General features: G+C 41.6%; 34 protein-coding genes, 19 long non-coding RNA genes and 2 other non-coding genes across 131 annotated transcripts in view; 32 read left to right on the top strand and 23 right to left on the bottom strand.

Moving 5' to 3' along the window:
* LOC124194478 (protein capicua homolog) overlaps positions 1–4,075 on the bottom strand; it is a 10,775-nt gene extending 6,700 nt beyond the window's left edge. For 4 of the 6 annotated variants that reach the window (XM_046588692.1, XM_046588694.1, XM_046588696.1 and 1 more), the window contains exons 1-2: positions 2,805–3,157; positions 1–1,232 (exon numbers count right to left, since the gene is read on the bottom strand). The exon at positions 1–1,232 is cut by the window's left edge and continues 2,160 nt beyond it. In XM_046588692.1, coding sequence (XP_046444648.1) covers positions 1–1,195 — 1,195 coding nt within the window. In that variant the 5' untranslated portion in view covers positions 1,196–1,232; positions 2,805–3,157. Of the gene's footprint in view, positions 1,233–2,804; positions 3,158–3,690; positions 3,756–3,842 lie in introns of those variants that run through there. The other 2 variants (XM_046588693.1, XM_046588695.1) reach the window with 1 other exon arrangement.
* A 102-nt stretch (positions 4,076–4,177) lies between these two features.
* LOC124194486 (negative elongation factor E-like) lies at positions 4,178–5,822 on the top strand. Its single transcript, XM_046588712.1, has 7 exons — positions 4,178–4,349; positions 4,413–4,721; positions 4,781–4,930; positions 4,999–5,090; positions 5,149–5,203; positions 5,515–5,626; positions 5,696–5,822. Exons 1-7 carry the CDS (start codon positions 4,269–4,271, stop codon positions 5,767–5,769), a joined length of 873 nt encoding a protein of 290 aa, XP_046444668.1. The 5' UTR covers positions 4,178–4,268; the 3' UTR covers positions 5,770–5,822.
* LOC124194480 (serine/threonine-protein kinase SIK3-like) lies at positions 5,791–12,055 on the bottom strand. Of its 4 annotated transcripts, none has more exons than XM_046588698.1 (13): positions 11,837–12,055; positions 11,514–11,694; positions 11,288–11,449; positions 11,102–11,226; positions 10,810–11,025; positions 10,599–10,739; positions 10,346–10,513; positions 9,867–10,281; positions 9,393–9,801; positions 9,217–9,329; positions 8,673–8,879; positions 8,239–8,441; positions 5,791–8,172 (listed from the first exon to the last, which is right to left on the bottom strand). In XM_046588698.1, the coding sequence occupies exons 1-13, from the start codon at positions 11,981–11,983 to the stop codon at positions 6,874–6,876; spliced, it is 3,786 nt and encodes a 1,261-aa protein (XP_046444654.1). In that variant the 5' UTR covers positions 11,984–12,055; the 3' UTR covers positions 5,791–6,873. The 4 variants fall into 4 exon arrangements, with proteins under 4 accessions (XP_046444654.1, XP_046444655.1, XP_046444656.1 ...); XM_046588699.1 differs by having other exon boundaries at positions 9,879–10,281; positions 11,837–12,054; XM_046588700.1 differs by lacking the exon at positions 8,673–8,879.
* Positions 12,056–15,151: 3,096 nt separating this feature from the next.
* Positions 15,152–16,407, top strand: LOC124194476 (transcription factor ETV6-like). The gene is made up of 4 exons (XM_046588688.1): positions 15,152–15,409; positions 15,485–15,607; positions 15,686–15,725; positions 15,795–16,407. The coding sequence occupies exons 2-4, from the start codon at positions 15,496–15,498 to the stop codon at positions 15,997–15,999; spliced, it is 357 nt and encodes a 118-aa protein (XP_046444644.1). The 5' UTR covers positions 15,152–15,409; positions 15,485–15,495; the 3' UTR covers positions 16,000–16,407.
* LOC124194474 (HAUS augmin-like complex subunit 5) lies at positions 16,374–18,946 on the bottom strand. The gene is made up of 6 exons (XM_046588684.1): positions 18,661–18,946; positions 18,454–18,571; positions 17,226–18,379; positions 16,880–17,148; positions 16,668–16,800; positions 16,374–16,542 (listed from the first exon to the last, which is right to left on the bottom strand). The coding sequence occupies exons 1-6, from the start codon at positions 18,780–18,782 to the stop codon at positions 16,428–16,430; spliced, it is 1,911 nt and encodes a 636-aa protein (XP_046444640.1). The 5' UTR covers positions 18,783–18,946; the 3' UTR covers positions 16,374–16,427.
* Positions 18,947–19,382: 436 nt separating this feature from the next.
* Positions 19,383–22,327, top strand: LOC124194475 (leukocyte elastase inhibitor-like). Of its 5 annotated transcripts, none has more exons than XR_006874821.1 (8): positions 19,383–19,684; positions 19,893–20,044; positions 20,119–20,316; positions 20,396–20,603; positions 20,687–20,904; positions 20,973–21,300; positions 21,572–21,835; positions 21,931–22,137. XR_006874821.1 is itself a non-coding variant. In XM_046588686.1 (8 exons), exons 2-8 carry the CDS (start codon positions 19,612–19,614, stop codon positions 22,080–22,082), a joined length of 1,329 nt encoding a protein of 442 aa, XP_046444642.1. In that variant the 5' UTR covers positions 19,430–19,491; positions 19,583–19,611; the 3' UTR covers positions 22,083–22,327. The 5 variants fall into 5 exon arrangements, 3 of the variants coding, with proteins under 3 accessions (XP_046444641.1, XP_046444642.1, XP_046444643.1); XM_046588686.1 differs by lacking the exon at positions 21,572–21,835 and having other exon boundaries at positions 19,430–19,491; positions 19,583–19,684; positions 21,931–22,327; XR_006874823.1 differs by lacking the exon at positions 19,383–19,684 and adding an exon at positions 19,685–19,817.
* A 163-nt stretch (positions 22,328–22,490) lies between these two features.
* Positions 22,491–28,798, top strand: LOC124194473 (tuberin-like). The gene is made up of 13 exons (XM_046588683.1): positions 22,491–24,230; positions 24,292–24,806; positions 24,866–25,116; positions 25,175–25,436; positions 25,523–25,767; positions 25,836–26,243; positions 26,313–26,457; positions 26,537–26,758; positions 26,832–27,131; positions 27,222–27,555; positions 27,616–28,132; positions 28,207–28,380; positions 28,455–28,798. The coding sequence occupies exons 1-13, from the start codon at positions 22,864–22,866 to the stop codon at positions 28,650–28,652; spliced, it is 4,938 nt and encodes a 1,645-aa protein (XP_046444639.1). The 5' UTR covers positions 22,491–22,863; the 3' UTR covers positions 28,653–28,798.
* A 1,394-nt stretch (positions 28,799–30,192) lies between these two features.
* On the top strand, positions 30,193–31,142 carry LOC124194472. The gene is made up of 3 exons (XR_006874819.1): positions 30,193–30,307; positions 30,524–30,687; positions 30,759–31,142. It is a non-coding gene; the product is annotated as an uncharacterized LOC124194472 (long non-coding RNA).
* Positions 31,143–31,317: 175 nt separating this feature from the next.
* On the bottom strand, positions 31,318–35,064 carry LOC124194471. Of its 10 annotated transcripts, XR_006874813.1 has the most exons (11): positions 34,950–34,996; positions 34,777–34,886; positions 34,229–34,452; positions 33,543–33,663; positions 33,331–33,480; positions 33,072–33,182; positions 32,725–32,987; positions 32,563–32,618; positions 32,368–32,493; positions 31,892–32,026; positions 31,318–31,707 (listed from the first exon to the last, which is right to left on the bottom strand). It is a non-coding gene; the product is annotated as an uncharacterized LOC124194471 (long non-coding RNA). The 10 variants fall into 10 exon arrangements; XR_006874818.1 differs by lacking the exon at positions 33,072–33,182 and having other exon boundaries at positions 33,331–33,478; positions 34,950–35,064; XR_006874812.1 differs by lacking the exons at positions 34,777–34,886; positions 34,950–34,996 and adding an exon at positions 34,568–34,717.
* Positions 35,065–61,551: 26,487 nt separating this feature from the next.
* On the top strand, positions 61,552–68,573 carry LOC124194469 (neurogenic locus protein delta-like). Its single transcript, XM_046588682.1, has 8 exons — positions 61,552–62,432; positions 62,500–62,551; positions 63,693–63,953; positions 65,078–65,138; positions 65,207–65,507; positions 65,585–65,767; positions 65,876–66,930; positions 67,432–68,573. The coding sequence occupies exons 1-8, from the start codon at positions 62,061–62,063 to the stop codon at positions 67,487–67,489; spliced, it is 2,343 nt and encodes a 780-aa protein (XP_046444638.1). The 5' UTR covers positions 61,552–62,060; the 3' UTR covers positions 67,490–68,573.
* A 6,447-nt stretch (positions 68,574–75,020) lies between these two features.
* Positions 75,021–76,630, top strand: LOC124194467. The gene is made up of 5 exons (XR_006874806.1): positions 75,021–75,265; positions 75,326–75,560; positions 75,636–76,021; positions 76,079–76,316; positions 76,383–76,630. It is a non-coding gene; the product is annotated as an uncharacterized LOC124194467 (long non-coding RNA).
* Positions 76,631–76,706: 76 nt separating this feature from the next.
* LOC124194468 lies at positions 76,707–77,221 on the top strand. The gene is made up of 2 exons (XR_006874807.1): positions 76,707–76,855; positions 76,912–77,221. It is a non-coding gene; the product is annotated as an uncharacterized LOC124194468 (long non-coding RNA).
* Positions 77,222–77,394: 173 nt separating this feature from the next.
* On the top strand, positions 77,395–80,751 carry LOC124194464 (scaffold attachment factor B2-like). Of its 10 annotated transcripts, none has more exons than XM_046588674.1 (10): positions 77,586–77,781; positions 77,865–77,931; positions 78,227–78,382; positions 78,671–78,786; positions 78,861–79,371; positions 79,438–79,521; positions 79,649–79,725; positions 79,837–80,045; positions 80,134–80,323; positions 80,410–80,751. In XM_046588674.1, the coding sequence occupies exons 3-10, from the start codon at positions 78,235–78,237 to the stop codon at positions 80,425–80,427; spliced, it is 1,353 nt and encodes a 450-aa protein (XP_046444630.1). In that variant the 5' UTR covers positions 77,586–77,781; positions 77,865–77,931; positions 78,227–78,234; the 3' UTR covers positions 80,428–80,751. The 10 variants fall into 10 exon arrangements, with proteins under 10 accessions (XP_046444633.1, XP_046444628.1, XP_046444626.1 ...); XM_046588678.1 differs by having other exon boundaries at positions 77,598–77,781; positions 80,149–80,254; XM_046588677.1 differs by lacking the exons at positions 77,586–77,781; positions 77,865–77,931 and adding an exon at positions 77,395–77,510 and having other exon boundaries at positions 80,134–80,254.
* Positions 80,752–81,145: 394 nt separating this feature from the next.
* LOC124194466 (peptidyl-prolyl cis-trans isomerase B-like) lies at positions 81,146–82,462 on the top strand. Its single transcript, XM_046588681.1, has 5 exons — positions 81,146–81,324; positions 81,417–81,621; positions 81,810–81,929; positions 82,033–82,115; positions 82,183–82,462. Exons 1-5 carry the CDS (start codon positions 81,271–81,273, stop codon positions 82,327–82,329), a joined length of 609 nt encoding a protein of 202 aa, XP_046444637.1. The 5' UTR covers positions 81,146–81,270; the 3' UTR covers positions 82,330–82,462.
* A 586-nt stretch (positions 82,463–83,048) lies between these two features.
* On the top strand, positions 83,049–84,718 carry LOC124194463. Its single transcript, XR_006874805.1, has 5 exons — positions 83,049–83,612; positions 83,696–84,022; positions 84,135–84,240; positions 84,314–84,463; positions 84,622–84,718. It is a non-coding gene; the product is annotated as an uncharacterized LOC124194463 (long non-coding RNA).
* Positions 84,719–85,046: 328 nt separating this feature from the next.
* On the top strand, positions 85,047–87,159 carry LOC124194462. The gene is made up of 3 exons (XM_046588669.1): positions 85,047–85,135; positions 85,243–85,694; positions 86,739–87,159. The coding sequence occupies exons 1-3, from the start codon at positions 85,132–85,134 to the stop codon at positions 86,757–86,759; spliced, it is 477 nt and encodes a 158-aa protein (XP_046444625.1). The 5' UTR covers positions 85,047–85,131; the 3' UTR covers positions 86,760–87,159.
* Positions 87,160–88,605: 1,446 nt separating this feature from the next.
* LOC124194461 lies at positions 88,606–89,974 on the top strand. 2 transcript variants are annotated; one of them, XR_006874803.1, is made up of 6 exons: positions 88,613–88,880; positions 88,982–89,038; positions 89,099–89,235; positions 89,298–89,428; positions 89,549–89,863; positions 89,924–89,974. It is a non-coding gene; the product is annotated as an uncharacterized LOC124194461 (long non-coding RNA). The 2 variants fall into 2 exon arrangements; XR_006874804.1 differs by lacking the exons at positions 89,549–89,863; positions 89,924–89,974 and having other exon boundaries at positions 88,606–88,880; positions 88,960–89,038; positions 89,298–89,534.
* Positions 89,975–91,144: 1,170 nt separating this feature from the next.
* Positions 91,145–92,816, bottom strand: LOC124194460. Of its 2 annotated transcripts, XR_006874801.1 has the most exons (3): positions 92,111–92,816; positions 91,670–91,997; positions 91,145–91,608 (listed from the first exon to the last, which is right to left on the bottom strand). It is a non-coding gene; the product is annotated as an uncharacterized LOC124194460 (long non-coding RNA). The 2 variants fall into 2 exon arrangements; XR_006874802.1 differs by having other exon boundaries at positions 91,145–91,997.
* A 975-nt stretch (positions 92,817–93,791) lies between these two features.
* Positions 93,792–102,513, bottom strand: LOC124194459. The gene is made up of 2 exons (XR_006874800.1): positions 102,329–102,513; positions 93,792–93,923 (listed from the first exon to the last, which is right to left on the bottom strand). It is a non-coding gene; the product is annotated as an uncharacterized LOC124194459 (long non-coding RNA).
* Positions 102,514–102,621: 108 nt separating this feature from the next.
* On the bottom strand, positions 102,622–108,601 carry LOC124194447 (homeotic protein spalt-major-like). 4 transcript variants are annotated; one of them, XM_046588656.1, is made up of 6 exons: positions 107,612–108,601; positions 106,542–107,552; positions 106,218–106,424; positions 105,829–106,100; positions 104,424–104,788; positions 102,622–104,354 (listed from the first exon to the last, which is right to left on the bottom strand). In XM_046588656.1, exon 6 carries the CDS (start codon positions 104,351–104,353, stop codon positions 103,100–103,102), a length of 1,254 nt encoding a protein of 417 aa, XP_046444612.1. In that variant the 5' UTR covers position 104,354; positions 104,424–104,788; positions 105,829–106,100; positions 106,218–106,424; positions 106,542–107,552; positions 107,612–108,601; the 3' UTR covers positions 102,622–103,099. The 4 variants fall into 4 exon arrangements, with proteins under 4 accessions (XP_046444612.1, XP_046444613.1, XP_046444614.1 ...); XM_046588657.1 differs by lacking the exons at positions 106,542–107,552; positions 107,612–108,601 and having other exon boundaries at positions 106,218–106,501; XM_046588658.1 differs by lacking the exons at positions 106,218–106,424; positions 106,542–107,552; positions 107,612–108,601 and having other exon boundaries at positions 105,829–105,936; positions 106,022–106,185.
* Positions 108,602–109,438: 837 nt separating this feature from the next.
* Positions 109,439–110,440, top strand: LOC124194456. Of its 2 annotated transcripts, none has more exons than XR_006874796.1 (4): positions 109,439–109,453; positions 109,516–109,797; positions 110,005–110,058; positions 110,118–110,440. It is a non-coding gene; the product is annotated as an uncharacterized LOC124194456 (long non-coding RNA). The 2 variants fall into 2 exon arrangements; XR_006874797.1 differs by lacking the exon at positions 109,439–109,453 and adding an exon at positions 109,501–109,515 and having other exon boundaries at positions 109,587–109,797.
* A 46-nt stretch (positions 110,441–110,486) lies between these two features.
* On the bottom strand, positions 110,487–113,483 carry LOC124194442 (ribosome biogenesis protein BOP1 homolog). The gene is made up of 10 exons (XM_046588640.1): positions 113,327–113,483; positions 112,911–113,243; positions 112,702–112,853; positions 112,418–112,638; positions 111,787–112,350; positions 111,514–111,726; positions 111,174–111,451; positions 111,014–111,113; positions 110,756–110,951; positions 110,487–110,687 (listed from the first exon to the last, which is right to left on the bottom strand). The coding sequence occupies exons 1-10, from the start codon at positions 113,396–113,398 to the stop codon at positions 110,534–110,536; spliced, it is 2,283 nt and encodes a 760-aa protein (XP_046444596.1). The 5' UTR covers positions 113,399–113,483; the 3' UTR covers positions 110,487–110,533.
* Positions 113,484–113,521: 38 nt separating this feature from the next.
* On the bottom strand, positions 113,522–121,596 carry LOC124194441 (protein charlatan-like). 4 transcript variants are annotated; one of them, XM_046588638.1, is made up of 6 exons: positions 120,722–121,596; positions 117,928–118,344; positions 117,499–117,861; positions 117,018–117,325; positions 115,891–116,649; positions 113,522–114,028 (listed from the first exon to the last, which is right to left on the bottom strand). In XM_046588638.1, the coding sequence occupies exons 1-6, from the start codon at positions 120,773–120,775 to the stop codon at positions 113,773–113,775; spliced, it is 2,157 nt and encodes a 718-aa protein (XP_046444594.1). In that variant the 5' UTR covers positions 120,776–121,596; the 3' UTR covers positions 113,522–113,772. The 4 variants fall into 4 exon arrangements, with proteins under 4 accessions (XP_046444594.1, XP_046444590.1, XP_046444593.1 ...); XM_046588634.1 differs by having other exon boundaries at positions 116,859–117,325; positions 120,722–121,419; XM_046588637.1 differs by lacking the exon at positions 120,722–121,596 and adding an exon at positions 119,830–120,112 and having other exon boundaries at positions 116,859–117,325.
* LOC124194457 lies at positions 120,230–120,845 on the top strand. The gene is made up of 2 exons (XR_006874798.1): positions 120,230–120,368; positions 120,431–120,845. It is a non-coding gene; the product is annotated as an uncharacterized LOC124194457 (long non-coding RNA).
* A 1,200-nt stretch (positions 121,597–122,796) lies between the features above and the next one.
* Positions 122,797–126,510, bottom strand: LOC124194446 (heat shock factor protein-like). 8 transcript variants are annotated; one of them, XM_046588651.1, is made up of 9 exons: positions 126,045–126,510; positions 125,612–125,902; positions 125,338–125,549; positions 125,166–125,272; positions 124,809–125,103; positions 124,473–124,739; positions 124,285–124,393; positions 123,893–123,983; positions 122,797–123,830 (listed from the first exon to the last, which is right to left on the bottom strand). In XM_046588651.1, exons 1-9 carry the CDS (start codon positions 126,147–126,149, stop codon positions 123,634–123,636), a joined length of 1,674 nt encoding a protein of 557 aa, XP_046444607.1. In that variant the 5' UTR covers positions 126,150–126,510; the 3' UTR covers positions 122,797–123,633. The 8 variants fall into 8 exon arrangements, with proteins under 8 accessions (XP_046444607.1, XP_046444603.1, XP_046444605.1 ...); XM_046588647.1 differs by having other exon boundaries at positions 124,138–124,390; positions 126,045–126,486; XM_046588649.1 differs by having other exon boundaries at positions 124,138–124,390; positions 125,214–125,272; positions 126,045–126,486.
* A 485-nt stretch (positions 126,511–126,995) lies between these two features.
* On the top strand, positions 126,996–128,736 carry LOC124194448 (WD repeat-containing protein 89-like). The gene is made up of 7 exons (XM_046588659.1): positions 126,996–127,150; positions 127,207–127,578; positions 127,643–127,818; positions 127,883–127,992; positions 128,050–128,221; positions 128,284–128,378; positions 128,438–128,736. Exons 1-7 carry the CDS (start codon positions 127,129–127,131, stop codon positions 128,706–128,708), a joined length of 1,218 nt encoding a protein of 405 aa, XP_046444615.1. The 5' UTR covers positions 126,996–127,128; the 3' UTR covers positions 128,709–128,736.
* A 1,501-nt stretch (positions 128,737–130,237) lies between these two features.
* On the top strand, positions 130,238–131,524 carry LOC124194453 (putative defense protein 3). The gene is made up of 6 exons (XM_046588666.1): positions 130,238–130,391; positions 130,471–130,664; positions 130,728–130,867; positions 130,934–131,025; positions 131,091–131,154; positions 131,224–131,524. Exons 2-6 carry the CDS (start codon positions 130,472–130,474, stop codon positions 131,227–131,229), a joined length of 495 nt encoding a protein of 164 aa, XP_046444622.1. The 5' UTR covers positions 130,238–130,391; position 130,471; the 3' UTR covers positions 131,230–131,524.
* Positions 131,525–133,668: 2,144 nt separating this feature from the next.
* On the bottom strand, positions 133,669–133,791 carry LOC124195142. The gene has a single exon (XR_006875150.1). It is a non-coding gene; the product is annotated as a U5 spliceosomal RNA (small nuclear RNA).
* On the bottom strand, positions 133,671–136,714 carry LOC124194458. The gene is made up of 2 exons (XR_006874799.1): positions 136,597–136,714; positions 133,671–134,676 (listed from the first exon to the last, which is right to left on the bottom strand). It is a non-coding gene; the product is annotated as an uncharacterized LOC124194458 (long non-coding RNA).
* On the top strand, positions 135,849–137,133 carry LOC124194452 (putative defense protein). The gene is made up of 5 exons (XM_046588665.1): positions 135,849–136,345; positions 136,417–136,562; positions 136,630–136,721; positions 136,807–136,870; positions 136,933–137,133. Exons 1-5 carry the CDS (start codon positions 136,120–136,122, stop codon positions 136,948–136,950), a joined length of 546 nt encoding a protein of 181 aa, XP_046444621.1. The 5' UTR covers positions 135,849–136,119; the 3' UTR covers positions 136,951–137,133.
* A 12-nt stretch (positions 137,134–137,145) lies between these two features.
* LOC124194444 (glucose dehydrogenase [FAD, quinone]-like) lies at positions 137,146–142,298 on the bottom strand. Of its 2 annotated transcripts, XM_046588644.1 has the most exons (9): positions 141,853–142,298; positions 141,286–141,779; positions 139,693–139,856; positions 139,366–139,601; positions 138,888–139,168; positions 138,763–138,809; positions 138,186–138,697; positions 137,536–138,115; positions 137,146–137,436 (listed from the first exon to the last, which is right to left on the bottom strand). In XM_046588644.1, exons 3-9 carry the CDS (start codon positions 139,837–139,839, stop codon positions 137,377–137,379), a joined length of 1,863 nt encoding a protein of 620 aa, XP_046444600.1. In that variant the 5' UTR covers positions 139,840–139,856; positions 141,286–141,779; positions 141,853–142,298; the 3' UTR covers positions 137,146–137,376. The 2 variants fall into 2 exon arrangements, with proteins under 2 accessions (XP_046444600.1, XP_046444601.1); XM_046588645.1 differs by lacking the exon at positions 141,853–142,298 and having other exon boundaries at positions 139,693–139,853; positions 141,286–141,669.
* A 995-nt stretch (positions 142,299–143,293) lies between these two features.
* LOC124194443 (glucose dehydrogenase [FAD, quinone]-like) lies at positions 143,294–166,495 on the bottom strand. 3 transcript variants are annotated; one of them, XM_046588643.1, is made up of 12 exons: positions 166,214–166,495; positions 153,217–153,350; positions 148,671–148,801; positions 146,232–146,399; positions 146,088–146,169; positions 145,839–145,992; positions 145,488–145,771; positions 145,153–145,199; positions 144,581–145,086; positions 144,417–144,515; positions 143,867–144,350; positions 143,294–143,796 (listed from the first exon to the last, which is right to left on the bottom strand). In XM_046588643.1, exons 4-12 carry the CDS (start codon positions 146,367–146,369, stop codon positions 143,719–143,721), a joined length of 1,872 nt encoding a protein of 623 aa, XP_046444599.1. In that variant the 5' UTR covers positions 146,370–146,399; positions 148,671–148,801; positions 153,217–153,350; positions 166,214–166,495; the 3' UTR covers positions 143,294–143,718. The 3 variants fall into 3 exon arrangements, with proteins under 3 accessions (XP_046444599.1, XP_046444598.1, XP_046444597.1); XM_046588642.1 differs by lacking the exon at positions 166,214–166,495 and adding an exon at positions 153,511–153,649; XM_046588641.1 differs by lacking the exons at positions 148,671–148,801; positions 153,217–153,350; positions 166,214–166,495 and adding an exon at positions 147,589–148,203.
* LOC124194454 lies at positions 150,252–151,264 on the top strand. Its single transcript, XM_046588667.1, has 4 exons — positions 150,252–150,436; positions 150,515–150,660; positions 150,757–150,890; positions 150,956–151,264. Exons 1-4 carry the CDS (start codon positions 150,365–150,367, stop codon positions 151,057–151,059), a joined length of 456 nt encoding a protein of 151 aa, XP_046444623.1. The 5' UTR covers positions 150,252–150,364; the 3' UTR covers positions 151,060–151,264.
* On the top strand, positions 152,095–153,149 carry LOC124194451. 2 transcript variants are annotated; one of them, XM_046588663.1, is made up of 4 exons: positions 152,095–152,242; positions 152,323–152,474; positions 152,565–152,713; positions 152,807–153,149. In XM_046588663.1, exons 1-4 carry the CDS (start codon positions 152,114–152,116, stop codon positions 152,980–152,982), a joined length of 606 nt encoding a protein of 201 aa, XP_046444619.1. In that variant the 5' UTR covers positions 152,095–152,113; the 3' UTR covers positions 152,983–153,149. The 2 variants fall into 2 exon arrangements, with proteins under 2 accessions (XP_046444619.1, XP_046444618.1); XM_046588662.1 differs by having other exon boundaries at positions 152,323–152,713.
* Positions 153,672–159,480, top strand: LOC124194450. Of its 3 annotated transcripts, none has more exons than XM_046588660.1 (16): positions 153,672–153,829; positions 153,918–154,045; positions 154,114–154,430; positions 154,494–155,678; positions 155,765–155,874; positions 155,949–156,061; positions 156,122–156,166; positions 156,250–156,874; positions 156,972–157,111; positions 157,183–157,274; positions 157,373–157,491; positions 157,559–158,202; positions 158,279–158,400; positions 158,477–158,574; positions 158,653–158,774; positions 158,850–159,480. In XM_046588660.1, the coding sequence occupies exons 12-16, from the start codon at positions 158,059–158,061 to the stop codon at positions 159,360–159,362; spliced, it is 999 nt and encodes a 332-aa protein (XP_046444616.1). In that variant the 5' UTR covers positions 153,672–153,829; positions 153,918–154,045; positions 154,114–154,430; positions 154,494–155,678; positions 155,765–155,874; positions 155,949–156,061; positions 156,122–156,166; positions 156,250–156,874; positions 156,972–157,111; positions 157,183–157,274; positions 157,373–157,491; positions 157,559–158,058; the 3' UTR covers positions 159,363–159,480. The 3 variants fall into 3 exon arrangements, 2 of the variants coding, with proteins under 2 accessions (XP_046444616.1, XP_046444617.1); XM_046588661.1 differs by having other exon boundaries at positions 156,969–157,111; XR_006874794.1 differs by having other exon boundaries at positions 153,674–153,829; positions 157,559–158,405.
* Positions 163,030–164,945, top strand: LOC124194455. The gene is made up of 3 exons (XR_006874795.1): positions 163,030–163,177; positions 163,355–164,319; positions 164,460–164,945. It is a non-coding gene; the product is annotated as an uncharacterized LOC124194455 (long non-coding RNA).
* Positions 166,496–168,322: 1,827 nt separating the features above from the next.
* LOC124194840 (zinc finger protein SNAI2-like) lies at positions 168,323–171,173 on the bottom strand. The gene is made up of 4 exons (XM_046589223.1): positions 171,116–171,173; positions 168,870–169,882; positions 168,653–168,806; positions 168,323–168,567 (listed from the first exon to the last, which is right to left on the bottom strand). Exons 1-4 carry the CDS (start codon positions 171,171–171,173, stop codon positions 168,323–168,325), a joined length of 1,470 nt encoding a protein of 489 aa, XP_046445179.1.
* Positions 171,174–176,284: 5,111 nt separating this feature from the next.
* Positions 176,285–176,357, bottom strand: Trnam-cau. The gene has a single exon. It is a non-coding gene; the product is annotated as a tRNA-Met (tRNA).
* Positions 176,358–176,652: 295 nt separating this feature from the next.
* LOC124194439 (serine/threonine-protein phosphatase 6 regulatory ankyrin repeat subunit A-like) lies at positions 176,653–179,756 on the bottom strand. Its single transcript, XM_046588632.1, has 4 exons — positions 179,443–179,756; positions 178,835–179,328; positions 178,621–178,763; positions 176,653–178,504 (listed from the first exon to the last, which is right to left on the bottom strand). Exons 1-4 carry the CDS (start codon positions 179,649–179,651, stop codon positions 176,741–176,743), a joined length of 2,610 nt encoding a protein of 869 aa, XP_046444588.1. The 5' UTR covers positions 179,652–179,756; the 3' UTR covers positions 176,653–176,740.
* Positions 179,757–179,831: 75 nt separating this feature from the next.
* Positions 179,832–210,343, top strand: LOC124194437 (calcium/calmodulin-dependent 3',5'-cyclic nucleotide phosphodiesterase 1-like). 8 transcript variants are annotated; one of them, XM_046588624.1, is made up of 17 exons: positions 179,963–180,147; positions 180,285–180,445; positions 180,507–180,714; positions 183,098–183,651; positions 200,084–200,161; positions 200,232–200,430; positions 201,206–201,322; positions 203,373–203,717; positions 206,319–206,568; positions 206,809–206,925; positions 207,799–207,939; positions 208,089–208,258; positions 208,365–208,526; positions 208,898–209,100; positions 209,173–209,313; positions 209,377–209,523; positions 209,619–210,343. In XM_046588624.1, exons 2-17 carry the CDS (start codon positions 180,391–180,393, stop codon positions 209,663–209,665), a joined length of 2,934 nt encoding a protein of 977 aa, XP_046444580.1. In that variant the 5' UTR covers positions 179,963–180,147; positions 180,285–180,390; the 3' UTR covers positions 209,666–210,343. The 8 variants fall into 8 exon arrangements, with proteins under 8 accessions (XP_046444581.1, XP_046444580.1, XP_046444587.1 ...); XM_046588625.1 differs by lacking the exon at positions 203,373–203,717 and having other exon boundaries at positions 179,832–180,147; XM_046588628.1 differs by lacking the exons at positions 179,963–180,147; positions 180,285–180,445; positions 180,507–180,714; positions 183,098–183,651 and adding an exon at positions 186,799–186,891.
* A 558-nt stretch (positions 210,344–210,901) lies between these two features.
* LOC124194440 (protein Rae1-like) lies at positions 210,902–212,586 on the top strand. The gene is made up of 5 exons (XM_046588633.1): positions 210,902–211,056; positions 211,220–211,520; positions 211,578–211,655; positions 211,718–212,104; positions 212,165–212,586. Exons 2-5 carry the CDS (start codon positions 211,239–211,241, stop codon positions 212,510–212,512), a joined length of 1,095 nt encoding a protein of 364 aa, XP_046444589.1. The 5' UTR covers positions 210,902–211,056; positions 211,220–211,238; the 3' UTR covers positions 212,513–212,586.
* Positions 212,587–212,862: 276 nt separating this feature from the next.
* LOC124194434 lies at positions 212,863–233,205 on the top strand. Of its 9 annotated transcripts, none has more exons than XM_046588620.1 (28): positions 215,114–215,317; positions 215,782–216,157; positions 218,486–218,524; positions 218,953–219,406; positions 219,467–222,697; positions 222,772–222,847; positions 222,995–223,037; positions 225,311–225,420; positions 226,744–226,802; positions 226,904–226,971; positions 227,282–227,387; positions 227,548–227,754; positions 227,975–228,155; positions 228,223–228,342; positions 228,410–228,486; positions 228,549–228,812; positions 228,875–229,027; positions 229,089–229,285; positions 229,362–230,019; positions 230,347–230,507; positions 230,585–230,767; positions 230,830–230,949; positions 231,015–231,292; positions 231,364–231,403; positions 231,484–231,518; positions 231,602–231,960; positions 232,040–232,213; positions 232,605–233,205. In XM_046588620.1, the coding sequence occupies exons 2-28, from the start codon at positions 216,140–216,142 to the stop codon at positions 232,685–232,687; spliced, it is 7,494 nt and encodes a 2,497-aa protein (XP_046444576.1). In that variant the 5' UTR covers positions 215,114–215,317; positions 215,782–216,139; the 3' UTR covers positions 232,688–233,205. The 9 variants fall into 9 exon arrangements, with proteins under 9 accessions (XP_046444574.1, XP_046444569.1, XP_046444576.1 ...); XM_046588616.1 differs by adding an exon at positions 232,422–232,523 and having other exon boundaries at positions 218,953–222,697; XM_046588619.1 differs by having other exon boundaries at positions 215,119–215,317; positions 218,953–219,409.
* A 1,092-nt stretch (positions 233,206–234,297) lies between these two features.
* On the bottom strand, positions 234,298–235,045 carry LOC124194436. Its single transcript, XM_046588623.1, has 3 exons — positions 234,922–235,045; positions 234,667–234,818; positions 234,298–234,582 (listed from the first exon to the last, which is right to left on the bottom strand). The coding sequence occupies exons 1-3, from the start codon at positions 235,021–235,023 to the stop codon at positions 234,327–234,329; spliced, it is 510 nt and encodes a 169-aa protein (XP_046444579.1). The 5' UTR covers positions 235,024–235,045; the 3' UTR covers positions 234,298–234,326.
* A 651-nt stretch (positions 235,046–235,696) lies between these two features.
* LOC124194839 lies at positions 235,697–236,500 on the bottom strand. The gene is made up of 4 exons (XM_046589222.1): positions 236,327–236,500; positions 236,138–236,244; positions 235,999–236,083; positions 235,697–235,870 (listed from the first exon to the last, which is right to left on the bottom strand). Exons 1-4 carry the CDS (start codon positions 236,498–236,500, stop codon positions 235,697–235,699), a joined length of 540 nt encoding a protein of 179 aa, XP_046445178.1.
* Positions 236,501–238,774: 2,274 nt separating this feature from the next.
* On the top strand, positions 238,775–240,300 carry LOC124194433. The gene is made up of 3 exons (XR_006874793.1): positions 238,775–239,339; positions 239,452–239,777; positions 239,839–240,300. It is a non-coding gene; the product is annotated as an uncharacterized LOC124194433 (long non-coding RNA).
* A 551-nt stretch (positions 240,301–240,851) lies between these two features.
* On the bottom strand, positions 240,852–241,729 carry LOC124194431. The gene is made up of 3 exons (XR_006874790.1): positions 241,595–241,729; positions 241,397–241,534; positions 240,852–241,176 (listed from the first exon to the last, which is right to left on the bottom strand). It is a non-coding gene; the product is annotated as an uncharacterized LOC124194431 (long non-coding RNA).
* An 8-nt stretch (positions 241,730–241,737) lies between these two features.
* Positions 241,738–242,824, top strand: LOC124194432. 2 transcript variants are annotated; one of them, XR_006874792.1, is made up of 6 exons: positions 241,738–241,823; positions 241,920–242,027; positions 242,129–242,185; positions 242,246–242,378; positions 242,445–242,575; positions 242,704–242,824. It is a non-coding gene; the product is annotated as an uncharacterized LOC124194432 (long non-coding RNA). The 2 variants fall into 2 exon arrangements; XR_006874791.1 differs by having other exon boundaries at positions 242,246–242,382.
* Positions 242,825–242,904: 80 nt separating this feature from the next.
* Positions 242,905–243,533, top strand: LOC124194430. Its single transcript, XR_006874789.1, has 3 exons — positions 242,905–243,052; positions 243,113–243,250; positions 243,471–243,533. It is a non-coding gene; the product is annotated as an uncharacterized LOC124194430 (long non-coding RNA).
* Positions 243,534–244,345: 812 nt separating this feature from the next.
* Positions 244,346–245,871, bottom strand: LOC124194429. Its single transcript, XR_006874788.1, has 3 exons — positions 245,307–245,871; positions 244,869–245,194; positions 244,346–244,807 (listed from the first exon to the last, which is right to left on the bottom strand). It is a non-coding gene; the product is annotated as an uncharacterized LOC124194429 (long non-coding RNA).
* A 918-nt stretch (positions 245,872–246,789) lies between these two features.
* Positions 246,790–247,603, top strand: LOC124194428. Its single transcript, XR_006874787.1, has 3 exons — positions 246,790–246,892; positions 247,117–247,432; positions 247,516–247,603. It is a non-coding gene; the product is annotated as an uncharacterized LOC124194428 (long non-coding RNA).
* A 441-nt stretch (positions 247,604–248,044) lies between these two features.
* LOC124194426 lies at positions 248,045–249,190 on the bottom strand. Its single transcript, XM_046588611.1, has 4 exons — positions 249,061–249,190; positions 248,672–248,991; positions 248,402–248,596; positions 248,045–248,324 (listed from the first exon to the last, which is right to left on the bottom strand). Exons 1-4 carry the CDS (start codon positions 249,098–249,100, stop codon positions 248,286–248,288), a joined length of 594 nt encoding a protein of 197 aa, XP_046444567.1. The 5' UTR covers positions 249,101–249,190; the 3' UTR covers positions 248,045–248,285.
* Positions 249,191–249,324: 134 nt separating this feature from the next.
* LOC124194427 lies at positions 249,325–249,738 on the top strand. The gene is made up of 2 exons (XR_006874786.1): positions 249,325–249,467; positions 249,555–249,738. It is a non-coding gene; the product is annotated as an uncharacterized LOC124194427 (long non-coding RNA).
* LOC124194422 (ataxin-2-like protein) lies at positions 249,702–255,668 on the bottom strand. 7 transcript variants are annotated; one of them, XM_046588602.1, is made up of 14 exons: positions 255,460–255,668; positions 254,872–255,144; positions 254,469–254,763; positions 254,126–254,403; positions 253,856–254,063; positions 253,671–253,780; positions 253,481–253,605; positions 253,149–253,417; positions 252,510–253,076; positions 251,959–252,446; positions 251,636–251,891; positions 251,376–251,542; positions 250,975–251,245; positions 249,702–250,877 (listed from the first exon to the last, which is right to left on the bottom strand). In XM_046588602.1, the coding sequence occupies exons 4-14, from the start codon at positions 254,318–254,320 to the stop codon at positions 250,633–250,635; spliced, it is 2,901 nt and encodes a 966-aa protein (XP_046444558.1). In that variant the 5' UTR covers positions 254,321–254,403; positions 254,469–254,763; positions 254,872–255,144; positions 255,460–255,668; the 3' UTR covers positions 249,702–250,632. The 7 variants fall into 7 exon arrangements, with proteins under 7 accessions (XP_046444558.1, XP_046444559.1, XP_046444562.1 ...); XM_046588603.1 differs by having other exon boundaries at positions 254,872–255,124; XM_046588606.1 differs by lacking the exon at positions 255,460–255,668 and adding an exon at positions 254,764–254,813 and having other exon boundaries at positions 254,469–254,634; positions 254,872–255,083.
* Positions 255,669–255,862: 194 nt separating this feature from the next.
* On the top strand, positions 255,863–260,099 carry LOC124194425 (phosphatidylserine decarboxylase proenzyme, mitochondrial-like). Of its 3 annotated transcripts, XM_046588608.1 has the most exons (7): positions 255,863–256,014; positions 256,469–256,643; positions 258,132–258,403; positions 258,507–258,605; positions 258,700–258,886; positions 258,972–259,148; positions 259,243–260,099. In XM_046588608.1, exons 2-7 carry the CDS (start codon positions 256,487–256,489, stop codon positions 259,713–259,715), a joined length of 1,365 nt encoding a protein of 454 aa, XP_046444564.1. In that variant the 5' UTR covers positions 255,863–256,014; positions 256,469–256,486; the 3' UTR covers positions 259,716–260,099. The 3 variants fall into 3 exon arrangements, with proteins under 3 accessions (XP_046444564.1, XP_046444565.1, XP_046444566.1); XM_046588609.1 differs by lacking the exons at positions 255,863–256,014; positions 256,469–256,643 and adding an exon at positions 257,288–257,480; XM_046588610.1 differs by lacking the exons at positions 255,863–256,014; positions 256,469–256,643 and adding an exon at positions 257,301–257,480 and having other exon boundaries at positions 258,157–258,403.
* Positions 260,100–262,151: 2,052 nt separating this feature from the next.
* On the top strand, positions 262,152–266,727 carry LOC124194424 (carboxypeptidase D-like). The gene is made up of 8 exons (XM_046588607.1): positions 262,152–263,027; positions 264,270–264,403; positions 264,493–264,629; positions 264,873–265,060; positions 265,149–265,621; positions 265,717–265,806; positions 265,887–265,997; positions 266,209–266,727. The coding sequence occupies exons 1-8, from the start codon at positions 262,511–262,513 to the stop codon at positions 266,293–266,295; spliced, it is 1,737 nt and encodes a 578-aa protein (XP_046444563.1). The 5' UTR covers positions 262,152–262,510; the 3' UTR covers positions 266,296–266,727.
* Positions 266,728–269,508: the final 2,781 nt, after the last annotated feature.

The following is a 269,508-nucleotide window of genomic DNA, read 5'->3' as shown; positions in this document are numbered from 1 at the left end:
AGTCGTACTCGTGAAAGGCGGGCCGGCCAGCGGCCTGGCTAGGCAGAAGCTCTTCACTGCCGCTGGAATGGGCGCTCTGAGTCGTCGTCACCACCAAGGCATCAGTGTTGGGATGGATAGCCTCCAGATGGACTTCCACCGGCGGACCGGTGGACGGTGGACGAGACGAGTGATAACTGTCGGCGTGCTGCTGTTGCTGGTGGTGGTGATGATAATCGACTCGGTTGACGACAACTGCTGGATCTGGCTGATAAGTTTCTGTTGCTGGCGGCGGTATGGGTACCGGCGTGGATGAAGGTTCAGGTCCGTTTTCCAACTCTTCCCACCATGGGGGTTGTAGGAGACGGAGAGACGGTCGGGTGATCCAACGCTCGACGTCCGGATTTTGTCCGATGGTCCGAACGAGGTACTGTATAGGTTTACTGGATATTTGGCAGATGACGCCTTCGACAAAGACGGACAACTGCGGATGATCGTCGACACGGAGACACACCCTGGCGCCCAGTGTCAACTGGGAAGGTGAAGGACTGGCATCGCTGACGACGTCAAATTTGCCGGCCCGAGTGACATCTGAATAGAGTGTCGGCTGCTCGTGTCCGTCCAGCTGGACGAGAACGTCACTGTGTCCGTGACCACTGCGGATGACTCCCGTCAAGTAGCGACTGCCAGATTTAGCCAGGACACGATGGCAGCGCCATTCGTTGAGATCGACGTGAGCCGCTGGAGGAGTAGCGACTCGAGGAAGAAGAACGGGAGGACTGCTGCTGCTGGCCGTCGTCAAAGCTGCTGGGATGGTGGCTACTACTACAGACGATGAGATCACCGAGCTCGATCCCGCTGCTACTGCTGCTGGCACTTGGGAAGAATGGTTGTAATGGCGAGGCGACGTCCGATCAGCCGATTGTTCGTATTCGGCCGGATCGAATTTTCGCTTTTTGGGCACGCGACGGGCTACGACCGCTGACTCGTGTTGGTTGGACATGGCGACGGCGGTTCTGCACTCGTCGATTATTGCACTGCAAGTCCCAGCCGGGTACACTGTCTGACTGGGGGGTGGTGGTGGTGGCACTAGAAGACGGGCGACAACGTCAGCCGACGAGCCGCCCACTGATTGACCCTTATGGCTAATAAGACCCTTGCCGGCGGCCGAATGCTCCTGCTTCCGTGATCTGGTCTCCACTCTCCTCTGTTGCATAGTTTAGCCATTCACGTAGCCAGCAAGCTCTCACCTCCTAAAAAATAAGAAACAGACAAGTTTTTTTAGAGTGGTTAATATATACATTGACATCACATTTATATTGAGCGTTTTGGGTGGGGAGAGAGAGAGAAATCCAACGCCATGGAAAAACATTTGAGATAAGAGAAAAAAAAAGGGGCGATAAGGGGCTCGGGTGTAACGTGGCCGATCAAAGACCGAGAAATAGAAAAAAAAATGTTGTTGCCATGCGACCACACAATATCCATATCCAAAGCACGCATCATCTGTATTCGTCGGGTTACGCACGTCGTCGTCGTCGACACTGTGTGTCTTGACAAAGGTCGGCCACAAGGCCAAAGCTCAACTTCCCACAGGGCTTTTCGACCCTGCGCCTTTCGGGCTTTGTAGTAAATGAGAAGAGGCTGTTGCACTGTGATGAATGCGCGCACCGTAGTAGTAGTAGTAGGGGAGAAAAGAGGTTAAACACAGCCCCCTCACTAAAAATAGTTAAAAAATGTGTGTTTCAGGAGCGACGTGTGGCATTCCGGAGGAAATGAAAAAAACAAAAAAGACTAACGTTCTCGCGTGTGGATTCTTTATATACATAAAACATCACGACCTAGGAATCCATCAATGGATTTTGTTTTTAGTTCGGCCATCTTGGAGAGTATAAAAAGGGAAAAATTTCTTCCGCGCCCTGGAGGAGGCTTCCACGGGTCCTTGGACTCGCTTCTCTAGCTCTTTCTCTCTACATGGTTCTTCGAGTGTACCGGTTGTCAAGGTCGTTTGCTTACGCTACACGCACACACACAGACTGAGAGAGGAGGGGAAATGGGCATCGTGAGCCAATGGGATAGCTGCCAGATACAAACAATTTATATGAAAAAGAAAAAAAAGGTGACGGGACCGGACAAAGAGAGAAGCTTGGGCTGCTGCGGTTGTGATGAAAGGCCGTGAGTTGGCAATTCATCCCGTTAGCCTTCCAAAAACATATCATAAAGGCGAATGAAAAACCTCAATTTCTATCCGTTCGACCGACTGTGACATTTTCCAACTGAAAGTTAGGGGGGGGGGGATAACAATAGTGGGCGGTCCAGTTATGTATCTCTTTTGATGTGAGAGTACTACAACAGAGTTTAAAGCAAATAATCAAGTTGTGGGCCCCACAACCGGATGCGCCAAAATGTACACCTACACACACACACACACCGATGTAGGCGTCACAACCTGTGTATGTGTTTGCTTAAGCTTTCTCCCGGCTGATAACCCCATTCCTATTGCTCACGACATTTCAAGAAAAACAAATTCAAATCTGATTGGATCGTCATATGTATAAAATATAAGATGGCCACCACGGCGAAATGGTAAAGAGATTGTCGTGTTTGAACACACACACACACACACACACAAACACACCAAGTTTAGACAAGTCGAAGAAAGAGCAGCTCAATCGAGTCAAGGCCGTCCATGGCGCCACCACCGCACACAAAACGCCAACAAAGCACACCCAATTCTCTCTCGGCCAACGAGAAAAAAATGGAGAATTTTCGTTGGGCTTTTTCGTCGTGTTAAACCAAGAAAATGGCAGCAGTTGTGTAAGCCTTACCCTCCATTCCATGGTAGCATGTGGATATTATTATTATGTGGCCAAGTAAAACGGTCGATGGCAAAACTATCGGCGAAAGAGGGAGCCACAAACACTTGCACTGCACGACGACACGGCCAGATGAAGACTGAGTGTATACCGGTTCACCAGGGCCCTATCTCTGCTGCAGGCGGAATGGCGGATGGGGAGGGTCCTAGAAATTCAGAGTCGGCGCGCGCCTACAATTCTACTACACTCGACATCTTCCAAAATAAAAACTTTTTTTTTTTCACAGAATGACCGAACTACACGCCAGTCGACTGATTTTTCAGACGCCAGCAGCAGCCCATTTCTTATTAATATGACAGGGCAGAAATTGTGTTCTTCTGATCAACAACTATGACCTCATCACACACACACACTGGCACTGTGGCACATCATTTTTTGGTCGTCTTTCTCAGTTGAATTGTTTTCCCACCATGACCGAAAATAATAGGGGAAAAAAGAACCTGTACAGGGGTTGGTGGGGAAAAAGCATTTTCCCCTTTTTACTTCTTTTCAAAAGAGGCTGGGGGTCCCCATTGTTGTGTCCAACCCAAACCAGAAGAGGGAGAAAGAACCTTACTATAATACTACTACTACTACACCGCCCACTCGATGGTTCTCCTGGGCAAGTGTCTCTACTATATTTTTACTACTATTTTGCCCTTTTTTGTGTGTCTGTGTCTACTTCCAGGGGGGAAAATGCGAGTCGAAATGGAACAAAAGAATCGTCGTCTCTCCCTAACTCGAAAGGAGAGAACCTTGAAAGTTTCTCGAATAACTCGAGGGTTGAAAAAACTCTCTAGCTAGCCGGCACTTTGGAAAATAAAAGACAGATTGCGCAACTATTGACAGTTTTACTCACCTAGCCTGTAGTGTATCGTGTTGTACTATCATGAGGCCGGCAAACGGACGGGCTCTACTACACACCTGCACAATCCATAAAAAGAATCAAGTAGGAGACAAAGGTGTGAAAAAATGTTTGTAACCTTGACACATCACCACTGTAAATTATACCTAGGCTCGTATCGACGAATGATGAGAACAGCAGCAACTGCAGATGGATCGATTTTTCATTCAAGCTACACACACACACACACACAGTCTCGTTACACCAGTTTCTCGTACTCGAATCTGTCTATTCTCTCCCCCTTGGTATACTCACGTCTGACGGCTACGGCGGCCAAGGATCGTGAATGGCTGGAATTTCCGTTTACGAGGCTCAGACACGTGACCTAAACACTTGTGATTGGATTGGTCCTTTTGAGGGAAAAAAAAATGTTCTGTTACCAGGTCCCTTGCTATTGTTATTTACGTAAGAATTCCACAGGCGACATCTAACGTCGAAATCTACAACTCGTCCTTGGGCGGCGTAAACAACAACGAAATTTAACGTTAAATTTGCAAAACGAACGAACAAAATCAAAGTCAACGCTTAATAAAATGGTTTATCTTCATTTCCCCTCCAATTTGACAGAAGAGGAATTAATGCTGCAAACTAAATATCAAAAACTTAAAAAGAAGGTGGGTTGCATGCAAATAGTATATACCTTTTACTATTTTACTAATGAAGTATACTGGAAATAGAAAAAAGCTTTGCAAGCACTGAAAGCACCCAAACCAGAACCAGAAAAAACACCTGCACTCAAAAGACCTGCAGAAGCAAGAGACGCCAGAGAAGTGGCTAAAAAGCTCTTGAAGTCCGGAGCCATTTCAGCCATTCCAAAACCTAGCGAGAAAACAGAAACTACTGGATTCAAAAGATCAAGAGGCTTAGAAAGAAAACTTTCCTCTTCTGATCGAGCACCAAGTGGATTCCAACCGTTTTCTTCAAGTCAAGGAAGTATGGTTTCTAATGAAGAACATGTCACACATGAAGCTAGAACCAAAAGCAAGGTAACAACAACACTATCCAATCCAAATAACTGTGTTCAAGCATTCTCCTTTCTGCTTAGGTTCCCAATCTCTATGAAAATTTCATTTCTTCAAGAGAATCAGATGCTGAACCAGCTTCAATTAGTCCAACAAACCCCAAAGAAACACCTACCTCTCCTGCCATTTCTCCAGTGAAGCACCAGAAACCTACAGTGGGGCACACAGTTTATGTAATCATTTCTTGGCTGTAGATTTTTGATGAAATGTGTTGATTAATCACATTGTTTGCCATTTTTAGGTGTTTGGCTACAGCATTACAGAAGAAATCCTCAAAAAAGCTTTCCAGTCTTTTGGAAATGTTGTAAACATTTCAATGGAAATTGAGAAAAAGTAATATCTTCTATTAAAGCAAACAGTAGCAAAATATTAAATACCTTTTTGTTCTCAGTTGCGGGTTCGTTACGTTCGACAAAACAACTTCAGCAGACAGAGCCATCAGTGAAGTATGTATAGAGAATTCCCTTAAAAAATCTACTCCTCACTTTTGCCTATTTTACTAAAATAGACAAACAAAATCCTGTGGGTTTTAAATGCTTTAGTAGTTGACCAAATCGTAATGGGAATTTTTATACCAAGTTTCTTGCCCAATATACCTAGTGGGAACTTTTGGCTCGTAGTAAATTTATTTCGAAATTTAAAAAAGGCGTTCCAGGTTGTTAAGCGCACCAGATTCTATCGTCACTAAAATTTCCCCTATGACGAATGTAATAATGATATACACTGCCATTGTTTTTCTTTTGTGACTGAATACTAGATGAATGGTAGCATGGTATCCGGTATTCAACTAAAAGTGTCACTCGCAAGGCGTCAACCTGTCATCGAACCTATAAACGATGCAACATCATCCGCTACGTGGTCCACAATAGGTTAGCCTTATTTTATTGAGCTTTCTAGTTTTGATGAAATGTCATTTATTTTTGTTTTCTCCATTTCAGCGGCTCGCAATTCTCAGAAAGGATCCTATAAAGATAAGCGCGATTTAGTGACATATGAAGAGGAATTGTTTTAAAAAGTAAATCATCACAGTACAGGCGGTTCTATGTAATTGTAATTTTCTCGTGGTGGATGTACAGTGATATTTCATTTTACATAAATTTCCCATCAGAAATACATGGAAAAAAACAAAAACAAGTTTTATTTTTAGACGGGCACCAAACGAGAGAATATTTAGCTTCCCGGATCAAATCTCTTTTTTTTAATTCCCCCCAACATTTATATACGATAAATTGCCTCTTTCCATCCCCTTCGCCCCCATTCCAGAAAAGTAATTTTACCTTGAAACGATCATAACGACGTAATAATAACATTAGACTCTTCGGGGCATTGCAAACGGAATTCTGTTTGTTGTTGAGTAATCACATAGACAGCGGAATGCGGTGTGCGAAGGTGAACGATTTTCCCGACGTTCAAAGTGCATAAAGTATTGATTTTGAAAGAATATTATGGAAAGAGGGGACAAGAATCTAGCTCCATTTGTCAAGCGATACGTATGGAAGGGGAAAAATATATCTCAAAATCGACAGACGCAGACCTATTAGCTTATAACAGATAAATGCTTTGCGTAAATGTCTGCAATCATGTCTCAATATGCGTTCTGATTAGAGACGTTCATGAATATCGTGCAACAGAAAAAAAATCAACGGAAAAAACAAAATAAAGTCGCAAATTGCAGGCCCTGCCTTTCAGCAACTAAAATAGACGATCGTTAAAAACTTAACAGAAAGGTGGGAAATGTAAAGACGGGGAATGTCCTGTCATATCACTGGAAAAAATGTTAAAAAAACAAAAAAACAATGATGATGATAAGAAAACAAAATTAGGTAACACACACGGCTCACTCAAACTGGTTGCTTGCGACTAGCACGGTTTCAGAGACGACATTTGACAACGCAGGCACGCACGCACTCGCATACACACACACAGACACACACACACACATAAACAATTGACCAAAATATACACCGCGTTGAACGCATTCAATTTCGGCTAACGATCGGAATGGATTGCAAGAGCAAGCGCGTCCAGGCTATCGTTCAAATGGATAGGTTTTGTCATTCAATCACACAAATAGAGACCACATACTCACGCGAGAGGAATAGGATGGGATTAGTTTTTACATGCTGATACAGGCAATCAGCTCATTACATATACGATCGTAACGGACATAGTCTCCCGATATACGACGGATTTTCAACCCTTTTAAACCTTCTGGGCCAGCAGGTGGGCTGACTTCGACAGCGATGTAAATGTCTTCACCGGGTCGTTCGAGTAGAAGCGCGGCATCGTTCTCCGTTTGACATTTCACCAATCCTGACGCCTTGGTGTGAATCGAGCGCTCAATCAAGGCAAAGATTTCGGCAACCGTCAACTGCGAGCAGTCGGAGGACAGCTGCACTTCGATCGATCCGCTGGAAGATTTGTGCAATTCCGGATAGGCAGACATTGAACTGATATCACCAGCCAATAATGATGACGAGAGCACGTCGTTCTGAAGATTCTGCAAACCCACCTGACGACAGGTGCCGTTCTTTCCGCTCAGATGAGCATAGACGCTCCATGACATGTCAGTCACTTCGCCCTGCTCATCCGTAATGGAGATCTGAGGGTGAGGCGGACCGGTAAATATCGGCTTTCTTTCCACCTCTTGTTGGCACGTCCATTCGTTATCGGTTCGATTTTTAAAATTTCTAACACTCAAATCCAAAGCCTCTTCCGCTGGACTGATATCGCCTTCGATCGCATCCGATTCCATGTCCTCCACTTCAATCATCCGATTCACCGGTGTTCCTTGAGTTATGGACCCGCCTGCAAACGTTGAAATCGGCATTAACGTTGGGGTTTGATTAGCGAAGACGTCCAGATTATTTGGCACTGTCGGAAGATTAAATGGAGTTCCTTGAATGATGGAACCTCCTTGGACTCGTGGCATCGCAACCGAGTTCTGAGAATTTTCTATGTTGAAGAATCCTAGTGTAGGGGTCGCTGACCCAAGAGATCCTTGAGACACAATTGGCGTTCCTTGAACGATTGAACCCATCGGCCGGCCCGTACCTTGCACTATGGACCCGCCACTGTTGTTTCCACAACAACCAGACAGGACCCCGCCGACGGGCGGAGACTGGCTGTACGACTGTAATAAGGAGGACTGCGGTGGTGGCGGTTGCTGCTGCTGTTGTTGAAGTTGCAACTGCTGGAGATGCTGAGAAAGATTACCACTTTCACAACACATGTGATTCAGGTAGTGCGGTGAACCGATGGCACAGAAATCCGAAGATACTGGTGATGTCGACGTGGGCGGTGGCGTTGGAGTCATTCGCGGAGACATTTGCTGTTGCTGCAACTGTTGCCGTTGTTGTACGTGAATAGCATGTCGCATCTGCATATCGTTAGTATTGCTGCTTACCATCTGACGCTGAAAAATGAAATGAAACTTGTATAGGATACGTGGAACGGACATTTAGGATTTTAATATAAATACTTGTAAAGCTTGGTATTCTTGATGTACAGCTTTAAGCTGAGACGCAGAGGAAACATTGCTGGATGCGGTATTCGGATCTTCACCATCCCTTTCTGACATTCGATACTGGCCAATCGAGGCACATCCGTCACTTGCTCTTCGTGGATGCCGATCCGATGGCAACGTCAACACATTTGTATCCGCTCTGGCCGAACAGTCACGACCTGAGTAAAATGAATGTGGGGATTAAAAACTGGAGACGAACAACAACAATTAGTTTAACGATGAATGTTAGAAAAACATTGAGGCGATTTCTAAGTGAATAACAGACAAGGGTTAAAACAACATAAATACATATGAATCAGGCCAGTGTGTACTGTTTCATTCATGATGCAAAACTGAAAACTAATTTTAGCCTTAGTCTCCAGGATAATACTCGATTTAGAGAACAATACCTAACATGGGACCAGCCCGTTCCACTACAGTTGCCAGTCCTGTACGTCGACTCTTTGGGGGACGAGCTTGAGTATTTGGAGGCACACCTACACAGTTATTCATGCTCATGCTTGTAGAAGGAGTGGGGTTGCCTGGAGTGAGACTAGGCGGCGTGTACGGGAGGTGGTTCATTCGAGCTTCAACTTCATTTATTAGCTCAGGGATCACTAAGAGTATTTTAGAATCGAAATTCAAAGGAAAAGGGGCAAAAACAAAAGTACACGTCCAGCATAGCGAGAAGAAACGAAACGGAAATGAAGAAGGGAAAGGGTAGAGGTAAAAAATGCAAATAAATTAGAATAATGAACAAAATAATAAAATAACAAATTTTAAATAAGAAAAATGCTTCTACAAAATTGTAATTACAGAAATAAATAATAAAAATAAATTTGTAACAGGCAGTTTCAAGACTAAAGCCAGTTAAATGATAATTTAAATAACAAGCAATCTTTAAATAACACAAAAAATAAAATAATCTGCTCGAAATTTGAATGGGCCACCTACCTAATGGTCGATGCATGGGCATCAAACCCTGTTTACGCATTCTGGGTTGGATATTTTGAGTCTGTTCCTGATTAGCCATTGGTAAGGTATGCCTCTTTCCTCTGTGTATATACCTTTAAACGTCAATTTAAAAATTAAGTGTATATGCAAATTAGGAGATGTACAACACCAAATACCTCGACAGTTCCCCCGAATTTGAAGAATCCTCCAGTTGTTCTGTAGCTTGACTTCCTTGTGCAGCATGAGACGAGGTGGAAGGGTTGTTTATGGCCAACGGGTTGGATAGCTGATGCACCGGATTCATTTGCATGGCCTGTTGATGCTGCTGTTTTTGCTGTTGCACAGTACTCCAATCACTGTGCTCTATATTCTTCTGAAAGAAAGTTAGCAGATTAGCACCACCATCCGAGGCTCGACGACCAAAACCGCCCGCTGCTCCCATTGCTGGTGGAGGTTTTAACAAATGTGGATCCTTGACGCTGAAGTTGTGCGGGGGTTCATTTTGTAATAGAGGCAGCATCAGCGGAAGATTAGTGTGCGGCAATAGCACCATAGGATGATGAGAAGGTGAGGCAAATGGAGCTCCTACAAAAATTGAAGAGACGGAATAATGACGGTTAAACATATTACTCAGTAATTGGAGATAGTACCATGATGCATACCAGTTGCGTGCTGTACTCCAGAGACGTTAGGGAACTGAGCATTTAAAGTCGATGGAACAGCAGTTGGTGAACGTACACTCAATTCGAAATTTGGTAGAAATCCTTGGCGGGAATCCATGACAGTATTCAACCCCGTGAACTGATCCATGTGGGATGGTAGATGGAATGGACTATAACCAAGACCAGTGAATCCAGTCACAGGGTAAAACGAAGGAGTTCCTCTTGCACCGAAATGATCGAGTTTTAGATGTTTGACCATCACTTGGTCGTGTGTTGTTTCACTCGGTCCAACAGTGTGCCGTCTAGTAGCCAAATTCCTTTCGCCATTTTGCTTGCTCGGTCCCTCATTTCCGCTCGTGGATGCCCTCGGTTGTTTGGGTTCTTCTAAATCCATATCAACAAACTAAAGAAAAACAAATTCAATCAGCACCAACCTTACCATATTACTGAAAACGGAAACAGCATACTTTCTCTAAATGCTGGCTATCACTGAAGCTTGGCCAGGTTGCAGTAAGAGCTGTATTTTGGGTCAAATCATTGGTAATATTCGAAGAACTGTTCGATTTTGCAACCGACTTATCATCCAATAAATGATACACTGCACTGATTTTATCGAAGCGCTGTTCCTGCACCGACTGTTCACAGAATAATAACAAATAAGTTAGGACCTTAAAATGCAGAAAATAGAAAAGCAGTTTTGACATTAGGAAAAGGCTTTACCTTCAAAATTTTTTCACGATCTAAGCCTGGTATTTTTAGCATGGTGTCAACTATAGATTCATTGACAGATATAGGATCGTCTGAAGGAATTTCTCCGCTCACTTCCGAAGACTTGTCAGGCCCTGCTCGTCCATCATCGTCCTAGTATTTAAGAATTTTGCAAATGTCTCGATATTTACTACTGAATGACGTGAAAACTTAATAATTTTACCATTATAAGCCAGCGATGTTGAAGAATTTGTGGGATACTTAGACGACGCTCTGGATCTACTATGAGCATATGTCGTATTAAATGCTCACAATCTGTTGTCATAAAGTATGGGATACGGAATATCCCAGATAAAACACGGCTGCGAAGAAGCTGAAGGGTAGAACCGTCAAATGGTAAAGCACCGCACACTAGTACGTATAAAACTACGCCCAGACTCTGTAAAGCAAACAATTACAATTGAGGTCCTTTCCTTAAGTAAAAACAACTTGATAATTTCTGCAACAGGACTTACCCACACATCAGCCTTCGGCCCATCATATTCTTTGCCCTCAAAGAGTTCAGGAGCAGCATAGGGAGGGCTGCCACACCATGTTGAAAGTAAATGACCAGGTTCAAAATAGTTGCTGAATCCAAAGTCTGACAAAAATATAGCTGATTGTAAAATGAGTTTGAAATTTCAACAATGCCAAAATCAAACCTGCAAGCTTAATATTCATTTTTGCATCCAATAAGAGATTTTCAGCTTTAAGGTCTCTGTGAACCACTAGGCATTTGTGGCAATATCCGACAGCAGCAAGTATCTGTTTGAAGACTCTTCTTGCTTCTTTTTCTGTCATTCTCCCATTGGCAACCAAATAGTCTGTTTATAAAATGAAACTGTCACATTAAAAACTTACACCACAGAGTAAATGATTGAAGCTTACCAAATATTTCACCCCCTGGAACATATTCAGTAACAAGGAATAGTGTGTCATCTGTATCAATGACCTGGTAGAGTTTGATTATGTTTGGATGCTTCAATTTCTTCATGACTTCTACTTCTCGCTTTGTTTTGTTCAGGTTGTCTTCATCAAGTTTTGTTTTGTCCACAATTTTTATTGCCACCTAACATGTAAATGGAAGAGAAAAAACGGTACTACGGTGGTATTGTCAAAACTATCATTAATAAATGCAAACATAGAGGATTGATTCGTGACCTTGACGTCAACGAACCGACAGTTGAAAAAAGATTATCCTGGAGCTATACCTTGGATTTCGTTATTCTGTGAACTGCCAATTTCACGACGGCGAAATTTCCTTTCCCGATTGTCTTAAGTAGTTCATAGTGACCAATTCGTGATACTTTTTGATCAATGTTATGGCTTTGATCCGCACGCGATATCGCCGCAGCCATTTTTTATTTTTCTTAATTCAGAACAACTTCACTACTTCACCAGTCTTCGGTTGACAATATCACGGTCTACTATATTTCTTGGCCGAGACCCTTGGTAACATTTTCAGTTGTTAGAAAAAATCCATGCTTGTGAGACACGTAGCGGACAGTCCCGAAACGCATATTCGCTTAATTTTTGAAATTGAATTTTGTAGCTAGATCTGGATGCAGATTCTGAAAAAAAAGTTGAAACAATATGTTTTTAAACCGAAACAGTAGCGATTTGTGTTATTTTATTCGTTTTTCAAATACATATCTTTTGATTCATTGGTGAATCAGAAAAAAACGTTTGTAAAATGGTCACTAGGTGTCTCTGATAGCAGTGCAGTTTTTGACGGAGATCGGCCGTGAAGTTACAGTTTGTCAACACAACAATCTTCCCATGCCCTATTGCCAGTTTCTCGTAATTGGGATATGAGCCGAATGAACCGGGCTATGAACTGAAAAACTGATTGGTCAATTATCTGATCGACTGATGAGATAGAGATGTACATAAGTCAATTTACCGGCCTGATGAAGTGAAACCTCTGAACTTTCTACCGTAAAAAAAATTACGACGATGTATTGCACTATTGTTGTGATTCGTGAAGATAAACAAGTCCCATTCCACGCAATTACGCTCATATAGCGGGACTTTAATAGCGTAAAAAAAAACTGTAAGACGCAAATGTTTGTCTGGCGATTTTCCAGCAGCATTGATACGGTAGGTGCTTTCGGGTGCTTTCAGGGTCCAATTTGAACGCTCTCTTTTTATCTAGATAATTTATGAAGAATTTGATAAAACTTCAAAATGTAAACCGTTTCCAAAAGGATACGGTCATACGGATACCATTGCACTAGCTCTTGAAACAAAATAATTCCCCTTTTATGTTGTGTTGTTTCCATTGCGCAACGTGTTTATATAGCAAATAAGATGTTCTCCGGACGTTAAAATTGTGAAGCACCAGGATACATTTTCCATTGTGTTGTTTCACAAATTTTGGAATAATATTAAATGAATAAAAACATGGTTCTCAATCAAGTACTCTTAAACTCTTTAGATAATAATAATTTCCAGGGTTTTAAAAATTTTGTATTATTTATTATATTATATAATACAAATCCTTTAACATGTTAAATGTTACAGCTACACAAAATGGTAAACTGACCGACGAGAGTAAGACATGTATCGAAGATTTTCGAAAGTGTCTGTCAGAGATAATAGGGGGGAGAGAGAGAGGAGGCAGCTGCAGAGCTGCTGCATTTGTGCGCATTTGTTTGTTGGCAGCTTTTACCGAGTTGTATTCAATTATCGCGTGCCGAGGCCCTTCCTATTTTTCTACCCTTCGGCGTTGCAGTCAGTCCAACCATATCGCTCGTGGGTTTGTCCATCCTGTAGTTCGAGTTTGTTGGCTCATGGAAGGGATGGAAGAGCTTGTGCCGCCGATGGATAGGAAAAACTCGAGTTGTGGGTCTCTGCCACACCACAAAAGGGGGCCAAAAAAAAAGGGGAAGGGAGTTTTGAACGTGTACAATGCACATGTGTACATAGTATATCAAGTCTCTTCTCCTTCCACACAGTGAGAACCCCATTATCCCGGAAGTCGGTCCCCTAACGTTTCCTCGGGAAAATGTGACCAATTTCCGGTCGTCAAGGCGTCGGGGAAATTTTACGCAATACAGAACATTATCAAGTACCTATAACTTGTGACAATCAAAATCTTTCTAATGAGTTGTTTGGGAAAAAAGCGATCGGAAACAAACAAAACATAAAATAATGAAATAAGCCGCCACAGCGCTGCCTTCACTTAAATGTTTTCAACAAATTTAAAACATATATTTCTTTAGCTGGATCTTTTCTATATAACGCTATAAAAATAACTTAACTTGGAATTTTCTTCATTTCGGTTTGCTGGACATTTTATTAAGCTTGAAATAAGTTTCTTTCGAATATTAAAAACATTCATTTATTAAGTGCTGTCTACGCAGTGCTAAAAGTTCACGCATCAATCTCCCGCTTTCTACACCAATCTAAACAAACAGGAGATGTAATGGGTGATTCATCTTGTCTCTTTCCTGCTTTTACCAAGAATTTCATCAATGGTTCGTTTCTTGGCACAACAATTTTCAATGAAGTCAAACACCACGAAGCATTTTAAAAAATCAATTGATTGGCGCATGAGCAGCGTGTTTCATTAACCTACCATCGAGTACCTGTAAATCCATCTAATAGCTAGAATGACGTAACGAATTACTAAAATGTCGTTAATTAGATTTTTTTTTTAGTTCTTCATGTCTATTTGGTTTTTCCGATTGCCACGCATATACGAATTTAGTGGAGCTGTTAATCTGCCACTTTGAAATGTAGTAAGTAAAATAATAAAATATTATCCATTTCCATTTAGGCAAATTGTAAACTTGAGCTCTATATTGACAAGTAACTAAAGAAAAGAGAGAAAGAGAAAAAAAAATAGACTATTATAAGGGTAAGAAATCGGACAGGATGTTTGTTGTGCGAAAGGAAGTCGGCGGGTACTTTAGGTTTGGTGGGCCGGCAGGAGTTTTTGTCGCTTGATTTTACAGCTGCCTTCCGCATCCGTTTCCATTCGCGCGCGCGCTTACTGGAGGGGAGAGTGAAACACCTTAACGGCCTTTGTGAAACCTCGCGCTAGACCACCACCACCACCAGGGCTTTAACTGTGTGAGACAGAGCTGTAAAAAGAAAAGTTTCTTTTTCTCGGCAGATGCTTTAGGTAAAGACTTAAATCATGTTTTGTACCTTTTTTTTATCAGCTTGATGCGTTACGCACATTTCATAAAATTACATTCACCCAGCATTGAAACACGAATTCTACATATGTAACTGCGATCATTTTTTAAAATAAGGTTAAGAATACGTGGGTCTAGGAAATTAAACGGGACATACCTAGTTCACGCTTCAAACTAATTTGTATTTGGGCATTTGATGATTGTATAAACTGTTTGTGTTTTATTTCGCCATGTTGATCAGTTTTGGCAGCATTTTAATTTGCCGATTAATTTGGTTGATTTGTTTTTTTCCCTTTGTCCGCAAACAACAGCCAATGAAGGAAGCCCTTGAAACGTGTGCTCAAGTCGTTGTTGAAGCTCTTCCCATAGAACCCTACGGAAGCGGGAGTGACAGATGTGTGGACTTTCCGCTCATTCATAGAAAAAGGAAAGAGAACTACCACAAAAGAGTGAAGGCCAGGTTTGCGGTGGGGGAGGGACGAGCACTAAGGGCGTTACTTCGTACCAAGCAGCATATAATAAGCCTCGAGTCCTTCGTGAATTTCAGTAGACTCTTACCTCCCAACCGAGGATCATCTCGTCCGTGTTCCAGTTTCGGATAATACAACAATTTGTAACGTTGTTCAAATTTAACAAAAAGTAACTACAAAGTTATAGTTGGTCCGGTTTTTGGATCCCCCATTTTATAAGGTTGTTTTTAATTGATTCCTAAAGGTTAACTGGAAATGTACACGCCAATGTTTCAAATTCACACCTCTGTTTGGCCCAGCGAAGTGAAATCAAATCAGGAGTACCTCAGCAAAGATTCTTCTCATCAGTTTTACGCATTACCTGAAGGTGAATATTATAAGAATTGTAATCCTACTTAGACTGAAGTCTTCATCTTCTCTTCTTTCTATCACGTTTCAATTTTAGATCCACGATCGTGGTCACGAGAAGAAGTGTTCGTGTGGCTGTAAGTTGCTGCGTATTTTTCAATTAAAAATATAATGGGATGCTAATTCATTCAATTGTTTTTTTTTAGATTAAGCATGCAAAACCAACATAGTCTTCCCCCCATAAGCAGTGATCGCTTCCACATGAATGGCAAAGCATTATGTTTGATGAACGTCGAAATGTTCGTGCAGCGCGTTCCGCTCGGTGGCAAGCTGTTGTACAAGGATTTTCAAATGCGACTTTCATCCGCTCTATACTCTTCGAAAAATCTACTACCCCACCACACCCAGTAAAAATGTTGTCAATTTGAGAATTCTTGTGTTGTTGGGAAAAAAAAATGTGTCTGGATTCATTCACGCTACATGGCTGCTAACTAGTCGATACCAAAATTGCTCCAATAATTGCGTACATAACTGTATCTAACCAATTTTGTAATTTTCTGCCTCCTCTTTCAATGCTCTTTTTCGGATTTTTCCCAAACATTTTCTTACTTATTTAAAGTGTATCAAATGCGTCAATGTTTCATTTCAGAATAATGGGCTCAGGTATCAATTCAAATGTGCACTGCATTTGCATACGAGTGACTAACTAATATCAGATCGTCAAGTGGGTTGGCTAGTCACCGTACAGTTAAACATTTTACATAACTGCTTATCACACTATTAGGAAAACTGCGAAAATACATGTATTTAACCATCCAATTTTTACATATTTGCCTGTGTTATACTTTGCTGCGGCATAAGGCGATTGATTTTTTCCACTCAGCACTCCATTGCTCCAGCGATTTGCCGCTGACAACTCGTCCTGTGTCAATTAACTTGGCTGGTTCATCGCACCTAATGTACACAGGAAGTATTTGAGATTACATTTAGATAAGCAAGAAGGCAAAAAAGCAAAGTAATAACATTAATTGTCAGTCTCTCTTTAATCTTTAATTTAAAAAAGGATAAACCATGTTTACCATTCCTGCAGTGCGACTTCGACATCTTGGATATACTTCAAAGCTTCGTCCATTCTCTTGCGGCGCAATTCTAACGAGGGAAAAATTGCTACCTCCTGGGCATTCCAATTATCTTCTAATTTCTTTGATAACTCTGATATGCAACACACAATATTTTAAATTACTAATAATCAATTCCTTATTTCTATTACTCCACATCAGTAAATGCAAACCTTTGTAGTGAACTAAACCATTTTCCAGCCAGACCACACCGTGTTTCTCCATGATTTCAGATTTTCGGCTTTTGTGCCACTTCAAGGTTTGCTGCATTTTACGAATTTGTAATTGCTTATTCCCCACGGCTTCCATAACATTTAAGACAGGCATGGATTGGGGAAGGCCTAGACATCTCAAAGTCATTTCAATATGATTTCCCGACACACCAGACTCGGTTGTCAGGAGAAGTCGATTCATTGCCAACCGATGCACAGGTACAAGTTTCCTAAAAATGTAAGAACGAGAGAATAAAAAACAAAAACATTATTATCTATTCAAATACAGATAGGGTACAGGTATTACTTATCCACATTAGAGTTGAACAGTTGACTAGGTTTTAGTTGTTGGTACAATTCAAGTTCCTTTTCAATTAGGTTACCCTTGGAGGCCTTGATAGTTTTATCCAGCGTGTTGTGAATCGCCACCAAATCTTCGTTGACCATTCGAAGCGACTGATTCGCTAATTGCTGAACAAGATTCGGATTATTGGCGCGTTTCCTAGCCAATGTACAGATTATGGCTGTGAGATGATCTGATAATCGGCTGTTCCCTTCAATAGTAACAATCTTCTGCTCAATATCTGCCTGGCGAGCTTCGTAACATGTGCAAAAGTCCTCCAACTCTTCCAAAATCTTACGCAATCCATCAATTGCACCTTTCTGCTTGGCGACTTGAATCTCCGTTTCAATCTGCTTTAGATGTGCTGCGGCAAGTTTAGGATCTTCTGCATCAAAACGCGTGTTCAAGGTTTGCAGTATTTCTGCTTTCACTTCGGCTAACTCTTTTTTCAACGCTTCAGTTTTTTCCTTGGCATTTTTCGCACGCGTCTGTGTATCGGTGTAAGTCCAAGAAAGATCGCACAAAAGTTTCTGCAAAGGCTCGACGTTATCAGGAATAAAATCAAGTGCAGTATCATTTTGCGCAGGTGTCGTGAATTCCTTTTGGTTCCTGGATGAAATTTCTGCTGCTTGTTGTTCTTGAATCAATTTCATAAAAAGGGGATGAGGCAGAGTTTCCAAAAGGGTTGCTAAATGGTTGCCAACAGCCATTTTTGTGCCATTAATCTTCTCAATGTTGGGTTCTTCCTTCAAGAGTTCATTCAATGAATTCTGCATAAGTTTACACATATTTTCGATATCTATCTTATATCTTTCAAGATCTGTTTCATTCCCAATTTCAGGTGCGAGAGACTGTAAGTGTTTCTTGACTTCTCTTGTGGTTTGATTAAATAATTTAACACTGTCTTCTGCATTGTTTTTCACTGAACCTAATAAGACAGATGATCTTTTGAAATCTCTGAATGCAAGTTGCTGCTTTCTCAACTCTTGTTCTTTTTCTTGGGCAGTTGTTTTAGACTCTATTAAACTTTCGTGGAGAACACTCGTAGTTTTCTTCAGTTCAGCTATTTCTTGCCTTAACTTGTCTCTCTGGCTGATAAGTGTTAGTTTTTTGGGATCCTATACAAAAATATTTTTGTCAACAAGAAAATGGCAATTAAACCTAAATAAAAGAAAATTGAGAAATTACATACATCGGTTTGTTCTTTTGAATTTAGTCTCAGATTGCCTTTGATAACTTGAACAGTAGATTCACTTTTTAAGTGTTTCATAACATAGATCCAAATATCTGCCATCGGGCCAAGACAAATCCTAAATGACAAAAGCATATTGACATTTTTCAAAAAATGTTTGAAAAAAAAGTACATAAACTGTTGTCATCAAAAACAAGATTGACTTACCCGCTCAAGTCGAAAGATTTATTGGTATCAGCAGTTCCATCCTTGTTTTGAGTATTTCGAAATCCCATTTCTTTTACTGCCCAATTTTCTAAAGCTCTTGCCACTTGATTACCATCACTCATTTTTATTTTTGTTCTGAGATTTTCCCTTTGGTTTTGTCCACAATGTGTATATTTGTTCCAAATAACATGCAAATAATTTGAAAATTGGGAAAACGAACTTTGAAGTTTAACTTCAAACTCGAGCTGTAGCTAAACAGCATCTGGAATGAACAACATAAACAATCGATTATCGCTTTCGTTGGAAGCATAGATAAAGAAGACTGGTTTCGCATGTCCTATCCTTTTAGCCCTATCCCTACTGACCCCGAGTTTCTGTTTTGCTTGTCCTGCCCCAAGCGGATAAACTGCTGTACTGCACCGTGGCTACCAAGGGTGTTGCAGACGAAAGTTGTTTTCCTTCTGTCTTGGTAAAATTCTTTGCTGGCGTTTAAAAGTTCTAGGTAATTTTTTCATACAAATTTTTACTTAAAAGTCATTTTGTATTAAATTTTGACGTTTGCCAATTGCAAAAGCAGAGAAATCATTTGAATGATTGCAATGGAATAGATGTAAGCAGAGTGTAGAGAACAAAACGTACACTAGAGGGCAGGACAAGCAAAACAGAATCGGGAAAATCGGAGGAAGGGTAGCAAGAATTCTGGCGACAGTTGGCCATGTTAATTTTCTTATGGACAGCATCAACCAGTGGTCTTTGTCTATGTTGGAAGTATTAATTGCAATATTCTGTCATTCCGACGTTTGAATTTGTAGTGAATAGTTATAAAAGCAAGTCTTAATACGATTTACAATATTATTCGTCTTTATTTCTCATTTAAGTTGTGAAATTGGAAACGAACTGTTAAATAAATATTTGTAATCAGTTCCACGGCATCCTTGGGATTGTTTTGACATGAAACAGCCTGCGTATCAGAAACTGCAAGGTAGTTCCGGTCGCGCTGACTCACCTATTCGATCAGTGTTTCGTAAGTTTTCCCTTATTTCCCTAGTCATAGTCGTGTCGGACCTTCAGTCCATCACTTAGTTTTCACGCTTCACACGGACAAGTGCTGAAAGAATTAATATTGAAATTACTGTTGGCTGTTTAAAATTTCTACAGTAATTTTCAAATTACCTATCCTTTTAATCTATTTGACCTGTTTGCATATCTAAAAAAGATAAGTTTGTTTACAGGTTCTCTAGCTTGGGTGACAGCAACTGTTTTTATAGCTTTGGGATTGTATCATATTTCTACAATGGCTTCAATTTCCAAAACTCCAATTACGATAGCTGATCAGGCAAAAGCTGCAGCTGCACTTCAGAACTTTTCTGTTTCTTTGTTCCAGGTGAATTTACATAAAAACTAATGCCTTTTAAAGTAAAGAATCTTGATTTACTAAAATTTTTCCTGTTATATTAGGCAGTTGGAAAGCATCACAGTCCAACAGAAAATGTTTTCATTTCTCCTTTTAGCGTTGCTGCAGTTTTAAGTATGGTAGGTGTTGGTGCCAGAGGCAATACAGCTGTACAACTAAAGAAATCAATGGGCCTTACAAACTACGTAGCTGAAAATGGGAATAGTGATAGTGTGATTGGTAGCCTTATTCAAAGCATCAAGGTAAGAAATCCAAGACATTACCACATAGTGTAACATATTTTTTACACAACTGCTTTAAACATGAATCGTTTGTTTGCAGGGTGATGAAAATTTTACTCTCGAAGCCGCTAATCAGCTTTACGTTGCCGAAAAGTATCAGCTCACTGATGACTTTAAACAAAACTTGAATGACAATTATGGAGCCGCTGGGCAAACCGTTGATTTTGCCGTAGATGCTTCACGCACAAAAATCAATGAGTGGGTGGAAGAATTTACCCAGCACAAAATCAAAGATCTTCTCCCTGAAGGTTGTTTTCTTCATTGAGAAAATAAGTCAGACATACTCATCATTCTACAGATTTTAACTAAAATCATTATCTATTTATATTAGGATCGGTGAATTCTTTAACCAAATTGGTGTTGGTCAATGCCGTATATTTTAAGGGAAATTGGATGCGAAAATTCGACTCGTCGCTTACCGCAGTAGAACCTTTCTATTTAGGATCCAAAGACAAACAAAAGAATGTTAATATGATGCATATTGATGCGGAATTTCGCACTGGATACATCGAGAGCCTGGACGCTCGACTTTTGGAGCTGCCCTATGTGGTTGTTTCAAGCTTTAAGGAATACCTCGTACAGAGATGATTTTTACCAAAATTCTCGTCATATTTCAGGGTCGGAAGTTGAGCATGTTCATCGTACTTCCGAACAAAATTGATGGGTTGCCTGAATTGGAATTGAAAATGCACGAGGCTTCTCTGGACGACTCCAATGTAGAAATGCGTAGTGCTAAACTGCATGTGGCTATCCCAAAATTCAAGCTGGATGCTGATATTAAACTGAAAGATATTTTAATCGAAATGGGAATAGCTGATTTGTTTGACGCAAACGCTGCTGACTTTTCTGGAATATCGGGAGAGAAAGACCTTTTTGTGTCTGATATATTTCACAAATCATTTATCGACGTAAACGAAGAAGGAAGTGAGGCTGCTGCTGCAACAGGTTAGTTTCTTAACTTTAAATAACGGACGAGTAAAATCATTATAATTGTAGTTTTTACACTGCCGAAAAAATGGGTTGGTGTTTGATTTGTTTTGTTTTGATAATTTCTTTTTATCATTATTATTTCGATAAGTTGCAGTGATTGCTTTGCACTACAATTTTGAACGCTATCCCTGTAGTGTGCGCTATGTGGTTATTACCGTGTTTGTTGTGTATGGTTGGTTGTCTCATGTTCACTTTGCTTTCTATGTTGGTTTGGGTTCGCAAATAGGTAGTACCAGTAGAAAGAAGAGATCATTGAATTTCGAGGAAGATCAGATAGTGGATCCTTTTATCGCTGATCACCCTTTCATGTGGCTATTACGAGACAATGATTCTGGCATGTGGATCTTCCTCGGACGATATGTTGACCCAATTTTAATTCGTGCCATTCCCGAAATAACATCAACCCACCATAATGATGAGCTTTAAGCATAACGGTTTCGTTTAAGCCAGCTTCTGGGATCCGTGTGTTCCTTTTAAGTTTTGAGATTTGGTACGGTAGATATTAGTTAGTGAAACTTGCACATTTAATTGTAGTATACATACATCTAGTTATTAACCAATGAGAGTTTGTTTCCATTCTTGTAGGCGCAGTGATGATGACTCGAATGATGATATTCCCTCCGGAGCCGCCTGCACCATTTGTTGCTGATCATCCTTTTTACTATTTCATTCGGGACAATGTAACAAAGTTGATCCTCTTTTCCGGGCGTTTGGCTCAACCCCCCGCATCTAGCTAAATTGTTCGAGTGTTCAGTCATATGGCAGTTAGCGCCACGTCCTACATGCTTTTATGCATGAATATATTATTACTTCACTAGCTTATAAAGTTACAAAAGCCGCACAAGTATTAGCTGCTGTCTCCATTAACTTGGAGGTGAATAAGGTTTGTGATTTCTAAATGCCCTGTGTTATCCCCCCCCCCTTTTAAATTCATTTTTTGCCTTATGAAATCTATATAATACACGCTGAAGTTCAATGTAAATCTGACTACTCTATTTAGTTGAGAAGATGCTCATGCATTAAGCGTCAAATCTAGGACAAGGACTAGGAGCGTCGACTTACCAATATGATAAAAAATGTGTATACACCATACTTTAATACAGCCCAGAGTTATAAATTATCTTTCATTCTGCCACAAGTGACAACTGAAAAGTCCGCAACCGGGTCCGGAATCCGGACTGATCCGGATCTGATTTGGATTGTATTCAGATTTTTGTATATTTGGCAATGCTGCATGAAACTGAAAGCACAAAGCAGACGAATTGAATGTATTTTTCATTTCTCTTCACTCTCCGAGTCCGAGCTTCACATTATTAGAAATATTTCCGCACTCAAGTGTTTATGTATGATTACGTTGCGTTCAAAATTGTTGACATTGACTTCATCTTCATATCGCCCTTGACCGTATATTCTATGAATACTTGACTGCCTCTCATGTCAAAAAAAGATCTTCGAGGCTCCATCTATCATCTTTAATCAAAGAGGGACGTTTATCCGCCAACTTGCAAGTCAAATAAAATGAGTAACAACCGGGATAAAACGTTCCCTGAAAAGCTCAAGCAGTTCTTCAAGTTTTCTTCTAAATCACCTGCATCATCACAGAGCCAAACTTGTGGCTCGTTTCCTCGCCTCAAAGTTGAAAAATTTGTGTTAACAAGAGATGTGCAGCGCTCACTCACTTGTGAAATACCTGTTGGACAGAGATTGAAAACTTTACAAGAAATTGGTGAAGAAGTGGCCAGCAAGAGAATTGAAGATGATGGTGCTGAGACTTTGTGGCTGCTCATCAATGACTTGTTTGTCATTAGTTCAACGGAAGAAAGACAAACAGCTCTCATGTTCCTTAAAAACCTCATCACTGGACAGTATGAGCGTCTGGGAATGCTACGAGTTTACATATTTGATATTGTAAAAGAATCTCAGTTCAATGAAGACAATTTCATACTTATTGAACTGCTGAAAGCAATGACTGACAATGGGAAAGATTTACTTTATTTAGAAGAATCCATTGGAGGTTTCCTGTTGCAGTTCCTCCTTCAAGTGTCTCAGCTGCAGCTGTTGAAACAGTTTTTACCGTTTCTTTTGAATGTCATCAAATTCAACTCAGCTTATGTGGATGGCAATATGATTGGTGGTGTTGTAAGCACATTGTGTGGCTTGGCAATTTCCAGTTCTGATCCAGAAGAAATTTTATTGATCATATCGGTCTTTGATGCAATAATTTGCTACAGTAATCTACCCAACGAATCGATCGTGGTTTTTACATCAACTTTGTGCCGTTTGGTCAACGTTTCCAGTTACAGCAATCTGTCTTGGAAGATCATGCGAAATTTAATTGGAACCCACCTTGGAACAAGCACGCTCTATACCCTAATTCACAGCTTACAAACATCAGAAGACCCGTCTCTTTTACGAGGAGGAATCTTTTTCATCGGAATGGTGCTCTGGTCAGATCGTCCAGCCAACTGTCCTATTTGTCCTCCAGCTGTTGTATTGCCAGCTTTAAGCGAAGCGCTTAAACATAGCAAAAATCCTCTTGTCGTTTTTGAGACTGGCCTTACTATGCAAAAACTAGTTCGACTGGATGGCGCGAACTTAGTAGGTCTTGCATGGGATTGGATATTGGAAATCTTGGATCATTTCCTACAGTTCGGAGACGAATATCCTAAAGTCCGCCAAGTTTTTTTGGAATTGTTATCTGATGTTCAAGATCTAGTTGAGCGAGGTGTATACATGGGGTCTGTGGAGCTGTTTTTTGCAACAATGGAACGCGGATTACCATACCTTAACGAATCGTCAGTAGTTCTCTTAATGAATTTTCAACTGGAAAAAATCAAACCCAGCCAACCAAATTGGATTTCCAATCTCAACAAATATATACAAAGGTAAATTTGCTTAAATAAGGTTTTAAAAATTCTGCGTCTAAACAATTTCTTATCTTCTAAGGTTTTACGTGGAAGAAAAGCGAATTCAGCCGCGATTCAGGATATTGGACATGATTGAATCCACGGTTGTAACTCAGCGAAGACTACACGACGAAGAGCTACTAGAATTAGTACTGCTCCCTCTGTTCCAGAATCTGCATTTGGAGCATGATGTGTCTGTCCGTGAGAAAGCGGTAGATTTAATTGTCTCTCTGTGCCACCACTGTAATTCCAAGCATTGCACTGGTTTGTTGGATGTTCTCGAGAGAATAATGGAACGCCCATTTAATGTGGACCATGGTGACATAGTCAACATTCCAAGCGAGGAAGAACTCGGAGATGTCGTCAAGTGTACTAATGGACTGATTGAACTTTTTCTGGTCAAAATGTACCAGTTGCCATCCTCTCACGCAGTACAGATTTACAAGACACTGGTGCGACATGCAAACTTGCACTACGAAAAACCTATCTATTTTGAATTTGCCCTCTCTACTAAGCTTGCCGTTTTCGATTTTATTCTTAACATCACCGCGGATGGTAGGCATGCTACATTTTGTGACATTTACGTTCTAAATTAATTTGATACAACTTTTTAGGTGACTATCGGTTGGGGTATGCTCCGTTACCACGATACAGTCCATACATTTTGATAGATCATAAACATGGAGAACGAGTCGGTGGCACTAACCGCAAGGAAATTCGAAGTGCTACAGAGGATCCGACTTCAACTGTGTATTCCCAGGTCACGCAGATGTCGCTTGGAGAGGCTTGTGTTGCAGTGATTCGATGCCTGAACCAAGAGAGAGACTGGAGAGTTTTGAAACTAGTTCTTGAGAGGATTCCACGGGTAAGTTTGATTACGTAGAATAGGTTTCTAAAATCTATTTTATATTTGATCTCTTTAGGTTCTCAATAACAAGGCGTTAGTTCTTTCTCGACACAACACAGACATTGACTATGTCGGTAGGGCTTTGTGTTCGTTGATTAGTGATACTACTCTAAACAATCCGGAAACATTGAGAAATGCGCCACCCAAGTTTTCGCGAGCTGAGTTTCAGCTTTACGTCTTCCGCGTCCTCACATCTTTGGCGTCATACCATGCTTATCTTAAACCGGAAACTCAACAAAAGCTTGTGAAATGCCTTGAAGTTGGGCTTAAATTTAAAGGTTTTTTTTTGTTTTGTTTTCAAATAAGAAGTTTTAAAATTTTTATTTAGTTTCATTGTTAAATAACTCCTGTTGAATTTTTGCAGATACGGCCAAAACTTGTGTAGTTGCTCTGACTATCTCTGCCTTGGAGATGAAAGAAACAATGTACAAGCTTCTTCCAGGAGTCCTGCTCAGCTTGTCCAAAATTTCAGCCACCGTTTCAATTGCGCCGAATATTCTCGAGTTCCTTTCGACGCTCAACCGCCTTCCCGAAGTCTATTCGTCCTTTGTGGAAGAACAGTACCTAAGCATTTTTGCCATAACGTTGCCTTTCATCAACCCCTTTAAAGTAATAAGCATTTTTATTTCAAGGGGTTGTTATTAACTAATGTTGCGTTTTTTTTTATTTATTTACAGTTCAACCATTACGTTGTATCATTGGCACACCATGTGGTTTCCTTGTGGTTCCTTTCATGCAAACTTCCACTGAGAAAAAATTTTGTATGCTATATCGTTAAAGGATTCAAAAACAATGTGCTCATTCCATGTGAGGAAGGCTTGAGTCAAATGGCCCAAAATCAGTCAGCTAGTGGTCAGAGCTCAGCAGAAGAGTTGTCGAGCAGAGTAAGAAGTGGTAGCTTCTCCCGAACCGGAAACGTACGACCTACAGGAGCAGGAGATGCCACTAAAGTCACTCAAGACGAAACACGCATTATGTTCCACCGCGAACTTATGGAAACATGCGCTGATCTCATGTCTCGGTACACATATGGTAATAGTGCTCCTTACGCCCAACAGTCTGATACAGTTGGCAAAATTTTAAAGGTAAGATTTCATTTTAAGTTACAAAAGCTTGTTACAATGGGCTAATTTTTTTCCTTTATCACTTTAAAGGATGGCCCCAGTCAGACATGGTTAATAGGCCATAAATTGGTCACCATAACCACGAGCCCGTGTCTACGTGTAGCCAATCAGCGTGGACTGTGTGACCGTTGCTCTTTGTTGTGCAAGTTAGGATCAGGCGAGACCTCAGTTCCAGGTGAATCTTTGTTTTAGTTGCCTATGATGAGATATAAAACAGTAAAAAGGTAAACAACTTTAAATATATTTAAAACTAGCAACTGAAACCGATGATGCGCCATCACCGGTTGTTTCGGATGTAATTGGGTTCCGACGCCGTCATCGTTCGGCCATGTCACCTGCAGCTTTGTCGCCTGGCGAGCATGGAATTGACAGTCGCACAGAAGATATTCAAGCAAAACTGAGGTCGCGACACAAGAGTTCAATAGACGATCGTAGACTGACTATTGATATGGACGATCCAAACCGTGAACAACAGGGTATTTATTTATTTTATGCATTGTCTAAATAATAAAATGTATCGTTGACATTTGTTTCTACGTTTGTTTTCAGATCCTGAGAGCAAAGCAAGCATTGCCCAAATTCCTTGTGTTTGCTATTGTTCTGGTTGGGCTAAGATCCACATTCGTCGCCCGACTGGAGATACTAGCTGGGTGACCCGTCTACTCAATCCTCCTCAGAGTATTAACGATGTGTTTTTGCTGAGCGACTGGTCAGAAGAACCGGTTCCAAACTTGGCGACTGTTTTGATACCGAAACTTGATACTCTCAAGGAAGCAAGCAATTTTCATCCCAAACTAGATCGTTCGGTTTCAGCCTCTGCTGCCTTAAGGAGCCCATCTAATCGCGATGGTGAGTTCATTCTTTGTTTTAATTTGAATTTGTATAATTGATTTTACAAAGAAAACAAATTGTACTATTAAATCTAAAACCCTTTAAAAGATCGTATCGAATCAGAAATTGAAGTAGGAGATGGGATCTCAATTGAAGAGGATAGCCGGGAACGGCCTCCAATAGCTAGACAGACGTCACTGAAAGAAATTCCTTCTTCATCGCGCAAGAGCTGTGAAGCAATACCTGAAGAAAGTAAAGAAGTGGAAGGAGTCAAAACTGATGATACAACTGATTTTCATCCACATCCACGCGACCGAGTATACACTATGCCGGCATTGAATATGCAAAGGCGTGGTACCAATGACCCAAACCTGAGAAGAAACGTGTCGAATATTGACTCCTCGTTGAAAGATGCGAACGCGTCGTCAGGATCAAATCCCAGGTATGGTACTTTTTCTGTCCGAAATATTTAAATTTAACATTTTCTCTTTGTTCGTTCCAGTTTTATTTTCCTTCAGTTATACTATTCTCCGATGACCTCTGCGGTCACAGCTGCAAACAAAGAGGGGTCTGAAGCTGGCTCACCTCCAATTCTTGTGCCCAATAACATTCATACTGCTATCAAGAATCTGGATCGTATTCCTCCATATGAGACGCACAAAATAGGAGTCCTATACGTTGGTAAAGGACAGGCTGGAAAGGAATCTGAAATTCTCGCAAACGAACATGGCAGTGTACGATACATGGAATTTCTGCATAAGCTTGGCCAATTAATCAGTCTTAACGAAGTGGACACGCGTGGTACGTATATTGGTGGGCTTGAGGTCAGTGGTGCGGATGGAAAATTCGCTTACTTGTGGAAGGATGATGTCCTTCAAGTCATTTTCCACGTTGCCACGCTTATGCCTACTCTACCCAAAGACCCCGCTGGTACCAACAAAAAACGGCATATTGGTAACAATTATGTTACTATTGTGTACAATGACAGTGGAGAAGATCACCAGATGAACACTATTCGAGTAAGTTTTTCAAATAGAAAATTTTAGTTTACAAACATTGATGTCTAACTTGTCTAAATTCTGTGTGTAATTAGGGCCAATTCAACCATGCGTGCGTGATTGTTGAGCCACTTGACCATGCAACACATCGAGTGACCTTAAAATGCCGAGATGATTTACATGAATTGATGGGTGGACCAGTTGAGCCCAAATTGGTTTCTGATCGAAACGTTTCTTTACTGAGTCGACAGATGGCTTTTCATAGCAATGTAATAACTTTTCGCGTATTATTTTCACATTTCAAAGCTTGCGCTAATGGAAAAACATATTTTAAATGTTACAGCTTGCTGCGCTGATCTTGCAATCCAAATCCAACTACCCGTACGCTTCGAACTGGCTTGAACGACTAAGACAAATCAAGCGAACCAAAGCGCGTTTGGAGAAAGAAGACGTGAAAGAGAGGGAGAAGAATCCATGGCTTCAGTACAATTTATCGTCTACCTTGGATTTCACCGAATTCACAAGCCCTAAAACTGCGTAACGAGAAACTTTAGTTTCATCATCTTCTCTAAACATAGGATCGTCTGCGAGATTCGACCACAACAGTCTGAAAATATTTATCATCCGAAATTCCTATGCGATATTTTAGTCAGAAAATTAGATTTAATACAAAAATTGGCCACGGAATGCAAGTACTAGTTTTTTTTTAAAGTTTTCACTGTGAAGCCCAACCTGCTACAGCCACCAAAGGAACAGGGATCAAAACTATTGTTGTAAAAAAAAGGGTTTTTCCTTTCACTGGCTAAGCACTGTTGCCCAAGTGACACTGAAATGTCTGGAATCACTTGCAGACAAGGCACATGAACCAATGTCACTGTCTTGTCTCCAGTTTAGAAGTTGGAAGTGAAGTAGAAGTTAGACTGGCGTCCACTTCACCTTGGGATTTCGTCTGTTGTGGTGCTGCGTGGTGGCTTCTGGGTGAAATGTGGGAGGGAGAACATTACGTGAGTTTCAAAGTTATTTGTTACCTTTGTTTGTCAGTTCTTTAAATTGAGTGTCAACGAGCTAGAGCGGACATTGTTTTCATGTTTACTTTTAACGTTTCTTCTTTCTGACGCTATACGGAATAGCCGTTTGATCACTTTTTATCTGTCAGAATCAGTTTAGTTACGTTTACTTTGCACATCTCTGTAGAGATTTCTCAGTGCTACTTCAACAAAATTTTGGGTGATTACTGTCAGTTTCTTTTCCAGCAACAAAGCTCACTTGTTAGATTTTTATTTATGGGTATTTTTTTTCTACTTCCGGTTTTCTTATTTCAGTCAGTAGTTCAGTAAATATTCATTCGACGTACAAAATAACCACATATTCGTGATCCTCGTGAAATTTGTGGTAAAGTTCATGTTTTCTTTTGTACGTTTTCGTACTTCCGGTTTTGAAAATTTTCCTGAACTATAGTTCAGGAAAATTCTCGATTTTGGCCAAATTCTGGATTTCGTTTAAATTACACTTAATCGACCCCAAATTTCACGTAGATCACGAATATTTGGTTTATTTGGTCGGCAGCTCAATGGTTGAGGCGCTATCGCTTACTTCCGGTATACTTCCGGAAAATTTGCATAAAACTAGCAAGTGAGCTTTGTTCTCTGCACAATTCTAAAGACTCCTTGGCCAGTTTAAGCAAACAGCAATGGTCTTTTTGATTACTTTTGTGACTTTTGTGACTATCTAAAGCCGAGCAGTTTTGAACGTGTCTAATAGATGGCGTGAAGGAATATTGTGTTGTCAGATGTGGGCTTATGGCGGCTCGTTGTCTAAATCTATCTTCAGCTACAGCTATTTTCTTCGAAAGTTCCAATGAACACATAGGCTAATTCGAGTGATTTCGTTTGTAACTTGGCGGTGATGTGTTCTATTCCGTGTACATGTTGGATAACCTTAGTGTTTCTCATCAACTTACAGAAGGAAACGTAGCGTTGACTATTTTGTTCAAAATGTGCCATCGAAATGACACAGGTAACTACCAACACTAGCTTTATTACAGTATTGCTGAAACATGCAATCTTCTCATCTTTTATTAGGATTCATCATTATCTGCTGTAAGAATTGGACTTGCTAGATCACCAACCCCATCACGGACCAATCTCTCATTCCATCTTCTAGACAACTTTGGCTAACTGTTTGGTGGTTTCATGTGTAAGTTCACTTGTCATGTCACGGAACTTTCTTTGTTGCAGTCTAATATGTATTCAAAGTGTTGATCTGCACTCACGTCTATTTAATGTTGTAAGACGATTTCGACTGCAGTATACTGATTACTGTTTAATTATTCTTTTAGATTATAGTTTTCAAGCACATTGATGACACAAATTATTAACAAGGTTAATTCATTTTTTTGTTTTTTATTTACAGGTTTGAAACTATAGGTTTCTAAATTTGCACGACAGACCTTAAGAAAAGTCATGTTGAAGAAAAAGGACTGACTGACAGTCAACAAGGTATGCTACCTTGTTTGGTAAAACCTGCTGGCTGCTTCCATTGAATCTCCTGTTTTACTTCCTTAAGCTTGATTTGAGGTATTGCTTTCTGTCGCTCAAATATTGTTGAAAATTATAGTCAAACTAAAAAATGTCCTTTCTGTCTACAGGGTAACTCCTTCGCTACTTATCATGGACTTCATCCATTGGTGATGCTGTAATTCAGGAGAATGCTGTCATTTAAGAGTCAAGACTGATAAATTGTGTATTTGTTAGATGAAACAAGTGCGTAATTGGGCTCCCTCGCCAACCATTGGCCGTGTAATCACCCTGGCTGCAGTCAATTGAGGCAGTCTCCCCCTGTCTTGATTGACTGTATGTGCGAGTTTCAAAAGCAGTTTATCACACAAATGAGACAAAAAGAGCATGTCAGTTTGTTTTATTTGGGTATAAATTGTTTTAAAATTTGCACAGAAAAATATTTGTCTTGTACCGGACGCTTTGTTTATTGAATTTCCAACTATTCTGGTTAATACATAAATTTGTTATCAATTAACTTAATTCATTTAGAGTTGATTTCATTAATTAAAGTTAATTGATTCAAAGTTAATTTAATTAATTTAAAGCTAATTCAATTAACTTTATCTAATCAAATTGATTCTATTAATTTAAATTATTTTATTTTTATTATTTTTTAATTTAGTTAATAAATGTTTTTAAGATTATATACTTAGTTGTTTTTTTATTTATTGCAATATTTAAATCAATGTAAAACAAGATTTCAATAACATATTTGCAAGGCTTAACAAAAAATTTCAAGTTTAACTAACACAATTATCAAGTAAATGAACTAATTAGGATCGAGGTATTTCAATCATCTAGGATGACCACAGTTATAACTTTCGTTGCAACATCTCTTGGAGAGTAAAAAGACATCAATATGTTCAATTACATACACAGGATGAAACACAACTCGGATAATAAATTTTTATCAACTCGTATTTTTACGGAACAGCAACGGATGCCATCAGAATCAGTTACTGAAAGGAATTCAGCGCAATTCAGGATAAAATCTTGAACAGGAATCAGACTACGAAACCGCTGAACATTTTCACCATCCTGTAAGATAAAAAAGAAAAAATTTAAATTAAGTCAATAGAATTTTAAAATGTTTTAAATGACTTTCCACAAAAACTTATTTTATCACTTATCGTCTGCGTAAGTTTAGAGTTTAACTTGTGACTGAACACAGTATTATAAAAGAAAACTAAACATAAACAGTCAATATATTCAGTAAAATTACCATTTCTTTAAGTATTCCTGCAGCTGTGTTTCAAGTCTTCCTTCAATATTTCTGGAGAACACCAGCTGCATAGACTGCATGCAGTAGGTTGATTATCATTATCACCAAGACAGATGCATCAGATTGTCATAAGTCCTGTTGCAAAAAAGAAATGTCATTCCACACATAAATAACCATATTCCACACAAATAAACTTGTACCAGATATTAAAAAAAAACACAATGAAAAAAAAAGAATAGTCGTGTCAAGATTAAATTGAAATTAAGATCAAATTCAAGCAGCAGCGTATTATTTTAATTAAAAGACGAGGTTGCATCATAATTTTGTAAAAAGAAATCGAATTTCATGTTCTACTTGTATCGAAAAGAAAATTACTATTCAGTAAAAGCTGATGGGACAAGTAACTATCTTTTAACAAAAGCTCTAAACCCACTTTTAATTGGAATTTTAAACTTCCCCAATTACAACCCAATTACCATTTCAAGATGATTACGTTGCTGGAAGCTGTTACACTCCGATGACACCAGGAATGTAGATTGATTCCAGAACCAGCAATTCAATTTGACTAGCTCCCTTTCAACAGCTGGCTGCAACAAAACCACCTGCATGACAGTAATGAAGGTTAACAAATTCTCAATTTCTTCAAATAAGATACAAAAGAAATCTCTTACCAGAACATGAACTGCACACCAAATATAAACTCAAACATGTAACTGACTATGGAAACCTAACAAGCAATAGAAAATTAATGAACAGAACCAATAACATTTTGAAATGTGAAATAAAAACCAATAATAAATATACAAAGTAAATAAAAGAATCAAAATTCTTACTTAAGCTTTCAAATAAAAAATGAATGTTCCAAACAATCAATTGTTGAGGAAGGAAGTTCTTCAAATTCAATGCTAGCACTACACTCTACAGACAGCATGCAGCATTTCCCAACACCGGCATCACAGACTGCATGCAGAAACTCATCACAACAGCGCATGGTCTTCAAACAACAGCTCTCCATACCATTAACCAGCGGGCTGCAACAAGTCCAAGTAGACATTGGACTGCCTTGAAAAAACTTGACTTCACTAAGCCATTAATCCTACTTGAAAAGAAACTTAATTATTATCGAAGGACAAAGTATTAATTGACAATGTTAATTAACTACATCATTCCTATTTCTCACCGTCCAACAGATAGCCAACAAACGTACGGGGAAAAGGCTTAAAATGACAAGAACAGATGAGTATCACAGGCAAGATCAAAAGAATGTAGGAATGAAGCTGAAATTCTTTAACTGTCATTCAAAAATATCATCATTTAAATTTTGTTAATGAATTTACAAGTGGCAAGATGGAAATATAGTATAATATATCTAGAATTCTAAAAAAATTTGTAAAATTTTTTTACATTCAGAAACCCTAATGAATCAAAACCTCTATTACCTTGAGGAGATTTGTGAAGAAGAATGTTGACTGATGACGAACACCATAACTGACAGCGCAACGCAACAGAACAGAAATGACGTCACCGGCATAAGCTTGCTATGTTGCCAATTTGATAAAACCTGAAAGTTGCCCCCTGGTGGACAAACTCTAAAGCCAATACGATTACTAAAACAATGATCTTTTCCGTTGAATAGAAATAATTCATTTACCATTAAGCAACAAAGTCTGCACAAGCTCCATTTCAACGCATCTCAAACCACCCACTCCCGAACCACTGCACCCCAAACACCCACAACAAGACAGCTCAATCATCAAACCCTCCATAAAAACCTATAAGCACAATGAAAAAGAACATTTGTGAACCAATAACATTGATTCATGAAAAATAAGATTTCAAAACAATTTTCAAATTAAAACAAAAAAAAAATAAGTTTTAACTTAAGTTCCCAACTGTAAAATTAAACATTCAAATATTTTTTAGTTAAAGCAACTGTCAACTTAAAATTTACATTGGACTAGAGTAAATAAATCAAGAGATAGCCAAAGATTATCACATCATGAAGATTTCATTTAGGATTATTAAGAAAACAGGGAATTTCAATTTCATTTCCGACCCGTAAAATTACAAATCTCTACAAGCTGATGAAGATCTTTTCATAAACGCTGTTTGTTTAGAAGCAGGAAGTAGTTACTTCATTTGAATCAAGAACTTAATGTTAAATGGTTTAACTTCAATTAATTCTAAACTAAGATGCTTGGGCAGCACACCTACATAGACAAATATCAAAATGCTAACCCCACCCTACAAGTACATTATTACCATTTCAGATTTCTTATTTACATCAGTTTTGTGTTGCAATATAATAGAGAGTAGAAAACCCTCTTAAAGACTAACCTGAACTCCACGGCAGCTATCACGTACACGTAATTTAATGAAGATCAAGGATTTTCGGGGATCGGTGTACGGTAGTAGCTTGGGGCATCATAAGTTTTGGCATAATACTCTGGAACCTTGGTGGTGTAGTAATCGATTTTTGTTTTTGTTTAGTAAGGCGGCGTTACACCACCGGTACACCAGTCCCGACTCAGCCATCAACAGCAGGACGTCGCCATAGATAACTAGACAATTAATAAATTTGAATATTAATATTCAGAAATAAATGTCATATTAACAAATAGTCAATAGCAGCATCAAAACAAAACTACACGTGAAAAAAAACAACAGAATATATACCCATGATTACGAACGGGTTAAAACGATGAAGAAGGAAGTTGGTAACAATAGTGCGTTGCAGTTGTTACCGTGTCGGAGATTTTCACTCGACTGATTTCCATCGCCTTTTCTCTATCCTTTTATACGATTTTTTTCGCACCCTAACCTCTTAAGCTTGCGGCTATTGTACTTGCCTGATAATGATGAAACACGCCCCCTTATCACCCTACCTCTACACCACTGTATGAAAAGTTTTCGTAATGATCTCCGTGACCTTCGAATGTGAAGGCCATGCAAACTGGTCTTTCCTTCTGCAGGTTGACGTGAGTTGGGGATGGGTCTACAACAACCAATATCAAAATGAATACCAAATGGCTAAATGAATAACACATCCCGTTCTTACCCAACCTCTAAGCCACTGCATGACACGTGTTACGTAATGATCTCCGTGACCTTCGAACGTGAAGGGCATGCAAACTGGCCTTTCCTTCTGCAGGTTGACGTTGTTGGGGATGGGCCTGCAACAATAACAAATATCAAAACAAATACCAAATGATTATAGCTTTAAACTCACTTTATACCAATTGACATTTGAGTCATTTGACTCGTTTCGTCGGTGAATGAAGAAATTTTTTCCATTTCGAACCGTTTGAAGGACAGTCGTCTTTTTTAAAAATATTTCACTGTAACCTTATCTTAGTTTCAAACACATGATCAATCCATATTCATTTGAAATCATTTCACGATGTGCAGTTGTCAGTTGTGCACACAGTTGAGCCTTGTTAGAAAGCTCTTTTTTCGGCCAATAAGTTCTCAGAAGACAAAAGTTGCAAAAATGTTAACACACGGCAATAGTTTCTTCGCCAATCACCACTGTCAGTTCCTTCCAGGCTACCGGTTTCTCCGATACCGATGCGTCCCACAATGAGTATTTGCGCAGATGTCGGTCGTGAGTCGTGACCCAAATTACATCTAAAAAAATAAATAAGAAATTCCGTTAAATTATTCAGAAAATATTAAATAAATTTAAAAAAATTCAAACTAATTATATAACTTTTTTTTGTGTCATTCTAATTATTCATTTGTGTTAAATTGTGATGGAATTGTAGGCACAGGTGGGACAAATAGAACACAAATCTACTTAATATCTTTACTTTAAATATGTACAGATGACTGGTTTTACCTTTTTCTTATACAATGTCTTTCAGAAATGACTTAATAAAATATGTAAAAACTAAAAAGGCCTTACACACGGTCAGATGCTAGTTATGAGCCCACAACGCTTCATTGGATATTCTATTCAAGAGGATTCCTGCAGAAGATAAGCTTCAGTTTGGCAGCCAATGATCCACACATTTAACTATACCTACAAATTCCAACACAAAACCACATCACTAAGTGTCTTATATAGAACTTCTTAAAGAGCACTTTTTCTCCATACCAAAATATTTTCTCTGCTCTCTCTACTTCACATTCTCACACAAAACCGAACAAATATTCCAGAAATTTAATATGTAAAAGAGACATGAGAGGTTTAAAGCAATACCTGTTCTACCTATTTCAATTTCTGGCCTCAACACTGGTACTTCACTCACCATATCAACTAAAACAACATAATGTTGTAGGTCTTGAACCTATAAAGAATAAAATAAATGTTATGGGCAGCTTCTTAATTAACTAAACAATTGTTATTGTTTACTAAAATTAAATTCCTTTTCATTTAGAAGCAGTTTCACTTGAAAATATTAGAACAAATAATTTGTAAACACTGCATCAGCTGAAACATGTTAAACTTCAAATATAATAAAGAATGCACTTAAAATTTTGAAAGAAATTCTACCAACGACATACCTTGTAGCCAATGACTCAGCACAATCAATCAGCGATTAAGAAAAGCACATGCATTTAAGCAGACGATGATGACAGTCTTTTCGAAGTAGTATAGTACACAATTCTTTTACTAGGTGTCACTGACTCTTACCAACTATTCTTTAATGAAAACGTGAAATCTTGATGATGTCACCAATAAACTCATCAGGTCGTCGGTAACAACTCTTTGTAATCTTGGTCTAAACCATTTGTCCGTGGGATTCTTGACGATCTGATGAAAGTTGTAAACTTCCGTGACAGCCACAGACTTGAGGAACGGCCAGGAGCTCTTGTGGGTCTGCAACTGCCGAAGATAGTTGCGTAGTTCTAGTTCATCGTAATCGCGAGTTACCAGTGCTGGCTGCACCAGATTGCGTTTGAGTTGGCGTTGACTGGGCGGTCCTCGGGCTGGGCACTGGGCATCGACACGATCACAAAACGATCATTGCTGAGTTTCAGAAGTTGGTTGACCTGGATTAAGACCACGAATTTCAGTTTTTTTGTCAGTCCACGAGATATGTATAAGTTTATTAAGGTCGAGTCTATTGCACCGTCGGGCTGACGGTGCTCGAATGGGGTTTTGCGCTATTGCACCGTCAGGTTGCTAGGGGCGCTCTGACGGCTGACGGTTGGGGGTACCCCTCTCTAGTCTCTACATCTGACGGCTGGAGCTACCCTACCCCTTTCTGACGGCTGGGTGTAGTACGGAGCCTTTCCCCCCTTTCCTGAACCGTCAGGCCGCTAGAGGCGCTGTGACGACCGGGTGTGCCCTCACCCTTTCTGACGGCTAGGTGTACTCTCCCTCTTTCTGACGGCTGGGTCTGGGTGTACCCTCCCTCTTTCTGACGGCTGGGTGTACCCACCTTTCCAGAACCGTCAGGCCGCTAGAGGCGCTGTGACATTTAATCGGGAATACCTTATTCAAAATGTTTTGTTTTTTTTTAATATTTGTATGTTCCAGTTACCTATCCAGAAGTACTTTGCTCAGCGTTAAGTTAATTAATTTTTAGAAATAAATAAAATGCAATTGAATATGTTTACACAATAAGTACTCTCAGCAACATATTTAAATAGCTAATATTTAAAGATTTGGCTGATAGCACATCATACTTTTCCATTTCGCAATCCCTCCTTGATAATTAATTTAAAATTTCTTTCTTTTCTCCAAATTATTACTTTACTTCAAAGTTCAAACACTATATTCTTCCCTCGACCTTACTGAAAGATTTTCATTTCTACACTTCAGCTTTAACTACATTCTGTGCAGACTTGTGCTGAAATTGTACAATACAAATTAAAAAAAAACACATTATGAAAAAGGTAATAGATCATTAGATCCCCGATTATATGTCACAGCGCCTCTAGCGGCCTGACGGTTCTGGTACGTACACGGTACAGTACACCCAGCCGTCAGAAAAGGGAAGGGTTATTCCAGCCGTCAGAAAGAGGGAGGGTACACCCAGCCGTCAGAAAGGGTGAGGGCACACCCGGCCGTCACAGCGCCTCTAGCGGCCTGACGGTTCAGGAAAGGGGGAAAGGCCGAAAGGGCCCGTACTACACCCAGCCGTCAGAAAGGGGTAGGGTAGCTCCAGCCGTCAGAGCGCCCCTAGCGGCCTGACGGTGCAATAGCGCAAAACCCCATTCGAGCACCGTCAGCCTGACGGTGCAATAGAATTTTCGGTTTATTAACTGACGGTGTAACCGGTATTCCATGCCCAACTTGAAAATTACGTCGGCTAGTACAGGAGACTGGGATTTTGATTTTTTGGGGAACCACTACTTTCCTCCTAATGGTGACTCCACCAGAACCATAAATTGTAAATCAACATGAAAGTGTGCAAATAGAATGACAGTCTCACAGGGGGTAGAATAAGTTTGTCTTCTTCTTTCTCAAGTCAACTTTAACATCAGTCTGAAACATATCTCTACCAATTTCTTCTTCAAGAACCAGATAGGATTTGTTTTCCCCTAAAATGTAATGAATCATTATTAGTGTTTTATGACAAAAACTATGTGATTCATTGTATGCACCTTTATGCTCGTTTGTTAACTGGGTAACCGTTAACTGAACCGTGGGAGCCTGCCACCTGGCTCAAATTGTATTGCTCTGTCTGGACAAAGCCACAAAGGGTTTTTCCTATTTCCAAATTCTGTTTTGGCCAAATCTTCAAATAACTGTTGGAATTAATGGGGCTGCTGGGGTAAAATCACGCCTTACGGTGCTTCCCTGCAATAGTTTCTTCTTCACTTTCAATTTCTCCGCGAGCACAACACGATACACTCAACGGTCTTTTTCACTGCTGTTTGGGTTTTAAAAATACAGCACGAATTCTTGACGTAATTGACCCTCACCCGATCCGGACTCACTCGCAATGTGGTCGCGTCGCCATATTGCTTTTCAAACACCAAATCAGACAACAGTTTTCCATGACTGCCGCGAGATGGGGCACGGAATACGGATAGCTCGACGATTCCGCCATCTAGGGTGGAGGAGTTTTACTATACCGTTAACGTTAACGGACACATTAGTTATAACGTTAAAAAAATTAGTTATAACGTTAAAAAACAGCAACTCTAGATCTAGATAGCGAAGTCGTCGAGCTACTCTCAGTGACAAACAGGGCATTACAAAACTATGACTGAATGAGCCATCTGTTGTGGGATTACACTAAATTTAAATCATCATTAAATCCTGCATTGTAATTTATTTCAAACTTAAAGATGCTTTTTTTTTATACAGTGTTCTAGTGTTCATAACGTCACAATATTTGTTATAACAAACTCTGTAATACTGTGTGTTTGATGTCATTACCATTAGCATATTACTTTAACCATTACATAGCTTTTTGGCATTGACACTCACACTACCTTTCCAATTAATGCGTTAACCTCTGCGAAATCTCATAGCGCTTAAACGTAAAAAAAAAAATGCTTTGCTTTCTTCACCTAATAATGCTTCTTGTAAATGAATGATTTTTTTTTTTCCCTTCTTGCTTCACTCTTAAAAGACGCCGAAAGCAGAGAAGAGAAAAAAAAATATATCCTCAGTGTATAGTTTCCCTTCCGGAAATATCAGGTTACTTGGCAGACGGAGCTCCTCTCTCTTCCCTCCGTTGTTCATCCTCCCTCTTCCCTATAGGCCCACCATTCTTCAATGCATTTCCTTCAAATATTGTGTTTTGTAAAACTTTGACAGGAGGTTGATTCCATAATACGATCATCTCATTTTAGCCGGAATTATAAGGGCAAACAAATGAAGATGTAAACACGTGCGTCTGAAAAGGAAACGAAGAAGAATGAATCATGTGTGGAATAATATTATTTACAGGTAACATGTCATTAGGAACACATAAAAGAAACCAGAAAACTTCTTCATTTTGAGTGTGGAATATGAGTTTCCTGTATAAAGAATTCATTAATATCTGGACAGAAAAACAACCTTATTATTACGTTATAAAGATTTTCTCTGGCTCAAACTTCACAAAACTTTTCTTATCAAATTAAGCTTCAACATACCAATCTGAATTCTCGGTCCTGCAGTCTACATTTGGACTGATGTTTTTTTAGACTACAGTATTAAAAACCTTTTAGTGAATAATATATCCGGCTAAAAATACGTTTTCTGTCTCGGCAATTCCGCTTTCCCCTTCCGAATGAGAATGAATGTTTACCCGTAAGCCGCCCAGATGATTCATGACTTTTGAGTGATTGAGGATGAATTTCTGTAGGCTGAAAGTGTCGAATGCTGTAGTCACCGATTTCGAAAGGGATCTAAAGCGATCATGAGCCGGATGGAAAATAGGTGAATGATTTATAGGTTGTCAAAATACTGTAACAGATTATAATGCTGTTGGGGGAGAACTGTGGATGGCTGTTTGTCAATATATATATAGTCTGTTAGCGACTTGTTTGTGCATTTGAGAGCTATTATAATGCAGCGATGCGCCAGATGAAAGAGAGAGAAGAAAAAAAGTGTGCGGAAGTTTCGTTTCGAGTTACACCGAATTGCTGTGTGTGTGTGTGCTTTCTGAATGAAAAGTCAATAAGAGGGAGGGACCCTTGTAGGAGGAGCTGACGAGAAGCAGCAGTATAGACTTTCACCCTTTCCAACATTTGTGAGCGAGCACTCGGGCCGGCTCCGCACAGCGGCACAGATTCACACCTGCATATTTATAAGAACCGGAAAAGAGGGTTGCTACTTTCCCTTCTTATAGTTATAGAAAAGGTTTTTTTGTGTGTGTGTCTACAGTTAGAGTCCTTTTGTTTGTTTTTTTATTACTCTCTTGTCCTTGTCTTGATAACCACATGACATTGTACTATTTTCTTTATATTCTGAAATCTGAGCTAGCTAGCATATGAACTTATGTGTAATAAGTTAATTAATGCCATAATGAAATTCAAGCGTTCATTGAGCCAATTACAACGCTACACACAGCAACAAATATGTAATAAAAGCCGAATAAAAGAAAATTGTTTAGTCGTTCACTGCTACTACAGCACAATCACCTTAGCATTAGATCAACAGTCTAGAAAATTTCCCATTCATAAAATTACTTCACGTTTAATAAAAAGGGCGCATCAATGACTAAAAACAAACTTATAAGAAGAGATATTTATTTAGGGCGCAGCTGGTATCAGAGTTTTGAAGTACGGCGCACTTTAAGTTAATGGTACAGTACATTGAGAAACCCCACCAGGATTGGAAATCGTATTTTGTATGGTTCCATGTTTTTTGGACTTTCCCAGAAAAACGACTCCAGGTGGAGATTCATCAGGAACTGCTGGGACACGTACTCTGCAAAGGTTTTCTAGACCAGACGCCGGCCTGTTCGGCTCACACAATTGTATCGATTTTTTTTTATGGCCAAATTCAAAAACAGAGCATCTGGGTCTATGCAGCACACGCCAACTGTTCGAAAAGATTGTAGACGACTGCAGAGTTTCTAACCCCCCTCCTTTGATGAGTTTTGCAAATGCTGTGCAAGCAGTGTTCAAGCTGCTGTTCAGCACGCCTGGTTGATTACCAAGATGAAACTGTTTTTAACTGCTGGGGTAATACTATACAGTCGTCGATGACAACTAAGTTACATCTTGCTTGTAGAAAACTAGCTATTGCGAGTGCTGCTGCTGCCGCTGGTTTCCATTCGAACTTATGGTCGACTGGCACTCTTCACATCCCTACAGACGTTGCCACCTGTGGCCTGTGGGTGCTGATGCAATGTGTTCTATAGTCGGGTCCAGTAACGCACCAGTTTATTTACGACTCTAGAAGCCAAGGCGACGACAAGAACCTTAATTTCTATATATTCGTCAACTGCTGCGTGATCTATACATTAGCACGCTGTCTAGATACATTCACGAGAGAAGCAGGTCTGGCTTGTTCGAATGTAATAGGACTTACTGCATGTAAAGTCTGGACAGAGTCAAGCGACAGTCGTTTAAGTATACAAACCCATCACGCTCTATTTTCCAACGCGCGATAATTGATGTCTTTCGTCACTTTCTTGTTTTTGAGGGGAAACGGTGTTCATGACATGTTTCAGACTCAACTGGAAAAGTAGCCCCTCTTAAAGGGGACGAAAAAGAGCGGAGAAAAAATGGTTAACAGTTCCCAAATTTGAAACTAAGCCATGTAGTTTTTACCAGGCGTTATGGTATAGACTACCAATGATTTCTCGAATCAAAAAAAAATTTGCACGACAGATTCCAACAGTTTAAGCTTGTTAGTTTGGGTGTTAAACACGCTAAACCGCGCTAAACGTAATTATGAAACATATTCGAAATTTCGAGCTGAGTACACTATTTTAAAATTCTAAATTAAAATACATTAATTGCCATGATAGTCGTCGTCCACACATTTGTGTTTTTTTTTTTAAGTCTATCGTTTTTCTCTTATTACTGATCAGCAGCTCTTAAAGTTGATAGATTTGGCTGAAAGATGGCGCTTGGCAGAGCCTGACTGAAAAGTATCAGAGTCCCGCTCTTTAACATCGATCAACGATTTAAAAAAAAAATATGCCTCCGGTCGTGTTCTTGATTTTCAAGGTGGAAAAATAAAAGAGGTAAAAAAGTAATCGAGAAAACGGAAAATTCGAGAAAAGGGAAAATTTCTAATAGTTGACTGAATGCGTGTGAAAGTTAGATATTTGCCTTGCAACCGCTAAACCACAACACCGGATGGGAATGTTCGCTGCTGTGCCGTTTTAAACGTAATTGGTCTAAAATAGCTTTCCGTTCAATGCCAGTACTTCCCAGATTAAATTCCCATATTAATATGCAAATATATCCAAAGTATTTCTGTCATAAGCAATGATTCCAGCAATCGCCTTTTAATTTCATGTCGAATTATTAAATATAGCGATTGCCAATCATCGGCGTCAAGAGAAAAAGAAAAATCTCCATTGCCATTTGTTCGGTGTAGTTATAACTTGATTTGTTGGGACGCATTCTTTCTTATACCGTCTAGGTATGCGGTGTGTATATATACCCAGCATTAATCGTTAATTTCTGGTTAAATATCTTTTCAAGATATACATGGGAATTGGGATGGGACCCGAACCCAAAGAAGAAGAAAGAAAAACATGTAAAGAAGAAGAGACACTTGGGAATTAGTTTCCTTTTCACATCATATGCTTTTAAGCTTTAGACGGTTAAATATCGATAATGAGCCGCCCAGAAAAAAAAAATGAGAACCATCGCGCGGTAGGTCGTCCATTTCAGCTTATGCTGTTGTTGTTTTTTCTTGACTAGATTTTCAAATTCGACATCCCCTTGTGTGCAATCCTGGTTCTTTTTTTTTTTTTTTTTTAAAGAAGTCACCAACAGGAGTAAGAAGAATACGGTGACAGGTAAAAATCATTAAAATATATCAGTGAAAGGAGCACATATAGCCTTTGTGCGCAGGGCGGCTCTCTAGTCCGTTTCTTTCCTCAACATCTCACTCTTTTGGAGATGGCCTCTGATGCCGACGCCATCATCCTTGAGCCCAGGTCAATGCTCAGCTTTGGAGAGAGAGAGAGAGAATGCCGTGTTTAGAGGAATGGGGAAACAAAAGTGAATAAGTAAAACCTCTTGTTCATCAGTTTACCCATCGACTGCTGGGAATTTAGAGAAACCGAAAGGACCCGGACCCAGGCTAGCATATCCAGTTTATGCCCGATTTAGTCTTGATCGCGCATACTAGATCAGCACCGTGGAGAATGCAGCTTTCAGTTATGTCCCTTTGAACTGGAATGAATAATTTTTTTTTCTTCTCAATTTTGTTTATAATTCTTTCTTGGTTTTTGCTGAATAAACTTTTGTAAGGGAAAGTTCAATTTTCGTCTTAACTGGGTGAGGCAATCTAATTTGGGAGGTTGAAGAGGGATACATGTTTTATAAGATAAACGAGGAGGTTCGTGCCGGCAGGCTCCTCTTGGTAAAAAAATTGTTTTGTTGCACTTTGATTAAAGTGATTAAAGTTCAAGTATTTTCGAATGTGATGGTTTTCTACCCACAGAAAAAGTTGTGAGGTATGAAACAAAACAAGCCTGATCTGTTCGACAAATGAGATTTTTAGTGAACCCTTATTGAGAGAAAACAAAAACGGAGAGAGAAAACAGTTGCAGTCAACTGCTTAGCACAGGAATAAACATAGTCCGTGTGACTACGTAACGATTTCTAATCAACCCCACCTAACATTTTCCAAAAGGAAGAATAGATATCAATTTTGTCTCCTACCTTTAGGCCTGGGAAATACAGCCAGTTGCAATCGAACAGTTCGTACAGTTGCTCCATCCATCCGATGAAGAGTTAAATGACACCAGACAGGATACGGTAAGAAGGGTGTCCCTCGTGAATACACCCACATTCACATGGGCGTACACGAGGACATTTAAAGAAAGGGGGAAAAGAGAGATCCGTAACTCGGTTGACAATGCCTTCGATTGCATTGCAATGGGATGGGATGATTTTTACCTAAATAAAAATAGAAAATGGGTTACGAAAAAATATTGGCAGCAGAAACAACAACAAGTCAGGAAAAGTTGAAAATGAGACACTGGGTAAACCCTAATTGTTGATAAATGGGAGAATGAAAGGTTTACGTGGAATACACTGCACTGATGCAGGTAATGCAGCATTAAAATATCTAGTAGGTAACAGGTCAATTAAAGTAAAGGAAATTTATCTTTTCCCAAGCGATGATCATGAGACTGTTGTTGATGACAGGTTAACACCTGCAGAAGAACTTGCATATTGTGTAGTTATAATGGCTGTCTCTGGCCTCAAATCTGCAAAACAGGAAAAGGTTACATAGTACAACAAACTGCCATGCATCGACAGTGCAATCACATGATCAATGCTAGTCCAAACATTTCCCAAATTTGGAACAGATTTTACTCTTCTATAGCTCCGACAATCGTTATATTTGTATTCCTAGTATTATTTACCCGCTAATCAGCATGGAGTATGATGGTTATCATAAAAACAAATAAATCTATAACAATATAAATCTTTAACTTTGTCTCTGACTTTTTCGAAATTTTTAACTCATCGAGAGCAGACGACACTTGTCCAATTTTCTTCTAATCAGCATCCGCTGAACGGATCGTGATTATTTTCATATCAATTTGTTTGTCTCAACAATTTTGATTAAGCCCACCCTGGACGGACAAGATCCAAGTAAAAATTTGTAAAAAAAAACCTGCAAATTGTCCGAAATACCAACCCTTATAACACCCCCCCCCAGAACCCTCTTGGCTTCCAAAGAGGGAATCAACCAACTAGAACTTCCGCTTTCAACTGTCCAAGGTGCGTGGTCTGCAGGTTCATTTGCTGAGGTCTGAAGTTGTTTTCCTTTTTTTTTCATCGCGTTACTCTTGAGAGAATTTCGTATTTGTCTAGGAAACCACCTGCAACGACTCCATGTAAGAAGGGGAAGTCATTAATGCACGCATTCACCTGCTCCTGCTATACCTATTGCGGTTCGACCGAGTTCAGCCCCACCATCGTCCAGCACCATGACTGTATAGACTATACACATCCCATGCTGTTTGGATCCTCTTCACTGCGTTCGACTTGTGCGCTCGCTTGTCTCTCCTTGCAAGAAGATCTTTTGTATAACGTCAAAACTTTGCCGGAAATATCCAATGACTAGGATATGTCGACCGGACAGTTGGTGCCCACATACAAACCTCACTGCGAGGTCAAGACGGCCGACCATAGTTTTTCGCATTATTTTTAGAATTCCGAATAAGCTGAATGACGAAAAAAAAAGAAGAGATCTACGAATTAACTGCGTGTAATTGAAATGTTAAGGTCGAAAGTTTTGATTCAGTGGAGAAAGAAATAAATGATGAAAAATGCAACTCACCTTTCCGCCTTTTCAGGACCTTTGGAAAATGGCCTCTTTACCTGTTTCATGACTTCCATTGCGTCTCTTATTTTATTTTGTAATTTTTGTTTTTGTGCATTATCTCTCCCTATAATTTTTCTCTCCCCATCTGGGTAGGTATAGCAAGACAAGAAGAAGAGAAACAACAGAAAGTTGTTTATCTTTATAGGTAGCTGATGCATTGTGGTAAAATGAGGCGGGTCCATTCTATATATTATATCTTTCTATTATGCCCGTTTTCCAGCCCATCTGTCGATCGTTTCACGGTAGTCAGTAGGTATATATATACCTGTTACTCAAACATCACTGATGCCGTGCCGATGAAATCACGCAATAGCCCTTGTGCTGCTCACCCCACATCATCTCTCCAACCCCGGGTATGCTGCTATATGAGAAAATGGGTCAATGTTTCGGTGCTTTATAGGTCGTTTGTGCTTCATCTTTTTGAGGTTCACGACGACCCATTTGAATCCTTATGACCCCATTTCTGTAATTCAACTGCAAGAGAATTGAACAAGTAAATATCATTGAATCGATTTGAAATTTTATTTGTCGAGGGGGTTCGTGGTTTCTTGTCTATACGGACAGAGTGGGCATACGATTGATTGGGATCTAATAGCACGGCTCTAGGGGGTAAAAATGTCTGTGAGGAGGGTTGGAAACAAGGGAGCCGAATGAAGCTGATGAAGGAAAAAAAGCAAGACAATTTAGCAGCACAGCACAGAAGAAGAAGAAGAGCACGTAATTAGTTGATGGCCGGATGGATCGACAGGAGTTGGCCCTAATAGCAGCAGACAAGACAAGAAACCCAAAACGTTTTGCGAGCTGTCGATTGATCGGTCGTCGCTCAGTGAAACTTTGCTGGCCCAGCACAGCACAGCATGCTGGCCAATGACGGTGTCTAGGTGGAAAAAAGAGAAAAGGTCGGAAAGGGCAAAGTTAAAAACCTAGATAGCCGGAAGTGATGTGACTCGGCGGAAGTGGCTTCCGGAGGTGACGAAATCGGACACCGGCGAGCGCGCGGACTTTTGCTGGTGTCCAGTTGTCCACAAGCGCAGGCAGCAGCAGCAGCACTCTCGGCTCCGGCAGCGAACAACACGTGCGCGCCGAGAAAAGGATTCCACATGGACGTCAACCGAAACAGTCCGACACTGTAGCCAGCCAGGAGAATAAGAGAGAATAAAACTTTGAGGTTTGCAGGATTTCTTTGACAGTTAAAAGGTGGTGGCGATATCATATCGAATCTCTCGGATTTGTCGACTTTATGTACACAAAAACAGGATCCCTTTTGATACTTGGATTTTGCGGTTTGGCTCAAATCGACTGAAACCTTTAAACTGTCAGTCAGAGCGGATGTCTTTGTATCTTTGATGTCAGTAAGAGCGGATTGTATGATGTGTGTACATGTCACATCATGTGAAGCTTTATCGTGGTTAGTAATAAGGTCGATGAATTCATGAAATGGACACCTAATGCGATATAGAATTAATCCAAAGTCCAATAAGGGAACGTAATTCTCGCCATTTTGAGAGGGAGAGTTTTATTGACGGAACCTATTTTTAAAAAAGCTGGTAGAAAATCTGGGCAAACACTATTTAAAAAGAGCTATCAACTTATTGTTGAGACAGACCGAGGCTCACGAAAACCTCAATAATTGTCAATCTACTGCTATATAAAACCATTAAAGAACCTGTTTAACAACTCACGCTATCTTATGTAATACGCAATTCTGTATTAAGAAATACTTGAGAAATTAAAGAAAACATCGGAATAAAAATGAAATTCCATCCAGGCATTTGGAATTTGGTGTTTGTTCAGGAAATTCAAACTGCGGCGCGCCACGCTATGTTGAGCTTATTACGGTTAACTGTTTGCAGACAGTTGGTTATTCTCATGTTGGCGCATCTTTTGGTCGTCTTCGCCAATGTGGCCCTGTATATAACCAACCACATGTAAGCGGAAGTCGAATATAGGCTGTGGCTGCTGCTCCGAGGGGAAATTCAGTAGATTGAGTTTCAGTCTAGAGCGAAGCCCAAAATGAATGTAGCAAAAATGAGACTTTTTGGGTTGACGCTGCTGCCTGCGGCCTGCCTGCCTGCTGGACCACAAACGGCTGTCATTTTCGTCACTCTCCACAGCCTCCCTTCACCCCCTCCAGCACACGTGTTGCACATGAATTTCTTCCGACTTGTATGATATTTACTAGCTGACTTCTTATTTTTTTGTTTTTTAAAGCCCAATCATCTCAAAATAATAATTTGCCTTAACTAAAAGTTAAGTGATTTCATTTTTAGGTTGTTATTTCCTTTTTTATTCTAATTGTATTAGATTTTTTTTTAAATTATAAAACAATCGCGCCACTCTAAATAAACTGAATGACGCTGTTCCGTTATTATCCTCTTCAACCTATACGTGCTCATTTCGTGCGATGCGCATTTTTCAAACAATAAAAGAAGAGCAGAGCATCATCATTACCCGGAACACTTATCAATATAATGACAAAAGAAATTATTGACAGCCTTCCTATTTTCTTTTTTTCTTTTTTCCTGCTTACCCTCAACTTCTGTCGTCGTTGTCTTCGGACAACTTTGGCGCTGCCCTTGACGGCAATGTAATTCGATCCGCTGAACCATTAGGCGCGTGCTGTGCTCTTCGTTGTTTGAATGGCGAATGTGAGTCGTCCTATATGGTCCCTATGCTGCGCGTGAACTTTGACTTTCAGCATCCAGCAGCAGCAGCAGTAGCAGCACTCTTCTTAGTTCCTTCCTGTTGTAGTATTTGTTCCAGGCTCGTCCAGAAGACAATTTGCCGACTCCTACACACACAAATGGAGCAGTCAATGGACCAACATTTCCTGTGTGACCAGATGAGTACTACTTATACCGCGTCCTGTGATCAGCTGTTTTTTTAATACGACACCGCGCTATTGAATTATATATCGGAGCCCTACTCCACTGTTCATTTTTTTTCCAACCGACCATGGGGGTCTACGTAAGCGAAAGCGGAAATCAAAGTTCCGAATGGACATTTCTAGTTTTGATCAAACTCGTCTATAAGAGTCGACTTATCACGGGATATGAAGGCTACGATCTATCGTACGGCTTTTGAAAAGAAACAGGGGTCGGACTGTGACCTGGAACCATGTTTCCGGTCTCGGATTACGTTCCTGTTTCTAGCTACCGGAACTTTCCATACGTGTGGTCTAGTTGAGTGTACGGAAAATCTGGAAATCAATATTCAGAATCAAGCTTTGGATTTAATGAAATGAAGGCAGCTATATATACATAGGAATAGAGCGAGAATCACGGGCTGTTATGTTACACCCCCCATCGCCCATGCAGCAGCGATTTATATACGACCCTCCCCAACGTGCACGAAACCCTTTCGGAGGGGGGGTAAAGTTAAAAAAGAATAAACTATACATACATATTATACTAATGCTACGACGTCGTCACGGTTGTTAATGTCAATAACCGTCAAATTTGTATTCCAAGCTGACCAAATTTATACGTTCATACCAACAGCGTTATTTTCTACAATAACGGCTGATATCAAATCTGGTTGCGCTCCCGTCAGTCATCATTTGAAGCATGAAAACATGTCACCTATCTTTGATCAATTGAATTCAGAAAAAGATTAGAATTCGCAACGACGTTCGGCTGTCATCAAAATCAAAATGGTCAAAGAAACGCTTCCGTTTAAATATGCGTGGAACGATGATTGGCACTTATATGATATAGATACAAGACCTATATACGTTTCTATACAGAACGTGAGCCAAAGATTCCTTTCAACGCCACGCTTTTATTTCATCAAATATTTTCCCCTTTGCTTGTACATACATCAAAATTACGCCGAATGTTTAGTGCATATCCGAAAGGGACCACCGAAATGAATAGTAAAAAAAAGGGGGATAAATACCTCACAGAATTGATTGTGTATATACGTAGCGCGGTGAGTCAAGCGATGGCGGTCGCCCAATCTCAAACGATGAATCTTTTTGCTGCAGTTGTTCCTTTTGATATCACCCTTTTTTTCTGCTGGGTGCTGGGAGAAATGCGAGCGGCAGAAATAGTTTGGGGCTTTCATCATCTCAGCGCATATTCGGCTTCCATTGAGAGCGATCACAAGTGGTCGTGTGCCCCAGCACAAATGAAAAGCCCCGCGCAAAAACAAGATATCGTGATCGCCGCAAACATATCTCCTCATCCACCAAGAAAATCTTTGGAATGCAAACTATGTGACTGCGTCAGGCCGCTGCTGCTGTGAATAGTTTTCTCCCAGAGCCCATAGCAGTTTGCAACAGAAGGGGGGCCTATAGAATATAAAGATCATCGAGTTATATAGAAAAAGAAGAGAAGAAAAGGTGACGATGGACTCTGTTTTTCTCTTCTTTGAGAGATCCAAGGGATAATATGAAAAGAGGAATAAAGAAAAGAAAAAAAAAACCTTTTTAGCTTCCGTCCATTCACCCAAGACATGTATGAAAAGCGTCTGGCTATACTGTATTTTCTATATACTTGTGGGACCAGCGAGCACTTGAGAATGGAACAAATTGGTCAGGAAAAATACCTTGTGACCGTTGAGCTGATCTCCCATTTCTGAAATGTTTGGCATTTCGTTATTCCGCGCGATTCTCTTTTTTTCCAGTCTTTTGAATATCTCGAGAGCTACTTCACCCGACATACCGCCCCATCCATTTTTCAAATAGTCGCTCTCCCCTTTGCATCAGCGTTTTCATCGGCGATATTCCCGAGATGATCGAGATGTTTAAGACCAGAATGTTCGTGTCGTGTCTTTGCATATAATACCGAATGCTTAGAGCATATAAAGATAATATAACCACCTACCTGCTGTTTCTCTTATCGAACAAATGGAAATAAGACATTATTTTTAGCGAGCGACGACTCATCTCTTTTTTGGTTTTTGGCCAGTCGCGTTTGATGCGGTTTCCCGATATGTAAGAAAAAAAACAGAAATTTCACCGCGTGACAGTTGATGGGTTGAAAACAAGAACGTTAGTTTCGTTTTTGTTTTTTTCCCGCTAATAACTTCGGTGGGGGTCTATAGTGGCGCGCCAGCACTATCTCTGTTATATTCCTCCGTTTTTTCTCGTCTACCTTTTCCTTCTTCCTTGCAGGATAAAACAGCCCGAAACTTAATGGCAGCAGCAGCAACACAAGACAACGCCATTTGCATATCTTGATGACTAAACGACACAACAACAGACAGACAGGATGTCATTATTCGAGCTGTGTACACAATCAACCAACTATGCGGTTTATTTAGATGTTAGAAGAGAAAAGAATTTCGATTTAATCAGCATTCTCTCATCAAGAACAAAAGTATAACAGTTTATGTTTTTTCCCCCGATGTCAAACCAGCCTGTGTGTTTTGTGCGTGTATATAGCCTATATTTTGGCCATTACCTGTAATCACCGTTTATACTCGGAGGAAAAATGAATAAGTTAACACCTGGATCTCGTGAGAACGACCGACTGCTTGAATTTTTAGACATTCCCAATGTTCCAACTCAAAGGAAGGAACTGGAAGCAGTTGGTCTACTTAATGACTTTGAATATGGGCTGCTGCTGGAAATATGATTATGATTATCCGCCTTCTTCATCAACGATAGTGGATCGTGTCACGTGACCTTGCGGTCAAGCAGCATTAGCCAACAACTTGCAGCATGCGAGTTTTTTCGTTAAGAAATTGGTTGTAATAATAACAGAGAGGAAGGGCAGCTTGAAGACGGTGCGGACTTGACCGCTGCTATAGCTGCTGGTTGCTGGGCTGGAACGAGGCGCGCATCTTGACTAGCGACGCGTGCCCAAGATAATGCACCTATGTTTCTTTTCTTTTCTTTTTCCTGCTGGCAACAACTGCCGGAGCACCTGCCTATCCAACTTCCTTTTGCCCCCTTCATCCGCTTCTTCTTCTTCTTGTCTCATCCGCTATATACGTGATGGGGACCCACCAACTTGGAACGAATTCAAATCCTGATTTCCTTATATAGATGATTCAGACATATTTTGAGAGTTTTGTAAGAGTGATTCTATTATATACTAGGTTGAGGAGTGCGAGTTTTCCCACGGAGGCGTGAGGAATATAACCTGGGCAGGCCTCGTCTCAATAACAAAAGGAAACCCTTTTTCCCCCCAAAAAAAAGCAGAGTCCCTGTCCGAGAATAGAGAGAGCCTGTCACCATCAAGTTCCTTAAAAAAAATAAAATGGGGAAAAGAGAAGAATGCTATTTCGGTATGGTGTCCAGCTCTCATTCATGTTTTTTTTTCTTCTTTTTATTCATTCCCATTTTTCAATTCACCGTTGAATGAAAAGGGTCAGTCATACAAACGAGCCGCTTCTGCAGTGTCCGATGTATATATATATACTCGGGCTTTTCATTTCGACCTTGTGTGAAGTAGATACGTTATTCATCTATCTCCTTTAACGCAAGCGAAATTTATGTATTCAAAAGTTTTCTCACGGTATGTAGCCTATCAACGGAGGAACTGCATTTCAATACCAAATGATTATTATATACTGGTCGTAGAAAGTTATTCGAATTTTAATTTAGGATAGCAAAGAGAACTTTTCACGAGTTGATATGATTTGGCGATCTCGACATTTTTTAATTGGCAGACACATTTCTGTGCTGCACAGCTTGTTGGTGTCTAGCCCTTTCACTTTTGGCTGCTCTCAAACGACACATAGGACAGATAATACCGGTAGTGTAAATATACGATATGTGGGAACAAATAATAAAATAAAAAGGGGTCGCTGTTTTTTGGCAGCCGGCATCACACACACAGCATGTATAGAAAAAAAAAGCAAAAAGGGTGTTTACTTCATTCATTCGCCCAGTGAAAGCTGTGTCTCTCGTACACTGCTTTATTCTTTTTTTGTATTTGATATTTTTTGTCCGTGTGTTCACGAAAAGGGGGGTATGACATCTGCTTCTGACCATCGTCTATTTTTTTTCCGCTTTTATGATAACGCGCATCCGATCCGTATCGTTGCCGTGTGTGTGTGCAAAGAGAAATCAAGGTCGCAAAACTGTTATAGCCGCCAATGTTATCGCCAAAAAAACTGGTTACAATATATAATAAAATGTGTACCTTGTTGTATTATACAGTTGCACATTTCGTTGTTGTTTGGTTTTTTGCTGATGTTTTATGGAGGGAAAAGAGAGATCGATGGGGTCGTCGGGCGCAGGTGTGATGACAGGATCGAGAAAAACACTGGGTTATCAGTTTGTTTTTTTATTTTTTCATTTTTCCTACCCCAGGTTTTTTCGTATCTCAATAACAACCGACTTGGTTATAGTCGAGAGAGAGAAAACGAATCGATCTGTGCACAGCACGAGACTGGCTCATTTCCGCCACTGCCATGTAGACACAAAATTACCATAACGCCAACTTTCTCCTCCCGCAATATTACACAAAAAACAAACAAGCACACAACGTAGATTTGAGCAAATAAATAATAATGATATAAAAATTTTAAAAAATAAATATCATTTGAAATCTAATATGTTATTGTTTGTACAGGTCGGTGCATAATTAGCGAGTCTCCGTGAGACACGGGCGTGGGAGACGGTGCTGGTGGCGACGACTGCCAACATTTCCCAAAAATCAATTACAACATTGCATGATGTGTATTTCAATCAATTCAGAGTGGCATATATATCTATCCGTGTACAAGTCTTATTATATATCCTTGAATCGCTTTGCATATACATGCCGAGAGCGCGGAGAGATTTGATCGGATTAATCTATAGTCCCCACCATCTTTCCTAGTGGCAAAACACCTTTTCCCACGCTGAGTCTAAGGTGTATACACATATAGGGAAAGGTGTGTGCGCTTGGTATACATATAGGTGAAAAAAATAAAAATAAAAATAAAAATTGTTCATTCATGGCCGTTTGATTTGGTCGCCCTATTACACCCCCTCCTGCACTCCTACACTCCTTTAGGTGGCTTCATTTGCGGACCCATTTCCAGATTCCGATTAAGTATATAATTAATCGTCACCCGATTAGACACGAGGTGTTAATTGGCTCGATTTTGGGTATTGCGTGTTCCCACATTTGATTTAAAAACGTGAAAATATATAGTCTGTGTGGGAAATCAATAAATTTAGTTTTTTTGTCTTATTCTTCTGGTTTTTTAAAAAATGATTTGGGTCCGCGTGTTTTTTTCAAAGATTTCAGCTGACCTTTTCCCCGTGTGTGTGTGTGTCTAAGCGGGATGTTTTATTTTTTTAAAAGCCTTTTCCGTCCACGGCCATCTGTCGGGCACAGCCCAGCCACATGACCTTATGAAGAAAAAGCAGCTGTAAAAAAGTTGAGCGTTCAATCTGTCGTTTTTTTTTCTTTCTTTCTCCCTTTTTCTTTAAAAAATAAAAGAAGGAAAAACTATCGATTCATAAGGATTTTGTCCGATTGAAACACGGAAGGACAGACACACCAGATGATGGGGGGGGGGGGGGGGGGGGGGGGGTACCAGAGAAAAAAAACCAGGTGCCAAAAATACAGGTCATCAAGATTTGTTGAATTATATTATACGGGATGGAAGAATATAAAGAAAACCATCACAACTTTTTACACGCTGAATGGGTGCCAACGGTAATCAATCAATGGGGACGAAATAAGAGTTTAGACCCCATAGAAAAACGACTATAAAAAATGATTTGACTGTAAATATCCAACCAAATGCATTTTTTTTTTCAAAAAGGGTTGCTGGGTCTTTTTTCTAAAGGCAAAACTGTCTTGTTGTATCTTTTATTTTTCAAAAAAAAAAAAGGGTCAAAGGTGCTAGTGGTGGCCCTTTTTCTCTATTGGGAACCCCACCAGCAGCTTATGGGTGAACAACGACTACTGGCTGGCTGGGGTTTTGCGCCACATGATCTTGTCGACTCGTTATATTCAGAATCTAAAGTGAATTTCAGTCCTTCTGCTTTTTTGTTACCCGTATACTTTCAACTGCAGAGGGGAAGAAAAAAAATGAAATCGCCAGACGATGGGATACGACCCGCTCGGTGACAATTTGCTGATGGAAAACTAAAAGCCGCCATATCTCTCCCCCTATTCCAAGGTGCGGAGTGAATGATATGCTGCTGCTATTTTATTTTTTTTAATATTGTAAATGAGAAATTCTTTAAATCAATTGGTCACGGCGCATTTCCGTTTTCAATTGAATGATTCGGGATTAATACGAACACACACACAGGTCTAAAAAACTTGGAAAGAAAAATAGCAATGTCGGCACAGACTTCCTTATCTTATCTTTTTTTTTTTTTGAAAATCCTCTTGTAAGATGTGTGAGAATGCGTCCTCTTGATTTAAGCCGGAAAAACTGACATTTTCATGCCTTGGCAAGAAAATGCAGAGCGCGGTGCTTGATTTAGTTCTTAACGGATTGAGAAAAAATAAAAAAAGGGAAATAGACAATGGACAGAGAATTGTTTGACGCTTGACAGTGATCTCGCACTGCAAGTTTTTTGGGGAAGAAGCGCCCAGCTATTGATGGGCTTCCATCATCTTTTTTTCCAGGTCTCTACTACTATGTCCATACGGACGGTCGTGGTGGCATATTTTTTAAAACATTTTCCCATCCGAGAAAAAATGGAACCCCAAGGAAGGAGATAGGCGGATGAATACTCGCGACTGATTTGATCCACGTCAAACTCCATTAAGAGGTTAAAAAGGCCGCTGCTTGCTTGTCTCTCTGCTCTATTCTTTTTACTTTTTATTGCCAGTCTCTTTTGAGCAAGACCGACTCCGCCCTCTCATTCATTTGCTGACTCAAAGAGTAAAGAATCCTTCACCTACGCCAAAAAAAAAAGGCTTTAGAGAGAACATTGTGTGTGTCTTTTGCTCTATATATACGTGTAGATAGAGCTGCTGGTATGTATATATAAAGTCGGTTAGGGAATGTGTGTCTCCCACTGGTTAAGTCCCTGTTAATGAGCAAATACCATCGGAAACTCCAGGAGAACCAGCGACTATCTACTGGATCATCGTTCGCCAAACGTCAAAGAGGCCGGTGCTGTGGTCATTGATGCCATTGGACCTTTTTTTTTTTATTTTTTTCATGGTGATGATGACTATAATGACGATAGCCAATAATGAGTCCAACGATGATCTACTGACATCCAAGTTTCTGTCTCTCCCCCCCGTGATCCATCGATCACGAGCTGTTCTTCTTTGCTGGCCAAAGGTGAGACTGCACACGAAACAAACAACAACTAATCCATTATCATGATTAGCCTATAACTCGTTTAATGCAGCTAACCAACTGGCTATGCAGATGGCCCAGTCTAAAATAATCTAAGAAATATAAGGGAACCAGGGGCCACCATCGCTGAGTGGGTAATTTTGGGCCTTCCAAAAAATATAACTGCTGCCCAGAGCCTTCCATATTGCAAACGTCTTTTTTGAGCTCAAGTCTTATACACACGGTAAAGTGGGGGTCTCCCCCCCAGAATCGTATACTCATCGTCTGAAGAGAACTGGCTATTCCTCCTGTTCTTTTTTCTTGGCCCAGGCTACTACTGCCTGGATATAATAGCCTTATAGCTCCTTGATGGAAGGAGAAGGAAGGAAAGTCTATAGAGTCTAGGAGACGGGACCAGGTGGTTTCTCTAACTGGCCGACGCTCGACAACTGTTCCTTCAGTCGTCACCTTGTGCGCGTTTCCCTTTTCTATACAGTCCTCCTCCTATCCTGTTTAGCCCCTCGGACTTTTTCGAGAGCTGTGCGGAGTATATAGACGACATGGGTCCCCACTATTGTACGCGGGAGACAATTCATTTATGACTTGTAAAAAGATGATTAGATTTAACCTTTAGTCAATTTAACCTTCCGTCTTAAAAACAAGACAACTTCATTCAAACGTTTGACCAGTTTTTAGATGGAAGCCTTTCAATATGTCCAGGTAATTCAAACTCGAATATCAATCCGAATCCAATCCAAACTACAAGGTGATTTCAACTAGAATTATCTAGCGAAAAGCGAATTTCTATCAATGTTAAATGATTTCCCCAAAAAATCGTTCCCGTGTTTGGCCAGGTGACACACATGAGGACACGTGCCGATTCACTCAAGCGTTTTTTTTTTCTTTCTTTCTTCTTTCTTCTTCTTTTCTCCCACTGGCCAGTGGCCATGCTGGGCTTTTAAACAACACAAAAAAAAAACACACGAATATAAGAATGAAGGAAGGAAGGCGTGTTATTTGTCCAGAGACCCGCACCGTCGCACCCTGTGTCCAGCGCCAGCCAGGCCCTGTCGTTGTTGGCTCCAGCCCCAGTCACTCGTCTATGCCTTGAGAGTGTATATAGGGACGGCGGGTGTTTTGTAAACCATCTGCTCCCGAGGTCTCTCTCTCCCTATCCAGCTACTGTGTGCGCCCTAGTCTACTGCTGCTGCTGCTGTTGTGTGTTCAAAAGAACCGACGGATTTCCTCTCTTTCTTTTCTTTTCTTTTCTTCTTTACAAGGAAAGAAATTTTTTTAAAAAATGGTAGAGGGGGGAACCATGCTCGCCTGTGCGAGTTGAACGAGTTGGAATAATACGAAAAAAATCAAGAAATATAATGCACACACACCCCAAGATTCTTTCTCTATGTGTGTAGTAGCCTACGCATATCCATATCCAGATAAAAGAAGTTTGGACCGACAATTGGAAATTCGGTGGGCGCGAGCCTCCCTTTCATATCAATGAACACAGCACCACGATTGTCTGTGTGAGCCATGGTCAGTTTCGTCCACCGGCCACCGCTCTTAGCTGGGCAAAACCCTATGGATGGGCGACGACGAACGCAGCACCAAACGGATAGCCGTTCGGCTGGGGCCGCCAAACAACAAGTGTGTCAAGTGCCAAAACTTTTCTGCCAATCTGCGCATCACTTTTATTTGTCTTCCTTTGATTGTCGTCGCTGAGGCGGTTGACAACTGTTAGTGTACCGTTTGTGTTTGGTTCAATTTTTAAAATAAGAAAACAAGCCATTCCTATCGTCTTTTCACCTGGAAATCAATTCGGCGTTACATTCAATAAATTCAATCATTCAAACTATACCCGAAAAATCTCTGGTAAGCTCTCAAAAACTACTGACAATAAAAATTGATAAAAGAGTCTGACGTAATGTCGAGCATTGTGTAAGTTTTAGTGTGTTTTGAGACCTTTCGTGTTTTTCAACAATACGGGAAAAAAAGGTACACCCCCGAACTTCCGGGTGAATTCGTATACAATGTAACTTTTGAATTGTTAACTAGACTTGCGACTTGTGCTGGCGTTTGTAGAGTCAACCCTACAAGATTTAAATAAGTCGTAAATCGGACGGCTATAGCCATCAGCTACCGGTATATTCTGCTCAGAGATTTCTTTTGTGTCCAAACACTATAGAGTCTTGTCTACTAGCTATATGGCTGTCGAACGTAATCCAAGTGGCATATATTCTTGGAAACCCGATGGAATTGTATATAGATCTGGAGAGACAGTTGTCTCATTTACATTGAACCGTTTCCGACGAATATCGACCATTAACGACACATCTCACGAAGTCAGTTGCACGATTCTCATTGGGGTTTTTTTGAATGGTTTTTAATTGCTTGTGTCCCACCGAACCTTTTCCTCGGCTGGGCAGTTGGGTAAAAATAAAAATAAAAAAGTTGTGTGTGTGATGTGGGCAAAGGAAGAAAAAGCTGGGCGACGCGCGTGCCGGACCACTGGGGAACACGCCTTGAATATCTGATGATCTTTTGATTTTTTGATTTATTTTTCCAACCCACTTCCATCTGCTTCTAACCTCCAGCGACTTTTTAAAAAATTATTATTTCTTAATTCATGGGAAAAAATCAGAATCAACAACAATCAAGACGTGAACACCTCAGCTAACAAAAATAAAGGCCTAACATTGACACAGACTTAAATAGATTTGCTTTCAAACGACAATTGAAATTGATTCAGGTAAAAACGTAACGCCAACTACAATAGAAATTTTTATTTTTCTGATAAAGAAAAACGCGCCAAATTATATCGGCGCAAAAAAAAAAAGTAAAACTCTTGTTGAAGTGCGCGGTATAGTAACAGGACATGTATATAATTCCCGCTAATCTATTTTTTCTTATACAATAAAAAAAAAGTCTGGGGTCCGGTTCTTTTTCACAGTCTTAGTTTTTGACAATGGAAAGGGGAGGGGAAAATAAAAGGGCAGGTGAAACGACTGAAACCTCTGGATTTTTTAGTTTTCAATGCACCTATCTCTCTACCCCACTGCTGTCGCCATTAACAATCTCCTTTCGTAATCAAACCATCGGCCATTTTGAGTCTCCCTTTATCACGCTATACCAAGTTGTAGCCTACTTATTCTCGACTGAAATGTTTGGGTGGGAATAGACAAGTTTTTTTTGGGTACCCAAATTAAAGGTGTAGAGAAATTCTCTGCTGCTGCACACGAGCTGCAATTGATTATCGACTTTAACAAAACGTTTCCAGGAGTTTAGAGACCATCAAAAGGAAGAAATAGAAAACATGGCTGGTCCGAGTTGTCGAGTCGGTGGCAGATTTCTGACCCAGTCATCACATTGGCACATATGTAAAAACAAAAAAAGGTACTACAGTATATCCATTGCAAATGGAGCAAAAAGAGACCCCAGAGATCTAGAGAAACTCGATATATATTCATATCAGGTCAACCAAGGTCACCCATAATTTTGGTTCTTTTCATTCTAGACACTTTGGGGGTGGTAAGAAAAACGTTCTTTTCAACAGGTAGACTGTAGAGGTGAGGAGAGATAATTTGAAACAAAATCATTTTTCTTTTTCTCTTCATTGAAACGTGCGAAAGTCATGATTGTGGGGAAAAATATTCAAGCTCTTTTTTCTATTTTTTAAGAAAAGAAGAAAAATTTTTGTTCAAGGACTTCAAGAACAAAAGAAAGAAAGAAAGAAAAGTGATTATATATGATACGCATCGGCTGGCGAATGTGAAACAGCGCACGCGTCTGGGAGAGCTGGAAAAAAAAAATTGGCGACGGAAATCGTTAACAGCTGCCGCCATTTGACAATCTCCTTCCGATGCTTTCCTTGGCTGCTACATACTTACACACTTGGCTATAGTACACATAGACGCCAGCATATAACGTGTGGGGAGAGGAAAAAATACAGGAGAGAGAAGCGGGCGCGGCAGCTGCAAGCACCGGACACGGGCAGATGGTCACCAGAAAATCCACCACCACCACTACCACCACCACCTTTCACTCTGTATGAACCCACTGCTGCTCCTGCAATAGGGTATAGAGAAGTGGGTTCCGTAACACATGCTCTCTCTCTATCTCTATGTCTATCCATCTCTCCCTATAGATAGAAACTTTCGTAATCGGCGCGCGCTTTTTTGATCGGATGGCGTCCCCACGCTGTGACGTCACACGGCGTCCTTTTCTGCCATCGAACCAATTTTTCCCGCTGAATTTTAATTTGTACAATTGATTGAACAAGTGAGAGAAACGTGACACAAATCTTCAACAAATTGGTCAACAAAAAACAGATGAGCAGTTTGAATTGGAAACTAGAAAAGCGACCAAAGCACGAGACTCTGGGCGAGATTACACTTCCGGCTTGTGCTGCTGGCTGGGCAAGTGGTCAAACGACACACGTGCCTTTTGACCATGAGCTGCTGCTGCTGCACGCGTTAACGACGTGAACCACTAGTATTTTTTTATATTTTTTCCCCGTCTGACAAGATTTTAAGTGATTTCTCCGTAGTGATTTTTAAAAGGGTGTCTATCCCCCCAACAAACAGAAACTGTTACGCTGTTTACGTATATAGCTGTGCTAGCCAACCTTGTCATCCCTAGCTGCTGGCCATCGATTGAGCTTGTTAGTGGTTAGCGCAGCACAAAACGGATCAGTCGAATGACTTTTTAATGGTGTTGATTCGAGCGTCGAGAGTCCGACCGGCCATCATTTTTATTCTTTTGCCCCAATGATTAAGAGTCGGATGTGGATCAATGAACAAGCCGAGTCACGGGATTCATTAACCATTAAAGGAAAAAATACTTGGGACAAGAGCCGAGGGGGATTAGAGCTACTGCTATCAGATAAAAGGGTTCACCTGAGGTCAGCCATCATTGGCGAAAAGAGTTTTGGTGGTGGTGGATGGATTTCGTCGCGCTCTCCTTTTGATGGGATTATTTATAAAAGACTAAATCCGTTTCTTCTTCTTGTCAGTGGCTTAAGACTCTGACAGCGATGATGGAATAAGGAAACGGCTCAATCTCGTATCGCTGGCTTGTTAACCTCTGCTTGTTTCTGGGATCACAATTGATTAAAAATATTTTAAGCGGGGAATTCAAAATTTTTAATGGTCGACGCATTTTTGGGGCCGTATAAACAAGTTTTTATCGAGTTGTCAACCACCTGCTAAAAGATCAATTGGCAATTTCCAAATTTTAAAGAAAAGAAAAAGATAAAACTGGTTATCTTATCGGCGTAACCCATAACTATTGGCTTCCATGTGATAACAAGTCGTTGCTAAATGCGTCTACCGAGAACTGTCATTGGCCCACGTTTGCGCTCGAGTAATCATTGAGACTATTGTTTTTTTTTTATTCTTTCGTTTCACTAATATTATTTAGTCTGTTGTTTTTTTTTTAACCAGCGTCTATACTACTACCACAGGGCGGAGTTGGAGGGGGGACCCAAGTTTCCGGTTCTGCTTCAGCCATTTCCTTCTGGGCTGCTCGTGTTTTTTTTTATTTCTCTTTCTTCTTCTTCTTCTCCTTCTGCTGCTGTTGGTAGAGAGGGGAGGGCCTTTGAGGACTTCCTCCACCTGGCGAGTCTGCAGCGCCGCCCTGGCGGAGGCATCGAGCAACAGCAGGGGAAACCACCGTACGGGACCCAAGGGCCCTAGCTATCGTCAGTTGTTCGCCATCCTCGGCACCAAGTGGACGTGTACGCTGTTGTTTCTCTCTCGAATTTATTTGACCACAGTTGGAAGCTCTCAGGGCCCTCTGTCTCAGTTTATTATCAAGTTTCACTTTTCTTCCCTATTGAATTTTTTAAAAATAAAAGAACCGTGATGATGATGGATAATTTCGAGTGACAACTTTGATCGACACACTTTGACACCCTCCCGAATTTATTTTCACGACTCTTTTCCGTTCTGTGTGTGTGGTTTTCTGTGTGTGCGTGAGTGCGTGATCTTTTTTGGGTTGACCTACGACCTTGTGTGTGTGTGTGTGCGCCTTGAACTGAACGAAAAAAAAATCGCCATGGCGTCATCACCCACATTGATTATGCTGATGGTTTTAACCGTGGTCCAAGTGAGCCGAGCGTCTGGCGTGTTTGAATTGCGCTTTGACCGGTTCCAAAACGAGTTGGGACGCGACGCCAAAGGTCATTGCTGCGATGGATTCAAAGCGTCGTCGTCGTCCAATGGTGGCGGCGTCGGTGGTAAGTGCAGCGAAGCGTGTCGCACGCAATTCCGCGTTTGCCTCAAGCATTATCAGACGACCATCGACTTGGTTGGCGCTTGCACTTATGGCGATTTCTCGACGCCCTTCCTCGGTGACAATTCGCTCGATTTTACATCCAACAACTCGGCTGGATACACCGTCCGATTGCCGTTTGAATTCTCATGGCCGGTAAGTTTTGACTTTTTTCTCACCTTTCGTGGGACACGTCATAAAAATGAACACTTTTTGTTTCTAGGGCACTTTCTCGCTGATTATCGAAGCCCATCACCAGACATCCAACACAACAGGTAAATCACTCTACTTCTTTTTTTATTTTTTAACTCTTTTCTCTCTATACGGTTGACACATCTTGTGAGGTGGGTCTTTGGTGGGCGGGGGTGGGAACGGACCCGTATATCTAGCGCAGGGGGTGCAATCACAAAGTGTGCGCTTTTCTTTACCCCGCTGTGTATTTCTTTTGGTACCCCCAGTATAGAAAGATTTAAAACACTTCAATAAAAATTTCGTTTGTTTCCCACACTGTCTTTGCGGTCGCTGTTGCGTGTGACTTTCTTTTGACTCTACAATTCGTAACCGTATTGTTTCTTTTTTCTTTTAAGGTTCTTTTTTTTTTTAAGTTGATAGATCATGGGCGGGGGGGTTATATCGAAAGGGGTTTCTTGTATACAATACGTGTAAATGACTGCATGGCTACCGACCGGTGGTGTGTATATAACCATGTGAACATTATTATATATGTAGCTAGCCCCAATTTTTGCGACGGGAAACACCAAGAGCTCGTTGTAGTTTAATTAAGATTTCCGGTCGAGCTGACAAGTTTTTTCTTCTTCTTTTTCTTTCCCCTTTTTGACGGCTGGGGGAGTCCATTTTCACGTGGTCCGGCCGCCCTTTTTGTTCTTAGCCAAAAAGCCCCATTTTCTTAATGGGTGAGAGAGAGAGGGGGAGTTGGGATTTTTCTAGGTATACTCGCACCGTTCTAATATTCACCTCGGGCATTTTCCCATGCTAGTAGTAGCTTTTTTTTCTCTTATTCTTTTTGTCGTTTTCTCGATACATTTTTTACTTTCGTACGACGGGGGTGTGAACGCCTAATTTCTTTAAAAAAGAAAAAAAGGTAGCCATTTTGTTGGATTACGTCAAGAGGAACGGGATTGAAAAAAATTATGGGATGTTGGGTGTGGGTTTAAAAAAAATCGATACCGTTGTCTGTGTGTACTCAAGAGGCCCTTTTTGAATGGCGCGGGGGGTTCCCATCCGGGCGCCATCTGGCGTCTCTTCCGCTGGAGAAAAAAAAACGAACCTGGGAATAATCTCGATGCGCTACCGTAGAGAGGAGGGCTTCTATCTATCCATCACCTTCGAAGGAACCATATGCCACTCAGCCTTTTTTTAAACTAAATTTGAAATTTTATTTATTTTATTATCTAGACAAAGTTCTAGTGATGCAGATGGCCACGCAGAGGTGGATGGACTCGTCGAACGCATGGAAAGCCGATTCCTATTCGGACACGGATGGATTGCACTCGTTGAATTACAGCTACCGCGTGAAATGCGACGAGCATTATTACGGCGACGGTTGCGCCAATCTCTGCCGACCCCGCGACGATAAATTCGGCCACTACACCTGCTCGGAACCCAGCGGTGATAAGGTGTGCCTACCCGGATGGAGCGGCGAATACTGCAGTAAAGGTAAACAAATCAACTAACTACACTAATAATGAACTTAAACTCGTTTCCTCTTGTCGGCTCGGGTTACCCAGTGACTTCCTTCCTTTCCCTTTTTGTTTATTTTTGCTCCGTGGGAATTTCCAGTTCATCTTGAGCCGATCAACAAACTCCTAACGACGGAATCAGATCGTTTCTTTTGATCGGCTCCCAACCAAAAAAGATGTCTGTATACAGTAGTCGTGTTTTTGTTTTGACGGTGGTAGTCAACCTGCAGCCTCATTCTCATGCCCGTTAAAGGGGGGTAGAGAGATAGCTAACCCAGTGGTATGGGTCACCTATGACCCCCTCAACCTCCTGGGGGTGATGTGGTGGGGGGGAGGACAGGTAACCGGTTGGCATCACGCAATCATGATACTGTGCTGCCGTTGGTTTCTCTCCCAGATTCGTAGCGGCTTAATTCTCCGGCTGAAGATATGATCACCGTCATTGGAATATGATTAATCTCTTATCATGTGTGAATTGTGTGATGATTCTTCTCTCCAGAAGGAAGAAGAAGAAGGAAGGGGGGTTTCTTGGGAGGGTAAATTTCTTCTTTCCCACCGTCTAAAGGTGTTGTTGGTACAGTAGTGTATAGAGAGAGGGGGTTCCTAACAGTTGGTTGCCGCTTTTGTGTGTTCACGGACCTCCTTCCTTCCCTTCTCTTTTTGTGTGTGTGTGTCTATTATTCTCCCCCTCGGTTTTCTTCCACCCCGGGTTTTTAGGGGGTTGCATCTGCCACTTGGGTCGATCGGGTCACCATCTGCCCCCTCTCTCATGTATGGGGTGGAACATCTGCACTACTTTTTTTTTAAAAACCTTCCCCCCGTATATATATGTACGTTGCGACCGTCTAGCCTGCAGCTGTAGCCATTTAAATCCATGTCAAAAGAATAAACTGCAACGCGTTGGATCACATTTGATCTAGGAGTAGGGTGGGGTGCAACAGTTTGTGAGGTACGACGCAAGAGCAAAGCATTCACCTGGAAAACACACGTACATCATTCCACCGATCCCACGCTTCTTTTCTCCTAATTCTCCTTTTGAACTGTCTTGATTATTGTGTATAGAGTCTTTAATCAACGATTTATTTTTATTCAATTCAATAGCCATCTGCTTGCCTGGATGCCATGATGAACACGGTTTCTGCAACGATCCCAACGAATGCCTGTAAGTGAATTTGATAAAAATTTTCATGAATTTGTGCTAAATTGTAATTTTTAATTCAAATTTAATAGGTGCAAATTGGGATGGCAGGGAAAGTTGTGCGACCAGTGCATCCGCTATCCAGGTTGTTTGCACGGCTCCTGCCAGCAGCCGTGGCAGTGCTACTGCAACGAGGGTTGGGGCGGTTTGTTTTGCAATCAGGATCTCAACTACTGCACCAATCACAAGCCCTGCAAGAACGGCGGCACCTGCTTCAACACTGGCCAGGGCTCCTACACCTGCACCTGTCCCACCGAGTACACTGGAACCGATTGCGAACTGGTCAAAGATGATTGCACCGTCATCCCTTGTCTCAACGGCGGAACCTGTTCGGTAAGTTTCTTAAATTTAAATTTCAAATTTCCATAAAATGGCGCCAAAATATTTGAACGTTTCTCTTCTCTCCGTAGGGCGAAACGAACGCGACTTGCAATTGCCCGACTGGATTTCATGGCCGCCGCTGCGAGACTTCTACCCAGCAAACGTGCTCCGACAATCCCTGCCTTCACGGTGCCACCTGTGTGGACACGACCGACAGGGGCTACATGTGCCTCTGCCCCGACGGCTTTGATGGCGCCAATTGCGGCCACCAGGTAAGGCAATCGTCCTTCTATATAATAGCGCACCGAACAATTTTTATTACATCTGGAATTGTAAGTTTTTAACCGCTTTTATTTTTATTATTTTTATTTGATTTAAAGGTGGACGACTGCGCGGTGAATCGCTGCCAGAACGGCGGGTCTTGTGTCGACAAGGTCAACGGTTTCAAATGCATTTGCCCGGCTGGTTTTACGGGCCCACTGTGCCAGACGGACATTGACGACTGTCAAACGGATAATCCCTGTCTGAACGGCGGCTCGTGCGCCGACCTGGTCAATTCTTTCCGCTGCCTCTGCGTGCCCGGTTTTACCGGCTCGCTCTGCCAAACGAACGTGGACGATTGCCTGACTAAGCCGTGCTCCAACGGTGGCCAGTGTCACGATCTGATCAACGACTACCGCTGCACCTGCAAGCCGGGCTTTGCCGGCAAGGACTGCAGCAGCGAAGTGAACGAGTGCTCGGCCCGTCCGTGCCTCAACGGCGGCACTTGTCTGGACCGAATCAACGAGTACAAGTGCCTCTGCCCGCGCGGATATTCGGGACTGCGATGCGAACGCTCTGCTGCCCAGAAATTGAATGCCACCGCTCCGACGGTGCTGGGCAGCGCGTCTCGTCTCGGCAGCACAGCCTCGACCGACGCTTCGCTCTCTGTCGCCCAGATCGTCATGATCGCCACCATCTCGACGGCCGTCCCGCTCATCGCCATCGTTTCGTGTCTGGTCATCGTTTGCCTCAAGAAGCGACGCCAAAAGGAGCAGCTGCGATCGGACGAGGAGGCCCGGCGTCAAAACGAGCAGAATGTCGTCCACTCCATCAGCAAGAAGATGGACAAGATGGACAAGTGCTTGGAGGAGCACCGCATCATCAACACGCTGGATTTTCCGTCTCAATCGAAAGGCAAATCCATCAACGAGCCGGAATTATACGCTGTGGTCCCGACGACCACTAAAGAAACGTCGTCTGCCCAGCAGCAGCAGCAGCAGCAGTACAATATCCACCGAACGAGCAAAGCGCTCAACGTGGAAACGTTCAACGACAAGCTGGTCAACTCATCATCTTGTCAATCGAACAAGGAGGTGATGTCCAGTTGCGAGCCGACTTATGTCACACTGGATAAAAGACTTTCCGTCACTCCCACGTGTTCATCCTCGCCGAGGTAAATTTTTTAGTTTCTATTGTTTCTGACATTTCTTTGTGTATGTGCGGGGGTTATTAGTTTTTCTGAATAAGAAATCACGCACTGGTGGTTGGTGGTTAAGGGGGGAGAATGAAGCCTTTTGAATGCCCTGAAGCACTAGTTTTTTATATACACCGAAAAAGTAAAAAGACACAAGACGACTGTTGAACCACAAACACCGGAAGCTCGTACTCTGCCGAGTTGTTTTTTTTCTTCTTACCCGCTCGCTCACACACAGGATGTGAAGTTGCCTCGAGCTCTTTTCCCGCTGGCGGCGGGCGGAGATTTTGATTTGATTTGATTTTCTTCTTCTTACGAGAAGCGCTCCTGGCTGGCGGCTATGAGAGACGCACAGAAATCCGGTGGTGGGGTTGTTACGTGAAAAAAACAAATGTAGCCTAGTGTGAGAAATTGCCTGCGGCATTTTGATTTCAAAAATCTAATTTTGCCTCTTTTTTTATTATTTGTTTCTTTTTGCAGTGAGCACAAGCGACCGTTCCCGTTGCAGCACGAAGATGTCCTCGCAACGTCGGTCTGAAAGTCGTCGTCGTCTGAATTGTTTTTTTTTCTCCCAACATGACGAAATATTTTGCCTAATTTTTTTTTTCTATTTGAAAATAGTTGTTGATTTGAATTGTCTTTATTCTTATTTTTTGGCTCCGTTTTTCCCCCCTTTTTTTACATATTTTTTGTATTTTCTGCACACAGTCCAAAGAGACCAAAATCATTTTTGATTTGTTTCCCCCCACCTGTAAAACTCCTCAATCCCTCCCACCCCATACAAAAAAAAAACCCACCTTTCTTCCTCAGACGAGATACGGGACATGATCCTCCGGATACTTGTTTACTATTACGAATACTATTAATTATTATTATTTTTTTTTTGCTAGTTTTTTTTTCTGTTCTCAACCTGTTCTGACACAATGTGTGATATATGTTTTATGTCGTGAATTTACAACTACACTTCAATGTTTCACCCATATTCACTCTCTCTCCTCCGACATTGGCATATTACTTATAATTATCTATTTTTTTCCCCCACCCTAGAAAAAAATTGAGGATCTCAGGACAAACTTTAAAATTATTTTTTCTTTCTTTGATTTTGACGTTTTTTTCCCAACTTTTTTTTTTTTTGAAAATTTTCTTGCAAACTAAACGCTATTATATTATTATTATATTATCTGATGACGCCAGTCAAGTCCTCTCGACTCGGGTCATTTCTTTTTTTCTCCAGTACGTGCGTGTGTCCTAAATTTTTCTTTTTGTTGTGCTAAGTCATCTTTTTTTCCCCCCTTTCACCCCCTTTCAAAAAAACAAACATCCGCTTGATTGCGATAACGAGTAAGCGAAAAAAATAATGTGTCGCCTCAACTACAACTGCCAATCAAGAAATAATTAAAACAAAACATCTTGTTTGGCAGTTTAGTAAATTGAGACCGGCCGAATTTTCTAGCTCTCGTTTGCTATATATTGTAAAGTCAACGTGTCAGTCTCTTTCTATCAGAATGTATTTTTCTTGGTAATGTAAGTTTTTCTGTACATATCTACGAGTCACGGGTGTGCGTGAAAAAAAAATTTGAATTAAATAATATCAAAAAAGAATACAAAGATGCCACAATGTACGAAATTTTTGATTGGTCGATTTTTTTTCTGAAATTTTCTTCATACTAAACGCTATTATATTATTATTACATTATCTGATGACGCCAGTCTCTCGACTCGGGTCATTTCTTTATTTTTTTCCCCAGTACGTGCGTGTGTGTTCTAAATTTTTCCTATTTGTTGTGCTAAGTCAATCAAGAAATAATTAAAACAAAACATTTTGTTTAGCAGTTTAGTAATTGAGACCTGCCCGAATTTTGAGCTCTCGTTTGCTAAATATTTTAAAGTCAATGTGTCAGTCTTTCTATCAGAATGTACAAGTTTTTTGTACATATCTACGAGTCACGAGTGTGGACGAAAACAAAATTTGAATTAAATCATATCAAAAAGAATACAAAGATGCCACAATGTACGAAATTTTCTTGGTCACCATTTTATTTGATTATTAGTTGATTTTTGTTTCTTTTTCTTTTGTCAGGGAAATGGACAAGTCCAAGTCGCGGTGGAGGTCGCTCGGCATTTTTATCGGTACGATCCACTTGAGAGGCTACGACGACGAAAAATCCAGAAAGGTTTTTTCTCGAGTGCTCCTCCTCGGAGCAGACGGCCCAGGGTGGTCCAGCAGTGCAACACACAGCAGGAACGCTATGCGACGACGTTCAACGCTTCTATTGTTTTTCTCTTCTTCAGTTCAGTTCGGTGTATTTTCTTCCTCTGACATTCCAACAGTATCACATCTGAAAATCATATTCTGAAGAACGCGCATAACCCGTGTTCCCGAATGCGGAACCACGGAAATGTGGACACACAACCCCTCGGCCGTTGCTATGAGCTTCTCTTCTTACAAAGGCCGTGCCGATATCATTCAATCGTGTGTGTTGGACTTTTCGGGGCAAGTTGACCGAGGTGTATTTATTCAATTGCCAAGGTAAAATAGAGAAGAAAAAAAGAAAAACATTTGTTTCGTTAGTTTTGGGCTCTGGACGACGACCACACGGAAGTCGGATGACCGCACACACCAGCCAGCCAGCCAGACGATGAGGCAATCGCCTCGGCGATAAAAGATCGATCGTTTCAATGAACCACTAATTTTCCGTCGTAACTTTACCCACGTCCGGTGAAGGTTTTTTTCTCTGGAAAACAATAAAAAGAGAGAAAAACAACATTGGTGGTGGTGGTGGGCACCTTGAACCGGCGTTTCTCTCTCCGTATTTCTATATACTTGACTGCATATTATTTCGTAACCAAACAGCACAGAGGCTCTTGCACTGCACACCAATCAGTCAATAATTTCCACAGCCGTGAATTCATACTTTCGAGGTTATAATAAAAAGAACTAAATTCGAAATATGCGCTTATTATTTGGATGTGTTGACTTTTTCGGCGAGTGAGTCACGCCGACAACGGCCGATATCAATTCCCGTCCAGTCATTCGGTGTAATGTACGAGAGCTCGAGAATGTTTCGTCTTTTTTTCCAGGGAGATCATTGCATCGAAGCGCGTCGTCTCCGACATAATAAAAAGTAAAAACTTCATAAAACGCGCTATCAAGTCTATACACACCAGTCTGCCTGAGAGAGAGAGACACACAGTGTATACAGCTCTCTTTTGTTATGTCCTTGAATTACAACTGCTGGATGGATCAGCATATAATAAAGAACTACTGGCCCAGGCGGGTAGGGAAAACGGGCACAGCCCAAGTGCACAGCTCACGAATTTAGAAAAGAAAAAATTCAGTCAGTCTACAAGGAAACGCCGTGTGGCGTGTCCGTTCCACCTGGTTTATCAAGCAACGTACAGATATATAATGCAGCCCCCCACTCGAGTTATCTCCCTAGACTCTGCTCTGCTCTGCTCCGCCAATGGACGTTGTTACCAACATTCCACTTTTCTTTCTATTTTCAAAGTCGCCCACCAAATCATCGTCCTCTCTCTCGAGCTGAACTACAAGTTTTGTTTCGCTTTACTGACTTCGCCAGATCCCCACCAAAACGAAAGATCGAATCGGTTATATTCCACATTTATTTTGTGCAGCCCCCCATATACTATATTCTATCCTCAGTCCAGGATAGAGTCAACATTCCTGATATTAAATGGGCATCCGTCGGAAATCAAATCAATGGCCGTATATATACGTTTGTTTCAATAACTTGTGACCTTTTCTGATCTGTGAATGGACAAGTGAGACGAGAAGCTACCTACCTAATCAAGTGGAACACATCTGTGATCCAGCGAGTGCCACACTTCAAAGCGGAACTCAATATTTTCCCTGGACATCTCTAATATTTTTTCTCGCATTTTTCTCGATAATATAAATCTATAAACAGCAGCCAGCAGCTACTGGACAACTACTAAAGCCAATAAAAAAAGAAAAAAAAAAAAAAACCTGGAAACCTGGAAAGAGTTTTATTTTCTAACCCGTAAAAAAACCCCTCCAAATGACGAGTCTTGTCAAAAAAGTGAGCGTGACGGCTCACTCTCTATCCTCAGCATGTCAGCAGCAGGTTGGACGAGTCACAAAAATACCTTTCCAATATATAGAGGAAAAGGTTGGTGTGTCCATATAAACGCCTAGCTGCTACTGGAACACATCTTCTTCTTCTTCAGGGAGCGATGCTGGCGCTTGTTCATCTCTGTGTATCTTTTTTTCTTTCCTCCCCTATAGACCCCATCGTTGGATAGGCCACTTGCCACCGTCTATATATGAATTTACTTACTGCTTCTCTTTCTTTCTTTCGCTACAGGTAAAACGGGCAGGAAACAGGAGGCAGGGAAGAAAAAAAGAAGCCATTGACTTGTAACTTCGTTACGGTCGATTATCCTCCTAGGAAAACTTTCCAGTTGTAACCTTCTTCTTCTTGTTTAATAGGTTTCTTTTTTGGGGTTCTTCTTCTTGTTTTCTTTTGGGGAAAAACTGGCAAAAGAATAAGATTTTTCTCTCTCGTTTTTGGCCTAGACTATAGTCTGTTAAGCTCTCTGGTCTCTCCTAGCTCTGTTGTCCATTTCTATAGTTTATTGGGACTGTCATCAGCTTCTTAGTAGCTACCTGTCTTGGGAAGCGTGAGAAACAATTCATGGACCCCCTCTTTTTTCAGATATACTCTCGTTTCTATCATTGCAAATCGCGTGAAATGTATACAAGACATCGCACCTTGGTGACAATATATAGTATACTGTTCGCGTGCTAGTATCTATATCTATCAGTTCCGTGAACATGTCAAATGATTGCACGAATAAAAAGAAATTGTTTCCAGATTCGACGGAATAAGGTTCCATAAATGTCGCGTTTTGTTCCGTGTCAATTTCGAATCTACTTAGTAGGTTGTGGATGGGGGGGACGTTATACAAATCTCCACACCGGTAACGCTATACGTGTGCAAAGGTTGAGCGAGACGATATAATACTCAAAACTGGAAAAAAGTCAAAAAGAGGACAAGAGCTGAAAGGTCGGATACAGACATCAAAACGCAGAAAAGAAGCCATCGAGCTACTGTAAGGTCATATCTGAAAGAAGAAGAAGAAGAAAAGTCTAAAAAAGCAATCTGGTTCAGTCGTTCAGGTGAGGGTTATAGGAGGGCAAGACAAAGAGGAGCTATACACAAAAAGGAGGAGTGTGCCGAAAGGACGACGAGGGTTTGTGTCGCCGAAAAAGGAAAAAAAAAACTTCTTCTTCTTTTTAAAACTTACAGCAAAGTTTTATGATACCCAGAAAGACAGGGGCAGCAGATACTGCACATGAATATAATTTTACTGGTTTCGGGGACAATTTCTTGTAGAGAGATATCCCAGTTTTGACTGCTCATTCAAACTATTTGCCGGGTTTAACTGTGGAAAATAACCATCTAACGGGAAGGTAAACTACTTTCTCGTTCCATCTCTTTCTCTCTCTATACGTAGCTATACTATACATACATGTGCGTTAGAATCCACATCACCGAGTCTGCTGGCTCTCAGCTTTAGAGGATTCCGATCCGGAAGATTTACCAGCGATTTAAACTATTTCACAGTTAAATCAGATTAGGCTGATTTTTTTTCATTTCCTTTTGGGAGTCACGCATATCATTCGAACGCTCTCACAAGTGGAATAAGTGCTGGGCTTCCTCCCTCTTCACTATACTGTATAACGTCGTCATTATTATACCTTTGGAAAGACTCGATTTCCATCTTTTGTCTGAGGAGATGCATAGCTCGAAAATGAACGAGAACTGAGCGGGAAACGGCTGAATGCACACCAGTCATTCATGCCTATGTATATAGTTGATATCTTCTTCGGGATATAGATAACTATCTTCCGCTTCTTCCGCCCAAGACCTCCGCTAAGTTGAAAAAAAATATCCATTGAAAATCCAAGAAAAGTGCTCATGATAAACCGTCATCCGATCGTTCGAGCACATAGTTTTCAAGTTAAAAATGAAAACGAATTGAGTTTGGATGTCTGGTATGGACGAGAGTATTAGAATGTTATTGGAATTTAAATTCATTCGTTACATTACTTTATTTTTCATGAAAACTACATAGTAAACTAGCGTGTTTCCATATAAGAATATACAATACAATTAAATTAGAAAGAGGACATTTCTTTTAATAGCAACTCGATTTCACTATGTGGTAAGCTGTCATTTAAAAAAATTTAATTCATGGTTTGATAAACATTTCAAACGACCAAACTTCAACAATAAAAATGATGACCATTATGTCGTAATACGTCCACATCAAGGTTACCATTAGCTGTCGGTAAGAAAAATACCAGGATGTCAGACAAGTACCTTTTTTTTTGACGGCTTTTCCGTCAAATACATTAAACATTATCTTCACGTCTTACATTTAGTAAGATGGTATATAATGCTTGAAATCGGCTTGATCAACAGATTTGATGGTTTGAAGCGCATTTTACACTATAAAACAAGGTCATTTTTCGGTACTGATAAAATAAAACAGCTTCATTTTCCGTCTTCCAATCAAAAAGTGAAACCGATAAATAAATGCGAGACGGCCATACTCATAAGGCAGACGTGACGTGCTGGCCCGAGGTATAAAACGATATACAATAAGAAGGGGACCGGTATGATAAATTCTGATCGGATTATGACAAGAGATAAAATATAACTTTAATTGCAGAGGGGGATGCATACATATATTTATGAAGGATCGCGCGCGCTTTCACTGAGCTCTATGACCATATCAAGTTATAAATGTTTTAAGAGAAAAATGGTCTAGACTCATTTTTTTCGGAAAGTATAGGTAGCACACACTAGATATAGGTAGAGTCGGCCCGTACTGATGCGGAGTTTAGGTGCTGAATTCGACGGAACATCTTTTTAAAAAAAATGTTGACCGTCAGGTATATCTGTCAGTCGCATCGAACCGTCTTTTTTTTAAATTTTATATGATGTTTTACAACTGACCAAAAGGACGCAGAGAGGGGAACCCAAAACTTTCGAACACCATTTATTCAGCCCCGGCGAGTATAGAGAGCATCGTCTATGCTGTGTGACCTGGAGACGAAGGAATGGTCTCTTCTCTTATTATTGCCGTTGCGTATCCTCCTGAGTTGAGATGTATGTACGTTGGAGGAGAAGAGAGAAGCCGATCAAGGGTCTAATCAACACTCACGGCTCGCTTGTCCAGCACCGAGTAACGGGCCGACCTATCTATATGGTAGTACGTTCTGCGTATATAGCGCAGCTCAGCTTTGACAAAGCTGTAGAGCTGCAAACAGATAGGCATCTCTATAGTCGACGACCCTTCTTGAAAAGTTGATATCTGACCTGCTGCCTTTTGTTATTGACCTGATCACTTCCAATAGGCTCGGCAAGCGGCGGCATTAGCGCCTACTCATAAGTCACCTTGTCGTGCCGCCATCAATATTATTCTCCCCCTCTCTTTTTGGCCATGAAAACCTATCTGATGTCTGAATATAATGACTTCAATTTCTTTAGATTCAGGGCTCCTTTCACTTACACCCAAATAACATTGTTTTCCTCCAAAAGGGCAGTTATGTTTTATCCCCTCGTAATACATCTAAAAGTCACGTCAGTCGGAATGCCATCTAACTTCATTCATAGTCATTCTACGAAGCAAGATTTTTTAACTTACAAAATTGTTTAACACGAATTATAAAGGTTGCCATCGTCAAGTACAATATATTTTTTATTATTCGTGTTTTTGAATGGAAATCTGAGATAAACGAATGAATAGCAGAGTACCCTTTAACAAGGGCACTGTAGTTCAAGTTAGAATAATTATTACAATTCTTCCTGACTGTTTAGTATTTAAGAGCCGTTTCCGTATTTCTTTATTGCGAAAGCAAATCAAAATGTTTGTTTGTTTGCTTGAGTAATTAAGTAAAAGCGCTCCGCTCACCGAGCCGCTCACATCTCCTGATCTCTGGTCCCTAAACTGGCAACGTTCAAGGGTTCCCTATTTTGAAAAGTGGCAGCACTGGCCAGTGTAGTCACAACTCACAACAACTCTAGGATTGACAAATACAAATTTCTCACAGCTTCGTTCTTCATTCCGTTATAATTTTCAATCAGTCTTTCTCTTTTCTCGACTAAAAAAAAATTCGTCAGTGTTTCTCGACACTTGTTTCATCGCCAGGTGTGGGTCGTGGTGAGTTAAAGCTAATTTCATGCATCGGTCATATTGGACCAAGTCAAAAGAAGGCGGTGCAAAAATTCAACCAAAGGCCGAATTCCACGAAATACCAATGGTAAGACTGAATTCAAGTTTGTGAAACACTAATAACTGTATCCTGCTTTTTCTCTATTAGTCAACTTCAGGGTGAGTAACAGATTTGGTTACTGGATTGTTGCCAAAACCTTCTTGGCTGATCAGTTGGCTGCAATATGCATCACCTAAACAGTGAAAATGACAAAGTTCAGGTAGAACAAGCTGTGCCGCCAACAAGTTCATCCAGCAATGGTAACCATTCCCATCAAGAAGGAGTTGAGAGAGTCCTTTATACTTTGTGATGACCCGGGGACATCCAAAGAACAAAAGAAACAGTAAGGTTCCCTATAAGTTTTCTGTTTCCTTGAAATTGTGTTGCACATGCTTATTATTTCTTATTTGAATTACAGTCAGAACTCATCCGAATCATAAATGTCCCTGCTGTGGACTTATTTCCAGAGCCAGAAGTTCTTTAATCTAGTTCAAGAAGAGAAATAGTAAAAAAAAAAATGGTTTGTTTTAGATGTGAATAACAAAGGAAAATTCCAATTTTGGAGTCTAGTTAAATTAATTCTTTCAGAGAAATGGTCTTGTTGAAACATAGACAGAGGGGCTGTTAGAATGTGAGCAAAGGAATCTGGAAGAGAAAATCCAATTCGAAAAAGGGCAAAAGGGGCAACGTACTGAAAGGGGATATTAGAGCGCGAGAAATTTTAATTCAACGAGTTGGAGCGATTTAAACGACAGCAGTGGATCGAGAAGGAGAAGATCAAGGCAGAGAGAGTCGACAAACAAGGTAATTTATTACTTATTATTGGTTTGTCATTTATTGTTATTTTTAAATTACTCTCAGTCTTAGACTACTATTTCATTGTTTCGGAAATCCTCCCACGGTATCCTTCCGTGTTTAGCAAATGAGTCCTGACCACGTTTCCGGATCCACAAGATTGGGTTTCAGCTAGACTTTATAGTTCTGTTCGTACCACGTCATGTCCACGGTGGGATCCAACGTTGGCTTAGGTGATCGTGGCGAAAACATTCTTTTTGATGCAGTGTGTGGCGATGCAGTCCACGTTGCTTGTTTAACAAAGGTTGTTTTCAAAACTTATTTTCTCTCAACTTAACTTGACATTTTTTTCTTTACTTTTGTAAATCAGGTCTTTCATTTGAATGGCCCGAACAAGGTCCTTTTCGTTTTATTCATTATATGATACAAGCCATGAGAGATATTGGAATCGAAGGGTCACTCAGAAAGTGCTGCGAAGTGACGCTACGCGTAATTAGACAAGAGGTTGACACCCTTAATTCTTAGTTTGCTGAAGCCGTTTGTTCATGATCCACTTGTAGAATGATCAAAGAAAACAGTGAACAAAGGACGCTTCGATCTTCCGGAGATTAAAAAAGAAACAGGTGTGAAATGCTTTATATTTCCTTCGTCTTTTGCGTTCTATTTTAATTGACTTACATCCTTATTTCAGGCAATGGAACACGTCGAGAACATTGAAATGAGATTACGAGGTTATTTACGACAACCAAATTCGAAGAATGAAATGACACACCGTCTGTCTTTTGAAGGACAAGTAAATTAGCTGATTGCGGAAGCTACCAGAATAGATAATCTATGCCAAATGTAAGTTATTACCTACATATTGTTAAATAAGTTAATCACATCAATGCGTCTTTCAGGTCGGATGGGCAGCCTACATGTGATATTATTCGAGAGTAAATTATTCCCTTTTGACTTGCCGTCAAACTCAAATTTGCCCAATAGTTCAAATACGTTCTTATCTTTCATTTTTTAATTTTAAGAATAAAGAAATTCATTGCATTTTCTGTCTGCAATCATCTTTTTATTATCCTCCAATTTATTTCGGAGACATGTCTTTTTTTTTTTTTATTTCTCTCTTCATTATAGTAAAATAAATTGTGGGCGATTGTAGGTGTCAGAAAATTACTTGAGTTTACATTACACGACTGGTAAATCATGGTTCATGGATCAAGGTGTGTTTTTTCAATATTATTGATTGGCTTGAATGTTTGCACAATTTTGCTTTGGACCTTATTGGCCTCTTCCGCAATTACGGTTTGGGATTTTTTGCTATAAACTCGATTTGCTAATCGCAAATCGCTACGTTTCCATTTTGATATTTCAAATTAGAGCCACTGCAAATTTAGCATTTTGCTTTTTGTTGCTCAACTGTTTTAAACTGCTAAGTATGGTGAATGTTCACGTGTTTATTACGTGCTAGGTTTGTTTGGATTGAAATACCGATTTCCCGGTTTCGGTATGTTGTAAAAAAATAATATTGTGCACTTATATGGGAATTTAAGCACCGTTTAGCCTTTTTATTGTAGGTTTGTGCTCAATCAGCTGTTCTAGCAGAAAGAGCAGTCAAAGAGTTCCAGACTTTCAGTTCATTTCATTCATGATTTCATTGTATAAGTTAGGTTAGGTGCACAGGTCTGCTGTTGTAAATAAGGTGCTTCATCATATCTTTATCCTTATCAGAGTGATTTGATTTAAAGTTTTTGTAAAGTTTTTCCTACTGTTTTGTGGTAAGAAAGTGTAGAGAAAAACACATATCAGCATCACCTTCTTAGCACAGATCAAAATTAATCATAATAGTTTTACTTTTTAGACTATATGGTCTCAGGATGAGTAGTGTTCAACTAAACCAGTTGATTGTGATGGTAGTATTAACAAGTGTAAGAAAATGTCTGAAATGATACTGCATTGAAACCCTTAGTAAAATTTCTTCCCCTCATTCATTTCATTTGGAAAATTTATTAATTTTGCTGTTACCAAGTCTATGCCTACCTTGTGCAGTATCTGGTGTACTTGAACTGTTTTGTGCAAATTGCTTCATATTGTAGATTTCTATTTAATTTGAAGAAGTTCATTGAAAAAACTCTAAGTTAATTTCTCTTAGCAACTATTTCTTCTATATTTGGTGACAATTTAAAACAAATGAGAAAATTCTCAAATTTACTATTATTTTAGGCCCGAAAATGTCAAAAAGCAGAGGAAACACCATTTTAGGAAAGATCGTCAACAAGAAAGAGTGTATTCCTAAACTCGCTCGTCAAAAATATCCCGAACAAACATCATGTTCAACATCCACAAAAACTTCACCAATTGAAAAACGCGAGCCGCAAGGTAATGTACTCACAACAAGAGCCTCCGTTTCCATCCAAGCCGTTGAATTATTTCAGAACGAAATTATTCTATCATTGTGATTGTGATTATTCAGATAATCTTGCAATCCCGACCATATATCTTGGTTGTACGTATAAGTTTAGCGGAGTCCGAAGAACTACATGTAATGCTTTTCATTTCATTCAAATTTATACAAAAGAGTACTAACCAAAATGTTTTTAATGATTTCTTTTGTTTGTTTGATGTTTATTTCTAAAACTAAATTAAATGTACTATTTTTTTTTAAAGGCCAGGAGGCAAAGACAAACAATCCCATTAGCGATAATGACTGGAAACGCAACTTGTATGTGAGAGGTTTATCCACGAGTACTCGTCCAAAAGATTTGCAAAAGCATCTGTTAAAGGTTGGCAATAAGCCAATAATGCCATATAAGATTAGTAAATTTCTTTCTATGGGCTTTCATGTTTTTTGTTTCAGGTAACAGGGGCCGAAACAGTCGCTTGTTCTCTGATTCCTGGTGAGCCATATTATTTCAAAATTACCATGGCTACAAGCAAAGACGCGTCCAAATGTATCAGGCTCCTCAACGACACTAAGCTATTTGGAAGGAAAATCAGAGTTGAGCGTAAGGAGCGGGCACTAATAGGAGATATCGCCCGAAGTCGGTCTAATTCATTCGACAAGGAGTTGAAAGAAATCAATCTCCTGGTTAACAAAAATGATTCAAAGGCCAATGGAACAAAGCTAAGAAATCGGAGACGATCCAGATCGCATGACAGAGAGCTTAAAAGTTCCGGGACTGACAGAAACCAAAAGATTGTGTCGATGTCAAATGAAACGAAGATGCGCAGCAAGTCCCGTGAAAGAAATCGCGAGCGGAGTAGATCTCCTGTGAAAAGAAGACATCGAAGAATGCCATCTATTTATTGGGATATTCCTCCTTTCGGTTTTGAATACATGACGCCCATGCAATACAAAGCGATGAGAGGTATTATATAAAATTCATGTATTGGAAGAACTAAAATGACCGAAACCGTATTTGTGAAAATTTTAGCTCAAGTTCTTACTACACAAATGCAAGGCGAATTATTCGTGGATAACACTATAAGTACTGGTTCGGTTGAAATGGAAGACACAAGTACGTAGTCCTACATGATGAAATAATTTAAGACAAAGACTGTTTCAATTAATTCTTCTTTTTTCTGTTATTGAATTTTTACTTTTTATATTACTCTTGTTGTAAGTTTTTATATTGACTATTGTAGGTTACATTGTTCCAGAGGGTTGTATCGTACACAAGCTGTTCATTGGTGGCCTGCTCAGTCACTTAAACCAAGATTACGTAAGTTTGATCTACAATAGATTTTCAAATTTTACGGACAAAAAATGAAATTTCGAATTTAGGAGTTTAGTTGAATGAATTATTTTATGAAACGGTCTTGTTGAAATGTAGGTAGAAGAACTGTTAGAATGTGAGCGAAGGCAACTGGAGGAGAAAATCCAATTCGAAAAAGAACGAGAGTGGCAACGTATTGAAAGGGAGACATTAGAGCGCGAGAAAATTGAATTGCAACGAGAGCGGGAGCGATTTGAACGAGAACAGCGGATCGAAAAGGAGAAGATCAAAGCAGAGAGAGAAGAGCTTAAGCGTCGACAAGCAAGGTAATTTTTTCCGTAAATTTCCCAAAATATAACTTTTCAACCTCTTAAATACGACGTAAATTTGTTTTGAGATATCTTTTTCAACAAGTGTTATGTATTTTAGGTCGATTGCTAAGAAAGAAAATTTAATTTGCGCATCCAAGACGACAACCCAAGGACCAATGCCGATGATGACTCCAGTCATTGAAAAACCTTCAGTTCCAATAATAGTACGGTCCGTTGGTTTGCAAGTGCAATTAATATCTAGTTCCGAACCTTCAGAAAAAAAAAGAACACTAGTATAGCCCATTCTTAATAGTAGTAGAACCCAAATTCTGGTCTAAATAAATGACTGATAATTAATTTTTTCTCAACAACATTTCAGGCTCCCTCTTCAGTTTAGAAGCAAATTGAAAAAAAAAAAAAAATGCCAAAGCTATTACACCAAACGGTCATCGACAGTTTAAACTCAAGTTTAATGACTCTCGGTCTAATTGGCAGCGATGTGTGGTACTCACCTTTTTATTAGATATTTCGCGTAGACAAATACGCATGTCCGCCTCGGGACGTCATTCCCCTAAAAAATTATTTCATTGTGTATAATTCCAATATTGTCTAATATCTCTGTTAAGTGTTAACCTAGAATGAAATACAATACAGGTGTAGTCGTGTGAGCTGTGAGAACTCAATATTCGCACCTTTGGACCACATCTTGATTTATTTTCTACTTATTCTTTTTCATAATGATTCAAAGTCTAACCTTTACAAATATTACATTTTTTGACTGACGAATATTGCAAATCTTCTCTGTCCTCAAGATGTGAAATATTTCAAGTGCTTCAAGAAAGTTTTTAGTGTTTCACAACTAAAAGGTCATATGGTTCAATACACGAAGCTTGATTGCACGGAACCATCGACATCGTACGCCGATTATTTCCATTTATTTTCCAATGACAGTGTTTCTGTTTCATAATTAATTTTTTTTTGTTCTTTAGCCTTCACAAAGAATACAGATTTTTATTTTGAAAAGAACCGCCAAATACTCGTGTATAGTGTGAAATTTTTTAAGTGTTCACAAGGTGGCGTGGAAAGGGAAATGCCTAGCGGCTAATCTTCATAAGAGCAGAAGCCGCAAGTATTTCTCTGGTTGTTTTTCAGAACTTTCCTGTCTGTCAGAAAATAACCTTCTGTAGTTGAACACGAAGTAAATTCTTTCCAGTTATTTCTTAATTTTAAAGATATCGACATGAAGTGCACATTAGTAGCATTAATAGGACTTTGCTGTTTTGTGTATACCAATGTAAAGCAAAATTTAATTGTTTATTACTTTGTTTTAGCAAATTTTATTTTACTTTATTCTTACATCTATGTATTTCTCTTTGTTTGTTGAAGGCCACATTTTTTACTGTAACAGACCAAGTGTTTTTTGACATCACTGTTGGAAATGAAAAAGCTGGACGCATTGTGATTGGGCTCTTTGGTCAAGATGTCCCTAAAACAGTTGATAACTTTAAAACTCTTGCCACAACTGGAGTTTCTGGAAAGACATACTCTGGTTCTCATTTTCACAGAGTTATTCGGAACTTTATGATCCAAGGCAAGTTCTTATTTAATTGATTTAACACAACAATTCAAATTTTCTACTAGAATTAATATGCAGTAATGCAAGAAATCTAAATTTACTTGTAAGGATTCTAAAATCATTATGATTGTAGTACCTGCTGTTCAAATGTTGTATGGTTTCCCTTGTGGCTGACTTTACATTGTTTGTACTTTTTCCTGAAGGTGGAGATGTCATCTCTGGAAATGGGTTGGGTTCAATCAGCAAATTTGGAGATTCTTTCCCAGATGAAAACTTCAAGGCCAAGCATGGAGCTGCAGGCTTTTTGAGCATGGCCAATTCTGGTGAGTCTCTTGGTTTTTTTTCTGTTTTTAATTTACTAGTTAAGTAGTATTATCTTAAACTAAACTGCAACTAGCTAAAAATTCTGATCATAAATCTATGCAGGGCAAGACACAAATGGATCTCAATTCTTTATTACATTGATTCCTACTCCATGGTTGGATGGGAAACATGTTGTCTTTGGAAAGGTAATTGACCTTGCAGAACACTTTTGAAGATATATAATAATTCATATTATGCCTTACACTGCCTTAGGTTATTGAGGGAATGGAAGTTCTCATGAGCATTGGAACTACAAAGACTGATAACGGAGACAAACCCCTTAAGCGAGTAGTGATCGAAAAAAGCGGAATTGTGCCTCTGGCCAGTACCTTCCAAGTGTCCGATGACCCACACGAGTAACCAAAAGATGCTGAGCTGTTGAAAAGTTTAGCCGTCCATTTTATGTTGCGATTCTAAGACTCCACTCCATTTTATGTTTTGGTTCCAAGCAGTAGTTTTTAGAGCTCTTAATACAAAACCCAATCATGACCAATTTGGTAGTTATGACGCGTTATTTCGCCAGCCTCGCTTGCTATTGAAATCGGGTAGCTTGAACTCATATCTTGGAAACTTACTGATCATTTCTTTTTATTCTACAGCTGGTGGTCGTGGATCAAAGCAGTGTCACTACCTTTGTCGCTGTCTGTGGCCATCATCGGAATTCTTCAATATTTCAATAGTCAAATTAAGGTTTCTGATTAATCAAGAATTGTGGGTCTTTTTTTTCCGTAGGTAGACTTCATAGCCTTGAATTTGAATTAATACACAAAAGCTATTACGAATTTAGTAATTTACGAGTTAAAAAATCTGCTAATAATCAAGTCTGCATGCAAATGACAATTAAATCTGGTTTGCATTATCAGCATCGATGGTTCGATCATTCGATGCATGCAAAATTTATATCGAGTGTTTTTCAGATCTTTTCATTCCAAAATTGTGAATTGGCAATGTTGCAAGCTCTTTCCAAGACGACAATGTTTTATCCGCAGCTCTTTCTTCGTGTGATTTTTTACAGTGGCTGTTAGCCTGTTATGCAGCAAAAGAATGACTTGTTATAGAGTAACTAGTAAGTTGACAATTTGAAGCCTTCTACATGGTTTTCAAGTCTCTTTTAGGAGAAAAACTAAACAATGGTTAAAAAATGTAACAAGGATTTTATTTTAGATGTGTTAATAACTTAATATCTACGTATTTTTTTTATACAACTGATTCAAACGAACAGATTGGAGAGAAAACGAGCGAACACACTAAACACGCAATTTAAGAAAAATTCGAATAGAAAAACAGATCGCGGCCGCTAGAAGGAGCTGCGAGCTGCGACTAAAGCAGACAACAATCGAAACTCAAAAGTAGTTTAGGCGCCGTTTACAAGCACGTTGGACAAGTTCTTGAGTCACAACTCACAAGAAAAAAATTGCAAGGATTTGAAAGTGAAATCTATGGATACGACGATTGCGTGATATTGAGTTGAGCCTTTGATTATTAGTAACGAATTGCAATTGACCATTGAATGGACATTGGAGAATGTGAACTGAACGTTTCCTTAACTAACTAGTAACTACAGTTCTGAGTGTTTTATCTTCATGGTAGCGTGTTATCACCCATTGTTGAAGCTCACTAGGATTCCATACTGTCATAAACTGGTAATAATTTGTTAATTATAGAATCAAAATTGTCTTAAATCTCACACACAGTACCTTACAATTTTCTAAATATTCTTTTTCAGATTTGTTGCTGTAGATGTTGAACCACAACTGACACTCCAAGATCTCTTTGCTTCACTATTGAACAATTTCTAATTAAGTCTATAGTGACTGTGTGATTTTACCATTCCTCCATGATTTTACAAGCTAGATTTAGCCATTTAGGCCTACACAATGATTTTATACATCAATTCCACCAAATCAAAGAAGGACAAAAGCAGAGGAGAGACGCCGCAAATGTTACTTCTTACTTGTCGCACAAGTCCCGGTGTTGGTGTCGCGTTTTGATGTCAGGTTACCGACTTCGCAACCAGATTCTTTGCCATTTGTAATCGGAATGATCACTTTAGGTAAGTCAACGTTTACTAGACATTTCCATGTAAACTTTCGCTCTACCACAAATGTCGCACTGCCCAATGTCGGATGTTACGTTTGCTTCTGTGTTTGTACTTTTTTTTTCAGTCGAGTTTTACGGTGCAAATTTAGCCACGGTTTGATTTTGAAAAGTGGTGAGGTATTTCTACGCCATTTGACCGAGCTTAAACGAAAGTGAACAATTCTAAGGCATGTAAGCGAATCGTTAGAGTTAGACTTTTCGAAAGATCCATTTTTTAAATCTACTTCAATTTATTTTGTGAAAGCATGCCGAAGATCTTTTGCCTTTCTCCACGTGATCGCTGCCGTGTCATGAAGATGCTTCTTTGAGAGGGTCTCTACTATATTGCAAGACAAAAATGTGATGAGAACAGGAAATCTGAGTTGGTTATATAATGTATTTTAAGATAAATCAAGTAAGTTAGTATATTGCTTACATTTTAGTCTACGTATGTGTGCTAAAGAGTCGTACACTCGTACGTTACTTAAGAATGTTTAAAATGAAATTTGGTATATTTTCAACATGTTCAAACTGATGCAGTGTTTATTTTTCATTTTTCAATTACCATTTTAGAGTTCAAGCTGCAGACGTGCCGGCCAGTTTGCATGTCCTTCACGCTCGAAGGTCACGGTGAAAATTACGTGTAAAACTGTCAGTGCGGTGGTGTAGAGGTTGGGTGAGAAAGGTACGTGTTTCATAATTATCAAGCAGGTATAATAGCCGCAAGGCTCAGCCATTTGATATTCATTTTGATATTTGTTTTTGTAGACCCATCCCCAGCAACGCCAACCTAAAGAAGAAAAGGCCAGTTTGCATTTTCTTCATGCTCGAAGGTCACGGAGATCATTACGTGAAACGTATCATGCGACGGCGGAGAGGTTGGGTGAGAAAGCTACGTGTTTCATCATTATCAAATAGGTACAATGCCCGCAAGGCTTAAGAGGTGAGGGTGATCAAAAAAATCGTATAAAAAGGAGAGAGAAAAGGCCAGAGACATCAGTCGAGTGAGCATCTCCGACACGGCAACAACTGCTGTGCCCTATCTGTCACCATCTGCCTTCTTCACCGTATTGCCTCGCATCCATGGGTAAATATTCTGTTTGTTTTTTTTACATTGAGATTGGTATCAATCCTACTTGTTTCTTGATGTATGAATGTATTGAATATTGATGTTTTAATTTGTTTACTGTCTAGTTAATAAGGTGTCGTATGCTGTTGGATGTTGTATCGTTGATGGCTGGGTCGACCACTGGTGTACCGATGTCTCCTGGGTATGGCGGATACCAAACCGCAACGCCGCCGCCTTACTACCCAAAAGCAACTTACGCAACGACCAGTTAAACTGCACCGAGGTCTCCAAGTACTACACCCCTAAGGCACCGGAGTTTTGTACCACAACTTACGCTGCCCCGAGCCACTACACTGACGTCCTGAAGTATTACTCTGCCCCGAGTTACTACACCATCAAGGTGACGGAGCATGACTACGCATGCTGCCCCATCCTACTACACAGAGGCTTTCAAGTATTACTCTATTCTCAGCTACTTATTGCACCGATTTTCCTAAATACTATTCTGTTCCCAGCTGCTACACCGAGGCTCCCGCTGATTACTCCACCAAAACGGTCGAATACTACACCGAAGCGGTAAAGTACTACTCTGCCCAGATCTACACAACCACAACTGAGGCGGCCAAGGATGACGCAGTTCCGTCTTGCTACACCGAAGCTACTCTTTTGTTCTACGTTGAACAGAAATACTACACTGATGCTCCAGTTCACTACACCACGACCTACGCTACACCGCAGCCCCCAAGCACTACATCGAAGAAGCCGCCTATTACACAACAACGTATGCTGCCTAGTTTACTACACCGAGGCTCCCAAGTACTACATCACTAAGGCACCGGAATTCTACACGTCTATGTATGCTGCCCCTTCCTACTACACCGAGGCGCCGCCTCTTCAACACTGAAGCTCTTAAGTACTACACTACAACCTACGCTGCCCCGAGCTACTACACCTACGTCCCGAAGTATTACTGTGCGTAAAAGGAGTCGTCAGAAAAAAAAGAAGTCGGTCCCCGAACTGCAGTGCCCTATCTGTCATCAACTGCATTCCTCATCGTGTAATCCATTCGCAATTATGGGTAAATATTTTTATTTTTACATTGAGTTGTGTATCAATTCTGTGTTTTTTTTTTCTATTTGTTAATATGCCTGTAATATATAGTATTAATGTTTAAATTTATTTACTGTTTAGATATCTATGGCGTCGTGCTCCTGTTGTGTCTATTGTTCGTTGATTGGTGGGTCGACCGCTGGTGTAGCGATGTATCCTTGGTGAAGCGGAAACCAAACCGCAACGCCGCCGCCTTCCTACACAACTTACACAACGACCAGTTCCTGCACCGAGGTCTTCAAGTACTACACCACTAAAGCACCGGAGTTTTATACCACAACTTACGCTGCCCCGAGCCACTACACTAAAGCCCTGAAGTATTACTCTGCCCTGAGTTACTACACCATCTAGGCGATGGAGTGCTACATGACTACGTATGCTGCCCATTCTACTACACCGAGGCTCCCAAGTATTACTCTGTTCTCAGCTACTTATTGCACCTATTTTCCTAAGTACTACTCTGTTACCAGGTGCTACACCGAGGCTCCCGCTGATTACTCCACCGAAGCGACAAAGTACTTCTCTGCCCTGATCTACACAACCACAACTGAGGCGGACAAGTATTACGCAGTCCCGAGTTGCTACCCAAAAGCTGCCCTTTCGTGCTACGTTGAACAGAAATACTACACTGATGGTCCAGTCTACTACACCACGACCTACGCTACACCTAGCTACAACACGGCAGCCCCCAAGTACTACACCGAAGAAGCCGCCTATTACACAACTACGTACGCTGCCTAGTTTACTACATCGAGGAATTTAAGTATTACCCTGCTCCAAACTACTACCAAACTGAGGTTCATATTTATTGCAATTCTCCCGATTATGTCACCACTACTCACGCTGCTCTGACCTTTACACCGAAATTCTAAAGTATTTCTCTGGATTTGTTGAAAGATTGCTGGAATACAAAATTGATTGATAAATCACAAGTGCATGTCTCTATTTTCTCCTCAAGTACCTTTCCTGCTGCTGATAATTGCATGATGTGAGAAAATATTCCCGAGTGCTATGTAAACTTACAAATAATTGATCTTGCAAAATACAACAATAAAAATTCAAACTCATGTTCTACATTTCAATAATATTCAAACTTTCCTTTTTATAAATTATTTTCTATCATTAAAATTCAAGTCCAACATTTTTTTGAAAAAAAATCAAAGTCCACACACCTAATTATTTCTGCTAAGTCCAGACTTTTGTTTTTGAAAAAAAATTTAAAAAAATTCCCCTTACACAAAGTTTTCAAAAAATTTTCGCGAAAATTTCATTCGGATATTTTATTGCAACAAAATTTATTTTATTTGAATATTTTATTTCATACAAATTTTTTTAAATAATATTTACATTCATTTATTTTTCCTGTGGCCCCCAGGAGGGGGGGCCTGTCGCTTTCTCTACCGCGATAATAACATGATGCAAGTTATATGCAAGTTATTATTTGTTTGGCGCAGAAAGCTTGTTTAATCTAGCAGTTCTCGACTGTGTCAAACCTGATATTGATCAGGTTGCCTCAGTCGTATACTGCATGATTGAATGAAAACTCGAAAGACAACACATCAAACTTTTAAGTCAGCACACAGTTAACACAGAGCAATTTCATGGCATGGATGAAAACGACAACACAAAAATTTAAGTCAGGAACCCAGATGGAACAGCTCGGCTACAACAGCACAGCAACTTCTGGATTACACTGCAACCGCATGCTGCATACAAGGGTTCAATCTGTCTTCGTCACACCTTTCACCATTTGGCTGCAACAAGGTAACCACCAGCATTGAAGAAGTTTTGTTATACCTGTTTAAGAAAAGAAAATTATTTTCGAGAAACACAACTGTGTACACATGCATACTCATTATAACAAAAGAATACAAAGAGTAACAGAAGACTAAGCAGCCCAACAGAATGACTTTGATATCTGATTCAAAATTTCTATAGTAGCGGAGCAAATTGGTCTACTCTCTAGTCATGTTATCTAAAACTGTAATTTTGTAAGACATTTGATTAAAATAATTACTTTTTGCTGTTGCATGGGATGAGACGTACGTCTAAGGCAGGCAGCGAGACACACGAGGCACGCCATTTCGGAAATGTACAGGCACTTCCAAGTCTGAGTTGAATGATTTGGCAAATTGGTTACTGTGAGCTAAATCACCTGTAAATTTTCACATCAACAATTTACATTCAATAAAAATAAGAAATTAACAATAAATACCTTTTAATTTTCATCGTGAGAAACGTCACAAATCACACCTATTTCCTGCTGCGTCTTGGAACAAAATGGCCGATGTGTTCCCTGTCCCTGAATACACTCGCGCCACCTGGTGGACATTATTTCAGCCACTTATTCACAGCCACCTATTGACAGCCATTACTCATTAGATAATTGTGTTGAGTGGTTGTCAAAAGTTTTCCTATTTTTCCATGAAAATTACCGATGAATTCATAGGTAAATTCAAGTTCGTTTCTGTGCAAATTGTTTGTGATGTGGTTTATTCCGTATGTGTGCTGGATTAAATTCAAAATTCCTCAATCTAACCTGTAGGAAGGAACTGGAAAGGAAACAGTAGCATACAAGTTGCCTACCATCACTAACATCAACTCTTTTATTATAAATCTTCGTTCTGCTGAATGCATCATGCAGTTAATACAGGTAAAAACCAAAAATGTCTTAGTCACAATTTTTTTAAATACTTGTTTCCAGACTTAGTTAATATTCGTCTAATTATCAGCATTTTCTATTGATCTTGGTAGGTCACTACCCCAGTGTGGACATGTTTGTTTTTCAACAAATAATACATTGACATACAAGTATTCTTCTTTCCGTTTTAAACTTTTATTTGATGTCATAGATTGTATTTTCTGTCATAGGGAAAACTATGAAAAATATCATATCATCTTGGCCAATCTTCAGGTTTATTGCAGCAGCTTAAGAGAAGAATATGAACAAATGCAGGGCAAATACCAACATGTGTTGTATTTTTCTGAATGTTAAACACAAGCAGTAGGTAGCCATTAACTTTAGTTTATCTGATTAATGTTGGAATATTTATTGACATATTTCCTTTAGATTCAACATGACTAACTGTTTGATGCCAAAGTTAGTTGGAACTCAACTCACTGTATGTACTCTAACACAGATAACTGGTGCTGTTGCCTTTCAGCCACAGGCAGGAAAATCATTCTTTTCTTCAGAAAATTGTAAGTTTAATTTTTTGTCTTGACCCACCCAACACTTTCTGTTAATATTATAGATTTTTATGTTGAAAGAGTTACAAAGTGTGAAAAGCTAACTAAAAACTTTGTGTATTGGTGTCATAGGGAAAGCTGCAGGAATAATCTGGTGTTCATGCTCATTTGATTCATTTTGTGCCAGCTAGTGAAAGCCGAAAGGCATGTCGAATTCAATTGAGCTGCTACGTGCTGTCTCGAAGCAAGCAATCCAGCCGTTGCGTTCAGTCATTTGGAACAGGAATCTAATGGCTGTCAATAGGTGGCTGTGAATAAGTGGCTGAAATAATGTCCACCAGGTGGCGCGAGTGTATTCAGGGACAGGGAACACATCGGCCATTTTGTTCCAAGACGCAGCAGGAAATAGGTGTGATTTGTGACGTTTCTCACGATGAAAATTAAAAGGTATTTATTGTTAATTTCTTATTTTTATTGAATGTAAATTGTTGATGTGAAAATTTACAGGTGATTTAGCTCACAGTAACCAATTTGCCAAATCATTCAACTCAGACTTGGAAGTGCCTGTACATTTCCGAAATGGCGTGCCTCGTGTGTCTCGCTGCCTGCCTTAGACGTACGTCTCATCCCATGCAACAGCAAAAAGTAATTATTTTAATCAAATGTCTTACAAAATTACAGTTTTAGATAACATGACTAGAGAGTAGACCAATTTGCTCCGCTACTATAGAAATTTTGAATCAGATATCAAAGTCATTCTGTTGGGCTGCTTAGTCTTCTGTTACTCTTTGTATTCTTTTGTTATAATGAGTATGCATGTGTACACAGTTGTGTTTCTCGAAAATAATTTTCTTTTCTTAAACAGGTATAACAAAACTTCTTCAATGCTGGTGGTTACCTTGTTGCAGCCAAATGGTGAAAGGTGTGACGAAGACAGATTGAACCCTTGTATGCAGCATGCGGTTGCAGTGTAATCCAGAAGTTGCTGTGCTGTTGTAGCCGAGCTGTTCCATCTGGGTTCCTGACTTAAATTTTTGTGTTGTCGTTTTCATCCATGCCATGAAATTGCTCTGTGTTAACTGTGTGCTGACTTAAAAGTTTGATGTGTTGTCTTTCGAGTTTTCATTCAATCATGCAGTATACGACTGAGGCAACCTGATCAATATCAGGTTTGACACAGTCGAGAACTGCTAGATTAAACAAGCTTTCTGCGCCAAACAAATAATAACTTGCATATAACTTGCATCATGTTATTATCGCGGTAGAGAAAGCGACAGGCCCCCCCTCCTGGGGGCCACAGGAAAAATAAATGAATGTAAATATTATTTAAAAAAATTTGTATGAAATAAAATATTCAAATAAAATAAATTTTGTTGCAATAAAATATCCGAATGAAATTTTCGCGAAAATTTTTTGAAAACTTTGTGTAAGGGGAATTTTTTTAAATTTTTTTTCAAAAACAAAAGTCTGGACTTAGCAGAAATAATTAGGTGTGTGGACTTTGATTTTTTTTCAAAAAAATGTTGGACTTGAATTTTAATGATAGAAAATAATTTATAAAAAGGAAAGTTTGAATATTATTGAAATGTAGAACATGAGTTTGAATTTTTATTGTTGTATTTTGCAAGATCAATTATTTGTAAGTTTACATAGCACTCGGGAATATTTTCTCACATCATGCAATTATCAGCAGCAGGAAAGGTACTTGAGGAGAAAATAGAGACATGCACTTGTGATTTATCAATCAATTTTGTATTCCAGCAATCTTTCAACAAATCCAGAGAAATACTTTAGAATTTCGGTGTAAAGGTCAGAGCAGCGTGAGTAGTGGTGACATAATCGGGAGAATTGCAATAAATATGAACCTCAGTTTGGTAGTAGTTTGGAGCAGGGTAATACTTAAATTCCTCGATGTAGTAAACTAGGCAGCGTACGTAGTTGTGTAATAGGCGGCTTCTTCGGTGTAGTACTTGGGGGCTGCCGTGTTGTAGCTAGGTGTAGCGTAGGTCGTGGTGTAGTAGACTGGACCATCAGTGTAGTATTTCTGTTCAACGTAGCACGAAAGGGCAGCTTTTGGGTAGCAACTCGGGACTGCGTAATACTTGTCCGCCTCAGTTGTGGTTGTGTAGATCAGGGCAGAGAAGTACTTTGTCGCTTCGGTGGAGTAATCAGCGGGAGCCTCGGTGTAGCACCTGGTAACAGAGTAGTACTTAGGAAAATAGGTGCAATAAGTAGCTGAGAACAGAGTAATACTTGGGAGCCTCGGTGTAGTAGAATGGGCAGCATACGTAGTCATGTAGCACTCCATCGCCTAGATGGTGTAGTAACTCAGGGCAGAGTAATACTTCAGGGCTTTAGTGTAGTGGCTCGGGGCAGCGTAAGTTGTGGTATAAAACTCCGGTGCTTTAGTGGTGTAGTACTTGAAGACCTCGGTGCAGGAACTGGTCGTTGTGTAAGTTGTGTAGGAAGGCGGCGGCGTTGCGGTTTGGTTTCCGCTTCACCAAGGATACATCGCTACACCAGCGGTCGACCCACCAATCAACGAACAATAGACACAACAGGAGCACGACGCCATAGATATCTAAACAGTAAATAAATTTAAACATTAATACTATATATTACAGGCATATTAACAAATAGAAAAAAAAAACACAGAATTGATACACAACTCAATGTAAAAATAAAAATATTTACCCATAATTGCGAATGGATTACACGATGAGGAATGCAGTTGATGACAGATAGGGCACTGCAGTTCGGGGACCGACTTCTTTTTTTTCTGACGACTCCTTTTACGCACAGTAATACTTCGGGACGTAGGTGTAGTAGCTCGGGGCAGCGTAGGTTGTAGTGTAGTACTTAAGAGCTTCAGTGTTGAAGAGGCGGCGCCTCGGTGTAGTAGGAAGGGGCAGCATACATAGACGTGTAGAATTCCGGTGCCTTAGTGATGTAGTACTTGGGAGCCTCGGTGTAGTAAACTAGGCAGCATACGTTGTTGTGTAATAGGCGGCTTCTTCGATGTAGTGCTTGGGGGCTGCGGTGTAGCGTAGGTCGTGGTGTAGTGAACTGGAGCATCAGTGTAGTATTTCTGTTCAACGTAGAACAAAAGAGTAGCTTCGGTGTAGCAAGACGGAACTGCGTCATCCTTGGCCGCCTCAGTTGTGGTTGTGTAGATCTGGGCAGAGTAGTACTTTACCGCTTCGGTGTAGTATTCGACCGTTTTGGTGGAGTAATCAGCGGGAGCCTCGGTGTAGCAGCTGGGAACAGAATAGTATTTAGGAAAATCGGTGCAATAAGTAGCTGAGAATAGAGTAATACTTGAAAGCCTCTGTGTAGTAGGATGGGGCAGCATGCGTAGTCATGCTCCGTCACCTTGATGGTGTAGTAACTCGGGGCAGAGTAATACTTCAGGACGTCAGTGTAGTGGCTCGGGGCAGCGTAAGTTGTGGTACAAAACTCCGGTGCCTTAGGGGTGTAGTACTTGGAGACCTCGGTGCAGTTTAACTGGTCGTTGCGTAAGTTGCTTTTGGGTAGTAAGGCGGCGGCGTTGCGGTTTGGTATCCGCCATACCCAGGAGACATCGGTACACCAGTGGTCGACCCAGCCATCAACGATACAACACCCAACAGCATACGACACCTTATTAACTAGACAGTAAACAAATTAAAACATCAATATTCAATACATTCATACATCAAGAAACAAGTAGGATTGATACCAATCTCAATGTAAAAAAAACAAACAGAATATTTACCCATGGATGCGAGGCAATACGGTGAAGAAGGCAGATGGTGACAGATAGGGCACAGCAGTTGTTGCCGTGTCGGAGATGCTCACTCGACTGATGTCTCTGGCCTTTTCTCTCTCCTTTTTATACGATTTTTTTGATCACCCTCACCTCTTAAGCCTTGCGGGCATTGTACCTATTTGATAATGATGAAACACGTAGCTTTCTCACCCAACCTCTCCGCCGTCGCATGATACGTTTTATGTAATGATCTCCGTGACCTTCGAGCATGAAGAAAATGCAAACTGGCCTTTTCTTCTTTAGGTTGGCGTTGCTGGGGATGGGTCTACAAAAACAAATATCAAAATGAATATCAAATGGCTGAGCCTTGCGGCTATTATACCTGCTTGATAATTATGAAACACGTACCTTTCTCACCCAACCTCTACACCACCGCACTGACAGTTTTACACGTAATTTTCACCGTGACCTTCGAGCGTGCAGGAAATGCAAACTAGCCTTTCCTTCTGCAGGTTGATGTTGCTGGAGAATGGGAATACATCTGGGGAATGGGTCTACATCAACCAATATCAAAATGAATACCAAAAAACCAGACATTCTTTTGAAGAGAGGTTTGGTAAATGGTTCAATCCAAGCCGACGAGTTATTCTTGGGGCCACGATGGAAATCTTGAACGACATCGGGCTAGTTGCTTTAATTCTTGTTCCGGTCGAACGAAACGGGTTGTTTGTTGACATGAATGGGTAATTCCTTTACATCCTGGAGGAAGGTACATTAAAATTAATTGGTTGCATTTAATTGGAATTTCGATAACAAACTTTCGTCTATGTCTGTCTGCGGTGGAACACAACAGCAATCCTCATTCAGTCCTTTAGAGTTTAGACCAAGTCTTTAGACACTCGTAAACGCAAATCTTGTATAAAACGCACTTTTGACGACCGACCCTAGCTCGAAAACTTTAAACTGTATAAAGATCAAACAAAGTTCACTTGAAAGATAAATGTAAATTTTAAGCAAAGTTGCTTTTGGAGGATAAAAAGATCAAAAGTAACAGATTTAGTTTGCAACTTTAAAAAAGTGTTTCGGTACATTTAAACGTGTGCTTTGGCGGGAACCATTGACTCTCAACTCCGTAGATTTCAATTAAAAGGCTTTTGAAAATGAATTGTAGACCATTTTTAAAAAGTCATTCAGGTTAAAAAACAAAATTTTTCTTTTCGTTAAAGAACTCGACGTTCACGGTCAGGAAAAACAGGATAAAAACTAAAAACATGATTTCAAATTGGACTTCCCAGCATTCAACAGATGTAAATAAGATTTGGCCTCATAAAAAAGCTTGATTCGACTTTGTTTCACTTTTCAAATAGGCTTGCAGCAAAATTCCCTTGGCACAGAACTGTATAGTTGCTTGATGGCCATTAGATGTCTCGCTAGGCGTCGGTAGTTGAAAAAGAAATCCAAAAAAGATCATTGCTGCTTATTAAATGAAATAATCCTTCGTAAATACTTGCAATGCTCGGAAAATTCAATTGATTCAACAAATCAAATTAATACGTGAGGACTCGAAACAATTCCAAAAGCAATATAGCTATAGCTAGAATACTAAAATTGTTTAATCTTTACCCTCCGTTCGAGTCCCTGGTATTACTAATTCACTATCCCGATTCCGCAGTTACGGGGATCGGAAGGCCAGCCAAACGGAAAATCCCAACAGTTTCATTAAGACTTCGCATCGAGAGATTAAAAGACATAGTTAAGAGACCTAAAACGGCTAGTCTTTCCTTCCTCATTAAGAAATCATTGGGTATGAGCAAAGGGGCATTAACTTCTTTTAAAAAATTCATTTAAATATCGGATCAGTTCAAATGTCGCCACAAATCATTTTCGATAGGCCTATCGTATGGGAATTGAAATTTGCGTACACGACAATTGTCGGCCATCACCAAAGGCAGTTTCATTTCGAGATTATGTATTTTTGGTTTTGTTTTGTGGTTTTGCCGCAGTGGAAGGAAAACTGACTATACAGTTACAGGGTAGAGAAAGATTCAATGTTTGTTCACGGATGGAGAAATGCAGCCGAGCGAATCGAAACTGTGCTGCGCATGTACAATCGACCCTAAGTTTCCCCTGCGTCTAACATCGGGCGGTGGAGTGACGGCGTGACCGATCGTGTCTGCTGCATCAATTCTTACACAAGCCACGGTTTAATACAACACCGATGGTGTGCCGACATCTGTGTGGGCCCCCGCATCTCTTCTTTTTATGGGGCAGCAGTTTCTTTCATTTATTCCCTCTTGCGCAGAGCACATGAGGAGCATAAATAAATCTGACTAACCAGATTATTTACGTATAGAAAAGCACATCGGGTGGAGACGGACGGCACCGCGGTGGTGAAGCGAGGAATAAGAATATGCCCGCGTCCAATCCAGCTATTCGCCACCCCATCAAATCCAGAACCCCTCCCACTCCACAAGCCATAAGAGTGGAGAAGGGAGGGTTGATTTCTAATTCAATTACATCTACAAAGTCATCGACTGTTACGCAACATTTTTTAAAAACATGATTTCGAAAATGAAATTCACAATCAATGAAGGAATCTACAATAGCCAAGAGGCCCATTTTGCACCTGACAAAGTGTATAGAAATACCCCGAAACAGTCGAGCTGGGGTGGTGAAAAACTACTCAACAAGATTGGCTAAACTTGCCTTCTCCCGAGTGATGAATAATATTCTTACACGTCCAAATGTAGGCGACCGGCTGCAGTGCCGCTCCTGACATCGTTTCATCTTGTCCCACCCTCAAAAAAAAGGGACAGACAGAGACTCATCGACTCGTCAGTCTGTTTCGCCAAACATTTGTCTTTTTCGGCCCCCCCTCTTGTGTGTGGATGAGCACACACAAAGGGAAAGATAAACTTTTCATTATTCCTGATGGTTTCATCTATACACGGGCGGCGCATTCGAAACTTTATCGCTTTCTCGGCCGATCGACAACACAAACTCGACTAATGGAAATTAATGATGGGATTCAATTAGTAACGAGAATCAATCAGTCAAAACTCTGCTCGACTGTGGAGAAATGGGGGTTGTTTTAAGCTGCTGCTGTGCTCGGTACTATACTCTAACGTCACACATATACAGCACAATATATTAATATTCGTGCCGAAAAATGAAAAGCCGTGCCAACTCGGTATTATACCGCGTAATATAAATAACTTTAGGGCCCATCATTAGCGTCAACGGATGGGGAGCTGGGGGGGGGGGGGGAACCACCCGCGACCCGGAGTACTATAAGGCTTCTAATGTACTGTTGGAAGTAATCAGAATCAATGGATCTGTTGGGCGGCCGGAAAAAGGAACACATCATCATCATGCGGCGATGATGATGTAAAACCTTCCTTCTCCTCCTTCGTCATTTTTCAAAGGATTTCTTGAAAGAAAATAAAATAAAAGTGCGGCGATGGGAAAACTTTTAGCCATCAGGAAGAAGGAAAAACTTGAAGAACGGATCGCGCATCGTCGAAATAAAAAGAAGAAAAACCGAAGCAATATTTCAATTCAAAGTGAGCGGATCGAATTGCATATAGAGGCGGGCCCATCTGACCCCCATAAAAAACACACACATATACCACGGGATATCTACGGAGAGATAGGACGGGCTGTACAATCTATTTCGCCTTCGGGTCGACTATATAATACAGACGACGTGAATCTGATTCGACAGCGGCCGACTGACAGTACAGCAGGCCCCCAAGTGGCGGTTAGCCCGAACATATTTAAATGTGTACCGCAGCAGACATACTGAACTGAATTTTTAAAAAATTTGTCTTGAAAAAGAAATTCTACACAGATGATTCAATTGTCCAGCGGCGGGCTATTTGAAATTCTTGTCCGACGAACCTTTTTTTTTAGCTCGAGTTTATTTTCATATTTTACCAAAGTGTTGAGCAGAACACACGTGCGAGAGATGACGAGTGATCCATCACCATTCAAGTATTCTCCCCTGCCCATAAGACACTGCAGAGGCTAGAGACTCTAGCCGACTGCTCAAGATCGGATCGATACGCCACTCTGGTGAATCGAATCCATCAAGAGCTTTACTCAGATTTATGCTGCTGCTATATCTACTGTCGTGTCACTTGGCATTTTTTTTGGCGGGTTTTCTTATTTGAATTTTTCCATCAACCAACTTCCCAAAAGAAAAAGGAAAACAAAAGAGTCGTTGTACATAAAACGGGAGCCAAAGATGGGCGACGCTCAGACTGTTTTTGGAGACACACACAAGACAGGTCCATCATCAATGGCAGGAATAAGGTTTGGGGGCTGGAAAAAGAAAAAGGGAAATGATTGCGCTGTGTATATAAGAGAAGGCAACTGCATCCATATTCAGCAGCAGTTCCGCCAGCAGCCAAGCGGAAGGTATAACTGAATTTTTTTTCTTTTCCAGGAGGAAGGTTGCACACGCTCCTGGGCAAAAGACGACAACCCAACAAAAGAAGAATCACAATTTTTTCTCTCTCCTAGCTATACACCAAGGAAATATCAATCAGAAAGAGCAGAGAGATGATCATCATTTCTGGCACCAACCAAAACATCCGCTGCCGGATTCATATGTAAACGATCGTCCCTCTATTTATGGGGACATATAGTACTACCACCCACCGACTACGTCATAGTGCAGTTGTAAAAAGGAGACCTATGCCAAACAGTCAAGACAGTCACTCAATCAGAAACGGGGAAAAAAAACAAAACAACTGCAAAGCTTCCGGGCATCCGCACGCAGATAAACAAAATCACAACTACTGTCATGTGTGTCATCAGAAAAAAGAAGGGGGGGGGGACCAAAAAGACGATCAAACCGAAGAAAAAATGAATCACGAGCCCAGGAAATTGAGCGGTGCCTGTCCAATCTTTTCCCTCTCCTATTGGCGCTGCTGGGAAGGGCCTTTGGGTCCATTGTGACTTCAATCTCGCCGTTCACTGATAGGTGCGTTATTATACAACACACAACGGGGCGAATGGGTGTTGTCGGCGTGAATCGGCCAGGGTCGAATGCGCACACAATAGAGGGTCCACCGCCACTGAGAGATCAGTTTCTTCTCTCTCTCTCTCTATGCTATTTGTGATCTAAACGAGTTTTGTTGGACCCGAGAGATGGAAAAAAGAAGGGAGACCCTGTACACAGTACACACTATATATTGTGTGTGTAGACGATGTTATCGAGTTTTGGCTTCCTTTCGTGTCACTTTCCTTCCCCCATTTTTTCTTGTTGTTATTATTTCCTTGTCATTTCCTGTTTTACCCCCCGAGAATCTTCTTCTTTTTTTTTCACGCTGCGCGTTGGCATCGAATAATCAAGCAGATGGAAAGACATTATTAAATACCATTGCCAAGCCCCTCCTCAACTCATCAAGCGGGAAGGCAGGCGCTCTAATGGTTGCTGAAGTGCAACGTATATTATATCTCTGCTGTCTTTTGGAAATACGTACACAAGAGAAAAAAAAGAGAGAGGGAACTATTAGATTATTTAGAAGCGCAAGCATTTTCTATATTGCCGTGATTACCCCTCCCAAGCTCTCCTGTATGGACTGCAATAAATCAAACGGGGGCTCTCTCTCTATATAGTCTTTTTCTTTCCGGAGGGGACAACAAGGTCAATACGAGTAAATATAACGGCCAATGTGTGTGTGTAGAGAGAGAGAGTGTTACAAGCAACCAGCATTCATCGATCCCCGATACACATTTATTTGTTTCCTACACCCAACCGACCGGGAGTGAAACCGGTGGAGAGACGATCGTATAAAAAGTGATCCGTCTTATTCTCTCTTGGGGGGGAGGAGAGATAGAAGAAAAAAACACAAGCGGATATACTAGAAAAACCCAGCGGACCAATTACAGCAACTGTCGTCCGGTCATAAAACATCATCAGTAGCTCCGGCGGAAGAAGAAGAAGAAGAAGAAGGGAGTGAAAGAAATAAATGGTAACCGTTTTATTATATCAGAATGCATTTGGACGATTGATACAGGAGGGAGGGGGGGGGGAGGTGTGTTAATAATAAAATAAAATAAAAAAGAGGGAAATCAAATAATGGAATAACTTTAGATGATGATGGGTGGATGGGTGTGGAAGGCTTTCGTCATTTTCATCATCTCCCACTTTGGCTGATGAAACGCGCGGTATAAACGATACAACATTCGTTCGATATAGTATAGGTAATCGTAAAAACAAGCGAGAAATGAAAATGGGCAAGAGATGTATCGTCGGATAATGAGCCAATCAGTTAGGGGTAACAACTTTTCCCTTCCAACCCACTGACGCTTTTTCTTTTCCCGGAGTAACGATTAAGAAAAAAAAAAAGATATTGGGTCTAGCAATTAGACCACGCCCATTTCCCGAAACTCGAATGCGAGAAGAGAAAATTTTTGATTCCCGCATCTCAACAATTCCCAGCAGATATGTGTACACATTTATATATTTATAGTGGCCTATATGACACGCTGGGTTGGGTTTAGCTGCCACACACAGTTAGCCCGTCTCTTCTCTATATCGTTTCATTCAGTTGGGGGGAAGGGGCTGCTGCTGCTCGGTTCTGTTTCTCCACCCCACCCGAAAACTGATGATATTTATAGGCTTGTACTTTATACGTAAAAGATACTATACAGGCGGCGTCTAGCTTCAGGCAATCGAGGACCCGAGTGTGTAGAGTGCGCGGCTCATCCGCCCGGAACGACACACAACGGCGCCGTGATTATGCAAACGGGATGATGACTCTCCTCGCCTTGGCATTTCGTGATGATTCGATTGCCTCGATATGCACCCGCCTATCCGCTATATGTATATATGCAATCTCCTCCCGACTGTGCCCTCCAACCAACTTTGAAAACTTGAGGACCGCAGAAAATTGTTTCGATCCCCCCTTTTGTTCCCAGCTCCCGTCTATAGCAGCTAGGACAAGTTTCTTCTTTTATTATTGATGAAGAACAACGGCGCTGGTGTCTAAAAGTTTGCAGCGAAAATTCTGAAACATTTACGGGGGATACCCCAGCGGGCGGCCAAATCCAAGTCGATGTCCTCCGTCTTCGTCAAGTTAGATTTTAGTTGTACAGAGGAAACTAACTCGCCAAGGACTTGTCTTCTCTTTACAGAGAGATAGAGAGAGAGTCGTGTAAGTGTATTAGATCTGTGCTCCTCCTTCCCCAAGTTGGTTCTCGTCACAGAGTTTGCGGTAAAGTAACAGACTCCTAGAAGGAGAAGAAGAAGTTGGCCGCCACCTCGACAGCGCAACTTGGTGGTGGCCTCTTGTCCTTTTCCCTATTTAACATCCCTCCTCCTCCCCACCACCACCATTTACTTATGTGAAGTGTTGCGTGATGGTCGGGTCATACAAGAGAACGCACTAGATATAACGACCGGCTTTAGAACATCCGAGACGATGTCTGTCATAAAAAAAAAAGAAGAAAAAAAGTCCCGACATAAAAATGATCCTGAAAAGAAACAAAATTCAATCGAAACTGATGGCGCCGCTTTTTTACGTTCAAACTGTCATCGACGCCACTGCTGGATTTTTTCCTTTTTCTTTCCTACACGATTAGAATCTTCCTTCTTGGGGGTGGGTTTATTTTATTAACTGTGGGTGTCCATCCGGAAACGTACGTTACTGCCTTCGGCTCCGGCTCCGGCTCTCTCTCAGTGTGTTCGCCAGAGTGGAATAAAACGGCAATGGCGGGCGCCAGACTTGTGTAACTGCACAAGGGGGCCGAGATCCTTTCGCATACTAAACAGTATTATCCTCCACACACCCTAGGGAGGCAAGAAGAAACAAGTCTTCCGCTCAATCGACTTTCAAGATGACCTCAATCACACACGAACTTCCCACCCACCACAAAAGAAGAAGAAATGTCCTCAAAAAGGAGCGGGACACAAATCGATCCAACGGCCGGAATATTTAATGAGCTCGCGGAGGGGGGGGGGCTGCTCGGTCAAGCGTCCACTTCGGGAGAAAAAGAAAGAGTGTCGACGACATACTGAACAACTGACCGCCGACCACTACCATCTGAACGACCGGCAATATGGGCCCATCGTGAAGTGGCCCCCCTCTTCCTCTTCAGGGCATTTGTGTAACACACAAAGAAAAGTCAATGGATCGTGTACAATTGTGTCCTGTGCCTCCCCCCAACGACGACACTGTGTGTCTAGTATAATAATATCGATCAGATCAGATTTCCAACTTTCGGTGGGAGTGGGTTGGGTTGGGGAATTATGCCGTGAAGATGATCCCGAAAAAATAAAATCATGCATCTGGGCGAATCAAACGAGAGACACACGCAAGCGCAGGACACAGGCAGCAAAGCTTTAAAGGGATGATCGAAACAAACTCTGGGGAAAGTGTACAGATGACTTTATTATGCAATTTTATGCAAAGGCCATTTGAAAGCGCGGGCAGACATAAAAGAAAAAAAAACAGGAAAAGAAATAAAGAGAAAGAGGTCGTCGGATGAAATATATATGGGGATGTGTATGAATCACTATCATCTTGCACGCCGGAAATATATAATACGTATATATTTCTGGCGTGGGGGGGAAGAAAAAACAGAGCGGAGGGGAAAGATTGTGGAGGGAGAGAAATTTATGAGCGTATGGTCATTCAGCGTCAAGCAGCGGCGCCTTATTTGAGCCATTATGCAGAACAGATTCGTTGGCTGCGTTCGGTCGCAGCAGTGTTGATAAAAATGGGAACGAATAGCAAAGGCGAAAGAATACGACAGCCGCAACAACGACACAAAAAAGGAGGGGGTGAAAGTTTTTCACCCAAAAAGAAAAGAACTTATATCTCTTTTTATTATAAGCTACGACTGTGAGGTTACCCATATTGAAGACTATAATTCTCCAACAAAAGCAGACAGTCATGAATCATTCTTTCCTTGGCTTGACATTTCGCTAAATCTGTTCACTGTTCTGATGGCCCTGGGCTGCGAAACCCAACTTTTGATTCTGCCAAAGCACCTGTCACTAGGCTGGGTTCAATCATGGGTTCAATTCAAAGTAATAATGGCGATCGATATTCGAGCATAACGTACGCCGACCACGAACGTGAAAGAGAAACTTTTTTCGGCGAGGGGAGTTGATCGTTTCAAGAGTTTTTGCACAGAAAGTCGTGACTTACCCCATGTGTAGACTTTCGGGACGTCGTCTGCATTCGATGCACGTTTTCGTGTCGTGATTTGTGACCGGGGAACCCTTGCACGCCAATCCTTTGCAGAAATAAGTTGCTCCATTTAAAATTCAGTGCACCAATTGAGCTAAGATGAGAAATTTCAATAAATCAAATCAACAGCAGCAGACAGCTCAAACGTGTTGACACAAAAGATGGCGACGTTGCAAAATGTCAATTAGTTTCCAGCTCAAGGTTTTTTTCAGAAACGTGAATTAATTATGTGAAATCATCAAAGGAATGTCTTATTTTAGATGTAGTATGTATATTACCAATTTCACGGAATGAATACACACCAACAACAAGTTATTAAGGATAAAGTTTGAATTGACTATATTTAGACACAATCGTGATTTGGGTTATTCAATTAGGTGCACAATTGTCAATAATAGAGAGGCCAATAAATAAGTTTTTAAAAAATGCATGCAAACCCGGTTCGTCTGAGATAATTCTGATGAATGTCTTTGGCAGGGATAAAAACAAAAACGTAAAAATCGAAGAAATTAACTTTTTCTTTTCCAATATGTTACAGTGTGTCAAACCAACAATTAATCTCAAACAAAAAAAAACGAAGAAACACAAATGAAGCACTTAAATAGAAAATACACATATCGAATTTTTCACAGATATTAGCAGGGAGAAAAGGATTTATAGTCGAAACAAATCAGTAGTCACCAAACGCAGAGAAAAATCAGGAAAACCCAAAATTTAAAATAAAAATAATCACTTGGTTTCAAGTTCACGGTCTTCGTGCGAGGTCATGTGTCGTGTCAGGTGGTGCCGTTCGCGGAAATTTTCTCCGCAGACGGGACATCGCAATTTCTCCTGTCGCTTTTGGCGGACGGGATCGGTGTTGGCGTCACGCCGGTGCTGCGACCTCATGTGGTAGACGAGGTCGGACGTCATGCGGAAACTGAGGTTGCACTTTGCGCAAACGTTCTGCGATGGCGCCGATGCCAAACTGGCCGCCAGAGCTGCCGCCGGAATCTGATGGATTGGCGACGAAGAAACGGATTGCTGTTGAGACTGCGGAGTCGTCGGTGTAGGAGCAGCTGGGGGTGGCGGAGGCGGTGGCGGAGGAGGAGGTGCCATGCTGGAAGAATTAGGCCGCGAAAGCCGATGATCCATCGCGGAATGGAACGGAGGAGGACAATAAGTGGCTGCCGAAGAATCAGCGTGGCGCATAGTCTTGTTATTAGCCGGGAAGAGGTTGAAATCCTTCTCGGATTGATGTTGATAGAGCGAAGCTTGGGCTCGTAGGTAATCCTCGATGAGATTATTGGCTCCATCTGGACGCCGGTCTGTCGCCCTAGACGGATGTAAAAGATTGTTGCCACCACCACCACCGCCGGATTTCATGGGCGGATGTTGTTGCTGCTGCTGCTGGAAGAAGGACTGCTGATGAGCGGCCATTGCGGCTGCAGCCGCCGCCGCAGCTGGATGACTGAACAAGGACATGGCCAATCCTTTGGCCGCATTGTTTTGTTGCAGTAATTGCAACGACAAAGTGGTTGCAATGGCCGGGAATGAGAACGGGTGGTAATAGGGAGGTGCGGAGGAGGCTGCCGCTGCAGCAGCCGACATCATCATGCTCAAATCCACCGGGAGATTGTTACCCATTCCGCCAGCACTGCTGCTACTTGCGCTCGTTTCCGCCGTGTTGTTGTTGTTGTTGTGGTTGATTTTGCTCACTTTTTTGAACGCGCTTTTCGGCGATCCGCTCACGACCGACGTTTGCTGCTGCTGCTGCAATTTGCTGTGGATCGTTGGTTTATCTTCGATGGATTTCTTGGCGGCACATCTCAAATCTTCTTCCTGATCGTCTTCGTCCGAACTGACTTGATTGTTGTTGTGGTAGCGATGACTTTCACTGACGCCCGTCAAAAATGCCACGTCGAAACTGCGTTTAGGCGTCGTCTGATTCTTCGGGATGCTGTTGGATTCACGGCCGCTCTCCATCGTCGTGTCCATGGTCATTCTGAATTTCAAGATATTTCAAATTTAATAAAAACCTCAAAGATAAGTTGTCGTGATTTATTCCAATTACCTGTTTTGAATGCGTTCCAGCACTTATTATTGTAATAAATTAACTGATTATTTGGGTATTAAGCAGAGCGACAAGTCGATGCGATCCTGGCAGACAGCTGGGCGACGACTGAGACACAGCGGCGAGCTGCCACGGCACAAAAGTGATGAGGGATCGGACAAAGTGGTTGTGTGTGTGTGATCTAACATGTGCCAGTGTCTGAGCGTGGCGCACACGAAAGGGCGGAGCGTCGACAAAGCGGCTGCTCCCGCTCCCCTCTATAACACCATTGGACGCGTTTAGATGCACTCCTCCTCCTGCCGACAGCATACCGCCATCATCTTGGCTTCAAACGCGGACGGCTTGTGCAGGTTGACACATTTCTCCTATTTTGAGAGTAGTTGGGGGAGAGAAAGTGTGAATTTGTTTCTGTTACATTTCAAAATGAATTTCTCTTTGCGCCAGAATTGCGCCATAAAAACTATCGAATAAAATCCCGGGGATCGATCGATATAGCTATAGGCGAAACAGGGCTAGAGAAAGGTTCAAGTATTTATTTCTCGTGTTGGCCCGTATTAGATCCCGAACAGTGACCGTATGTCAACCTTTTTTATATAACTGAAAAACTGCATTGGGCATTGAACTAGAGGAACTACTACCACATATAGACATAGGGTGGGGTGTTGTATATACAAAAGAGTGTCACGTGACATGCACTCTCTTTTATTATACATTGAGCCAAGTCTCTTTTACCACAATACTCCTCTTATGTGTGTGTATGGTGGGGGGGGGGGAGGAAGGAAGGAGGAGGAGGATTTTTGGGGCGCGACAGATGGCGGCCACTACACATCGATGAAAGACCCATTCAATCTACATCAGCGGTGGAAGATCCGCGCTAATCAATTCACCGTCAAAAATGGCGTTGGCTGAAAAACCGGGGCCGGCGGTTCATCAGACAGCCGACATTTATTACATCCAAGGGCCAGCCAACATGGAAGATGATCAATAAGGTCGTCGCCAATAGAAAACAAAAGGATCATGCAGCAGCATCCCCAATGGACCAGATGTTTGTTACTCGTTCGAGGGTGTGTTAAGAGGGAATTGATTGAAACTTTTTTCCCCCCTATACTCTTTCAACTTGAAAAATAAAAGACTCGGGGGAGACAGAGTCTATGACTTTTTCCCTCGTTTAAACACACACAATAAACCGCGTGCGGTCTCTCATAGACAAGGGAAAAAAAAAACGATAAAAGTATCCGGTTGCACTCGACTATAGCGACAGCTTATTTGATACAAAAACAAATTGTGTTGAAAGAAAAACGAAGCAGGTGGGTACTATTTTAAAAAAAGATAAATTAAATCAATTGAATTTGGCGCCAAAAACGAAATTCAATTGAATAGTATTGAGGTTTCCGGTGAATGTTACCACAAAGAGGCTGATGGTTGAGGATTGAGAAAAAGCTTTTCCTTGCACAGCAGCAGAGAAAACGCACCTGCACGGTCGAGCGAGCAAATCAGTCTTCTTCCTTCCTTCCTGCGGATGGAAAAAAGATAGAAAATGGCCCAGTTGCTGTGTGATGCCGTACCGCAAGAGGATAGGAGGCAATAAGCTTATATACGGTGTGTGTGTGTGTGTGTGCGGAGGCAGATGCAATAACCGAGTGAAGCCGAGCGGATAATATCCTCCACATCAATCGACTGAGAAAGACACAGAGTGAGGAAGAAAGGGAGGGGAACAAAAAAAAAGGAGATCACCATCACAAACAAACCACATAGAGAGAGAGAGAACCTATCGTGATATTATTATTATTTCACCTCTTGTGTGTGTGTGTGATGGAAAAGCGGCGGCTCAGGTCTTCCTTTCGGGGAGAGATGGATGGCATTATATTTAGACTGAGAACAGCCTCACATGCTGCCCGTTTCTCACACATATGGGTGGTCGCACCCAACAGCACACCCAACTTCCATCATCCAGCCTCCGCCACAGCATCTGACTGTTATTATCCTAAGCTTCAGCGCCGTCTCATTTTACAGACAATCCAGTTGACCGAAAAAATAGAAAATAAAAAGAAATCACGTAAAGCATAAGTAATATGGTGGAAAAATAATAATAACTAAAGAATCGTTGGCTGTAATTACCTGCTACGGGATGAGAATCAAATGTTTGTTGTTTTTTTTTAATGAGGGACATCTAGCGGAAAAATATTTTACTGCATAAAATATTTATTTGGCGCGCATCTTTTAAAATAAATATACAGCACGTTTGACTTGCTCATCATTTAACAAGGAATATGTCCATTATATAGAATACACACAAGGCTATTTAAAATTTTAAAAATTATGAAAGCTTGGACTCACAGCCAGATCAAAGAAGTAGAGATTTCGTCGACGTCGATTTCTTGAATGGCCGCACGACAGATTTCAATCAAAGATTTAACTTGATATTTTTCCGCCAATTTCAATAGGGACTGGGAGTTGGCTGATACTTTGAGCTCTCCCGTGTACAAGAAGAAGAGAAATTCTTTGAAGGCGTCAGGATTTACGCCATCATCGATTCGAACTTTTCCCGTGACAGATTCGACCGTTGAGGTATTGAACAGCTCCGTGAATACCGGACTCCTTGAAGAGATAATGACTCGATGTACTTTGAAAATTTTTTTCCCAACTTGAAGCTCGGCGTCGGTCAGGATGGCCAAAAGGAACATGTTCCAGTAGTCAACAGAGCGGAGACTGTCCATCAGTTGGTATCGAAAATTTTCGAGATTTTCTCTGATGAGGATGTCGAATTTGAAAGAACTTGGTGCTACGAGATCGTAGAGTTCCCGGCCAAAGATGTATAAGGCTTTTTCACCTCGTCGCTCCATCCGGCAATATTCGGCGCCGTCAATGTAACTCTCAACATGGGATATGGATGTGCCTGTTTTCTCCAGGTGAGAACAGGCCAGGTAAAGGAAATGCTGTGGGGATAAGAGAGTTGAGTGCTTGGTGGATGGATGATCGGCCAGTCCCGCCCGGAACGCTCCATCGTTGCGGAAATTCAATTGATCTGAAGTGAACAGCTTATCGTCTTGCGGCAATTCTTCCACCCGCCAAACGCATTCGATGACTGTATAGTACTTTTGGAAAAACAATTGAGCTTTGGTCTTCTCTCTATAAATAGACAAAATAAATAAAATGAAGGAGTAAATAAGACTTTGAGTTTATCTTACTTGAGCTGAGGTTTCTTGGGGCAAATTTCAAAGTCTGGTTTCATGGCCATGGCGAATGATGTGAGTTGATTAGCATCGATATCTTGAACTGCCAACTGGCAAAGGGATTTCAACGTGCTCAACTTGTAACGTTCTGCCAATTTAAGGAGTTCTTCGTTAACACTTCGGTGGTTGTTGACCTGAAAGACGCCAGTATAGAGAAATCGAAGAAACATTTCAAAAACAAGGGGTTCTGTGTGATCGATCTTGATTTGACTGCCAACAATCAGCGATTCAATTGAACCAAACAATGTTGGACTTCGAGCTGCCAGAATGGCCCGATGTGCCGAAAAAATGTGGTTTTGGACTGAAAATTCAATGTCAGTCCAGAGTTTGTTCTTGGCAGTCAACCACAACTGATCTGTAAATAGAATATCTGACAATTGGTAACGATAGTTTTCCAATGTTTCGATAACGTGGACGCCGAACGTGAATGTCTCTTGCTTCTGCCATTCACAATCAATTATTTCTTTTACGAATAACTGAAGGTGATCCAGCTCATTCTCACAAAGGTTCATGTGTGCATCTAGGTCAGGTTTTCCTTTGATCTTGACAGATACTTTCGCCACTTTATAGCCAATCTTGTGCAAATTGGTACAAATGAAATACAACCTTGTCTTTGTGTCTTGACCACCAACTTTTTTCAGGGCAAATCGAAAAGCTTTCAATCCCAGAAACTCAGCCATTTCGGTCATGATTGAGCACCGTTCAGTCAAATCTTTAAATTTCCACTGGTACATCAGAACCCTTCCAGATTCGTGACATTCTCCCTCCATTTTAATTGCAAAATGTTAAATAACGACAGAAATAAGGCGTTGAACTCTGAAAAGAACAATCGAAATAAAAATAGAATGGATTCACTTTCTAAAATTGAAATTTGTAGATTTAAGATCTCCGCTACTCTCAAGTCACGACTCAGCCAGACTCAGCTGTCAAGAGAATTATGCAATTATGTTTTCTGACTTTTCTCCTTAAAAAAACAAATGAATAGAGCATAATTTAACCGCGAAAGAAAATTTGCAACATTGCAAGTTTCTTTAAAAAACAAGTGCTAGTGGAACAAATTTGTTATTCACAAACATCCGTTTTGAATTATAATAACACAGACATCTGATAACCAAAAATGCGTCTCTGAAAAAAAAGAATAGTGTCGGTGTGACTTAGATCGTCGTAATGCGTTGCAAATGTGAAAAATTTTTCAAACGACATATTTGTGAAAGCATGTACGCAACGCCAAGTTCATTCACATTGCAACCTTCAATGTTTGCAAACCCCATGAAAACCTGTACGTTTTTGCTCTTGGCAGATTGCCAACTTTTACTTTGCAAGAAATTTGCAAATGACATAACAACCGTGTCCCTGAAAAAAGCGGATTCGCGCTTCACATAATGTAGGAAAACCATCAGAAGAATGTCAAATACAAAGTTAAGCATGCTGGCTACGTGAGCTCACATTTATTCGACCCTCAATTTTTGCATACCGTTAGCACAAGTCGGCGCCGCGTATTTTAGTTTTTGGCAGTCGGCCGATGTTTACCAGTCTTGAACCTGAAACGAAAAATTCGGGAGTCGCTGCAGTTAAGAATAGGATTCACTTTTTCCTTTCTTTTTAATTATGTCCTCATTTTCTCACCAGTTTACACTGCTTCGTATAGGATAACTCCAGTGCTAAGAATTTTTCGTGGTATTTTCTACAACCACTTTTTAGCATCACATTTACATGTAATTTTAGGTCACTTGAGATCTTTCAACTCTCGAAATTTCTATCAGATTTCTACTTTTGATTTTTGGTCTCAAAATAGACGTAGGCCACATTTATCATTATATACGTAAGAATTACGATAAAGACGACTTTGTTTACTACAGGTTTGCCTTTTTACCCTTGGCCGCCTTGACCAGTTAAAAAAAGGTTCCCGTTTTCAACTTTTATTTGACAGGATAGCAACGCTGTGACGCCTAGTAACGCTATAACTTGGTAACCAACTTACTCGTTATAAGGGTTTCGTCTGCGGCCGTGGGTGGTTTCAAGGCCACAAACGTTCTGTTTTTTTCTCTCTCGAGGCCGTATATAATTTCCGCAAAGCCGATTTCCGCGGTTAATTCGGCCGGCGACTTCCTCTAACTTGGGCTGGTACTTAAACACTCTAGGTGAAAAAATTTCCAGTCTTTAGATTTCATTGGGTTTTAACAAATTTATTTTCAAGATGGGGTACCTGTATTTCCAGTTATTTCGTCACGTGCTAGTTACACATATCAGTGTGAAACATGTCCTTTTTTATACTAGTGAAAGCGTCTGTTTTTGCGCGTTGTGTCCATTTCATTTCAAGATATTTAATGTTTGATTCTCATGTTTAGGCAATGATTGTTCAAGTTTCCACTGTACGCACAGCCTACAGATGGACCACTGGGGTAAGTTAACTTCTGAAATTTTATCAAACATACCGTTCAATTCCAATTTTGTGTCTTAGTTTGCAAGACTGCGATCTGAAGGATGGCCCCCACAGTTGACTGCAACTCTTATGGCAATAATTGGAATCGGAATGTCTTCCTTCAGTGCTGCACAGATGTCTGCAGTGCCAGCTTCACCCAACAAAAAATACTTCCCGAGAGGACCATGGAATTGAAACTAGACCACTTATAAAATTTAATTATGACAATGAACAATGATCGACCTTTCTTGGTGCCATGGGTTTTCAATCATACAATATCATGTATCGCTTATTTATAAGTGCTGCACAATAACCAAACTGATGTTTCCATTATTGAACGAATACAATTGTTAGTCTTCTTATTTTATCAATTGTAAAATTTAATAAATGAAACAAATGTCAAACAAACATGTTTCAGTTGTGTAATAATCGTGTGCCACTTGGAGTTCAGTGCGTTACGTGTACAATCGAATCGTAGCATCTGCTCCACTGGTAAACAACCATGGTTGTGTAGGGTGGAAGAGAACATCGAAAACACCGAAATCATCAAATTTGGCATGCCCACGCAGTTTCTTCAACGGGACAATTGTTGGGTTCTTCAACAAATCGCTATAAATTTAGAAAAATAAAAGTAATGAGAAGTTCAACAAACAAATTAAGTAATCAAGATGTCTTACTTGTAGACCATTCCATGTGAAACAATGGCAGAGCAATCGTCCGATCCAGAAGCGAAGAGAGGGTATCGTTTGTGATAGGCCACTGCACGAATACCTTGACCATGATGACGCAGAGCTTGATAAGGTTTAGTTGATAAATCCAAGTCGAACCAGCAAAGACGACGATCGTGAGTTCCTACGAGGATGTTGTCTCCACCTGTTACAAGTAGATGGATGAAAATTAGACTGCAAATAGTTGTTGGGAAGTTTGAACTTTACCTGGATGAACTGCAATCGAAGAAATCCATTTGGCTCCTGTCATTAATTTTTTGGTAAGTTCTTGTTTCAAAAGATTGTATACTCGAACGTGACGTTGTGTCTGCCAAAAAATCTCAAATTAAGCTTCAGTTAACGTGAAATTTAACAAACAAAATATTACCGCAACAAATAGATAAGGTCTAAGGGGATGGAACAGAGTGCACTGCACAAGTCCCTTGGATTTGCTAAAAGGCAACTGTGATCTGCGTCGAGAAAGTTGATGGATCAGCACGGATCGATTGTCACCTTCCGGCATGACCGACGAGAAGTAGTCGCCCTTTGAATGCCAGGCTACGTGTTTCACTGCCTTGAAGTGAGTAAGAGTAACACGGAATCCACTATCCCATTGAGCCTTATCAGGCTCGTTCCACGTCAAAACAGCACGAACTCGTTGAGGAACTGAAAAAAGAAGTAGTACGACATTTAAAAATGAACTGGAGCAGAAATAAAAATGAGCTTACTAAGATAATCTGTTTGCGCAGGCATTTCCTTGAGAATCTCATCTGTTTTGGCTTGGACAAGTCGATCTCCTACACCAGGGTTGATTAAATAGACGTTATTATCAACCGCAGCAGCCACCAGAGCAATAGACGAGTTCGGGCACCAAGAAACGCAACGGACAGTTCCTTTAACTTCAAAAGTCTTGAAACAGCGGCCAGTTGCAATCTCCCATACTGTGAAATAAAAATTGAAAATGGATGAAATGTTACCAAAAAATCATTTTATCAACTTACCCTTAAGTGTTTGATCATCGGAACCAGAAATAAAGAACTGGCCTGAAGGATCGTGACTAATAGTACGAACAAGTCCTTTGTGGCCCTTGAAAATCATAGAGCAGACCGTTGGGAACGGTTGGAGATCCCTTGGCTTAGGCAATTGCGGTACAAGATCTTCCGGTTGGATTGTCAAACGCATCTTCTTGGCACGAGGGCACAAATAAAGATCCAAGCAACGAACGAATCGCTCGCGAGCGAATCTGTCATAAGCTGGCACTGCTCTCAGCGAGCTAAACCGTTGGGGAATAAATGGGAACTTGCGCTGGTACGGAGTTTCGGCTAAGCGATTCCATTGATTGATTTCCCTTTCAGAAAAGGCGTACTCTGGAGGGGGATTGTAGGACTCGGCATGCCCCGGAAGTCGAGGTTTCGGAGCAGGGATAGGATTTTCAATACGACGAACATCCTCCGACTTGTCATCGGCATTCCAAAGCAAATAATACTTGTGCCGTTCAACGGATGTGTCTTTAGCCACACGAGGTTTCATCCAACCCATCTTGATAGCGTGCACCATTCGACCAACTAGAAAGTGTAAAAAAGGATTAGTCTAACTTGGAAACACGTTGATAACAAATCCACTAGCAGTCACCTTTAATAGCTTCAACTCTTGAGGGAATAAAAGATCTTTTATGTTCAGGTCTACCAGTAACAGGTGTTTCCATGACTTCGTTAGTGAACCAATCAACCCATGGTTCATAAGGGTTATAGCTTCCATCAGGTATTCTACTACCCATGACATTTTTGATGAGATCCACATCCTCATTACTCAAGATAACATCCTGGCCTGTCTGTGGATCATAAACTGTCCGCCTGTTGCAATATCAAAATAATTTAGTCAACAATCAAAGGGACAGTGCTGTGAAAAGTGTTTACCATGACTCTGGATTCTCCATTTTCCTCAAGAAATTGTCAATTTCATCTCCTCGTTTGGGTTTGAGAATTGCTTTTCCTTCCAAATCATAACCAATATGAGGATAGTCATTATACCAGTTCATTGGAATGTTTCCCACAGTGTTTCTCAAATCCTGAAGATAAAATGTTGTTTCAGAAACCAATATAGCACATTTTTAAAACAAACATACTTCCTCATCAGAAGAATCATATGCATATTCATCCTCTACAGGAGGAGCTGGCAGTTGGGCAGTAGACGTAGAGGGTCCATCTTGTGCGATGGGTACAGCAGTGGGTACCACTTTATTCTCCGCTGTGTCATCCTCACTATCCTCGTTGGTACTCATATTGTGTACTTCATCTCCCTCTTCTTCATCCTCATCACTACCTTCTTCCCAATCAGAATTATCTTCTTCGTCATCACTATCATCTTCCTCGTCATCTTCTAAACCGGAGTATTCACTAGATTCCTCGTCGGTGCTGTCATCGGCATTGTCGGAAACTTGTGCCTCAATTATGTCGTCCTAGAAACATGTAAAATACATGTCAAATACACAGAAAAAGAGGTAATTCATTTCCTAATCCAATTTCGGTGATTTCTACTTACCACTTCAGCGGAATTTTCATTGTTTTCAACAATTTCGAGGCGACGTTTAGATGATTTCGAAGCAGTCGCCATCTTCACCTTACGCACGTGTGTACTAGAGAAAGCGTTGCCAGATTTATTTTTATCATCCCTCTCGCGTATAAAAATGCCAACTAATCAATCGATACCTAAGAATATTTTTTTCTTTATATCATATGTCTTTTACTCTTTATTTTCAGCAGCATAGATGTAAACAATCGAATGTGATTTTTTTTAAATCGGCAACACTTAAATTGGCAGGGGTAAACATTCGATAAAAATTATAACGGGAACATTATTAAACCATAACGACGACCTGTGTAAATGAACGGATTACTTGAAGGCTACTCAGGTTAATTGTGCAAAATTACAAATAAAACGGATGTAAAATTATATATTCTTTCCAATAGATTGTATTGGCGAGTCCATCAGTTTTGGCAGGTTTCCATTGTACCATTTGTTGAACGGTGATGGTTTTCGGCCAAGTGGGCATGAATTAGGTTGCCATCGGTGGTACGGAAATCGCACAGTTCACACTGAAGCAGAATTTGATTAGGACGATTTTCCATCCCCACGACATCCGGTCCCGTTTCATCCATTTGATCCATCAGTGGCTTCTGCTGATTTGCCTTTTTGCCCTTGGCGTTGACGATACTCCTCTCCGATTTGACTACGGGATTCTGACTAAAACAAACTCAACATCAAACGTCATTTCTATTTTTGGGGGTTTCATCATCGGGTAGGTAATAATGTGTTGTATAACCCGTATTTGAATCAATTCAGTTTAAATAAATGACCTACCTCAGGGTGCCAAATTCCTCCACCAAAATAATAGAAAATCACACTTGTTGTGTAACTTTTGTTTTTGGCAGGGTTAATAATTGAAAAGACGTAGACAAGGCAATGAAATCTTTTGGCAGTGAAGCCGAAACAATTCTTGTCAAGGGAAACCCAAGCGACACACATAAAAGGACATGTTGAAAAAACCCCAGAATGACAAAATCCCATCAACGAAAAGAAGGAAAATGAAGCTCTTTGGCGTGTCCCAACAAAAATATTGCGGGAAGATTTGAAAAGTGCGCGAAACAAAAAAGTCGACCAGGGATCATAAAGAAATCCAAAAACAATCAGATACGACGAATAATGAATCGAAAAAAAAAACGGGATTTGTATTCTGTTATCTGTGTGTGTGAAAACGATTTTTGTACATTTTAAAAAGTGAGGAGGGGTAGGCAAAAAAATCGGGAGGATATCAAAGATCTTTTTTTTAGTCAATCGAGAAAAATTTTCAACATTGAAAAACTTCTTTATTAATTGAATTTTTTTTACAACTGCATAAGAAAATGAGGGAGAAAAAAAAATGAGATTATTAACTTTTTTTTTAATCTGTTGTTTATCTATCAAAATGATGGTGATATTTTATTTGAAAGGGCTATAAAGCAATTTGTTTTTCTGCTCGGAGCTAATAACAATTTGGCTCGCACTACAAAGAATTGTTTTACTAATTCCGAGTGCTAGATATTATTCTTTTTTGTCTTTTGCAAATTAGTTTCTCTATCGTAACTTTCGTCAGAATAGTTCTATTAATCACACACACACACTCTCACACAGACAACCACACACACACACATTCAGGAGGGGGGCGCATGGGGAAACAAAAAAGCGAAACAAATGACAGGTAAAATCTCTCAACACCCGAAATTCAAAAGAGTTAAATCGATCCGTCAATTCCCAACACGTCACAACATGGTTTGGATTTGGTGAAGGTGGTGGGGAGATTTTTAAAGCTGGCAAAAAAATATTATAGTATAGTTAAGCGGCCGTGTGTTTGGTTTTTTTTCTTTTTAAAAAAACAAATTCCCCGTAATTGTGATTATTTCAATTGCCTCTAGTCAAACATTTTTTCCCTGTACGGAATTGATGGATCGGATTCGAACCCCCAGTGATAATATAAGCCAACCGAAAAAATGTACAAAATAGGAAAAAGGGAGAAATGAAGATTATCCCCGAAAACAAATTCGAAAGCTCCCGCATTTGTAAACTCTACAGATGATTTTTATGGCGCCCACCTGTGTGTGTGTGTGTGTCAAACACCTGCACAATATTCTTTTGTATAAAAAGAAACACAACAACCCCACTATACACACACACACACACTCGACAAAATAGTACCAATCGTTGGCTGTAAAACACGTCAAACCCGCGTGCAAGGCCATCATTTTGGGTGAGTCAATTACCCACAAAAATAAACCAAATATTAAGGGGGGGGGGGGGAAATAAGGTGTGCGGCGGGATGAAGAAGAGAAATAAGCGAAACAAACTTTGGCTTCAATTCAAACAAAAATATGGATGGCTGTTTGTCTCCCTCCCTTTACCCAAAGTATCAATTTTTGGTGGGATCCATTGCGCTCGGCGCCCAGGATGATTTGCATGTGATGTGAATGAAAATGTGTGTGTGTGTGTCGTGTGTATATTTGGCGAAATGTTTGTGAAGAAGAAAAGAAAAACGCGAGGGACTTGTTTTTATTCCGGGCCATTCTACTTACTGATGTTCACGCATGTGTTGGCTGAGGGCGTCCTGGTCGTCTGCTAAAAAGTTGCACTTGCCGCAAATTCGCTTATTGTGAACTTTGTGGACGTGAGTGGCCAGCCGTTCGGAGCGGGCCGCTTTGTAGTCGCACAGGACGCAGAGGTAGGGTTTGATGTGGGTGTTGAGATGGCGTTTGAGGCACCAATTGTCCACTCCTCGCCAGGCGCAATAGGTGCAGGCGTACAACTTTTCCTTCTTCTTCTTCTCGCCACCGCCAGACGCCTGAGACGACTGACCCGACGTCGAACTGTTTTGCTGCTGCTGCTGACTCGTCGGTGTGGCGATGGTGTGAGTCGGTCGGACTAAGGCTTCCACTCCGAGTGTTGTGTAACTTTTATAGGCTTGCGTAGGTGTGGGCTGACTGGGGAAGGCCGGCAACCCCAAATGGGATTGATAGGCCGCTACAACTGTCGCAGGAGGACGCTGGACCGCCACTTGCTGTTGTTGTTGTTGCTGCTGCTGCTGTTGTTGCTGCTGCTGCTGTTGTTGATTGTTTTGACTGGCCACCGATTGGCTACTTTGCTGCTGTTGTTGTTGTTGTTGCTGTTGTACCGCCACGGTTGTGTAAAAAGGGACTTGAGTAGGAGGAACAGTTGCGGCAACAACAACGTGAGCAGCTGGTGCTTTGGCGGCGGCTGCCGTTGCGTGATGTCCACCGTGATGACCATCACCTCCCGCAGCTTTCTTAATCTTTTGTAAATCGTACGCCGTATCCCTGCAACAAACGAAATAAAAAAATTCCGGAATGAATAAAAAGGAAAATTTAAACTAAAAATCTAAAAACTAGTTTTGCTCCAATAGAGAGAGAGAGAGATCCATATAAATTGTATCGGGAATAACTGGAATGAAATAATCAAACGTGGAAAGTAAAAAACAAATTTCAAAAAGTCTGGGGTTTTGTTTTTGTTTTGCAGAGATGGATACCTATGCATGCGACTAAAGTGTTTTTTGCAGTGATCGGCCCGGTTAAACTGCTTGTCACAAATGAAGCACTGGAAGGGCTTCTCTTCACTATGAATGGTCTCGTGCCGCGTGTATAGGTCCCTCCGATCGGTGGCGTACGGACAATAAGGACATGAGTACCGTTTGTCTCCTCCGCCGCCCGCTCCGTTGCCTGGCGACGGCATTTCGTCCTTGCTCTCGACGCGGTTCTTGAGCGCCAATAGGTATTTGGTCACCTCCTCCAGCACGGGATTCTCGCGCCACAGCGAACTGTCCGGGTTCTGTTCGTTGTGCTGGCGGGCCAGGTGCATCCGGATGCAGCGAGCCCACGCCGAATTGTAGTGGCAACGCGGGCACTGGAACACACGCAGGTTGGCGTGCGCTCCTAGCCAATGCTCGGCGATGCGGGCCAGGAAACCCACGCAGCCGCAATCCAGGCATCGAAACAGCTGGAAACATAAATTGAAAAATTCCAAACATTATTATTTAAAAAAAAAATTGGAACACACGATTGATCGTTATCTGATTAGGTCATGGAATTTGTTTTTCCCTTCAAATTCCTGCGCTAAAAGAATTGACGGGGGATATAATGCGATTAGATTTTTAGGGAGGAGTAGTTCACCTTGTGAGTTGCATTGTAAGAAGCCACTTTTGACGAGTTCCATGGTAGTAGGTCATCGCTCTCCACCCATGTGGATTCGACGGGTTTGCCGCTGGCTCCGGCCGCGTTGCTGTTGTTTTGAGCGGCGGCGGCGGCGGCTGCTGCAGCAGCTGCGGCCGCTGCCGCCGCTGCAGCCGCCGCTTTTTTTAACTTGACGCTCATTTTGGGTTTCTTTGGCGGCGATGGATGGTGTCCGCCCGTATTGACGTGCGGAGCCGCTTCCATCGTCACTTGCAACACGGGACCGCCTGTCGTCTGAACAATCAACGTGGGTCCCGCTGAAGCTCCTTGACCCGTCGTCTGATAATGGCCATCTTTGCCAACCTGAAGAAATATAATCACCATTAAAAATTGAGGAAATAAAAATGTAATTAATTTAAGTTTAATTACCGCTTGATAGTCTAGATCCATCATACCCAATTCCCCCTGTGAATTGGCTTGTCCTTGCTGTTGTTGCTGGCCTCCTCCACCGGCAACAGTTCCGTTCTGGTCGGTTCCTTGTTGAACGATGCCTCCAGGCACTAGTGCTCCTTCACCGTAGAATTTCTTGGCTATTTCGTGAAACATGTCTTCGTAGCAATCCATCGGTACAACGGGTACGGGCGCTCCATCCATCGTCTTGGCCTGGACTTGAACGGAAGCCGTTGGAGCACGGGCTCCGCCACTGGGCGGAGGTGCGCCAGTTCCAGTGCCGGTAGCCGGCGTTCCGGCAACACCACCACCACTGCCGGCCTGGGCCGGGACGAAACAAGCCGCTGCCGGTTTCTGTTCCGATGTCAGGTAACTCAGGTATAGAGGAAAGGCCATCTACGAATGAAAACACACGTCAACTATTTTTGGGTTGTCCCGATTGATGATGATGACCAACCGGACTGTCACATAACAAAACACAAAATCGGGTCAAGTGTGCGCAGACGCTAAAAACGTTCCACATCCGCCATAATCAATGAAGCGCACACACTAAACACAACATGTTAAAAAGTCTCCACCCTCCGGCCGGCAGCGGGAGGCCATAAGGTCACGGCACCAAAATGAAAAATTCAGCCCAATAATTCCGTCTCCATATCAAACAAAATGACGCAATCGGGGATAACACGAAATTTTGTTCACGATAAAAAAGACAAAATCTTTGGCACGGGTGTTTCACCCACCCCCACTGTGGACGTGGGTGGTACACAATAAGATGGAAAAACCACTCAAACTTCTTGCGTTTTATTTTCTTCTTCTCACTTGGACACAAGAGGGAGTTGTCTCTCCCCTATAACCACCCCACCAACTTTCGTGAACGTGTTGGTCGTCGGCCGAAATCCTCCTCCGAACCACACACACAACACACAGAGACGCTGCTGGGTGGAGGAGGGAGAATATAAGAGAGAGAAGAGGGGGAGAGAGTGAGGGGGAGAAAAGACTCTTGTCTTCTCTCTCTCGCCTTCTCCCAACGCCCGGAGAAGAGAGGGGGTCTGTCTGTCTGTGTACGGGCACCAGCTCCACTCTCAGAAATGGCCGACCAACACACACACACACACAGCACAGAAAGAGAAGGGAAAAGATATTGAAGCCCTCCCACTTCTCCACAACTATACAGTGGCCGATCTAGCAGAAATGGCGGCCGAGAGAACGTCCTACACTCGACAGAGATCCAAATTTACATCGTCGGATCTAATCAATTTCATCATTTCATTACGAAACGCACGCTGATTCACTGCATCCAATCTTACTGATTTCTCTACCAACTCGAATTAATTTGCAATATCCGCTGAGAGCCCCCCCCCCCCCACAAACAAAGTAATTCGCTCGACAACAGGTGGATTAGTTACACAAAGTTTAACTGCGATTAGATTAAACATGATCTGGTGGAAAATTCGATTTTTAGGTCAAGGAATAATCGATTAAACTGGTTTTGGCGTCATTAAAATGCGATCGAAACACAAACAACAAACATTTGCCATCAGCAGCCCCAACCTAGCCGCCATGAGAAAATAGTCGTGGCTGTGGGTATACCTCCATCATGTGTATACGTGTGGGGTGTGTACGGCTGGGGGGACGCCATTGAAAGGGCTTCTTTCCCTTCTCGACATTCGAGCAAGAATGAGAAGTGGGAATGACCAAATTGTACACACACACAACACACACACACCATCTACAGCACTTCCATAACTAGCAGATGATCATCACGATCAGTAAACAAATACCGCGTGAACAATTCGTGTCTCGTGTGATTGTGTGTTGGTGACAAATTAGCAGAGAAACACACGAGACGGAAAGAATCTGTTTTCTTCTTATTTTCCTTACCTCGGGTCTGTACATTGAATATGCTTCGACGTTGTGACGCAGTTGACAATTTCAGCATTCAACACTGAATTGGAATTGTTGGTTGGACACACGCCGTGATGGTTAATAGGTTGTCGAGGAATTTCGTGAAAAATTTCAAAACAAAACAAGAAAAAGAGTTGGGTGGAATCGGTGGAAAAAAAAAATAAAACGCGGGATCGAAAAAACACACACACAGCACCAATTTGGTGGCGGGAAGAACGGGTGGCTTTTTTTCCTCCTCCTTCCCCCCTCTCTCCAACTCGAACTAACTCGGCTCCCACCACCACCACCCTCCCGTTCCTCTTTTATTTTTTCGAAACCCCGGAAACTCCCAATGGATAACAAAAAAAGGGAGAGTCGAAGCCTCCTTCTTCTTATTCGTTCTCCCAACTCGCCCACCCACTAGCGCCATCACACAGCCCACTGCGAACTATACAATTCCACCCAACCCCACACGCGTTCAACGAATGAATAGTTTAAACCCGACTACTATTTTATCATTATGTGAATTGTCCTTGGTAATTGTCATCTACCAAATTCAATTCAATCATGTCGTTTAATTCCGATTATAATTAATTAGAAAAATGGCGCCCTTGAAAGAACAACATCAAAAAGTCGTAAATTACATTCACAGATGGCGCGATGATAATCAGCAGCCGATTTTCCAACAAGTGCAACAAAACAAAACACACATTTTTCAAAATAAAAAGATTGCCATTTTCTGGGAATTGGCAAAATAAAACATCCGCCATTCAAAACGTGCCAACTGAATACCACGTTCCATAGTTCACTCATTTTCTTACAAAACACGTGCGCCGACAATTTATAGGCCGAAACAATAATTCAACACAAAGTAAATTCTTATTTTTACCTCCAACATCCTCCTTCGTTCTTTAGAAACCACCACTTGAGTCGATTCCGTCATGGTCACTGTTTACACGTAACGTGGGTTTTTGCGGTCGATATTGAACAGAGCACCGCTATAGAAAGTAACACGTACACACAAATACGACACAACACTCACATATCAGCTGTTCTTCTCGGTTGTTGTTAACAATAGGAAATCCTTCATCTGCATCGTCGCCGATGATCGTCACTCAACAACAGGTGGTAGAATGTGTGGTGAGGCTGCAATCGAACCATCTCACACTACCCCGATTTCGTAGTCTCTTGACTTTTCTAGCCTCTTTTTTCAAAAGAAGATTGCCATGCTGCCAGACCGTCGTCAGTGGAGCACTCTGCCGGTCATTGGAATTTTGATCAACATTTTCTTTTACCGATTTTCTCTTCATTTAATCCAATTTTTCGGGTTTCACGAGAATAGATAAACAGACATTTCAGGATCAGCACATTTCGTTTAGTTCACTTGAAATATAGTTAAGTTAATCCGGCCTATTGTTTCTATTCGTCTTTCAGACCACAAGAGTGAGGATCTCTCTCACCAATGTCTACAGTGTGTGAACGAGGGTAAAAAAGAATTCAAAAATAAAAACGTCCGACTGAAACCCAAAGCTGCAACGACCAACTCTGCTGAACGAACTGATGAACTGAAGCCGCCTGGTTCGTGTGGTCGTTGTCGGGTCCCGGCTTTTTTCGGGTGGGAGGCAGCACAAAAAGAAGAGGGTGTATAGCGTGAGCGGTGGAGTGGGTGGATAGATGGATGGACGGGTGGTGGAAGGAGGCCAGAAAGAGAGGAGAAAAAGGGGTGTGTACAAGGCGCAACCGAAATATATGAAAGCAGCAGAGAGAGCTTTCTGAGTGTGTAGTTATATAGGGAGAGAGGAAGGGAGTCTTTTTTTTTCCTCTTCCTATTCACTCCCCCACCCTCTTTCTCTATACACGAAACACGTTACAAGGGAGAAGAGAGATGGGAGGAGTACAGTATCCCCCCCCCCCTCTTCTAAAGAAACGAACGGGAGAAAGAAAAAAAACACACATCTTTTCTGTCTATTCCTATTTATGTGTGTGTGTAGAATATGAACACAAGAGAAAAGAAAAAGTTTCGTGAATTCACAACCCCATCGATCCGGCAGCAGCTCACCTATAAGAATTTTCGATCGCTTCCGGCCTCCGTGCGCCAAACGTTACGATGTTCCAACACGCCGCCGTCCTCCCCCTCCTGTGTGCGGAGACGACTATTGTGTGTTCGTGAAAATTACGTCTAGCAACATTCTGTTCTCGGGTATAGTGTGGTGAACTTTTATACCACTCTAGTAGAGTGTGTGTGAGTGAGAAATGGACTTGGAACGAGGAGGGGGGAGAAGGAGGGTGGAGTAGGGAATATCAGAGAAAAGGCGGATGAAAAGAGAGAAAGAAAAAAGGTAAGCTAGTCGGTCGTCAAAGCCCATCCAGTCGTTTCCCATCCTCCACCAATCCTCCCTTCCTTTCGTTGCACGCCCCCACTTCGTTCTCCCGCCTCCCACTATATCTCTTCGTCTCTCTCTCTCTCCCCATGTTAAAGAATACCACATATATCTAAATGTATTCAGCATTTCCGTCTTTTATCCCCCCCCCCCCATCCATCCATCGGCTACGATCGGCTCTAAAAAGAAGTCTCGGGAATTCAAAGAGCTTCGTTTTCATGATTCTCAACAACACCTTTTCAAAAATCAAAAAAATAAATAAAATTCAATTCGTTTAAGGTTGGAATTGAACGAAAAATAAACAAAGCGATCCTATTTGCTGGTGAAATTATTACAAGTTATGAAAAATGCGATTGTAGGAAAGTTTCGCAAGAAAATCAAATTATTTTCAACGTCCGCGCGCAACGTGAATGATGACTACAAGGAGAGACGAGATCAATTAGCATATTTACATATTCCGTGCTTTACATACCGAGCTGAACTGCTGGATTGGAAGCTGATGACGTCAGCAGGATCGACATCATCCCTAGAAAACCTTTTGAATGTTTTTTTAAAAAAGATATTAACTTACAAAAAAGAAATATTATGGGTTTTTAATTCTTGAGTTTTATTGATGTAGTATACCGCACTGTCGAATCACATAGCCAAAACACATGTGTGGGAGTAGGAGAGAGAAAAAACGGTTGACAAAAATGAATTTTTGATCCGACGTCAATTGTTTTCTTTCTTTCCTTCGTTTCAGTGTCTCACTACTTTTCCATTGAAGCGGATTAGCTTCTTTTTTCTTGAAAAATTCTGACGTTCCCTCTGTTCCTGCTGCCCAGACAACTTTATATATATAAATAAGTAGGTGTGTCATACAAAAAAAAGCAAACCTACGAATCCAAAATAAACATACACACACACACATCCACACACCCTGCAATTGCGCGCGATAAGCCCATCGCCGAACGAAAAAGAAAACGGGAATAATTATATTCTCCGATTTCCTTCTTTTTTTTTTACCTTTTTCAAACGGATTTCTTCAAATAAAATTAAATAAAAAAAAAATGATTATCATAATAATAATTTTGGCAAATGTGCTTCGTGACATAACACAGGGGGTAGTCGGAGGGTTGTTGTGGCTAGTGTAATCCTTACTAATCTAATCTCCATTTCTCTTTCAGAATTGGCTTTCTACTTCAAAAGTAAATGAAAATCAAAAAAGAAAAGCAAAAACTTGGGATGGGGAAACAAAAAGGGTCGGTTTGTTAATGACGTTAACACACACATAAAATTATATATCATTAAGAAAAGAGAGGTATTTCTTTCTTTTTTTTTCAAATTGGGAGAAATAGGACACGCCGAAATAAAGCGAAGCGGTTGCAGCCTATCTTTCTCACTTGATGTTTTCCTCTCTTCCTTTCATACATGGCTGGATTCAATTTCTCTTCTTCTTCTTAGCTGAGGATACCGTCGCTTGGGAAGGATCGTCCAGCAGGTCAAACAGGTCGGCCGTTTCTTTCACGTCGGCCTCATCAGCCAGGTCTCGAGCAGTTCGATCATCCAAGTGACCGTCGCCGTAGTCTTCGACCATTTCGAAAAACGAGGCATCGTTATAAGCTATCACTTCATTACCTGCCACACAGCACAAATACGTCAGTATGATATCATAAGCTATAAAATGTCAGTTCTGTTACCAAGAATGGCACCCTGTGACGGATTTTTAAACATGTCCATGTCCATCGACAAATAGCTGTTGCTGGGTAGACTGTCATCCGCACTAAAAAGCTAAACAGTAAAATAACATTTTAAATATTGATAGACAATCCAGGATTTGAAACCCCGAGCTACTTATTGATATTCCTACTAAAAGGCAGGAGGGGGTACACAGGGAGGGTAAAAGTTCAACGATTGGGAGGGTATTTTTGAATGCACTTGCTACCTTTGGCAGCATCTGGTGTTCTAGTAGTGAAGTAAGTGACGGCGAACTGTCAGGAGGTATTCCCCTCCGATTCCAGGTCGCCGGATAACCCGCCCAATTACATGAATCTAACGTCGGTTCGAAATTCAGACCGAGTGAATCACATACCCCAAGCAACGTAGAGGCATCAAGTGGATTTCCCTGTAGACTCAAGACTTCACGAAGTTGTTCCAAGTCGACCTGCATCGTGTCCAAGTGGCTGTCCAACTCCTCTCTGCTTGATGGGAGCAAACCGGATACCAAGGTTTCCGTATTAGCTCAATGTATCCAATGACAACAATAAACGATTGTTATACCTTTCCAAAACGCTGGGATTTTCGGATACCACCGTTCTATCTTGGTTTTTAACGACCGATTTGCCGCGACCGTTGGCTTTCTCCTTTCGATTTTCTTCAAAAGTGAGCAAAGCGCCCGAATTGACTTCGCGTGGATCCACTGCCATCAACAAGTCGGGGCTTAAAGGACTAGTCATGGCAGACCTGTCTAGAATCCCAGAACCTCCATTGGATGTTCCAGCCTCCATCTGGACCATTGTGTTGAAATCTGGTTGTTCGGTGTTCAAGCTACACATTAAAAATACCAAACAAACATTGTTATGATTGCCGTCAACATTATTTGGAAAGCACACTTACTCGTCTTCAAGAATTTCCTCCTCTTCGGCTGGCACCTCATCTGCCTGCTCAACCGAATCAACTGAAACGGGCAATTCGGAAATTTGCGCCATCGGAAAAAACACTTCGAGAGGTTTCCCATCGGATTCGACCTCGGCAACCTCCTCCAATTGCTCTGTGTCCAAATCGTTAGAGTTTGCAATAAGGTCAGCAGTACTACCTTCGTCAATATCAGTGACATCATGAATAATGGGTCCTTTTGGTGACGGTATAATAGATATGGTAGGGATGTCATTAGCCTCGGATTCATCCAAATCTACAGAATCATTTATACAATGCACATTTCAATTAACCGTAAACAGGAATTGGAATGACCACCTTTCAGACTCTCATAATTGAGTTTCTCCTCTCTTTTTCTCTCTGTACCTTTTGCAGGAGTAGAGGAGTTTGTTGAACGAATACCTTCTCCCAGCATCAATGGATACCTACGTCATTTAAATCTTGGTAATGAAGAGTAATTTTATTTAACTTACAATAATGTTTGGCATACCTTCTTTTCAGTCCCAGTCCTGCACGCCCATTAGGCTGTACAATACTAATGAGAAACTGAATCAGCTTATTGACTATCTGCTGTTGTTTCATGTGTTTTTGACGAAGTGAAGCAACTTCTCTCCACAATGCTTCATTTTCCCTTTTCATGGTATTCAAACGGGAGTCCACATTTTCTTGTTTACCTTTCATACTGCGGACATCAGCCAAGACCTGCAGACAAAGACACATGTCAACAAAAGTAAACAAAGAAGACTGCAATGATCAAAATGTACCCTTGAAAGCACTTCAGGCTTGGGATGTTTTGTTTCTTCTTGCTTACTGATGGGTATCTTCCTCTTTATGTGCTCAAGCAAAAATTCTTGCCCTTGAAGAAAATACATGTGTGCAAACTCCATCTCATCCTTATCGACTTTGAGTCCTCCAGAATCAACTGACACAACTTTGTGAAATCCATACATATTCAATTGACGAACAAAACTGGCCATGTTATTGTGTTTGTAATAGAGTGGAAGAAGTTCTCTGGCAAATCGTGCCTGATCTCTGATTGTAAAACTCAAGCCATTCTAAATGAAATGGAAACAAAACCAAGAGACAATTAAAATCAATGTCAACTACAGATTTTTGAAACGCCGTCAGTTATAAGTAAACATGTCACTGTTGCGGCCAAAATGACGGTAGTAGTATGATTACAAATGGACGCCTTACCGAGTTCCAGCTGATGAGATGATTCGTCGATGGATCCTCGACCAATTTCCAAAGTTTGCCCAAAAAAGCTGGGACACTCGACGAAGCATCACCGACTGTGTGCATTTCTTTGATGGAACACAGCAATAATAACGAACAATTGGATTATTACGCAACAAAAACGAAAATTCACAGAACGTCTCCCTTGCAACTATCACGTTGAAGCACATGCGAGACTTGGCCTAGTGATGATTATTTCTCTGTCTAAGTCTGACTCCATACGCACCTAAACGTGCAGCGCTTTTGGCCGCAAGAGGGCAGGGTCATAGCAACGAAAAAACAACAAATCGAAAGAACGAAGCAAAGAAATGAAAAATCAAAAATGCTTCCAAGCAAAATATCGTTCTAACTTCAACTTTTATTTACTCAATTAGAATTATTAATACAGGTTTTCTGGGCACGTCACGTTTTAAACAGTGTATATCGAAAAGTAACTTGAGATGAAGCGCAAAGATAAAGACATGAAAGTAAACATTGCGTGAAAAATCCTTGTTATCGGTATTTCATTTTGGGTACAATGTTAAACATCAAATTCAATTTTTTCGTGAATATTCCCAACCCATCTAATACAATATATATTTGTAATTATTTAATGCAAATCCAGTTGCCATCCCTAGACACTTTAACCATGTTTCTTTTGTATTGCCAAAATGGCCTTGTTAATGCCGAAATTTAAATATCCGTATTAGGGCACGAGAAGCTGATGATGCAATCGCATGTGTGATCTTCAGTGAAATACATATTTTGAAATTGAATTTTAATTTAGTTTTTGAAATTAGATTTTAATTTAGTTTAAATATGTTGTAAAATGAATAAGTCTTTGCTTATCACATTTATTTATCACATTTACTTATTTAGTTATTTTCTTTCCGTTTAAATCGATTATCGGGTATTTCAGAACTGTCCTGACATCTATCGAGTAAATAAAACAAATATCTGGCTCGTGTCAAAACATGTGCTCTCTTCCCAACTTCAAATAACGTTTAGATCTTCAAATTGTGTTAATTCACTTGATCATTTAGACAGGAACTATCACGAATAAACAATGTCAGAGAAGAAAGGCAGCGGTAAATTAATTATATTATTTTGAAATGTTCATATGTCGACTTTTTTTTTTAAACAGTTCAAGACATTGTGGAACTTGATGTCACAAAAGATGGTGATGTATGCAACGAAGAAGAGTTACACAGTCTTTACCAACAAACATACTATTGTGCAGCTCGCAAAGCTGTTGGGCTTGAAAAACTTTACATACTTCATATAGACTGTGATTGGAAATCAAATCAGTTAGCAGCTGCATTGTCGAACAATTCCATTCATCTCACATCCACAGACACTTTAGAAAAAATTTCCACTTTCATTGCTCATGACCAGAATATAAGTGATGTTCATTTCAATCCGATTGATCCCAACTTTCTTTTAAGTGCATCTAGTGATGGCACCATTAGAGTTTGGGATATAAGAAACCCCCGAAGTCATGCACAAGAATTCAAAGGTAGACATTAGCTACATTAAAATAAAATGTTTAACTTTTACTTAATTCCAGCATTGGCTAATAGATGATTCTGATCAAAGGATAAAACCCTTTTCATCTTTTGACATAAACTGTGATGGGACATTGTTATGTGGGGGTACAGAGAAAGTAAAAAATGACACCTACTTGTTTTTGTGGGATACAAGATCTTCAAAGATTTTATCAACTTATTCAGATTTCCATGAAGATGATATATCCCATGTAAGCCTGCTATCATCTTAACCTACTTTTTAAAGAAATTATTAAGTCTTGTTATTTTTCCTAGGTCCAATTTCACCATACATCACCAAAAATGCTAGCTTCATGTTCAACAGATTGCCTGATCAATGTCTATGATTTAAATGAAACAGATGAAGATGATGTTTTACAATTTTGGTAAGTTATTAGTTAATATGCTTTATAGCTAATTATCTTAATTATTTAAAAATTTAGCATGAACACAGAAACAACATGTGAGAGACTGCAGTGGCTTGATTACAACAAAGTTACCAAACAAGAAAACATTTCCGTTATTACCAATACAGAGAGTGTTCAAATTTGGGATGTTAATGAAGCATCTCCGAAGTATTCCTTTACACGGGAAAAAATATCGAAAGCACTCAAGGTACTCTCAAGTTACATGTTTCAGGTCTCCGTTAAAATGGCCTACATTTTCCATTTTTGAAGAGGAAAAATGCAGAAACATGCTTCGCTGTTCGGTGTTTCCGACAAGGAGAAGAGAAAGATCCTTTATTATTGGCTGGTTCAAATACGCCCAACAGGTACTTGAACACTGAATTTCATATTAGGTTCAATATTAATTTCCAAACGTGTGATGCAGAGGTTGTCTCAGAATGCTGAAAATGAGAGATGGAAAACTTGAGCCATACGCAATCCTTTATGACGAAAAAGGCGGAAATTCCCAAATGATTCGTAGCGCCGTGTTCAATCAAGCCAACGGCCAGGTTGTATCGGGTGGCGAGGACGGAATAATTAACGTGTGGATGCCGGGAAAAGATAAGCCCGTAACCAGCGGCACTTCAAGAAAATTCAAGACAGAATTCTTTACGAAGAAAGCTGTTTCTCCGAGCAAAAAGCCTTACTCAAAGTAAAGATTCAATACAAAAAGTGTGCCATTCATGTTATCCGCAATGCAAATGCCAATCAAGATTATTTTCTACGAATAATTGAGCCAAGCTCAATGGTGTCTGGCCGTACCAGCGTAAAACATATCACAAACAACCAATCATCCGACTGCAAGTGAAAGTTCTTTTTTTAGAAGAACATGTACGAGCAGCATTGCTGGAAAGATAGAATGACTTTACTTTCTATTGTCTTTTACCTTCTTCTTTGAATTTGGGACATCAAATAGTTTCTTTATATGGACAGCGGGTAAAGAAGAAGAAAAAAATATGAGATGACCGATGTGATGCAGCAATCAAACAAGGTCATCTCGGCAGTTCTTGCAAGGGGAAAAACCAGTAAATTCAAAGTTTTTTAGCACGTGGAATATTAAAATAGCAAAATTCAGTGAAAACCTTGAGCATTACCTCATTTTTTTAAAGAATTGTCACGACAAGTAAATGGGCCTGACCAAAAAATAGACACACGCATTCGGTAAACCAAATGTTCAAGGACATTTTCGTATTCATAATATCATTTAATAGTTTCATTACTTTCTTCCTGGTACTTCAACTTCCGCGCGGATACGCCAAACCACTTTTTTCAATGACAGGAGCTTAAAAGAGGAGAATTAATGGTGGGGCACCGAGCCGTGTAAAAGCTGTAAAGCTACGCGCAATAGGAGTATCGAGGTCAAGGAAAACACTGCAGTGACTCTATGAGGAGAGAATCATACAGCAGCAGTCACATATTATTTAATTCGTTTCCACCTGTCTGTCTCCCTTTGATTAAATCGGCTGCTAATGTTCGTCGTTAGATTAAGCGTGCGTTCAACCCTGCAAATTTCTCTTTGTTTGTCGGTAATCGACAAATAATAAACAAAGCCGCCCTAGTGAAAAACAAAAATACTTTTTTTTTTCTCCTTCTTTACGGCCTGGAGGACGCAATTATCTATTCAAAAACCCAGTCTCAAGTGAAAGGGAAATGAGGTTAAAGTCGTCGTTTATTTGTAAAATCCCAACCGGTTTTTGTTTTATTGTTTTCCTAAAAAAATCTCTCGCCCGGTTTTAACGAAAGGAAATGAATCACCAATACAATAATCGATTTATATAACAATCAACGCATGCGACGTTACCTAGGAGAAATTACGGCATAGGCAAGCGAAGGATTTCTAGCCTACGATTTAATTTCCTTCAGCGTGAACAACCATAGAATTTTAAGGCCATTGCTCCAGGAGTTGTTTAACTAGTCAAGGTAGTGCTGTGCTCGTTTTACCGTTTTATTCTTTTTGGTACATGTTATCGGCGTGTTTGCTCAGAATAGTGAATACGACCTCAGGTGATTGAGCGCTTCTCTTTCTCTCTCTTCCACTCATCCTTTCCCATGTCCCCTTCACCTTTTCCCCCCACAGGTGCCGGCCTCCCAACCCTCCTCTACACATTATTGCCGGTTATATTATATCAATGCCCCAAAGGGCGAATAAGTTGTGGAAGCACCTTGATGGCAGAGCCGCCGAGTGATGAATAAAAGCCCGCTGAGCTCCAACTTTGCTCTCAGTTCCCGATCTCGCACGGCATCAAACACCACTCAGAAAAACACCGGCCGGTAGCCATTACCCAACTTTTGTGTGTTTCCATCCCTCCCACGAGTCTGCTTAACACGTAATAACACAGGTATGCTCAATTTTGTGTCAGTCAGTCTCGAGAGATCAATAGCGTGAATCTTGCTAACACTTTATTGTAATATACTTAGAATGTTGAACACTTACCTCGTCATTGCGAGCGCTCTGGTAGCGGCTCAGGTAACAGCATTTCCCAATGGTGCTCCTCGTAGCGTGTGTGCATCCATGGCACCCATTCACATGCTTTTTGGTGCACAATCTGGGGATGTTCCTTTTACTTTGTCAGTAAGCAGCGGAGAATCCAATTCTGCCTCACCCGTCACAGGTAACTATAATAAGAATTGGCCAAATTACTAGAAGTTATTGATTATAAACGTTGTTTTTGCAGTTACATTACAAGCTACCGGGGATGCCGATTTCAGGGGCTACATAATCCAGGCTCGATCTGGGACTGAAACAACTGGCATTGGCAGTTTCAGTGCTGAAGGAAGTCAGGGCAAAACAATGGACTGCCCAGGCGGAAAAGCGGTATGTCACTTAATGAGATATACTAAATTTTATGCGACGTTTCTTATGAATTTGGAATATGCACAGAACGCTGTGACTCATTCAAGCCGAGATAGAAGGAAGAACGAAACATTTTTGTGGACTCCACCTGCAGATTTCCAAGGACAAGTTACAATGAAGTTAGTGATTGCTATTGTTAAATTTTAAAATTTAAAGAAAATTAATTGACATTCATGTCTCGTAGGGCTACCGTTGTCGTTGGTTTCAGGACATTCTACACAGAACTGCATTCAACTCCCGTTACTGTTGTAAGTATTCAAGGACATTTACATAAAATCGTGACACAGTCAAATTGATTACCATTTTCCATTTCCTAGGTATAAATTAGACTTGACTGTGTCAATGAACTGACCTTATGCTGGTGATTGAGCAATAACTACCAACTATGGCTTGCTGCAAGGTTTTCCAGTGCTGTTTTAATGTGGTGTGTGTTCGTTGAGGACACTTTGTTGGGATCTTATTTTATAACTTTTTGCCTTGACATTATACATACGTATTGTGATGATCAGTAAGACTGATATATCAACCTGATATCAGACATGAATTCCACAAATTGTGACACTGAATTTGTTAATTTTATCATGACTTTTTAAATAAAAGTGGCCTTATTTTGGCAAACTTTTTTTTGGAAGACATTCATTAAAACTGATTGTTTCAACTGGATTCAAGAAAGACATACAGCATATTAAGCTTTAAGTAGACAGATTTGTGTTGGTGACACAAATTTGGATTCACTAGTGTTGGTGATACTGATGTTGATACATCGATATATCACCGAATCGGCATCGTCGGACTGAATATCAAGAATCATGATATATCGTGGTATCATGAAGTATCGAATTAACGCCATCTAGCGGTAAAAATAGAAAGTTTTTTTCGTGATTAACTCTTGATCGTTCGTTTTGTCTTGGTCGTTCTACCTGCCCTGATTATCTTCTGCCTATTGTTTGTGTCTGTGATAGTGGTTTGAATTGAAATGTCAGTTCAAGTCACTTGAAATGTCGCGATTTGTCGTCGTCGTCAATTTGAAATGTCGCACAAGTGCCATATGGGCTATGGCAATATTTCCAGGAAGTGAAAGAGGATAAAAGTCAATTGGGTTTGTGTTATTTGCAAAACTGTAGGTTCTTGCAAGAACACGCCAAATCAATGGAGACATTTAGATCTCCATCACAAAGAGGTATGGGAAGAGCTAAAGGGAAAAAGCAGCGCTCCAAATAGACGAAAGCGGGAAGATGACGACGATTTTTCAATGAATAAACTTAAAGCACTCGTAAAGCCGATTTCTCGGATTTCTGCTGTATTCGAACTCGAGACTCCCAGGTAGGAACCAAGAACTATATCCACAAAGCCATGAACATGGAGTAGAAACAATCAATGGATGTCTCATATTTTCTTTGAAATTTTTGTCATCTTAATATTTTTATATTCTTTCACAAGATCTTGTAAAATGAAAGCGATGTGAATGATTCTGCCTCCACAAGGGTTCGAACTATCAATCTTTTGAGTGGAATGCCGAGATTATACCCACGTACCCATGACGTACACAATGATGTTAGTTATTTTAATGGTTTCATATGTGAAAGCCTAGTATTCTTGATATTTCATGATATTCGTTCATCAGATTTTCTAAATTGCCCGAGGGGATGTAAATTGAATAAACTAAAATTTTATTTCACTTGACCCCGGACAGACTCGAACTCTGACACCCTGCGTCACAAGCCGAGACTATAGCCATACCCCCATGACTGTACGGATATATTCTTAGTTATTTGTTTTGCATCATATTCAGCGGTTTTTCATGATAACGATTCGCCGATATATCATGATACCATGATACTATGTATCGATTAATCGAATATCTTAAATATCATGAATATCACCAACACTAGGATTCACTCAAACATAAAACAACTAAACTGTTTGAGCTTGGTTGATTGTATAGGGAAAACAGCAAATTATATCTATTCAAGCCTATCTCTATATCCTACCGGATGAATTTCAATACAGTTGCACTTCAAAAAGAACACACAGAAGAAGCAAAAAGAAAAACAAACAACATTTACGCGCTCATCCTCCTCAGCTACAACGTTGACAAGTTTAGATTCAAGACTACTAAACAAAAAAAAAGGAAAATTGTTGGAAACAAATTAAAAATAAGGGAATAAAAAATAAAAACCCTAATGTCAAATAGTAATTCACTTAAAATTTAAATGTGAATTACGTAATAATATACTAACTTTGGTTTGGTAGTTGTTTTTTAATTGAGAAAGGTTTTTGTATTAAAATAAAAAACCTAGATCCGTGAAGGTTATCACAAGTCACATTGTCACAAGAGTTCACGTTAACTGTATATAAACAGATCGCTTTAATTGATTAACATTTCACAACATGAAACGTGAAATCTATGGGTTTTTTTGTCGTCAATAAACCAAACAACTTAGTAGTTTTCATTGCATTAAAAAAATTAAAAAAAAAGCCATGTCCTCGGAAAGTTTCAATCAAGGAACTCGCAAAACATGTCAAAGTAGTGACCAGTGGGTAATAAAAAAGAAATCGAGGTCCAGTTTTTGCCTATCGAAAGGCCAGAGCCAGTCTGTTGATAACATATGCACACACTTAAAATAGAAATCAAATAAGGAATCAACCAAAATACGTTTGACATTGGGAGCTGCAACTCTATAAATGAATAAAATTTCTACTTGTAACTAGTTTGAGAAATGTTCAACTCGTAATATAGATTTATTTTTAATTGCTTGGATGCCCAGTCTTACGACCGAGCGTTCGAAAAATTAGTCATATAGACTCATCGATTGCTCCTAACCACGGAAATCTTTAGTAAAAGGCGAAAGATTTATCCGGGTGTTGATTAGAAACCAGAGTACTTTTTCGATGCAAGACAGCCGGAATATGTACATTCCCTGTTTTGAAAGTGCGCTGGCAATACGTGATCTGTACAATACAGTTAAAAACAATCCTCGTTGCAATATTTTTTATTAAAAGTTAGATACACTATTGCAAGTACAGTTTCTGCATACAGCTCATTTGTTTAAATTTGATAATTTGCACTTGACGCGTTTTTATTTTGTTAAAACTTATTTTGCGGCGTCAAATATCGATAAACATGACAAAGAAAAAACCCTCGGGGCTTGGCCTGCTCATGACAGCCGGTTTGGGTCTCATCGTCTGCTCTGAAAATGTAAAATGTTTACTGAAGAAGCGCTAGAAAACTAAATTTGTGTAAATAAGGTAACTTTCGTCTATTCGATATTACTAGCTTATGAGTCAAAGATTTTTATTTTCTATTTCGAAACAACGGAAATTCGACCTACATTTTGCCTGTGTTCTGTGTATGATGAAAAGATTGCCGGTTTCCTTGATAAAATAAAAACTAGTAAATAATTAACATTATTGAAATTTATTCAGCAGATGGTTCGGACGGTGACAGACTTAGCAACGACAGCGGAATAACGGTGCCAAATTTTCTATTACGTAATGTCAACAGGATGACGTCTGCTATACCATTTAAAATGCTGCTCAGGGAGTCAGGGCTCGAAAAAATGAAAAAAGACTAACCTAACAAAACAAACCGTCTAACTTTCTCGTCGAAAGTTTCCAGTATCAGACCGATTGGGAAATATTGATAGGTTCGTGGAAATTTACGACGGAGAAATGCATGCGATTCACGTTTCCGGGACAACTGCCATTGTTGGCTTCCCTTTTCGTGGGGCCATTTGGTACGTACGGACGGTACGGTTCTCGGTCCAAAACTGAAAGTTAAATAAATTTGGGTATAACGTCAACAGGCGGTTCACGAAATCACTTTCGTGCGTCAATAAAACACAATTCTTGAGGTTCACGCCCTTGCACAAGGGCATTCTCTCAAAAGGATGGGTTTTCAACAAAATATTTTGGCTTGATGCTATTGCATTCTTGCGTGCTTAAAGAAAAATTTCAACCGCCCGGCACTACGCATGCCGCTTTTACCAGCAACAGAACAATCTGATTGTGGAAATCACATGTAATACCATTTACATGTCGGTATAGAATTGTCTGGGAATGCATGTCACATGATGTTGGTAAATATGTCTGGTAAAAGAATGACTCGACAACTTTCTCCATGCAGCACAGAGAAAAGAAGTAAATAAATTTCAGAATTTGGCCATGTGAATTTTGGCAGTGTGTCATTTTGTCCTTTTCTACTTATCTCCATTCCAAAAAGGGGATTTTTTTTTGTTTTGTACCATGCAATGTATGCAATGTAACACAAACAACTTGACGGATCATCATCCTGGGCGCATATCTCGAGTTATTTAAAGGCGAAAGAAAGAGAAAATGCCATTCTCAAGTGATGGTTTCGCGAAAATAATTCAGAAAAGAACTCGCGGAGTCTTTGTCTATATAGTCATAAACGGAAATTGTAGACGCATAATGACATGTTACTAATGGGAAAACGTCGAAAGTTTCATAGCGTTATTTGGTATTATGTGAAAGAAAAATAGGAATGCCATCCTCATAAACATGCATTAACTTTTGTTTAGCGATGAAATAGAAGATTTGTGAACTTAAAACCGTCATCTTTTTTTTTTTTTTTTTTTTTTTTTGCTTTCTCTTAATCTTCTGGAACATTACAATACCGCTATTACTTTTACGAGAAATTTGATACCAGGAAAATAGCGCAAAGATACGGGAAAAATCAAGTTAATTTTCCACGGACAACCTCATTTCTGAAGAGCTATAATCTTAAATCTTCTATAGTTTAACCTGAAGACTGTTCTATGGTCCTCCCTTTATAGAGTAGTCTAACGTCCGAAGTTGCCAGTTCGACTTGGACGAATGGTCGGTTGACGTCCAAAATCCAAATTTTGGACGTGCAATCGTCAATACAAATAATCGTTCGTGATTCGGCGGTAACATTGGGAAACGTGACCAACGAAAAGAAAACATTTTGTCCTTGGCATATGAAACATGCGAGAATATGTTTCCATTCAATAAAGCTTGACTTCTTATATTCTTCACAATAGAAAGCAGACTCGCGTGCTCGATAACAAATCCGTGCGGTTCCACAGCAAGCTTCCATTAGATTCTTCTAAAATTGCGGATGAAGGGGAAAATCCTGAACTAGCTACATATATATTCCAAGTCAATATTTGTCTTCCGAATAGTGTCGTTTCAGCCTTTTCCCAATTTGCTGTCAAGAATATCAGCTCCCCATGAATTCTGTAATACGCATAATGTTGGATTCATCTTTTGCTCTGCTGTTGATGGACCGAATCGCTACAGTCCACTCTCTCGTCTACGGAACCCCGACTGAAAATTGTCAGTCAATGCTTCCGCAACATGATAACTATCTACCGCAATGGATGGATCCACCGCCTTACAACTTATCAGCTTCGATTATTTTTGACAGCACTTCCAACTCCTTGGACCAATACAACGGTAAATATAATGCAACCGAATAAAATGATCGACTAATTAATTTTTAATAAGCGAATTATTTTTAACACTAGTTACGCTGATTGCTGAACGTCACAGGACATTTAAGGGATTTTTCATTCAAGCTCGATCCTTAATTGACCACACGATCGTTGGTTCGTTCGATCCAGTGGAAGACCCCGATGTGGCTCAATTAATCGACTGCCATGGCGGCACTCAGGTAACTATCATTACAATACTTTTACAATGCTTACCATTTTTGTTAGATCCAAGTCTCTGATTTACAGAATGCTGCAACACACGTTATCAACTATCCGAAGAGTGTCGTAAACTTCGTATGGAAACCACCAGCCAATTTTGAGGGCAAATTCTACTTTGAGTAATAAATGTTAATTATTATTGCAAAAACCAATCAATAACACACATGATTTATGTTACAATATTTAATAATCACCTTTATTCAGGGCCACAGTGGTAGCCGAATACAAGGTGTTCTGGACAGGAATAGAAACCCCGCCATTCAATATCGTAAGCAGCTGTTGAAATAATTAAAATTGAGAAAAGTAACGGAACCATTCATACTTTTATAGACAAAAACCGGTCAGTAGAAAACCCTGGCGGGATAAAGAGAAAGAAACCACTTAAACAAAATTCAACTATCTACATGTAAAACCAATGTTCCTAATTACTGCTCAGCAAGAAACTTAAGTTCCTAGACTTACCTCGCACTATAATAGTTCCTAGCGTTGATTCACTCCTGTCGAATTCTGAAATACACTTTACATCATGAATAGCAAGACAAATTATCATCATATATAATAGTCTATTTTGTGAAATCAATATGTACAGAACTGTGGCCCAGTTAGTTATTTAGTCATAATCAAAAACATGCTCTGCTTTAAATACTATAAAAAGAACAAAACAGTCCCCTTTAAAAGAATGATTGAAAACGATAGAATATCTCACACAAATTCAAGTTTTTTTTTTAGTAAACAGCTCTTAAAGTGCTTTTACTCATGTAGACGCCACCGTAATTATGAATAGCCCAGCCACGAACGCTTAATGAGATCGGCAGCTTTCTCCGCTATCATGATCTAAAACGAAAATTATGACACGTTATTACCTTGTTTTTTTTTTTATATGAATTCAAGACACGCGAGAAACGTAAAAGGTTTCAGTCAACGGTAATTTACCACAGGAGCGTTGGTATTTCCAGAAACCACGTTTGGCATAATCGAAGCATCCACAACTCGCAATCCAGCCAATCCGTAAACGCGCAGCTCAGGATCAACCACAGCCGTTGGGTCGGAACTGTTGCCCATCTTGCAGGTTCCGGCCTGGTGGTAGAGTGTCGTCGAATAGTGACGCAAGAAGCAACCCCAGTATTCGTCCGTAAACAGCGGCAAGTGCTGACATCCGGGAAAAGGTTTGTCGTAAAAACGTGATCCGAAGCGCTGGAAGGCTGTCGTCTGACTCAGCGCCAGTCCGATCTTCATCCCTTCAATCATCACTTTCAAATCGTGTTCGTCTTGAAAGTAGTTGGCGTAAATGAGCGGCTTATCGTATGGGTCGCTAGAGCGAAGGAGTATGTAGCCCTTGGATCTGGGTCGCAAAACTATGGGAATGGGCTGCCAACTGTCCTCGAGAGAAATAGGTTCGTAGTATTCGTCCCACACATCATCTCGAATGCCATCGTTGTGACGTAACGTCTTGCCGCCATCTGATATCGGCGAACCGGCAATAAATTGCAGCTGCATGTCTGGAAAGTCGTCACTATAAATTCAAAAGAAATGGGTTTAATGGCGCCAAGATGGCGTACGGGAAAAACCATACATGTACGTACTTTGGATCGGCGTATTTTGTGTTGACCCAGGCCAGTCCTTCTGTGCCGCTCAGGGCCGTCCACGGACCGTCAAGTGACCGTTTGTATTTGAGTAAAGACGGAAGATTAAAGAAGCGAGGCTCAACCAACGAGATGGTCTCGTTGATTAGATAAACCATTCCTCGGCCGGAGATATGGTCTTGTAGGTTGCGACCCACGCCGGGCAAATGGTGGACAACAGGAATGCCAGTCCGTTGCAAGTGATGGGCGTCTCCGACGCCACTCAAGAGCAGCAAATGAGGACTGCCGATGGCACCTGCCGCCAAAATCACTTCTTTGCGAGCGAGAATTTCGTAGACTTTCTTCTTGCGCTGGAAAACGACGCCGACAGCTCGACGAAGTTTCGGATCGATCACAACCCGGTGGACGTGAGCAAACATGGCAACGTGAAGGTTCGGCCGGTGCCGGACCGGACGCAGAAATGCCTTGGCCGTTGAGCAACGACTTCCTCTTCGAATTGTCCCTTGTGGAATCTAAAAGATAAGACAATTAAACAAATGTAGACGTGAAAATAATTGTTGATATAATTTCAACGCACCATGAATCCTGTTTGGTACTTGCCATTACAGTCCCGATTCTCGTAACCTGCAATTGAAATGTTTGTAATTCTAAATTTTTAAATGTCAGTTGTTAAATTCAAAATAGAAAAACGATTGCGCTTACCTAATTCGATGCCAGCCTCTAGGAAAGCAGAGGCCAGGGGAGTGCGATAAGGCGCTTCCTGGATAGTTAACAGCCCGCCAGTTCCATGGTAGGGGCTCTGGGCAAAGTAAGGATTGCGGTTGTCCTCCGACTTGATAAAATAGGGCAGGACTTCGTTGTACGACCACCCGTAGTTGCCCATGGCCGCCCAACTGTCGTAATCCCGCCGGTTGCCTCGCACGTACAACATGTAATTAAGGACGGATGAACCGCCAAGCACTTTGCCTCGTGGCCAATTGCATCTGCATTATTAGAAAAATGCAAAAGTGGGCATGGAAAAATAAACAAAACTAATAACGGGAAAGTCCAAGACGAAAAAAGGGAGAGTTGGCGAAAGGAAAGAGGGTTGCAAAGCATATTTTCACCGTGAAATTTAGGAGACGGCGGTTAACCGACGCCGGGAATTATAAGTGGAATAGTAGATAGCACTAGGCCGTACCTATGGTCTTTCAAAGCCAAACATTGGCCCGGTTGCGGCTCCGTCTGAAATTGCCAATCCAATTCAGTGAGTTGCTGATACTTGGCGGCTCCAGGGACATCCGACCAAATCGTTTCATCACCCCCGGCCTCTAGCAACAGCACCGTCCAGTCGCCAATCTCAGACAACCGCGAAGCCAGCACGGCCCCAGCCGATCCCGCTCCCACCACAATAAAATCGTACTCGGAATAATATTTCTAAATTTAGACAAAATTTAGACAAACGAGATTAGTATCCGCTAGCACAATTCTCTGAGACTAGCCTAAAATTCAATGTTGGTAAACTTACCCTAGCGTTCTTCACTTTTCCTTCGGGATCGTCTTTACCCCAGGCCAAGGCGTGATTGCAGACAATAAACAGACCAGACCAGATGAGCATGAACAAGGTTAAGAGCCAACGACGCGCAAACATTTCTCGGCAGACTAAGCGTTTCATGGTATCCTCATGTTCTTCTAGCGGAAGGAATAAAAAGTCAAAAAGGTTGTAGGGTTGAAATATGAAAGAACGTGTTATCATTAATGACCAGGTTGACCCATATCTACAATTTAGGGAGGATCTTTCTTGTCTGAAAAAAGAAAAAAAAAACGTCCTTCGTCGCAACGCGGATGGCCTTCTCAGTGGGAGAAAGTCAAGAGCAACAGTTTCTCCGCCCGGGGCCTGGCATTCACGCTTCCCTTATCACGACAGCTACTAGATTCTGACCATCTTCTTTTTTTTTTCCAAAAGTGGCTGAGCCTCTTCATACCGTGCCCAGTTTCATCATCCCATTGTCTATAGTCTACACGATTCCAAGTCACTTGATTAATCACGTTCCGTACCGCACACACACCAACATATTTTTCACCTACACCTGGAAATGTTTGGCCCCGACTTCAGATAGAACAGCAGATGTTTAAGAAAAAAGGAAAAGATAATGACAAAATCTAACCGACCAAGAAAATAAGAATACACAAGCTGTCGAATAACGAAATGGGATTTTTTTTTAAACACGGCCGGCGTGCGTGAGCGAATTCACGAGCGACGGAAACGCGAGGGAGAAAAAAGAGGAGGGAGAGAGAGAGTGTCGTACCGTACATCAAAACAACCGCGTTGAGTAGTTTAGCCAGACGCTTTTGGAAATGTTGACCAAGAGCAGTGATTACAAAAAGAAAAAGAAAAAAAAAATCAGCTTTTCTTTTTTTTAGGTCACTTTAAGCATATATTTAGTGTTTTAGTTCACGTTCCAACAGACTAACTTTGCTCATCCTCCCCGCCCTATACCTAACATTCCTTTTCTCTTCTCTACAAAATTAGGCCCATGGTGGCACTATACTAGTTAAAGGCAGAGAGATCAAGGAAGGAAAGCTGCACATCAATCTTATTGTCGTCCCCGGATAAATTCGATCCGGACACTATTTAATTGCATCAACGTCTTCCGCGGGATGAATGATTTCTTCTCTTGGACCCCACCATTCGAAATAAAAATTTCACCTTAACCATCAGAAATAAATTAATTAAAAGGAATACAGCCTGGTTTTGGGGGTTATTTTGTCTCCACAGGCGAGAGAACATAAGGAATGTAATTAAGAAAACAACCCTTACGACCTAGAAATGCATACACATGGCCCGTAAAAACCCTACTGTATCCGACTTCCTTCTCCCAAGTCCCAAGATGAATTTGATGGAGTGGGACTGTCGATGGCAGACGTAACAAACTTCGCGATAACCGAAACCACAGGGCATCTGTCGCCACTTGTTATGCTCAGGTCTAACGTTTTGCGGTGCTCCATTTCGTCGCTATTTCGTGTTTGTTTCTACTCCCAGGTTCCAGTCACCAAACACATTTTCCCATAAAGCACAACTCCAGACGAAATTAAGATAACAGTTAAAAAGTTCACTTACTTGACGGCAGACGGAATGAAATAATAATATAGAGGTGGAAGAAGGATTCCGTCCCTTCCTATCGCGACCGCGTTCAAACTGCGACTGCTGCAACAACTTGAGCTGAAGAATTTACGTATTGGAGCTGCTGCTGGCAGTAACTGAGAAAGAAAAAAAGGCCCACTCTATAGGAAGAGATCACTATGGGGATCGATTCAACTTTCTCTCTCTCTCTGCCACGACCGTGCTGGGCTGTGACAGACACACGTGAGGCGCGGCGCTACGTTTAACAAAAAATAATCGCCCAAAAAGAGAAGAAGAAAAATAAAATAAAAAAAAAGATGAATTCGACACGATGTCTAGGTCATCGGTTGCCTGCTCGGATGCGACTGGCAACCAGACACCTGTTTGAAAACGAATTTAAGTCCTTCAGGGGGGAGGGGAGAATGGGTAAAGAGGAAATTACCTGTAGTTTTACATACTCCCTTACTCCTTTCTCGCTTTCCTCGGTTTTCCTGGATGGGAAAAAAAGGGCGGTATTAAAGCAAATTAACTATATACGTAATACAACTAATAGTTATTTTATACCTTTTTTTTGCGGCGCCAAAGAAACAGTTCCATGTGTCAAATCAGACGATTTCATTTCAACAGTATACACACTCTAGACAAAATAGACATAAGATTTATTAGCGATTATTTTGCATATTCATATATAAGAAAGCAAAATGGAGAAATTTTTCACAAACCCATTTCCGGAGCTGGGTGTCAGATTGGGCGAAAAATATAGGGATTATATAACAGACGTCGAAATTTCCTAACGCTCCTCTTTTCCCTCTGCGGGATGCCGTTACTCAAGCTGAAAGAGGTCAGGACACCTATCCAGGAGATAAAAGGCTCTATTTGGAGAAAGTGAGCTAGACGCCTAGAACCTTATTTTTTCGCAATAAGTCTGATGCAAAGGCCTGGCGTGATTTCTAACCGAGAGAGTAGGCAAATATTCACAATTCGATTCTGAAAGTCAATCATATCAATTTGTCAGAGGTTGGCAAATAAGGCTGAGGTGATGTCTGGCGCACGTGCTATTGATTCATTGCAAAATTGTTAATTCCTTTACGTCATCGCGAGCTTATGTACATATTCTTCTTTTATGCGCATTTGCCTGTCTATGTATAGATTTGAGCGCTATCGCGAATTGCAGCCGTTTATTGCCGTTGCAGGAACACACACAAGCAGCATTTTCTACGAGAATGACTCAAAAGGCGGGAACATAAAATTTTGAAAAGGAAATATGGGCGCTACTACTACCTAAATCGAGAGAGAGAGAGAAAGTTTAGTGCTGTTTCAACAGCATTTGCATTCAACCAAAAGGCAAGAAAACAAAGGTATCGAAAAGCCTAGACGAACCCTTGGTCACTGATGGCATCCCGCCAGAAGACAGGTAAGTGCTATTTTATTGGGAGCCCTCCCCATAAAACACGATGTGGAAGATAAATGGCAAATGCAGAGGATGATGAATAATACTGCTTGATGGAACATTTAGAAATCCAATTACTCTGGGTTGTGTCTATCGTCATTTTAAAATTTTGATGCGAATTTTTTCAAGCTTATGGGGGGAACTCCCCATGATCGTTTCTTAGCGTGATGTTGAGTCAAACTGACTTTGATTTTCAAGTAGGACGCAAGCCAACAATTCTTTTAGAAACATAAGTTCTCCCATGACTCAGTCGAAATCTTTGACGTGGAAAAGTGAACACCAGAACGGAAAACAGAGTTGAAATGAAAGTATACCTGCCTTTCTTCAATGGTTATTTCGCAAGTTTCGCGTCGTTTATGCGCAGAAAATCCGCAATCGCCATCGCGTTTCTTCTTTGTTCGTCGAAAGTCGCTTGTCTTGCGAATTTTAAAGCAGCTCTTTTGAGACAGACATACAGCATTTTAAGTTTTATTGGGTTGGTAACCTTTTTTCGGGACGACGGAAGCAATTTTCGTACGACGGGGCCCAATTTCATTACTGGAAACAAAAAGAAAGTCTGCCGATATTTGCCTGGCATCAATCTTTTTTCAGGCACTTTACTTTTCTCTTCAGACATTATACAGCTATCACATGACAGCCCCAACAGCCTATTAAAAAAACGAGGTTAGTAATGGACTTTGATTTTAGTTTTGAAAGGCAAGAAGTTAATAACACATATTGTGACTGAAGTTTTAGAAAAAAAATGTGATCCCTGGAAGTTGGTATGCAAAAATATTCAGAATTCAAACGATGCAAAGAGCTGTTACGATTGACTTCTCAACCCAGACTATAACAAAATCAGAAAAAAAAATGTACAGGAATCATTTTTTTTTCTTTCAAAAATCCTGTTAAAACACAACGTCGGGTGAGCAATACTATTTTCAATAAATAACTGGAACATGGCGAAGCGGTTGACACAAAAAAGAGAACAAAGAATCACATCAAATATTATTCAATGAAGCTTCTTTTGCTATCCAAGTTTCTTTGATGAGATCACCAGCTTTCTCGGCAATCATGATCTAACAAAGGAAGAAAACATTCTTTGTTTTATCATTGGAAAAGTTTAACGATTTTGTCAATTTTAAATACCGTGGGCGCATTGGTATTTCCAGAGACGACATCTGGCATGATGGAAGCGTCCACAACTCGTAATCCTTTAATCCCGTAAACGCGAAGTTCAGGATCAACCACAGCCAGTGGTTCTTTGTCGAGAACACCCATTTTACAGGTGGAGGATTGGTGATAAAGTGTGGTGGAATAGTGTCGTAGGAAGCACTCCCAGTATTTGTCCGTCCACAGAGGCAAAGTCTCGCATCCGGGGAAAGGTTTGTCGTATAAACGCGATCCGAAACGCTGGAAGGCTTCCGTTTTGCTCAACGCCAGTCCGATCTTCATCCCTTCAATCATCACTTTAATATCGTCCGGGTGTGTAAAGTAGTTGGCGTAAATCAGCGGCTTGGCGTATGGGTCACTAGAGCGAAGGAGTATGTAACCCTTGGATTTGGGTCGCAGCACTATGGGAATGGGTTGCCAACTGTCTCGATAGGCTATAGGCTCGTAGTACTCTTTCCAGCTGTGAAACGAAACAGAAAGTATGTGAACTACTGGAAGCGGTACCGGAAGTAACGTTACGACTTACACTGAATCCTTGACGTTGTCGTTGTTTTTGAGCGACAGGCCTCCGTCAGAAACGTCTGAACCGGCAATAAACTGAAGTTGCATGTCGGGGTAATCGTCTCTACAAAACAGCATTTCATTGAACATTGAATAACATTCAAGAATATTATGAGATTGTCAGCTTACTTGGGGTCAGCGTATTTCGTTTTCACCCAGGCCAGTCCTTCTGTGCCGCTCAAGGCGGTCAGAGGTCCTCGATGTCTGACGTAATTCAGCATCGATTGAATATTTAGAAAACGAGTTTCGACGTAGGAAACTGTTTCGTTGATCAGGTACACCATCCCTCGGCCAGAAATGTGGTCCTGCAGGTTCTGACCGACGCCCTTAAGGCTATGTTTCACTGTAACACCCACCGAGTTGAGGTGGTCTGGATCGCCAACTCCGCTCAACATCAACAGCTGAGGACTGCCGATTGCTCCTGCTGACAGGATCACTTCTTTCTTGGCGCGAATCTGCAGGATTTTCTTGCCCCGCTCGAAAACCACGCCGTAGGCTTGTTTCTGATCGTCGATCAACACACGATGAGCGTGAGAGCGCAGAGCGACGTGGAGATTTTTCCGTTTGCGGGCAGGGCGCAAGAAAGCTTTGGCCGTTGAACATCGACTTCCGTCCCGCACTGTCCCCTGAGGAATCTATTTCACGAATTTGTCAATTAATTCTCTCATCAAAACGTTGGCATTGACGAAGAGAACTCTTACCATGAAACCCGTTTGGCTTTCTGCATTACAGTCTCGGTTTTGATATCCTGTTTGAGGGACGAGAATTGAAAAAAAAAAAATATACAGTTTAGCACTCGGAATATGTGTCTGATTTTGTGTTGTTATGTCGCCATTCTTAGCCATGGGGAATACAACCAGTTTAATCGAACTTGGGGAAACAAACAGACAGACAGATGGAAGGCCCGGGTTATTCCCGTTGGCGGTAAGAAACCGGTCGTGATTACTTCCCTCTGTCACACATTTCATTTCCAGTTGTTCAAATGTGTAGAGAAAACGAAATGAAGGGATGAAGAGAAGAAAAAAAAAAGAATTACCAAGTTCAGCTCCGGCCTGGATGAAAGCTATTGACAAGGGCGTGCTGTAGGGGGCCTCCTGAACGGTAAGTAACCCACCCGTTCCATGATAGTCTTTGTTCTTTGCCAAATACGGATTTCGATTATCCTCCGATTTGATGAAATAGGGTAGAACATCTTTGTAGGACCAGCCGTAATTGCCGGCCTTTTCCCAACCGTCGTAGTCGCGCTTATTTCCGCGAACGTACAACATGTAATTCAATACAGAGGAACCACCAATCACTTTTCCTCGCGGCCAATTGCACCTGTTTGAATGATATAGCGTTGAATAAGTGGTAGTCGATCGCAACATTTATAACCGAACACTAATACCGTTCATCCTTCAACGCCAAACACTGACCAGCCTGCGGCTCTGTCTGGTATTGCCAATCGATATCAGTTAACTGAAGATATTTGGCCATGCCGGGAATGTCTGACACGATGGTCTCTAAGCCGCCAGCTTCTATCAAGAGAACCGTCCATCCAGCTTTGAAATGAACATAAAATGCAAACAAATGTTACGGTGATGGAACAGCCCGGAAAAAATAAATAAATTATAAGTGTCCAATTCATGTTAATTACCAATCTCAGAGAGTCGGGATGCAAGTACAGCTCCAGCCGAGCCTCCCCCAACAATGATGAAATCGTACTCCGGCAAAAGATCCTATCAACATGGCTGGGTATTAAGTGAAATGTAAAGAGATTGATAGCGTTTGTCTGTATTACGGTGGCATCTTCCAATCGTCCGTCCAAATGCCCGCGGATGTAGGATTGAAATAACGAAAATGAAGTGGGCGACGAAGTTGCGCAAATGGTTGACCGAATCCACCAGAGGGCGACTAGCAGAAACAGAAAAGGCTGCATGTCTTTTTACATGGCCTCCTGTCGAATGGCCTGGGTGATAAATAAAGCATAATGTTCCACGGTCTTTATATAGCAGATAGCTCTCGTCCAGAAAAAGTTCTGTAACGGTATATTTTTATATATATATATATATATTTCTTTTTTTTAAGCAAAAGTCAAAACACGCTCACGAGATGCAGCAATTTTCCATAACATTAAAGTTTCATGTTCTGGTCACGATTACAAATCGCGCTTAATGTGAACAGTTTTCAATTTCTCATTATATATCATACAATTTACAGATTTATACCGTTACGACTGCTAATATACAGTAAACACCGAGCATCAAAATAATTACTTATCCGATACCAAAAATTGGTTCGTGGTTCCAATATTCTACTCTCAAAAGCCTAAGAAATAATCTTGAGTTTCATAAGAACCTAATTTCGAACAATGCTTTGTATAGAAAAACAATTAAATTCGATGACTTAACAGTTTTTTTCCTTCCTTTCCAGATGTGAAGGAAAACATGTTGCGCATCCCCCGATCATTGCGCAACTACGGCACTGATTTCTAGCTGACTCATTGTTGGATGAAATAAATTCAATAAACGAAACTGGTTTAGCTATATGCCCAAAAAGTCTTTGTCTTTCCCAATTTCTTGTAGTGTATGGTACGAGATTCACAGACGGAAAATTCAAAAATAACTGTATTTATCGAATTCTTTACCGTTAATCCTTAGATGGGCATTGTCTCGTCCCTAGAAAAAAAAACGGACACGAAACACAACGAGAATCAGTGACTTTATCTGTGAACTGTCTGATTGAAAAGTCCTATCAAGCTTGACTTGGGAAAGAGGATGCCAAGTCGATGTCATGAATAAAAGGCAACGTGAGGTCAAGACGGAAAGATATCCTATCGGATCGTAGCCCTAGCCAGACCATATCCGAAAAGAATGGAAACCCCAAACGCCTAGTGTTTTGTGTGAAATGGATTAACTGTCTAGGCGGAGGACATTGAACCCGGAAAAACTAGTGTTGAACCAAATACATAGAATCAGTCCTCGTTCTGCCTATGCATTTCTGTTGGTATTTTAAAATTTTAAATGTTTGTTTAAGCGACCACAATGAACTAGTACATTCTAAAAAAATAATAATAATAATACTGAAAACGCCATTTGAAGTTAGAAAAAGAGATCTGATTGGCAGAAAAGACAAAAGCGATTTCTTGAATGACTTACTGTTGAATTGGAAGTCCGTGATCGTTCACTTTGAATGAAACTATTCAAGTTGTATCCTATTTTATCAGGCAAGTCCAAGAAAACAAACTACACGAGTTAATGCCACATAGGCAAAAGTTTAAGTCAGGCGTGTGAGGATGGCGTCGGACCGTTAGTTGTGGCTGCTGATGCACCCAACAACCCACGAAAACACTGAGGTTGGTTCTGTATAGAGCAGGTCTCACAACTCCGTGGATATATATAAACCACTCCCACCTGAGTTATAGACAGATTCGGGCTACATTCTGGAGAAAACCGGTATTCTTTTCCCTAAAACGTATAACTTGTAACCCTTAAGGGACAGCGACGGTTTGTATTTAAAAAAGTAATGTATCTGTAATTAGATAAATTCCACGTATTAACCTTTGTTGCGCAGGCTATTTAAACAGTCGTGAAACAAAACAGGTTAAATAGCTAACTCTCGGAGCCTGCAAACTGAGAAGCATAGTTTCAAATTGAACGAGATTTCTTTGGATTTTCAAACGTAGCAAGCATTCCATTTTCTTTTCCAACCGAGAACTAAAAATACTGGTAACGCAGTCGTCTTACAACCGCAGTTCAATAACAAAAATATTACGACTAACCAAAAATGCCCCAAAATGGTAAAACTTTACGTTGTCAATTTCTGCAATAATTCCCCAAAAAATGTAAATACAAGTCAATGAACACTTGATTTTTTTTCTTCTTGAAATCTTATCCTGTAGTAAAAAAAACAAAAAACAAAAACAAAAAAAAAACAGCCAAAACAGCGTTTACGATCTTAAACTGAAATAAACTTTAATCGTGAGCAAGCAACCACATCGGTATGAATAACGGAGTTGTCCGTGGTCGTTATAGGCCCATAAAATAAACGAATACGGCCTCGGGCATTGGTATAACCTTCTGAAGCTGACATGGACCTATTTCCAAGCAGGAAGGAAACAGTCTTGCACTTCACCAAAATTCCCAAAAATTGCAGCCATTATTGATCATAAACCCGAGACAAAGTTCTTCTAAGCTACCTTAGTACACGAAGAACAAAATAAGAAAATCATAGAGGTTACTTGATTTGCTGATTCAATCAAAATCGCGGGAAAACGTGACATCCTCCGGGCGTCCATCTTCGCATCTTGACAGTTGATGAATGCAAAAAGATGGTTCCTCCGATGTGACATCTTGCTTTTTCCGGCTTTTTCTGTGAATGAAACGAACGATTGCACATTATTACATATTGTTACAAACGGGCATGTTTGTGAGGGTACAATATTTACGGTAGCGCTTCTGTGCAACGAAAGAAATAAATTCAAGAAGAGAAGTAAAACTATTCAAGACTGTGCAACCCGGTGCAACCCGGAAGAATATTCCAGTAAAATTATTTTAACCCGTGTCGAATCAGAATGACAGGGCAAAGCAGGTGATGCGGAAAACGGAATGGAGTCGACTGGGGAGTTATACTTTTATCTTTCTCCGTTTTCTTTTCAACTAATTTCATTTTTAATTTCGTGAAAAAAAAGGATTATTATATGGAGAATAGAAAATGTTTGACTTGAATTTAAAAAACAAGAAGCAAAAAAGACGTGCTCGCTTGCATAACCGATGATGACAGAAAGTAGTTAATTTTAAAAATCATAAAACTGGTTTCATTGTCTAGGCCATTCTAAAGTCAGAAGTTCTGTTTTACCGTTTTTTTTGTTTTTTTAAAGATACCGAATTCTTCAACCACCACCATAAGGCGATTATGGTTATGTAAATTAAGGGTAAAAACTGAAGAAGTATGGACGAACTGGTACGCAATGGTACAGACTGGCACTCACACACCCACAGGATGGCTAGTAAAATTAAAAAAAATAGCAGCCAATGAGTAGACAAACATTTGACGAACTCGTTCAAACGTGTAGGCTAGAAGAAGTTACCCACGCTGCAACAGTTGCATGATTTAAAAAAAAAATTATTATCATTTATTTATTTCTAGTTCAAGGTGTCGACCAAAAGTCGGTGAACAGATGACGCCTTCTACCGGTAAGGCTCAACGCTTTTTCACCGCAGAGGCCGTTATCAGGCCGTGTAGATTGTGTTGCGTAACCATTCAAACAATGGCGCACACTCAAATTACTCTGATAAGACTAAACTGTCGGTCACGGAAATTACACACGATTTTGAGAAGAGAAGAAATATTTCGCATCCGTAAAAAATAACAAAGAAAAACATTTCGCAAACGTTATAACTGATAACCGAATACGGATGACAGTTCCGTTATAATACACGTTGGACTTGATGTATGAGCGGACACAAGATGGGCAGTAATTTTGTATGGTAACATCGCGGTAAAATTCTATTATTATCCATTCTGTCCCTATTGCCAAAAAGTTTCGTCATGCAACTGATGGTGAATCATTTAATTAATCGAAACATAATATAGCAGTTGTGCCTTTATGACGAATAACCTTACAGGTTTTATTCTTTAACGATAGAGTGTACTACGTTCCTATCCCACACAGGACGCTGCTATCACCTAGTTACACGCAATACTACCGGTCATGTTATCTACTACCATCTACACGACGCGAGCTTATCTGTTCCAATCTGACCCGAAACATTTTGTTTTTTGAGGGGTGATAAAAGTCCGTCGATGGACCAACCGTTGAAAAGATAATGTGCCAGTCGTTCGTTTGAAATTGCCAGTCTGTCGTCGGAGAGTTTTTACATTCGTCATTTCCTCGGACACACGGGAGTATTCAAAAGAAATCCAACAATCAAAATGGCAAATTTCTTAATTAAAAGTTTAGCTTTCTTGGACATTTGCACAGCCGTCGTGGTTATCATCTTTCAAGTACGTTAAGTCAAAGAGACATTCTTCGTTGGAGATCCTTTAAAAAAATTTGTTTCCTTAACTTGTGCGTTTCAACAGATAAGTACCCTGGCCCGTTACAGCTCCAATGAAGAAACAGGCCCGCTAGAAAAGGTGGCAGTTGGAATTTGGGCTGGATTGAGCTTTATGATCACTGGCATTGTTTTCTGGCGATCTGCTAACAAAGACAAACTCGCCCGCGTTTAGTACGTATAGAATTCTTTACTTTGAAAATCGACCAAGATGTTTATCCTTTGACCCAAAATGACGTAAGACTGAATTCACCACACCTTTATTTACAGTAACCATTGGGAGGTAACTACGGCTTTGGTATCTTTCTTCTGTTCTATCGCTTTGATCGGTGTTATGGCCGCTAACATTGAAAATATCGTCAACGATTGGTACTGCGTCTATCAGTTTGTCCGCAAAGAGCACTGTAAGTACATCCAATGCAATCAAAGTCAAATCCATCTAACGGATTTCTATCGTTTTGCCATACAGGCACAGTTCAAAAGGCTCTCGATGGCGTCATGCTCTTTGGCGGTTGCTTTGCATGCGTTATCAACGGAGGCTTGAGCTTCATTTCATGCTACTGTTACAATTGAGACCAGTACACTTAGAGCAACGCATTTCACACCCATATTCACACAACATTAGAAGATAAATTGCATTAAACACAAAAGTCTAATTTTCTAACCATATTTTCACTGATGTTATCAACCACTCCCACAAAATTATTGTTTGTATGTGTTTCTAAAAGTGAAAAAAAGAAAATCATACCTCTGAATACATCGTGCACATAATTCTAAATAACGATTTCCTCTGGGCACTATAGCCTATGAACATGAAATTCGTCTCATCACTCCCCTACCGAATTGGAATCAAAGATGAGTTGGTTACATCATATAGCATCCTATTTCAGAGAGTGATGGGCGGAAATTTTCAATCAAGATGCGAAAAGGCGGCCGCGAGCTTGTGTCATCAACGAGCACACGTATACCACCGCCGACATGTGCCGATGGGAAACGGGGCCAAGGATAACGAGTTGAGAGAGAGCGAAAGGAAATTCAGCGTTATTTGCGGAGAAGAAGGGCGAACAAAAGCGCAACTGGCACAGCACAATGTTTTCGACGGAAACGGACGAAAATAGGTCTTTGTCAGCGTAAATAATTGAGCATTGAGCTCTTTCCTTGTAAAAGTTTCAAAGCTATTGGCAAATATCTAATTATTACAAAAATAGGCAAATATCTGATCGCAATTAAAAATACTTCAATAATTACCAAGGCGTTGAAATAATGACGTCACTGCAGAAAAACTCGCCCCTCTGTTCGTCAGTGTGTGGGACGTGAATTGCATCACGTTGCCCAATCTGGTTTACTGCTAACCATATTTTAGATTATGGTTATTCAAATAATACGGCATTCGATATTTTTAAAAATACCAAGGTGAGCAATTTTTCAGAAAATTCTTGAATTAAAGATATGGAAATTTCTGATGCGCAAAAGTATGCGTTGTCGGACCGTTATCCAACGGATGTTAGCGTTTGGAATGCGACGTAAAATCAAGCAAGGATCTGACAAGCTATACAAAGCCACGTCAGTCACCGCATCCTATTTTTTATTCGTCAAATAAATCAATGTTCAAAATTCTGTTTCCGTCATGCCGAGACTTTTAGAATGCGCAGTGCAGTTATTGTGTCAGTCGACAGAGGAAAAAAAAATGACGGTTCCTCTGCGAATCAGTTCTGCCTCTAACCTTATTCTGGCGCTAATTGTTCTACTCGTCCAGGTTTGGCTAGCTGTAGATTTTGCCTAGAATTGAATATGAATTATCATCGCACAGTAATTATTCTTTTGCCTTTTCAACAGTCAATGATACTTAAAAGCTACAACCATTTAAATATTACAACATACTCTCAATACACCGGAGTTGGAATCTGGACAGCTTTGCTTTTGGCATGCAACGGAATCAGCATGTTGCTCTACTTGAAACGCAAATTTTTATGCGAACCTTCAAAAATGTTAAGGGGATTTCGCTCACACTTTCCCACTTTCGCGAAGAAAAAACAACTCATTCTCTTTCTCATTTTTTTTTTTTCGAATAAGAACAGGTACATGGCTAGTGTAGTTTTATGTGTCGCAGCTCTATTAGCTGGAATCGTAATGGCTGGGCTGGCGTCAGCGGCTTTCTACGGCCTTTTATTAAAGTCTACCAAGGAATCTCCGCTACCTCAGACGGCCTTCGTATTGGCACAACTAGGTAAACCGCATTCTTTTTATCGGTCAACGATAACCGAAGGATGGCAAAATTTCTTCAGGCGATTCTTTTTTGCAATTTCTTCCAAAATAACAGATGATGAGTTTACTTCTCTCAAAGTTTTGGAGGGCACTCTGTTCGGTTGTGGTCTTGCGTCGATATTCGTGAACGCCCTTTCCATATTATTTCTACGTTTGAACAGCAAAATCATTTCCCATGAAGCAGTGATTTCGTCCAGCTCACTTTCGACTTCCAATGCTAACAGATATTAACGCACTACAAGCTGAGAACCAAAATCAAACTGTCGACCCCACTGAAAATTGATGGTTTTACAAAATTGGCGATCTTGATTTGTTGTTACTTCTAGAGAAACGTACGCTTACAGCACTTGCAGCAAAGCTGCTCATGTAAAATTAACAATACATACTAATTCGCACGACTATGATACTACGACTTCTTATTAAGATCCTTAAACAGTTTAAGAGAAATAAAAAATTACAAATTACCTTAACATGGAAGGAAATGGCGTATTCCTTGCCACACACGATACATCTGGGGAAAATCAATGTTGACATGTTGTTCCGGACTAGCAGACAGCAAGACGCTCACCAATCCAAGAGGGCAACCAGCCCACCACATCCTATGAGCGCCAAATACAAAACAAAATAATTTAGTACTATCGAATATTTTTAAAAGAAACATTTCTCATTATAAAAACCATCGACAAAAACAATCTAATCTCTATTAATGAATATTATTCTATGCACATACATGGAGCGGGTTAAAGAACATAATAATACCTAACACAATCAGGTTGCGAAATATAGGCTCTACGAAACGGAAGCGTGACTGTTTCGGCGACCACATCCCTTTTTCTAGGAGGAGTTGTGTGCGCGTTGCGGTTGATTGTAATCATTTCTCTGTTCGTTGGAGCCAATACCGTATATAAGGTAGGGAGTGGATTGAAACGAGAACGATATTAACCATTGGATCTCGGTGTCTTTACAATTCAACGAACACTGCATTCTGCGACTGTCTAGTAAGAAGATGTCGAAGTTTTTACTATCTGCTTTCTCCTGTTTGGACTTCGCTACGGGAGTAATTAGCATCATTGTTCAGGTAGGACTAAAACAATAGTAGCGTTGATGTCAAATTTATGTCAAGAATGCGAGGAAATTAACTTTTGGAACCGATCTTAAATTACTAGTCGGTAATCATAGCCAATCACGATGACTGTGCTTACTCGAAGATGGGAGTCGGCATCTGGAATGGACTATTACTCATAATGACCGGCATATCACTTCTGGTGACCGCTACTCGTCCAAAGGGGAAAACGTAAAACATTTTCAAACTCATTTAGACCGAAAGTAAAGGTTTTTTAAAAAACAATATTTATTTCGCAGCGGAGACTGGACGCTTGTTGTTTGCGCTATGACTCTGATGGCCTCACTGGTGCAGGTCGGAGTCGCTTCTGGAGTTATTTACCAATTATACGGCTTGCAGTATTTTGAACACGGGCCATTTACCAAGCCGTTGAATGGCATTCTGGACATATTCAAACCCGACAACATACCCGATCAGAAACAGGTGTTAACGTCCGATTTCCCCGACTCAGTTCTCGGATTTGTCAACAAGGTTGGCGGGAACTTGGTTTCAAATACTGCCAGGTATGGTACAGTACGAGCATGCTACGGCCTCTTCTCAATCGACGACTATTACGGTAAGAAAATTCACAAAAAGACATGTGAAACGTACAGAATAATCAATTTGATTTCGTCTAAAGGTTCCCAACGGAAGACGTTGGAGGTTGTATTGCTGGGCTGCGGTCTTATCGCAATCGTGGTTAAAATAGCCTCATTCCTATCATTACGGGTCAAACGACTTGCCGTATCTGCCTCGATCCAGTACACACAACAAACCGCGACGCATTAAAATTCATCGTTATGTAAAATTTCCGAAAATGTCTTACTTTTCTTACGCCAACCTTGAGAAACTTATCGTTTCAAGTCAACAGAAAGTTTCAATTTCTTTTTTTGTTCAAATAAATGACACCATTTCTTTTTTGTTCCTACAATGTAACGAATTAATATACAGCAAAATGTCTATCATTTCATACATTTTTCAAAACGAAATCAATAGCTATCTTAATGTAAATGTCGTCATAGTTCAAATTTCTATACGCTGCTCGATCGATACGAGCCGAATAGCCAGGCTGGTCAAGTCAAGTCACAATTGTACGGCTTCTTGTCCTGACGACGCCACCACCAGGCAGGGTGGAAAAAGAAACAAACACACATGATGTCGCAAGTCATGGGAGCACTGATGAGGGAAAAGGGGGGAAAGTCACAGTCCGAGCGTAATCTTCTTCTCCTATCGCCGCGTCACCGGTCAGTATACACACCAAACAGTGCAGGGCAAGTGATATAGACTGAAACTTAAGATCAGAGCCGTTGGATGCCTTTAGTCTGGTTTTGTGTATCAACACCACAGGATATTCTCAAACAGTTTTTCGTTCGTTATGAGCAGTGAATGAACGATTGTCGTGAGCGTGACCAGCAGACATCAAGTGCCAAGTGAAAAACATCCATTTTCTTTCCCCGACGTCAAACGTGAATTCTCAAGGTCTGCGTGACTGGCGAATGGAAACGCCACTGACGGTCGAAAATGGAGCCGCTGCCGCGGGAAATTCAAATCTTCTGCCCTTTGATTCAAACAGGTCGGATGGCACGGCCAGCAGTTCATCGCACATCACTGTCTTCCCCGTTCAGACACTGCGACGTCTTCTACTCATTTCGGTTTCAGTCGTATTGAGTGAAATTATCCAGTTCATTTGCCAAGTTTGTCTAATCATGCAATCGAGACGGCTGTCAGTTTCAGCCATCAGCGCTGTTCTCGTCATTTGGACTTTGCTTGCTTTAACCCTGACTGCCCAATGGGTCATCTTGTTGAGCAGTAACCGAGTGGCAATGTATACTACATATCCTTTCATTTGGCAACCCAAATTTCGATTCAATGTCAACCAATTACAAACTTTTTTTCAATCAATTGACGCAGAGTAAAAAGAGGGAAAATGCTGATTTGCGGATGTCAAGGACTTGCTGTCCTCAGCTTATTAGCTTCGATCGCCCTTCTCTCCGTCCAATACGAAGTGAACAAATGGAAAGGTCTGACAAGCCGCTAATTACTGTATCTTTTACTTGAATTCAAGGTGATTAATACTTGGATTGTTGAAAAACAGAGGATAATATCAAAATACTTGTTGGCGTAATAGTCGGTACCAACTGTTTAAATATCCTTACACTCTGCCTCATTTTTGTGTTCATCGTACGAGGCCAAAAAAATGTCCATCAGGTAGACTATCAAATAATTTACTTCAATTGATTTGTAACTAAAAAGACGTCCTGCATACAGGTCATAGGATCTTGGCTTTGGTTAGCCATTCAGCAACACATCCAGGTGAAACAGCACTAGCGAACATTTGTCTTTAAAAAATTTAAGTAACTTGAAATTTTGACTTTACAACAACTGCATTAATATAGCGACAGCAGTTGTTGTTAGAGGAAGGCGGAGACATTTCATTAAAAGAACATTTGCAAGCAGCCTACGACGCAGAGGAACTCAACTTTTCAGCAGAAGCGGCTTGATCCTCAAAATTCCTCCCCATTTTTTGTAATTTAATCAATTGATTGCATCGCAGAGAAATTGTTAACAAGTCAAACATATAATTGTAAATAATACACCGAGAATATACCTGTGGAATGTCAAATGTTACCTATCTCAAGCCCAAATCCGAAAACAGTCCCACACTGATCTAGCTCTATCCTGTATAGGCCTGCATGTTGTAAAAGTTCCACTCTATTCAGATACGAGCTCTGACGCCTATGTACAGTATGTGGCATGTTATCGAACGTGGGAGATCTTATCACACAGTCAAAACCGATGTGTTGGGTTATGGGCTAAATTCATTACAGGTACCGAGTTATTCATGACTGGCCAGGTGAGTTGACTCATGCCATCGTCACCGTCCAAGCCAAAATGTGGGAGAGTTCCGACTGGATGCTAATTCAGTCCCAACGTCGAGTTTTACCGGGCACCTCGGTAAAACTTGGATTGGGACTAACCGCTTTGAACGCCGTTCTCTGGCTGGTCGCCATGATTTTACAGGTAAGACCGCTTGTCACTTTCAATCCAATTACCATTTTTAATCACAGCGTCACATGGTTATTTTATTTATTCCCGCCTTGCAACACTTTCCCAGTAGGCCTTCCTGCTTAATAATATCGATTACTACATTGCGCCGTCGTCCTACATACTCGTCGGTATCTGCCTGGGCTGGTCCACCACGATTTTGTTTATTACGGCTGGCTCGTTATACGGTTTAATACGCAATACAGAAAATGAGTAAGAGAAACGCGATTAAAAAAAAAAGAAACCTACAGTTCAAGCGAAAAAATTTCTGTACATTTTTTTAGCGTGAAATCCTACCTGACATTGACGACTAGCACGGCGGTTTTCTCGCTCTTTATCTTCCTCTCCTTCTTAATCACGCTATGTCTCGATACAGGTAAACATTAAGTGTACATAATTTGTAACAAAAAATTTGTAAACATTGAATTCGTCTCCTTAAAAGACTGTATTTATTATTACTCTTTCAATGATTAGCAACCGAATCCTGGCTAACACCGGGTGGTTTCTCAATTTTCACCGGCCTCTACGTTTTTGGCGAGAGTTGCATTATTGTTTGGTATTTCTCTAGTCAGTGGAGAGCTTTCAAAAAAGAAGTAAGTCTATTCAAAAATGCCGCCTTTGAAAAATAATCAATTTTTCAAATGCTTTGATTTCAAAAAGATGGAAGAAGAGCGAACGGATCGGATCCAACAACGAGTGCGAGAACAACAACAACATCACTTGGCCGTTTTGACGAATTCCGTCCAGCAGGCGCCACCTAACGAATATCAGGTGGAACAGGTGATGGAGACATTCGAGAGCGAGGAGGTGGAGCGAAAGAGAAACGAAGTTGAAGAAACAAGCGATTCAGGCAGCGACCGCTTGTCTTATTATCCGCCCGTGTTTGTTTGAAAGTATTGCCCAATACAAAAACTTTTTTTTTTCTTCAATCCGCTTATCGTCTTATCAGTGAGCTCATCATGTCACCTGCATTATCTTGATTGAAAAATCTAAAGCGAAAAAAACCCTTAGAACCAGCAACCAAAGGAAAAGCGACAAAAAGTCACGGACTAAAGTCAACCGGATAGGAGTTGGAACACTGTCAAACTCGCTTCGGGATGAGTTAGCAGTGCGTCGTGATTGTAACCTGCCCGATTCAGGAGCAGGTTGTCATCAGAGAAATGACTGCCGATCTCCATCAATCCACTATTCAGCAAAGCAGAGATTCAGCTCGTCTGGTTGTCTTTCGACCGCGACACAAAGTTATGGTCAGTGTCTTTTCCTATTCACTCATCTTCCTGTTCATCCTAGGCGTCGGATTTCAGGTAAAATAATTTCACGGTGATTTTTTATCGTCCCGTCATCTGATTGCATAAGTTACCACACCCACATACAAAACAGGTCTGCGCAATTTTAGTGAATGCGAACTACAGCCAAACCGGAGCCGGGATATGGTGCGGTATCCTTTACGTCGCTACAGGCGTCATGGGTCTGCTAGCCGTCCGTAGAGAGGATAAGCCCATGTAAGGTAACCGGATATTTCTCAGCTGACTGAATAGAGTTTGTTATAGTGTCCCATTATCAAAATTCCGGTGGCAGGACAATTGCATTGCTATGCATGGCTGTCGGGTCCGTTTTCACTTCCATCGCTCTCATACTGTTAGCATTACTTTCTCTCACTAGTACTACATATCAAGGTATGATGACCATTCGAGATATTCGCCAAAATGAATTTCTTGGCTGGTAATTAAACGATTTTTTGTTTTAACTTCCAGGAGCATTTCCTTCGTTATGCACTGCATCAAATATTATTCTAACTGTGGTGGGATTCATTGGATTTTTCATCTCAATCGTCCTATTGACAATTGCTGCCATCACTTCGTCATCTAGTAAACGGGTACAAGTGTTCTAATCAATTCAAAATGTTATCAAATAGATTAAAAGAAAAGAAACGACAATTTTTACAATACAGTCCCAGAGCGCTTCCACCGAAATGGGAGTAGTCAAGCAGGATATCAAAGAGGATTTCAAGCAGGATTCGATAGATACTATTAGTTTGCATCAAGAGTCCATCGCTCCATCCGAAGTGGAGGCAACTATTTCTCCTCCAGCAGCTGCTGAATCCAACGGTTCAACTGGCTCGGACGGTATCTATGAGTCGTTAAAATCCCAACAGGGCAGTGTGGCTGAAAGTGCCATTTTAGACTCGTCTACGATCATAGCTCAGATTATGGAACCTATCTACGCCATTCCGATGAAGAAGAAAACGAATTCCAGCACGACACTGGCATCCGCTGGCGATTTCGACATAGAAGTCGATAATCGCCGCGATAGCGAAGTCAGCGAAAACAAAGTGGCCCCAACTAAGTGGTTCCATAGGGAAGCAGCGGACGAGCCTGTAAGTTCAGACGTCGATGATGACCAACATTCAAGAAATATTGAACTGCCCAAAGAGGACGTTGTTGTTCACGCTCCGCCAAACTGATACTCGCACCAAAGAATTTCGAAAAGCAATATTGTTAACCCTCCGGTGAATTGTTAATAATAGACCAACTAATTATTTTTGAAATAAGAACGATTGAGAAATAGAATAAATAAATAAAACACGATTGCCAACTTTTAAAATTTTCCGTGGAATGTCTCCGAAAAGGGGAATCACCTCTTGGGTAATTCCAAACCATAACAGGCTTGACTGGTAAAATTCGCTGGCCGTGAATCAGCACTCAACAAGAATGCACGACAATAAAATTCGGTTTCGTTTGAGCACACACGACTTTCAAGTTCCGCCTTTCGTTTTAACCTTGCTTTGAACAGACAATAACCAATTCCTCTTACAAATAAGGAATAAGTTTATTTTTGCAAACCATAACACAGAAACTGTCATAACAGCACACATAAAGGATAAAAATATCCATGTGTTTGAAAAGTAACAAATCCTTTTTCACTAGTTGATTGAAAGTGCTGTAGGAAAATCAATAACCATACATGTGAAGGTAGGAGAAACGGAAGCATTCATTTACAATGAATACAAATTTGAATGTCTTCCATAGACTAAGTGGAGGGCAAACAGCTTAATGGCAAATGCCCCACTTCTTTTTGCATCCTAGGGACAAATTGCAGTGTGAAGTTGAATTGCCACACTCATTACGAAGAGAACAGCATTGATCGTAAGGACATTTGCCATGCACTGGACCACACTCATGTCCACTAAATTCGCCTGAGTTCAAATCCTCGTCCCAATCACTAGGGAGAGAAGCAGTAGTAATGGCCGGTCTTTTGCCAGCTTCATCATTCCTAGCACCGGAATTGCAGCTAAGAGCTAAAAGAAAAATCCCAAATGAAATCACTTGCTGGTTATAATAACTCATTACAAAGTTTACCTGTGGAGAAAACAACAACAAAAACCACAAGGAGTGAAAACAATTGGTAGTGCTTCATGTTGATGCGTGTTGTGAGCCTGTTCGACGTTCGACTGATACCTAACAAGCCTGTACCCAGCTCTTTATACGTCAAGACGGTCGATGAAGGACACGAAAGAAAACCAGTTCGCTCCAGTATGGCGCGTCATCGCAGGAAGTAAAAAAAATCTTGGCACTGGTGAAACAAAGAAAACCCCGACACAGGCTGCAATGTAAGCTAGAGTCTACGTCACGTCAGACATCATATCCTTGGTTGGGAAAGAAAAACACGAATGTTTTGTTTCATTTGACATCTTCATCGTTCGATTAAACAGCATTGCCAAAATCAATAAAAGTTTTTTTTGTTTGTTTTTTTTCAAAACATTTATAATCGGAAATTGGGCAACTCGTTTGTGGCGCTCTTTTTTTAAATTCTAAAATAATAGCCAACAAAAATGTATTACTAAACTGATTAATAAGCACTGTAGTAATACTGTTACACGACACTTTTAATGTCGGGTCTTCAAAATTGTCCGAGTAAAAGAAAAATTTAGAAACCTCAGAATTGACACAATATAATTAAACGAAGTTCTTCATTTTGAACAAACCCAACAAAGGATGTTCAATAAAAGGAAAATGTAAAAAATAAAATTTAGCAATCTCCAGCGAAACTGCAAAGTTGCTGTAAACAGCATATTTTTAATCAAATATTCAAATGGCGACTAGAAGGAAGGAAATATAGAAGCTATCTGATCCGGTCTGAAATCCAATCAGGCTCCGACATTCAGTACAAAGTTTTGGGTTTCAATCGATACCGTCGCGTATCCAACAAACAACTTGGACAAGTTTAAAGATTGCTACCACAGCCTTTCGCCTAGCAACTAAAAAAGTATGCTCAATTTTCCTGAATATTCCAACCACATGTGCATGCAGGAAAATACTAATAGCATGACTCGTATCGCTTCAGCGGTTGGACAGTGAGCAAATTTTGCACCAGAAGGTCTATTTCTGTACATGGTTGGATTTTGATTAAGAAAAAGGTTTTGGAAGTTCAATTCAACCACGCCCATTACTCGTCTTGAATTCCAGTCAAACTTTTTTTTCTATGGAAAGGATTTTGATTCTTTCTCGGAATTTGCAATTAGAAATAGTAGACGGACTATACTTTGAATAATCATCTTGTAAACCCAGTTATTGGGAAACCGCATATTCTGAGAAACGAAGGCTGAAACGTAACACTGGAAAAGTGCAATTACCCGGAGCAATTTAACCGCGTTCGAAGTTTTACATCAAAATGAGTTTTTCCTTTTTCAATAAAAATTTTGTTTGGGTGGGGGGGGGGGGGGGGGTTAACGACACGGTTTGTTCTCTGTATTATTCGGGGATCGAATTCAAGCGCGCGCGACAACCGAGATGTTATCGTATTAATCTAAATATTAAACATTACAACGGCTATTTGCACATTTAAATGATACGATGAATATTAATCAAAAGGACCGCACCTGGAATCGTAAAATTTACACGCATTTACGTTAGTCGTCACACTCAATGCTAGCCTCACGCAGGAATTCGCGGCATACGTGACACGAATGAAAACCTTTTTATTCTTTTTGCAGCATCTTAATCTGAGCAATCACAGATGTCAAGGACGATCATTAGAAAAATACGAGCGCATTTGAATCCAAAACTCAACTTTAAAAAAAAGAGTAGTATAATAAAATCAACCAAGCTTCAGGTAGTATAGAGTAGAATGACTAACCACAGTTCCGCCAGACAGAAAGAAACAACACTACATGGAATTACTACAACCGTACCAGTTCCAGGAACTGAAGTCCCCTCTCTACACCCTAGCACATGACAGTAGGTGATTTAGCATTGCAGCTGCACACGTAAAAAATAGCATCTTTCCTTTCCTTTTTTTTTTATAATTCCCACAGTGAGTTTTTTTTTAATTGAATCCCAAGAGGATATTGCCATTTAAAAAGTATTCGTCGAGGACAAGTGAGACTTAGCGGATCACATTCACATCCTTTTTTTAAAAAAAAGGGACTTCCCCTTTTTCGACAATAAAAAATTGATTGACGCAGACCGTAATTTCCAGACGTCTCAATTGGCTTTTTGAGCAATAGTATTTTTTTGCAAGTTCAACTATCGAGTTCCAAGAACCTGATTTGCAGTTGGACTTATGACAGACTTGATAGAGAATCAGCGATTTCTCAATCAACACGTGCGTGCCGGGACAAAATCCGGTTCGTCATTATTAGTTTCTTTGAACGTGCACCGGACTTGACGAAAACAAGTTCGTCAGTAATGATATGTAGTTTATTTATAAATTGAGCAACGTTGCTATTTCACGAAAACAAAAAATTTTAATAGTGTTGTGATTCGGAATTTGTTACTAAGGGATTTGAGCTAATTTATTGATCATTTTATGACTAATAAACATGTGCTCAAATACGCTAGAGTTCGTTAGAGACAAAAATTAGCGGATGGCAACACCACCGTCCACCGGGTGCAAAATGTAGTCATCTGTTTGAATAATCGGCGTGACAAAATAACACAAAATGCCAGAAGGGATGTTAGCAACAAACTTGGCAATACTTGTTTTCGTCTCCGTTAGTTCATGCACTTTTAACATATTTTGATCAGAAACTCGATAGATCGACAACAACCGGTTCTTACAAGCAGGTGCCACCTGATTGGCTGCTTCTCAATTTGCCCAGAAACCATGGGATGGTACAAAAGTGGCCTTGTGTATAAAACCTTCTGATCAGCTAGGGAATCAGTTCAGTCCTATTTCTACGCACACTGAAAGTTCAACAGCTCCCAAACCCACCCACAATGAAGCCAGCTGTTACTGCAGTTCTTTTGCTGTTGACGTTCTCTGCCATCATCTCCACAGGTAGAACCAAAATTGCGTCTTCTTTTTCAATTATTTACAGTCCCAATCAAACTGTTCCTTTACATCAAGTCAATCGTTCAAAATGTATGGCGACGCGTACATGTTTTCATCCGCCTTCTAACGTTGATAGAATAAATTTTAAAAAAGGTATTGTTTTCTTTTTTTTTTTAATTACAGAGGCTCGACCTAATGGAAACGGCGTTTGGAATGCTGTTTTTCGTCAAGCACGGGACGACGAATGCGGGCCGGCAAGTGGATCGTGTGCGCCGGGCTTGTGCTGTTCCCTTTACAACGAATGCGGAACTTCGGTCGCCCATTGCAACGTCTCCCTCGGCTGTAAAAATAAGTGGGGCGAATGTCACTAAAAGGCGGCCTCAATTTTTCAAAATCGGGGGAGAATTGAGTTGATCCATTTCGCAATGTGTACACCCTGCTTCTGCTTCCGCTACGCTCGTTTGAGCCCTAAATTGTCCTAATGTCAAGCTGAAATACCTGTAGCAGCAGAACATTGTACCTGATTTTACGACGGTACGATTTTTAAAAATACTTTAATTACCAACAGAGGAGCATGTGTGTCAAGCCGGAATTGTATTATACATGTGCTCAGACTTTATAATAAATCTTTATTATTTGTGGAAGAGAGATTCGTTTCAAAGTTTACTCGTCACGTAGTAGACTCTGTAACTTGTTGGTTCAAACTCGTTAACAAAATTCCGACGATCGACAAAACAAAAACAAAATACCAAAATACACCTAACCGGTTTCACGCACGCAGATGTGTACAAAGTCACGAGTAGAAAAATTTCCTCGGTGATTGGTTGGCGTTTTCCCTACCCTCTCTTTTGATTGCCCGAGGGTGTAGGTCAATTATATGAAAAATTCAAAGGGTAAAACCAAGTTGCAAGAAAAAGGAAAAATATGGAGAATTTGCATCATTGGCCCATTTCCGTTTAACCTAGAGACTTGAGAGAAAGTCCATATAGGCCTGTACATAAAACCTTGTGGTCACCTTGGTATTGATCCAGTTCTTACTGAAACACCTACACCTGTACACACAAGCAATTTTAGCTTTGGGACTATTACGCACAAAATGAAGGCAACAATTCTCTTGATTTTAACCGTTTCGGCTATCATTTCGACAGGTAAAGCAACAAAAAAAAAAACTCAACAAGACTGCATAACATTTAGTGACGCAAATTTTAGTTTTTTAAAAAGAGTCCGTGCAATTTCGACTTTCGTTGTCACCTTTATTAATTTTGTACAACGCAAAACGTGATTTCAGAGCCTCAGTTTGATGTCGAATCGAATTCCGTGTTGGTCGACTCTATACGATGTGGCCCAAGATTCGGACGGTGTGCAAGAGGCTTGTGTTGCGGCTTGAACAACGAATGCGGATCCTCGATCGCCCATTGCAACGTTTCTCTGGGATGCAAAAGTAAGTGGGGCATCTGTTTTTAACGGCAAACGGACCATTTCGACCTCCCCAATTACTTTTCATTGGCAAAAGGCAAAACACAGTTGTAGAAATTTGTATCTAAACTCAATGGCGTTCTTTTCATTCCCTTATTTAACGACCCAAAAAAGGATATGCTCGTCCAGCTGGCGTTCATGTACTCTTTAGCCCCCACATAACATTTTATATTCACACTCCCTAATAATAAATGAATTAGGGTCACGACGACGTGACTCTCTTCGAATACGTGTTGACTGTTTACCTGCTCAGTTTGACTTTGTCAATGAAATCAATAAACGAACGCTGTCACTAGAATCCAAATTCAATTCATTAGTTCAACGACGAAGTTGACATTGTGCATGAGGACGGAGGCGGTGTCGACACGAGAATGTATGTCAACTTGTCAAAGTATCTGCGTGACGATCGTGGTAATGTGTTGAATCACATTTAAAGTCCGACTGATAATTTGTAAACGTCAGAGTTATATGAAAATCAAATAAGCCCCTTGAGGACGTTAAGATAAGGGAATTTCTGTCGTAATAAAAACAATGATTTTTACACAGCGGACCATTTCAAAATACATTCGAAAACGACGTAACAGGGTAAACCTGTTTCGAGGGGTGGGGAATAACGGTTTAACAGACGTCATAAAAAGAAATCAGAGCTTTCTAACCAGAAGTTATCACTGATGATCAACTGCTTTTAAAATTTTATCCTATGCTTCAACCCCCTCCCTCCCCCATAAAACAAAATTAAATCAAAGCTTGCAAAGTTTAAAACAATTTTTCCACAATCGGTTGTGCCTAGATAATTGCTTGAGAAAGAGTCAAACACAATTCCTTGTCGTTTTAAAGTGAACCGTTTTGAAGGAGAGGATTGGGTGAAACAGCATGTGATTGAACTAAGAAACTTCAAAAGGACATGAGTGAGGATTAAAAAAGAAAACCTTCACTGTTCGTTAGTTGACATAAATTCTCTAGCAGGTTATAGGAAGTCAGTGGCCTGTTCCAATAAGTGAATCAAACTTTCTCACACCGGTCGTGCTTTGAGAAAACGGGGCAATTTGTTGTGGCCGTTTCTCACAACGAAATAGCTCAACAATTTTTTACTGAGATACAAATGGTTGTGCAACTGATGTGCATTACAATTTGTATTTCTTCCAGCTCAATGTATCAAGTAGTTACGTCGCCACAATAATCATAGTCTTAAGAAAAAGAAAATCTCTGACTGCCTCATCAACAATAGGAAATCAAACATTGATAATCGAAAAAAGAATGGCGAGAAAAATGGGTTCAAGCTCTACACTGAATCTGCAGTGAGTTGGACCCTTCACCAAGTCACATAAATGTCATCACTCATCGAAACTTAGCTTCCCTGCAGGAAGACGAAAAACATGCTTGAATTCCAGAAAATTCACAAAACGATAACGGTCGATTCCCAACACAGATTGGCGGTTTAACAAAAAAAGTCATCTCCTTATCAAAATTATCTGAATTGGGCAAAGGGTGGTTCGTGCTCATTTCACTAAAAATACCAGCACTATTTCAGCACATTGAAAGGGTGAAAGATGTTTCAAGACTTACATTAACTAGAAGTTCTGGTTTCTGGTTTTGGTGGACACTGGTAGTGATGCAGCCGGAATTCGACGACCGCGTGGTTCCACAGCACAAGAAGGTTCCTCTTGTATGGGCCGCATGCTTTCTCCTCTTCGTTTTCTGTTCTCAGTTCATCTCAGATTAATCAACCACATCAACACTCAATTGTTATGTTGATTCCATCGACAATATTTTTCAATTGTCTAGTTATAACCATCTTTCGACGAAATTCCATTGTCTTTACAATGATCTGCGAACACTAACACACACCAAACGTGTGCAAACTGTACAATGCTACAGACGAAATGAGGGTTTCGAGTTGAGAATTTGGCGGGATTTGGGTTCTGTTGCCAGGTGGTTAAAATCATTATTTGGTTTACATATTTATTAAATATTGGTATTCATTACAATACTTAAATTGATTTATTGTGATTTAATTTGATTTATTTTATTGCTGCCGAAATTAAACGGAAATGAGAATACTTTTTATTCTATTTTTTTTAAAAGTTGGTTTGGCTAGTTCACTTTTCACCGCAAGATGGAGTTTTGACGTTATCTGGCGGTAAATCGACCAAGTTTGATTTTGAACGTCATTAACGTGGGTCATTAACTTAAAATTTCATTTGAAGTAAACAGACAACTGCAACTTGTTTAGGTTTCTGAAACTAAGAGACAACAAGACATTTTAAAAATGTTTTTCAGTAGTCAGTATTTAATTTGAAAACTCTGTTTATTATCGAATTATTTCCAAAAGAAAAAAGAGTCGTCGCTCATCAGTTACATTCTGAAGAAAGGAGTATAAGAGGACGAGACAGTCATATAAAACAGAAATATCAAGAGGATATTGAGTGAATTGTTTTTGTCCTTCATTTGGCACAGAAAGAAAATTGAATTCGGCATTACTCGGTTCGACGATTTGAATTTCCCACCGCTGAGTTGATTTGTTTTTTGTTTGTTTGTTTTTTTAGAGAAAGACTAGATGGCTATACCAAACAAAATATTTGACACTGAAAGAAAAAGTAAAAGGACTCTATCCTTATTTGTAACTATCCGTCAACAAAACCAAAAAAACAAGCGAACCGAGAATCCATGTGCGCGATATCATATAGGTATCCGAATCCTCAATTCCGGAAGGCAACATTTTTATTCCCAAAAGAAAATGAAGAGAAAAATATAAGTACTTGATCCATCAAATATTAAATATGAATTTCTGAAATGTTTCAATACCATCACTATATTTTGTATGAATGAAAAGGGCACTTGGGTCATAATAATTTGCATACACTTTTTTTGTAACTGATTTAGAAGGTCTCGTCCCTGTCCGTTTCATTCCGCCCAAAGGGCCGGGAAATAAACTAAACTGTTTATTTAATTTTTTTCTGCATTTTTATTTCTCTCTTTTCGTAAGGAAAAGTGCTCTAGTAATTATTATTATATCATATTTGGATTGCAGTATTCTGAGGCACTATGTTGGCGCGATTACACTTGCGTGGAATCCGATCAAATGAATTAAGAAATTTTAATGGTCCCTACAAATAGTCATCCAATATTTTTAGGGCTGATCATATTTAATAATCTGATGTCGTTCTTTGACTCCCCCACTATTGTCAAATTTAAGAAAAAGAATAATTTTGGATATTTCAAAATGCTGTCAAATAAAAATGCACATGTATCAAAAAGATATTTTCAAAATAGAAAAATGATTCATCTAGTACAGCTTTGATTCTCCTTCCCCTCTCCATTGAGGCCACAAAAAAACAAACACGGGAGGGGAAGAATAAAGCTGACGAATAATTGCTAAAAAAACAAACTTTTTTCTTCTTCTTTGGAGTGCCTAGCCGTTCGTCTGATTATTTCAACATATACTAAGTATATCTGAAACAAATGAAACACGCACACACACGTCTACTATCTAATATCAATAAGTGTTGGCTGTACAGTAGAATCAAAATCTGAATTTCTTCATGTCTTTGTCTTAAAAAAAATAGCGAATAGCCGAGCTACGTGACTATATAAGTGTTATGTAATAATCATAATAATATCCTTTGAAGTTAATAGGTATGTACTATTATTTTGAAGAGATGATGATGACGAGGGCTATTCGGTTATTGACTGCTGACTGGTTGAATCGTCTTTGGGATCGGCGTCGGCCGTTATTTTGGTGACCAGTTTCATGCACGACGACTCTTCGTGCTTGTAGAGATAGGATTTGAGAGCAAAGGCCTTGCCGCAGCGCTGGCACGTGAACGGCTTCAAATTGGAATGAGTCTGGATGTGGGCGCGCAGATTGGATTTGTCGGCGAAAGCTTTCTCGCAAATTTGACAGGTGAACGGCTTCTCGCCTGCAATCAAATCAAAATACAAAAATGAGTTGAATCAAATGTCCATCGATTATATAAGAATTGATTTTGTTTCTAATCTTATTACCTGTATGAGTTCGGATGTGGCCTTGCAGGAGCCACGGTCTGGAGAACGATTTACCACAATAGGGGCATTTGCATCCTTGACTGTGGGTTCGGACGTGCATCGAGAAAGCCGGAACCGAAACGTAAACTTTATCGCAATGAGGACAACGTCTCGCCTAATTGAAATTCCCATTGATTATTCCTTAATCCATTTGTCACTTTTTTAAAAATTTATTTACCTTTTGATCAGCTGGCGATCGGTGAGTTTGCCGATGACGGGCTAGATTGGACGACGTGCTGTAGCGCTTGCCGCAATCGGGGCATTCGTGGCCGTCTGGTCCGCTGTGACTGTCTCCGCTGTTGCTGCCGGTGCTGATGGATGGGCCCTTGACGACGACGGAGACGGACTTGCAAGAGGCGACGTCATCGGGCGACCAGCAAGAATCCGTGGCATCCAATTCATCATCTTCTTCGTCGTCCTCTTCATCGTCGTCCTCATCGTCGTCATCCGCCTCGGATGAGCCGCGATGGCCGGATGATGACGAAGTTGTTTGCGGCCGTAATTTCTTGCGCAATCCGAGATTGATGGTCAGGTGAGTCTCGGACGGAGTTGGCGACGGCGAAGGCGTCAAGATCCGCACTTCCGTCGCAGCGGCGGTGGCCGTCGTTATTGTGGCCGGATCTCGGCTCAGATCCAGCGGTTTGTCCAGCACCGGAATCGGTGAGTGACCGGCACAATTGGCGGCGGCGGCTGCTGCCGACATGTCCAGGATTTTGACGACGGGACTTTTGAGAGCCCTGGCCATGACCAGTCCTTGCTGCTGGTGTCTCCAGCGTTCCAGCACCGAGCGGAATTCACTGCCGCCGGAAGCGGCCAGACTGACTTCGGCCAGCTGGAAGAGATTGTACATCTCCTCGGGAATGGCTGCTGCATTATTGGTGTGCTGTGGCTGGTGGAGGCCCAGGCGGCCGTTGGGAGCCACGGCTGGAACGATGGGGATGCTGCTCCCGATGACGGGCGAAATGCGGGCCGACTGCGGCCGACCGGGCGATTTGAGCTCGGCAATCGATCCTTGGCCGGGCGATAGAGGGAACGCTGGATAGCCGCTGGATGCTGGATTGCTCCTTCTCTGTTGCGGCTGCTGTTGCTGCTGCTGGATGTGGCGTTGTAACTTTTGAACTTGTTTCACCACCGGGACGACGTCATCTTTGCCATTCCTCTGCGGTGATGCAAGCGACGTCGCAGCCTCATCTGCTCTCGCGTTTCACAAAAAGTACATCAACAAATTGAGTGACGGCGAGCGAATAGAAAACAAACATTTTGGCCAGAGAATCCGCATTCCGCCAAAATGGCACAAAACTCAAAGGATATAGGGGAGAAGGAAAGGAGAGGCAAAGTTTATTTCTGAACCACCACATCGTGACCACTTGCTAACCAACTGTTGCGCTTAATAATAATAAGAAGGCTGCTGTGTTGCGCGCTGATGCCGGGGATTTTGCTGGACACCAGCCCGTGTGGCTCCGTTCCAGCTGAACTCATTCGCGAAAATTCAAAAGCTCGGCTGCTGTGTTTGCGCGTCGTCGTCGTCTGTTGGCTGGCGCGTTATTCGTTCGTCCGTGAAAAACCAGAACGAACAAAATAAAAAAAAAAAAAAAATGAAATAATTTCCTGGAACGACCAACGCTCTTCTTTTTGACTTTTTTCGGGATTGAGGGCGTGTGCTGTTCCAGACGTCGTCGTCGTTGAGACGAGGTCGACGACGCGCGCGCCTTTGCCTCGTCCGTCTCGCGGGCAAAGACGAAAACCAAAAAAGAAAAAAAAAAGAAAAAATTTCTATTTCGGGTTGGCGGGGCGGATTGCTCACGTTGAGTGCCCACCTGCCTCTCTCTCTCTCCCCCCCCCCCTTTTCCTTCTTTTCCGTTCCAGCGCCTGTGCGCAACTGTTCCAGCCACCGAGAAATGACGTGAGGGATCTTTTTTGAAACAATTAGATTTGTCTTCGCTCAGTACATCTTAATGATCATATTCAAATTGACCAAGTCAATGAAAATTCAGAATTCCGGAATATATCCATCCGGATCACTTTTTTTTTAAATTCCGGTGGTTGTGAAGGTTTTTTTGGGGGTTAATCCCCAGTCGCCCCTAATTTCTATGTTTTGTTTTATTTGACTTTGGTCGAAAGTCGAACAAATTCCAAAGTGTCGACGACAGTGGAGGTAATGGTTGCAGTTGCACTAAAGGTGGTGGGAGGCTGTCTATTCAGGGGGGTGGCGGGTTGAGTTGCTATTTATAGTGGACCACGCAATCACAAGAGCGCCGGAAAGGGAAAAACGGTGGGTGTACGTACGTGTGTGTGCTATACAGAGAGAAAGAAAGAAAGAGAGATGTGCTGTGTGCATCATCATCCAAGTGACAACGACATGCGAGTTTGGTAAAAGATGAAGCAATTGGAGGATCGACGAGAAATAACTGGATCGTGACTTACCGGTCGGAACGGGACTGACGTTGTAACGCCGATGAGTAAACAGGAACGATTTCGGCATTTCTCTTCCCTTCAACAAGAATAACCAGAGTCTTGACGAATCACTGACAAGTTGCAATCCACGCCACAAGGATCGACCCAAACCCAACTCGGAAAACAAACAACCAAATGGCGAATAATTTGAATCGAACGACTGACAACGAGACAGGCAACTGCCGGATGGCCAAGTGAATTAATAACAAGGAAATTGATTTCTGAATCAAGCTCAACTCAAAACAACAAAACAAAAAAGAAGCGGAGATGGAGAGAATCTCAAGAAAATGTTTGGCGGCGGAGGGACGAGGAGAGCTGAGCAACACGCGCGCTATCACCACGAGATGTTTGGAACGAATGCCAACATCTTCGGTGTGTCCCGGTGCCTCTAAAAATTACCGCCGACCACCACGTGCACACATGGACCCCACCTCGGCCGCCCTCCTTTCTTTCGACCCTCCACCACCTCCTCCTCTTTCGCCCATTTCACCCTATAGCTCTGCTCTGCTCGGCTCGGCTCTGCTCTCCTTAGTCCTTCGCCGTGTGTTATGATCTGGAGCGCCATCTCCCTAGAGACACCGCGTTCTCTTCTTCCACCACCACCACCACCACCTCCTTTTCTCCCGAAGTTACACACAGGCTCTTGAAACAACTCCTTTTGTCTTGGCGGGGGTGGTGATTTCTCACCGCCATCCATCCCCACGAAGAACTTGTACGAGCAAAAATTTGATTTTCAATTTCAATTATTCTCCCGGTGGTTTTTGATCTGATGTACATAAGGAAAAATTAAAAGTGGCTTTGAAATGAGCTATATAGAGGTGTCTAAAGGTTAAAGTCAGAAAAAAAAGAGAAGAAAATAAAACATAAGAGAGAGGGCAAACATCCGGTTCTTTTTTTTCTCTCTCCTAGCTGTACGGTGTCAGCAAGAGAACATGTGTGTGTGTGTGTGTGTATTTCTCGGGATGCTTCCGCTCTCTCTGGCGCAGCTAGCGGCATCACATCACTGTGTCGTCTGTGTGATGTTGTTCCTCCTCATCCTCTCTGTGTGTGTGTGTAAGCCCCTCTTGAAAAAAATCCCCCATCAGCACGCCCAGGGAAAACCTGGGCATAATATACCCGCACAAGTTTTCGGGGGGGGCCAGCAAAAGTTTGTCTTTTGCGCCTTAACTTCTTCTTCTTCCTCACCCTTGCCACTGGTTGGTTGGTGGTGGTGGTGGTGCTATATAGCTTTCGGTTGATCCAGCCAAGACATCTGGGCCGGATCTTGGAAGAAGAAGAAGGAGCGTGTGTGTATAGAGTATAGCTGCTCTATGTTTTTCAACCCAGCAGTTCATTCCGTAACACGAGCCCCCCCCCCTATAGCTATGGCTTGCTGGCAAGTCAGAAAAGATCACCCCTTTCGCGCTTAACTCGTAAGAGTTCCTCGACTTCCACGTAGAGTCTATTAAAACACATTTCTCTCTCATCTCTCGTCCGGCGGAACTGCTGTACTACTCTATGTTTCAACTTTCCCACCGCGATATACTACGCAATGCACCTCAAAAAGTTATACGCAGGATGTTTTGACAGCCAGCCAACAAAATCCCTACAAGTGTTTCCCATGTATAGAGTTCGATAGTGCGGTAATAATTTGTCAAAATTAAATAATAATAATAATTTCAATTGCGCTTAAGATTATGCGTTTACTATTTGGGCGGCATATAACAATAGGGGGAAAATAAAAAGGCGCCGTGCTGTGTTTGTCTTTTGACACGAGCCGGGGTTGATTTTTAAAAATAAGTTTCTACACCCCTCTTCTTCTTCTTTTCTTCCATCTTCTTTCTCCCCCCATCGACCGACACCTTCCGTGTTTTGTTTTACACGCAACTTCCACTGTTATTTTTTTGTCTCCATCATCACTTCCTTGTCAAATTCCCCCACACACAAAAAAAAAATTGAATTGCTATTAATGAAGCTGTAAGATCTTGCGTCATCATTTACAAAATGATGAAGTATAGAGAGAGATATGCCCTCCCTACGTGTCTAATATTAGGTGTAAGTGGTGTGTGCGCAACATGCATATATGCATATAGTAGGAGAAACAGATACTCTTCTCTAATATCCCTGTGCCTTTGGCTTCTTCTTCTTCCCGTACTATGTACATTTATATTTTGGGCCAGCAGAGAGAGAGAGATCTGTTTCCGAGTGGAGAGATGAAGATATCTTTCAAACGCCCTCAGCAGCGCAGCTCAGCCGAGCAGATTTCTCTCAAGTATACAGGCAAGAGAGAAGAGGTGGGTGCTGTCGACCACCGAGAAGATGTTTGTTAGAGGGGAGAGAGAGACCACCTGAAAATAGGCCTACAGAGAGAAGGAGAGAGAGTGTTCCAGCAACAGCTCGTTCCAGCGCGTTCCAGCAGCAGAGCCCCATTCCAACTATGGTCCTATATTTAACCCCGCACAGGATCTCGTAGTGCTGTATACCCCCACATTGTACAAAACCAACACCCACCGCTGCACAGCCAACAACATGCTGCTCCCCTCTTTCTCCACTATAAGCCTTCTTCTTCTTCTTCTTCTTCTTTCGGTTTGGAATTATTTTTATCTCGTCAACCCTCCGAGGACGTGCGGTCGTTTGGTGCCGAGCGACTGGCAGCAGCAGCAGAGGACACAACTGCGCGTTTTTCTTCCGCTGTGCTGGAGAAAAAATGTGTTCTTCCTTTTTTAGATTTATTACATGTATGTGGGGGCGACTTCATTTTCCTTTTCTCTCTCTGTTATAAGAACAGGAACGAAAGAAAGAAAGAAATTCGTGTGTTTTGCATTTCCGGCGGTATTGTACATAGTAGAACTCACTGATTGGAGAGAGTGATGGAATTGAATCCGAGTACGTGACCTCATCAAGGCTACTGGTCGACTACTACCCCCCTCCCAACGCGCGTAACAGTTTGGATAATAAGAAAAGAAGAAGAGGGGAAACCGGATCAAAGATGTGGAAACAACACAGCCGACTGTAGCCTGTGTGTAATATTTATGCCATGTCGAATGGGATATGATGATGTAATCATAGACGACCCTATAAACTAAAAAAGCCACCCTGCCTGTTATATTTCTGTTGGTTATTTTTTTACTAGGAATCGAAACCCCCCAATTTTTGTTTTTGCATCTCATTATTTTAGACTTTTAAAAAAAGGAAAGAAAGGAAATATTGATTTCAAAATTAGATTTCGTCCGTGTTGCGCTATACACTGTATAAGTTTCTCCCCCTTTTGAAGTTTGAGTTTGTTCAAGATCATTTTCTCGTGTGGGCATTCATTCGACGGTCGAGTGACTGTGGAAATTGGGTTCACAATTTAAAAGACATTTCATTCCATTTTGTGCTGAGAAAAGCTGCGGCGGCTGCTGCTGCTGGGGACCGACGGAATATAATGATAAGAAATGGCGTCGTCGTCGTCGTCGTCGCAGGAGGGTTGTTGCACGCGCGACGTCAAAGAAACAAGGAGCCTTGCCGTGCCATATGTTGCGGATGGAAACGGGTGGCAGAGGGGTGGCAGGAGGGAGGAGGAGGCTAAAGAAACTGAAAGAGAAACATTACATGAGCGCCCCACGAGCAGTGGTATACACACACACACACGGTGACTTGTGTCTTATATACAGCGCAGGGATGGCTGCCAAGTTCCAAAAAAGAACAACAAAAATCACATCAGAGTAGTAGGGAATAGATGAACATTCCGGGCGCGTTTTCAGAGGGTTGCCGGAATTCTTTTAAAATTTAAAAAAAAAGAAAAGAAAAATAGCCGCCACTTCCGCACGAGCACACGCGCACCGACCTCCAAAAACAGAACATATCCCCCCTTTCCTTCTTCCTTCTTCTTCTTCTGTCTGTTGTCTAAAATTTCTGAATGAATGGATGTACTTAACAGAAGATGTTTTGGGAGTTCGCAACCCTTTTTTACATTTCTTACCCCCCTCGCTCGACATGCGTCTTTCGCATTCATCCGCGCAACTGTTTCAAACGAGTCTATGCTGCGGATGTAATGGAGATCTTGCCTTTTGTATATCCGGAATGGTTTCTCCGGATACAGAAGAGAAAAAAAGGTGGCGACGTCCGACGACGCCTACTTTAGAGGGGGTATTGTTTGTGATGAATGACCCGCACTCTGATTTTGGCAGTGACCCCACTCATTTCACAAGGGCCGACGCGTGCCTTATACAGCTCCCCCTCTCTTCTTCTTCTTTCCCTCTTGTACACTGGGAGGAAGCAATTGTCTTGTGTCTTAGGGAGGGTGGTTCTTCTTCTTTTTGACCACTTGCACGACCCAAAAAGACACCACCGGGTGCTGCTGGGCACATCTGGACGCCTGGCCAAGCAAACAGGCACGCGCCAGCGCGTGCTGCTTTGCCCGACTCTCCCTTATCTAGCAAGCGAACGAGAGAGAGAGAAGTCTATGTGATATCATAGTTCGGCAGCTATTATATAGAAAAAAAAATAGCCGGCTGTTGCCGGTGCTGGACCCGGTGGTGCACGATTCGTTCCGAAACATTTGCGCAACCACTAAATATTATACGGACGGGCCCGCAGCAGCACGCCCGTTGTTTCTTTGATCCCTCGCCATTTGCCCGATTTGTTGCTAACTTTGATGTTTGCTTTCATTGCACGTTCGGCGAATATGTCATAAACGGATTATGACTCATTTGGATCACGTCGGTTCCAACAATCTGCCACTGGGAAACAGCTTGCAACTATGTCCAGTGGTCATTTCAAGCCTAGGCAAGAAAAAAGAAACAAGTTTGTCCCACCCGCCATCCGATTAGATGGCGTTCTCTTGATTTCAAGATCCTGATTCAAAGCAGAGGTCGGTCCTAGATGGGAATTTGGACGCGGACAAACTCTAAAAACAGTAGTTGTTTCAAAAGTATTTCATCTTAACATTGGATACTTTTTTTTTTAACAAGACACGGATACTTTCATGCTTATTCAAACAAACGCAAACAAATTCTCCAAGCTCCAAGGCTCAAATCAGTTAAAGTTTTCAAGGAAATTTCAGGAAAATTTAATTAAAAAGTACAGCAAAGGCTTAAAAAAATAATTGTTTGCATTGACTTTTAACTTGTAGTGTAATTAGAAAAAAGTTCATTCATTTGAAATGTAAAAAGGATTTGCCCCGGGTGAGGCTCGAACTCACGACCTTAGGATTATGAGACCTACGCTCTGCCAACTGAGCCACCGAGGCTGAAATAGGTGCTTAGTATTGAAGACATATTAAACTAACAAGAGTAAGGCCATGCACTAACATTTGTTCCCAATTTCTAAAGAAAATGAATAAACTTATTTCAAAATATATTCTTTTAACATTAACCATTAATTTTCGTTAAAAGTTCGGTTTTTTAAAAACAAAACTTGATACTGAGTTTACCTCGTGAGCACTAGATGGCGAGAACGAGAAAGCGCGCGAAACTCGAATCGTCGAGGAATGATCCAAAGAAAAGATAATAAAGTATAAGAATCAGATCTGTCGGATAAGTTCGTTTTTGGTTTGTACTAAACTGTATTTCACAAAATTTATTCACAGAACAAAAAATTGTATTTTTTAAAAGAGATTAATTGATAACACAACTAAATTTTTTCGAGGAATTGGATGATTTCTTCAATGTTATTGTTTTTCGATCTGTACTGAGAGTTTCCTAATAAAAGAGATTGCGCATTAAGGCCGTTGGATATTACTTCGATCCCGTGTTCGATTAAGAGCTTGATCGCGTCCATTAATTTCTCACTTGAATTATATTGACACAACAGATGAAGTGCATTCCATTCGTGATTATTCTTCTCATTCAGATCGATTTTGTTATCGATTAAGAGTTTGATTACGTCTATTAATTTCTCACTTGAATTATTTTCGCACAACAAATGAAGTGCATTTCTCCCGTCGTTATCTTTAACCTTCACATCGATCCCATTGCCGATTAGGAGCTCGACGGCGTCGATTAAAATCTCACTTGAATTATATTCACACAAGAAGTGAAGTGCATTTAACCTAAAGTGATTACTTTCATTCACATCGATCCTCTGTTCAATTAAGATTTTCATGGCGTCAATTAATTTGTCACTTGAATTATATCGACACAAGATATGAAGTGCATTCCACTCGTGATTATTCTTCTCATTCACATCGATCCCGTGTTTAACTAAAAGATTTATGGCTTGGACTAAAATTTCACTTGAATTAAATCGACACAACAAATGAAGTGCATTCCATGTGTGATTATTTTTCTCATTCAGATCGATTTTGTTATCGATTAAGAGTTTGATTACGTCTATTAATTTCTCACTTGAATTATGTTCGCACAACAAATGAAGTGCATTTCTCCCGTCGTCGTCATCTTTAACCTTCACATCGATCCCGTGGCCGATTAGGAGCTCCACGGCGTCGATTAAAATCTCACTTGAATTATATCGACACAAGATATGAAGTGCATTCCAATCATCGCAATTCTTTTCATTCACATCAATCCCGTGTTTAACTAAGAGATTTATGGCGTCGACTAAAATTTCACTTGAATTATATCGACACAACAAATGAAGTGCATTCCATTCGTGATTATTCTTCTCATTCAGATCGATTTTGTTATCGATTAAGAGTTTGATTACGTCTATTAATTTCTCACTTGAATTATTTTCGCACAACAAATGAAGTGCATTTCTCCCGTCGTTATCTTTAACTTTCACATCGATCCCGTGGCTGATTAGGAGCTCGACGGCGTCGATTAAAGTCTCACTTGAATTATATTCACACAAGAAGTGAAGTGCATTTAACCTAAAGTCATTTCTTTCATTCACATCGATCCTCTGTTCAATTAAGATTTTCATGGCGTCGATTAATTTGTCACTTGAATGATATCGACACAAGGTATGAAGTGCATTCCAATCGTGGCTATACTTTTCGTTCACATCGATCCCGAGTTGTATTAAAAGTTGCATTGCACCGATTAATATCTCCCCATCACTATTCCAACACAACAAATGAAGTGCATTTCGCCCGTTGTTGTCTTTTCCCTTCACATCGATCCCGTGTTCGATTAAGAGCTTGATTGCGTCGATTAAAATCTCACTGGAATTATGAAAACACAAGAAATGAAGTGCATTCCAATCGTAGTTCGTTTTTGCAGTCACGTCGATCCCAAGTTGGATTAAGAGATCGATGGCGTCGATTAGTTTCTCACTTGAATTACGTCGACACAAAAAATGAAGCGCATTGTGTCCGTCGTAATCTCTTCCATTCACATCGATCCCGTGACGAATTAAGAATTTGATTTTCTTGAGATCCAAACTTGTTTGCTGGCACAGTTGCCGCAATTCGTTTTCTTTTTTTCTCTCTTCAATCTAGCAAAAACAAATATGCGAATTGAATTGTGAATTAATCGAAATATAAAAAAAAATGGAATAAATTCATCTGTGCAACTCAATTTCCTCGCCCATATTTATACCATAATCAATACCTTAATTTTGATTTGATTTAATTCATTGACGACTTCTAAAGATGAATTTCTTTTGTCAGGTTCGTCGGTCAACATTTTCGGTAGAAGATCACGAGCGCAGTGCAATCCGTCAATGTTTCCAACGTCTTCAATATCGCCTATTTCTTTGTAAACAAGCGTTTCTTATGGTTGGTTACCTTATTCGGTTATTCATTTTTTTTAGAGTTGAACTTACCTTTCATGTTGACTGGGTTTTCTCCCATGATATTTCCAGTAACTTCCAACTCGTTCGCACCGTAAAGATGTTTCCCCTTCAACAGAATAAAACCAAAGACGAGAGCTAATGCAAAGACATCGCTCTTGACAGTACCTCGTTCAAAATTTGCTTCGACCTTTTCTAGATTTCTCAGCATCTCGGGAGCAAACCAGTTCATAGTTCCTTTGATTCCGCTTAACGTGCACGTCCCTCGTTGGTTGACGGATCGGGACAGCCCAAAATCCGCCAATTTGATTTTTGCCAGTCCAGCAGAGTCGACGGATATGAGAACGTTCGCCGGTTTGATATCTCGGTGAATAAAACGTTTCGAATGGATATATTTGAGTCCCCAAGCCAACTGGAGGAAAACTGTCAAATGTTGCGGTAATTCAGGCCCATTGTATTTTGGCGGTTGATCAAACTTTGGAAAGACTTGATCTAAAGATGCGATGCAAAGTTCCAAAGCGAAATAACTAATAACAACAGGAAAGGACATCATTAATAATACAAAAAGGCACATCATTAATAATCATTTCTTTAAAATTAATTTCTTTTCCTCTTAATATTAAATAGGTGAGAAATCTAACTTGAAATCGGCGTCACTTTCCGAGTGAAAGAATTTGATGACATTGGGATGGTCCAATTTTCGTAGAGCATTTTCTTCATTTGCATTTTCACCGCTTTTTGACAGCTCAACTCTTTTTACTGCAACTTCACGGCCGTTTAATTTTCCGCGAAAGACAGTGCCAAACATTCCTTCTCCTATTTTGTCCTTTCTATCGAATTGGATTTGCATGTTTTTAGAATGTTTTTAAATTTGCATAAGAAATTGTAGGTAGTGCATCCAAGTGCCTCGTTGTATGACGGTCAACGCCTCTTCAACTGTCAAAGTATCTATTGGACTTCACAGAGCGTTGCCAAATTGTACAAATTTATAATATAGGGTAAGTAGAGGTAAAATCGAAATGGCTGTTCCTCGTCGTCCTTGACGCACTGGGGATTGCTTGACTCGTTGTTCACCAATCAACTATGTGCTCTGTGCTGTCACTAGATGGCAGAAAAGTCTTTTTGAAAAGACGATAAAAACAGATAAAAACGACACGTGCGAAAAATGCCTGAATATCAGACCCTAAATTCATTATTTGTTTTAACGAAAAACCCTTAAAAGAACAGTTAGTTATTTTAATTCATTATTGTAAAGAGAATACTTGTTTGGTTGTAACACATATTGAGAATTTGTCCTTGTATTCGTGTGTTAAATGTGACAATTGGAAAATCATTTTCACATCAAGGTCAGTCCTCGATTTCAAATTATTAAACAGTTGCATTAGTAATCTTATGATCAGATTTGTTTGTGCTTGCTAACATGCATTAAGATGCTTTCAACTTTCAATGTTACACCACTAAATACCATGTTATTACCTTACAGGACCTTTGATAAGTGACGATCTTAACATTTACACCATGAGACCCAAGAATCTTTTGTTCACACAAATTCTGATACTTTCCAAGTACGACTACTCATCAACATCCAAATGTCTGCTACCTGGCTTCTTCTGCCCTGTTGCATTGTCATTACAACATTGTTTGGTAACCCAAAATTTCCGAAACATGTTTTGCACCCAATTAATTAGTCTTCATTTCTTCTAAGGAGTTTTCATGTCTCTTTGGAACTTTCGTGGAATGCGCCGTTCGTGTGTTCAGCTCGTGTTTAACTTCAGCACGAAACCCAGCCACGGTGTTGCACCCAGTTGGAGTACGTCGTCGTATGGGTTTCTCCATTTCGCCAAATTTCGTCGTTTTCTTTTTTCTTGGGTGTGCAAACGAGACACAGCTGGCTGCCTTCGTCGTAAGCTCGGGTAAGTTATTTAGTATATTACACACACACAGTAACACTGTGTGTGTATATATATGTATATAAATAGTATACAGTGTATCCTGGTCGTTGTTTGAGAAGCCTGCCGCGAGAGAGGCTTTGTCTAAATTCCCTTTTCGAAATTTCAACCATTCATCGTGCTCCTTTCATAACACTGGTAATCAATACGCGACTGAGGGAAATGCGAAGCCGGGGCGATAATGAGAACGTAACTAACAAAACATTTTAATCACGCGATAAGATCACCTTCTAAAGGAAGAAGGGGGGAAAAATAGCTTTTGCGCAAACGCTGATATTTTGCTGCTGGGATGATGTTTCCTTATGGAAAGTATATATATATGATACACACGCACGCAGAGCACAAGGGAAGGATGAACACCCTTTGAATCCCGCCCATCGTTCTTTCATGGCAGCTAGAATCCTCTACCTTTGGGAGAATGGCATGTTGTAGCGCAGGATCCCAGCAGCTCATTCGATCTGGTTCCAATCAGATATAATGAGCCCTTCATATTTGCTGTACCAGAGGCCGGAGCAATCCTTTTCGGGACCGGTGTGTGTCTCTCTCTTTCTCTCGTCTTCGTTTTTGTTTCGAAACCTTTTCAAGAGTTTCACGTCGAGCCAGCCACCATCGCAACACTATGGTAGATCCAGCTGCTATGGTAACGTCGTTTAGAAAGGTTTTGTATACACATAAGAGATATACAACGGGCCTATGTATCTGACGCGTGTTCATCTCCTCGTGACTCCCTGACGCAAAAGATGCACACACGGAGACGGCGGAGCTAGGGGGGGGGGGGGGGTTACATGAAGAGAAAGAAGAAGGTCAAATGCTTGCCATGCGATGTGTAATCAGCTAAAAGCTCGTTGTCGCTTCCTTTTGTCTCGCTTTCCCAGTTGAGACGTTGCCCAGGCGTTGCCCAACTCTTACCCAACTAGACCCCACAGACCGCGAGACTCTGTACAGGTGAAGTTGGCTCATAGTGTCCAGCCGGGAATAGGCCGAGATGGGGGTGCCGCTCAGCAAATATCGTGTACTGCAAAGTTGCCTGGACATTCACTGCGTTGTGAGTCCGTCTGAAAATGGCAATCGAATGGGAGCCGATTCGTCGAGACGGTCATTGAAAAGGCCACCACCGCCATCGTTTGAAGCGTCGGAATCCGCCGTTGAAAAGCCGAAACAGTCGTCGTGCAATTTATTGACGCCAAACAGTCGGACGTCGTTGACGGAGAGCGAAACCATCGACGCGGAGAGCAGCACAATCCGATCGCCGGAGCACACGCGCACCCTCAACTGTTGGAGATCCACCCAACCGGAAGCAATTGGTGAATCATCTAGTGGAATTTTTCAGAAAACAAACCGAGTGGAAGAAGAAGAAGAGGAGGAAATCAATGAAGAAGAAGAAGAAGAAGAATGCGCCATTTGTTCGTCGACCGTGGTGGTCTCTGATGATGTTATTACCGTTCTGGACGACTCGCTAGTTGTCGAAATTCACGCTGTCCATCCCGATTCCGATGATGAAGTACCAAACAGCGGCCAGTTTACTTTGCGCCCTTACCGCCCGGACAGGACATTGTTCCAGTCGTCACCGCATGCTGCCCGCTTTGAGGCTTTTGACGGGTACCATTCATAATAATGCATCTATTGCGTGCGAATAACAGCCATCATTTCCTCAGCCACCACTTCACGCTCTATTGAGTTTGGCCTATCCAGCCAGTCGCAGTTGAGCATTTCTTCTATATCTCGGGCCAGTTTTCGCTCTCTCTACCTCATTTGATTCTGAATAGATATCGTCGTCGTCGGTCTTGATCCTCCTCCTCCTCTTCCGTCCCTTCCTCCCGTCGCATCACATCATTTTCTTTATAACTTTTCAGAGTTTGGCCCGTTTTTTTTTTCTCTTTTATATATTGGAGAGAATTGTGTTTCGACACAGGGGATTTGTCTTCCGTCCCTTCCTTTCAGACTTTTCGGGATCATTCTGGAGCGTTTCCAACTCCAGCTCGGCAAGCACGTGCAGCTCGTAAACACGATCAGCACCTCAACCCTCTGCCAAAAAATCGGCCTACTACTGCTATACTACTGTTATACTTTAAACCTTTTTTCTCAGATTATCTCTACTCTTACGTTTATCTTGCTACACAAAATTACCCCGGGAGCAGCAGCAGCAGAAATGCCATCTTCTCTGTTCTTTTACCGGTTTACAAAGTTGGCACTCCCGCTGATGTTTTATTTAGCTTTTTATTACGGTTGTTTGATATCGTTGTAGTATTTTCCTTTGGATAGTAGACGTTAATGAGAGAAGATTGGGTCATCTCAAAATTGTGTTTCCCCTCGTATCTTATTTTTCTTCCGTCAATTTTCGTTGCAGGAATCACGAAGGCCGGGATGTCGAAGATTCGTACGACGGAACTGGCGAAGGAGCGGTAGATGGCCGATCGCTGATGTGTGCAGACAAATTCAGGATCGAAAAGAGACGTCGTCGTCGGTCTCTGACGACGGTTGACGTCGAATCGGCCACGGTCTTGAGAAGACGCCAGTCCCCTCGTAACGAACGACCGTCTGTATCCTCGTCGAGGTCCGCAAACTCGGTGAATGAAACCTCCGCGCCTACATTATTGCCGAGCTTTGGCCAGACATCAAAAGAGTTCCATTTCGCTCGAGTTGGCCCGGACGAGCAGCAGCAGGGGGAGGAGGAGGTGGTGGTTGCGCCTGTGACGACGAAGAGACGTGAATCGGCTCCCGACCTCAACGGAGCGGAGCCAGCCGACAGTCGGCCCAGGATCATCATTCGGCTCACATCTGTTGACGGCCTAGAATTCAGCCTCTCCAGTCCAGTCCAAGATAATTTGCTGCAACCAACGTCGTCGTCCTTCTGCCCGGTTCGGACGGTACGTGTCGGCGCAGCCCGTCCGCAAAACTCGAGTAAGTCCCTCCTCGACTGTCTTGTTTGTTTTCTATCTCGTGTTACGATGTATGCAACCGGAAACCTTATGGTTGACAGCCAGCTAGGTCAGTGCGCTCTCTCCGCGAGCCAACAACAACTTTTGTTATGAAACTGCATCCTTTAGCTACGAAAAACAAATATCGGATGTAATAGGAAAAAAGTTTTTTTAAAAGAGTGTCAGATCCCCGCCAAAAAACAAAAAAGGGTTTTTTTTTCCTTCTTTTATTTATATTTTAAAAGAATAATGACAATTCTCACGACGACAATCAATAATTGTCCTCCGCTGCTCCTGTCTAGCGATATCGGAACTCGCATCCATCCCTTCAAAACTTGACTCCCGCTCGGCATGATTAATGTTCCCTAGCAACTTCTTCGTGACTTGGCCCACTATCCATTCTCCCAATTTTTGTCTGAAGATACACACACACAGAGTGTTATTGTATAACCTGATGCGACTCACAGTGAGTGATTGAGTGAGGGATGTTTCAGTACTACGTGTGTGTGTACCTTCCTTCCTAGCTACTAATACTTTTGGGCGGGGGGGGGGATATGGTGGACCGGTGGAAGTAGAGAGAGCGATCCTTCTTTGATGTTTCATTCGTTTAGCAATCCTTGTTTTGTTTAGAGTCAATCATCTTTCATTGGCAAAGTCTTGTTTAGTTTCGTCCATGAAAAGGGGGGACCGCCCAGATGGGCAAAGGCCAAAAATGGAACTACGCACTGCCAGCTTAGCTGCTATTTGGTCTCAGTCTTCATTCACCGATTTTATCTTCTATACACCGTCATAATGAAACAGACTGGCCGTTTCACGTGGGGAGGGGGTTTCGTGAAGGATTCTAGTGCGCGCCGTAAAAGGTGGACGCATTACCATTGAGATCTTGTAAAAGGCTAATCATCTCAGCTTGTTTATGGATGAAAGTTTGCTCACTAGAGTAGACCGGCTACACTGTTCAAAAGAGAAAAAAAGGGGGGAAAAATATAATTATCGAAAGACAAATTCAGCCAGCAGAAGCGAACAACTTGAGATCGTTAGATGGAGACGTCATCCATAACCAAATCGGCCGACTCCTCCTCTCTCAATCCCCCCTCTGCTGCTCTCAATTTTCTTCCTTTGCACGGCAACGAATTTATCCACCCAGCGCGCCGTCAAAATTCAAATGACGCGCGACTGCCGTAAACTCATTTCTCCCGTTTTTTTTGCCCGTCGCTTTCCATTTTGCCGACATTTTTAAATAAAAAAGGGTGGGGGGGGGGAGGAAGGGAAAAAGTCTCTTTCCGGAGTAAGAGTGACACACACTCACGCAAGTCAAGCAGATTAATAAGGTATTAGTATTCAAATGCCCATTTGGTAGTCCATTCTTGAAGCGGGAGCGAATGCGTCAAAGAAGAAGAAGAAGAAGAAGTCCGGGATGAAAATCACGGCAGCATTTTTGGGTTCTACTGCGAGGTTTCCCTTCCCCCCTCTTTTCACACTCTTTTACTTTCCCTTATTTCTTTTTATATATCTTTCCTTCTCCATCTATCCGCACATTAGCGTGAGCGTGATAGAACTTTTTTCTCCCCCCCCCCCTTTGTGAGATAGGCGCTCCGGATAAAAGCCTCGCCCTTGCCGTCTTCTTCTTCTCTCTCTCCCTTCCTTTTGTGCGCTGTGTATGTCTTCTAGTTCTTCTTTTTCGGCACAGCCGACTCTCTTCTCTTTTATAGCCTCTCATATCATTATTGTTGTCTGTTATTATTAAGGCTCTTTCTCATCGTTGACTTTTGCAATAACCCGTTTATGCCATTTCCGTTCGCCACCAGAGCCTAACGCTTTTGGGGGGGGGGATTTTTTTCTTCCGTCTCTCCCCTCTAGCTCAAAAGCATATTAGAAATATATCGAGCGGGAATTTTGAAATCGAGATGATATTGGCATGGAGAACGTATACGTAGCCAAGAAGGGAAAAAAATGAGAGAGAAAAGGGCAAAGGCTATTCGATCGTGTTTATAGTATTACATGTAATACTTTTGAGTCGAAAAGATAGAGAGAGAAAAAAAGATTTATCCAGGTAGTAGTAGATGGGGAGAGAAGACATCATTATATCCAATGGGTACGGGTTTGTGTGTTTACAAGCCGGCCCCTCCCCTTATTCCGGTTTCCTTGGCTCACCAAGTCAACTGATATATTTGATGCGCATATATGTTTGACATCTGATGGTTTGATTTGACGGGAACTTGCGTCACCGTGCTCTCCAAAACCACGGAAAATCTTCTTTCTTTCTCTCTCTCTCGACTTTCTGATTGAGATAAAAGAAGAGAAGAATTTTTGCGGATCGTTTGAACCGTATTCATCAATCTACAGTGTGATAATTGTCGTGTTTGTCTTGAAGAGCGGAAGCTTAGTTAAAGGGTATCGACTTTACACAGAAGAAGATGGAACCGAAAGCATATCTGGTCGCTAGGTAGTGTGCTCAAAGCCTGAATAAAGCAGCTAGAGCAGCAGCAACCTGGGAATAAGCGAAGGTCCAATATGATCCCGATGGTCGTCATGGAAGCAATCGTTTATGCACTGGATTACACACAGTGACGTTTCTTATCCTATATATCTTCTTTATTTCCTACATCTTGTTTGTTTTTCCGCTCTATACTACCTTCTCTCGTTTTTACCTTTACGCCCGCCCTTATGGATACAGTCGACTATCCGCAGTCGCCGGCTGGGCTTGTTTCTGAACACGGGCACACATTTGCCGAACGCGCAAGCTGCTCGACTATTCCCTCGGTCCGCGTTGCGACGACTAAATAAACGAGCGAAATAAACAGCGCCAGCCCACTCTTGCTGCTCGTCGTAGTCCCTTATACATATGCGGATGAAACCAATTTTATCATTTTCCTTTTTTTTTTCCTTTTTTTTAAAGGGAACAGGAGGAGATAGAGCCTCATATTCTCTTAGTGACGAGGAGAAAAGAGGGACTGCCTCCTCCTCCTCCCCCGGGAGCAGCCGGTCGTGAGCGAGGGAAGAGCGCGAGGTAAAGAGAAAAACGATAGAGGCAAATAAGAAAGAGAGCGCACAGGCAGGGCTTCTTTTGATTGCTCTGACCGTTTGTCCCGCGAGTAGTTGGGGGTTAGTATCTTTTGGAAGCTCGACAGTCTTGGATCACTTGAATCTCTCTCTCACACGTTGGGATTTTCAACTCGGCTGCAGTGTCAAATGATGATGCAGTTTGATTTCACCGCTGCTGAAGGTAGTAACATTGCACGCATTCTGATGTATTCTGTCGTCGTTTGGCACTTTTTGTAAAAAAATCGGGGTGGGGGGGGGGGCAAATTTTAAATGCAGAATTTGGAGAGAAGGATCGTCATGAAAGCTCATTATAATTCCCTTTTCATCTGTGCCATCATCTCTTGAGTATGCAGTCAGCAGGAGTCGGGACAAAGGCAGTAGCAGCAGCACGTCAGTGTGTAAAAGGGTTTTAGTGAGAATTAAGGGGGGGGAGCTTTCCACGGCCGCATACATCGTCGCAGAATATTTTAGCATCTGCTACCTCTCACAGAGACTCGACTGTGTAGTTTCCACGTTTAATAGTTGCCTAGTCTGAGTGGATCTGGGATATGCGCGCAGAATTCCGACTTGATCATTAGATTATGTTCACATGAAGAGGGCGGGGTGGGGTGGGGGGGGGGATTTTCGGTGAAAAGCAACTCGACTTTGTCGCGAAATTGAGTCAATCATGAATCATGTCACAGTCAAAGTTGATAATCCAATCATCCAAATTTTTGTCTTGGTCGACTCTTTTTTTTTTTTTTAAATTTTTTGCGCTGTTCGTTCTTATTTCAATCGTGTCTTATCATCGTTCCGTGACCTTGCTCTTATTTATAAACCTACGTGATATTGGTTGATGATCATTCTTCAGTCGATTGCTGTTCTTCTATTGATTGGATATCCCGACTGCGGGTGGGTCTCGCTTTCTGCATCATTCAGTGTTTGATTGATTTCATCCGACCTCATGTCGCCGTGATTCTGTCGTGAGTGGCGAGGAGGGAGGAAAATCGAATCCGGATGAATACATAGGGGAGATCAAGAAGAAGAAGAAAAAAAGGCAGGAATCTCAGAGTGTGTGTGTGTGTGTGTAGAGAGCAGCAGCACGAATGACATTTACCACTGCAATCTATCTGGTATACAACTCCGATACAACTCCCCTTTTTTTCTTCTTCTCCTTTTTTTAGTGACGGGATCCATCTACGCATTTGCAAGGATCTCTCGATAAAGTCGAACACTCCCCTTTTTTCTTCCATTTTTTTTCTTTTTATCTTTTCTTTTATCTCTCGACACGAACGCCCTCCTGGCACTGCTCTGTAGGGCTTTCGTACATATGTAGGCACGACTATCATCACTCGAAGAGAGCGAGAATTGGTGCGGGAGTCTGTGTACGAATCGCGGTGTAGCAGCAGCAGTAGTAGTAGTGCGGCTGCCACTAGTGGTGAGCCGAGATCAAGCCACGTCACAAACCTTCTCTTGCAGTGTCCGTGTGAACTCCGCCGTGTTCACTTGTATTGGAAGCTGTGTCAAAACGGCGACACACTAAGTTGATGCTGGCCAGTCGTGTGCCAGCGCTCCAATGCAGCACATATCCTACTAGTCCCCGGGAATTTATTAATATCGTAGTTTGCCCAGTTTCTGTCGTTTATTTTATTTTGTTCTTTTTCGTTCTTTTATTTCTTCCTCGGAGAATTGTTTTGGGGATAACACCGGCAACCCGTTGTTGACTGATTGATGAACATTGGCCGTGAGCTGAATTTGGTGCCACGTCAACCATGGCCAGGGTCTTTCGAAAGTGCAAGAGCGCCACCTTTCAAATTGGTAGCGATACCTACACCATTGGTAAGAAAAAGTCAACCAAATGTTGTCTGTCTCTTTCTCTGTGTAGGCTAAGTAGTTTGTGTGTCTCTTTTTGCTTCCAATTTTCATTACCGCCCCCAAGGCATTGATCCTCGGCCCCTGTCCTTTGCGTGACGCACGGATCAGCTTCAGACCAGTTGACCGCTACACGATATTATACGAGTCTGATTGAAAGAGATAGAGAGACAGTCGGGGCTTATTAGAGACGAGTGAGGTTGGATGTGCAATTGCTTTGCACACCCGCGTTTTATTTATTGATTCCTTGCTTGCCCTTTGCCGATGATTTATTTACTCCGCAGTTTCCTTTTAGATTTTTTTCTTCTTTCTTGTTTTCTTTCCCCTGGCGTTGGGAGATTTTTTTTTTGTTTTGTTTGCGATGCGATTCAACATCCTGTGGTATGGCGGTGACGCGGATGTCGTATCCTCGCAACGCTAGGTAGCAACCACATCGAGGTTTTTGATCAGAAATTTTTTTGTTTTCTTTGCAATTCCAACCTGGGAGGTCCGTTACCAAGGTATTTGTTTCCCTCTGTTTTTCTTCGGGTGACATCAGCAGAATGGAGACCCCCGGAAATCAGTGGGAGAAAAAGAGTCGAGCCCGACCGGAGTAAAAAAAAATCTGAAATAAAAGGTGATGAATCGAAACCTTTTAGTAGTGTGTGTGTGTGTGTGTGTTGCGCCTTTGTTTCTTTTGCGTGTGTGCGCGCCTCCAGTCCTAACACCTAATACTGCGAAACGAGTTGAGTGGAAGGCGAATCTCTTTTGAAACCCATCAGCTTCCCAGCGCATTGATAAGTGAGAGAAAAGAGACTTGTGTCTAACTATCATTGGTTTTTTCGCTCTCTCTTTCAATAACTTGGTTGGGCTCCTGTTGCTTGGCAACGTGATTGAAGTTACGCGTGCCTGCGTGTGTGCGCACCATATCGCCGTTGCGGTCTCTTCTTCTTCTTCTTCTGTTTCGCTATTCTTCTTCTCTTTTCTTATTTCTGGGACGGGGAAAAAAACATCCATCCCCACCCACCCACAGTCAGTCACTGCACCGTCGAGTAATCTACTGTACTTGTAACTTCTGACGAAAAGAGGCCCTTGCGATGCCAATCGCAATTCCGCCGAGACACTGGATCTCTTTCCTTTAGTACTTTGATGACATATGACACATTGATTTCCAATAAAAAATAGTGTGCGGCGGTATGTGGGCGTCGCCTACTATTATATATAGTATATACCTTTACGTCGCTCTTAGAAAGAGCTGTGCCGGGGTACTCAACTACTTTAGTGTGTGTGTGTGGCACTCTCTTCTTTCACTTTGAGCCCTGCCCAAAGTCGTAAGGAATCGACAGATGGAGACACCTGTACGAATCCCTTTTTTTATTTTATTCTGCGTCCTCCAACCTACTTAACCGGCCATTTCTTTTTAGCTTTTTTTATTTTTCTCTTTAATCGGGTCGATTGCTCCCGCTATCCCAGGCGGGGTTCTCTACCAATGCCCGTTTCTTTTGTTTATATGCGCACATAGTAATAACATAGGGTCGATCCCTAGCAGCCCAAGAGCTAAGACTAGAGTAGGTCTATATTGAATCTTTCAGATTGTTATCTTTCTCTTCGGCTACTGTTTGTTGCCTTTGGAATGTTTCCCGGAAGGGACTACTTTTTTTAAATTTCATTAAAGAAATATCCTTCCGTCTTACTTTTTTTTTCTTGCGTGATGATGAATTAATTTCGTAATGCGTTTGGGAGAAGAGGGGGAAAAAATAAAGCGCTTGAGAGTAACGATTTTGTGATTTTCATTTTGAAAATTGCATTACTTTTGGTATTATTACTTCATACTATAAAACCGTAGTGTATGAATTACACGATCATGGATTTTATGAGTATTCATGCGTGCCGAGACAGAGAAGAAATTAATTCAATTAAGCTGTTGCTTGGAATACATAGTGAACGTTCCGATTCCTAGATGGCGTTGCTCACAGTCCCTAGGAAACTAGAAATTGCGCGATTTTTTTGTTCTTCCGATTTCTGGCTTCTTCTCAATTTACGTATTTATATGTACTCTTTCATATTTGATGCCGTATATATTTATGGCTCCCGTCGAGTCACGCACAATGGGATTTTCTCGCTTTCTTTTCTCACTGGTCGTTTCATTGTTTTCTTGTCCGTTGAAATTTTTGTTTTTCGCCCGTACAATTTCCCGTCTGGGAGGAGGGGGGAATGTCAATAATCCCTTTTTACGTTCAACATTGATAAAGATGTCAAAGATGACGAAAAATGTTGGGTCATCATAGGTACACAACAAAGCCGAGAGAGTCGGTAAGCCCACCCCCCGGTGTCTCTGTCGCCGCTCTCCTTTTGTCATTGATGAGCTTTTCATTCCATCCGGCCCAATCCCTTTTTGTTTTGTCTTTTTCTCCTTTTTCATTCCGTCTTTATATCCATCGTCGTAATAATCAATGAAAGCTGATTACGTTCATCAGTTTGATACATGTCCCTTTTCTCTCTCGTGATTTTCTTCTTTTCTCCCGATTTCGGTTCACTGGTCACGGTACACAAAAGGGGGTGGGGAGGGAGGCCAAACGCAACGTTACGCTTCGGTCACGCAAGAAAAAGCGCAAATGAAAATAACAGACGCAATGGATGAGCCCTTTAGTCGGATTAGATTGATTTGTGTTTTTTTTTCCCTTGTCCTCCATTCTTTTTCTGTTATCACAGTAGATGCTCGTTACTCTGCAACAATAACATTTCCAACACAGAAATCTTGTGACTCCCAACTCTCCAGCAACTTCCAACTTTGAATTCCTGGAACTCGACTCTAAGTGCCTGGGTGTTGGATCCCGCGTGTCACGGGACTGCACTCGAGACATTTGGCTGTTTTTTTTTTTTTTTTGTTTTTAGTTTTTTTTTTCTTCTTCTAACTGGTGGATGAAAATAGGAATTAAGGAGCAGCTCCTCGATTCTTGTGTTTTTTGTGTGTGTGTGTTGGTGTTGCTGGATTGGCTACAATGCGGAAATGGGCCCGCCGGCGCCGTTGTCCTGTTCCAAAATTTCCAACTGGAAAGGCTCGTAGACGAGCGTGAATAAAATGATGGAAAATTAACGTCCAATTTATCACGTCCCTGAAATTTGCGAGGCCGTTAACTTTTTTATTTTGTTGGCGCACGCGACGTTATAACTGTGTAGAGATCCATCCTCTCGGACTATTGGCGATTACTTTTTTAAACGAATTATTGTAGGTAGTTGAAGAAAACTATGGAACTATTACCGCTCCGCTCGGTTGATTCCGCGCTGGATGCGAGCGGAAGTTTGACGCTGCCTCCGGCCAGGAAATCGTTGCCCATCTTTGCTCTATTTCCTTTTTATTTGGCGTCTGCTGCTGCTGCTGTTGGTTGCGCTTTCTTTTTTTTCTTTTTTCCTACTCCTGATTTTGTCTAGTGGTATATAGCAGTGCATTACCGTGTCGAGAGGGCAGAGCCTATTGTTCGGTTTGCGTGTAACTAAAAGAGGGCAACGAAAATCGATTGCGATGATGACATTTCGATTTTTCCACGACATGGCCGATAGTGTTACAGCGTCGACGAGAGTCTGTCAATAGTAGGGGGGAAGATAGAAATCAGCACTGCTTGAAAATTGGTCGACTAGACACAAGTGGCAACCGTTCACGAGTGTCGTAGGTAAACACAAGAGGCTACAAATGCGTTCTATCTTCTCGCAGTGTTTTTCCCCCCCTTTTTCAAACAAAATCGATGGAGGATGAATGATGCAGGCGAGAAACTGCACGGTAGAGTAGAGAGAAAAGTGTACAACAAAGATGGCTGCTTCTGTGTGAGAGAGAGAAGTCGATCTGCGTATAGATCGTTTCTAGTGGAGCGAAGTGCTAAATCACTTATTTACATACATAGCCGTTACGCGCATCAACTGGCTATATAGTTGCCGGGCTTTTAGCGCTCAACTGTCATCATTTGATGTCCTCTACAGCCGGCCTACAATTTCATCCGGATGCATCAGCATGTCATCCGCTTCTTCTTTTTTTATTCGATCTATCATCTGTAGATTTCTTCTTCTTCTTCTTTTTTTATTTCCTTATTCGCTTCCATGGAAATCGCTTTTCAAACTTCAAAAAAGTTTTTCCGCCCTTTTTTTAAATAAGTTGATTTTCAATTCTTTCCTTCCGGTTGCGCGCTGGATTTGACGCCGGTGTGATGGAGCGTTTTTCTTTTTCTTTTTCCATCATCATTTCAAATGCTGATCTTGACAGAGCCAAAAAAAAGAAAGAAAAAAATGTATTTTTTGGTAAATGAATCCGGCATCGATTGCATTTTGCATACATGGCAGTTGCACTCTGGATTTCAATTGCATTTCGCCTAGAAGTTGTTTGAACTTGAACCAGATTCCGAAACTTATTGCTTTTCCCCTTCTTTTGTGTAATAATCCGGAAGAATTTACGACGCGAATTGGACAGGAAATAAAAAAAAAAAAGGAAAAAAGGGGATGACAATTGTACCATGAAAAGAAGAAGCCGATAAGAAGTTTATATAGGGGGTTGTGAGTTACATGGGGGCAAACTAATGAGATAATGGATCATTGCCTTTCGGTTTCCAGTAGTACACCTTGTATCTATGAGTCTATCCATCTTGGACAGACACGAAACTTGTAGTTCGTTATACACCAATCAGGAGTCTCTCTCTCTGGAAAGAGAGGGGAAGGGGAGCAGTTGACGTAACGGTTGGGGGCTGGAGGATGATGTCAAAATGATTAATCATTGCCTTGCCTCGAGGACCCGTAATCGGACGACAGTCGCCTTCCCGTTTTGATTTCTAATTACTGGACTACGACAGTAATTGTCGATCGATATCAGTCGGTCATACATGTTGTCTCGCGATCGCCAGTCACCTCCCACCACCAAATCTCTTAGTGCCTTATTGTATTCAACCTGGGCAGTGATCAGCTTTTGGGTTGGGATCCCAGCGGATTTTTGTTTCCCCCCCTCCGTGACATTAGCAGAGATTTCGCCTAATATGTGACAGGAAGAGTAAAAATAGCTCGTAATCATCAATACGTACAATGTGCCACCATATATTCATCGATTTATTGGCAGACTACGCACACACGTTGAGTGTCTCTCTGTGTGTTCCTATTTTTGGCTCCGTGATGTTGGGCGTGGCGTGTGGTAAAAGAAGAGAGAAAAAGGAGAGAGACACAACCACACGTACATGCAAGTAGTCTTGATTCTTTTCTATCCCTCCCATGTCCTTCGAGATGCGGGCTGCAGGTGAGGACGCCAATGGAGAGAGAGCGGGACCACCCTCTTTATCCCCTCCCGTTGGGTTCTCCCCCTTCTTTTTTTTTTCTTGTCCCTTTTTTTTTTGAAACTTGCACGTTGATGTTCCGTGTATCGGCGCAACGGGCGACCGACTCAAGAGTCAGAATCAGAGTAGCAGTGCCTGCCAGCGCATGTGTCGCCGGCCAACTCGAAAAAACTCAGTCGAGCCACGGCAGCTCAGCCAGTCGGTGGTTTGGGTTTCCTCCACTTGGGACGACGAAGGCGGCGACAAACATTGCCATGTGTCGTTTGAAATTCCCGCTCAGTCCTTAATGACTTTGAATATAGTCGAGTTCCCCAATATTTGTCGTTTTGAAATTTTCGTCGTTGCGCCGCTCCTGACCGTTACGTACGTCAATTAAGAGGAGAGACGTTGGTGGTGGTGCCTCCAAGTGGTTTTTCTTCCAAGGAACGACGGGCTCTCCTTTTTTCTTTTTTTCCCGCTCCACTCCATGTCGTAATAAGGTCTGCCTGTGCGGTGTGTGTGTGTGCGTGGGGCCATGACGGCCTTTGTCGTGAAAGAAACGTTGCGTAAGTGCCCCAGCGATCCTGCACGACTATCGACGACGGCTCCGTCGACGACGTCGCCCAAATCCCCGCTGTCGCCTTTGGCCAAATCTGTAGCGTCCACTTCGAAATCTTCATCATCCACGTCTGCCCTTCACCTGGCGCCTTTCTCCAAGTGCGTCCTCACTCTTGATGGCTACAATTACGTCATCAGTAAGTCAACAGAAAGAGACAACTGGTACAGCAGCACAGCAGCAGAAGCAGCGAGGGGGCCACTTAATGAAAACCCACCCATTTTCTGGGTGGCAGCCGGCCGCGGGAGTCGGTCATGACATTATGGGGCCCTGTAGATGACTCGTTTCATATCGATCTCGTTTCATTATTCAAATCCATTCTTGCCGCTTTTTCTTTTCTTTTACAAGAGGAAGAAGAAGTTTCTTCCTCGATACCTTTGAATGCCGCCACTGCACGATCCTTTGAACTCTTTTGTGTTTGTTTAACCCATCGTCTAAAAAAAAAACTCTTGGAGCCGAAAACATGTATCACACACACACACAAGGACTGTGCACCAGTGTATGTGTGTGTTGCTCTTCTCCTTTTTTTTTCATTATTAAAGTGAGTCTCATTACTCAAAGTGAGTCTCTCTCTTTCTCGACTCGCTTTTGTGTGCGTCTTTTCCGTGCGGAAGACAAACACGGACGGACGGAACTGGATGCGTTTTCCAACCTCTTTTTATTCCACGGTCAGGAAAACATAGAAAGTCGCTGGCCGATGTAGACCGTGACGTCATCACAACGGAACTTGTCGTCGTTTTTCTTTTAAGGCGATGTATTTAAAAGAAAAGGGAACGCGGAATCCTCGGCGGACTCCATTAAAATCACATCAAACGATCCATGACATAAGATGCACCAAATCCGCCATGTCTTTCTTCTCCCCCCTCGTGGCTGGAAAACATGGATCTTACTTAAGACTAGGCTTTAGGTGGTAGGGACCGGGGGAAAAAGATTTGACCGTGTGTGCTGGGACAGGTTCGTCAGCGACGATGGGGGGAAAAAAAGGACTAAAACAAACGCTAATAATGACGAACGCCAACGGCAAAGCCCCCAAAAAACATAAGCCCCCAGAAGAAGACAAATCTCATAAAATAAAAACTTAAATATCCGCCATCTTTTCCGGTGAAAAAGGTCAGATGATGTGCCATTTGTTGGATGCGTTTCCTCTCGCTGAAATTTTTCGTGTTTTATTGCTAATAACATCAGAGATGATGATGGAAGCGCGTTCCTGTTGGAAAATAAATTTAGAACATGAAAACTGCGCAAGTGTTGACATCGATGCGGGAATGGCGGGAATGTACAGACTAAAATAAAAATAATGAAAAAAAAAACACGAAATGGGAGTTGAGTAAAAAAAGCCCGTGACTAACGTCTTTCAATTTGTATGTTAGCCCAGTCTTTTTTTTTTTTAATTTTTCCGTTGCTATTTATTTTGAAATGTTCCCGCCATAAAAAATTGTCAATCAATCGAGTAGGGAGGAAACTGAGGTGCCGTGCGGGCGCAATGAATCGACAATGAACGCAATTGATCGCGGATCGATCAGTTCACCTCGCTGGCAAACAAACATTTTCTTTTGTCTAGTACTAATAGCCGGTGCTGCTGTGGTCAGCTTTTAAACGATCCAACGGTTCCCCCTTCCCCCTCCTTTCACTATCAAAACTCCCGTACCTGTACGGTTACACCGTTTACTCGGAATGCCAAATCATAATATCAATAAGAAATCTCTATAAAGCCCTTAAAGAAACCTGAGACGTCGTAACTATGGAGCTCGTCGAGATCCGACGAGTTCCTCCTGGTCGACATTCACCAGTTCCGGCCTTTGTGTGCGCCACTTCCGGCGCATAGTACAGTAACTGCTCCCACTGTACTATGTGTATGCTTCCAACCCCGCCCGCCCGTCCGCCCTGTACTTTTGCGCGCGCTGGATATCTTCTTCTTATTCTTCTTTATGTAGCTCGTACGTGGGACAGACTCTGCGAGAGCAACATCTCTTACTCCCCGCTCTCAATTTCTTAGTAGTTTGAATAAGAGATCAGGTTAAAGTGCTGTCGAAACTGGCTGCTGCTGTGTAGCACACATCTAGTGCTTTCCTCGATCTATATAGGGTATCCGCGACATTCTTTTATATTTGCTTTCCTTTTCTTTTCTTTTCCTGCTCCCCTGAATCTTTGAAAACCGTTAAGTTGTTGTTGTTGTTGTCTGTTGTTGTTGTTGTTGCAGTTGTGGTGGGAGGGAGTATATAAGATATCGTGACTGGAGAGAAAAAGACGACAAAAGTCGTCGTCGTTTTTTGTTTGCTTGTACGGTGGGGGATGTCTCGATGATGTGGGGTGGTAGACCCATGTCCTGGTATACCGAATCGAGATCGAAAGGTCGTGACTTGTGATTCTGCTGAGGTCGGGATTCGTCTCAATCCCCAACACAATCGCAAATGTCGAAACGAAACGTCTGGGTCACTGAACCTCTCCAAAGTCTTCTCATTTGACACGTCCGTCACGTTCTAGATCTACTCTCCCTGTGTCTATAGACACCGTGCAGCCATTTCGTGCAATATCAGCTCAGCTGGCCGTGCTCAGCATCTCTTCCCAGATAGCCCCGCCGACTCCGGGCCTCTGGGCTCCGCTCCTAATATACGCCCAAGAAAATTGAGTTAGCACCTGTCCCCTCCCGCAGAACTTTTTATTTTTCTTTCCAGTCTCCCAATTTTATTACACGTCTAAGCAGAATAATTGATGTCATTTGTAGCGCACGAACGGGGGGCGGGGGTCCGAGGAGATGATGAGGGACACGAACGAGTTTATTATCTCTGATGGACGTAGTGAGCAGACGACATTCCGCCGGCGTGATGACGTTGTTTCTCTCTCTCCCCCCTTTGCAAATCACAGGGTCCGCCGTGATACACGTTGTATTTCTACCTGGAGAGATGGAAGACGCGTCCTGATTAGTAGATGATGACGTCCGTTTGAGTTTTTTTCTTTTTCTTGATCCGGATGACGCCGTTGAGAGTTGAGACGATGTGTTATTATTAGGTATAGCCACTCAGTCACGAGCTCTAGCGTGTTTAATGTCATACTGTTCTAATGTCAACGAACCGATTGACTGAAGAGATCTTACGAAATATGTTATTCTTTCTTCTCAGCTCTTCCTTCCGCTTTCGCTGGATGCCGACAAAAGGTCAAACGGTCAAACGGTCCCAGTCGATTGATCAGAACAAATCAGCAATCACGGCATCAATCGAGGAATTCAATTTTTCTGTCTAAATCTCCAGCTCAACTATACATCCCCCCCCCGTTACTTTTAATTAAGGTAGGCTGCGCAGTCACGCAGCGTCTTGTGTGTGTGTGTCAACTATGCGAGTTGACTGCCTCCCCCATCTCCATTTAGTCATGAGAACTCCATTTCCATGGTTGCAGTTCAATCTGATTAGACGGTAGGCAGAGATTGACGTGTCCCGCAGTGCATTAAAGAGTAGTAACGATTCCACACTGCTCCGGCAGCTGCTGCATCAATACTCCGGGCGAATTTTCTGTATAGCAGCGACAGCAGCAGCAGTGATTGACTCAAAATGAATTGTCCTGTCAGAGACAGGGAGGGGAAGCGCCTAGTCTTGATTCGTGATTTGTTCGTTTGCATAAGCGATTAAAGTTTCGATTAAAGACGATTGGGAAGACACGGGTCTTTTTGATTGGATTGTGCGATTGGACTGACTAGACAGAAACCCCCCTCTCCTCCCATTCGAGCGGTAGTCAATTCGGGAGTTGCCATGGTAACTTGATGGCTCGACTGGACGGTGCCAAAACGACGCCGTGTCGTGTTTCCATCATCGACAAATCATCGTACGTCCATTATTAAATTTATATAGCTGCTCTTTTTGAAATTGGACGGACTTGGGACCATGGGCAATATATCATATTGAAAACGGCCGTCACGAGTTGCTTTGCTGTTGTGACTTGGAGAAGAGTTTGTCGAAACGCAATCATCGTCATTGTAGCACTCGATTGTAAATTAGCCGAGACAGCGGGTGGGTTTGTTTGTTATCATGTCGTGTGCTCTCAACGACCTACCCCCTCCTGTTTTGCCATCACTGTTTGATCATCACCCGACTAATTTTAAATGCGTGTCGGAGCCAGCATCCAATTAATCTCCTATTGGATAACAGAAGGTTGGCTGCTGTCGTTTGTTTGCAACGGCAGAAGAAAAAAAAATTCATTTTCCCGTTGTATTTTTTTTTCTCTTTCACCCGCTTGAAAGTTCTTTCGCACTTTGGTAGTTTCCGGTGGTTTTATTTCGTTTTGTTTCTTCTTATTCCCCCCTCCCCCCACTGCCAAACATCTGGGTAAGACGAGGTTATAAAGCTAAAGAAATGTTGCCTTGACAACCGCACGGACAGCCGCGGAGAAAAAAGAAAAGAGACTTTGAGATAACGCGCTACCTAAATGCCAAGATTTTTATTTTATTTTATTTTATTTTATTTCATTTTATTTTTTGCCGTTCGTTTCCATGTTCCCGCGTTACCGTGACATGACAACCCGCCCCGCTGGAAATGATATCTCGTCCAAAACAGGTTCCACCTTTCTTCACAGTTGCATCTCGACATTTACCGTAGACGTTTGGTTTGCTTCAACACTAGTCTTCGCGTTCGTTTAGGAAATTTAATTTTAACTTGGGAAATTTGTTTCTCCTTTTTTGGGTGCTGGACCCTACTGAAAAGTTTTTTTTTTTTTTTTTTTTTTTTTTTACAATAGAAAAGTCTGGAGGTATTCAAACATTGACTTCCTTCCTTTTGCCCCTCCATTTGGCTTCCGCCATCATTTCCCTCTCGGTGTAATTCCGGTTCACTGGCAGTTTGAATCTATGCCAATAATTATTTGCTTAGAACCGCACTGTTCTTTTATTTAAAACAACTTTTTGTGAACTTTTCTCTCCGACAAAAAAAGAAAAAAAAAAAAAGTTGACCGAATTCCAGGAAAAAATTAAATTAGCAGCGGATCAATCGCGGATGTGTGTGTCTGTAACAGTGCGACGCTAATAAACCGAGCTCTCCGCCCAGGGATATTCTTCTCCTTTTATTCGGAACGTGCCGCTGAATCGTGTCCGATTTCGGGGTGGTAGGAGGAGGAGGCGGACCTGGGTGGGATTCCCACAAAGGAGGGAAAAGAAATATCTAAAGAAACAAAATCCTGCCCAGAATTTGTTACGGAGACGCACGCGACACTGTGGAGAGGGAGATTGAGAGCCCAAGATCCTGCGCGGACGTATACACACTGTCGTTCGCCGATTCCAACTGGGCGTTGTTGTATGTAGTACGACTCTCTCTTTCCTCTTGGAGAAGTTTCACAAAAGATGGGATTTGTGTGTAAGGATTTTATTTTTTTGTTTGTTTCTCCTCTTTATTCCTTTTTTCATATGAAAACGGGTTGGCTCCTCCCCCCTCGCTTTCAGCGCGTCTAAGCCCTTTGCAATTTCACTGGACTGTGCTGCTGCTGCTGCCGGTCCGCCGACGGAATTATAAGCCTATACATATATAAAGGCCTGCGCTCTGTACCATTTCCATTTCTATTCAGACTCTCGTTTTGATTGTTGTTTCTCTGTCTCTCTCTCTCTTGTTTTCCTTCATTCCGGATCGTTTCGCTTCGCGTCCTTACTTGCTCCTGACGTTCAGTGGCCAGCGGCCCGAAAGGCTCATCCAAGGACGACAGCACATTCGATTACACTCCGACGGCCAATGGCGAATACACAGGTGAAAACTCATCAGTTTGATTATTTGGATTTCAATTGTGTTTTGACGTTGATGCCATTTTTGGGTGCAGGATCGGAGACTCTGACCATTATGAGGCGCTCGAGCAGCAAGAGAAAGAGTCAGCGGGCCGGCGCTGGGACTCCGTCCGTGACTGAACTGGATGACTCTGCCCTGGAACGACATGTGGGAATCGTCGAAGATGAAACGCCCATGGAAATTGCGTCAGCGACTGTGCCATCATCGGAAATCTGCGAGAATGCCTCTCTCAGGTAAACCTCGAATGGATTGCCACGCCCTAGCGACGGGCGTCGTCGTCGTTGGGTGGGAATCAAAAGTTCCCGACGCGGGACATTTGAAATCTGTCCTAATCTACCGCAGCTCAACTATATGCACGTTATAGTGGTAAACGCTGTTGTGCGTGTGAGATGCTGAATTGAAAATAAGTTCGTACGTCACGCATAATCCATCCATCCACGCAGCTCTGCGGCAGCATCTCGAAACGCGACAAAATTTGAATGATCCGCCATGTACTAGAGGGAATTTTGTCTTCTTTTCTTTTTTTTTTCTTTCTGGGGTCGAAACGACGCATTGGCAAGCAGCCGAGCGTTCCTGTAAAATGCTTTCGATGTACTGTGAATGTGTGTGTGTGTGTCTATATACGTACTGCTACTGTAGAGTGAGAGGCACAAGCAGAGGAGTCGTGAATCCTTGAGGGAGGAACGGAGAAGGATCAATGATGTGACAGCCTAAGGGATGGCGGGCGGGAAGATGGAACGAGAGTTTCACCGCCGCCAGCACGTGAAAAGACCCGTCAACTTTAGACTACACACACACACACACACACATACAGTGTATCAGAAAATCCTGCTTCGAGGAGAAGGAGAGAGAGAGCAGCCGGATGATGGAATCCGATGATACTTTTTCCTTTTTTCTTCTCCCGTATTTTATAGACTAGTGGCACAATCTCCTCCTATTTTACTTTTTTTTTCTTTTCAGCCTTTTTACTTATACAGTGTATTCTTCTTCTTTTATTCTTTGCTTCAGACTGAAATGCCTACTAAGGCTCCTGGACAAGGGCGAAGTTCGACCCGAAGTGATGCAGAAGAATCTGAAATTGGCCATTCAAGTGCTCGACGCCGTGTACATCGACGAGGCCGGGAGGTGAGTGTGTTGTGCTGCTCCCAATTCCCTTTTACCCTATATAGTTTGCGCTCCTAACCGGTCGCCGCAGGCTGAAAACGTCAGCCAGCAGAACAAATAGTTCTGTATACCCTGGATACGTATAACTATACTCTCTCTCTCTCATCTTTTTTTAAAAACTTAACTCCCATCAACTATCATATGTATGTGGCATAGACACAATCGTTTGTGTGTACATCTGTCTGTGTATCTGCCGCTCTTAATTGATGTTGAAAATCGTGCCTCTGGCGCTCATCTAAAGGCCTTTTGCACCCCGTTAACCCCGTAAAACTCTCTCTCACACACACACAAGGATCGATTGAACTCCCCCCCCCCCCCATGAAGTCCGTGCCGGTTTTGATGTGTATGTAGAGAGCCTCAAGTTTCTTTTAAAACGGATCTCATCCGCAAAGAGGAGGGAATAACGGGTGGGTGGAGGTGGGGGGTTTGGGTGAGTAGCGGAAATAATCACACACAAAGTAGTTATCTTTTGCTTAGATCTAAATTTACTCATACCATTACTCCTAACAGCCCAATCAACTGTTTTTGTGAGTATCTAACTACACACACCCACACACACAATCCTGGATAACTAAATAATAATCAAAAAAAAAAAAAGAGGTTCGTGGATGAGCAACTTCTTTTTTTTTTTTTTTTTTTTCGGGCGGTCGTTACACGCGACTGCTGGGGATAAAACGGAGAATGAAGGAGAAAATAATAAGAGACACGAGGATGCTGCTGCTACTACTGCCTGCCGTCAATTGGGGCCGGGGGGGTTATGTATTCTGTAATAACACATCGTCTACTGCCGTGCAGACTATACAAGTTCGTTATCGTAATCGCACGAACAAGGCGAAAAGGGTTGGTGGGAACGAGGGAGGCCAAAAAATAAAAATCGATTACCCAGTGAGTGTGTGTGTGTGTGTAAAACCAGCAGCCATAAAAGACTACACACGCCTTTCTGTAGAGACCAAAGTGAATTTCTTTGTGGTTATGTTATGACATCTATCCGAGATGGAAACATTTTTTTGTTTTGTTTTTGGTTATCATGATTACCTGCAAATGTCAAAAAGGGATGATAAAGCTCTCTGGCAATTAGAAATTGACCGTTGGTTTCCGGTGGCTTGTTATTATTATTAAGTGACAGTGCGGTCCCCAATGAGAATAGGATAAAAGGGGAGCCCTGGAATTAATGAACAAATTTAAGCCCCTGGACACTTACCGTGTTGTCTTTTTTTAGAAAAGAATAAAAAAGAGAATAAAAAGAGAATGAGGGCCGAAACCGAGCAGATATAAGTCTGACACGAAGCTGCGCAATTGGACCATCAAGTTGGGTGAAAAGACGCCCTTTGGCTGTGCCACGCACGGCGTACGTATACCAGTAATACTAGCAGCTGCCAATCCTATTTTTCTTCCTTTCTATTTTCTCTTTCCTCCGTTGACTTTGACAAACAGCTCACTCGGTTCGGCCATCAATCGAATCAATTACGATGTCAAATGATCCGCGTAGCCCTTCATCCGCCTCCATCTACTATATAGTAAGGAATAGTCAAAAAGAGAAAAAGGGACACAAGAGCTCTATATACTGCTAGCCTTTGAATTATTCATTTATTGTGTGTGTGTGTGTGTGTGTGTGTGCGCCTTGTCTCGTTCGGTGTCATGGTTGTGTGTGTGTGTGTGCGCGCGCGCGTCGTGTCCGGTTTTTTTAACCACTTTGTACATATATTTCTCACTTATTATCATTATTATCGGATATCTTATTCTTCTTTCATTTCTCTTTTTGAAAATTTTTTTTTTCCCGCCCACCCTCGAAACACCAACGCCCGTGATGCCTTGGCTGATGTCTCTCGTCTTCATGATCTTTTTGTCCTCTCGTCCAATTTCTTTTGTATTTTTATTTTTTCTTCTATTTTTATTTCTCTTCTACACTTTGGGGATTTACTGTGTTGTCGTTGGCAACTTTTTTTTTCCTCCTACTTTCTTTCCAACGAAATTTCCCGTTCCTGACCCCAATCCCGCGGAACCCCTTCAGTCCCGAATGCGACGACGATGTCGACGAAGAGGAGGCATTGTGGCCCGATACAAATGACACAACTTCTTCGCCAGCACCACCACCACCACCACCATCCACTCCCAACTTGTTATTACCTCATCTGACAAAACCCTGCCGTTCACGGGCCTCTCCGTTTCGAGTCAGCTCCCGACCGGCCTCCAATTCTTTTTCCACTTGTTCCTCTTCTTCCTCTTCCTCTTCTACTTCTTCTACTCCTCCTTCCTCTGCTACTGTCCGTGTTACAACAACTACCACTGCTACTACTACTACTACTTCAAAGGCATCTTCACTCCATGTTCGTCGCCCTGCACTTTTAAAAAAAAGGTGACATCTTTTCTATCTCTTTTGACATTTATTTATTTTTTATTTTCGTCTCATCATTTATTCGTCGTCGTGTGTGGTTCTTTTTTTCTCCTTGCGAATTTTTATTATCCGTCTTGGTCTCTTTCGCGTTTGTTTGCGAATCCATATTTTTCTGTGTGATTTTCCACAAGTGTTGTTTAACCACCGAAAAATACCAGCGCCATCCGAAACGAGTCGCTGCCTCTCTGTGTCGTCTGCTGTAGGCCTACACACACACTCTAATATTTCTTATATTTATTTTTTTATTTTTGAATCTTTTATTGCACGCGTGTGAGTCTTGCGTTTCTCGTCTTTCATTTCGCTCACGTCCCATCTCAAACGGCTGGAGCCTGGCGTGAAAACCGTCCCGAAAATCTTGATAATAAAAAAAAAATAGGAAATGTGGATAGCTCCATCCACGTCATCCCATATTCTCTTATGGAGCCATCATCTCGCCAGTGTATAGCCACTTTTAATGGGCGCCCTCCTCCGCCTAGTAGTCGTCGCCCTAGCTATTACTTTCCGCCGCCGCCGCCGCCGCCCTCCGCTTTATCTAACACTTAATTCCTCTGGTGCCGGAGGTGATGTGTACTATCTCTTCTATCATCGGTGAGCGTGTGTATAACTCGTCCGCACTTCCGTCTGCGATCCAGAGAGCTGCTGCTGATGCTGCTACTACTACTGCTACACACTATCTTAACTATATACAGTCTAGTTCTTTTGATCTGTCAGGGATTGTGTAACAACAAGAGCTAGGGAGAGAGAGACAGCGCCAGTAAATGGGTGAAATATCAAAGGCAAAAGAATAGAAGAGAGTCACGATAGCGTTACGAGTCCTACTAACTCTTATAATGGCCAAGAAAAGAAAAGAAAAAGGAGTAGCACAATGAAAGACGCCACACCGCCCAGCAGCGGAAATATTAGACTGAAGAACTTACTATGTCGAGATAAAAACGAATCAAAAGAAAATATTATAGCTATAGACGAAGGGGGGAAAAAAAAGAAGAATTTTCTAGTGAAACAAGATTTTTCCCTTTTTATTAGATTATTTTTGGCAAGGCGAGGAATAAAAAAAAGAGTTGGCGCCTGACTGGCTCGAAACCAATTCGCACGCTACAGCAATCTGGATGCTGTTTAGAGGGGGTTTCCGCTATTTTTGATTGCCTTCTCCTATTCTCCTCGGCACTGCCATCACTGCTGGAATATCACGTGAAAATGAAAGGCAAACCCCAAAACAACAAGGACGTGCCGAGTACAGAGAAAAAAAGAGAGAAAGAGTGTGTGTGTGTGTGTGTGTATAGTATCGATTATTGATTTGAGCTCTGAGCTGCAGGAAAAAGAAAGAAAAGAACAAGAACCGTAACGATGCCGATTGAATGACGTATACGTATATATTTCCCTCTCTACGGCCCGATATCAGCTCTAGCGCACTGTCTTTGTGGTTTGCTAGGCAGCTGCCCAGCCGCGTGCAGTCGCGACCGCTTCAACTGAGGGACTCTTATATGTGTACACTGGACGGCATCGACAATAACCGGGCGGTCCCCTGGAATGAAAAAAGAAGAAGAAGAATTTCTTTTGTGTAGTTAAAGAAAAAGTCCGCCAGTCCCATCGTATTGAAGTGGCACTGGGATAGCTATATCTGCGGTGTGGTTCCTTTCATCAGATTTGCCAGAATCAATGAAACGACGGAAAGTCTAAATCGGACCGTAGTGAAGTAACTTTCGGCCTGATTATGTTTCCAGACGAGAGAGAGAGAGAGATGGAATTGAAAATTTGAGGCATAAGCGAAACCCAGAAGATGAATAGATAGTATCTCGAAAAGCTATTCATTGGGAACTAGAGAAAGATGAGAGAGAGAGAGAGAGAGCCTTTAGAAATCCTCAACTTCAATAGAAGAAACCTATTTACAGTTTTGGCCTGCCCGTCTACTTGGAAAGAAGAAGAAGTGTGTCTAGTCCCCCCCTCCAGTTGCAAGCCCGGGTGTGTATATACACTCCAATTCATCTTGTTTGCTCAGGACTTTTAGCTTTGCCTTCATTTCTGTACATATACAGAGCAGACGAGACGAGAGAGAGACTGCTCTACCTACTACTACACCATTGCTACTGCTGCTGCTGCTTTTTCGCCGAGTCAATAACAAGAGGGAGAGAGAAACGGATGTGACTTCCACGAATGAGAAAGAAAAGTTTTCGAATCGCCATATTCTCTCTCTCGTCTCTTTCGTCTACCCCCCGAGTCCAAATCTTTGACTAATTCGTAGCGGTGCGGAAACGCACACACTCGAAGACATCCGGATTGGATTGCCTTCATCAAAGATCACATCCTTATGAAAGTCGACTCTGCGTCATAATAATCATAATGTTGTTCCTCCCTGTCGCTATAAATAACCTGCCCAGTGCATCAATTGCGCACCGGATTATCCCAAAATAGACCAAAAACGAGACAATTAATTCATTACAAAAATTCAACGTTTTGCGAACGGTGAAATGTACAGGGAGAGAAACGCCTGATTTGTATTCATTATTGTGATTTGATTTCTTGACATTTTTTTATTATTATTCTAATCGCCCAAATAAATAACAGGCGGACGCCGGAAGAAGATGACGATTTGTCGGAAGTGCGGGCCGATGCCGTGCCGCCGGAAGTGCGTGCCTGGTTGGCGTCGACTTTTACACGCCAAATCAGCAGTCACCGTAAGCCCGGCGAGGAGAAGCCGAAATTCCGGTCGGTGGCGCAGGCCATACGGGCCGGAATCCTGGTCGAGCGCATTTATCGCCGAATGTCCTCTTCGTCTTTCTTGCAATTCCCCGCAGAAGTGGCTCGCAATCTCAAGGTACGAGACCCGCAGTTATATTTAGAAACCGCAAACAATAGTTTTGCCGGCAGCCAGTTGCTACTGCTGCTGCTGCTGCTGTTGTGCGGTATACGGTACGACGTCGTCGTCGTCGTATTGATTATTACAATCTCTCTCTCTCTCTCTTCTCCGTGAATGTGTATCATCCATCACGTCTCTTATTTTTCCATCCTCCTCTATACGTATTCATCCGTCTCATTCTCAATTGTGTTCCGCCAGTTGATCGACGAGTGGACCTTTGACGTCTTCGCCTTGAGCGACGTCTCGGCAGGTTCTCCGCTGCGCTATCTCGGCATCGATCTCTTGAATCGTTATGGCGTCATCCACAAATTTAAGGTATACCATTCCAACTTAACCATTACACTGTGTATTAGACCACTGCTAGAGCTCTAACGAGAAAAGACTTGCGGCTATATACCTCCCTGGCTCGGATTTACTTGTTGGCCACGTCTGGGAATCCCCGGTGGGGGAAAAAAAAAGACATTTCCTTTATAATTCCCGATCCTAAGTACTCGCTTTCAATGTGCGGGTGCTTGTCTATATAGTATTAGTTTGGGGTGGGAGAAGAGTCCAGGCTGAAAAGACGAGCAGCATAGAATCTCTGCGCCGACTGAAGCCGAGAAACACCTGATGGCCAATCCTCATATCGTGTTATAGTGTCGACGTCATTCTATTTGGCTCTTGAGAGGGCGTGGGTGTGCGTGTAATAGCTTTCCAAGAACTGTAGCACACACATATACATCTCCTGGAATTTCACGGAGAACTAATTAGCCAGCTTGTCACGCTCGCGTTCTCTCCTTTATAGTTGTATACACACCACTTGGAACGTTTTGTTGGCGCTGCTGCCGCTGCCGCCGCTCCTAGCTGCTGCTGGTATTAATATGCTCGCGATTCGTGTTCGCTTAGTTTTGTGTTTCATCGTTAATTAAGCAGCAACTCTGCTCGTCTTAAAAGTTTTCATCAGTCTTTCTTTTTTCTTTTTTTGTTTGGGCTAAATCGCGATGAAATGTCAAGCCAAGTAATCCTGTAATTAGTGAAGCTCAAGTTGAAGCGGATTAGAGCGCCTGTGTCGGTCTAAAGTGAAATTCAAAATCTGAAAGTTGTTGATCTTGTTGTTTTGGGCGTTTAATTTGTTTTGGTTTTGTCCTGGATGGCACATACATGGTACTAATAAATTTTACAAAAATATATATCAAATGAACAAAACAGATCCCGAGCAACACGCTGGAGTCGTTTCTCAACCAAACGGAGGCCGGCTACTGCAAACATCGCAATCTCTACCACAACAATACGCACGCGGCTGACGTGACCCAGACGCTTCACTACGTCCTTTATCAAACTGGATTGATGGTATGACCGCTGTTTTTATATGATCCTCTTATATGGCTAGTGGAAGGGGACCCCCCATATTTTACGAAGGAAGGGAAAAAAATGGACGTAGGAAAGTCTCATTTCGATGATAAATGTCAACGATATTTTCTTGGCGTCGTCCCTGGCAGAACTGGCTGACCGATTTGGAGATCTTTGCCGCCATCATTGCAGCCATCATTCACGATTTTGAGCACACGGGAACGACCAATAGCTTCCACGTCATGTCTGGCTCCGAGACGGCCCTGCTCTACAACGATCGGTCCGTCCAGGAGAACCACCACATCAGCGCAGCGTTCAGGTAGAACAAAATTTCGCTTCATTCAAATTCTTGGAAGGAAAAAATAATAAAATAACAAAATCGCAACAACAATTTTTTTTTTGGCCAAAATGTCTCTCTCGCACAGATTGATGAGGGAGGAAGACTGCAACATTCTAGTCAATTTATCGCGCGAAGAGTTCCGGGAATTCCGATCGCTCGTCATTGACATGGTCTTGGCTACGGACATGTCTTGCCACTTCCAACAGATTAAAGCGGCCAAGGGCTTGCTCACCGTTCCCGAACTCAGGCATGATACGCTTTTGTATATTTGATGTTGGAATAGTTAACTAGATACGGATCTACGTCAATCGTTGGCCCAAGCTCGCTCTCTGCGTTGGCTCCGGCGGAAGCGTACTCCCTATAGGACTTGGCTGCTGCTCCAAGTTGCTCCGTACAAAATGCATTGTGTGTGTGTGTGTAATGCACATTCACAATGCATTGGCGCAAAGACTCGGGGGGCCATCTAGCCTAGGGTGTCGATGAGCACTTACGTACTTTCTCACCCCTACAGCGAGCTCAACAATTAACTTGTCCATTATCATTCAATGAAGTTTCTTTTTTTATTCTTCTTCTTTCAATTTGCAATGCTGATGGCCATCTTTTGATTATCTGATGCAGTGTGGATAAGTCGAAAATCCTGTCGCTAGTGCTGCACTGCTGCGACGTGGCCCATCCGAGCAAACCTTGGCTCTTGCACCGGCACTGGACGGACTTGCTCCTGGAAGAATTCTTCCAACAGGGCGACAATGAAAAGGAGCTCGGATTGCCCTACAGCCCGCTCTGTGATAGAAACAATACTTTAGTTGCTGAGTCGCAAATCGGTACGTGTTGGTTGAGATTGCTTTCAAATTGATTTCATTGATTTAATTTGGACTGTATTTGTGGACGCGCAGGTTTTATAGAGTTCATTGTAGAGCCAACTATGGCAGTCATGGGTGACTTATTGGATAAAATCCTGATACCTTTGCGCCCGCAATCTGCTCCTGTGCGGAACGATCATCGCGATTCGATCTCTGAAGAGAAATGCGATGCGGGTTGGATTCATTTATTCGTCTCGGATCAAACAAATGGTTAAAATTTCATTGAATTCTTCCTAGGCGGCGAGGTGGTAACAGTGCCAACCACGCCGGAAAAAGCCAAAAAAGAAGGAAGCCATTCCAAAATATCCGGTGAGAAAATCACTCGGCCTTGGGATATTTATCTGGAGGAGAACAAAGGCAAATGGAAAGAGCTGAGCATCAAAGGTGACACGAATTTGTCCAATTTGCATTTCTCTTAACAATTAAAAATACGTTCAATCAATTAATTTTTATTTATTTCTTTCTTTTGACATTTCAAGATCAACAAAGAAGACAGGAGGAAGCCAAATTGAAACCTGAAGACTGAAGCAAAGTGTCAGGGCACTAGTCAAAGAAAGTTCAAATTCGAATAATTACAAAACCAAATAACGTTCCCCTTTTTCCTTGGAAGGAAGAAACAAAACAAAACAAAAAAACAAAAACCAAAAAAAAAAAAAAATCAATACCTCGACACACCAGAAATTAATTAATAGTACGTACACCATCTAACATGTTTTCTAGGCCCTGGATGACTTATTCGCGTTTTTCATTAACCGTCCGTATTACCAAACGTCTGCTTTTTTATTCGAGGAAAAAAGAAAGACATTACGCTTATCGATGTTTGTAGGTGACACACATTATTGTCTCGTGTTCCCCTACCATCAAAAGAGAGAGAGAGTCAAACGTTTTCTTTCACGTCACCCTATACTCTTTGACTGAATAGAGAGGAAGATGATGGGAAACAAAAACGCGTGCAATCATTCGTGAAGGGATCACGCCATTTACTTACATTAAAAAAAATAAAACACAAAAAAGAAAATCCTTTTCGTCTGTTTATTTGTAATTTTTCGATTCAATTCATTTCCGGCGAACGATGTGTCATCTTTGATCTTTCCTATTTCCTTTTCATTATTCTTTTCGTTTTATAATTGATACTTTCCCTTTTTCGTCTCATCAAAGATTGTCGGTCAATCATGTCACGTCAATACATCAAATATACATTGAACATTGGGGTGCACCTTAAAATTTGGTCTTGAATTTCATTTGACCTATTCGTATTTGACGTTTTATATATTCTCTTTATTTGTCTCCCATTCGATATCCTGGTTGTGTTCGGACTTTTGGTAAGAAGGCCAATTGATTCCCTTAATTAGCTATGGTAAATTCCGTGCAGTGTGTACTGTGTAGCGCACTTTCGAATACCTGGTTTTTGTTTGGATTAGTTCTTCGGCTATTTTTAGTAGAAGTCTTCAAAGTACGGAAACACAAATACAGAGTAATCGATTTTTTGTAGAAATACATATTTGTAATACCGGTAACCTTTCGTGTCTTTAACAATTTATTGAAATAAGTAAAAGGAAAAATTGTTCGGAAAGGTATCCGACTTGGGTTCACGCTCGTACTTCATTGCGCTGCATACCGGGACTTATTTTGTATTCACCACCTTGGGTTATTACCGAGTGAACGGTTGACGATCCTTATTAGATAGAAACAGGTTTTTTTATTTCACGCGCCAACATGGGATCGGTAAAACAAAAGTTATAACTAGTGCCGGTAGGTGTCTCTGATTCCCGCCGTCCCGCGTTTTTTTAGCAGCCGGCATTCCATTTTTCCACAAGACTAGTGCTGTACTGGTTTCAATCAATTCAAGTGCAACTTTGAACTTTCACACGTCTTTTTACTTAAACTTGGGCTTGATTAATTCTTGTCGTCGAACTAGTAAGCACAATAATATTCTTGAAATTCTCTTGATTGGATATCACAATTTTGTGAAAATGCCAAAGGGTTATGCAAGGGCAGGAAATGTGTCAATAAACATCAGCCCCTTACCCCCTCCCACTCTGAAAAACGTCATACTAACGACATTTTTTCAATTATTTAGGTTCTTTGAGGATCCGAAAATGTTTGGTTCTACGGGATTTGGAGGAAACAGTTTTATGGGGAGCAATGTAGTTACAGCCCCAACCAACCATAACCCAATGAAAGATTTTGAAATAATGTCTCCTCCAGACGATTCTGTTTCGTGCTTAGCTTTCAGTCCAGCTTCAATTCCTCAAAATTTTTTGATTGCTGGTAGCTGGGATAACCATGTCAGATGCTGGGAAATTGATCAGACTGGCAAGTCCATACCAAAATCTCAGGAAACCATGCAGGGGCCAGTTCTTGATGTTGCTTGGAGTGATGCAAGTTTACCTTCAAATCGTTTTCATTTCCACTTGTAATTGAAACATTTTCTGTAGGATGGAAGTAGAGTGTTTATGGCTGGATGTGATAAACAGGCGAAATGCTGGGACTTGGGTTCTAATCAATCTATTCAGGTAATTCAAGTATTTGTTAATTACTTTCCGAGATTTGTGTAATGTAAGTTTGAATTTTTCAGGTTGCCGCTCATGAAGCTTCTATTAAAACTTGCCACTGGATCAAATCACACAATTATTCGTGTCTCATGACTGGATCCTGGGATAAAACACTCAAATTTTGGGATTTACGTCAACAGTCTCCTATCCTAACCATCAATTTGCCTGAACGCTGCTACTGTGCTGATGTCGAATACCCAGTCGCTGTTGTGTCAACCGCTTCTCGGAACTTGATTGTTTATCAACTTGAGAATACTCCAAGTGAAGCTAAAAGGATTGAATCCCCATTGAAATATCAGCATCGCTGTGTCTCCATCTTCAAGGATAAAAAGGGAATGCCTACTGGATTTGCTCTTGGCAGCATTGAGGGAAGAGTTGCTATTCAGTACATCAACCCTCAAAACCCAAAGGTACATCACTGATTTATGATCACTTAATATTTATATTTGATGTTTATTTCTGTTGAATAGGACAACTTCACCTTCAAGTGCCACCGATCAAATGGAACCAATCAACAATACCAAGATATCTATGCTGTCAATGATATAAAGTTTCATCCAGTACATGGTACATTGGCCACTGCTGGTTCTGATGGAAGGTTCTCCTTTTGGGACAAGGATTCTCGAACCAAGTTGAAGACTTCCGAACAGTTGGAGCAATCAATCACCGCTTGCTGTTTCAATCGTGACGGCCAAATATTTGCTTATGCTGTTAGCTATGATTGGTCGAAAGGGCATGAATTCAATAATCCTCAGAAAAAGAACTACATCTTCTTACATTCTTGTTATGACGAAATGAAACCTCGCCAAAAGTCATGATTTAATTGTTTTATGTCTCTTCCAGCTTTCCTTGTTTTGTATTTTACTTGAATACATAAAAATTCAACAATTAATAAAAATTGTCGAACAAATCGTCAATGGCTCGTCTTAGTCAAAGGATTCATTTAGATTTTGTTTTTTATCACAATTCATAACTATTTAAGATTTAATGGTGAGTAAATATTTGCCTTATTTGGCAATGTGGTTGCAATAACATGTGCTTAAACAGTTTATTTATTTCATTATTATCATAAAGAGGGAGGGGGATGATTTTACCGCCTTTTGTTTCTACGTGTCTTTTGATCCCCCTTCCTCCAAACTGGCAAAGAGCAAAACATTTAGATTAGTTTTTGTCAAAGCATGGTCGACTCTTGGTGCGTGTGGACGTGTGGTCTTGCAAATTCTGTGCAATGTATTCGATCTGTATTCTTACTCGCATTGACGAAGTTCAGTTCGCGAACCTTCACGTATTCTACTTGTCTTCGATAAATATCTGTTTTCAAAACGACTAGAGAAAGGTTTCTACTCATCAAATTTTCAGTTGTCAACCGGCAAACATGTAAGAAAAATTCATCTATCTTCTTTTTCCTGAATCTGTGCATACTTAGACCGTTACTTTGCCACAATATGACAAAATTTACCCCACTTTAAGTCTGAAACTATCGTCGTATGTTGTAACTTTCGCCACCAGTAAAAACTTTGTGTGAAGTGTGAACATAGTTTGAGGAAGAATTTTGTGACACATTTTGAGAACACGGCGACAAGATCCAAGTTTTTTTCCATTTTTATTTAAAGAATGATTGAAGTTTTAGTCCAAATTCCTTGTAGAACCATTTAAACAGGCATAGGACACGTTAGGCAGGCTTGGCCCCTCCCCTCTGAGACAAGCAGCTAGCAGCAGTGGCTGATATGGCTCTCGGACGGGGGAGGAGTCTCGTGGCGAAACTTATTTTTTTTTTTCTTTTTCATGCCATTTTTAATTTATCAAGCGAACAAATTGAGCTACAGGGAAATTTTAAAATGAACTTTAAATTAAGCCCTATCACCTTGAATTTGGGAATGTTTCTCTACAAATGTATCTCTGACGGCAAAGCTGTAGAATATCAAGCCTATCACAAGTATTATTCAAATTTATCTAATTATTGGGGAATCGAATCATGTAGATGTAATCTCGATTTACCGTATTCATCAGAAAGTTTTTGATAACAGTGCGGACATTGTTCACTTGTTAGATTTGCAATTCGAGTGTAAACTTTTGAGAAAACAATTTATAAGGGCGATTTTACTGCTTTTCACTTAACAGGAAGTAGGGGGAACTTGGCAACGGTATAAAACGTTCAGAGGAGGCACACTATGGTGGAACGATTCAGCAAGATTGTTTGGACACATCTGATCATTGATCGCTTTCATTCCTTGTAGGCTGATCTGGTTAGAACTGTCTCTTCGTAAAACGCTCTCACTTGTACTTCACGTTCAGCGCTGCCCTGTTTACAGGACGCACGTTGCCGTGTATCTCTTCTGATTCGCGCAGACGCCTATTCTCACAAGCTCTTGGGGTTTCCGGGGGATAGGATATTAGCCATAACTACCGGTTGTCGTAGTAGATGGTCGTTCCATAGTCATTGGACCTGACTCCGTGAGCAGGTACCCGACATTTTTGCCAATTTTCCCGTGCATAAATTTTTTTGTTTTTCACATTCGGTCGACGCTCATTACACCGTTTGCTTGATTTTGAACCAGTAATAAAGCCTTTTCTTCTTAAAAATAGAAAGCTGATGATCGAGATCCGTCATGCAGAGATGATTCTTTTCTTTCGGCACGGGAGAGAGAAGATTAGGGGAGCTGTGGTTTTTTTTTTTTTCTCCAGAGTTATTTTCACTTCCAGTTATTCCATTGACCGACTGGGAGGAAGCACTTGTTGTAACGATGGTCAGTGAAAGCGAATCCCTTGTAGTAGTATTTGCTAGACGTAGTAATCTCATCCAGACATGAAACTCTGGCGACTAGAGCGGAACTGACTGCGAAAATGTCTCACCAGTGTGGGAGAGAGTCTCGTGACTTGTTTCCTCCTTTTTTATTTTTTAACACGTCCGTAATTATACAACCGGATTGTTATTATTTTTCGTTATAGAAACGTGAGAATAACGCCAACCCCAATCAGGATTTTTGACAGATTTGAGAAAAATGAAGTAGCCTCCAGTTGGGAACGTACATGCTTGCCGTATTGCATCCATCGTTTAAAGGCTCATTCCTGTCGGAAGCCGGCTGTATATTCGTAACAAACGAGTATGTAGGTTTCCCCACTAGCGCCTCGCTTTTGTTATCTAGGTTGATATATTGTTTTTTTTTTGGTCTTTGGCTGTTGTGACTCTGACGTTGAGTCCTCAATAAAAAAATATGAGGAAAAAATAGGGGAGGAGGAAGAGGATCTGAAGCGGACGGACAGCGGGAGGAGCGATCGCTGCAGTCCCGAAATAGATGGCACAGTAGGAGCGATGCTTACACAGCATAAGTCTTACACTCGTTGGGCGTCGTTCACCCTGTGGCAAACAAAAATAAAAATCCCGACCAACTCGCAGACAACAAAAATTTAGACACAAGGGGGAGTGCGACGACCGCCTTCGCACGCATACCAGTTTAGTTTCGCAGTCGCAAAGTTCACGTTCACCTGTCCGGCAGTGTGGGAATCTCCGGTTCTGCCCGTCCGAGTCGTCGAGTGCTGTGCTCTCTTCCGTTTTTTTAAATTTGTTTTTTGTTTGTCTTAAAATAGTGAAAAGGAGAACGCCATTGCCAACAATTAAAGAGGTATTCATCAAATGAAAAGCAAAATTTGGTTTAGTAGCTCTAAAACTTTTTTCAAGTGGAACAAATTGAGAGAAAATGTCGAACAATTGTCAGACACGAAGAGATAGGAAGTTGTAAAGGGAACGTTCCCCCCTCCTAGTCATTCGGCCTTGTTGTTTAACTTTTTTTTTTCAAGATCGTAATTTTCAGAAAAATTTTGATTGCCGGGCGAAATGAAAGGATTTTTCAAGTTATTACATAGATACACACACACGCGGACACTTCAGATCAAGTTGTAACCACTTGGGGAGGACCGCATCATATCCACAGCGGTCGACTCCGGGCAATATCTAGAAAGTGAAACTCGTCGAGTGTGCCCGCTATAGTTTCCCACACATCTAGTGGAACAAAACGGCCTTTCGTCTCTCTTAGAAAAAAAAAAAGAACTCATGTTGATTTTTTGTTGTTGTTGTTGTTTTGAATAGGCAAGATCTCCGACATCAACTCGTCGTCCTACAAAAGATCGACGTGGTGTGTGTGTGGAACTTCTCTCTTTTCTCCCAGCACACAGACAGACCTATACCCTCGCTGGAACATTTCACACTCGGAGGAAAAAAACGGAAAGAGAAAAGGGAGGAGAGAGAAAGTTTTTCTATTTCTTTTCTAGGCAGGAGCGAGCCAGCAGCTTCCAAGACGGGCAGTTCCTCTCGAACATGGAATAGTGTTCCATCAGTAGCTGGCCGAAGCACAACACACACACATGACTTGCTCTGTTACAAGTCATTTTCTTGGTGATCGTTTTCGTGCGTCATTTGAAACTGGAGAAACAACATCAACAACAGGATGTCTTATCGCGGCTACGTAAGTCACATCCCATTGTTTCCTTGAGTCGATTTCAATTATACGTGGTGGCCCTATCCCATTGTGTGCGCCAAGTCGGTCACGGTAATAACTCGTGACATGTACGCGCGTTATTATTATTATTATTACAAGTCAGAGCCCATTCAATCTGACCCTTTTGCCCACCATTATAGTCGGTGACACATTTGGGTGCACAATTGAATAGCGCTGCATCGCAGTTATTATTGTAACGACGTCTCAGAGACACTGGACACACGTAGGGAAAGGTCATCCTCATTAACCGAAAAGGCAGCCCATTGGGCTACCCCCACCGTCAACCCACACCACCATTTTCTTTCAATGTATTTTTGGTTGCGTGGTGTGTGCTGTGGGTTGGTCGGCATTGGCGCCAAAGTCGTGTTGTATATTATTTGAAGAACCCGGTCATGTCATTCTTTTCCTCTTTTTTGTCTTTTTCTCTCTCTTCCGTGAGTAATTTAGAAAGAAAAACAAACTGGGTCTGCGTTGTTGTTGTCGTCGACGAATCGAACAAAGTGTCCAGGCTGTAGCACCCTGGGTAACTCTGTTCAGGCAACTGATCAGCCGGGATGGTGGGGGGAGAGGCTAATGTGATATTATCACACTTGGTGAGTCAGTGTATTTACGTTTGCAGGATAATGCGTGAAGTATAGGGTCAGCTCAGACTTGTCTAGAGCGATGGGGAGAGAGAGAGAGATGGGGGTGTTTTTATTTCTCCCGAAACTGTTGGAACGGGGAAAAGTAGAGAGAGAGAGAAAAAAGAGGTGCAGGAGACGGGAGCGCAGATAAGTTTGGGGAGAATATTTTCTCTTTTTTTCTTCTTCTTCTTCGGCCTTTCGACTGCCGGGTTTCAGTGTTATAAATACACACAACACCACCATCGCCCGCGTCGGCAGCGCGCTTCCTTCCCGTTCACAAAATAAAATAAAGAAAGAGGAGAAAAACGACTTTGCATACCGTTGACCCGGACAGCTAGCAGCAGCAGCAGCAGCAGCAGCTCTCTCGCTTTCTTCGTCTCTTCTCCCAACCGGATGAACAACATGGAAAAAAAATAATCATAAAAATGAAAAAGGCCGTTTTGTTGTGTGTATTTTCAACGAAGGGAAAGAGGGAAAAGAAGAAGAAGAAAAAAATCAAATAAAATACTGTTAATGTTGACGGCTGGATAGTCACAGCCCTTCTCCGTTTCTCACGTTCTCCATGTTGCCGGCGCTCCACTTTTAGGATTTCACCTTATTTTTTTTTCCCCCCTGTAGAGTGTATAATATTATCGCAGAGTCAATTTGACGGACCCGAGTATATTTTCGTTTTCTTTACGGCTATTGAGTGTTATCAGATCTGCGGTCGCTACCACCACCACCACCAGCATCCAAGCGGAGAGTGCCGAATAACAAAACGAAATCAAGTTATTTTTATTTCGATTTCCAATGGGTGACGACCGTGATTTATGGGAATGAAAGTTATCCTCGGATTACTACATCACAGACCACTGATTCCGCAGCTATACAGACGATGAGAACTCTTAATTTTTTTTACGAGCAAAACTGGCGGCGATCAGAAAGTTTCACCGGTATCATTTTCCCAAAAAAGAAAAAAGAAAACGAACGTAACGATAACTTAAAAAAGAGAAAGAAAACAAACAAAAAAAAACGACAATAGGAAATTTGTTGTTGGTTAACTGCTCGGAATTTTCATTTAAACGTTCGAGTCAAAGAGATAGGACTTTTGGGATGTGATGAAACACACGACAGGACCCAACGACGGCCGGACATGTACAGGCGCAAACACGGAAGTGCGCGTTCCCTTTTTCTCAACTCCCAATATCTTTTCTTTTCTCCGTTTCACTTCTGCTGGTTCCATTAGGAACTGGAACACTTTTGTGTACACGGGCTGGCAAAGGGCAGGCTGACTGACGTTGGCAATCCAGCGTGATGGATCTGTATCCTGCGACGCTAATTAACGCTGCCTACACAAGAAACCAATGCCAGTTGCAGGGTATACTAGGGGTGCATATGTGTATAGGATCTTTTGTTGGGAGTCGTCTCTCAATGGAACAAAAAACCCACACCACCAACAAAAAAAGGGTGAGGACGAGTTTCGGGTGAGCCAGGAATTTCTGTCCGGTCGATTGATCTGTCAAAAAGACAAAAATGGGAGGGATCTGTATTTATACACAAACATCATTCATATCTTGATTATTTCATCTTCTATATTTGTGTTCACTTCTCATTCCATGCTTGTTTTGTTTTAATTTCTTGGGTTTATTAACCTTTTTTATTTTTTGACGCTTTGATACAACTCTTTATGTAGAGTTCTCCGTATTACGGCAGCTACTACTCTTCCTACAAGGTTGGGTTTATTTATGTGTACGCTTGTGTTTCGGCACACACACAAGTAGAGTTAGTTTTGATGTCTAACTTTATATTGCCGTGATTGCGATCCGATAGTGAGTCGTACTTTATTTTTGTCAGTGCTGCTCTTACACCATCAAATCTTTGTGTCGTGAATACATGCTTGTCGAATTTCGTCATAGCTGCTTCGACACCACTCCGCTTAGACTCTTTACAATACAATTACGTAACGCATGATTTTTTTCAATAATTTTACACACACACCCCCCGCTTTCCTTATTCCCGGCTATTATTGTTAAGTAGGAGAAAGCCTGTGCCATGGATAATTGTCGTGTAATTTTTACCTTTGAAAGGGACGACACACTTTCGGTTTCATTCTTCTAAAAATTGTTTTTTTTTGTTGCTTCTTGTTGATTGTTGGGACAGAATAAAGCACCGGCCACTCCCACGAGAACTACAGCGGCCACCGGCGGCAATTCTTTCCGGTCATCGTTCTCGCCACTTTCGACCGCTTCTTCTTCTTCCAACGCCGGCACCGGTGCTGGCAGTCGGTACGGAAGCTCCCGGACAACCTACTCTGCGGCTTCCGGAAGCGAGGAGCCGTCGTCGGTCAGCAGCAGGAGTCGACAGAGAGATGCGCCAGAGACGCCAGCTTCCGCCAAAGTCTCTTACCAGGCCGGCGTCCAGGCCAATCGAATCTCTCCGAATTACAGTTCAACATCAAATCAGAGGGAGTCAAATAATGGGAGCAGTTCGACTGGATCTGGAGGAATATCATCCAGAGCAGAGCCGAGTAAATCCATCTATGGAACGACGGCCAGGGACAGCCGAGAAGTAGGATCCAGCAGATCGGGCATCGACCGGAATTCAACCCAATCCAGTGGCAATTCACAGTCGGCACAAGGCGGAAGTGGTGGCACTAATAATTCATATTCGCTAGGTCGGAGCTCCAATTATGGAAATCTTTATAAATTGCCCAGCAGCTCCGCAGCGGCCAGCAGTACCAATGGCAGCAGTAATTACGGCAATGGGTGGGCGGAGCGAAGTCCGTCTGGACGCAGCAGCCAGGACACATTAGCCAACAGTAGCAAATCGGGGGCTTCATCCAGAAACGGCGGTGCCGCACCATCTGCCGTGAGCGAGAGCAACTTGTTGTCACCTTATGCGGCCGGCGGAGGCTACACTCGAAGCAAAAGTCGAGAGAAAGAGACGGAAGCGCCCAAGACGGAAGCATCCGGAAAAAGTGAATCGTCTTCGATGACTCTTCCGCGATCTTTCCGGGCTTACAATCAGCGAGGAAATACCAGCACGACCTTCCAGTCACCGTCGACTTATACGCCCAGGGTTCCCACTTCCTACGGCCGTTCGGCTAACACAACTTCGCGTGATTTGAGCTACGCAACCAAACCTGCAACTCAGCAGCCGACCGAAAGGTTATCGGCCTATCGGAGCATGTTCAGCGAGCCGGTTTCCAAGTCGCTTCCGGTTGTGTCGGTCGAGGAAATTAAAGAAATCCCACCGACGCCCAGCGAAGACGCCGTCAAATCCGATTCGGCCGAATCGGAAGAATCCGACGAAGAAGAGGCGACGGAAGAAACCCCTGAAGCAGATGCGAGTTACGTGGTTAGTCGAGGAACGTCTCCTATTCCTTCCAGCGAATCCATCCCATCCAGCAAAGCCAGTTTGCTTCCCATTTCCGGATTCATCCGCAGTCCCAAGGTGCTTCAAAGTCGTCTGCCCACCGTTGCCGCCCGGGAAGTGCAAACAGAAGAGCCGGATTCCATTCGTCCGAGAAGATTCGTGGGTTACACGGGATCGCCTCCCACTTACGGATCCGCCGCAGCAGCGTCCCGACCAGGCTCCTATACGGATCGCTACTTCAGCAAATACGTTGCGCCCTCCCGATACTCTTCCGGCACGAGTCCACCGGCGGAAGAGAAAACTAAATCGCCACCCATCAGCGGAACTCTTCACAAGCCCCCGATTCCGGTTCCGGTAGTTGGCAGCAAAGAGTACCGCAAATCAGCGCTCAATGTCGATCTCGACGACCAGCAAATCTCCGAGTTCCGCAAACGGCAGGAAGAGTTCCGCGAGGCTCAGCGAAGAGCCAAACGACAAGCCAGGAAGAATTCGTCTGGCGGGAGTAAATCATCCAGCGCTAGCCCGGGTCCGGTTGACCGTCGAACGCCGTCGGTAACTCCGGCGTCGTCGAGAAGGAATTCGGTCAACTCGGAAAAGGGCAGCACATCGTTGAGCCGCAGCTCGAGCGCCAAGATCCAGCAGCCGAAACAACAGGCCGCTGTCAGCCGCAGTCAATCGCGGCGGAAGGTCGTGACCAGCGCCAAGAATTCGAGCTCTTCTAGGTCTTCCAGCTGTTCGTCCAGCTCGTCGGGTGCGGAAGAAGCGGCGGTGGTGCCTGAGGAAATGACGAGCAGGATCAAATCCAAGAGTTCGAGTTCGGCTTCTTCGATTGGAGCAAGCGCTTCGCTCGCTCAGCCTGTCCGGAAGAGCAGCACGTCTTCGGAATCCATCAGTCGCCTCAGTCTGTCTCGAACGTCGGCTGAGAAAGTCTTAACACCGGCCTCTTCGCCCAGGAGGTCGACACCGCTTCAGCCGTCTTCATCCTCCTCCTCTTCTGCTTCCGCATCATCCAAGAGCCCCTCCAAATCTCGATCACCATCCGTCAATCCGTCAGCTGTTGTCCATTCGGATTCTCCTCAACTGGCTGTACAACCGGCTGATGAATCGTCACGCAGTCAGTCGAGATCCTCGTCGGTGAACTGGTCGAAACTTCTGAAAATGACTCGCGGGCCGGAAGAGCGGAGTAGCACTTCCCCGGAATCTTTGGTGTCCAAGTCTTCCAGCTCTTCCCAGGGAAACCGGAAGGCCGTCTCTTCGCGTTCTCCTTCTTACAGCAAGATGATGCTGCGTTCGCCGGAAGCCGGAACGAGTGGCGGAACCCGTTCCGTGACTCGATCGCCTTCGGGAGCTGTCGCTGGACGAGTTCCAAGCAGAGCCGCATCATCAACGTCTCTGCCGCCGCCACCTTCCAGTTTGCCTCCGCCGAACCGTTCCGGCCGAACGACCGCGTCCTCGTCGCGAAGTCACATTCCATCGCGCAACGCTTCCGCCCGGAGCATAGCGCGCAGTTGCAGTACATCCACCGATTCGTCGACTTCGACCGAGTCGGATCGCGTTCAAAAGCACAGCCGCTCCGTTTCACGGATCAAGGACTCTGCCAATTCGTCGAAACGGAACAGTCTGGAGCCATCTGGTGGTGGCCTGGCCGAATCCTCGTCTTTCGCTTCCAAACTGGCCTCCTCTTTCGGCTGGTTGCGCAAACAGAATAGTGAAATTATCCCCTGGTGGTTGCCCAGCACCGACAATGTTCCCGCCATGGAACAGGAGGAGGAGGGCGAGGCAGCCGCTGGTGAACAGCAGAAGATAATGAAACCGGAAGAGTCCAGCACTTCTTCGGCCGACGAGACTCAGAGTTCGACCGAAGAGGAGACGGAAAGTACCGAGAACAAGCGTGACGACACGGACGTTGAAGTCGATGATCTGCCGGCCGATTTGGGAATTCCCAAACTCTCAGGTGATTCCGAGCCAGCCGTAAGTATCGAGGCGGAATTGTCGCCGTCGTCGTCGCCGCTTCCGGTCAAAGAAACAGATGATTGCAGCCGGTCAGATGTGAATCCTGAAGAGCTCGGAGACCGATATTCCCCCGACGGTTTCGAATGGCCGGAATGTCCAGCCACCCCGCCCATGACTCGAAGTTATCCTTTCTACCGTAGGCCGCCTTCTCCATATGATAACGTCAAACCGGACATCCCGGTAATGACCTCGACATCCATCCAACCATCGCCGAGCGGTTGTTCCATGAACACAGCGTGGGGTCTGGACGCCTTGCGAGCGCTAGAATCCCTGGAACCCATAAACATCCAGCCCCAAAAGTCCAAGTCTCCACTTAACGACTTTAGTAAAGACCAGGTAATTAAGGCGGAAGAAGAAGAAGAGGAGAATGAAGAAGAAGAAGATGATGAAGATGAAGAAGAGGAAGAAGATGAAGAAGAACAAGTTAAAAAAGAAATTGAAATCAAACAAGAAGAAGAAGAAGATGTAGAAGAAGAAGAAGAAAGTGATGACAGTAGCGAAGAAGAAGAAGAAGAAGGTATTATAACATCACAAACATTTCGATTTCTATTGTTGTTAACATCCCATGGCTATTGTTGATTCCATTGACAGGTGACCGTGACCAAGTTGAAGAAGAGCCAATAGTCAAAGACCAGGAAGAAACGGACTCGGAAAGCGTCGAGAAAAGGTATATGTGAGTTTGTTTGTGAGTTTGCTTCCTCTTTCAGCGGACGTGAAACAACTATTCGATAATCTCGTTTTTCTCTCTTTTCTTTTTTCTGTTTGAGGACTTAATATTTCTTATCTCATTTACTTTCCTTTTGTTCGTTTCTAGCGCATCGGCGGCCGTTCCATCAACAGCACCAGAGCAACAGGAGGTAAGCCAATTCCATCATAGTCTATTGAAATGACTCTAGGCGAATCATGTCCTGTAGGACTACCGTAAAATGAGCCGCTTTTGACATTTGGGTAAAAGCAAGAAGATTAACTGACATTTTTGTATTTTATTTTTATTTTTTACTGCTGTTGATATCGGATGGCCCATATATATACTATACATAGAGTCGTCGCCAGGGCGAAGGAGAGAGAGTTTTCAAAACAAAGGGCCATCTTGACGCGTAGTGTAGTTCTGCTGCACCAGCAGACCTAGAGTAGATACCATCCGATTTTCGGGTCCTACCAGTTGAGTGTCGAACCCTATCCGATTAAGACGGCGCATTCGTTGTGTTGGGCTTGTTCTCTATTTTGCGTCTCTCCATGTTGTCACCGTCTTACACGGTTGAACAATTCTTCTTCGTTTAATTCTCGAGCGACGTAACAAAAATTTGGACTTACAAAAATGAGAATGGAGTGGTTCACCTGTCGGGTGCAGTTTGTCAACGATACCGATCCTTTGACCTACAGTAACACAAGTTTTCCGGAGCCCCCACGGCCGCCCTTTCATTGTTTTAACGCCAATATTCCGCTTGTTAATCAATTGCCAGCCGTTCACCGTCTTCTTGGAGCTCCCCATCAGGTCATTTTTCTTTAATTATTATTATCTTCGTTTTTCTCCCTTTTTTAAAAAACAAAACAAAACAAAGTTTGTATATATCGTCTTGTTGTTGGAACTTTGAACCCCCAGAAAGTATCGACGATAACAGCCTCCCCATTTCAGATTAGGCCGGTGCTGTGCAGCTGTTGAGACGTTCATCGTTAACGTGGCTGGCGCTGGCCTGTCCGGTGCCACATTCAACACACTGCACAGCACACGGAACTAAAAGGATGCGCTACCAAACTATACCCAGAAAAGAAAAGGACCCAAACAAAACAAAACTCTAACCGTCACAGTGTGCGCGAGCGCTAACCCGAGCGAAGATCCAGTTCAAAGATGTGTATATACACAACAGCAGCAGCAGCAGGAGTATACCTTCCTACCTAACCCACCTATCTCTCTTTTAGGTTCCTTTCTTTCTTTCCTCCCCCCGTTCTCGGTATAAATGCCTCGTTCCATGAATAGACTAGCGTTCGGGAGCGGGAGCGTCGGCGTTATTTAGACGACCCAGTCCCGAGGAATCGGTTAGTAGTAGCAGAAAATGAAAAAAGCGGAACACAACATCACACACACGAGAGAGAGAAAAGGCTTGGGCTAAAGGCGAGAGCGGAGTAATCAACCCAAGCAGGCGGCTCGGAAAACCTTCTTGTGTAGACTTTCTTTTCTCGTCTGTTATTCGCTAGGCAACGTGTTTAGGTTGTCATTAATGACACGTATTTTTTTCTTCTTCTTTCCCCCATTTGCCAAAGGTCTGTTACGTACCACTGAAACGGAATCTCAGCCTCGGGAGTTGCTTGGTTGGTTGCGTGCTGCGGTGCGCAACCGAATACTTTGTAGCGGCAGTAGTAGCACACACAGCAGCAACAGCAAACCTAGACTCTCCTTCTCGGGTTCTTGTTTTGAATAAAGCTAGCAGCTAACTCCTTCTTTTTTCCCTCCTCCTTCCATCGTCTATATACACACGCGCAAAAAAAACAGGGATCGGTGACCGAAATGAGTCACTAGGACTCGTCCAAAAAAAAAAATAATAATAAAAAAAAAATGTCGACTCGTTTTTCTTCGGAACCTGAAAGCGCACAAATTTAAAACAAAAAAGGGGGCGCTGCTGCCGTCGTCCCGGCTGTCGCTTTTATTATCAAAAGCAAACACAAAAGCCCCACTAAAACTCCAAAACAACAACAGCTAAAACTCCCAAAAAGAAAAGAAAAAGAAAAAAGGGGTTTCAAGCGCCTCCGCGACCTTTTGAACATCAACAGCTAACCATTATCTTGTGTCTTTCTCCCTCCTGCTGCTATCTCCCCACTGGAATCGCACTGGAAATTCGCTGGTTTTCTTTCTTGAGGGAAAACCGATAGAGAGAGAGAGACAGGCATTGACGACACGAAATAGAATGAAACCAAAGTCTTTTTTACCTCAAATGTCAGCGACCTGTAAAGCGCGCGCGGCCTTGTCGTTTTCCTCTTCTTTCATTTCCCTGGAGGAGGTGGAGCTGCTGGAATCGCATGACTCATTGTTATTCGTCGGATTGTGAACTTTTTTATTTTTATTATTTTTCTCTTTTTCCGTTGTGTATGTTGTCTATACTTATTATTATTATTTTGTCTGCCTCCGGTGCAGCTGGGAGACGCCACGTTTCAGGTGTACAAGGATGGCGACTATGGCAACTACCTGGACGTGGAAGCCACACTTAATGAACAATCTGAAGAGCTCGAAGGTTTCCTAGAAAAGTAAGTAGGCCTTGTGGTGATTATTATTACGGTATTATCTCTTCTGGTTGGCAAAATTGGCTTTCATTGAAACAAGTTTGAACTAGTCCAGTGTGTTCAAGTTCGTTCATCCTCGTCCAGATGACGAGGGATTGATTTATTTCCTTGTTTATTGGCTTGATGAAGCCGGACGCCAAGTAGACGACGGTCAAGAGCATTCGCTAGAGTTTGCTTTAGGATCTGCTGTGTTTCTTTTTCTTTAAAATCGTTTCGGACGTGCGAAACGGTCCTGTCCGCAATGTTGGCAATCAATTTATTGGTTTGGGTTAAGAAAACGAAGCGAATAAACAAAACCATCGGGGAAGTTAGTGGGCTAGGACCTTGACTACAGCAGTTGCGCACGCTCTGGGACCTCTTTTGCTGGGCAGCAACACACAGCAGCCCATATACTTTGGGTGATAAATCACTGCCGTTATTTCAGAGAGAACTTTTGCCCTGTTTACGCTATGAGCGAAACATCCGGATCGGAATGCGGGCTGCGCCAATCCCCAGTGCAATTTAGCCGTGCACATCTGCTGCTCTGAATCGGTCGATACGCTTGTAATTGAAAGAATTTGTCGAATTCCATATTTTTGTTTTTATTTCTTTGATTTTTACTTTGTCAAAATTTCAAAATGTTTCCAGAAAATGAAAGTCACTGAGCACTCAAACGAAAAAGCACGACAGCATTTGCTTTGAGCTTTCTACGGCATTTTTGAGCGGTTTAGAAGAACAACCGTGAACTGGTCGAAATCAATCCGTCAATCTCGGTATCGGTAGACAGTCGACATAAATCAGAGCGAAAGGTATTTAGTTAAATATGTGGCGGTTGGTTCTAAAAACAAAACCCCAAAAAAAAGGGGGGAGAGAGAAACAGGAGAGGACTCGTTTACCAGCTTAATGTCTTTTGAGGAGACGGAAGGGGGCAAGAGAAAAGTCGCGGCGGGCACCCGACCTACTTTGTCAAACCGGTGTAGGCGAACGAGTCTTTCCCCCTGCTGGGATATACTCTCAGTTCCGGCGATCCGCTGCTTCTTTTTTTTTTCTTCTTTTCCTCTTTGAAAGTGAAAAGTGAAGAAGTATAGTCGATCTCGCCACTGTCTCTCCAGTCTGTTTACGTACCAACAACGACGTAAACAGAGCACGTGTCAAATTTGCCTATCAAAACACATCAGGGAAAAAAGAAGGAAGAGCTGGTCTATACTCTGAATGAGTTATTAAAGTATAGCGCATCGCAGTTGAGATTTTTACTTACCGCCCTATATTTTCTAACAAATTTCGTGTTTTTGTTTTTTTGTTTGACAGCCGGAAGAACTCGATCGTACTCCGAACGCAGCTGTCTGTCAGAGTGAACGGCATCATGGGTAAATGCAGTCTGAAATTCTCATCAATGAAAACTAACTCTCATAATATTTGTTTCTCTTTTGATTGTCCAACAATTTTTTTTCTTTTGGGGTCGATATAGACAAACTCCTCCACTCGGAAGGCAAAGAATTACGACGAGCGCTTTTCTCCTTGAAGCAAATCTTCCAGGTGGGTTTATATTTAGAGTTGAAACAAGAAAATAAAAATCCCTGCAAAACCGCGAAGGAGTCACCTCGTCTCTAGATTGTGTTTACACTGGGGCGGTGTATAGTGTACTAGGCTACTATAGTTGAGATCCCGTGAGCGGATCTTCTTATAGTTGTCTGTTGATACAACCCGCTGACCTGCTTAACGTCAATCGTCAAGATCTTATATAGACTTGCACCCCTTTCTTTTTCTTCACTTTCAAACTGGTCCCCTAGTTCCATTTTTATCTGACTCTCTCATTTATTTTTTATTTTTTTCGATGGATGCGCAGGAAGACAAAGATTTGGTACACGAATTCGTTCAAAACGACGGTTTAGCCTGTCTTATCCGAGTGGGTCATACCGCCGACCAGAACTTTCAGAACTACATCCTCCGCGGTATAGTACTTGAGCATTCCATTGTTTCATAAAAGCTTTCCATTAATGCTCATTCCTTGTTGTCTCTATTTTCTCTTTCGGTTATTATTATTTGATTTTTTGATTTTTATTGCTTTCTCTTTTTTTTTCGTTCCTGTTTCCATCGTTACCGTCTATCTAGCTCTGGGCCAAGTGATGCTCTACGTTGACGGAATGAACGGCGTCATGGAGCACAACCCGACAGTCCAATGGCTCTACTCGTTGATTGCGAGTAAATACCGTTTGGTGGCCAAGACGGCCCTGAAATTGCTCCTCGTATTCGTTGAATATGTGGAAAGCAATTGCCAGCTTTTGGTTAAGGCAATCGAAACGGTGGATTCCGGCCAAGGTAAACCCCATTTGTCTATTATATTACTTCGTTGACAGCATCACTTGATCGACTTGGAATAGAGCGGTGACACAAACCAAATGCATCGCACTGCTGTGTGTGTGTGTGTGTGTGCAACTGCGTCATCAGGGGGGTTACGTGTGCGCTCCAAATAATAACATGTGCATTTTGCAGCCATGGAGTTGCTCGAGAGTCTTAATTGATTTGGTGTCTGACACAGATTCCAAGCCGTGGAGCAGTCTGATGCGATTACTGCAAGAGCGCGACTCGTCCGACTCTGAATTGCTCGTCTACGCCGTCACGCTCATCAACAAAACGCTACACGGTCTCCCGGATCAGGACTCGTATTACGATCAAATAGAAAATTTGGAAGCTCTTGGAATGCAGCAGATTGTCACCAGGTATAATATGGTCTTCATTCATTTACATGGTCGTTTTCATAAAACTAAATTTGTTCAATTTCCAAAGGTTTGTGTCGAAACCGGAAGGTGATGCAGATTTGATTCAACAACTGGAAATTTACGAGCATCAATTGAAGCAAGAAGATGGAGAACCCTACGTCAATTTGGACTATTCAAATCAACACAGGTGAAATTCTGGAAATAATTGAATAGAGAATAAATCATTTCATCATTTGTTTTCTGAAAAATAATAGTCGAGTGCCACGCAGTGGCCGTTCAAACCACAGATCTCCTCGCCATCCGTCTAACCAAACTCAACAAGGGAACAAGAGTAAGAATAACTGTTGATCAACAATTGCCTTCATTACTAGATGTGGTTTTTTCCCCCCTTAGGGTTGAACTCATTCCAATTGCTCCAGACGGTCACTGGCGATGGAAAAAATCAAGAAGAAGATATCTCTAGTGGTGAGGAGCATGGAGCTATTGTAAGAAAGCTGACGGCTTCTCAGTCTAAGAAGCATCTCGCTTTGTTGGCCAACGAACTGGCTGACAAGTCGTTCAATCAATGGAGTTCTTCTTCTTCCGAGTCTTCATGCTCCATGGAAGACGTTAAGCAACATATGTTGAATGGCTCGAAATCTCATGTAGATTTGAAAGGTGAATTCTACACAATTAGATAATTAAAAGTAGATGTATGACGTTCTATCGTGTTGTTCTAGACGTCAATGACGTGGGCGTCACTCCGGCCCTGCGTCGTAGAAGGGAACGAGCTGAGCGGCAGCGATCCTTGATTCGCGAACAGGAAGATGCTGCTCGTATGTCGCCATCACAAATCGAAGAACCTTTTGAAGATAGCAGCACCTCATTTACAAGTAAATGCAAAAACAAAATGGTGTATAATGGACTGGTTCTCAATTTTTAATGGTCTTCTAGTTTCAGTCCCAAAAGTGATAACCGTAGCTGATGTGGCCGATGAGAATCGCCGTAATGTCGACCTGACTCTAAACATGCCTCCAATCAGTGAACGCATCTCGAATTTGCAAAAGGAAAAAGACAAGGACAATATCGATCGCAACCTGTTGGATATATCTCGTGAGGCCTCAGTTAAGGACCTTACCGAACGTTTACAGGTAAAAGGAGAAATCGCTTTTGGGATATGTAACGTTTTAATCCATGCTTTTACGCTGTCTGGTCATTTTTCGACAGGCCAATCACATTTCAGCGAATCCCACGTCGCCTACCGAAGAGAAATTCAACCGGCTGGGAGATTTGAGTGGAATTATTTCTAAAGCTAAAGAGGAATTGACCAAATCGAAATCGCGTCACGATCTGCGTAACTTGGAGCAGAACACGGCACTTTCACCCACCGGCAAAGCCGAGTCCAAGAAATCGGAAAACGAGTTGCACTGGGAGAGTTTGTTAGAGACGTTGGATAGGCCATTGCAGATTTGCGATCTGGACTTTACCGACCTGCACCTAGAAGAAGATAGCGATCCGTTGAATCCTTCCGTCAGAGTGAATGCTTTTGGACCTCCACCACCCCCACCGCCGCCCAATCTGAACGGTGTTCCTCCACCTCCAATGCCGGGGCTGATGCCACCCCCTCCTCCGCCATCAAAATCTGCTTTACCGCCACCTGTTTTCTTTGGTGTCCAACTGCATCACAACGGGACCGAACCAACTTCTTCAAACACTTTGATGAAACAGAAGAAAACGGTCAAGCTATTTTGGAGAGAAATTCGTGAGGATCAGCTCAGTTTGATTAAGGGACCTACGTTATGGGATGAATTGCATCCGGTGGCCGTCGATACCAAAAACTTGGAACATTTGTTCGAGTCGCGCTCCAAAGATCTGATAACTAAGGTCAGAAACGCTAATCTTATTTTGATGATTTTTATTTTTTATTTATTATTATTATTTATTTTTTTTTGTTTGTTTGGTTGGCTATTATTAACTACTAAAATTTATTCGCGAGTTATTTACTAATTCCTTTCTTTTGTTACATCTTGGCTTCTGTCTTTTTCCACGGCGGCTCAACCGATTATCTCACTCGCTTAATCAACAATGTAAAAACGTGCAGGAGGTGAGCGCCGTAGTCTAACACGTTTTCTAACGTTTTTACCGCCCAACTAAATCTCATAGTAATTCATTGTCTAAATCAAATTACATTCATCACTTTGCTTTATCGTACAGAAACAACAAGAATCTACAAAGAATAAGGAGCTGATCGTATTGGATCCTAAACGATCCAATTCTATTAATATCGGTATGACTAAATTGCCCCCGCCAAGAACCATCAAAACTGCTATCCTCAAGATGGATTCAACTATCATCAACCGTGAAGGAATAGAGGTAATTAGGATGAGGATCCTTCAGTCTAATCTCTGTAAAAAGTTCTTCGATTTTTAACCACGTCTTTGCTACCACAGAAACTCCTTACTATGTTGCCGACGGATGAGGAACGCGCTAAAATTCAAGAAGCGCAATTAGCTAGCCCGGAATTGCCGTTAGGTAGTGCGGAACAGTTTCTTCTCTCCCTAGCTTCGATCACCGAATTGGCAGCTAGATTGAAGTTGTGGCTATTCAAATCGGATTATGAAAACATGGAGAAGGTAACACTTTTGCTTATTTTTTTCCAAATGGTGTACTTATTATTCACTACTTTCGAAAATAGGAACTGGCCGAGCCTCTAATGGATTTGAAGCAAGGAATTGAAATCTTGCAATCCAACGTGACTTTCAGAGCCATTCTGGCAACTTTACTGGCTGTGGGAAATTTTCTTAACGGGGCTGAAGTAAGTTGCCAATTCATAGAAAATTAATTGAATAATTTGCTGACACTGTCAAAATTCCAATCTAGATTAAAGGTTTCCAAGTAGATTATTTAGCGAAAGTGCCTGAAGTTAAAGACACGGTGCACAAGCACTCGTTGTTGCACCATCTGTGTCACATGATCATGGAGCAAAATGTCGAAACGACGGACCTTTATTCAGAAATTGGAGCAGTGACGCGAGCTTCTAGGGTGGACTATGACGAATTGGCTGCAAATCTCAACAAGATGGAAGAGGACTGCAAGGCTTCATGGGATCATTTGCGAGCCATAGCTAAACACGACGGCAACACTACTATGAAGATCAAGTATTCAATTTCACGTTTGATTTAATCGGTTTCATCTTTTCATTAATTTTACCGTGATTTCGCTGTCAAAGGATGTCGGAATTTCTAACTGACTGCGCTGAAAGAATCATGGTAAAAGAGTACTAAACATGTACATACATTCTTAACAGGTTATTTTCTAATTACTACATTTTTTAAATACTTTTTTGTAGGTGGCAACAATAGTGCATCGGCGCGTGACGAATAGGTAATAAATAGAATCCCCATCAAGTCATGTAAAGCAGAAGACTAATTTTTTAAATTTTAAATCTGTTACAAAACTTGTTTCAGATTTCGGAAATTTCTGTTATGGTTGGGAACACCTCCGGCCCAAGTTCGTGAAACGAAGCCGGGCACATTTTGTCGAATCGTATCCGAATTTGCTCTCGAATATCGAACGACTCGCGATCGAGTACTCCAGCAAATGGAGAAAAAGGCAAATCACCGTGAACGAAGCAAAACTCGGGGCAAGATGATAACTCAAATTGGCAGCACCAACGGTTTGAATAGTTTGAGTAGTTACGATTCGCCTGTCACATATCGAACCAAGGAAGATCGGGCAGATGCAGAACTCCGCCAGCTTCTCGGCAGTGACATTTCCGACACAGAATCTATGCGCACAGGGACATGGGGACGATCGCGGAAATCAAGTAATTTTGCCGTTATTTTACTGTTCGAATGACAAATTTAATTAATTCATTTGTTTGTTTGTTTTTTTTTAAATTCTAGTGGGCTTGGGACGCAGTACATCGATTCGTGATGATTACCTAACTGATGCGGTGACAGATGGTGACGATGAGATTCTAGAAAGTCTTGTCAAGACTGCCACGCGAACCACTACTCATCCACGCGAACGGAAACGAAGCAATCGTCAACACAATCACGCTGATCGAAGCTCCGCACGTAATTACCCGCTTTTAATATTTTAATTTATTTGTTAAGAAGGTTATACAATAACACATTTGGCTGCTCTATCATTTTGGGTTACACATTTTTTAACAAAAACATTTCTGGTGTTTGAGTATTTCGGTTATGGGGTGAACTCAATGGCTTCTATTCTTTTTTCTCCTTTCTTTTTTTCTCTTTCATTTTCCCCTTGGCTTGGCTGTAGTCAAGCGTTCACGGACTCGCGACAACAACGTCTTTCAACCACTGCCTGAAGAAAGTCGGCATTGAAACTACTCTTCCTTTCGCTAAAGCTTCATATTTCACCGTAAATTTCACTGATTTCCCCCAATTTCTTTGCAATTATAACCTGGATACTTTCTATTTTCTTTTTTGGTTACATTTTTAGTGAGGAGGACGCGAAAGCACGGATTGTCTGAAGAGGATCGCAAATATCTAATAACGCTGGCAGCTCAGGTCGCCGCTGCTTGATCCTTCGTCTATACTGCACTTCTAGTCTCTTCATTTTATTTCCGTTTTTTTAAATTCTTATTACAAAATTCGTGGTTGCGTAATTCATTTTGAGCCGTAGAAGAGATTTGATCTCTTAACTGAAGTGTCCGCTAGAGAATGAAGAATTTTGTTTTATTGCGATTGCGTCTGTCGCCTCTCATTTGCAATCGGTAAAAACTTAGACCTACGCACCACCTCAGCAGCTTTTTGTCCCCTAGACCATTCGAAAGAAAAAAAATAGCTTTCAGGCGATAAAAAAAAATTGTCATAGGATTTCCGTCACCATTCATTAGAGCACTTGCCTTGTGATCAAGTCTACCATAGCAAGTCAAGCTCGGGCAGCCAGTGGCTTTACCTAGTGTAAATTGTCTGGGTTGTGCTTCTTAGAAGTAAAATGCGTTACCAAAGTAATTACGCGTGATGTGCCTCGACGTGTGAACCTTGTCCATTGTATTCATGAAAAGAGAAATACATAATACATGTTTTATAACAAATAACATAATGTCGAAAAATAGTTTGGGCTCAAAGTATGGCGAAGTTGAGGAAAATTATGATTTGAGACGTGAAATAGAACAGGGATCCTTATTTTCCTAGTTAACTCAGTTAACTTCCGCACAAAAACGACATCTGTTGGGCGTCAGAGGAGTGAGAAAACGACAGGATCTTCGTCTGCTTGGGTTGCACAAATTTGTGATGAACAGAACTAACGTGTTTGTGTTTATCTCGTCTCGTGGACAAGTGTAGAGTGAGACTGTGAGAGTCACGTTATTTCACGACGAGTTCTGTTGTATTGTATGTGATTTGTTAATGATTTGAATTGTGATGTGTAAAAGTATTCAAAAGAGACTTAACTATTTTACACTAATGCTGTTTATGACGTCCGAAGCCGATCATAGTATCATAGTGTGGAAGTAGGCAGACCGGTATGCTGGGAGATGTGGACCTCGAACAATTTCTTTTTCCATAAGTAAGTCGTAATCAATTTACTTTTTCAATCGAACGATGAACTCGACTACTCGAGATCATTCTTGTGTACTGTGCTAAAGGAAACTTGACAGACTTTTAGGGTCGATGTCGTAGCCTAAAGTGCATCGTATCCCCAAATTTTGGAAAAGAAACGATATGCCGCGTTCTAATCAGTGATGTGTTATGCTCTTTCTTCGTGGTTGATATTTAAAATAGATAAAAGGCAGTATTTGATTCAATAGATTTATTTCGTGCGTGAGGCCATTTTACAGCTTGATAAGTAAAATCCGACAAGTCCATTAAACATTAAATTGCTGCGAGAATGCCGGTCTAATTAAATTCACAGAATATTTAAAAAGCGTCGAGTGTTGTGGTATTTCAATTGAACTCGGTAGCAGATGATTGGTGATTCCTTGCTGCTTTTTTTTCTCAATTTTCGTGCTAACATTGATGTTGTTTTGCGAAGAATAAAATGCTAAATTTTGTGATTTATTAAATGAAAGGATTGACTCGATGATTTTTTTCATCAGCGTGCTTGATTCGGAGTAATAACTATATTAGACTAAATAGTTAAGATACGAATTAACGTATCCGTGTGCCAAGTTTTCTATTTCGTCAGAATGTTATCCCGGCTTCCTTGGCGGGTTAAAATTCAATTCCTCGAAGTCCAATTGTTTTTTCCATGGAAAATTATAATTTCTCCTAAGAAAGTTAGGAAGGACAAGGCACATCCAAAAGCTAAAACAGCAAATGCCCCTGTCAAATTGGTCAAAGACAATCGAACCAGGGGCTTTTCCTTGTTCTTGTTTTCACCGCTATTTTTCCTGTCGTCATAGCAAGGCTTAGAATTTGGCTCATACCAGTTCTGCCACAAAGATATTAATCCTAATTCAAAAAGACGTGCGGTTCTGCAAACAAAACAAAAAATAATAACGGAACTAATAATAATACTCATCGCAACACCATAGGATATTCACAATGCTAGAAATTACCCTCGATTGAATTCCTCCAGATAAGGGCTGTGTTTAGCTAGTCCCCAACCGACAACCTGTTTCACTAATGGGTCTTCTCCAGCTATAGTCAGTTTGCACTGCCGCGTTTCCATGTAATCTTTTCTTATGGCGGCTTTTAATCCTACTACAGACTGCCCATAATTAATATAATAATTAGCTTATTTAAACAACACACTTTACTACATGTTATATATACTGTTTTTTTTTTTTTTATTATTGAATTTATTCACTTACGTTTAGGTAAACGTAACGGGGTGGCAAAGATTTTACTAGATCGACACATTGCTGAGTGGAGAGACATCTGGAATTGGTATGTGCTGCCAATTTGTCCTTCATTGCCTTGTACAATCCTTGTTGTGCCGACTGCAAATTATTCAAACTCAAAATTTTGAAATATGGTTGCACTATTCATTTTTTTTAAATGAAAATCGTACCGAAATCACAATATCGGCGCCAAGTCCTTTATCGAGAACCAGGATGATATTAGAGTCATACGCTGCGTCATAGAACGAAGTAATGATCGGTTGTGGTCGACCCGATTCCGTTACGTAAGAAATGAGAACTCCATTGTAGACATTTAGCATAACCAGTGTCAGAAGACACCAGGCTCCTACCACTAGTCGGATCGAAATTAACTTGTTCGTTATGACGCCACCTATCAAATAAAAATAAAGGAGACTAATGCTAGTTAATTCCCATATAAATCAAATATTTTTTCGATATTTTTACCTTGATTCAAAAGTGTTCCGACTACGTACATGGGAATGTTTTTTATCACCTCAACTGAAGAAAGTATTGCAGTATTTTTTTGAATGGATCGATCCTTCGATTGAAACAATCGATTGAAACACGATAGGGTAGCAATAACGGACGTTGTAGCAAAAATGAACGCCATCCAAACCTGATATCGTTACAGAATGCGCACAAGGGAACGGGATTTTAAGAAAAAAGGAAAAATATGTTCAGGGTTCACGCAGAAAATAGATAGACGATCCAAATTTTATTGTTATCAATAACGAACCCAGAACTGAAATGGCTTGACGACGGCGTCAACGTTATTTTGTGAAACCTCAGGCATTGGGATCATAAAGGCCATCGACGCGTACATCCAGGGGTGAACGAGTTCCAGAAGACGTAAACGTTGTGGGGTTTGTCGGATGACTGCAATAATGACGTCACATTCCTAAATATAAACGCGATAAGCAATGAACGAACTTTGAGAAGTGCAGAGCATTATTTTTTTTTTTTAGTATTTAATTTAACTTTTTATTACTTTCTTATGCAAATTGAATGTGTACGTCATTTACTTACTCCCCTAGTTGCGTAACTAATTATTCCGGGTAATTTCGGTCCTCCATCTTCAAGGGTAGTTACATTGACGTCCAGGATAGTGTAGCTAAAATATTGACAACTCAATATTTAAGTTTTAGTCTTCAATTGTTTTACATACTCAAATTGGTATCGACGAGATAGCCATTCTAATATCAGAGATGAAACGCCGGACAATTTAATCACTTGGCCTGTCGAGTTCCTTTGGATCTTCAGTGATACCGGATACTTTCTCGCCAAATAAAATTACATTTTTTTCTTTGCAAAAATGTATGTACGTAACATGTTTAAACTTTATTGAATTGCCTACCTCTGATACGAGAACCACAAGATGTTTTTTATTCAACTCTGACGACCATTTTGCCATTGCCGTGGTAGAGTTGGCGTTCGATTGACAAAACAAGTAAAAGCAATAAGTTACCAGTAATTTCACCCAAAGTTTAGCCATCGCTGAAACAGGCAAACGAATAACCGCTAGTGCCATTTTGCCGTCGACTGTGAACTGGGTTTTATAGCAAGCAAGCAATCTGGTTTGGGTTTGTCGTGTATCGTGTATCGGCAACTTTAAAATTCGTTTAACCGAATTTGTCTATAAAATTGATGCATTTCGTGTACAGGTAACCTGTGCGATTGAACAGAATATTTTTTTTTTTTACCGAACTGGTAGTGCCTGAGCATTTTGGAACTTGCTGGAATAGTTATTGAAGTATAAATACTGTGTGTTTGACAAGCGGTTCCCTTAACGTAGCTGACAGACAGAGCACTGTGGACAGAGAACGAAACTAAATAACTGACAAATGCAATGAACCAAAAGTTGGATAGTTCGTTGGATAGCTCCGTGATAAATTTACTGGTATTGAACGACTCATGCTCCGGAATCGAGGTGGAATTGCTGCTAATTAAATGACGGATTATGATGACGCGAGATTTGGGAGGGCTGGTAGAAGAAACAAGTTATCAGCTTATGAAGAACCTTCTCAATATTTTGAGGTCGTTGTGCTTAAATATAAATTTCAAAATATAAGAGCGTAACCGGACATGAAATCAAAAATATTTATGCGGTAGCCATAGTGATTGATTTTGTTGTTCTGCTCCTAGGGGTTAGTGATTCATTTATTATAATTGTCTTATAGATCTATATGATTAAATAATTATGATGTGATCTTTGTTGCTGGGCGGGGATTCGAAAGCGCATTGCTTCCCTTTGTTTCCTAAACCTTACCTACACACTTTTTTAAAGTTGCAAACTAAACCTCTGTTACTTTTCATCTTATCCACAGTACTCCAAAAGCAACTTTGCTAAATTTACATTAATCTTTCAAGTGAGCTTTGATCTCTATACAGTTTAAAGTTTTTGAGCTAGGGTCGGTCATATAAAGTGCGTTTTATGGCAGATTTGCGTTTGCGAGTGTCTAAACACTTGGTCTGAAGGACTGGATTGCTGTCGAAGTTTTGGTTTATTTAGCCAATTTAATACAACCAATTATTTTTGACGTATTTTGCAGGATATAAAAGAAATTCCCAGTGATGTCAACAAAACAAACCGTCTTCGTCCGACCTGAACAAGAATTAAAGCAACTAGCCCGACGTCGTTCAAGATTTCCATCGTGGCCCCAAGAATAACTCGTCGGCTTGGATTGAACCATTTACCAAACCTCTCTTCAAAAGAATGTCTGGTTTTTTGGTATTCATTTTGATATTGGTTGTTGTAGACCCATTCCCCAGATGTATTCCCATTCTCCAGCAACATCAACCTGCAGAAGGAAAGGCTAGTTTGCATTTCCTGCACGCTTGAAGGTCACGGTGAAAATTACGTGTAAAACTGTCAATGCGGTGGTGTAGAGGTTGGGTGAGAAAGGTACGTGTTTCATCATTATCAAGCAGGTATAATAGCCACAAGGCTCAGCCATTTGATATTCATTTTGATATTTGTTGTTGTAGACCCATCCCCAGCAACGCCAACCTAAAGAAGAAAAGGCCAGTTTGCATTTTTTTCATGCTCGAAGGTCACGGAGATCATTACGTGAAACGTATCATGCGACGGCGGAGAGGTTGGGTGAGAAAGCTACGTGTTTCATCATTATCAAATAGGTACAATGCCCGCAAGGCTTAAGAGGTGAGGGTGATCAAAAAAATCGTATAAAAAGGAGAGAGAAAAGGCCAGAGACATCAGTCGAGTGAGCATCTCCGACACGGCAACAACTGCTGTGCCCTATCTGTCACCATCTGCCTTCTTCACCGTATTGCCTCGCATCCATGGGTAAATATTCTGTTTGTTTTTTTTTACATTGAGATTGGTATCAATCCTACTTGTTTCTTGATGTATGAATGTATTGAATATTGATGTTTTAATTTGTTTACTGTCTAGTTAATAAGGTGTCGTATGCTGTTGGGTGTTGTATCGTTGATGGCTGGGTCGACCACTGGTGTACCGATGTCTCCTGGGTATGGCGGATACCAAACCGCAACGCCGCCGCCTTACTACCCAAAAGCAACTTACGCAACGACCAGTTAAACTGCACCGAGATCTCCAAGTACTACACCCCTAAGGCACCGGAGTTTTGTACCACAACTTACGCTGCCCCGAGCCACTACACTGACGTCCTGAAGTATTACTCTGCCCCGAGTTACTACACCACCAAGGTGACGGAGCATGACTACGCATGCTGCCCCATCCTACTACACAGAGGCTTTCAAGTATTACTCTATTCTCAGCTACTTATTGCACTGATTTTCCTAAATACTATTCTGTTCCCAGGTGCTACACCGAGGCTCCCGCTGATTACTCCACCAAGACGGTCGAGTACTACACCGAAGCGGTAAACTACTACTCTGCCCCGATCTACACAACCACAACTGAGGCGGCCAAGGATGACGCAGTTCCGACTTGCTACACCGAAGCTACTCTTTTGTTCTACGTTGAACAGAAATACTACACTGATGCTCCAGTTCACTACACCACAACCTACGCTACACCGCAGCCCCCAAGCACTACATCGAAGAAGCCGCCTATTACACAACAACGTATGCTGCCTAGTTTACTACACCGAGGCTCCTAAGTACTACATCACTAAGGCACTGGAATTCTACACGTCTATGTATGCTGCCCCTTCCTACTACACCGAGGCGCCGCCTCTTCAACACTGAAGCTCTTAAGTACTACACTACAACCTACGCTGCCCCGAGCTACTACACCTACGTCCCGAAGTATTACTGTGCGTAAAATGAGTCGTCAGAAAAAAAAAAGAAGTCGGTCCCCGAACTGCAGTGCCCTATCTGTCACCAACTGCATTCCTCATCGTGTAATCCATTCGCAATTATGGGTAAATATTTTTATTTTTACATTGAGTTGTGTATCAATTCTGTGTTTTTTTTCTATTTGTTAATATGCCTGTTAATATGTAGTATTAATGTTTAAATTTATTTACTGTTTAGATATCTATGGCGTCATGCTCCTATTGTGTCTTGTTCGTTGATTGGTGGGTCGACCGCTGGTGTAGCGATGTATCCTTGGTAAGGCGGAAATCAAACCGCAACGCCGCTGCCTTCCTACACAACTTACACAACGACCAGTTCCTGCACCGAGGTCTTCAAGTACTACACCACTAAAGCACCGGAGTTTTATACCACAACTTACGCTGCCCCGAGCCACTACACTAAAGCCCTGAAGTATTACTCTGCCCTGAGTTACTACACCATCTAGGCGATGGAGTGCTACATGACTACGTATGCTGCCCATCCTACTACACCGAGGCTCCCAAGTATTATTCTGTTCTCAGCTACTTATTGCACCTATTTTCCTAAGTACTACTCTGTTCCCAGGTGCTACACCGAGGCTCCCGCTGATTACTCCACCGAAGCGGCAAAGTACTTCTCTGCCCTGATCTACACAACCACAACTGAGGCGGACAAGTATTACGCAGTCCCGAGTTGCTACCCAAAAGCAAAAGCTGCCCTTTCGTGCTACGTTGAACAGAAATACTACACTGATGGTCCAGTCTACTACACCACGACCTACGCTACACCTAGCTACAACACGGCAGCCCCCAAGTACTACACCGAAGAAGCCGCCTATTACATAACTACGTACGCTGCCTAGTTTACTACATCGAGGAATTTAAGTATTACCCTGCTCCAAACTACTACCAAACTGAGGTTCATATTTATTGCAATTCTCCCGATTATGTCACCACTACTCACGCTGCTCTGACCTTTACACCGAAGTTCTGAAGTATTTCTCTGGATTTGTTGAAAGATTGCTGGAATACAAAATTGATTGATAAATCACAAGTGCATGTCTCTATTTTCTCCTCAAGTACCTTTCCTGCTGCTGATTATTGCATGATGTGAGAAAATATTTCTGAGTGTTATGTAAACTTACAAATAATTGATCTTGCAAATACAACAATGAAAATTCAAACTCATGTTCTATATTTCAATAATATTAACTTTCCTTTTATGAATAATTATTTTCTATCATTAAAATTCAAGTCCAACAACCAATATTTTTTTGAAAAAAATCAAAGTCCACACACCTATTATTTCTGCTAAGTCCAGACTTTTGTTTTTGAAAAAAAATTTAAAAAAATTCCCCTTACACAAAGTTTTTAAAAAATTTTCGCGAAAAATTTTATTCGAATATTTTATTGCAACAAAATTTATTTTATTTGAATATTTTATTTCATACAAAATTTTTTTAAATAATATTTACATTTATTTTTCCTGTGGCCCCCAGGGGGGGGGGCCTGTCGCTTTCTCTACCGCGATAATAACATGATGCAAGTTATATGCAAGTTATTATTTGTTTGGCGCAGAAAGCTTGTTTAATCTAGCAGTTCTCGACTGTGTCAAACCTGATATTGATCAGGTTGCCTCAGTCGTATACTGCATGATTGAATGAAAACTCGAAAGACAACACATCAAACTTTTAAGTCAGCACACAGTTAACACAGAGAAATTTCATGGCATGGATAAAAACGACAACACAAAAATTTTCAAGTCAGGAACCCAGATGGAACAGCTCAGCTACAACAGCACAGCAACTTCTGGATTACACTGCAACCGCATGCTGCATACAAGGGTTCAATCTGTCTTCGTCACACCTTTCACCATTTGGCTGCAACAAGGTAACCAACAGCGTTGAAGAAGTGTTTGTTATACCTATTTAAGAAAAGAAAATTATTTTTGAGAAACACAACTGTGTACACATGCATACTCATTATAACAAAAGAATGCAAAGAGTAACAGAAGACTACGCAGCCCAACAGAATGACTTTGATATCTGATTCAATATTTCTATAGTAGCGGAGCAAATTGGTCTACTCTCTAGTCATGTTATTTAAAACTGTAATTTTGTAAGACATTTGATTAAAATAATTACTTTTTGCTGTTGCATGCGATGAGACGTACGTCTAAGGCAGGCAGCGAGACACACGAGGCACGCCATTTCGGAAATGTACAGGCACTTCCAAGTCTGAGTTGAATGATTTGGCAAATTGGTTACTATGAGCTAAATCACCTGTAAATTTTCACATCAACATTTTACATTCAATAAAAATAGGAAATTGACAATAAATACCTTTTAATTTTCATCGTGAGAAACGTCACAACCAACAACCCATTTCTGCTGCGTCTTGGAACAAAATGGCCGATAAGCGTCCCTGAAGACACTCGCGCTACCTGGTGGACATTATTTCAGTCACTTATTCACAGCCACCTATTGACAGCCATTACTCATTAGATAATTGTGTTGAGTGGTTGTCAAAAGTTTTCCTATTTTTCCATGAAAATTACCGATGAATTCATAAGTAAATTCAAGTTCGTTTCTGTGCAAATTGTTTGTGATGTGGTTTATTCCTTATGTGTGCTGGATTAAATTCAAAATTCCTCTATCTAACCTGTAGGAAGGAACTGGAAAGGAAACAGTAGCATACAAGTTGCCTACCATCACTAACACCAACTCTTTTATTAAAAATCTTCGTTCTGCTGAATGCATCATGCAGTTAATACAGGTAAAAACCAAAAATGTCTTAGTCACAATTTTTTAAAATACTTGTTTCCAGACTTAGTTAATATTCGTCTAATTATCAGCATTTTCTATTGATCTTGGTAGGTCACTACCCCAGTGTGGACATGTTTGTTTTTCAACAAATAATTCATTGACATACAAGTATTCTTCTTTCGGTTTTAAACTTTTATTTGATGTCATAGATTGTATTTTCTGTCATAGGGAAAACTATGAAAAATATCATATCATCTTGGCCAATCTTCAGGTTTATTGCAGCAGCTTAAGAGAAGAATATGAACAAATGCAGGGCAAATACCAACATGTGTTGTATTTTTCTGAATGTTAAACACAAGCAGTAGGTAGCCATTAACTTTAGTTTATCTGATTAATGTTGGAATATTTATTGACATATTTCCTTTAGATTCAACATGACTAACTGTTTGATGCCAAAGTTGGTTGGAACTCAACTCACTGTACGTACTCTAACACAGAAAACTGGTGCTGTTGCCTTTCAGCCACAGGCAGGAAAATCATTCTTTTCTTCAGAAAATTGTAAGTTTAATTTTTTGTCTTGACCCCCCCCCCCCCCCAACACTTTCTGTTAATATTATAGATTTTTATGTTGAAAGAGTTACAAAGTGTGAAAAGCTAACTAAAAACTTTGTGTATTTGTGTCATAGGGAAAGCTGCTGGAGTAATCTGGTGTTCATGCTCATTTGATTCATTTCGTGCCAGCTAGTGAAAGCCGAAAGGCATGTCAATTCAATTGAGTTGCTCCGTGCTGTCTCGAAGCAAGCAATCCAGCCGTTCATCGGTAATTTTCATGGAAAAATAGGAAAACTTTTGACAACCACTCAACACAATTATCTAATGAGTAATGGCTGTCAATAGGTGGCTGTGAATAAGTGACTGAAATAATGTCCACCAGGTAGCGCGAGTGTCTTCAGGGACGCTTATCGGCCATTTTGTTCCAAGACGCAGCAGAAATGGGTTGTTGGTTGTGACGTTTCTCACGATGAAAATTAAAAGGTATTTATTGTCAATTTCCTATTTTTATTGAATGTAAAATGTTGATGTGAAAATTTACAGGTGATTTAGCTCATAGTAACCAATTTGCCAAATCATTCAACTCAGACTTGGAAGTGCCTGTACATTTCCGAAATGGCGTGCCTCGTGTGTCTCGCTGCCTGCCTTAGACGTACGTCTCATCGCATGCAACAGCAAAAAGTAATTATTTTAATCAAATGTCTTACAAAATTACAGTTTTAAATAACATGACTAGAGAGTAGACCAATTTGCTCCGCTACTATAGAAATATTGAATCAGATATCAAAGTCATTCTGTTGGGCTGCGTAGTCTTCTGTTACTCTTTGCATTCTTTTGTTATAATGAGTATGCATGTGTACACAGTTGTGTTTCTCAAAAATAATTTTCTTTTCTTAAATAGGTATAACAAACACTTCTTCAACGCTGTTGGTTACCTTGTTGCAGCCAAATGGTGAAAGGTGTGACGAAGACAGATTGAACCCTTGTATGCAGCATGCGGTTGCAGTGTAATCCAGAAGTTGCTGTGCTGTTGTAGCTGAGCTGTTCCATCTGGGTTCCTGACTTGAAAATTTTTGTGTTGTCGTTTTTATCCATGCCATGAAATTTCTCTGTGTTAACTGTGTGCTGACTTAAAAGTTTGATGTGTTGTCTTTCGAGTTTTCATTCAATCATGCAGTATACGACTGAGGCAACCTGATCAATATCAGGTTTGACACAGTCGAGAACTGCTAGATTAAACAAGCTTTCTGCGCCAAACAAATAATAACTTGCATATAACTTGCATCATGTTATTATCGCGGTAGAGAAAGCGACAGGCCCCCCCCCTGGGGGCCACAGGAAAAATAAATGTAAATATTATTTAAAAAAATTTTGTATGAAATAAAATATTCAAATAAAATAAATTTTGTTGCAATAAAATATTCGAATAAAATTTTTCGCGAAAATTTTTTAAAAACTTTGTGTAAGGGGAATTTTTTTAAATTTTTTTTCAAAAACAAAAGTCTGGACTTAGCAGAAATAATAGGTGTGTGGACTTTGATTTTTTTCAAAAAAATATTGGTTGTTGGACTTGAATTTTAATGATAGAAAATAATTATTCATAAAAGGAAAGTTAATATTATTGAAATATAGAACATGAGTTTGAATTTTCATTGTTGTATTTGCAAGATCAATTATTTGTAAGTTTACATAACACTCAGAAATATTTTCTCACATCATGCAATAATCAGCAGCAGGAAAGGTACTTGAGGAGAAAATAGAGACATGCACTTGTGATTTATCAATCAATTTTGTATTCCAGCAATCTTTCAACAAATCCAGAGAAATACTTCAGAACTTCGGTGTAAAGGTCAGAGCAGCGTGAGTAGTGGTGACATAATCGGGAGAATTGCAATAAATATGAACCTCAGTTTGGTAGTAGTTTGGAGCAGGGTAATACTTAAATTCCTCGATGTAGTAAACTAGGCAGCGTACGTAGTTATGTAATAGGCGGCTTCTTCGGTGTAGTACTTGGGGGCTGCCGTGTTGTAGCTAGGTGTAGCGTAGGTCGTGGTGTAGTAGACTGGACCATCAGTGTAGTATTTCTGTTCAACGTAGCACGAAAGGGCAGCTTTTGCTTTTGGGTAGCAACTCGGGACTGCGTAATACTTGTCCGCCTCAGTTGTGGTTGTGTAGATCAGGGCAGAGAAGTACTTTGCCGCTTCGGTGGAGTAATCAGCGGGAGCCTCGGTGTAGCACCTGGGAACAGAGTAGTACTTAGGAAAATAGGTGCAATAAGTAGCTGAGAACAGAATAATACTTGGGAGCCTCGGTGTAGTAGGATGGGCAGCATACGTAGTCATGTAGCACTCCATCGCCTAGATGGTGTAGTAACTCAGGGCAGAGTAATACTTCAGGGCTTTAGTGTAGTGGCTCGGGGCAGCGTAAGTTGTGGTATAAAACTCCGGTGCTTTAGTGGTGTAGTACTTGAAGACCTCGGTGCAGGAACTGGTCGTTGTGTAAGTTGTGTAGGAAGGCAGCGGCGTTGCGGTTTGATTTCCGCCTTACCAAGGATACATCGCTACACCAGCGGTCGACCCACCAATCAACGAACAAGACACAATAGGAGCATGACGCCATAGATATCTAAACAGTAAATAAATTTAAACATTAATACTACATATTAACAGGCATATTAACAAATAGAAAAAAAACACAGAATTGATACACAACTCAATGTAAAAATAAAAATATTTACCCATAATTGCGAATGGATTACACGATGAGGAATGCAGTTGGTGACAGATAGGGCACTGCAGTTCGGGGACCGACTTCTTTTTTTTTTCTGACGACTCATTTTACGCACAGTAATACTTCGGGACGTAGGTGTAGTAGCTCGGGGCAGCGTAGGTTGTAGTGTAGTACTTAAGAGCTTCAGTGTTGAAGAGGCGGCGCCTCGGTGTAGTAGGAAGGGGCAGCATACATAGACGTGTAGAATTCCAGTGCCTTAGTGATGTAGTACTTAGGAGCCTCGGTGTAGTAAACTAGGCAGCATACGTTGTTGTGTAATAGGCGGCTTCTTCGATGTAGTGCTTGGGGGCTGCGGTGTAGCGTAGGTTGTGGTGTAGTGAACTGGAGCATCAGTGTAGTATTTCTGTTCAACGTAGAACAAAAGAGTAGCTTCGGTGTAGCAAGACGGAACTGCGTCATCCTTGGCCGCCTCAGTTGTGGTTGTGTAGATCGGGGCAGAGTAGTAGTTTACCGCTTCGGTGTAGTACTCGACCGTCTTGGTGGAGTAATCAGCGGGAGCCTCGGTGTAGCACCTGGGAACAGAATAGTATTTAGGAAAATCAGTGCAATAAGTAGCTGAGAATAGAGTAATACTTGAAAGCCTCTGTGTAGTAGGATGGGGCAGCATGCGTAGTCATGCTCCGTCACCTTGGTGGTGTAGTAACTCGGGGCAGAGTAATACTTCAGGACGTCAGTGTAGTGGCTCGGGGCAGCGTAAGTTGTGGTACAAAACTCCGGTGCCTTAGGGGTGTAGTACTTGGAGATCTCGGTGCAGTAACTGGTCGTTGCGTTAGTTGCTCTTGGATAGTAAGGCGGCGGCGTTGCGGTTTGGTATCCGCCATACCCAGGAGACATCGGTACACCAGTGGTCGACCCAGCCATCAACGATACAACACCCAACAGCATACGACACCTTATTAACTAGACAGTAAACAAATTAAAACATCAATATTCAATACATTCATACATCAAGAAACAAGTAGGATTGATACCAATCTCAATGTAAAAAAAAACAAACAGAATATTTACCCATGGATGCGAACTGGCAATACGGTGAAGAAGGCAGATGGTGACAGATAGGGCACAGCAGTTGTTGCCGTGTCGGAGATGCTCACTCGACTGATGTCTCTGGCCTTTTCTCTCTCCTTTTTATACGATTTTTTTGATCACCCTCACCTCTTAAGCCTTGCGGGCATTGTACCTATTTGATAATGATGAAACACGTAGCTTTCTCACCCAACCTCTCCGCCGTCGCATGATACGTTTCACGTAATGATCTCCGTGACCTTCGAGCATGAAAAAAATGCAAACTGGCCTTTTCTTCTTTAGGTTGGCGTTGCTGGGGATGGGTCTACAACAACAAATATCAAAATGAATATCAAATGGCTGAGCCTTGTGGCTATTATACCTGCTTGATAATGATGAAACACGTACCTTTCTCACCCAACCTCTACACCACCGCATTGACAGTTTTACACGTAATTTTCACCGTGACCTTCAAGCGTGCAGGAAATGCAAACTGGCCGGCACGTCTGAAGCTTGAACTCTAAAATGGTAATTGAAAAATGATAAATAAACACTGCATCAGTTTGAACATGTTGAAAATATATCAAATTTAATTTCAAACATTCTAAAGTAACGTAAGAGTGTACGACTCTTTAGCACACATACGTAGACTAAAATGTAAGCAATATACTAACCTACTTGATTTATCTTAAAAGTACATTATAACCAACTCAGATTTCCTGTTATTATCACATTTTTGTCTTGCAATATAGAAATAGACCCTCTAGAAGAAGCATCTCCATGACACGGCAGCGATCACGTGGAGAAAGGCAAAAGATCTTCGGTATGCTTTCACAAAATAAATCAAAGTAGATTAAAAAATGCGTGTATTAATCATAATAACAAGGAATAATTATAATAATACACAATCATTCTTAAGTAGTTAAGCTACAGACTTAAGACTCAAAAATCAAACCGTGGCTAAATGTGCACCGTAAAAACTCGACTGGAAAAAAAAACTTCACACACAGAAGCAAATGTAACATCCGACTGTAATACTCTGGGCTGGGCATCAGTGTGAAATTTGTGGTACGTATAGTGAAAGTTTACATGGAAATGTCTAGTAAATGTTGACTTACCTGAACTGATCTTTCCGATTGCAAATGGCAAAGAATCTGGTTGCGAAGTCAATACCCAGCTATGATGCAATACCTAAATGAGATCTTGACATGACAGCAGACAAGCTTCGTGGACACATTATGTAGATTGTAGAATACTAGAATCAACTAGAATACAGGGATGAAGTTTAAGTATCAACTATGGTGATTAGATTATGAAAGTTACAGATTCACCTACATATATTTTGTGGATATTAATTTGGTCAATAAAAAAAGTGAACAGCAGCAGGAAAGAACTTTTGGTATTTGTTGTTTGTTCAACACCTCTCCCAGTCCCATCTGTGACTGACTCACTGATGACAGATTTCGAATAGCCATCTATAGTTACGGCAAGACACAAGTTCAATTTAATCCACATTTTCATGATGACGACTCGAACTCGAACGACTTGAAAACCTGCGTACATTACCAATTTTTAGTTTTAAAAAGAAAACTATCCTCCATTAAGCTAATTAAAACGCCAGTCAAAACAAAAAGAATATGCCAAAGCATTGGCCTTATGGCCTAGGCCACGGAGATCAAGTCACATTAAATACATTCATTGTATTATTAGCATTTCAATGGACGTTCAGGCCCAACAGTTGGACGTTTACCACTAACAGTTGAACGGTTTAACACGCGCGCGTTGAGTCACTTTCACTTTTAACCATTCTATGAAAATGTAATTACAATCCACAACATTTGCTTACATAGTAATATATAATTAATAAGGCAGAATATTAAACATTTTATATATTTCCGTATTTGGATTACTTAACCCACCATTAAGATTTTGTACTTTGCAACTGCTTCACTGAAGCAACCTAAGTGTCAAAATGATTTAGAGTATTAGAGTATGAGACATAACTGATACTTCAATTCAAAATTATATAATATTTACCATTTCATCACATTTTTTATGCAACGAATGAATTTTATCAATTATACATTTCCTTTTTGCCCTAGCCACTTTCTGGTCTTCTTTGAAACTTAGTGCATCAAGGGATATCAAAATCTTCATTAATTCTTCTGCTAGACAGTTTATCTTTTTTTCAACTTTTGGTAGATTGTCAAACAATTCCTTAGGAGCAAACCCCTAAAACACAAAAAAAAAAAACTTTTATAACCAACAAATTATAATAACAGAATTAATGAACTTTTAGTCTTTTACCCTTTCCATTTCAAGGATGTCTTTTTCAATGCTACTAACTTGATTTGTGACTGAATCACAAGAAATCTCCCATTTCTTCATCAATTTGTAATTTTCATCCTCTTCATCTGGTTTCTTACCAAGCACTAGCACTTTGGCAGGGGATTTTAACCCTAGATTATGCAGGTCTTTTTGCATGTCTTCAGCGTGATTATTTAGAGCTCGTCCGTTGTAAATAACTCTTTGACAGTTAACAGGTATATCCGTTTCTTTTTCGATTTCAGCACACAATTCGCCAACGGTAGTTTGAAAGGTAACTTGTAGTTCAAATTTTTTACTTCCTGAAAGAACAAGCAGTTACGTTAGATTTAGTACAATTGTTTCCTTATCTAATTTAAAGAAAAGATAACCATTTTTTCCTAGAACGATCAACACATTCCCGTTGCTCATTTTGAAACTTGAAAACGCTGGTAGGTCTGAGCACTAAAATGACATTAGCACTTAGCAGACAGCAGCAGACGACAACACCTTCGTTTCGTTCGGAAAAAAACAATTGAGGAGCGTCATCTTTTTTTGTTGTTTTTCTACTTGTCGACCGTTGCGTTGACGTTCGTGCATTCTTGGTGGCTTGAAGCTGTGCTGAATTCAAAAGTTATGAATTAAGACCAACCATAGAATGAAAAGAAGCTTCCTTTTGATCATCCAGCAACTTTAATCAATTTAAAATGTATAGCTTACGAAATTTTTCACAGAAAGAAAGAGAACTGATGGAATTTGCCGAGTTAGCTGGGATTATTATGAATCCTCGAATATTAAGGTAATCGTTCTTGCTAAACGCTATTAGTCCTATAAACGTTTATCATGTTTCATGTTTCACTTCATAAAACCATTGATAATTTTATAGAAGCATCATTGAACTTCTTCAAGCAAACACGTCCCCAGCATCCATTATTCAAATGTTAAGCGAGTTATCCATCTTTCGAGTACAAGAGAAGACTAGAAGACAAAAAATGCTCAAACATTTGAGTGAAAAATAATGCTGTAGAGATGATTTTGTTTCTCTTCAAATATATTTTTAATTCCCTTTGCATTAGAAAATGCTACAGTAAAGTAGTTTGAGGGGGAAGAATTTCAGCCAATTCTGTGTTCTTGAATTTTTTTTTTCCAGGATATTGGGCAATGAAGAGGGAAATTATTTTAAAACAAAAAAAAATCTTTTAAAAAAATTCTCAATAAATAATTCCTCAGTAGGGTAGTTGACTTTTTCCAGAGGAAAAATCTTAATTGATTCCAATGTTGAATTGGGCTTAGAAGAATTCCAATCCAACCAATGTTAACTTGATAGTTTTTTTCAAAAAAAAAAAGGGTTTTGATATCTCAAAAAAAAGGGCAGCTGGAAAAAAAATATAAAAAACAATAAGAGCTGCACAGATTGAAATTATTCAAAAATTTTAGGAGCAAGAAAGAAAATATGGGAAAAATATGAAGAAAATTATTCGTTTCTGTCAGTTACGGATTAGACGGGCTATTGAAACTTTTGTCACCTATTTCATACGGCCAAAAAAAATAAGAGGCGCTTTACAAAAACAGATGGCAATGGTTCCAAATAAATCCACTGCAAAAAATTTTGTTCACTCAGTTTCACCAGTTGCCTAGGTCGTCTGTCGGTTCATGAACAGGAGGAAGTGATCTTTCCCCCTTTTCACTTCTGCTAGAGAACAAAATCGATGGAGGGGAGGATGAATTTAATTCTTATAGGTAGACTTTTGATAGGGTTTGAAATTTTTTGTGTTTCATATCTGTTTTGTTTTGTTAATCTGTATGTGGACAACTTATTGATTATGAGGAACCAATTGTTGCATATGGGAAGGCTGCCCACCTGTTCCTTCAAACAAATTATCAATCAATCGACCGACCAGCCGTACTTGACTTGATAAGTGAATTCAAAAAATTTCCTAATTATTTTGTTGCTAAAAGCAAAATCAGCCCAAGCGTTGAAGTGCTTGATTACCGGGGGCTTGCTGAATGTAATGAATTTGAGGTATGGGCATGCCCATTGCGGCCGACGAGCCAAGCGGAAGGAGCTGCACGCCTTGTGGACCTCCCGGACCTCCAGATGGCCCGGAAACGCCCGGTGGCAGCTGGCTGTGACCTGGGGGTAATAACACCATGGGATAGGGGGCATGGTGGCTATGAAGGGGACCTTGTGAGTGTCCGTGATGTCCTCCTGAAAAAAAAAAAAAAAAATTAAGCAATCGTTAGACTCAATATTGAAGCTTCCTTCTTCTTTTGCGGATGAAGTAATTGGATCCTAGGTGACATACCGGCTGTTTGATAAATCAATTGAGGAGGATTTCCGGCTTGAGTCTGAGCCATCGAGTGCTGTTGAGCTGGCGAAGGAGTTGAGTTAGGATGGTGGTGCTGTTGCTGTTGGGTAGGAGCCATTTGACCTTGGTTGTTAACTCCTTGGCCATGTCCGGGCGACATGTGTGACGTCATGTAAATCGGACTGTGCCCCGTAGTCATTGTGTCACCATATGATGAATTTGAAATCATGCCTTGCATCTGCGGTCCTACAAAGCGCATCGCGTACAACTATTCAAAAATAAAGTATAGAAGTCACGACCCGTGAATAATGTTTCCGCGGGACAATTAAACCCTTTCAAACTTGAGACCAATACTGATAAATATGAAAGCTCAAGAAGAAAAGAAAGGTCCACTCTACCTGTGGATAAGGCTGGGGTGTCCCTTGCATCATAGCGCCTTGCGGCGGATTATAAAAGATCTGTGGTCCACCCATCGGAGCAGGCGCCATCAATGGCTGACCAGTTGCGGCGGCTACATGCATCGACGACGCTAAATCAGGTCGGTGGTTCACAGGCATGGGCGATGCTATAACAAAAACAATATATTAAATGATTTAAAACTAACTGAAAAATATAAATTTGTATAAATAAATGCTGAGAAAAAAAAACTGTTGCTCACGTTTGCGGAACCGTGTTCCACCTGGATTGTGGGCTGTATAGTGTGGTTGATTACCACCTTGGTTGGGTCCCTGGTTTTGTACTCCGCCCGGATTCGTCTGAACGTAGTGAACGACGGGCATTAGCGGAAGACCTTGCGCCGGGCTACCCGAACCACCCAAACCACCTCCCATAGAAGGTCCTAGTTGGCCCATGGGACCAGGTATCAACATTTGCCCACCTTGTTGAGTCTGTGGAGTATGAGACCGAGGAGGAGTCTGCGTTGATGGAGTAGGGTTAATAGAAAATTGAATGCATAATCGAGAAGATAACAGAAAAACTTACTGGAACGAAAACCCGCGCGTTTGGATTAAGCACAAATTCTTTCGCATTCGGGTTGAGGCTTGATTTCTTCAGCGTGTCTGACACCTTTTCTACGGACTCGCCTGCTTTTTCTTCCACAGGAGTAGCTTCACGAGGAGCGCCAACACTGGGACCAGGAGGAGTGACCAGAGTAGGTGTCGTGTTGACCTGCACAGGGCTGACGACCGGGGAACGAGATGGCTGCGCCGGGACAGGCTGAGCAGAAGGCGTAGCTGAAGGGGCGGTTGGGGCGGCAGGAGTCAAGGCAGGAGCGGCGCCAGGGGCTGGAGAAACTATGGGCGCAATCGGAGCTGGAGGAGGAGGTGTACTTGTTTTATTGGGCGCCGGAGCTGGGTTTCCTGCAGTAGGAGAAGGAGTTGCTTTCTTCTCATCCCCAGCGGCGTTTTCAGCCAGGCGAAAATCTTGACTAAACTTCTTCAGATCCGAGTTTTGATCGTCTCTGGTTTTGCCTGGTTTTAGATAGAAACTTTTAGAGTTTTGTTTCACTTCGGAATGCACAAGATTGTGCTTACCAGCATAGTTCTTCCGCTGTTCCTTCGGACCATGATCGCGTTGTGGCAACGAGGAAATAGGGGCGTGTGAATGAGATGGAGCGTGACCGCTTTTCGAATCGTAAGCCGAATCGCGGTTGACTTTGCGCTCATCGCCGTTCGCAACGCGAGAATCTGATTGTTGAGCAGAATTTTTATTGTTATTATAACCACCAGGCGGTCCTTGGGAACGACCATAGTAGGGACCGGAAGACGAGCCCCGCCCTTGCGAAGATCCTTGGAATGGCTGATGCTGTGGCCCGCCTTGGTGATAACTTCCACCTCCGTGGTGTACTGGACCCGAGTTGTTCGGGTGCGACTGCGAAGTGTGACCAACACCCCTACCGTCACCATCGTAGTTGTTGCCACCGTGGTAAGATCCACCTCCACCACCACCTCCTCCGCCTACCGACTGATGTCTCGGAGCTAGGTTGGGGTGAGCGTGTCCTCCGTGAGCACCGTGGGGAGGGGGCGTCGAGCGCATCATCTTGCCCATGTTTTGGTTGATGGCGCTTTTAATAGGCCGCTTATTTGGATGAACATATTTGGCTGCATGAAAAAAAAAATCGAAACTTTAATAAGGCAGTTCGTTTGCATGAAAGACAGAATTTGTTTACGTACAGCTGTGGGCACTACCTCCGCCGGCATTAGCAGAAGTTGTGCTACCTCCTCCGCTGCCACCCATTGTGCTCCCGCCTCGGTCAGACGAACGATTACTAAAGTCTCGGAAGTCTCGGGGCTCACGGCGTTCACGAGACTCATGGCTAGGTCTTACCACGGCCGAAAACTTTTCTTCTTCGTCACTGGCGTTTTCAAGGTCCGCATGCGCTTTAGAGACAGCGTTTCCTTCGATACTATTAGCCAGGATAGATGCTTGAGCTTCTCTTTCCCTAAAAAAAATATTAGCTTAATTAACGATTACACGATTGTCGAGGATAAAAATCCAATTTTACTTGAATTCGGCAGAGTCCCTCCTTTCTAGTTTACACGTATACTGTGACAAATCCTCCACAAAACTAGTTTGAACTCCATATACTTTTTCATTTCTGGCAAACATTTCATTAGGATCCCATCCATTCTAAATTTTAAAAAAGAAACAGTAAATTTTATGCGTACAAAACAATAATAATTGCTTTAAATTACCGCATTATCCAGTGAAATGTTACAATCATCACCATCACCCTCCCAGGGTTCAAGCTCTTTTTCTCCACTGAGCCCATTAAAACGGCTTATGGAAGTATCAGTGGCAAAATCTGAAATAAGAATTTCAAACATTAGTGATGTGCGCATGAATTATGCAAAAGCAGTCATTATTTGAAGCAGTGTACCTTTAGTGGCATAGTCCAGTTCTACATCTTTGGAGCTCATCATCACAATCATTTGGGAACCAAAGACAACCTCCCTAGAAACTGATTTAACATCAATTTTATCAGGTTGGCTGGGGTCAACTGTATGAACCAGTTCTAAAACAACTTCTAACTGAGGAGAAAACGTGCTAAAAATTCCTTCAAATATTTTCCCATTCGAAAGTTGGATCTGAAACACAAAACAAGTTGAACCTAAAATTGTGGACTACAAGGTCATACAATTTACCATACCTGAACTGTATTCCCCATGAGGGAAGTAATTGTTTCACAAAATCTTAAATTCTGGTAAATGCCTTCATATGGGATATCTTTGTCCGATTTGTTTCTAGAAGGTGGTGTGTTGCGATTTGTTACAGCAACATTGCAGTTCCCCGATGTATTTTGAGGGGTGGAGGGTTTGCCCATCTTTGCTTTAGACTTATTCATTGTGTTTGCCCTCCAGAATTTCTACTTCCGATGAAAAGTAGACTCTTGAATACTCATACAATTAACAAAACCCCAATAACAGCCTGTAAGAAAAGACGGGTTCAACTCAAAACTTGTGTGGTGATTGATTACAGTAACTGATCATTACCTTGAAAATGTACAATTCCCTGGTTTCTAAAGAAATCGTTGACGGTCGAGTTCTGGGCTCACTCGGGGTAGAAAAGGAAACGAGAGTCTGCGATCTCGTGAGCCGGACGAGTAATTTGTGTGGGGCCGGTTTTTCACGCACGACGTTACCCTTTTGTCGTTCAAATCTGCGTGTAGAAAAGCGAGGCTTAATGTTCAACTTGCGGCCGATGAGTTCCGTAGGGGGTAGTGTTTGCTTTCTTTCCGTCACAGGAACGGGTAGAAATTTTAATTCGCCAAAGAAAACGTTCTTAGACCTGAGGACGTGAAAAATCCACCACCATCAAGAAGTCATTCTGTGTCTTGCCTATGTTCAGTGAATCTAATACATATGGCCACCACTGGGGAACCAAAAAGTGAGGTACCTCTGAATCTCAAGAGTTGGTATCCAAATCCGATTGGAGACTAGTTTTCTCAGCGGGCTAAAACTCTTTTCCAGTCACAAAATTCGAAATGATTCAATGCCCGTCGTTTCTCGCAGATGAATCGATGAAGATAATGTGGAATTGATGAAGGATCTATTTTAAGCGCGTAGCAAATGAGACGTTGCGAGGGTTTTCTCAACAAACTTGTACAATCGTCTCATAGGTGGCTTTTTAGTCAACTTTCCTAGGTCATCTAGCGGTAAAGATCTAAAGCTAATAAACGGGCATTGTGAAATATTGCTAAATTTCAAATTTTTTGTTTATTTTATACAAAATAACAAAAATAAACAACTCTACAACCAGCATTAATTATCACATAAAGCAAGACCAAACGAAACACAACAAGATCTAGTTGTAGGGAATGACAGGCCTATTTGTCCACTGTCCAACTACTTTCTGTATTATGGAATTTGGAACAAGGAAAGAAGTTAATTCAAAGGTATCTCAAAGATTGGAATTAAATTTAATTATTTAAAAAATTAGTAAAATTTTAATCACATAGTGCAAGCACAGCAGAGGTATACATACCAATAAAAATTGTCCATGGTTGTTGTCTTCCTTTGTGGTCATGATTCACATTCAGCACGACACATAAAATCCTTTAGTACCTGCAATAGAGAAAAGAAGTCCTACTCTTGCCTTGTAATGCAAATAAAAAACTGAGCAGTTCATCAATGAGCCAAACGAAAAACCAGAGATCATCGAACCATAGGTTGTGTTTTTGAAAACAAAAGAAGACGACGAGAACAGTGCTGCTAAACAACATCTCCACGATAAGTCGATAACCCGATGTTGCCTCGACATAACGATTAAACTTATTATGCTTTGTTGAAATTCATTTACAATAAATTATCTAAAGCTTTAGATATATTTTTAAGTAAAGCATTTTTGTGATTCGAATGGGGGTATTTTTTCAGCAGTTACACAGAACTTGTCGGTCGGCCGGTAGGACTAAACGAAAGGCACGTTTTAAGTCGTCTGCTGATGTTGACGATTGAAAATTGAATTCTAGTTGAGAAAAATTTCCAGCATCAAAATTGATGCATCGTTTTCTACTTGTTGGATATATTTTGAATCGTTAAGGTAAGTGTAACTGGGTTAGAGAAAATTGAAACATGGGTTAGATCGCATTGAGTTAGCAGTTTTCATATGGTTAGTTGCTACTTGTTATTTCTTATGTTTATCTCGATTCTACATTCAATACCACACAATTTTCGTGTTTTAAATAGTGTCAATTTCCATAGCATTAATCATTTCCACATTGGTGTCAGCTTTCTTCTCTTTTTGCTGATTTTATTTCTCAGTTTTGATGAACATGGAAATTTTCGAAACTGGTTTACAACCAAAACATTCTGGTTTTCACTGCAGCAACACTTTTTGGGTTGCTATGTTGTTGCTTGCTGATGCTAGCTTTCAGAATATTGCACTAGGGAACACGTCAATATACCCACCAACATGACACATCAAATTTTGATAAACATCTTCTAAACCAACGTGACCCTTGATTGTTTATCATATTCTCAATTTTTTCTGGAAGTTTCTCTAGTTCTTGAGCATGTCAGCCTTGTTTGTTCGTGTACCCTTGACGGCCTTCCGAGTAAATCTTCATCGAGTGTACCTCCCACGTCAACAAAAATACGCTAACCAATGGATGTCCTCGTCCTGGCGGCCCGGAGATGTTCGATGCATAAATGTCATGTGCTATTCAACAGGTAACCTTGTTAGTTTTTTTTTTTTTCCATAATTACCAACCTTCAATCAGGGATCAACACGATAAGAAAACGAATTGTGTCAAGAGCCTAAATGGCGCGTTTCCATTTCCGTTTGTTCGATGGCGCTTTTTAAACGACAAAGTTACGCAACAAATCTAGAATGACCCAAGGAAGTCATTTCCAGACTTCCTGGATGATTGTTACTTGCTAGATAAAGGTTGTTGACTAGCGTTTCGACAACGAATTTAAATCTTTTTATAACTGAAGGCGGTTTTTCAAAAAAACAAAAGAAGTTATGTCAATCGAAAAACTTAACTAAAAAGCCGTTGCAGAAAAAGGAAATCGGATTAAGCAATCGCTACGGCACACGAAAAAGTTGGTAAACGAAAAGTTTTTGCGACAAGAAAGGAAACTTGTTGAAAGTGAGAGCTTCTCCATAAAGTGAAATCCTCTTGGCAATTCTCAATCCGCCAAGATTCACTTGAATGATTTTTGCGTATGCTCGACTGAGTGTGTTCTCGTATCTCTCCCTCCCTATTTGAAATGCGATTTGATTCTCATTCCGTAGACCGCCCACTCACCAACGACTACCAAGCAGCACCGATAAGCTGAATTTCCTATACAAATCTCTTTCCTCCTTTGTTGTTCACACAACTCTGGACAGTCCAGTCTTTCGGGGGAAGCCGTTTCGTGTGGTCTGTTCGACGGAGGTCGTCAACATGAAAGTGACTCTAGCAACGCGTTTGTCCGGCACCATAGGAGAGGGGGCAGTGGCAACCCATTGGCTCCGGCGGCCTTCTATCCCCCGTCCCAAAAAATGGACCCCAAGGTGGAAAGGTTAGTTCCCTCGGCTCTTTGTAATCTTTTTAACTGATCACTCATTGACGGCGTGTAATCATGATGTAACCGTCGTCATGGAGAAAGGATCCGTTTGCCGGGAAGTTAAGCGAGTTCAAAAAGTTTACTACTTGCTTTTAAGAAATAGGAAAAAGATTTTCCTTTTTCTTTAACAGAATCTCAAGGCCAACTTAGCTATTGTGTAAGCATCACTCGGAAAAGTGACTTTCGGTTGCCGGGTTAGCGTGATTGGTTCCCGCCCGGTCGCGTGATATGCCCAGCGGCTAGCAGAAGTTGTTAGATTACTCCACCAATCTCTGCGCCACGTCTTTTTGTTTATCTCCTATTGCAAACAATATTCATTAGAGCCTTTTGGTAAATTTCTGACTTTTTCTTTTTACCGTTTGATGACGCGTTCTATCGTCACGCGAAGTTGCTTCGACCGGATATCATGAAACTGGTGTGTGGCGCATCTCAACAATTCGCACGAAAATCACGTTTTTCTTTCTCACTACTTGAGGATTGTTTTAAACCCCCAAACAAACCCTAAACCGAAAAAAAAAACGCGCTAAAAATAACTTGTTTCAATATAAAACGTTTCTTGTCCGATTCTAATGGTACCATTTTCACTTTTCACTTTTCGAACTAAAGGACCACTAACGAGGTCGATCTTCAGGCGAAGCGTGTCATCATCGTCGACTGGCGAATCAGGCGATGTCAAAACAACGATCGCTGCCACAGCGGCAACCACTGCCGCATTCAAAGGCGCCAAGAATTCTCGCTGGAGACGTTTCATCGTCAAACCTTTCGTCTACGTCCAGTTCTTCTTCGGCATTGGATTGCTGGCCCTCGCCTTTCAACAATTCCGGAGAAAAAATGCCCACCCAGAGCAATCGCCAGAACTTATCGCCAAGGATTGGGAGGTATAGACCAAGACCCTATTTATTATCGATTAACCAGAGAGGTTTCTTTCATGGTCATTTAATTTTTGCGATCTGTATTTTTTTTATCGCCTGCTATAATTAGGTGCTTTATTATCGTATCATCCCTTTCCGGGCCATATCGCGCGCTTGGGGTTGGTTAACCAACCGTCATTTACCGGTTTGGGCGCGACAACCGATTCTGGTAAATATTTCCCTATGCTTCCGGCAATGAATTTCAGGATTTCATCATTCCTTTCTTTTTTTTTTCTTTCTTCTTCTTCCAAATAATAATGCAGGGTCTTTACGCACGAACGTTTAACTGCAACCTGGAGGAAGCGCTCGATGGTAATCTGGAAAATTATTCATGTTTGGCCGAATTCTTTCGAAGGAAACTCAAAAGCGGAGTTAGACCGATCGAACCGGCCAGCTCGGTGGTTGCCCCGTCGGATGGCACGGTGCTCAACTTTGGTCGTGTCACGGCCGGTGAGTTTTGTCGCATAATTACGTATCGATTTGTTTTTACATCAACAACTAGTAATCAATTCCCTTTTTCAAAATTTCCCCAAAGGCATGATGGAACAGGTCAAGGGCGTGAGCTACTCGTTGGGTGAGTTTCTCGGTCCAGCATACTGGCGAAATGGACCTGAAGTCCAACCCGCCGGCCAGACTGAGTTGGAATACGAAAAATCACTTCTCGTCAACAAAGATAACGACTTGTTCCATTGCGTTATCTACCTAGCCCCAGGTATTTATAAGCTGAAGTTGAATTCTTCTGAATTTATCATTACCGCAAAGTGGTCTAGGTCATCCATTTCTAATTCCGTTTACCCGTTCAATAGGAGACTATCACTGCTTCCATTCGCCGGTGGATTGGACAGTCAATTTTAGACGACACTTTCCAGGAGCGTTGCTCAGCGTCAATCCGAGCATCGCCAAATGGGTGGCCGGATTATTCAGCCTCAACGAGCGGGCGGTGTACGTTGGGCGATGGGCTCACGGCTTCTTCTCAATGACGCCGGTTGGCGCCACTAACGTTGGCTCCATCCGAGTCTACGCCGACGAGAAGCTGAGAACCAACTGCACAAAGTGGGCCCTGCCCTTGCCTTACTACGACCGCTACATGTGCCCAGAAGATTCGGATGAAATCCCGCTCCAAAAAGGCGAAATTTTCGGCGAATTCAATCTCGGGTCCACCATCGTTCTCATTTTCGAAGCGCCAAAAGATTTCGAGTTCAAAATCCGACCGGGGGAGAAGATTCGAATGGGCCAGTCACTCCACTTTACCCATTCCGCCACGGAAGCATCAGACTAGTATAGAAAGGGGAAAAACAAATTTGTTTATTTTAACGAGAAGCTTTTGATATAATTTTCTGTTGACAGTTACGTGTTGTTGATTGTTGATTGAAAAAAAAAATGGAGGTACACAAAACAGAAAAGAGAACAGAATATTTTACCCCCCCTTGGCTTGCGAGTGTCTATTACCTGCCCCTTCTGTCGTCATGAACCGTCTAGGAATTCACGCCGAAAGGAGTCAAAACCGCCACTATGTGGCGTGTGATTTTTCTTTCCCAACTCTCCTCAGCGCAAAAAATCCCCAAAAGCTAAAATATCACTAGCTGCTCCCTCCCTTCCATGTGTTACTTACTGCCGTATGTGATTGAAGGATTGAGGCCAAAATAGAGTTACTATTCTGGAGGCTATGTACAGTATTTTCAGCTGAAAAAAAAATAGAAAATTACCAGTAAAGCAAGGGAGAATTTTATTCCGCTTTGAAAAATTCTCTGTAAAAAATGATTGCTAAAGAGTTGTGGCGTGCCGACGTGAGCCAACAGCTGTTGTTTCCGTCTGTATTTTATTTCCTCTTCCATCTTGCCCTTCCTTTCGTAGATAACGCGGAGTTAGAAGAGAGAACGACTCTACAAGTTCATTGCTCTTCTCATTACCGAGAAGAAGAAGAAGAAGCAGCAGTAGCAGCAGCAGCCCAGAAACCGTAACAAACCCCCTCGGAGCAACACCGACGATCATCTTGGGCCTGTCTCATCTCCACCACAACGGTCCACACACGCACACACAGCTCACAACCTTCGATTTCCATCTTTGCTGTTTCTCCTTCTCCCATTTCACATGGTCATTCACACTAAAGAGAGGCAATAGTCGATCATTATTTATTTCCCTTCAGATTCTTTCGGCAATTCCTTTTTTGTTTTTCTTGGGTCTTCCAAGGAGAAGGAGAAAACGAGCCGACAAGAGTGTCAGCTCCGGGGGAGGTAGGTAATAGTTTGCAATGTTGGGTTGGCGGCGTTTGTCTGGGTCGAGTCATTTTTTAAAAGACGGATGAACGGCCTCCCGCTGGCACAGCAGGAACAACAACAGCACGGGGCGTTGCCGTTTTCTATGCTATCTCACCGTTCGGCCAGGTAGTACTACCGGAAACTCTACTTTTCTTCTTCTATTTGAAAAACAACAAAAAGAGGCGCCATGCCGACATGTTTAACCGATGGGTGGGAATCGGATGAAACATTTTCTTTTTCCAAAGCAATTTTTTAAACAATACTATTATATAACGTCGTGGGCTATCATTAAGTTAGCATACAGCTAAAAGAAAAAGAAAAAGGGTCAAACTTGTTATGCGCAGGGCCCTCAAAAGAAAATAAAACAAAATTCCACGGTCATTTTCTCGGCTTCGCCCATTTAGGACGAGAGACACATGTGTGATGACGATACACACACACACACGGGGGCAAGGCAATAACTTCCTCAACAAGACTAACGACTTGAAATAACAGCTGTCGTCGAGAGAGAGAGAGATAGAGGACCGGCTCAGTGCATGAAAAGTCGCCGCTTGCGAAATAAATCGAAAAAAAAAAAGAAAAAAAATGAAAATGCACAAAAGATTGCGCACATTTTTGTGCGTGCAACTCATCCCAAAAAGAAGAAGAACAAAAAAACTTTATAGCAAGTACCGTTAAAAACAAAAAATCATTGACGAAAAGAAAAACGAGCATCTAACAACTTAACATAACTACGTGGAAAAAGAGTGCATCGTCACCAACGGAGAAAATGGTGAAATTCTTTTCTATTATATTACTGCCAAAGTCTGGTGGTGGTGGTGGCAATGGACAGCTCCATTACTGGCTGTCGGGACATGCACGCGTCAACTCGGGATAGACATGAAAAAAAAAGGAATGATATCGAGCGTGAATGATTGCCCTATGAGAATGTCCTTTTGGACGGACCCGACAACAATTTCACCGTCATAAATGTCGTACTGTTTGACGCTAGACGAGCAACCTCTTTTCAATTTGGTTATATGACCCTCCTCCCGCCCGGAATAATGACGAGACTTGCCGGAATGAAAAAAGATAATTGGGCAGAGAGGGAAAAGAAACTGGAATTTTCCTCACGGTAGTAAATGCGTACCTTTTTTTCAATTCTATGATTTGTGTGACTTTTTTTTTCCTCATCCCGTCATCGGTGGTGGTGCTGCTCTCTTTGCATGTTGTTGTTGTTGTTGTTGTTGGCTGTCGTGTCTCTGCGGCTGGGACTCTTCTGTGCAACACCGCAGCTCTATTGCACCGTTCTACGTGCGGCCATGTGCAGCACACACAGCCAAAGAAAAAAAAAAAAGTGAATAGGAGGAGGAATAACATCAAGTCCCGTTGTACCGAGCCCCAGGCCAGATATTAACAGAGAAGAATAATAAAACACGAAACCATTTTTTTTTCTTTTCTTTTTCAAACTACAAGGGAGGGTTGGTTGGTTGGTTGGGCTCCCTTTTTTTCCGGTTTCTCTCTCTCTCCTGTGTGTGTGTCTCCGTGTGTCTCTCCCATTCTTGAGTGGTTCGGCGTTACTACAACAACTCCACGCAGTTGGTTCAGTGCTGTCACGCCGTTCGGTTTGTCTCGTGTTTTGTGCTGCACTAGAAAATTATCCGATCCGTTTTTCAGTTCCGGAACTCCGAGCCTTTCAAAGTCACGCCAAAGTTTTTCGGGAGCAGACAGAAACCCGCGGGAATTTTTTTGGTTTTGTTTCGCCTACAGAGTGAGACGGGCAGATTTTTGTTGGTGTTTTTTTTTGGGTGGGTGGTTAGTTTTGAGTTGCAGAAAAATGAAGACGGCCGTTTGGTACACATCGACGTTCGTCGTCATCTTCGTTTACCTTTACTGCTACCTGGTGCAGTTCATCCGCGGGGCGGAAATCCGGCCGCAACATCTCCAGCCTTTGCTTCGAAGTCGACTAGCAGCGCCACTGCAGCAGCAGCCTGTTGCATTTCCCTATCCGGTGGCTGGCGGATGGCCATTGGCATCCGGCAGTCAGCATCCGGCCCAGCAACGCCATCTCCCTCCGCTACCACCTCCTCCGCCTCCGTCAGAAGTTTTCGCCGATTACATGGGACCTGGATCCATGGCCGTGTCTTCATCCATGTCCGTCTCTTCCGCTGCTTCCGCTCCGGTTCAAGTCCCACCGTCAGTTTCCGCCGCACCCGCTGCCGCCTCCGCTGCTGCTGCCAAGCCGTTGGATTTCAGTTACCACAATTACGAGGACATGACGACCTGGTTAAAACAGTTTAGTGCATCCAATCCAGATCTAACGGCCCTCTACTCCATCGGCAAATCCGTTCAAGGTGAACAATTCATTTCTGTTCTTTCTTGTTTGGGGCCAATCGTCAAGTGGTTACTGGCACTGCGACGACTCAGACTATCGTCGTCACAGTCCACCAATTTTTGTTATTGCAATCTGAAGTTGATTGCGGCCGATCCAGCAGCAGCAGCCGGTTGGACCAAATTGCCACTTTTTTTTCTTCCAGCCCTTTTGAGAAGACAAAAAGAAAAAAATGCCCGTTAGATCTTTGACAGACGGGATCTTTTTCTCCTTTTTTTTTTCTTTTTCTCTCCCGATTTTACAAGATGATACAGCGGCAATCACGAGGAGGTGCAGTAGACGTTCCGTGTCCCAATCTCCCGATTTGTCTCGCAACACCGAATTCACGTTCAACGGCGCCTAGTCTAATACATTATTAGACACCGCTGCCATCCGACTACTACCTTGCGGTATAGTATAGATAGAATCCAACAGACGCGTTTGGTGCCTAGATGTCGAAAGAACAAGAAACCCGTTACGTTTCTCCTTCTTACTTCTTCCAGCAAAAGCGACCGGGGTCAATGAGTTGACGCTAAAGAGCGCGTGGAGGGAAATGAATCAAATTGGAAATAAATTTTCTTTCTTTTCCCACGAGTCAAATTTCTTTCTTTCTTTTTTTGACTGGCTGTGCTTATACCGTTGGGTCGACCGACTCTTTTGTAAATCCCCAGCCAACCTCGTCAATTATAAGAAAAAAAGAAAAACCACGAGCGCTTCTTTTAACTTGTTCACGAGCGAAAATTGAGTTTTCCAGGGCGTAAACTAGTGACCTAAACATCCTACCGATAAGAAGAGATTGTTGTGCGAAAGAATTAAAAAAAAAAACGCAGATGTGTTTAGAAGCCTCGTGCTCGGTTGTCAGCTGCTTTTGACAATCCCGCTAGATGTAACATCAAAATCTACCGACCACCGTCTGTACAAAAGTGACCGACAAGTGCAACTGTCGGATTTTACGATCCGACAAAGTGCTGCGGTATTTCTATTTCTTCTTTTTTTCTTCCCGTCCTGCTGTTCTTTTTGACAGACTCTGGAAAAAACAACAAAAAGGAGTTGAGAATTAAAACAGCGAAATGGAGGTCGAGAGCGCGGTGCTCTTTTTCATTAAATTCTGTCGGTTCTATTGTTGGGAACTAACTAACTTCTCGTCTATTTGTTCTTTTGTTTTTGTTTTGTTTTTTCTCTCTGCTGTTTCTATAACGGTGGACCGCCCTAATGCACCCAACAGGTCGCGATTTGTGGGTGATGGTGGTCTCGTCGTCTCCGTTCCAGCACATGAAAGGCAAACCGGATGTCAAGTACGTGGCCAACATCCACGGCAACGAGGCCGTCAGCAGGGAAATGGCTCTGCATCTCATCCAGGTGAAAACCTTCCTTTATTTCTCCTTTTCCCAAACCCCCAAAATAATTGAACTGTTCTCTTCCCGAAAAATACAAAAACAAACAAACAGCATTTAGTCAAGAGCTACAGGGAAGACGCTTACATCCGCTGGCTGCTGGACCAGACGCGAATCCACATCTTGCCAAGTCTCAATCCAGACGGATTCGAAGTGGCCCGCGAGGGCACTTGCACCGGTGGTCAAGGAAGGTAACACCAACACACACACACACGTCATCCATCATCTTCATCACCACCATCCATCCGTCTTTTACGGATGCACGGCTGGTGGTGGTGAAGGTTTTATTCTTTTCTTTTTCTTTCTCCCCCCCTAACCGAAATGTCTTGATGTGATTATATATCCACAAAAGAAACAGCAACAACTAGACACACACACCGGTTGTGTGTGTGTACAGTTGCACACGCATCTAAAGACACATTTCCTCGCCACAGGTACAACGCCCGCGGTTTCGATTTGAATCGAAATTTCCCAGACTACTTCAAGCAGAACACGAAACGTCTCCAGCCGGAAACTGAAGCCTACAAGGAATGGATCGCCAAAATTCAGTTTACCCTGTCGGCCGGACTTCACGCTGGCGCTCTAGTCGCTTCCTACCCTTTCGATAACACACCCAATTCGGGTAGAAACCATTTCAACATTCAAATTCTTTTTGTTTCTAATTAATTATTTTTTGGGGGGTTAAAAAACTTTGATGTTTGGGGGTGTAGTTTACCAAGCGTTCGCTCCCACTCCGTCACAGACGCCGGATGACGATGTCTTCCATCACCTGGCCACGTTGTACGCCCGCAATCACGCCACCATGTATCAAGGTGTGGCCTGCAAGCCCGGCTCCCCTTCGTTCCCCAACGGGACGACCAACGGAGCGGCCTGGTACCCGTTGACGGGCGGGGCTCAAGACTATTCCTACGTTTGGACGGGAACGATGGAGATCACCGTTGAAATGGCCTGCTGCAAGTACCCGCCAGCGGCCGAGCTGCCACTCCACTGGAGTGAACACCGACAGGCGCTCGTCCGCTTCGTCGGCGAGGCCCACCGCGGCGTCCGCGGGTTCGTGACCGACGGCAACGGCCGACCGCTGGAGAACGTCGCCATGAAAATCAAAGGTCGCGACGCTCCGTTCCAAACGACCAAACACGGAGAATATTGGCGGATCCTCTTGCCGGGCTACTACCGGATCGAGGTAAAACAAAACGGGACAAATCCATTTCATCGCTCCCGTTTTAATTCGTGGAACTATTGACGTTCGTGTTTATTTGTTTGTTTGATGAACGCCAGGCTTACAAAGAAGGTTACGAACCGGTCGAAGACGATTTCAGCGTTACGGATCACCACGCCACCCAAGTCAATCTGACGCTGTTCAAACAGGTATAATAAAAGACGAGGTTTTTTTACGAGTCAACTTTGATGCATTATTAATTACTTTGAATGGGAATTCGCTGCAACAGGTGGATTCTAAAAACGCTTTCGGAGCTCTGGACGAGGTCAGTAACTACTATTCGCTGTCGCCGGGTGATGAGCGACCGAACAAACGGCAACCGACCATCTCTAATAAACAGGTACGGACCCAATTAATTAGCGACTCCCCGTTAAGAAAGAATTATACAAAATTAAAAAAACGGGATTAGATTTTCGCCAGGGTTTTCCCCGGACAAAAGAAACGATACATTTTCACAAAATAACAGCTAAAAAGATTTTGAGGCTGTTCGTGCAGAACAGTGTAATTCAATGATCATTTCTTTTTCTTTCACGGACGCTTTATTGAATCAGGACGTTCCCCATCCAACGGGACTGACTGGCCTCCTCATCACGCTGCGATCGCAAATGGATAATCTGTTCACCAATCTGTTTGGTTGAGGAATTCAATCACGGAATCAGCCGACCGGAACGAAAATTCATTAAAAATAATAAAAAAGGAGAAGACTGATCACGTGAATAGACGACATTCTACGTGACGATCGATTGCTTTAGCTTTGAAATGGTTGACGACGACGGATGCGAAACGGACACCCCACCCCACAGCAACTATCGGCTTTACTTATCCTTTTTCCACGCGCCTGTTTGTCTTCTCCTTTTCCTTCCGGATGGATGGATGGATGGTCGTTCGCTTCGTTAGCGAAATTTGAGACCATTGACCTTTTTCCGACACTTCTCTTCTCCTTTATCCATTTATTTTTTACATATACTTTGTATGTTAATTTATAAAATTGTACTGTACATATCAATGCAATGAATGTTTTGTCTTTTCTCTTCTAATTTTAAAAAGAAAACAATCGCCAGCCGCCTTTATTCTTTCACGAATTACCTATTCATTTTATGCACACCTGTCATGAGCGCACGGTTTTGTTATTATGCAAAAGGCTATAAAAGTGAATCGATATTGATTCAACAAAAATAATAAAAAACTTGAAAACAGAAAGAAACAAACAAAAACCAAAATAAATTCACCCTGGGTAACCACCCTGTCGTCAGCAGCAGCCATGTCCATCAAAACGGAAGTCGATTGGTCCTTAATTCCAGTCAGGCCAGTGAGCTAAAGCAGTTCCTCCCCATCTATTCTGGTCTATTAACCATGACGAATTTTTGCCCAGTTACTGCTATTCAAACTGACTCACTTAGTTTCGGCTGAGCAGACGCAGTATCGGATCCGAAAATGGACTCGGGTTCGTGGAAAACGACTTTGATTAGTCAAACTTAAATGGTCACGTTGCACTGTCGCCTGGGTTGAAAATAGACGAGTTGAATTGTTATTTAAAAAACTAAATTGCTGTCGTTTCCTCTTTAGATAAAATCGCAGCAACCGGCAATATAACCTATTTAGATGCGCATCTGTTAAATGAGCGCACGCATTTCTTATTGACTACCAGGAAATGAAAAAAAAAAAAAAAAACGAACTGGTTTGTCTCGTGGCGATTGACGCTGGGCGGAAATTAGAAATTCCGGTTTTTTTTTGTTGGCAACAAACTAGAGAATCTACTTTTTTTTTTTAATTTAAAAATCTTCCTGGTTTGGTTGTACGGTGGGGTTGTTGGGGTCACCCCTATTATATGGGTCGGATTGAGTATACTAATAGCGTTTCCCCGATGTCCTAATAAATTTCCCTCGTCTTTCGTGATGCAAGAAACTACTTGTTCTCAAACACTATCGAATTGGTCATCGCTAAAATGGACAACATTTGGGCTGATTCTGAGTTTCGTACTGCAGAACTTTGATTACGTTAACGTTGTACACACGGTGTAACACATTCATCAAAACTGGTCTGCATTACGATGCAGTTTCCCTTTGCGCCAGAACTCTTCCCAGTCGGAGGTTATATAATAGGCGAACATTGCTGACGGTGGGAATTCGTCGCTATTCAATAAGTAGAATTAATCAGGACATACCGAAAAGGAAAACGGTCCCAGGTCCAGATATCCATTACCACACCAAAACGCTTCATTCGTCATACCACACAGCACAATTGCGAAATGAAATCAGCACAGTCGCTGCGAATAACCCATTTCGGCGTCGTCAAACAGAAAAATGACAGGCCGAAAGAGGAAAAACTGAACTAATCCTTGTGGACCACGACATTAACTACTTTTCCTTTTGCTTTGGTGGGCGTTGTCCATTTTTCTTCGCAAGATACACTAGAGGGAGAGTACGGAAAAATAAAACTAAAACTAAAAAAAAGGGGAGAGAAAGGATCGAACGAGAAACATAACTTTCCTGTTCCGCCCAAGGTTATCTCATAAAACTAAAATACGACTGGCCAATATTGGCAATGCGTATTGATTAAACTTTAAAATGATAAATGGCTACTAACTTAGACTCTATCGCCAAAACGCAGCGCCTTTCCAAACCCAACGACATTATTTTTATCATGGCGATATCGATTTTTCAATATGGAAACAGAAAACAACTCTCAAATGCACAAAGTTCTTCTTTTATACACAGTTGATGGATGTAGCTCGGAGAAGAAGAGTCACACACAGATACAACCCGTACATTCCGGATCAATCCCAATCCATGCACGCTATCCAATTTGGGGGGAAATGCTGGCTCAACCCATTTCGATCGTAATACTATGTATCGAGATGAAGGCAAAAAAAAAAAAGAAACCTACGCCAGCCAATACAAAAAAAAGAAGAAGAAATAGAAATACTCGGAAATACTATAACAGTGCTTCATTTCGGCTTTTTCGTTCGTGAGCTTTTGACGCGTGAGTGAATAAGACTTTTTTTTCTTTCCCCTACCATCTATAATCAAGTGCTTCTCTCATGATTAACGTGACCTGCAAACGGATATCAACTACCGGGAGTGGATGGATGAACGCTCGGTTGACAGTTGCCAGAATTGGAAATTCATTTGGTGGGGTAGAGCTGGGGGGGGGGGGGAAACTAAGATTAGAGGGTGTCGCACACCATGCAACCTCCGCAGAGATGAAAGGTGAAGAACTACGAAGGCATTGGAGTCGACCTGTCTATTATGTAACACGCCAACGGCTGTCGGCGGTCTGCTCCTCGCTATGTCTGTCACTATACACAGTCACAATGTCGAAGTGACTTTCCAACTGGTATAAATGCGCACAGGACTAATCAACATCCGTGCAACTCGCAACCCTTCCACATTGAAAGCGAGTGGGATGCGTATGCGGGGGGGGGGGTATTTTTTCTGTGAATAAGAAGCAAGTTTTTCTATGCGATTGCATCGTTGAGAGTTACCTTGTACGGGTTTCATTATAATGTCTACTGATTAAAACCGTGAGCAACTGAGAGCCTTAACTTTGGTTATTATCCACACCTGATGCTGAACGGCTGTTGCCAGTGACGTGATTCACTCGTTGACGATAATCAAACTGTATAAAAGCCAAGTGAGAAAGAAAGAAAATAGTCAACCCAATTTTCGTCATTCCCCGGTGATGACGAAACAGATAAAGATAGACTGGTCGTCGTGCAAATATCGATCGGGGACGCGCGACGCGCACTTACGGGCACAACCATTGAGAACATGTTGTAGAGCGGAAATCCAAAAAGATTCGTTCCGCTACATATCATTCATTTTTCCTTCTGCATCCGGCCGGCCTCATCC

Source organism: Daphnia pulex, chromosome 5 (genome assembly GCF_021134715.1).
Source record: "Daphnia pulex isolate KAP4 chromosome 5, ASM2113471v1".
NCBI classification, from domain to species: domain Eukaryota; kingdom Metazoa; phylum Arthropoda; class Branchiopoda; order Diplostraca; family Daphniidae; genus Daphnia; species Daphnia pulex.
The sequence above is the reverse complement of the archived record's forward strand: the minus strand, read 5'-3'. Positions and strand labels throughout refer to the sequence as shown.

Coding starts and splice junctions, on each gene's coding strand:
- LOC124194486 (XM_046588712.1), top strand. CDS start 4,269: ATGGTTTATCTTCATTTCCCCTCCAATTTGACAGAAGAGGAATTAATG. Junction 4,722..4,780: donor AAGCTAGAACCAAAAGCAAG/GTAACAACAACA, acceptor CTTTCTGCTTAG/GTTCCCAATCTCTATGAAAA. Junction 5,091..5,148: donor TCAATGGAAATTGAGAAAAA/GTAATATCTTCT, acceptor TTTTGTTCTCAG/TTGCGGGTTCGTTACGTTCG.
- LOC124194480 (XM_046588698.1), bottom strand. CDS start 11,983: ATGGCTGCGGCGATATCGCGTGCGGATCAAAGCCATAACATTGATCAA. Junction 10,514..10,598: donor ATCGTGAAAAAATTTTGAAG/GTAAAGCCTTTT, acceptor TTCTGTGAACAG/TCGGTGCAGGAACAGCGCTT. Junction 9,802..9,866: donor CGCAACTGGTATGCATCATG/GTACTATCTCCA, acceptor CAATTTTTGTAG/GAGCTCCATTTGCCTCACCT.
- LOC124194476 (XM_046588688.1), top strand. CDS start 15,496: ATGTACACGCCAATGTTTCAAATTCACACCTCTGTTTGGCCCAGCGAA. Junction 15,608..15,685: donor GTTTTACGCATTACCTGAAG/GTGAATATTATA, acceptor TTTCAATTTTAG/ATCCACGATCGTGGTCACGA. Junction 15,726..15,794: donor GAAGAAGTGTTCGTGTGGCT/GTAAGTTGCTGC, acceptor GTTTTTTTTTAG/ATTAAGCATGCAAAACCAAC.
- LOC124194474 (XM_046588684.1), bottom strand. CDS start 18,782: ATGAGTGATGGTAATCAAGTGGCAAGAGCTTTAGAAAATTGGGCAGTA. Junction 18,380..18,453: donor ATTCAAAAGAACAAACCGAT/GTATGTAATTTC, acceptor ATTTTTGTATAG/GATCCCAAAAAACTAACACT. Junction 16,543..16,667: donor GAAGTCGCACTGCAGGAATG/GTAAACATGGTT, acceptor TGTGTACATTAG/GTGCGATGAACCAGCCAAGT.
- LOC124194475 (XM_046588685.1), top strand. CDS start 19,612: ATGAAACAGCCTGCGTATCAGAAACTGCAAGGTAGTTCCGGTCGCGCT. Junction 20,317..20,395: donor GCCTTATTCAAAGCATCAAG/GTAAGAAATCCA, acceptor GTTTGTTTGCAG/GGTGATGAAAATTTTACTCT. Junction 20,905..20,972: donor TTTTGGAGCTGCCCTATGTG/GTTGTTTCAAGC, acceptor GTCATATTTCAG/GGTCGGAAGTTGAGCATGTT.
- LOC124194473 (XM_046588683.1), top strand. CDS start 22,864: ATGAGTAACAACCGGGATAAAACGTTCCCTGAAAAGCTCAAGCAGTTC. Junction 25,117..25,174: donor TTCTTGAGAGGATTCCACGG/GTAAGTTTGATT, acceptor TGATCTCTTTAG/GTTCTCAATAACAAGGCGTT. Junction 25,768..25,835: donor CTTTCATCAACCCCTTTAAA/GTAATAAGCATT, acceptor ATTTATTTACAG/TTCAACCATTACGTTGTATC.
- LOC124194469 (XM_046588682.1), top strand. CDS start 62,061: ATGGCGTCATCACCCACATTGATTATGCTGATGGTTTTAACCGTGGTC. Junction 62,433..62,499: donor CGTTTGAATTCTCATGGCCG/GTAAGTTTTGAC, acceptor TTTTGTTTCTAG/GGCACTTTCTCGCTGATTAT. Junction 65,508..65,584: donor TCAACGGCGGAACCTGTTCG/GTAAGTTTCTTA, acceptor TTCTCTCCGTAG/GGCGAAACGAACGCGACTTG.
- LOC124194464 (XM_046588672.1), top strand. CDS start 78,235: ATGTCAAAAAGCAGAGGAAACACCATTTTAGGAAAGATCGTCAACAAG. Junction 79,522..79,648: donor GGTTGAAATGGAAGACACAA/GTACGTAGTCCT, acceptor TGACTATTGTAG/GTTACATTGTTCCAGAGGGT. Junction 79,726..79,836: donor GTCACTTAAACCAAGATTAC/GTAAGTTTGATC, acceptor GTTGAAATGTAG/GTAGAAGAACTGTTAGAATG.
- LOC124194466 (XM_046588681.1), top strand. CDS start 81,271: ATGAAGTGCACATTAGTAGCATTAATAGGACTTTGCTGTTTTGTGTAT. Junction 81,930..82,032: donor TTTGAGCATGGCCAATTCTG/GTGAGTCTCTTG, acceptor AAATCTATGCAG/GGCAAGACACAAATGGATCT. Junction 82,116..82,182: donor AACATGTTGTCTTTGGAAAG/GTAATTGACCTT, acceptor ACACTGCCTTAG/GTTATTGAGGGAATGGAAGT.
- LOC124194462 (XM_046588669.1), top strand. Junction 85,695..86,738: donor CGAATACTACACCGAAGCGG/TAAAGTACTACT, acceptor CCACCGAAGCGA/CAAAGTACTTCTCTGCCCTG.
- LOC124194447 (XM_046588655.1), bottom strand. CDS start 108,426: ATGGAGGGAGAATGTCACGAATCTGGAAGGGTTCTGATGTACCAGTGG. Junction 107,553..107,611: donor CCCAAGAAACCTCAGCTCAA/GTAAGATAAACT, acceptor GTCTATTTATAG/AGAGAAGACCAAAGCTCAAT.
- LOC124194442 (XM_046588640.1), bottom strand. CDS start 113,398: ATGGCGACTGCTTCGAAATCATCTAAACGTCGCCTCGAAATTGTTGAA. Junction 111,114..111,173: donor GACCTTATCTATTTGTTGCG/GTAATATTTTGT, acceptor ATTTTTTGGCAG/ACACAACGTCACGTTCGAGT. Junction 110,688..110,755: donor TCACATGGAATGGTCTACAA/GTAAGACATCTT, acceptor CTAAATTTATAG/CGATTTGTTGAAGAACCCAA.
- LOC124194441 (XM_046588634.1), bottom strand. CDS start 120,775: ATGACGGAATCGACTCAAGTGGTGGTTTCTAAAGAACGAAGGAGGATG. Junction 118,345..120,721: donor AACGAAGGAGGATGTTGGAG/GTAAAAATAAGA, acceptor TTTCATTCGTAG/ATGGCCTTTCCTCTATACCT. Junction 114,029..115,890: donor CAACACATGCGTGAACATCA/GTAAGTAGAATG, acceptor AGTTTGTTTTAG/TCAGAATCCCGTAGTCAAAT.
- LOC124194446 (XM_046588646.1), bottom strand. CDS start 126,149: ATGCACACAGTCGGTGATGCTTCGTCGAGTGTCCCAGCTTTTTTGGGC. Junction 125,104..125,165: donor CAATTATGAGAGTCTGAAAG/GTGGTCATTCCA, acceptor ATGATTCTGTAG/ATTTGGATGAATCCGAGGCT. Junction 124,394..124,472: donor AATCCCAGCGTTTTGGAAAG/GTATAACAATCG, acceptor GCTCCCATCAAG/CAGAGAGGAGTTGGACAGCC.
- LOC124194448 (XM_046588659.1), top strand. CDS start 127,129: ATGTCAGAGAAGAAAGGCAGCG. Junction 127,151..127,206: donor GTCAGAGAAGAAAGGCAGCG/GTAAATTAATTA, acceptor TTTTTTAAACAG/TTCAAGACATTGTGGAACTT. Junction 128,379..128,437: donor GGTTCAAATACGCCCAACAG/GTACTTGAACAC, acceptor CGTGTGATGCAG/AGGTTGTCTCAGAATGCTGA.
- LOC124194453 (XM_046588666.1), top strand. CDS start 130,472: ATGTTGAACACTTACCTCGTCATTGCGAGCGCTCTGGTAGCGGCTCAG. Junction 130,665..130,727: donor TTCTGCCTCACCCGTCACAG/GTAACTATAATA, acceptor TTGTTTTTGCAG/TTACATTACAAGCTACCGGG. Junction 130,868..130,933: donor ACTGCCCAGGCGGAAAAGCG/GTATGTCACTTA, acceptor GAATATGCACAG/AACGCTGTGACTCATTCAAG.
- LOC124194452 (XM_046588665.1), top strand. CDS start 136,120: ATGAATTCTGTAATACGCATAATGTTGGATTCATCTTTTGCTCTGCTG. Junction 136,346..136,416: donor CTCCTTGGACCAATACAACG/GTAAATATAATG, acceptor TTTTAACACTAG/TTACGCTGATTGCTGAACGT. Junction 136,563..136,629: donor ACTGCCATGGCGGCACTCAG/GTAACTATCATT, acceptor TCTGATTTACAG/AATGCTGCAACACACGTTAT.
- LOC124194444 (XM_046588644.1), bottom strand. CDS start 139,839: ATGAAACGCTTAGTCTGCCGAGAAATGTTTGCGCGTCGTTGGCTCTTA. Junction 138,698..138,762: donor AGTACCAAACAGGATTCATG/GTGCGTTGAAAT, acceptor CTTATCTTTTAG/ATTCCACAAGGGACAATTCG. Junction 138,116..138,185: donor ACAAAATACGCCGATCCAAA/GTACGTACATGT, acceptor TTGAATTTATAG/TGACGACTTTCCAGACATGC.
- LOC124194443 (XM_046588643.1), bottom strand. CDS start 146,369: ATGCAGCCTTTTCTGTTTCTGCTAGTCGCCCTCTGGTGGATTCGGTCA. Junction 145,993..146,087: donor ATCCCGACTCTCTGAGATTG/GTAATTAACATG, acceptor TTCATTTCAAAG/CTGGATGGACGGTTCTCTTG. Junction 145,087..145,152: donor AAAGCCAAACGGGTTTCATG/GTAAGAGTTCTC, acceptor TTCGTGAAATAG/ATTCCTCAGGGGACAGTGCG.
- LOC124194454 (XM_046588667.1), top strand. CDS start 150,365: ATGGCAAATTTCTTAATTAAAAGTTTAGCTTTCTTGGACATTTGCACA. Junction 150,437..150,514: donor TCGTGGTTATCATCTTTCAA/GTACGTTAAGTC, acceptor GCGTTTCAACAG/ATAAGTACCCTGGCCCGTTA. Junction 150,661..150,756: donor GACAAACTCGCCCGCGTTTA/GTACGTATAGAA, acceptor CTTTATTTACAG/TAACCATTGGGAGGTAACTA.
- LOC124194451 (XM_046588662.1), top strand. CDS start 152,114: ATGCCGAGACTTTTAGAATGCGCAGTGCAGTTATTGTGTCAGTCGACA. Junction 152,243..152,322: donor TAATTGTTCTACTCGTCCAG/GTTTGGCTAGCT, acceptor CCTTTTCAACAG/TCAATGATACTTAAAAGCTA. Junction 152,714..152,806: donor CTTCGTATTGGCACAACTAG/GTAAACCGCATT, acceptor CCAAAATAACAG/ATGATGAGTTTACTTCTCTC.
- LOC124194450 (XM_046588660.1), top strand. CDS start 158,059: ATGACTGCCGATCTCCATCAATCCACTATTCAGCAAAGCAGAGATTCA. Junction 158,203..158,278: donor TCCTAGGCGTCGGATTTCAG/GTAAAATAATTT, acceptor CATACAAAACAG/GTCTGCGCAATTTTAGTGAA. Junction 158,575..158,652: donor CACTAGTACTACATATCAAG/GTATGATGACCA, acceptor TTTAACTTCCAG/GAGCATTTCCTTCGTTATGC.
- LOC124194840 (XM_046589223.1), bottom strand. CDS start 171,173: ATGCCGAAATCGTTCCTGTTTACTCATCGGCGTTACAACGTCAGTCCC. Junction 169,883..171,115: donor CGTCAGTCCCGTTCCGACCG/GTAAGTCACGAT, acceptor ACGCGAGAGCAG/ATGAGGCTGCGACGTCGCTT. Junction 168,568..168,652: donor CCACATCCGAACTCATACAG/GTAATAAGATTA, acceptor ATTTGATTGCAG/GCGAGAAGCCGTTCACCTGT.
- LOC124194439 (XM_046588632.1), bottom strand. CDS start 179,651: ATGCAAATCCAATTCGATAGAAAGGACAAAATAGGAGAAGGAATGTTT. Junction 179,329..179,442: donor GAAAGTGACGCCGATTTCAA/GTTAGATTTCTC, acceptor TGTTGTTATTAG/TTATTTCGCTTTGGAACTTT. Junction 178,505..178,620: donor TAAATCAAATCAAAATTAAG/GTATTGATTATG, acceptor TGTTTTTGCTAG/ATTGAAGAGAGAAAAAAAGA.
- LOC124194437 (XM_046588624.1), top strand. CDS start 180,391: ATGTCTGCTACCTGGCTTCTTCTGCCCTGTTGCATTGTCATTACAACA. Junction 180,715..183,097: donor TGCCTTCGTCGTAAGCTCGG/GTAAGTTATTTA, acceptor TTTTCGTTGCAG/GAATCACGAAGGCCGGGATG. Junction 209,101..209,172: donor AGTTGCTGAGTCGCAAATCG/GTACGTGTTGGT, acceptor GTGGACGCGCAG/GTTTTATAGAGTTCATTGTA.
- LOC124194440 (XM_046588633.1), top strand. CDS start 211,239: ATGTTTGGTTCTACGGGATTTGGAGGAAACAGTTTTATGGGGAGCAAT. Junction 211,656..211,717: donor GTTCTAATCAATCTATTCAG/GTAATTCAAGTA, acceptor TGAATTTTTCAG/GTTGCCGCTCATGAAGCTTC. Junction 212,105..212,164: donor TCAACCCTCAAAACCCAAAG/GTACATCACTGA, acceptor TCTGTTGAATAG/GACAACTTCACCTTCAAGTG.
- LOC124194434 (XM_046588613.1), top strand. Junction 225,421..226,743: donor CTCGAAGGTTTCCTAGAAAA/GTAAGTAGGCCT, acceptor TTTGTTTGACAG/CCGGAAGAACTCGATCGTAC. Junction 230,950..231,014: donor ATTTTCTTAACGGGGCTGAA/GTAAGTTGCCAA, acceptor ATTCCAATCTAG/ATTAAAGGTTTCCAAGTAGA.
- LOC124194436 (XM_046588623.1), bottom strand. CDS start 235,023: ATGAAGGACAAATTGGCAGCACATACCAATTCCAGATGTCTCTCCACT. Junction 234,819..234,921: donor CCCGTTACGTTTACCTAAAC/GTAAGTGAATAA, acceptor AATTATGGGCAG/TCTGTAGTAGGATTAAAAGC. Junction 234,583..234,666: donor CTGGAGGAATTCAATCGAGG/GTAATTTCTAGC, acceptor TTTTGTTTGCAG/AACCGCACGTCTTTTTGAAT.
- LOC124194839 (XM_046589222.1), bottom strand. CDS start 236,500: ATGGCACTAGCGGTTATTCGTTTGCCTGTTTCAGCGATGGCTAAACTT. Junction 236,245..236,326: donor TTGTGGTTCTCGTATCAGAG/GTAGGCAATTCA, acceptor TTGGCGAGAAAG/TATCCGGTATCACTGAAGAT. Junction 236,084..236,137: donor TCTCGTCGATACCAATTTGA/GTATGTAAAACA, acceptor TCAATATTTTAG/CTACACTATCCTGGACGTCA.
- LOC124194426 (XM_046588611.1), bottom strand. CDS start 249,100: ATGAGCAACGGGAATGTGTTGATCGTTCTAGGAAAAAATG. Junction 248,992..249,060: donor GATCGTTCTAGGAAAAAATG/GTTATCTTTTCT, acceptor TTGTTCTTTCAG/GAAGTAAAAAATTTGAACTA. Junction 248,325..248,401: donor ATAAAAAATGTGATGAAATG/GTAAATATTATA, acceptor TTTGACACTTAG/GTTGCTTCAGTGAAGCAGTT.
- LOC124194422 (XM_046588600.1), bottom strand. CDS start 254,320: ATGAATAAGTCTAAAGCAAAGATGGGCAAACCCTCCACCCCTCAAAAT. Junction 251,543..251,635: donor TGGAACACGGTTCCGCAAAC/GTGAGCAACAGT, acceptor TTTTTGTTATAG/CATCGCCCATGCCTGTGAAC. Junction 250,878..250,974: donor ATTGATTTATCAAACAGCCG/GTATGTCACCTA, acceptor TTTTTTTTTCAG/GAGGACATCACGGACACTCA.
- LOC124194425 (XM_046588608.1), top strand. CDS start 256,487: ATGTCAGCCTTGTTTGTTCGTGTACCCTTGACGGCCTTCCGAGTAAAT. Junction 256,644..258,131: donor TGTCATGTGCTATTCAACAG/GTAACCTTGTTA, acceptor TTCGAACTAAAG/GACCACTAACGAGGTCGATC. Junction 258,606..258,699: donor GGGCGCGACAACCGATTCTG/GTAAATATTTCC, acceptor ATAATAATGCAG/GGTCTTTACGCACGAACGTT.
- LOC124194424 (XM_046588607.1), top strand. CDS start 262,511: ATGAAGACGGCCGTTTGGTACACATCGACGTTCGTCGTCATCTTCGTT. Junction 264,630..264,872: donor TGCACCGGTGGTCAAGGAAG/GTAACACCAACA, acceptor TCCTCGCCACAG/GTACAACGCCCGCGGTTTCG. Junction 265,807..265,886: donor ATCTGACGCTGTTCAAACAG/GTATAATAAAAG, acceptor TCGCTGCAACAG/GTGGATTCTAAAAACGCTTT.